This window comes from Oryctolagus cuniculus, chromosome 15, assembly GCF_051225735.1.
Source record: "Oryctolagus cuniculus isolate XC-2025 breed Fujian yellow rabbit chromosome 15, ASM5122573v1, whole genome shotgun sequence".
Lineage (NCBI taxonomy): Eukaryota > Metazoa > Chordata > Mammalia > Lagomorpha > Leporidae > Oryctolagus > Oryctolagus cuniculus.
The window spans coordinates 6,343,576-6,587,368 of record NC_142881.1 but is presented as its reverse complement, the minus strand read 5'-3'; the positions used below and the strand labels follow the sequence as shown (position 1 = coordinate 6,587,368).

Here is a 243,793-nt window from a genome sequence, read left to right as displayed (position 1 = left end):
CCCAGCTGCTCTCCTTCTGATCCAGCTCCCTGCTAATGGCCTGGGAAAGCAGCGGAGGGTGGCCCAAGCAGGGGCTTGGGCCCCTGCACCCATGTGGGAGACCTGGAAAAAGCTCCTGGCTCCTGGCTGTTGCAGTCATTTGGAAAGGGAATCAGCAGATGAGAGATTCTCTCTCTCTCTCTCTCTCTCTCTGTCCGTCTCTCTCTCTGTAACTCTGCCCTGCAAATAAATAAGTAAATCTTTAAAAATAAAATAAACTCAAGGATCCAATGGCATTTGAGGAATGCTGGGCCCGTGGAAGGTGCCTATGGGAGAAACTGAGAAATCTGGTAGCACCTGGGCCAGCTGGGGCCCGTAGAACTCCAGGTTGGCTGAGGCTCCCTGGAGACCACATAGACAAGGAGAAATGGATGCACTTGCATGAACAGTGACGTTGGGTTCAAGAAAAACCACAGGCAGGAAATCCCCCAGGGAGTAGTGGGTGGAGGACGGTGGAGAAGCCAGTGCTGGCCTCGGAATGTCTCAAGCCAATGGCTCGTCCGAGTAAGCTGGGCAAAAATGGGGCATTTAAGACCTCGCTCTCCTTCCTGTCAGAGCACAGGCACTCTCTGCCCTCTCTCACCTCTCCAGCCCATCAGCTCCGTCTGGCTAGAAGGTTCTCTGTCCACTCAGCCCTGGCTTCTCTCTTGAAGCTCCCCCTCCCCACAGCTCTCCAGGGAAGCTCCGAAGTTTTCTGCACAAACTCACTCCTTGTTTAATGGCAATGGAGACCATGGAGTGGTGACCTCTGGGGCCTCTCGGGGCCACCTCCCCAACCTCCCACCCCCGAGTTCTGGAGCTAGTTGAGAACAATGAGCATGGGTGTTAGATCCACCTGGAGTTTGAATCCCGGCTCTGTCATTGCCTTAACTGTGTGCCCGGAGGCAAGTTGCTCAGCCTCTCTGAGTCTCTGTAGGCGCTGATGGATGGTAATCCCTCTTTCGCAGGGGTGTCATGAGGCTTAAGAGAGAGCCTGCAAACAGAGCCCAGAAGACAATGAACAATGGCAGGTTGTGGCTACTGCTGTCTGGAACAAAGCCTTTGTCCAAGAAGCACAGCCGTGTGGAGCTTGGGTAAGTGGGCACTGTCCGCTTAGAGCCCCTGTGGTCAGAGCCCTGTGCAGGGGGACCCGTGAGAGAGCCTGGCTCAGACCGCCACCTCATTGTATCTGTTGTCTACGTCGGACTTTGGGTCTAGCCCAGCCCTACCCAATGGAACTTTCTGTGATGGAGAAAGTGGTCTACAGCTGCACCAAACCACCCAGGACCACCAGTCACGTGTGACTGCTCAGCGCTGGAAATGTGGCTAGCAAGACGAAAGAACTGAGTTTTAGATTTTTGCTCAGTTCTGACTAATTTAAATGTAGGTGTCAGTAGCTGCACGCCGCGTGGCTAATGGCTCCCACATTGGGCAGCATGGGGCACTGACCCCTGTTTCACAAGCAGGAAATGGTAGAGACAGAGTAGCACAGTAAGATGCCCAAGGTCACGGAGCTAGGGACAGGAACAGAGCCGAGGCCCCCTGCCTCCTCGTGGAGCTGCGTCTGCTCCAGACCGTGACCGACCGAGTGTCAGCTGGGGGAAGGACAGGAGAAGGCAGTAAACAAAGAGCAGGTTGGAGCAAACGCTCCGGAGCCCCCGCAGGGCTTGGCACCACGGCCTGCACTGCTCCTTGTGGTGTCCTTGGAGCCGGGCAGGAGGAAGGGGACCTCTTCTGTGGCAGCCACAATCCTGCTGACCCCTGCCCCAACCAGCACACGGCTTTCCCTGCCCTGGCTCCAACAGGAAAGACAGCATTATGGGGAGGTCAAGGCCATCTCCACAGCTCGCACACACATTCCACCGGCTCCCTCCCTTGGCCTGCCCACCCGGAGGTACCCAGGTGGAGGATCAAATTAATCCCCTTCTTTATCCGGAGGCTGGCACTCAAATCTCCACCCACCCAGGGAGAGTGGGCACGGTCACCGTGAGGCTGAGTGACGGCCAAGCCCTCCGGAGAAGGGGTGCTGCGGCAGAGAGCCCTGGCACCTCTCTCCGGCCATCTGTTCCCGACCCAACCCCCGTGAGCGCGCCTTGCAACGGCGGACACGCAGGTGCTGGGAGAGGCTGCCACAGGCGCCCGGAGACCAGGTGGGACCCATTGTCAGCCCTTTTCTGTGGCGTCCCCTTCCCCTCCCGCGCTTGTCTCTCTGCCCCACTGCCCCCTCCCCCTTCCCTCTGCTTCTCTTGCAGTAATGTTTTTATCAAAGAGTAGCGTATACCCAGAGAAGGACACAAGCCAGATCTGCATAACTTGGGGACTCTTCACAACGTGAACCTGCTTATATCAGTGGCACAAAGAGCAGTGACAGAACACGGCTCTGCATCCTGGAATGTCCCCTTTCCTGTCCCATCTCAGGCTGGTGCCCCCCACCCCCCATGCCTGCCTTCTCTCGACATAAAGTGACCTGGTCTGTCGCTAACTTGTCGACTCCTGTCACTCAGCGTGGTGTTGGTGAGGTCCAGCACGTGTTCAGTCACTGATGGATATTGGAGACTTTTCGGTGTGTGGGAGAATGCGAATGGCACATCCCGTCACACTCTCGTGGTGGGCTTTGGTAAGCGTATGTCATCTTTGGGGCGTGTGTCTGAGAGTGGGTGGCTGGTCTGGCCCTGGACTCCGCCAACGTTTGGCTTCGGTGGGTCCCGCCAACAGTCACACGAGTCCCCTGGTGCGAGGAGAGATCCAGGAACCCTGCCCTCACCCGCTCTTGGTAGCGTCAGAGGAGACACATGAGCCGTTCTCTCTGTGGGCGCCGTGTTTTACAGTTGCATTTCCCTGGCAACTGGCGAGGTTGAACAGTTTTCCGTGTGTTTTTGCCATCTGAATAGCTCCTTTTGAGAAGTTCTTGTGTGAGCCTTTTGCTTTTTTTTTTTTTTCCCTGTTGTGCTGTCTGCCTTTTGCTTACTGGTTTGCAGGAGTTCCTCTATATTCCAAGATCTATGTGTGTACGTGAGTGTGTGCATGTGTGCATACATGCACATATGTGAGTATACCACCAAACATCTTCCTTCTCCCAGTCAGTGGCTTGTCTGTTTACTCTCTGCAAGGTGTTTTGTGCTGCTCAAAAAAATCTTTGATTTTTATTTTTTATTTATTTGACAGATAGAGATAGACAGTGAGAGAGAGAGACAGAGAGAAAGGTCTTCCTTCTGTTGGATCACTCCCCAAATGGCTGCTACGGCCGGCTCTGCGCTGATCTGAAGCCAGGAGCCAGGTGCTTCTTCCTGGTCTCCCATGCAGGTGCAGGGCCCAAGCACTTGGGCCATCCTCCACTGCCCTCCCGGGCCACAGCAGAGAGCTGGACTGGAAGAGGAGCAACCGGGACTAGAACCCAGCGCCCATATGGGATGCCGGTGCTGCAGGTGGAGGATTAACCAAGTGAGCCACGGCGCCGGCCCCTCAAAAATTCTTAATGATAATCCAATCCAACCGACCAATTACTTTCCTTTAGAGGGAAGTATTTTTGTATCTTAATTAAGAAATACTTATTTCAAGGTCATGAAACTTTTTTTGGCTAAAAGTATTATTTACTTTTCACATTTTGATGTTTGTGTGTGGTACGAATTAAGGGTCAAATTTTTGTATGTTCTGTGATCTAAGGGGCAGAGCTTAGTTTTTCTCCATGGATGTGCAGTTGATTGACCCCAGCTACTGAAGATGATCCCTGGGGCTGGCATTGTGGAGCAGCAGTTTAAGCTGCTGCTCGGGACGCCTGCATCCCATGTTGCAGTGCCAGGATGAATCCCAGCTCCCCGCTCCTGATACAGCCTCCTGGGAAGTCAGGGGATGATGGCCCAAGTGTTCGGGTCCCTGTCTCCCACATGGGTGCAGGAGCCCAAGTACTTGGATCATCCTCCTCTGCTTTCCAAGGCAACCAGCAGGGAATGAGATTGGGAATGGAGCAGCCAGGACTCAACCGGCACCCACGTGGGATGCCAAGATCACGAGTGGCAGCTTAACCCGCCACGCCACGCGCCGGCCCCCAGCCCATCTATCTTAATGAGGGTCAGCAACAGCTGTTGATACTGGCCATAAACATCTTCGAACTTTCTTCTTCTTGGCTCTTTGCATTTTTGCATGAGTTGTAGAATCAGTTTCTCAAATTCTGCATCCCCAATATCATCTGCTTGTTTATTTATTAATATTAAATGGACTGTATATATCAGTTGGGAATAAATAACATATTTACAGTATTGAGTCTTGTAATCCATGAACCAGACATTCTTATATGTGTCAGTTTCTGTGGGTCTTCATTCACTTCTCACAAGGCTGACTTGTACTTGTGTTCTGTGTAGAGGTCTCAGCTATCTTTCATTATTTTTTTTAATTTATTTATTTTACTTGAATGTCAGAGTTACACACAGAGAGAAGGAGAGGCAGAGAGAGAGAGAGAGAGAGAGAGAGAGAGAGAGGTCTTCATCCGCTGGTTCACTCCCCAGATGGCAGCAACGGCTAGAGCTGCTCTGATCCGAAGCCAGGAGCCAGGAGCTTCTTCTGGGTCTCCCACGTGGGTGCAGGGGCCCGAGGACTTGGGCCATCTTCTACTGCTTTCCCAGGCCATAGCAGAGAGCTGGATCAGAAGTGGAGCAGCCAGGTCTAGAACTGGCGCCCATATGGGATGCCGGCGCTTCAGGCCAGGGCTTTAACCCGCTATGCCACAGTGCCGGCCCCAGAAAGCTTTCAATATTTCACATTCCCTAAGATGTTTACTGTGGGTTTTTGCAAAGACTATATCAGATTGAAAGATCTATCTTTCTATACTCTTCCATTCCTAATTTCCTTTTAGTGCTTTGATGAATGTATCATTTTATCTAGGGCTGGCACTGTGGAATAGCAGATTAAGCTGCTGTCCGCAGTGCCAGCAGACCATATGGGCACCAATTAGAGTCCCAGCTGCTCCACTTCTGGTCCAGCTCTCTGCTGTGGCCTGGGAAAGCAGTGGAAGATGGCCCAAATGCTTGGGCCCCTGCACCTACATGGGAGACCCAGAGGAAGCTCCTGGCTCCTGGCTTTAGCTGGCCCCAGCCCTGGCCGTTGTGTCCATTTGGGGAATGAACCAGCAGATGGAAGACCTTGCTATCTGACTCTCCCTCTCTCTCTCTTATATATCACTGCATTTTGTGTGCTAATATTTTCCTAAGGGGTTTTGCATCATTATTCATATAAGCAATTCATTAGTAATTCTCTCCTATGATGTCCTTATTAGGTTTTTTTTAAAAAGATTTTATTTATTTGAAAGGAAAAATTACAGAGAGGCAGAGAGAGAGAGAGAGAGAAATCTATCCACTGGTTTACTCCCCATTTGGCCACAATGGCCAGAGCTGTGCCGATCCAAATCCAGGAACCAAGAGCTTCCTCCGGGTCTCCCACATGGATGCAGGGGCCAAAGGACTTGGGCCATCTTCTACTGCTTTCCCAGGCCATAGCAGAGAGCTGGATCAGAAGTGGAGCAGGTGGGACTAGAACTGGCGCCCATATGAGATGCCGGCACTGCAGGTGGCGGCTTTACCCGCTACACCACAGCGCCAGCCCCTCCCAGACTTCTTTATCTGAATGATTTTATTCTCCTATCCATCCTTTTAAACTTTACTTACTTACTTACTTTTTTGCTTACTTGAGAAGAGAGAGGCAGAGAGCATGCCCATCCCCTGGTTCACGCCCCAAATGCCTGCAATGGCCAGGGCCAGGCCAGGCTGACGCCAGGAGTCAGGAACCAGGAGCTTCATCCAGGCCTCCCGCATGGGTGGCAGGAGCCCAGCTTCTTGAGTTGACGTGTGCTGCCTCTCAGGGTCTGCGTTAGCAGGAAGCTGGGGTCAGGAGTGGAGTTTGGTATTGAACCCAGCTATGCCAGGGTAGGGATGCTGGCAGTTTAACCACCAGGCCTCTCATTGTCATCTTTGAAAAATGCCTTTGGGCTGGCACTGTGGCTCACTTGGCTAATCCTCCACCTGCGGCGCCAGCACCCCAGGTTCTAGTCCCGGTTGCCCCTCTTCCAGTCCAGCTCTCTGCTGTGGCCCGGGAGGGCAGTGGAGGATGGCCCAGGTGCTTGGGCACTGCACCTGCATGGGAGATCAGGAGGAAGCACCTGGCTCCTGGCTTTGGATCGCCGCGTAGCGCCAGCCATGGCGGCCATTAGGGGAGTGAACCAACAGAAGGAAGACCTTTCTCTCTGTCTCTCTCTCTCTCTCTCACTGTCTAACTCTGACCGTCAAAAAAGAAAAAAGAAAAGAAAAAAAATGCCTTTGCTGGGTTCAGGACTCTGGGTTGGCAGAACTAAAGGCCAGTCCCCCTCCCTCCCCCAGGCAGGTGTTCGCCCGCTGCTGTCGTCTTCACAAGCCTGCTGCCAGTCAATGTTCTCGAACATCATCTGTCTGTTCTCTCTGGCTGCTCTATGATGGTCTCCTTGCCTTTGCTGTGCACCTGGCGTCGGGATTGGAGGCGACTTTCAACCTTCAGTGTTGTAGGCCGTGATTTCTCTACATGTCCCATTTGACTTGCTATTTCACTACTGCCCAGAATGATCAATATCTTTCAAAGTCCTTTTAAAAAAAATTCTTACATGGGAGAGTTTTATAGGCTTCAATCCTAAGAATGTACCATTCTACCTCAAGCCTCTGAAACCACAAGTTGTTGTTGTTGTTTTTTTTAATGCTTATTTATTTTATTTATTTGAGAGGTGGAGGGTGAGGGGAGGGAGAGATCTTCTATCCGCTGGTTCACTCCTCAAATGCACTCAGTAGCCTGGACTGGGGGCCTGGGACTCCACCTGAGTCGCCCACGTGGGTGGCAGGGATCCAGCTCCTTGCACCGTCTCCGTTGCCTTCCAGGGTGTGCGTGATTGGGAAACTGAACTGGAAGTGGAGCGAGACTGGAACCAGGACTGCGACATGCAGTGCAGGCGGCCCCTGTCTCTCTCTCTCTCTCTCTCTCCCCGCCCCCGCCACCTTTGGAGTAATCTACTGTTACTCTCAGTCTTGGCCGTCTCAGTTCTCAGATGTCTTTCGCAGATTGTGTGCGTCTGTCTTCCTGGGACCACTCAGTCAGGCCGGGAGTGCTCCGCGTCATTCTCCTCCTGGTGGCACTGAGCTGAGGACCCAGCTCCTTCCTTTGTCCATGAAATAAGGACCCCACAGCCTCCTTCACTGCGTTGCCCTGGGAGTTACAACTCGGCTAGTGTATGTAACAGGGTGGTACTGGGCAGACGTTCGAGCCAGCTCTCCAGAAATGATGGGGTAATGATGTTGGTGAGGGTGTGGTTAAAGTCACTGCACCCCAACCCTTAGCATCCACAGATCACCAAACACCTGGAAGGGAAGACAGGCTGCAGGCTGCTGTCTCCGTGGTCCACAAGAGGCCTGCGTGAAGGCGGGAGGCACTGCGGGCTCAGCCTGCGCTTCCCAGCCCAGGGTGTGCGCCAGGGCCAAGAACCCTTTTGGGTGCAACTTGTGGGCATGTGTAGGACAGCCCCATCATGGCCCGGGTCAGGCCCGGCCGGTGCCCCAGCAGACTCCCGGGAAGTCCTAGCTCCTCAGCCTGCCTGCTCCCCGGGAAAGGGAGGCAGGTCAGGTGGGACAGCTTGGAGAAACAGTCTTTAACTTGGACATTTATCAGCGGTTCTTCACCCTGGCCACACGTTTTAATCCCTTGGGGAGCTTCAGCCATTGCTGTCCCAGGGCCTTGAGGATGGTTTTTGGGCTCCCAGGGTGATTTGATTGAGCATCCAGGGTTAAGACAGCCAGTCACAGTCTCTGTAGTCAGTCAAGGGTGCAGCCGCCACCCAGCCTTCGTCTCCCACAGAGAGAATGAGGCCCTGCTTTCCCGCCCAGCCCGTGGCCTGGCACAACACAGCACAGCATGGCAGGGAGCCAGCACCTGAGCCCCAAAACAGGTCAAGCCAGGGGGAGGAGGCCAGGCCTGGGGCCCAGAGCTGCTGTCACTCCTGGCACACCCGCCGCCTGCCAGGCTCTGGGCGGACACTTATCTACATTGCACAGGTGGCATTACCCACACTCCGTGGCGATGACAGTCGGGCCCTCTTGGCCCGGGCCACATGGAAGGAAGTGACCCAGCCAGGAGCCATCCTGGAGCTGCCCGCCTGCGAGGCCTGCATGTCCCCTGAGTCCTTCCTGACCCCCTCCCTCCCAGGGGAGGGGCCCATCGGCAGAGAATCGGGGCTCTGCAGGAGGGGTGGGCGCAAAGGCTGCTCCTCTCCTCTCGGGGTCTCTGGCAGACAAGTGCCCCGTGTCCTTGGTGCAGGAAACCCTGAGGCAGGATGGGAGCTTCCCCAGCCTCCTCTCTGGGCCACACTCGTGAACAAATGTCCGCATTGAAGACCCTGGCTACCCCCTGACACCAGGTGCTCCCTGTTGGAACAACCTGATGTTGACCTTCCTGAAAAGAGAGAATCGAGAGCTTGCAGCTTCCTGACTGGCAGGGAAGCAGCCCTGCAAATTGAGCAGCTGTCAGCCCAGGCGCCTAGGCAGGGACTCTGTCCCAAGGCCAGGTTAAGGCTCCGATGTGGGTTCAGCTCAAATTAGCATCATGTTTGCTTTTTCTTTAATTTTTAACGAAGATGTATTTTGTTCATTTGAAAGGCAGAGTTACAGAGAGAGAGAGAGACAGAGAGATCTTCCACTCACTGGCTACAACAGCCAAGGCTGGGCCAGGCTCAAGCCAAGAGCCTGGAGCTTCATCTGGGTCTCCCATGTGGGGGCAGGGGTCAAGCACTGGGGCATCCTTCACTGCTTTCCCAGGCGCACGAGCAGGGAGCTGGATTGGAGGTGAATCTGCTGAGACTTCAACGGCGCCCACATGGGAGGCTGGCGCAGTGGGCAACGGCTTACCCTGTGCACCGCAAAGCCGGCTCCTCTTTAATTTATTTTTCATTTTATTTATATTATTTTTAAATATTTATTTATTTATTTGAAAGTCAGAGTTACACAGAGAGAGGAGAAGCAGAAAGAGAGAGGTCTTCCATCCGATGGTTCACTCCCCAGTTGGCCGCAACGGCAGGAGCTTATGCCCATCCAAAGCCAGGAGCTTCTTCAGGGTCTTCCATGCAGCTGCAGGGGCCCAAGGACTTGGACCATCTTCTGCTGCTATCCCAGGCCATAGCAGAGAGCTGGATCAGAAGTGGAGTAGCCGGGACTCGAACCGGTGCCTGTATGGGATGCTGGCGCTTCAGGCCAGGGCATTAACCCGCTACGCCACAGCACCGGTCCCTATATTTTATTTTTAGAGATTTATTTATTCATTTGAAAGTCAAGGTTACAGAGAGAAAGAGAGAGAGAGAGATCTTCCATCCACTAGTTCACTACCCACATGGCTGCAATGGCTGGGGTGGGCCACTCTGAACCCAGGAAACAGGAGCCTCATGTGGATCTCCCACACAGGTGCAGGGGCCCAAACACTTGGATCATCTTCTGCTGCCTTCCCAGGCCATAGCAGAGAGCTGGTTAGGAAGTGAAGTAGCTGGGAGGTGAACTGGAACCCATATGGGATGCTGGTGTCACAGGTGTGGTTTTATGCAGTATGCCACAGTGCTGGCCTTAATTTATTTTTTAAAGTTTTGTTATTTATTTCTTTGAGATAGAGAGCTCCTACCCACTGATTCACTCTTCAAATGCAATCAACAGCCCCAGGTTGATGCCAGTAGCCCAGGAGCCAGGAACACAGTCCAGGTGGCCCATGTGGGTAACAGTAACACATCACCTGCTGCCTCCCAGAGTCTGCATGAGCAGGAAGCTGGAGTCAGGAGCCACAGCCAGGTATCAGAACCGTGTTCTCCCAGTAGGGGCCACAGGCATCTCAGGCACCAGGCCATGTGCCACCGCTCGCTTTCTTTTAAAGGACTATGCTTAAATACTGTCAGGAATGGCACTCTTCTACATTTTTGTTTAAAAAAAAGTTTCAAAGAATCCTCACTGATTTTTCTCCTATGGCCTCATGGTCACAGGGAGCTCTGAGGTAGATCCTCAGGGCTCTGAGATCGGATGGCAGGTGCCAGACCCCACTTGGCCACCTAACACCTGCAGTGCCTTGGACAAGTGACTGCTCCGTGAGCCTCAGTTCGGGGAAGATTGGAGCACCCCAGGCCACTCATCAGGACCACGTGGAGGCCTTGGGTTCTGCTGGCATTTTGACGTCTTCAGTCTCCCCTGAAGCATAGTGAGGCGGGGGGCTCCTGGCCTGCCGACCACCAAGGCCGGACAGTGCTGACGTCCTGCATGTCCAGAGGGAAAGAAGCAATGCTCTGGGCCCCCAAAGCACATCTGACCCGAGGCTTCCACCCACTTCAGCCCCTGGCCTGTTGTAATTACAGGTCAGGCCCTGGACGGTGTGTTCAGGATCCTAACCGGAGCTGACCTTGGCCGAGTCCTAGTGAAAGGTCAGGCACGTACCTCTTCACACGCGTGTGTCTCCCTTAACTCCCAGAGCAGCCCCGAAGGTTCTCGTTTACAGCTAGGAGATTATGCACCTAAATGATTTACGTGTGTCTAGGCTGTAGGACTCGTGGGGCCAGGACAGGAACTCAGCAGCCTCACTGCGGGTCCTGGGACCTTAGCCACTCCATCCCCTGCAAGGTGCGCCCAGAAGGAAAAGGGCCTCCCCCAAAGCATCAGCTCTCAGCGGCCTGCACCAGGCAGCCCCCACATGGGCATTTTACCGCCTTCCCCTAGGGACTGGTTTGGTCTCTGACATCGTGGCCTGCAGTCACATGCACCCCGAACACCCCGTTCCCTCCAAAATGGGCCTTATTCCTGGGCGCTTCCCTTCTCGCTGTGGTTCCGGAAGCGATTGCTCAGGAAAGTGCCTGCTGCGTGGACAGGAAACGTGAGAGGTGGGGCTTGGGGACACCACACGAGTCAGCAGACGCAGACACACGGCTGCTGTCTCTTGGCCAGACGGCTTCCACTTGCCACATCCCCACCCCTGGACCTTGTGGTGGGCCGGGCAGGGCTCCTCTCTCACGCCAGCCACTCGGGGAGACCTTGCCTGGCAGCCAAGGCCCTTCAGCTCCAGAAAGTTCAGGTCTTCCTGAACTTTGGGTCTTCCCAAGCCTCTATCAGTCCAGCCTGGGTGTAGGATGCAAATGTACGTGGACGCCTGTGCCCTCAGGAAGAAATACGTAGCGAAGGGGACGGACTTCAGACTGCAGCTTCCGGTGGATGGGGGACTCGGCTTAAACAGTAACTACAGAGGCAAAGCCACAGCATCAGAGGCCCGTGACTGCTTTTTCAGACGAGCCAGCATTCCAGAAAGCACTGTTACTTGCATGTGAGCTGTTTGAACAATTTTGGCTCTCCCCGATCCAACTAGATTTTTTCCCCCGCCTTTTTCTAACTTGTCATGAACTTGGCATGTGTGGGGCCATCCCAGAGCTGGGCTGCCTGCTGGAGTGATTGCAAGAGCCTTGACCTCACGGGACAGCTGACCACAGGCTGCTTCCATGGTCGTTTTATTCAGTGTGGGTTTTGATAGACAAACTGCAGATGGGTCCTTTGAGAACCTAGGCCCAGGCTCCTGTAAGAGGGTACCTGCTGGTGGCCTGCACGCAAGGCTTCATGGACTCGACACAGCAGAAGGGGCCAGAAGTGGACAGGAAATGTTCTCAGTTGGGTCGGTTTGATGGCCTGCGGCTGAGAAGTTGCTTCTCTGTGTGCAACAGGTGACCGTGTGATGTCAGCCAGTGTCGTTCAGCAAGGACGCGATTGGTGAGCGATGGCATCTCTGCACCACAGAACACAGTCCTGCTTTGTGAGGGGCCAGCGTGGCTAACGTTTACAGTCACTGATATGTAGAGACCTCTCATGAAGTGAGAAAAAAAGCATGGAGTGGAGAAGTGTGTTTCACATGCTTTCCTTTCTATGGGAAAAGAAGGAAAATACGTGCTTGAAAGTTCATTTTCATGTTTGAAATCCACGCATACAAGTGGTCTTCAAAAAGTTCATGAAAAATGTGTATGGGGGCCGGCACTGTGGCATAGCAGGTAAAGCTGCCGCCTGCAGTGCTGGCATCCCACATGGGCGCTGGTTCAGGTCTCGGCTGCTCCACTTCCAATTCAGATCTCTACTATGGCCTGGGAAAGCAGTAGAAGATGGCCCAAGTCCTTGGGTCCCTGCACCCATGTGGGAGACCTGGAAGAAGCTCCTGGCTTTGGATCAGCCCAGTTCCTGCCATTGCAGCCATTTGAGGAGTAAACCAGCGGGTGGAAGACTCTCTCTCTCTCTTTCTCTCTTTCTGTAACTCTGCCTCTCAAATAAATAGCTAAATAAATCTTTTAAAAAGAATAAGAAAAAGAATAAGAAAGAAGTCAATTACAGAATGGAATCGGTGTATGAATAGACTGGGCTGTGTCGCCCGTGGGGCATGTTGGAGCAGCCACGGTGGCTGTCTGGCTAGCAGACCATGGATCCTGTCCGCGTCCTTCTTGGGGCCTGCTTGCCCACTCCGGAGTCTGGGATCCTCCCCAAGTGAGACCGAGCGCGAGAGCCAGCTGAGCCCAGCAAGCCTGGCTTTCTCTGGGCCAGACCTGTGATGCCAGACCCAAGGCAGCCCCGCCAGCCTTCCCCAGCCACTGGAAAGGGCCGGAGGCCATGGCTGGGGCCGGGACTGACCAAGGGGGCCCTATTTTCAGCTGAGGGGTGGGGCGGGGTGGCGTTCCCCTCGCTCTTTTTCCATGCCTCCATGCCCCTCCTCTACCTACCTCCCCCTTCCATTCCTGGGTCAGCCCTGCCAGGCCTTGTCACCTCTGTCACTTCACAAGGAATGACCGCGCCGGGACAGGGACAGGGACAGGGGCAGCTGGAAGCTCCCTCCCCTGCCTTCACAAAAGGATGCAAGTGTAGGGTGAGGGTGAGGGTCAGCGGCTGCCTGCGGGTCCAGAGCTTTGTTCTTCTGCTGTGACAAACGACTGTCAGATAAATAAATACGAGCCCAGATGACTCTAGGCTTCGTGCAGAGCTCAGAGTTCGGAAGGACCGAAGTCCACAGTCAGCCCCACTGCCAGTTCTTTCCCGGCTCCCCTCACTTTCCCGTCCCAGCAGTCCTTTGCTGCCCCCCAGGACCACTTCTTCTCTGATCCTCCAGCCTCTCTCCCTCACAGGGGCTGGGGTTCCTCTGAGCCCTCTGGGTGAGCCCCCTGCATCCTTGAGCGAGGTCCTGTCCCTCCCGGTGAGGAGTTCACAGGTTCTGGGGGCCGGGCCGGGGGTAGCTTCTGTCAGGGAGGGGGCATCAGCCTGCTCCACCCTTGTTCTGTGGGAGCTTCCTCTCTAGGGAGGGTGACTGAGTCACAAACGCCATGGGCAGCCCTGGCAGCCTCTGAGGGGGTGGAGGGAGCCACCTGGGGATGCAGAGGCCTTGTAGAGGCAGAGGGAGTTCCAGAACATTCTGTACCGCCCCTGATCCCAGCCTGCAACTTTCTAGGCTTCCTTGAACCGCTGGTCCCCTCCTTCCTGCTTCCCGCCTTGTGGAAATTCCTGAGCCACTCACTGGCCTGCGAGGGCCTCTGCTGCTGGGCCCTGGAGTGATGGGCACACTCCTGCTGGCACGAGCTTTGGGGACGGCAAGGCGGCCTGACACCATCCTGGTGGAAGAGGGCATTGGCACTGGAACAGGGGTTGGAGATTAAAAAATTCTCTCTCTCTTCCCTGTGCTCGCTCGCTCTCTCCTGTTTCTCCCTCTCTCTCTCTCTCTCTCTCTCTCTCTCTCTCTCTTTCATTTTTTCCCAGTGGAGTCCCCAGACCACATTCTAGTGCCAGCCACATCCCAGGGTCACTTCAGTCTGGAAAGCAAATGCCCTTGGCGGGGACCCTCTCTCCTCCGGAAGCCCCTCATCCCTGGCCTTTCTTCCCCAATGCGGCTCAGAGAACCCCGGGATCAGCTGACCGTCACCCCGTCCCTCTCACTCAAGCCTTTGAAGTTGCTGGGGGGGGCGCTGCACAGGCGGGCTGGGTGTGCCCCGGAGCTGCTGCAGCAGCCAGAGCTCGCGCACTTGCAGGGCCCCGCTAAAACTCAGGGGGGCAGTGCCACTGCCCAGGTCAGCCACAGCCTGGGCAGCGCACGTGAATGACGATCGCAGTCTGGCCTTGGTCTCCCCACGTTCCAGGGATTCCTAGGAGGTGCCGAGGGCAGGGGGAACCCAGTGCTGCTTGAGCATCGGGCATTGTCTGTTCCTTCCTGCCCGCAGCTCTGCTGGACAAGAGAGGAAGGGTCTCCTTCATCTCCTGCCCCTCTGCAGCGACACAGACTCACCTACCTGCCTGGCCGCACCAGGTGGATGACCCAGTCCGCACCAGGTGCTCCCCACCCAAGGCTTGTCCTGGCTACGGGTGTGTAGTGTCTGAGCCTGCAGTTCCACTCTCAGTGGGGCCAGTGTGGGTCTTCCAAGAACAGAGCCCAGGCCCGGGGTTAGACATGCAGGAGTTTTTGCAGGAAGGGCCCATGCTGGGCAGGGGAGCAGGAGGTGCTGGGAAACCAGGGACAGATGCAGGTCTCCCCCCTGTGCAAGGCCGGGGGAGGCAGGAAGAGAACAGGGACCAGCACAGCCCTACGGAGGTCTTGGCCAGGCAGAGGGGCAGCCCCTCTTCTTTTGTTTTTGTTTGTTTGTTTGTTTTTGTTTTTGTTTTGTTTTTTGAAAGGCAGAGTTAGAGAGAGAGAGAGACAGAGACAGAGACAGAGAGAAAGGTCTTCCTTTTCTGTTGGTTCACCCCACAAATGGCCACTACAGCTGGCGCTGTGCCGATCCGAAGCCAGGAGCCAGGTGCTTCCTCCTGGTCTCCCATGCGGGTGCAGGGCCCAAACACCTGGGCCATCCTCCACTGCCTTCCTCAGCCACAGCAAAGAGCTGGCCTGGAAGAGGAGCAACCAGGACAGAACCAGTGCCCCAACTGGGACTAGAACCCCGGGTGGCGGCGCCATAGGCAGAGGATTAGCCTAGTGAGCCGCGGCGCTGGCCAAGCCCCTCTTCTTGAAGGCATGGGCCAGCACTCTCCGCCACTGTGCTGTTACATCTCCTAAGTATGCACCCCAGGGAAACGGACACGCAGCCCTACAGAACTGTTCTTCATACCTTTATCTCAATCACCGCCGATGGGAAACAGCTGTCCAGAGACAGGTGAGGGGTGGACAGCTGGTGGCACAGCCTCATTGCAACGGAAGCACAGGGAAAGGCACAGAGGGCTGATGCACCCACGGCGTGGGCCTGTCTCACCAGCATCACGCCGAACGAAGCCGCCGCACGCAACAGGGCACCTGCTGCAGGATTCCGTTTGTAGGAAGTCCAGAAAAGCAGCATTTGTCTCAGGTAGCAGCTGCTTCGTGCCTATGGGCTTGAGGGACAGGGGCCTGGCTTAGAGAGCTCGCTGGAGTTGGGGAACGCTCTAGACGGAGATCTGGATTTTGGTTGGACTTGGCCAAAACTCGCTGCGTGGTGCTGTGAAGTCTCTTTCGCTGTTTGAAGATTTTCCCTCAATCAAGAGAAATCCCCCACTTGACAGATGAGGCTCAGCGAGGTTGAGGGTTCACCCCAGAAGCCCAGAGGTGGGCTCGGGCCAGAGCCTCGTCGGCCCAGTAGGCGTCCCGTGGCTCCAGCACTGGCTCAGGAGCCTCTCACCGGGCAGCCACGTACCTCCCTGGGCCCCTTCCCTCGGCTGGAGCAGCTCTTCCTCTGGAAGGCTGGGACCTCAGGATTCTGGAAGATTCCACAGATCCTGGTCTGCGGCTCAGTCCTTGTCAGTAGCCCAGACAGGGCCTTAGTCAACCTGGCTCCATTTCCCCAGAGGAGAGCTGGCTTTGTAAGACCTGGGCCAGGTGGGTAGGCTGGAGGACGCTGCATCCAGCTGCAGGTGAGACCGTTCTAAGACTCTGGGGACTGGAGGCCACATCTCAGCTCCATGTCACTGCCTGCTGTGTGCCCTGGCCTCGCCATTAAGGAGTAAAGGGTAGGGGGAGTAAAAATAGAGGTGGGAGGAGGAGTATGTGAAGCACCCAAGACAAACAAAGAAGGCTCTCAAAACAGTTCTTCACGTTGCCCCATCTGCTCACTCATTCGGTTAGTCATTCAACAAACACTTAGGGATTCCTGTGTAGCCAGGACTGTGCTATGCAGAGATGACTCGGCCCTTGCAGTCCAGGAAATATGCAATTAGAATTCCTAGTGCCATTGTAATGGACTCTAACACCCCGCTGGGGAACTTCCAGCCTCACGCTTCCTTCTCCAAGTTGTCCTTGCTTTTCTTTTATTAAAAATTTTATTTGAGAGGCAGTCAGACAAACACAGAGGGGAGAGACAGACAGACAGAGAGTGCCTATCCGCTGGTTCTTTCTGAAAACGCCTGCAACAGCTTGAGCTGGGCAGTGGCTGATGCCGGGAGCTAAGAACCCAGTGTGGGTGCCCTACCTGGGAGGAAAAACCCCATTGCCTGAGTCTCCAGGTCTGCACTAGCAGGAAGCTGGAATCAGAGTGAAGCCGGGCACTGAAGCCGGGCACTCCAATGTGGAATATGCATGTTAACATGTTAACCTGCGTGCTGACTGCTGGGTTAAACGCCCGCATCCTTGGCTACTGTTGAACGCTTACTTGTAGAAACCATGGAAGCAGGTGAGGTGAGCGTTTGGCGCGACAGTGCACCTCCAGGGTTGAGACGCTGCCAGGGCCGCCCATGTCCTGTGTCAGGTGTCTGAGTCCCATTCCAGCTTCCTGCTGCTGCACACCCTGGGAGGCAGCGGCGACGGCTCAGTACTGATGTCCCTGCCAGCCCTCTGGAGACCTGGATTGGGTTCTGGGTTCCTGGTTTCAGCCTGGCCCAGCCCTGGCTGTTGTGGGTACTTGGGGGAGTGAACCGGAAGATGGAAAATCTTTCTCTGCTTTTGTCTCTGTGCCTTTCAAATAAAGTGAAAATTTAAAATGGTGTACTTGAGCAGTAGTTCACACAAAAGAGAATACAAGTACTTTTTTTTTTTTAAACCACTTTTAATTTTGTGATGGTAGGTAAAGACAGCACAGAGTGCTCTCGTGTACCCATCACCGGGCTTCTCCTTTGAAAACATAGCATGATTACCCAGCTAAGAAATGAACCTTGTTGCAATATTATTAACTGAAGCACAGAGTTTATGTGATCTCCCTGGCTTTTCCGCGGGAATCCCTTCCTTGGTCCAGGGTTCAGTTTAGGATCCCTCCTTGCGTTTGCCGGGTCATGGGTCTCTCCCTAGCTGGGAGAATCCCTCAGTCTTTCCTGTCCTCTATCCTTAACCCTTTGGGCGGGCACTGCTCGCTGACTGTAGACGGCCCCTTTGCTTGCGTTTGTCTGGTGTTTTCTGGTGATTAGGAGGGGGCCATGCAATACCGGGAGTTGGGCACAGCAGGGAAGGACCCTGCTTCCCACGTCATCTGCGCACGTGACGTCAGTGTGTTTTCCTGTAATGCTAACCTTGATCGTGTGGCTACGGTGGTGTCCGCTGGGCTTCTCCGCTGTAGAGAAACGATTTTGCCTCTAGAAGTTATTGAATAATTTGAGTGTGACAATTTCGAGGCTCTGCAGAAATCCTGCTTCTGCTTAAATTCCGCCCGCTGATTTTAGCATCTACTGGTGAATTTTGCCTGTGATTGTGCTTGTGTTGTGGTAACCCTCGCCCACTGCTTCCACTTTAGGAATGGGGGTCTCTAAGGAAGAATTGTCACTTCTCTCCCATGTGTCTATTTGTGGAGTTAGTTACTTACAGCAGTATGGGTTCCTGGGCATTGATTTCATTCCCGGGGCCGGCACTGTGGCTCGGAGGGTTAAGCTGTGACCTGCAGTGACAAATCCCATATGGGCACCAGTTCAAGTGCTGGCTGCTCCACTTCTGATCCAGCTCCCTGCCAGTGCTCCAGGAAAAGCAGTAGAAGATGGCCCAAGTCCCTGGGCCCTGAACCCATGTGGGAGACCCAGAAAAAGCTCCTGGCATTGGCCTGGCACAGCCCTGGCCTTTGAGGCCTTTTGGGGAAGTGAACCAGTAGATGGAAGATCTTTCTCTCTCTCAGTAATTGACTTTCAAATAAATAAATAAACTTTTTACAAAATTTCATTCTTTGGGTTATAATCCAATGCTATTTGTTTTGTTGCTTAAGTTGTTCCCAAATATTAAATGCACCTTTTTAAATCTTCAAGCTCACACATAATTTGAGAAAATTAAAATACCATGAAATATGGTGTTTTTCACCAATTAGATGGGCAAAGAACAAAAAACTAAATGAGGGGTGGGCATTGTCACACAGTGGGCTAAGCTGCCACTTGGAATGCCTGTGTCTTATATCAGAATGCTGGTTCCAGTCCTGGCTACCCTGCTTCAGATCCAGCTTCCTGCTAAAGCACCTGGGAGGGGCTGGTACAGTAGGCTGATCCTCTGCCTGCAGTGCTGCCATCCCATATGGGCTCCGGTTTGAGTCCTGGCTGCTCCACTTCCGATCCAGCTCTCTGCTGTGCCTGGGAAAGCAGCAGAAGATGGCCCAAGTCCTTGGCTCCCTGCACTCGTGTGGGAGACGGGAAGAAGCACTTGGCTCCTGGCTTCGTATCAGCTCAGTTCTGGCCATTGTGACCATTTGAAGAGTGAACCAATGGAAGGAAGACCTTTCTCTCTGTCTGTCCCTCCCACTATCTGTAACTCTACCTCTCAAATAAATAAATAAATAAAATCTTTAAAAAAAAAAATAAAGCACCTTGGAAGCAGCAGATGATGCACGGTCAAGGACTCGAGTTCCCGCTACCTGTGTGGGAGACCTGGATGGAGTTCCTGGCTCCTGACTTCAGCCTGGCCCTGCTGTGGCTGTTGGGGCCATTTGGGGAGTGAACTGGCAGATGGAAGATCTCTCTCTCTCTCTCTCTAACTCTGCCTTCCAACTAAACAAATAAATCTGTAACAAAAAGCCAAATGATGCCATGCATTAGTGAGAACAAGGGAAATAGCACTTATATGATGCTGGGATTGTAGCTTATAGTGCCTTTTTTGGGGGAAATTGCTGATTCATTAAAAAAAATTTTTGACAGGCAGAGTTAGACAGTGAGAGAGAGAGAGAGACAGAGAGAAAGGTCTTCCTTCGGTTGGTTCACTCCCCAAATTGCTGCTACGGCTGGCGCGCTGCGCTGACCCGAAGCCGGGAGCCAGGTGCTTCCTCTTGGTCTCCCATGGGGTGCAGGGCCCAAAGACCTGAGCCATCCTCCACTGCCTTCCCGGGCCACAGCAGAGAGCTGGACTAGAAAGGAGCAACCGGGACAGAATCCGGCGCCCCAACCAGACTAGAACCCGGGGTGCTGGTGCCACAGGCGGAGGATTAGCCTAGTGAGCCACGACGCCGGCCGATTCATTAAAATTAAAATGCATATATCCTTGGACTCAGCAACTTACGTGCTAGGAATCTTTCCTGAAGATCCACTCTGACCTGGGGGATGGTGCACATGCAGGGATAGTATTAGCAGCGCTGCCTGTGATATCGAAGATGGGAACCTGCACAGATGTGGGCCAGGCTCAGACTGGTTATTTGTTGTGGGCTAACCCAGAAGGAAGCAGGGGTAAGCAGTGACGTCAGAAATATTCCCCAAGGAGTGAGGCTCAGTGAGAAGTCAAGGTTTGCGCTGGTGTATTCAATGCTAACACTGGCTGCAATAACACCAAAAAGATGACACAAATGCACATGTGTACGCACACACACGCATGGTGTGCTTCTCTAAGCAGATACGGCAGAAACTTGAGTGGGAAGCAGACTGAGCAGGTGACGGGGTGAAATGAAAATTCATTGTTGGAATGGATTTTGTTTCCTGCCATGAACATGCAAAGTCTATTAAATTTATTTTTTAAGATTTATTTTATTTATTTGAAAGGTGGAGTGACAGAGAGAGACAGAGGGAGGAACACACGCACACACACACACACACACACACACACGGAAAGAGAAGTCTCTGTCCACTGAATCATTCCCTAAATGGCTGCAACAGCCAGGCCAGTCCAGGCGGAAGTCAGGAGCCTGGAACTCCAGCCAGGTCTCCCACATGGGTGGCAGGGGCCTAAGCACTTGGGCCATCTGCTGCCTTCCCGGGCACATTAGCAGGGAACTGGATTGGAAGTGGAGCAGCTGAGACTTGAACTGGCAGACAGACATGGGATGTCAGCACCACAGGTTGTGGCTTTAACCCACTATTCCACAATGCCAACCCCTAAAATGATTTTTTATTTTTTTATTTTATTTAGTAAATATAAATTTCCGAAGTACAGTTTATGGATTACAATGGCTTTCCCCCCCATAATTTCCCTCCCACTCGCACCCCTCCCGTCTCCCGCTCCCTCTCCCATTCCATTCACATCAAGATTCATTTTCAATTATCTTTATATACAGAAGATCGATTTAGTATATATTAAGTAAAGATTTCATCAGTTTGCACCCACACAGAAACACAAAGTACAAAATACTGGATCAGAAGTGGAGCAGGTGGGACTAGAACCGGCGCCCATATGGGATGCCCGCACTGTAGGCGGCAGCTTTACCCGCTACACCACAGCGCCAGTCCTGGCACTTCTTTATGGTGAGCCAGATTCACCAGGACACAGTCTTCTAGTAGAGAAGCCAATCAACGCTTGATGCAAAGCCTCATGCCCCAGCCTCCCACTGCTTCTACACGGCTGGGAATCAGGCTTCTACCCTCTGGGTCTCTAAGTCCTCCTGAATTTTCTATTTTCTTCACAAAGAATGAAATAAAATTATGTTCTGATTCTTCTATTCTTTTTTTTTTCTCTTAAATTATTTATTTGAAAGGCAAGGAGGCAGAGAAGGACACACACAGAGTGAGATCTCCCATTCGCTGCTTCACTCCCCAGTTGCCCGCAACAGCTGGAGTTGGGCCAGGTTCAAGCCAGGAGCCCAGAGCTCAATCAGGTTTCTCCTGTGGGTGGCAGGGACCCAGGCACTTGGGTCGTGGCTTGTTGCCTCCCAGTGTCTGCATTAGCAGGGAGCTGGAAAAGAGAGGCAGATCTAAGATTCAAGCAAGGTACCCCAACATGGGGCATGGGCAATCCAAACGGCATCTTTTTAAGAAAAAATAGTTATTCATTTATTTATTTAAAAGGCAGAGTGAAAGTGAGAGATATCAATCTTCCATCTGTTGGTTCACTCCCCAAATAGTTGCAATGGCTGGGGCTGGGCCAGGCCAAAGCCAGGAGCAAGGGGCTTCTTCCAGGTCTTCCACGTGGGTATAGGGACCCAAGCACTTGGGCCATCCTCAGCTGCCTTCCCAGGTCATTAACAGAGAGCTGGATTGGAAGTGAAGCAACCAGAATTCGAACGGGTGCCCATATGGGATCCCAGTGTCCCAGGCAGCAGCTTAACCCGGTGCACTACAATGCCGGCTCCGCGAAGCGGAATCCTAACTGCTGCACCCAGCGCCCTCTCTGTGTCTGTATTCTTACATGGCAAAGCTAGCACAGTCAGGAAATCTAAAGTGGGCCCCTGTAAAATGTTATTCCCACCTCTACTAAATTTCTCATGTTCTTACTTCAAAAATTCATTTTAAGAATGTTAAAAATTCTTGCTTATTCTTCATAACAATTGCACACGATTTCATTGGAAGGAAGATATGCTACTGCCGTATCTGTTATCTGAAGAGCAATGCTGGCCGGCGCCGCGGCTCACTAGGCTAATCCTCCGCCTTGCGGCGCCGGCACACTGGGTTCTAGTCCCAGTCGGGGCGCCGGATTCTGTCCCAGTTGCCCCTCTTCGAGGCCAGCTCTCTGCTGTGGCCAGAGAGTGCAGTGGAGGATGGCCCAAGTGCTTGGGCCCTGCACCCCATGGGAGACCGGGATAAGTACCTGGCTCCTGCCATCGGATCAGGGCGGTGCGCCGGCCGCAGCGCGCCGGCCGCGGCGGCCATTGGAGGGTGAACCAACGGTGAAGGAAGACCTTTCTCTCTGTCTCTCTCTCTCTCTCACTGTCCACTCTGCCTTTCAAAAAAAAAAAAAGAGCAATGCTAATGTGGGTCTCAAAAAAATGGAGTGCCAGGGCAAGTTCTGTGGCACAGTAGGTTAATCCTCTGCCTGTAGTTCCGGCATCCCATTTGGGCGCTGGTTCTAGCCCCAGCTGCTCCTCTTCCTATCCAGTTCTCTGCTGATGGCCTGGGAAAGCAGTAGAAGATGACCCAGGTGCTTGGGTCCCTTGCACCTGGGAGGGTGGAGAGAGACCCGGAGGGGGCTCCTGGCTTTGGATCGGCCCAGTTCTGGCCATTGTGGCCATTTGGGGAGTGAGCCAGCAGATGGAAGACTTTTCTCTCTGTCACTCCCTCTCACTGTCTGTAACTCACCTGTCAAATAAATAAATAAAATCTTTAAAAAAAATTGGAGTGCCTGCTGTGTACTAGGCCTGAAGAGTGCTACTTAGTGAGTCGTCAGCTCCAAGATCGCCTCCCCTGCCCCTCCATGGGCATCCCCCAAGGTCATTTCCAGCCACGCCTCCAGTCCTGCTGGACCTGTGGAACAGGTCTCCTGCTCAGCCCTGCCTACTGGCTCTTCCACCCTTTCATGCTGGGAACAGAATTCTGGGGCTGGTGATCACGTAGTCACTGGCACTTCAGTGCAATCTCGGGTTGCTGGCCTAGTGTGCAGCCATTAAAACAGCTTCAACAATGACAATGAAACAAAGCCACTGCTGTGATGAGGCAGTGAAGTGACCCCCAGCAGTGGTTGAAATGTGGTCTCATTTGCTTATGTAACTTTCTGTCTAGGAAGAGAGGTCAGTGACAAGGGTCCCCCCATTCTAGAGAAAGGAAGAGGACTCATAACAGCAGCAACAGGAGAGAGAGAGACAGACAGACAGACAGACAGACAGACTAGTTCTGCAGGCTTGCCCTGACTCCTAACCTCAGCCCATATGAAAGGGGCTGGGGCTGGCATTGGACAAGTGGGACAGTGAGCAGCGGGTGCTGTGTGTCTCCCCATAGCTCCCCTCTTCAAGCCAAGAGAAGGAGGCATTAACCAGATCCTCCCCTCCCCCAAGAGAGTAGGGCACTTGCCAGGAGGGAAGACAGCCAGTTCCCGCCTCAGAATTGCAGAGATCCCCAGCGGTGCGCTAGTGATGAGCCCAGAGCCAGCCCTGAGGAGTGGGGGGCAGCGGCATGGGAGCTGGGGCCCAGGGAGAGGTCAGCCTGACAGTGCCTCAGCTGCATCAGGGGCCTGTGTGATGTCAGGGGTGGTGCTGGCACAGTGGGTGGGTCTCTAGTCACCCCAAGAGAGAGTCACCAGCCACCACCCAGACGTCTGCCGTCACAGAGGGCATTTCAGCACAGGCCAAGTGGAAAGGTGTCTTCACTCCTCTCCTGCCCCCGCCTCCTCTCTGGCCCAAGCCTGGAGGAGTCACAGGCGGCTGTTAGCCAGTTGGGGAGCAGCTGGGATGCGCACGTTTGGGAAGAGGGACCTCGCCCCTTGGCTTGCTTTGAGGAACGCGGAGAAGTTTGAACTGGCAGTGCAGCTGCAGCTTTGATTTGAATCAGGCCATCTTCTTTATTACCTAAAATGAAGACTGCTGGCCAGCACCTGGAAGCCACTGGACAGGTGTGGCCCTGTGGGGAATGTCTTCAGGGAGGGTCAACAGAGGAGCTTTGCAAAGCAGCAGTGGGAGGAAGAACAGCCGGTTCCTGACCGCCCACATCAGGCCTCTGCAAGAAATGGTTGCGCTTACTGTAAGTAAAGAGGGTGCCAGAACTGGACAAGGACTCTAAGAGTCTCCAGGGCAAGGGTTGAGTCTGCTGCGTGGGGAGGACACACGTGATAGTGTTTGTCAATACATGGAAAGAAACAAGCGTGGCAGGCCTGGTACGGGACCACTAATGATAAGTTCTCCTGGGAGTGAGTGTTTGGGGCAGTGGTTAAGATCACACTTTGGATGCCTGCATCCCATACCAGAGTGTCTGGTCTGAGTCCCAGATACTCTGCTTCTGATCCAGCTTCCTGCTCATGCATGTCCTGGGAGAGAGTAGGTGATGGCTCAAATATTTGAGTCCCTGCCAGCCATGTGGGAGACACAAATTCAGTTCCTGGCCCCTGTGTTTGGCCTGACCCAACGCCTTCTGTTCCAGGCATTTGGGGAGTGAATCAGCAGATAAGAGCTTTCCCTGTCTGTCTCTCTGCCTCTAGTTTTTGTTTGTTTGTTTGTTTTTGTTTTAAGATTCTATTGATTTATTTGAGAGGTAGAGTTACAGACAGAGAGAGGGAGAGACAGACAGAAAAGTTCTCCATCTGTTGGTTTACTTCCCAAATGGTCACAGTGGCCACAGCTGAGCTGATCCAAAGCCAGGAGCTAGGATCTTCATCCAGGCTTTCCACATGGGTTCAGGGGCCCAAGGACTTGGGCCATCTTCTACTGCTTTCCCAGGCCATAGCAGGGAGCAGGATAGGAAGTGGTGCAGCTGGGACCCAAACCAGCGTCCACGTGGGATGCTGGTGCTGCAGGTGGAGGATTAGCACGCTGCCCCACAGTGCTGGCCCCTCTTTCTTCATTTTTAAAAAAAGATTATTTTTATGTATTTGAAAGAGTGACGCAGAGAGAGAGGGGGAGAGACAGATACCTTCCATCTGCTGCTCACTCTTCAAATGGCAGAAACAACCTGGGCCAAGCTGAAACCAGGAGCCAGGAACTCCATCCTGATTTCCCACATGCGTGTCAGTGACCCAAGCACTTGGGCCGTCTTCGGCTGCCTTCTTCAGGCACATTAGCAGGAAACTGGATCAGAAGTGGAGCAGCTGGGACTTGACCCAGAACTCCGATATGTGGTGCTGGCATCGCAGGTGGTGACTTCCCCCCACTGCGCCATAATTCTGGCCCCTTTCTGCCTCTTAAATAAATAAATTAAGTTAAAATACTTAAGAAGAAGGCAAGCTTTACTGAAATGGCACCAACCTTTGTTTCTACGTTTTGTCTAGAGAAACTAATTTCAATCAAATTAGCTTAAAGAATTAATTGTTGAATAAAATCTGAAATCATAAGTCTAGTTATGCATTACTTGTTTCTTTTCTTTTTTTTTTTTTATTATTTTTTGACAGGCAGAGTGGACAGTGAGAGAGTGAGACAGAGAGAAAGGTCTTCCTTTTGCCGTTGGCTCACCCTCCAATGGCTGCCACGGCCAGCGCACCGCGCTGATCCAATAGCAGGAGCCAGGTGCTTCTCCTGGTCTCCCATGGGGTGCAGGGCCCAAGCACTTGGGCCATCCTCCACTGCACTCCCGGGCCACAGCAGAGAGCTGGCCTGGAAGAGGGGCAACCGGGATAGAACCCGGCGCCCCGACTGGGACTAGAACCCGGTGTGCCAGCGCCGCAAGGCGGAGGATTAGCCTATTGAGCCGCGGCGCCGGCCTCTTTCTTTTCTTAAAAAAAATATTTCTCGGGCCAACATCGTTGTATGACATTGTGGTTAAGCCACTGCCTGCAGCACTGCCTTCCCATGTGGGTGACGGTTCCAGTCCTGGCTGCTCCACTTCCCATCCAGCTCCCTGCTAATGTAACTGGGAAAGCAGTGGAAGATGGCCCAAGTCTACTACCCATGTGGGAGACCTGGGTGGAACTTCCAGCTCCTGGCTTCAGCCTGGCCCAGCCCCAGGCCTTGTAGCCATTTGGGGAGTGAACCAGTGATGGAAAACCTCTCTGCCAGTGCCACGGCTCAATAGGCTAATCCTCTGCCTGCGGTGCCGGCACACCAGGGTCTAGTCCCAGTTGGGGTGCTGGATTCTGTCCCGGTTGCTCCTCTTCCAATCCAGCTCTCTGCTGTGGCCAGGGAGTGCAGTAGAGGACGGCCCAAGTACTTGGGCCCTGCACCTGCATGGGAGACCAGGAGAAGCACCTGGCTCCTGGCTTCGGATCGGCGTGATGCACTGGCCACAGCGGCCATTGGAGGGTGAACCAACGGTAAAGGAAGACCTTTCTCTCTGTCTCTCTCTCTCACTGTCCACTCTGCCTGTCAAAAAACAACAACAACAGCAACAAAAAAGAAAACCTCTCTTTCTCTGTCTCTCTCCCTCTCTTTCTGTAACTCTGCCTTTCGAATAAATAAAATAAATCTTAAAAAAAAGATTTATAGTGTTCATCTGAAAGGCAGGATGATAGAGACAAAGAGAGAGGTCTTCCATCTGCTGGTTTACTCCCCAAATGGCCACAACAGTTAAATCTGGGGCCAGGCTGAAGCCAGGAGCCCGGAGCTCCATCCAGGTCTCCTGCGTGGCTGACAGGAACCCAAGGACTTGGGTCATCTTCTGTTGCCCTCTCAGGTGCATCAGCAGGGAGCTGGATTGGAAGCAGAGTAGCTGGGACTCAAACCAGTGCTGTGCTCATCTGGGATGCCAGCACCACAAGCGACGGCTAAGCCACTGCACCACGACGCTGGCTCCATCCATTACTTATTTCTCTAGCAGATTTTTTTTTTTTTTTGCAAAGCCTTAACAGGAGAAGAAAGAACCTTTCCTGGGGGCTGGCGCTGTGGCGCAGTAGGTTAAACCTCCGCCTGCGATGCTGGCATCCCATATGGGCACCGGCTGGTTCTAGTCCTGGCTGCTCCTCTTCTGATCCAGCTCTCTGCTGTGGCCTGAGAAAGCAGTAGAAGGTGGCCCAAGTCCTTGGGCCCCTGCACCCGTGTGGGAGACCTGGAAGAAGCTCCTGGCTTCAAATCAGCCCAGTTCCAGCCACTGTGGTCATGTTGGGGGTGAACCAGAGGATGGAAGACCTTTCTCTCCGTCTCCCCCTCTCAAATAAATAAAATCTTGGCTGGCGCCGCAGCTCGATAGGCTAATCCTCCGCCTAGCGGCGCTGGCACCCTGGGTTCTAGTCCCGGTTGGGGCGCCGGATTCTATCCCGGTTGCCCCTCTTCCAGGCCAGCTCTCTGCTGTGGCCCGGGAGTGCAGTGGAGGATGGCCCAAGTGCTTGGGCCCTGCACCCCATGGGAGACCAGGAGAAGCACCTGGCTCCTACCTTTGGATCAGTGCGGTGCACCGGCCGCGGCGGCCATTGGAGGGTGAACCAACGGCAAAAGGAAGACCTTTCTCTCTGTCTCTCTCTCTCACTGTCCACTCTGCCTGTCAAAATAAATAAATAAATAAAATCTCAAAAAAAAAAAAAAAAAAAGAACCTTACCTACCCAAATGCATTGGCTAAAATAATGAGAGTATTTCTCTAATTTTTCATATGTGAAATGCAGAGGTATACATTGCTAAATAGACCATTAATATTTCTAAATAAAAGCCAGGACACATATTTCAAATAATTTCCCAGGAAATGAAAATTCGATGATGAAAAATGGCCACAGGCAGATGAGCACAGGGCTTTCCAAATCCATTGCCAAACTCTGTTTATTAGAAGTTGTCATGTGTAAATAACTAGTACCATGAATTAGAGGAGAATGGTTCTCCATCTAAGCTTTCTGGACGGGTTTTCCTGTGTAGCAAAGCATTCAACAACTTTCCTGGAGACCAAAGGTCTGAGCTAAAATAGAGACAAATACGTGGAGTGCTCTTTTGAAGGATAGCGAGCTGTCCTTCTCAGGCACTCCCCTAAACTCATCTTTCCTTGTAATCCCATTTGCTTCTCACAATAGCCCCACAAGGTGTCACCGGCTTGCACTGTCCTCATTACCGCAATAGCAACGTGACAGACGAGGAAAGTGCAGCTCAGAGATTCAGTGAGTTGCCGAAGAAAGTAGTTGCTGGTGCCGCCAAACCATCTCAGGACTTCTTTGCTTTGTTTAATTTTTGTTTTTTATTTCTTTGAAGGGGTGGGGAGAAAGAGAGAGAGAAAGAGAGATCTTCCACCCACTGGTTTGTTTTCAAATACCCGCAGTAGCAGAGGCTGAGCCAGGCTAAAGCCGGGAGCCCAGAACTCAAGGTGGGTGGACTGCATCACTTGAGCCATCGCTGCTGCCTCCCAGGTCTGCATTAGCAGGAATCTGGGTCAGAAGCAGAGCTGGGTTCAAATCCAGCTCCAATATGGGATTTGGGCCCCAAGCGGCATCTTCAGCCCCTCCCCCATCTCGGGAATTCTGATTCAAGATTCCATGTTGATTTCTGCAACATCCTGTGTCCGTGAGAATGTCCAGGGGTTTGGAAGTGGAAATATTTACCAGATGACTCATTAGCATGTTTGCATGTTGATAAGGAATGTTTTAAAATAACAATTTAAAAATTTCAGTATAAGGATGTTCACTGCAGTATTGTTTATAATAGTGTTAAGGACTTGGTTTGTGTGAATGTATGCATTTATGTATGTGAACACATTCAATTATATACAGAAATGATAAATGTGAGTTTAAAATAGGACAATAAAACCACACAAACCAAGTCCAATTATGAGATACTCAAATTTTGTCTGTGTTTATCTCTGTTGGCTTGGAAATGAGTACTTTTTACTTTCTTCTTTTCTATATTTTCCAAGTATTTTGTTAATAATGATACTAGTTTTTTAAAGATCTTTTTTTTATTTGAAAGGGTTACAGAAAGAGAGAGAGAGAGAGAGAGATCGTCCATCCACTCTCTAAAGGTCGACAATGGGTGGGGCTGGGCCAGGACAAAGTCAGGAGCCAGGAGCCTCTTCCTGGTCTCCCATATGGGTGCAGGGGCCCAAAGACTTGGGCCACCTCCCACTGCTTTCCCAGGCCACAGCAGGGAGCTGGATCTGAAGCAGAACAGCTGGGACTCGAACTGGCTCCTCTGCGGGATGCCAGGCTGCAGGCCGTGGCTTCACCTTCCGTCCCGCGGGGCTGACTCCAGTACTGCACTACCATTGTCTGTGTTTCTTCTAGAGAAGCAGCAGTCTGTCCAGTGGGCCCTGAGTGAGCAGGGAGTGATCTCTGGGAGGCCAGGGTTAGAAGTGCTTCTCATCTGAAAGCAGGTTCCCAGGAAAATGGCACAGCAAACCAAAGCATCAATGATGGAAATAGGCTAGCAAGAGAGAGTCAATCCAGGTACAAGCTCAAAGAACCCAGGGATAGGGTGAGCCTTACCTAGTGGTTAAGACACCACCAGGCTGACTTGATTCAATTCCCAGCTCTAACTCCTGACTCCAGCTTCCTGCTAATGTGTTGAGGTGCATTTGTTCAGAGAGGAGGAGCGTGGAGGGGGCAAGAGGCGTGGAGTCACCACACAGACCCTGGGGAGCCGGTGAAAGCAGGCCAGAGGTGAGCAGCCCGCAGACTCATTTATTTCAGTTTGTACAGCAGCTTAAATAGCCAAGGTAGCCAATCCAGTCAAGGGGCGGTCTATGCTCTAACCAGTCATAGCCTGTTGCCAGGCAGTTTCCAAAGCCATCCAATCACAGCCTGTTGCCAGGCAGCTCTGTTGTCATGTGGTTTCTGAAGCCATCCAATCAGAGCCTGTTGAGGGGCAGGTTCCATTGTCAGCGGCCATCTTGGAATGGCCTTCTCATAGGGTGAGTGTAAGCTAGTGGTTAAGACACCACCAGGGCCGGCGCCGCGGCTTGATAGGCTAATCCTCCGCCTAGCGGCGCTGGCACTCTGGGTTCTAGTCCCTGTCAGAGCGCTGGATTCTGTCCCAGTTGCTCTTCTGCCAGTCCAGCTCTCTGCTGTGGCCAGGGAGTGCAGTGGAGGATGGCCCAAGTCCTTGGGTCCCTGCACCCCTTGGGAGACCAGGAGAAGCACCTGGATCCTGCCTTGGGATCAGCGTGGTGCTCCGGCCGCAGCGGCCATTGTGGGGTGAACCAACTGAAATGGAAGACCTTTCTCTCTGTCTCTCTCTCTCGCTGTCCACTCTGCCTGTCAAAAAAAAAAAAAAAAAAAAAAAAAAAAAAAAAAAAAAAAAAAGAGAGACACTACCAGGCTGCCTTGATTCAATTCCCAGCTCCAACTCCTGACTCCAGCTCCCTGCTAATGCAGACTCTGGGGAGCAGCAGGGATGGCTCAAGTAGTTGGGTTCCTGCCACCCACCCGGGAGACCTGGGTTGAGCTCCCGGCTCCTGGCTTTGTTCTACCCTAGTCCCAGCCATTGCAGGCCTTTTGGGGAGTGAACCAGCTGCCTCCCAGCTGGTTAGCAGGGATGCTGAAATCAGAAGAGGAACTGAGATTTCACTTATTTGAAAGAGAGAGAGAGGGAGAGAGAGAGGGAGAGATCTTCCATCTACTGGGTCCCTCTTCAGATGGCTGCAACAGCTAGGTCTGAGCCAGGACAACGCCAACAGGAGGGAACTGCGTTTGGATCGCCCACATAAGGAAAGGGGCCCAAACACTTGGACACTTTCCATTGCTTTTCCCAGACCATTAGCAGGGAGCTGGATCGGAAGTGGAGCAGCTGAGCGACAAGCTGGCGCCCACAGGAGGTGCCAGCATAGCAGGTGGCAGCTATATCTGCTACACCACAGCGCCAGCCCAGCATCTGCGATTTCAGCCCAGGCATTCTGATAGAGGAGGTGGGATGTGGGTCGCAGGTCTCCCAAGTGATGTCTTACGCACTGTGCTGCACACCCACCCCCAGGCTCCACCTTTTCCGTTGTCGGAGATACTGGCGTTTGTTCATCATCCAGCAATGCTCCGTTCCTTGGTCCCTTTCATTTCTGTGCCAGTAACTTTACTTCAATTTAGCCACGGTTCTGGATGAAGGTTCAATGACAGCAGTGTGAACCTTAGGTGCTGACTCATCACTGGAAAACCAACCAGATCTCGGCATTTTCGGGACGTCTTCATCAAAACTCAGGAAAAAAAAATTCTCCAGTGAGACACAGTTCTTTCACACTCTTACACAGTTCCTAGCAGCCTGCTGTGCGTGATCTAATGAGTGAGTAGTAATTTTTGCTGATTGAAGGTGAGCAGGGAAAGAACTTGGGCAGAATTCTGTGTAGTGTGCTGGAATTATGCAGCCATGTTCCGTGAGGGGGTTGTTCCTCTGTTGTCTCCTGCACGTTCCTAGCACGTAATCGGAAACCCGTGTGGAGTGGCTTACTGAGGTTTTGATACAGCTCTAAAAAACGCCACGTGCTTTCCCTTTTCCATGTTTCGATCTCTCTTACTGATGGTCGTGGATTAAAACCAAATTCTAAAGCGCCTTTCACAAAGCACAGAGCAGAGCAGCAATCCGGAGAGGGGACCTACTTTGATTAAGGTTAAACAGTGGAGAAAGCCATTGCTGTTGGTGTAGATTTTGCATTTTTCCTGTAGGAAAATTTACATGGAAACAAGATTTTAGACCTGGGAGTGATTGTAGCAATCAAAGCCACTGTCATTTCAGAGACACGTGGTTATTCATATTTTCGGTATTTTTATGTACAGGCATAACTAATCAGGTGCGGATTTCCACATAGTAATGGTGAAATGCACACTCGAGGGGGACTTCCTGGAGCTGCCAGGCAGCCTCCTGCGTGGGGAGTGTACAAGCCCTGCGCAGATGTAAGTTCTTAGTGTATTATCCACTAAGCAGATTATCAAGCACAGATTCTATTTGACCTCCAATCCTGCCAAGCAACAGAAGGCCATCCCTGCGGGCTGCTTCTGGGAGGGAGCAGGGGCTGTTTGCTCAGCGAGTGCAGGTGGGTTACTGCTCTCCGACGACCCAGGCTCCATAGCTGTCTTGAAACCACCTTTGCCTTTTTATCTGCCCTGCCCCGGTGACTGCAGGAATCTCTCTCCCATACCCAGGAAAAATCCTGCCCCACGCTTTTCGCTTGCTTGAGTTTGATTCTCAGAAATATGGAAATATTTATGGATGAAATGATAGGAAGTCTGGGATTTACTTCAAATAATACAGAAAGTGGAGAAGCAGATGGGGATAAATTGGAACCAGATTGGCCATGAGTTGATCATTGTTGAAGCTGGGTGAAGGGACATGGAGCTCATTATGAGTCTAACGTCGCGGTGAGCATCCCTGTACCCAGGCAGCAATTTCTCCAAGCCCAGAGGAGGAACTGATGGGCTTAGGCACACTTGGAATTTCATTAGAGTCTATCAAATCGCTCTCCCAGGGGTCTGTGCAAATCGACCCTCCCATCAGTCATGCGTCTCCCCAGAACTTGAGACTTTTATCCACCTGATTTTAAGAAGTGGTACGTTGCCTCTTTGTTTTCACCTGCATTATCCCCAGCCCTGGCAAGTCTCAGCATCTTTTCACACTGCTGGTTATTCAGGTTCCTGTTCCTGTGAGTTATGTTTCTATTGAAATCACCCTGAGTCGTTTCTTTCCTCTTCTCGCCAAGCGGTAGGGTGCAGCACTGTGAGTAAATCTTTCTTGCATCAACTTACAGGAGTCAATTATTAAAATTTCAAGAATTTGGCCAGCTGATTAGCAAATATCAATAGTTCACAAACCAGCCCCCAGGGAGTATTTCAACATAGCAATAAGCAAACACTACACGTCGGGGCTCCTGACCCTGGAGAGCTGATGGGTAAACATTGCCCAGGACACCGCTGCTCCGGCCTGGCAAGCCAGACACAGCCTGGCCCAGAAGAGCGTCAGGGTGACGGAGGTGCTGGGGCGGGAGGGGCTCCAGGCTTTCTCACGTAGACCAGCACAGCCTTCCTTGCTCGCGTCCTGAGCTCGCGATGGCCACGCAGCACTGGTGTGGAGAGGGCTGCAGCTCAGAACCCCTCAGAGGCCACCCTGCTCCGGCAGCAAGGCTGGGTAGGACCGCACACAGGCCCTGCTGCGCCTTCTGTCCCTTTGTTCCTTTCGTTTCTGTGTCAGGCAAGGCCAGACGTGAAAATGGGGGGCTCCTTGTTCAAAAACGGGAACCAGCCTTTCTCCTTTTCTGGCCTGTGATCTCTCTCCAGCAGCCCATGGGATTTTTTGTATGATGCTTACCGTCATGTTCTCTTGCTCGCTGCAATGCTCTCTACGCTCCCCATTCTTTCATTGCTCAATGAGGCTCCTCCCTACAAACGCAAAGGCAAGGCACAGGCTCTCGCACAGCAGTGAGGAATGCCTGGCATGTCTCTGTTCCATATTGGAGAGCCCTGTCTGAGTCCTGGCTCCACTGGTGATCCAGTTTTCTGCTTGTGCCTATCCTGGGAAGGCAGCAGCTGAAGGCTTGGGTACCTGGGTCCTTGCCACCCACATAGGAGACCTGGATCGAGTTCCAGGCTCCTGGCTTTGGCTGGGCCTAGCCATGACTGTTGCAGGCATTTGAGAAATGAATCAGTGGATGGAAGATCTCTCCCTGTCTGTTTCTCTAAGTGTCACCATCTCGTCTCTCTGTCTCTAAAATAAAAATAGGCTGGCGCCGCGGCTCAATAGGCTAATCCTCCACCTAGCGGCGCCGGCACCCCGGGTTCTAGTCCCGGTCGGGGTGCCAGATTCTGTCCCGGTTGCCCCTCTTCCAGTCCAGCTCTCTGCTGTGGCCCGGGAGTGCAGTGGAGGACAGCCCAAGTGCTTGGGCCCTGCACCCCATGGGAGACCAGGAGAAGCACCTGGCTCCTGGCTTCGGATTGGCGCAGTGCTGGCAGTAGCAGTCATTTATGGGGTGAACCAACGAAAGGAAGACCTTTCTGTCTTTCTCACTGTCGAACTCTGCCTGTAAAATATATATATATATAATATATAATAAAATGAAAATAAATAAAAATGTAAACAATTCGTATAAAAGGCAAAGTTGAGTGTTTAACAACTTGCAGGCTGAAGAATGAGGAAGAAGCGTGAGCAATCTCTCCACACCAGGAAGTGGAGCGCCATTCTGTCAGGCTATGCTCCAGACAACAGTGTCTTCCTCACGTGTGTGGCCCAGGTACGGCAGCCCTGGTGTGACTGCACCCTGAGGGCTCCAAGGCACCATCAGTGTCAGCTCCCAGCTTTCCATGCTACCTACCGTCCTGGTTCAGGATAGCCACAGGGGCTCCAGCCATCACATCCATAGGCCATAAAGGAAGATGGGCGGGGGTGTAGATGGCCCATTTTTGCCCTTTGAAAGAAAATTTTCATAAAATCCTTTACAATAACATCTTTTAAAAGGATGTATTATTTATTTGAAATTCAGAATCACAAAGAAAGGAGGACAGACAGAGATCTTCTATCCACTGGTTCACTCCCCAAGAGGCCACAATGGACAGGGTGGAGCCAGGCTGAAGCCAGGAGCCAGGAGCGTCATCTGGGTGTCCATGTGGGTGCAGAGGCCCAGGCACTTGGGCCATCTTCCACTGTTTTCCCCAGGGCATTAACAGGGAGCTGTATCAGAAGTGGGGGCAGGAGCTGGCACCCCTGTGGGATGCTGGCATTGCAGGTGAGAGCCTTACCCACTACGCCACAGCGCTGGTCACTCCAATAATATTTTGGCTGGATTTACACCATAAATCCATTATGGGCCAGAACTGAGTCACAGAGCCACCCTGTGCAGGACAGAGGATTGGAAACAGTAAAGGCAACCGTTGTTTTAGAAACCCGTGCTCTGTATGTAGCCGGAGCGGCTGGTGGGAACGGGAGTTGGGAGGTTTTCACCGTGTCTTCCATGTCCATGGACTCTATTTCCTTTTTAAGCTTATGGAGGCTATACGTTCAGGAAAATAAATCAATACCTGTCTCCTCACTCCTTGAGAATTAAAACTGTCTTCATCCTTTCTCAAGTTCGTAAGAAAAACTGCAGTGAGAGACTCGTCTATCTGGCCTGTATTATTTTCTGTGTGCTACTATTGCACCTGTCTTTGAATTGTAAGCAGGGAAGCAGTGAACCGGTTCGAGGACTTCGATGTAGCAGTGCCGAGCTTTGTGCTTTCTGAGACAAGCTAATGTCTTCAACAGGTCTTTGAGAAACGAATAATGATGTTAGTTTCACTTGTGAGTTCTACAGAAAGCATTCCCAAATGAACATCTTACATATTTTTTTCTGTTGAAAGTCATCGCCAACAAAGAGAGCGCTTTCTTGCCGACCCACGCCACGGCACAGTGTCCGCTCAGGCAGTTTGTACGGGAAGAGTGGCTTTCTGATGAAAACGAATGTTAAAAAAAAAAAAAAGTTCTGTTTTCTTAGCTCTTGTATACTTTCCTCTTGAAGATGCCTTTCCCTTCTGTTCTTGGTGACAATGTTGTCTGCCGACGGAGCAACACGGGAGCCACCCCCTGCCCCGGTTCTGCGCCGTGGCAGAGATCCTCTGTGCCTGGCAACCCGGGCATTGCGCTGCTCCTATGTTGTTGGCGGGAGGCTTTTCCCTAGGAGCAGAGAGGTTTCAGGGGCATTACGTTAAACACAAAGCTACGTGTCATCCATAAATCTCTCTGCTTTATCAAAATGTGTTTATCTCGGAGTCAGGACTGGCTTCTTAATGCATTTCTTTCCTACTTACTAATATAAGGAAGATTCCTTTTTCGCTAATCCTGATGTCAGTGGTGGAAATCCTGCAGACAGACTCAACTCTACACCATAATTCCAGCATCGTAAAAGTCTAGCATTTCCCCCAGCTGCATCACTACAGTTTGTTTCAGATGGGAGGGTGACTGGTGTTGAATTCAACGTAGGCTCCAACCACCTTATCTTTTGTGATGCGTCATCTCATTCCAGAGATGGGCAACCAGTCCACTCCACAGGCTCATACTCTACTCCTACTTATTGCCATTGGAAGCAATTCCTTGATGTCTCTCCATTATTTCACTGGAACATTTCTGCACCACTCTGACATTCCTCTTTTGCAATTTTGTGGATAGATTGGATTAGCATAATTCTTTTTATGCCTGTAGCAGAAAGCAAAAAAATTGGATATTCTTAGAACACATTATCTTTTTTTTTTTTTTTTAAGGCTTGCAATGCAGAGTTAGAGAGAAACAGACAGAGCTCTGTCATCCACTGGTTTACTCCCCACTTGGCCACAATGGCTGGGGTTGGGCCAGGCTGAAGCTGGGAGCCTGGAATTCCATCTGGGTCTCTTGTGTGAGTGGCAGGAGCCCAAGTACCCGGGCCATCCTGCAACGTGCTTTCCTAGGCACTTTGGCAGGGAGCTGGACCCGGAAAGGATCAGTGGGGACTCAAACCGGCACTCATGTGGGGTGCAGACATCACAGGTGGCAGCTTAGCCTGCCGCGCCGCAGTGCCAGCCCCCAGATACATTGAGTTTGGTGGAAGACCCTTTGCTGAGGAGAAGGGACTCATCATGACAGCAGCTGTGTCCTCCACGTGAGGCCCTGGAGACATGCATGCCTCTGCATTTGTTCTGCACTAGTTTCTGAGGGCTGCAGAGCCTCCCGTGTCCCTCCACATCCGCTGTCTCCTCTTCTGTGCTCCTTGGGACCCACTGACCTGCAAAGACTGCAGGTCACCAGTCCCTGAGCCCTCTGGTCACCAGTTTGGTGTGGCCAATGGGAGGCCCCGGCCGAGACTGGCGGGGAGGGGAGGGAAGTCAGAATGTTTGCTCTGGCTGGCTCCCTCCTGGTGGCCCTGGTGGCCTCTCTCTGGGAAGGCCGTGCCTCAGCCAGGCGGCCCTGCCTGCCAGCAACCACACTCTACAGGATTTGGTCACGGCTTCCCAGACTGCCAGCTCAGGGCTCTGTCACCATTGCGGTGTGTTGTCTTCCATCATACCCACCACCTTTGTAAGGAATCTCCACGGTCCCACTGGAGCGTGCCGGCTCTTTGAACCTGGGACCCCGACCGGTAATGCACACCCTCTACTGGCAGCCTTACACGATGGGGGCTGGGGGCAGCGGTTACTGTGCCCATGGCTTGTTTTCAGAAAATATTTGGTCATGAATAGGATTTAAAGCAATGCCCTGGGGGAAATGGAGATTCCCCTGCTGCCTGTTTTGCTCAACTTCAGTTGTGTGTTTACACTTTTCACAAGAACGGAAGAGAGGCCGTGCACCGGGTTTCTCGGGGAAGCCCTCCCCACTCCGCTCACACCTCGCTGGGGCACCCAGACTCACACGCAGTGGTCAGGTGAAGGTGGGGGTGAGCGGCCTTGATCCTGCCAGCGTCTTCCTTTCCTTGACCGACCCTGCTGGGAGCGTGAGCTCCGGCTAAGCCCAGCCCTCTGGCTTCCACACCCGGTTCCAGCCACCTTGCATTCTCTGTGCCGACTGCACCAGGCTCCCAAAGCAAGGTTGTTGTCAGGTTGATGTGATCTCCAAGACTGAAGGGAAGGTCAAGGGACAGACAAGTTACAGGACTTGATCTCAAGGACGAGAGTACAGACCCCACAGGTCCTAACCCAGTGGCCCCCTCCCCCCAGATGTTCCCATCTGCCTGGCTGGGACCCACAAGACATAGAACTAACTTAAGTTTTTATAAGTGATTTGTGGGTTAACAGTGAATATCATTGCCTTCTCTACTTTTAAAGTTGGCTTTATCAATAAATAATTTTCACAAATAGAATTTACCACAAAGTCATAGTTTATAGGATTTGCCACAACTTTAAAAAAAGATTTATTTGAAAAAATAGTTACAGATAGAGATCTTTCATCAGCTGGTTCACTCCCCCAAATGGCCTCAGTGGTCCAGGCTGAAGCCAGCAGCCTGGAACTTCATCTGGGTCTCCCACATGAGTGCAGGGGGCCCTAGCACTTGAACCATCTTCTGCTGCTTTCCCAGGTGCATTAGCAGGGAGCTGGATTGGAAGTTGGAGCAGCTGGGATTTGAAACGGTGGCCTTATGGGATGCTGGCACTGCAGGTGGCGGCTGGCGGCTTAACCCACTGCACCACAGCACCAGTTCCTTTACCACACTTTTTTTTTTTTAAGAGAGAGAGGGAGAAAGTTCTTCCATCTGCTGGTTCACTCCCCAGATGGCCGCAATGGCTGGAGCTGGGCCAACCCGAAACCAGGAACCAGGAGCCTTTTTCCCTGGGTCTCCCACATGGGTACAGGGGCTCAAGGACTTGGACTTTCATCTGCTGCTTTCCTAGGCCATAGCAGAGATGGATTGGAAGTGGAGCAGCTGGGACTCGAGCCAGCGCCCATATGGGACGCCAGCGCTGCAGGCTGGGGGTTTAACCTGTTGCACCACAGCGCCAGCCCCAAGCCAGTGGTTCTTAACAAATCTTAGGGCATAAATGCATTGTGAGAGTGGAAGCATCCAGAGGATGTTCTCATACGATTTCAAGGCATCCATGCACCCTCTGAAGACCACCACACCCTGGACAAATTTCAAAAACTATCCCTTGTTCTGTTTTTCTGCCATTGTCCCACCTCAGCTGCCTTGCAAGGCATTCACTTTGCTCTATGGTTTGAACTTGGAGGTTGTCATTTCTTTACTTTTTTTAAAAATCTATTTATATATTTTATTTGAGAGTCAGAGACAGACAGATGTTTCCCAACTGCTGGTTCCCTCTCCAGATGCCTGCAGCATCTGGTGGTAGGCTGGGCAAAGTCAGGAGCTCCATCTGGGTCTCATCTGGCAGGGACCCAGTTAGCTGAGCCACCACTGCTGCCTCCCACAGTGAGCACTGGAACCAGGAGCGGAGCTGGGACTTGAACCCAGGCACACTGATACGGAGTGCGGGTGGCCCAACAGCGTCTTACAGCGCTAGGCCAGCTGCCCACTTTTGCAGCCTGTTTTTGAAGCAAAGGAAATCATTTGCATGAATCACTTTGGTTAATTTAAGATAGACTTGAATGACATCATGAATACTTTCAAATATTTTGAAATATTTTTAGATTATGTGGTCTCTGGAATGACTAGAAGGAAAGGAATGAAAAATATTGAGGCATTCCTAACTTTAGTGCTTTGAAATGACTTTTAGCTCATTTGTCATTTTCGTGTTTGGCAAGCGGCAGAATATTTTCATTTCTGTAAGGATTACATCATAAGATGTGATGAAGTATTGGAGTCTGGGGCAGCGTGTTTTCTCCCTGCATGAAAGAGAGAACGGGTGTGTGTGTGTGTGTGTATGTGAATGGGATCCATGTGTATTATGTGTGTGCATGAGTATGGTGTGTGTGTGATATGTGTGTATGTGTGTGTGGTATGTCTAGATGTGTGTGGGCATACATGTGTGTTGTTTGTGTGGGCATACATGTGTGTTGTTTATGTGTTGTATGTAAATGTATGTGTGATATGTGTGTTGAGTCTGTGTGATACATGTATACTGTATATGTGTGTATATAGTGTGTGTGGTGTCTGTGTATGGTGTGTGTATGTGTGATGTGTACAGTATATGTAGTTTTAATTGGTTGTGTGTGTTGTGTGTATGGTATGTATGTGGTGTGCGTGTGGTTTGTGCATGTTTATGAGGTTGTGTGGTATGTGTGGTATATGTGGAGTGTGTGTGGTACGTGTGGTGTGTCTGGTATATATGTGGACGTGCGTTGTATTATGTATATACGTGTTTATGTGGGTATGTGTATGAGTAGTGTGATGGTATGTGTATGTGTGTGTGGTGTGTGATGTTTATGTGAGTGTGTGTGTGGTGTCTGTGTGTGTGGTGTCTGTGTGTGTGTGGTATGTCTGTGTGTGTGTGGTGTCTGTGTGTGTGGTGTCTGTGTGTGTGTGGATGTTCGTGTGGATGTGTGTGGTGTCTGTGTGTGTGTGGTATGTCTGTGTGTGTGGTGTCTGTGTGTGTGTGGTGTCTGTGTGTGTGTGGGATGTCTGTGTGTGTGGTGTCTGTGTGTGTGGTGTCTGTGTGTGTGTGGTATGTCTGTGTGTGTGTGGTGTCTGTGTGTGTGGTGTCTGTGTGTGTGTGGATGTTCGTGTGGATGTGTGTGGTGTCTGTGTGTGTGTGGTGTCTGTGTGTGTGTGGGATGTCTGTGTGTGTGATGTCTGTGTGTGTGTGGTGTCTGTGTGTGTGTGGTGTCTGTGTGTGTGTGGGATGTCTGTGTGTGTGGTGTCTGTGTGTGTGGTGTCTGTGTGTGTGTGGTATGTCTGTGTGTGTGGTGTCTGTGTGTGTGTGGTGTCTGTGTGTGTGTGGGATGTCTGTGTGTGTGATGTCTGTGTGTGTGTGGTGTCTGTGTGTGTGTGGTGTCTGTATGTGTGTGGTATGTGTATGTGTGGTGTCTGTATGTGTGTGGTATGTGTATGTGTGGTGTCTGTGTGTGGGTATGTCTGTGTGTGTGTGGTGTCTGTATGTGTGTGGTGTCTGTGTGTGTGGTGTCCCTGTGTGTGGTGTCTGTGTGTGTGTGTGGTATCTGTATGTGTGTGGTGTCCGTGTGTGTGTGATGTCTGTGTGTGTGGTGTCTGTGTGTGTATGGTGTTCTGTGTGTGTGTGGTGTCTGTGTGTGTGGTGTCTGTGTGTGTGGTGTCCGTGTGTGTGTGATGTCTGTGTGTGTGGTGTCTGTGTGTGTGTGGGATGTCTGTGTGTGATGTGGTGTCTGTGTGTGTGTGGGATGTTTGTGTGTGATGTGGTGTCTGTGTGTGTGTGTGGTGTCTGTGTGTGTGTGGTGTCTGTGTGTGTGGTGTCTGTGTATGTGTGGTGTCTGTGTGTGTGTGGTGTCTGTGTGTGTGGTGTCTGTGTGTGTGGTGTCTGTGTGTGTGTGGGATGTCTGTGTGTGTGATGTCTGTGTGTGTGTGGTGTCTGTGTGTGTGTGGTGTCTGTGTGTGTTGGGAATGATATAGACGTCATCTTCTCAGCACCAAACCTGGTCGAGGTTTGTTTATGAAAGCAATAGGGTCGGGGCCGGCGCTGTGGTGTAGCGGGTAAAGCTGCTCCCTATAGTGCCAGCATCCCATATGTGCACCAGTTGGAGTCCTGGCTGCTCCTCTTCCGATCCAGCTCTCTGTTGTGGCCTGGGAAGGCAGTGGAGGATGGCCCAAGTCTTTGGGCCTCTGCACCCACATGGGAGACTTGGAAGAAGCTCCTGGCTCCTGGCTTCAGATCAGTCCAGCTCTGGCCATTGAGGCCATTTGGGGAGTGAACCAGTGGATGGAAGACCTCTCTCTCTCTCTCTCTCTCTCTCTGCCTCTGCCTCTCTGTAACTCTGCCTTTCAAATAAATAAATAAATCTTAAAAAAAAAAAATAAAAGCAGTGGGGCAGAGTGCCCTTTGAGGTTGTTCAGCTGGGGTTGCTCAGTGGTTAGACCTAGCACATACTGGAGGGTGGGGTCGCCAGTTCTGCTTCCACCTTTGGTGACGCCGTCTTAGCCCAGTGCTCACCCTTCCCATGCGTCTCCGGCTGCTTTCTCTTCTTTCTGGCTTCCTACAACTTCCCACTTCCAGGGGGATTGCGTGGCTACCTCATGCCCTATGCTGGAACGTTAGCAGTCTTAGTGCTTGATAGAGTCTGCCTCTCTGTCCAGAAAAACGAATAGAGATCAACCTCCCTCAGAAGGGACTAGAGTTTGAAAACTTTTAATGTGACACAGCCAGTTCAGAATAATTGCTTAAGTGCATAAAATAAATGAAGTTTCAAGGAAATTAGTTAAATTGGAATCTATGCATTTGCTTCAAAAAGTTCATGGGAAAATGGAACGAGAGATTTATTTTGGTGCAAAAGTTTTTGAAATCCGTGCATAGATTTTTTTTTTTTTTTGACAGGCAGAGTGGACAGTGAGAGAGAGAGACAGAGAGAAAGGTCTTCCTTTTGCCGTTGGTTCACCCTCCAATGGCCGCCGCGGCCGGCGCGCTGCGGCCGGTACACTGTGCTGATCCGAAGGCAGGAGCCAGATGCTTCTCCTGGTCTCCCATGGGGTGCAGGGCCCAAGCACTTGGGCCATCCTCCACTGCACTCCCTGGCCACAGCAGAGAGCTGGCCTGGAAGAGGGGCAACCAGGACAGAATCCGGCACCCCGACCGGGACTAGAACCCAGTGTGCTAGCGCTGCAAGGTGGAGAATTAGCCTAGTGAGCCGCGGCGCCGGCCTAGATTTTTCATAATACACATTTTCCATGAACTTTATTTATTTTGATGTTTGTTTATGTTCATATTTTTGAGAAGCAGAGTGACAAAGAAAGAGAAAGATCTTGGTTTACTTCCCAAATGCCCGCAACAGCCAGGGCTGGGTCAGGCCAAAGACAGGAGCCAGGAACTCAACCCAGGTCTCCCAGGTGGGTGGCAGGGATTTAACCGCTGGAGCCACCACCTGTTGCCTCCTGGGGTGCACATTAGCAAAGAGCTGGAATTCGGAGTGAGTAGGGCTGGGACCTGAACCCAGGCACTCCGAGATGGGATGCAGGTGTCCCAGTCATAGGCCCAATGCTGTCCACTGAAATAGGATCTTACCTGGCCTAGGGAAGAGTGGGTGCACCTGGAAACACCAGCCTAGGGAATAGTGAGGGTCAAACACGCGCCACCATGTGGATGCACCTGGAAACATGCTGCAGATGGAACGGGGTCAGCAGGAAAGACCACGCAGGATGTGGTTCTACTCACACGGAATGTCCAGACCAGGTCTGCCCACAGCCACGGGAAGCAGATCAGTGGTGGCTCAGGCCTGGGGACAGGGTGGCTAATGGATACAGGGTTCCTTCTGCGCCCCAGTGTGTGGGTCCCTGCCACCCATGTGGGAGACCTGAATGGAGTTCTTGGCACTCTTATGTAGGTTGTCGGTGTCCCACCTGCTGGTGTAGCTGCTAGGCCAAATGCCTACCCCATGAACTTTTGGGAACTTCCTTCTGTGTATGGATTTCAAAATTTTCTCACCAACATAAACTTGTCTTTTAATTCAATTTTCCATGAATTTTTTGAAGTACCTGCAAAGTTACCAATATGTTAAAAAAAAGTACTATCCATTTAAGTACTTCTTTAATAACACATTAAATAATAACAGCCAGTGGTGGGTCTAATAGTCACCATGATTTGGCAACGGTGATGAGCACTGACTATATTTGAGACCTCTACAACCATAGTGTTATCCACAAAATTTATGATTTCTATTGGTGCGGGAGTCACAGGTTGTTAATACTGTGGTTTGGCTGACTACACTGATAATCGGTGTAAATGCACCATTTCAGTTAAAGGTTGGTGGAATAGACCGTTTTATTCCCGTCTGGGTTCAGGGCCTCCCAGGTGGTAGGGGGACCCCGGACTATGAACCCCTTGGGGCAGAGGCAGCCTGCTTTGTCTGCATTGTCTGCTCAGCACAGTGCCTGACCTGCAGTCCTTCCTCGGTCAATGTCACCTAGAGAAAAGGACACCCGAATCTATCCAGGCCTCACGAGCGCGCCCAGGCTTTATCACCTCTTGCCCCATTGAATCCGCTGTAACCGAAAGGAAACATTTTCCTGCCGTTTGTGGAGAAGGAAACTGGGACTCAGGAGAGCTCTGCGGCAGAGCGCAACTTGAACTTGGGACTGTTTGACTCCAAAGTCCACATTCTTTCCACTCACTGTGTTGCCAAACTTTCCTAAGTGCAGGTAACAACAGAAGCGAAGCTTCAGATCCTTGATGTGTCTGGACTTCCTAAAAAGACTCACCGAAAGAGGGGTGCTGTGGTGCAGCAGGTGAAGCCACTGCTGGGGATGCCGGCGTCCAAGTCAGAGCACTGGGTGGGTGCCGGCTCTGCGCTTCTTATCCAGCTCCCTGCTAACGCGCCTGGGAAGCAGCAGAGGATGGCCCGTGTACTCGAGTCCCTGCCACCGTGTAGGAGAACCTGATGACATTCCTGGCTCCTGGCTTCAACTTGGCCCAGCCCTGGTTGTTGTGGGCATTTGGGGAATGGACCAGCAGATACAAGATCTCTTTCTCTCCCTCTGCCTCTGCCTTTCAATTAAATAAATATATAAATCTAAAAAAAAAAGACTCACTGAAAGGTCAATGATTTTTTCATAATCAGGTGAGTGTGGTGTACAGGGAGCCCCGGATGAAGATGGAGGAAACTCTTAGGCACAGGGTGACTTTGTCTCAGAGAACATCAGTTCCTGCTTCTTTTTTTTTTTTTTAAGGAAATGTTTTCTTTTCTTTTTTTTTTTTAAGATTTATTTATTTATTTGAAAGAGTTATAGAGAGAAGGCGAGGCAGAGAAAGAGAGAGAGAGAGAGGTCTCCATCCGCTGGTTCACTCCCCAATTGGCTGCAACAGCTAGAGCTGCACCAATACGAAGCCAGGAGCCAGGAGCTTCTTTGGGGTCTCCCACGTGGGAGCTGCTTTCCCAGGCGCATAGCAGAGAGCTGGACCAGAAATGGAGCAGCCGGGACTGGAGCCAGCGCCCATATGGGATGCCGGCACTACAGGCAGTGGCTTTACCTGCTACGCCACAGCGCTGGCCCCCAATTCCTGCCTCTTGAGATGACAACACTCCTAGCCCTGGAAAAGCCAAATGAGCCCTATTTTGTGTGATGCTCCCCAGGTGTACTGTGCTCTTCATAAGGGGTGTTTATTTACAGGCAGGTCTGTGACAGGTGCTGAGGGGCCACTGGGTGGTTTGTTGTTCCACTCAACAGCACCCTTTGTTGGATGGGATGGGTCAGGCAGCATTATATTTGTATTTGCTATTGGAAGAGTCTTTCCCCCACCGAGGAACCAGGTATACTGGACAAAGTAAGTGGAGATTTTTTTTTTTTGACAGGCAGAGTGGACAGTGAGAGAGAGAGAGATGGAGAGAAAGGTCTTTCTTTTCTGTTGGTTCACCCTCCAATGGCCGCTGCAGTTGGCACACTGCGGCCGGCGTACCGCACTTTTCCGAAAGCAGGAGCCAGGTGCTTCTCCTGGTCTCCCATGGGGTGCAGGGCCCAAGCACTTGGGCCATCCTCCACTGCACTCCCGGGCCACAGCAGAGAGCTGGACTGGAAGAGGGGCAACCGGGACAGAATCTGGCGCCCAGCGACCTGACGGGGACTAGAACCCGGTGTGCTGGCGCCGCAGGCGGAGGATTAGCCTATTGAGCCACGTGCTGGCCAGTGGAGATATTTTGTATTTTATAAGGGTACTTCAACAATTTCATGGAAAGTGGAACAGAAAAAATAGTGGAAAAGTAAGAGAGAGAGAGAGAGAGAGAGACAGACATCTCAAGAGCCTGCAACAGCCCAGGCTGGGTCAGGCTGAAGTTAGGAACGCAGAACTCAATCCAAGAATCCCACAGGGTGGCAGGACCCAGGTGCTTACGCCTTTGCCTGCTGCCTCCCGGGATGTGCATTAGCGGGAAGCTGGAATGCAGAGCAGAGTTGGAACTTGAACCTGGAACATGGTATAATGATATGGGATAGGGGTGTCCCAAGCTGTGGCTTAACTGCTGTGCCCACCGCCTGATCTGATTTGATAAGTTTATGTTGGTGCAAAAAAAAAAAAAAAAAAGAAATCCTTGCATAGCATAGTATCCATAACATACATTTCAACCAATTAAATAATGTTTAAAGATTTCTTTATTTATTTGAAAGGCAGAGTTACAGAGAAAAGGAGAGACAGAGAGATCTTTCATCTGCTGGTTCACTCCCCCAAATGACTGCAATAGCTAAGGCTGGGCCAAGCTGAGCCCGGGAGAAAGGAGCTCCATCTGGGTTTCCCACATTGGGGCAGTGGCACAAGTACTTGGGCCATCTTTCACTGACTTCCCACGTGCCTCATCAGGAAGCTGATTGGAAGCAGAGTAGCTGGAACTTGAGCCAGTGCCCCAGTATGGGACGCTGGTGTTGCAAGCGTCGGCTTAACCTGCTGCACCACAACACTCATCTATCCGTAAACTCCTGAAGTACTCTCATGTGACTGACGTTTTGTGCAAGACGTCTGAGAATTTGTCCTTGCAACAATCGAACATCTGTTGAATTTCTCTTGAGGGAAACTCATTTTGTAACTATCCCTTCTAGAAGCACAGATTCTGCCTAAGCCAGCTGGGCCTGTTTGCCACTCCGTTTGAAAGATCCCTTCACTCTCCTGATGGGGAAGTGTCCGGGTGCAGGGAGCCCCTGTGGGCTGACCTCCCCACTGTGGACCAGGTTCTGGGCCTCCACACCCTGCAGGAGGAAGTGGCTCCTTACTGCTGTTCCTTTGCCTGCTCTTTTGGCTTTTCTCCTCTGGCTGCCCATGCAGCCGTTGGCAGGGCACCTTGCACGTGCATCCCCAAGGAGGAAAAGGGTGTGAAGCCCGCTCCATCCCCTCCGCCTCACCTGCCAGGATCTCTCCATGCACCTGCTTTGAGACAGGTCTCCCTTGCCTGCCCACACCGAGGATTGCGCTCTGAGTGTTGCCTCCCTCCTGGACTGCAAGCATTTCACCAGCCCATCCCCCACCCCTGCTCTTTCTCTCCTGTTTACAGAGAAGGGTTCAGATGTGCCCATTCTCATAAAAACCTAAAAAACAATGCAAAGCCTTTCCATCTTTCCCCCTCGTGTGTGGGTCTATTCTTGTATTTCCTGCCCCCCTTTCGCTGTCAGTCCCCTTGGACTGGCTGTCAATGCTCCAAAGCCCACGCATGACTTCCACTTTGGAAATCTGGCTTCTCTCCTCCCCAGCCATGCAGAACTATTGTCCAGAAGGTCACTGAGTCTCTCGTTTGTCGATCCAGTGACCTTTCCTGCATTCTGACTGTTCTCCAAGTCTGCAAAGGCTGGGACTGTTGATGGCCACGACCTTGAGGTCAAGTGTCCAGGACATAGAGCCACCTTTCTCATCTCCTATCTTTCTGAACATCCCCCCACCCCCCCACCCCCACTCTGGGGGCTTCCATGGCTGACCTGCGTTAGCCACATTTCCCTGAGCCCAGGAGCTCCATGTGCCCGGCCTCTCCACTAGAGACTCTTTGGTGTGTCCCATGGTTGATCTTGCCACCAGAGTTCCTACCCTTTGATTCTTCCTTCTGTCCTGGATCCTGTCACTGGCAAACCCTGAGATTCTACCGTGGTCCTCCTCCAATCGTGCCCCCTCCTTCTCATTTCCACAGCTTCCTTTGGGTTTTAGCTCCTGTATGTTTAGCGTCTATACGTTGGTTTCTCCGTCCTAACTTTTAGCTTCATCCTTGTTGGTCCCACAGGCATTGCAGGCAAAGGTGTAGTACTGACACCTCACCCTTTTCTGGCTCTCGGCTATTAATTCAACTCGGTACAGACCCATTATCTGGCATTAAGACCTTCCCAGTAGGCAGACCATGTAAACTGGAGCTAAATCTTCTACAGGTGGTGTGAGAAACCACTGACATGAAAGCCAGAAGAATCTAAGTGTCAGCAAAACTAGACTGACTGTACTGTCTACCCTTTGGCTAGGGGTCCTAAGAAAACAAATAAAAATACAGAAGATGTTTACCAGCAAATATTTCTCAGAACCCAAATGTATGTGAGTAGACTGGTAGTTCAGTCTCTGTGCCAAGCAGCAGGCGTCCGTTCCTTAACTGCTGTATTTGTTAACCTTTTTTCTCTCAAATGTGGTGTCAGGGAAAAGAACATTCGAGCAGGAAACCAAGAGCTCTAGTTCCAGGCCCAGTTGCTCTGTCTTTATTAAGTCACTTCACACCTCTAGGCCTTTCTACATCAGCAAGCTTTGGGGGTGGGACTGTATCAGAAGTTCTCACCCCTGGGGGTAGCATTGTGGCACAGCGGGTGAAGTCACTGCCTGCAGTGCCGGCATCCCCTGTGGGTGCTGGTTCAAGTCCCGGATGCTCCACTTCTGATCCAGCTCCCTGATAACGTGCCTGGGAAAGCAGCAGATTATGGTCCAAGTCCTTGGGCCCCTGCACCCATGTGGGAGACCTGGAAGAAGCTCCTGGCTCCTGATTGGCCCAATCTGGTGGTTGCAGCCATTTAGGGAGTGAAATAGCAGATGGAAGATCTCTCCTCTCTCTCTCTTTCTCTCTCTCTCTGCCTCTCTGTAACTCTGCCTTTCAAGTAAATAAATACATCTTAAAAAAAAAAAAGAAGTTTTTAAAAAAAAGGCCAGCGCCGCGGCTCACTAGGCTAATCCTCTGCCTGTGGCACTGGCACTCTGGGGTTCTAGTCCCGGTTGGGGCGCCGGATTCTGTCCCAGTTGCTCCTCTTCCAGGCCAGCTCTCTGCTGTGGCCTGGGAGTGCAGTGGAGGATGGCCCAGGTCCTTGGGCCCTGCACCTGCATGAGAGACCAGGAGAAGCACCTAGCTCCTGGCTTCGGATCAGCGCAGTCACCAGCCGCAGCGGCCATTGGGGCGTAAACCAACGGAAAAGGAAGACCTTTCTCTCTCTCTCTCTCTCTCTCTCTCTCTCACTGAGCACACTGCCTGTCAAAAAAAAAAAAAAAAAAAAAAAAAAAGCTGCACATTATAGTCCCTGGAGAGTGTGCTGCAAGCATTAAAGTCCAGCCTTCCCTCTCCCCACCCAGTGTCTGTTGCAACAGGTCCTGGGGGTGGGGCCCAGACGTCCACACTTGCAGGAACTGGCCAAGGCTGAGGCTCACTGGACTGATCTGCAGCATCCTTCTTGCTTTAACACCGCGTCACTTGGGATCTGTCTTCCTCTCAACGTCTTCCTCTCAACGACACGGTGATCCTCACTTGCATCTACTTAGCATTCCACTGTGTGATAATCACGGCTATTTCCGTCTCACCTGCTTTGCTGTCACGCGTCTCACTTGCTTCTGGCTGTGTGGTAGATATTCATCAAGCAGTGACTAAATCAAGTAAAGAGCTAATAAAGCCTTTTATTTTTAAACTGGAAGGCTTTATTTATTAGTATTATTTTCAAAGTTTTTTACTTGGGAGCGAGCGAGGTCTTCCATCCAACAGTCTCTGGTGCGGTTCAGAGTAAACAAAGGCACCTGGGTCTGTGCACCTGGTTGGTTGCCGCTGAGCTCTTCAGCTTCCATTCACAAAGGAACAGCTGGAGGCCTCAGCAGCTCCTAAGGAAAACGTCTCCCACTGAAGTGTGCACCTAACGATTGTCTGTCCCAAACGGTGTACGATTAGACCTGCGATTGTGTTCATCATATGCTCTAGAATGTGTGTGACGTTTTGTGGGCAAAAGACTACGATAGTTAAATCTAACTTGCCGGCCGGTCCTGGAGCAGCTGACCGGGCCCGAGAAGGGGCAGTCGGCCATGAGTCTCAGGCCAGCGGCTGTGGGTCATGTTTTCGCTGGGGAGGGGGATCTGCACAGAGAATTGCCCTTTGTTGGTCACAGCGAAGCTTCGCACACATTCGGAGAGAAGCCCTGAGCACGGGGAGCGGGTTCACTAAGTGGCATCTCACCGCAAGTTTTTCAAACACTAAGAGTTAGAGAGAGAGCTCTCCCACCTGCGGGTCCAGTCCCCCAGTGCCTGCAACGATGGGGCCGGGCGGGCCAGCTGGAGCCGGGGTCTCCCCGGGGTGGCCGGGGCACCAGGACTCGCGCCATCACCTCCTGCTCAGTGGCCGGAGCTGGACTTGGGAGTGCAGCTGGGACGCGGTCCCCAGTGCGGATGTCTTAGCCGCGCTTACGCGCGGGGTTAAACTGTGGCTCCCACGTCCCGGGTGGGCGCCGCAGGGGCTGGTGGAGATTTCCACCTTCCAGATGCATCAAGCGCAAGGGAGGGCGAGGGCTGCAAGGTCAAGGGCGGGGGGGAGCCGCTGTCTGCTAGAGAATCTTCCCACACACGGCTAGTGCTTCGGCGGCCGGCCGCTGGGTCTGCCTACGGCCACATCGTCGCGTCCTCTCTCCTGGCTAGAGCTGGCGCTGGGGGAAGCTCACAGCCCAGGACGGGTCAGGCTCCTCTGCAACCCTGAGAGAGTCGGGCTGACCCAAGCCGGACAGGGGCCCACGAGGCGATGAGCACCCTCAGGTACCAGGCACGTTATCTCCCCTGCGTCCTCACCCCGGGCCTGAAGCCGCCGCAGAGAGCGACAGCAGCTAAACAGAGACCACGAGAGAGACTCGCGGCCCCGTCCGCCCGCGGCCCCGACGGCCGCAGACGCGCAGCGCCACGCCCGCCCGGAACGCCCTCCCGGCCGCCGTCGGCCCTCGTGCCCGCCCCGGGGCGCCCTCCGCGCGTCCCCGCGAGCCCGCGCGCCAGGCGCGCGCCGCCGCCTCACAATCGGGGCCGCGCGTCGGTGACGTCAGCCCGCCGCGACCCGCCTCCTGCGCCCGGAAAGAGGAGGCCGCCCATTGGCTGCGCCGCTGGCGGCCTCGGGGCCAATGACGGGGCGGCGAGCGGCGGGGTCCGGCCTTGACGTTGTGCTGCTCGCCGCGGGGTTTATTTGGCTCCGGGTCCAGCTGCCGCCATTAGGAGTCCGCAGCGCCCGAGGCAGCCCTCCCCCTTCCAAACTCCCGCCCGTTCCCCGCCGCCCCCTCCCCCGCCTCCGCGCCTGCCCGCCGCCCTCCGCCCCCGCCGCCGGCAGCCGGGCGCCGCGCGCGGCCCGCGGAGACCATGTCCTGACTGAGGCGGGCGGGCGGAGGCGGCCGCAGCGGGGCGGGCGGCGGCGCTAGGGGAGGCGGAGAGGGGCCGGGCTCGGCTCGTCGCCGCGGGCCGTGCGGGGAGTCGCCGCCGCCGCCGCCGCCGGGCGCCGAGCGCCGCGCGGGGAGGAGGCGCAGGAGCTGGAGGAGCCGCCGCCGCCGCCAGGTAACCGAGCCCGGGAGGCGCCCCGCCGCAGGCCCCTCGCGGCCTGCCCGGCCCCTCGCTCCCGGAGGCGCCCAGGCCGGGGCTCGGGGCAGCCGCGGCCGCGCGTCCATCTTGGGCGCCGGGTTGCGGGAGCAGGCCCGGGGGGCTGGGGTCCGGCAGCCTGTTCACCCCGCCGGGGCGCCCGGGGTCTGGCGCCCGCCCCGCAGCAGGCCGCCGAGACTTGGGCCCCTCGCCGCAAGTTGGTGCCGGGCTCCAAACTTGGGTGTCGGCCGCTCGGCCGCTCCTCTCCCCGCCGCCGCCTGCCGGGGTCTCCCTGCCCGGCCCGGCCCGGCCCGGCCCGGCCCGGCGACTCGGGGCGTTCTCAGACAAAAGGCTGCGAGGGGCGCTCGCCGCGGGCGCCCGTCATCGCGGAGGCTCGCTGGGGTCCGGACACTCCGGCCGCGGTGCTGCGGTGCGCGAGGGGCTCCTCTCCCCGGGCCGACGCTGTCGCTTGCTGCCCCCGGGGGTCCTCCGCGGTGAGCGCACCTGGGTGCCCGGGGCTGCCGGCGGGATTGCAGGTTGGCTTGGCCGAGCCTCGGGGAAGCCCCTGCCCCCGGCGGCGGGGGTCCCTGGATCCCGCTCCGTGGTGGTTGCGATGAGAGCCCTGTCCCCGCGTGCGTGAGCTCTGGCTTGGGCGGTTTCCGCCTGGTACGGAAATTTCCTAGCGTGGTGTCACGGGCTGCTGGAGGTGCCGGTGGCGGGAGGATGCTGTCGAGTGTCGTGAGCGGTTTGTTGACTCCTGCCGTGTGCCGGGTTGGTGGAGGAACCCACTCGTGGCCGCGATCCGGGCTCGGGCGCTGGGGGGTCATGGGGTACCCAGTGGAGTCAGGGTGGACGGCGTGGGGGACGCAGGGCCCTGCCGGGGGTGTTCGAGGCAGCTTGCTTTCTGTGCCTGATGCGGTGAGAGCTGCAGCGTGTGCGTACACTCTGCCTTTCCGATCAGGGTAGATGTGCAGGTGGCTGGCTGTGGTGTCCTGAACTCGGCTCCTTTGGCCCGTGTGTGCGCCCCTTCGCCTCCCCTCCTCCTCTGTGTGTGGGCGGCGTCTGCCCTTTCCCCAGGCATGGGTGCTCTATTTGAAACATTGGTGTGCCTCTTACGCTTTGGGTAGATAGTGTCTTGCATGTATGAACACCAGCTTTCTCACATGGCAGCGTGAAGACGTGCCGAAACTCGGCCCGCTGGCTTGCACAGTGAAGTCCAGGCTCCGGGTGGCGTGCAGGCTTCTCTGTAGAGTCCGGTTCCGATCCGTTCTTCGGTGGTAGCTCCTGCTCCCTTCGTGAGCCAGCTGGTGTGCGGCTCCTCTGAAGCCCCTGCCTTGGCCCTAGTGTGGTTCTTTGGGGGAGATTCTGCCTGCTTGTGTTCGCGGATACTCTGTTTACTCTGGGCCCAGGTGAGCCCCGCCTCTTCTGTGAAGCCGGAGAGATCTACTTACTCTTGTGGGATTGTTCTTCTTGGTATATGCTAGCCTGATTTCAGTGTATTTTTTTCATTCTGCTTCCCGAATAGGTTACGACCTCTGAGGTGGGTTTGAACCGTATACCCTATAAATGTGGTGACCATATTTGGTCGGGAAAATGTGGATACAGGGTCTGATGAAACGTTGCTAGTAGGAGAGGTGTTGTAGGATGTGCAGTTGGTCCTCTTCTAGTGTTGGAGTTTCTGAGACTTTGAAAGCTAATGAGACCATATTTGAAATTGTGTGTCTCTTAACTACTCTTAGCACAGTTCTCTGCCTATAGGGAATGCTCAGCATTTTGATAATGATGTCACATTGTTAAACAGAAGAGCCACAGTTCTGTGGTTTACTCCAGATTTGAGACTGGAGGCAGTTACCTGGGTGGAGTTTGGCCACAGTGATGGCCTTATGGCCTCCTGTTCCTTGTTGGTGTGTAGAAGCCTCTAGTGTCATAGGAAGGAGGAAATCATTTGTAGTCTCAGGTTTGCTTTCTTAACCTCGGATGTTGGAGCTCGTGGCACTGATCATAAGGCAAATGAGTTAGAGGGTGTGTGATTCACGGCTGCCTGTTAGCAACAATGTTGGAAACACAGCAAGCTAGTCCATAGTATCTTTGTATGCAGAGGATAATATGTGTAATTATGTGGTGCCTGGGTGGTTGCTGATGCATGTGCAAAACAGGTGTGTCTGTTTCTGTTGTGTGTGAGTAGGAGGCCTGCTGTTTCAGGGATGCAGTTTCTGAGCAGTAAACCGTCTTGCCTTACCCATCGCATCTACAGGGACACTTGTTCTCTTTTCTCTATTCCATCAAAATATTTTTCTTCTTGAAATTGGTTATTAGAAAGTATTTATATAAACTTTTTTTTTCAAGACTTCATATGCCCTTTTCGGCAGAACTAAAGCAAAGACAAATCTGTTACACATTTCAGAACTATTCGACATTTTTACTTAGGCTACTTGTATTTGTCACTTTAATAGAATTAGACTAGAATTTTACCACTTTTGAGAAAAAATCTGTAAGCATCCTTGCTTTCTGGGTGGGTGGTATTTGGGTTAAGATGTGGTTTTTGACAAGGGCCATCGGTTTGAATTTTAACGTGGAAGTAGATCTGATAAATTGGATCTGAAGTTGACAATGTTTTTCCTGCTTAATAAATTTCTTGGTAATATAAACGTGAACCTCCTTTTTTTGTAGCTGATATATAGAACACAGTCTACCGTATCCCTTCCTCAGCCAACACAGTAATTTTTAAAAAATATTTATTTATTTGAGGCCGGCGCCACAGCTCAATAGGCTAATCTTTTGCCTGCGGCGCTGGGATACCGGGTTCTAGTCCCGGTTGGGGCACCGGATTCTGTCCCGGTTTTCTCTCTTCCAATCCAGCTCTCTGCTGTAGTCCGGGATTGCAGTGGAGGATGGCCCAAGTGCTTGGGGGGAGGAGACCAGGAGAAGCACCTGGCTCCAGGCTTCGGATCAGCGCGGTGTGCCGGCAGCCATTGGAGGGTGAACCAATGGTAAAGGAAGACCTTTCTCTCTGTCTCTCTCTCTCACTGTCCACTCTGCCTGTCAAAAATAAATAAATAAATAAGTATTATTTATTTGAAAGAGTTACAGAGAAGCATATATATAGAGAGAGATGTCTTCCATCCGCTGGTTCACTCCCCAAATAGCCACAGTGGCCAGAGCTGGGCCATCCAAAGCCAGGAGCTAGGAGCTTCTAACAGGTCTCCCATGTGGGTGCAGGGGCCCAAGGACCTGGGCCATCTGCTGCTGCTTTCCCAGGCCACAGCAGGGAGCTGCAGTGGAAGTGGAGCAGCCAGGTCTCAATCCGGTTCCCATATGGGATGCTGGCACTGCAGGCAGTGGCTTTAATTGCTAAGCCACGGTGCCAGCCCCATCATAGTAATTTTTGATTTTTCATCCCTTGTTAAATCATTTTTATGTGAATGGTGTTAATTCATATAAATAAAAATGATTAAATGGATAAGGTGTTTGTGGATTCAGTTGCATATCTTCCCATTTTTTAAAAAAAAAACTTAATTAAAAAGCATCTTCATTGAGGTATTTTTCCTATTCCAAAAAATTCACCCTTTAAAAGTATACAGTTCAGTGGTTTTTGGCATATTCGCAGAATTTTGCAGGCAACACTACTATATGAGGGGATCCTGGCTCCCCTGCTTTCCATCCAGCTTCCTGCTGATATGTCTGGGAAGGCAGCAGAGGATGGTACACGTGCTCGGGTCCTACCACCCATGTGGGAGACCAGGATGGGGCTCCGGGCTGTTGTAGCCATTTAGGGAGTGAATCAGTGGATGGAAGATACCCTTTTCTGTCTCTCCCTGACACTCTGCATCTCTGCCTTTCAAATACATAAATAAACATTAAAAAATATATTGAGGAGCTGGCTCTATGGTGTAGTGGGTAAAGCTACTGCCTGCAGTACTGGCATCCCATATGGGCGCCTGTTCGAGTCCCGACTGCTCCGCTTGTGATCTAGCTCTCTGCTATGGCCTGGGAAAGCAAGTCCTTGGGCTATAGCCCCTGTGTGGGAGACCCGGAAGAAGCTCCTGGCTCCTGGCTTCAGATCTGCACAGCTCTGGCTGTTGCGGCCATCTGGGGAGTGAACCAACAGATGGAAGACCTCTCCCCCTCCCCCTCCCCCTCCCCCTCTTTCTCTGTAACTCTGCCTTTCAAATAAATAAATGAATCTTTAAAAAAATGCGTGTGAATCTATCTGTGTAGAGAGAGGCAGCGTGCACATGCGTGGGCTTGAGTGAGCGCTCCCATCCATTGGTTCACTCCCCAGATACTTGGAGCAGCCAGGCCTGGGCCAGGCAGAAGCAGGAAGTCAGGAACTCCATGGGTCTTCCACATGGTTGGCAGGGGCCCAGGTACTTGCCATCATTTGTTGCCTCCCACGCATATTAACAGGAAACTGAATTGGAAGTGGAGGAGCTGGGACTTGATGGCTGCTTAACTGCTGCTCCACAATGCCTGTCCCGTTAAACCTGTCTGTCAGTTCTGTTTTTCTGTGAACTTTCTGAAGACCTTGTGTATAATTCCAGAGCGTTTTCGTTATTTCACAGAGAAGCCGCGTACTCACTAGTGGTTATTCCTCTGCCCGTCTCCTGGCAACCATGAACCTGCTTTCTGTCTCTAGAGATTTGTCTTTCTGGATTTTTATATTAATGTGACCATTTGGCTTCTTTTCATTTAGCATGTTTTCAGGGTTCACTTGTAGCCTGTGTAGTGCTTCATTATTTTCTGTGGCTGAAGAATGTTCTATTGTACTTTGCCACATTTTGTTAATTAATTGTGGACATTTAGGTTATTTCTACTTTCTAACTATTAGGAAAAGTGCTGTCATAAGCATTTATACAAAGGTTTTTGTGAGGAGTATCATTTTCCATGGGTGTGGACTTGCTGGATCATATGGTAACTATGTTTAATCTTTGACAGACTTCCGGCTTTTTTTCCAAAGTGATTGCACCATTTTACATTTGTCCCAGTACCATTTCTCATCACTTTTTTTTTAATTTAAAGAGTTACTTATTTTATTTGAAAGGCAGAGTTGGAGGGAGAGAGGGAGCTCCTCCATCTGCTGGTTCTCTCCAAATGGCTGTAAATGCTAGAGCTAGGCCACATGGGACCTAGGAGCTTCTTCTGGGTCTCCCACGTGGGTCCTGCTGCTGCTTTCCCAGGCACATCAGCAAGGAGCTGGATTGGAAGTGGAGCAGCTGGGACTTGAACTGGCACCCATATGGGACTCTGGCTTCTGAGGCAGCAGCTGAAGCTGCTGTGCCACAGTGCCAGTCCTCCAATGTCGCTCCCCCTCTTCGCGGAGGAACGACACTAAACCCTGCCTAGGTTTCCTATCCGAGTCACGGCATCATTATGTCACTCCCCGTCTTCGTGGAGGAACAACGCAGGACCCTGCGCTGTTCTTTTGTCTGCTCGGCCCTCCCCGGGTTTTCTGCTGGTTCTTCCCGGGTTGGCTACCGTCACTTCCACCTCCGTGGAAGGGCGGTTCCCCCTGCCACATTCCCCACTTCCGCAGGGGAGCGGCACACCGCCGGCCGGCTCTCTCGGGGGCTGCACAGGTGTTCCTTCAGATAGATGTTCCCCTTAGATGTTCCTGGTGCATGTTGTCTCTCTCCTCCTTTATAGTCCTCTTCCACCAATCCCAACTCGGCTGCCCACACGCCGAGTACGCTGCTCTCCTCCAATCAGGAGCAGGATCAGCTCCTGCAGGTCATCACTCAAGTTGGTGAGAGGCAGCTGCATAGAAGTTGTTACTCCCTTCTCAGCGCCATATTGTGGGAGAGCAGATGCATAGAATAAGTCTTAATTCCAGTAACAGTCTAGTCCGAGTTGCTCCCCACACCCCAACTCATTTTTGTTTTGTTCTTTGTGTCTGTCTAATCCAAAGATGATTTCTGTTTCCATCCAACGTTTTTATAATTTCAGCTCCTAAGTTTAGGTCTGTGATCATTGTGAGTTAACTTTTGTATGTGATATGAGGTAGGGGTCTGTATTGGTCTGTTGCTGAAATAGAATACTCAATTATCTATTGCTGAAATAAAATACTCGAGGCTGGGTTATGTATAAAGAGAAGAGGTTTGTATAAGTCTTAGTTCTAGAGGTTCAAGAGCATGGCGCTGGCTTCTGCTCTGTTATGTTGAGAACATGACAGATGCCTGCTGGAGAGATCACATGGCCAGACAGGCAGCAGAGAGATTCGGTGGTGGTGGTGGTTCAAGTTTGCTGTTTTTCACCGACTCCTCAGGATCAGTGTTAATCCCTTCTGATGCAGCACCCCTAGTGATCTCATTACCCCCCACTAAGTCCCACCTTTTAAAGGCCCCACTGTCTCCCAGCATCACCGCACTGGGGACCAAACTTTCATCATAGGAACCTTTAGGGGATATTGTATGCCATATCTAACTGTGGCAGGTTTCAGCCCAATTTTACTGCAACTGACTACCCAGTCATTCACCACCATCCATTGACATTTCTTAGCCCGGACAGTATAATTGCTCTCAACTCTAAGTTGATTATCGCAAGGCAGCCTTTCCTGGATACAGAGAAATTGCCCGTATTCTGCAGAGGATGAAAAATTGTCTTTACTTCCTGCTGCACATTAAGTTGCAGTGATGTGCTTGTGATTGGAATTCTGAAAACAGGACATCATTTCTGTGCTTTTTAATACACTTCGAGATCCTGTCCCTTTTTGGTTGGTATGGGTAATTAGCTTCATGTGTTGATATTTAATGATATAAATCTTTAAATTTATATCTTTATCTTTAAATACGGGGAACCATTGCCAATTCCAGACTATTTTTGACTAAACATTTTTTTTGAATATTATCCTTTGCTATCTATAGAATATTGAATTTCTTCTTATTGTCTAAATAATTAGTAAACTGGCACATACTGACACCATTTGTAGAGACTTAAGTGAATTTTTCACAGTTTAGTGTTAGAAATAAACCATAACCCACTGAATAAGTAATTAAGACTTTTCTTACCTTTTTCCTTGTCTTAGTGAGAAAGCAAGTTTCTTGTCAAGCATGATGTTAACTGTAGATTCTTTTGCAGATATTCTTTATTATTGAGGAATTCTTACTCTGAGAGTTTTAAAATTTAAGATTTTGTTTATTTTGAGAGGTAGAGGGAGAGAGGGAGAGACAGAGAGAAAGGTCTTCCATCCTCTGGTTCACTACCCAAATGGCCACAACAGCTGGAGCTGGGCCAGTCTGAAGCCAGGAGCCAGAAACAACTTCTAGGTCTCCCATGCAGTTGCAGGGGCCCAAGCACTTGGGCCATCTTCTAATGCTTTCCCAGGCCATAGCAGAGAGTTGGATTGGAAGAGGAGCACCTGGGACATGAACAGATGCTGCAGGCCAAGGCTTAACCACAGTGCTGGTCCCAGTTTAATTTATTTTAATGGCAAAGAGAAAGAGATACAGGCAGAGATGTCTTTCATCTGCTGGTTCACTCCCTAGATACCCACAGCAGCCAGGTCTGGGTCAGGCCAAAGCTAGGAACCAGGAACCATACAGGCCTCCCACACAGGTGGCAGAAATCCACCCACTTCATTACCTGCTGCCTCTCATGATGTGCATTAGCAGGAAACTGGAATTAGGAGCAGGAAACTGGAATTACTCTCTCAGGGGATATATGCGTCCCAAATAGCACTTTTTCTATGTCTTTTGCTGTGATTTTTGTTTAGCTTATTGATGTGATAGTTATATTGATCTTTAAACAGGAGACTTATGTATTTGGAGGGCAGATTGATAGAGAGAGAGAACAAACGAACGAGAGATATTCTATCCATTGGTTTAGTCTTGAGATGCCCACAACAGCCAGGGCTGGGCCAGGCTGAAGCTACCAGCGGGAACTGTGTCCAGGTCATCTGTTGCTTCCTAGGCACATTAGCAGTGATCTGGATTGGACGTGGAACAGCTGGGACTCAAGCTGGCACTCCTAAGTGGTGGCTTAACTGTTGCACCACAAGGCCTGCCTCCATTAATTGATTAGAAACAAATTTTAAGAATAGATTTATTTATTTGAAAGTCTTGAGTTACAGAGAGGGGGGAGAGAGAGAGAGCGAATGAGCGAGCTGTTTCTTCCATCTGCTGGTTCACTCCCCAGATGGTGGCAATGTCCAGGAGCCAAGCTGCCCTACTAGCAAGCTGAAGCCAGGAGTCAAGAGTTTCATCCAGGTCTCCCACATGGGTGCAGGAGCCCAAACACTTGGGCCATCTCTTCTGCTGTTTTCCCAGGTGCATTATCAGGGAGCTGGACTGCAAGTAGAGCATTTAAAGACAGACACAGATCTCCCATCTGCTGGCTCACCCCTTAAATCCCTGCTGTAGCCAGGGCTGGGCCAGGCCGAAGCCAGAAGCCTGTAACTCATTTGGGGTCTCCCACAGAGGTGGCAAGGACCCAGCTACTTCACCGATCACCTGCTGCCCCCTGCATTACCAAAGAGCTGGGATTGGCAGTAGAGCTGGGACTTGAGAACCCAGGTGCTCTGGTACTGGGTGTGGGTATCTCAAGCAGTATTTTATTTTTAAAAAATATTTATTTATTTATTTGAAGGCCAGAGTTACACATAGAAGGAAAGGCAGAGAGAGAGAGAGAGAGAGAGAGAGAGGTCTTCCATCTGCTGGTTCACTCCCCAGATGACCGCAGTTGCCGGAGCTGTGCCAGTCCGAAGCCAGGAGCTTCTTCTAGGTCTCCCTCATGGGTGCAGGGGCCCAAGGACTTAGGCCATCTTCTGCTGGTTTCCCAGGCCATAGCAGAGAGCTGGATTGAAAGTGGAGCAGCCGGGACTCGAACCGGTGCCCATGTGGGATGCTGGCACTGCAGAGAATGGCTTTACCTGCTACGCCACAGCGCCGGCCCCTCAAGCAGTATTTTAACTTTTAAGCCAAATGCCTACCCCGCATTAATTGATTTTTGCGCATTGTACCTGCCTTGTGAACCTGGGATAAATCCCACTTGCTTGTACTTATACATTTATATATTGTTTATACTTTGTTGAATTTGATTTGCTACTGTTTTGTAGGGGAGTTTCGCATCTGTATTTGTGAGAGATAATGAGAAGGCAGGTTGTTAAAGTACATATTTTTAAAACTTAATTGATGGGCAGAGACAAACACAGAGAGGCCTCTCATCCAGTGATTCACTCCTGAAATGCTGGTGGTGACGACTGCTGCTGGGCCAAGGCCCACCTTCTCTCCCCGCCCCCTTCATTCTTTTGCTAATATAATTCTGTATCTGCCTTAGAGAGAGACTGTTTTTAAAGAACATGGGTGGGGCTGGTGCTGTAGTGCAGTGGGTTAAAGCCTTGGCCTGAAGTGCCAGTGCCGGTTCTAGTCCCAGCTGCTCCTTTTCCGATCCAGCTCTCTGCTATGGCCTGGGAAAGCAGTAGAAGATGGCCCAAGTCCTTGGGCCCCTGTACCCACGTGGGAGACCTGGGAGAAGCTCCTGGCTCCTGGCTTTGGATTGGCACAGCTCCGGCCATTGCAGCCTTCTGGGGAGTGAACCAGTGGATGGAAGACCTCTCTCTCTGTCTCTACCTCTCTCTGTAACTCTGTCTTTCAAATAAATAAAATAAATATTTAAAAAAATTTAAGAACATGGGTAACATTTGTTATTACACTTAAAAATAATAATTTTGTAATACCAAATCAATGTTCAGATTTCCCTTGTTCTTGCTCTGTATCTCTATCACTAGAATTTGCTGATTGCATCTGCACTGTAACAGTTTTGTGCCTCTCTTCCTTGTATCTTGTAGACTTGTAGTCAGATCTAGAGGCTTGATTATATTCCGGTTTAATAACTGTTATTGTCACGGATAATGCATAGGTGGTATAGTTTGTGGGTAGATGATAGCGTTTTTAATTAAAAAATTTATAAATGTGTATTTTGTCATCTACTTGAAAGGCAGAGTGACAGAGATCTTTAATTGCTGGTTTATTCTTCAAATGCCTGCTAGGGCTGAGCCAGGAGCCTGGAACCCAGTCTTGGTCTCCCACTTGAGTGGTGGGGGCCCAAGCACTTGAGATATCATCAGTTGCCTTCCAGGATGCATTGGCAGGAAGCTGTATTGGAAACAGAGTGGTTGTGACATGAACCAGTCTCAGATATGGGGTGCAGGATCTGGCCATCCCAAGTGGCAGTTTAACCTGCTAAGCCCAAATGCCTGTCTCCCCCAAATTAAAAAATTATTTGAGAGACAGTGAGAGGAAGAGAGTATACTCCTGAATGCTTGTGGTGGCTCCAGGCTGGGTTAGCTGCCCAAAGTGGGTATCTATCCCAAGTACTCTGATTCAGATAACAGGTTTCTTTCTTTTTCAAAGATTTATTTAATTTATTTGAAAGGCAGAATTACAGGGGATGGGGAGAGTAAGAGTGAGAGATTGTTCATCCATCTGCTGGTTTGCTCTGTACATAGTCACAGCAATGGTGACTTGAATTGTAGAGTGGCAATGTTGCAAATTCTTACCTGCCGTGCCACAATACTGACCCTGATTTGAGGGGCCGGTGCTGTGGTGTAGTAAGTTAAGCATCTGCCTGTGGATACAGTTTGAATCCCGGCTGCTCCACTTCAGATCCAGTTCCCTGCTAATGGGCTGGGAAAGCAGTGGAAGATGGCTCAAGTGCTTGGGCCCCTGCACCCATGTGGGAGACTCAGAAGAAGCTCCTGGCTCCTGGCTCTTGGCTTCAGATTAGCCCAGTTCCAGCTGTTGCTGAACCAGCAGATGGAAGACTTCTCTCTCTCCATAACTCTGCCTCTCAAGTAAATAAATAAATCTTTAAAAACAAAAAAAAGATTTTGAACAGCATTGAGAGATGGGGAAAAAGTTATTTTTTGGGCCAAATTGTATGTGTATGTTGGTATTGCCTTGAAATAGTTCATCGATTTGGTTCTGTTGCTTTTTCATTGCTTTTTCTTTCTTTTAAATCATAACTGAAAGGTTTCAGACTTCTGCTGCTGCTGCTTTCACATAGATAACACTATTAACATTTGATAACATTTTCCCGCTAATGCACCTGGGAAAGCAGCAGAACATGGCTCAAGTACTTGGGCCCCTGCACCCATGTGGGACACCGGGAAGAAGTTCCTGGCCTAGCCCCTTCTGTTATGGCCATTTGGGGAATGAACCAGTGGATGGAAGACCTCTCCCTCTGTCTCTCCTCTCTCTAGAACTCTGCTTTTGTACTGAGTTACTCTTAAAATGGCCACAACGGCCAGGGCTAGGCCAGACTGAAGCCAGGAGCTTCTTCCAGGTCTTCCACGTGGGTGCAGGGACCTGTGCACTTCAGCTGTCCTCTGCTGCTTTCCTCGGCACATTAGCAGGTGGCTGGATTGGAAGTGGAGTAGCTGGGACTCAGTGTCAGTGTTGCAGGTGGCGGCTGTACCTGTTAGGCCACAACTCCAGCCCCTCCTTATGTGTTTAAGAAAGCCATAGCCTTTCATCTAATTAGATTGCAGGTTTCCCGAGCACTAGAACACTGTTTTATCTACTGTTTTTTTTTGCTCCCCATTTCTAAGTGCCTGGTAGAGCAGTATTGTCCTTGGCTGTCACTACTGTTAGCACTGTTTGGGATTATGGTTTGAGGTGCATGATTGACCCAGGAATGTTTCTGAAAGTGTCTAAAGGAACTGTGCTAGAGTGCGTTCTACCATAGCTCAGGCATAACTCTTCCTCCCTTTGTTGTTGTCCAGGAACTGAAGTTGTGTGTTTTTTTTTTGTTTTTTTTTTACAGGTAGAGTTATAGACATTCAGAGAGACAGAGAGAAAGGTCTTCCTTCTGTTGGTTCACTCACCAAATGGCTGCTACGGCCGGCACTGCGCCAATCCGAAGCCAGGAGCCAGGTGCTTCTTCCTGGTCTCCCATGCGGGTGCAGGGCCCAAGCACTTGGGCCATCCTCCTCTGCCCTCCCGGGCCACAGCAGAGAGCTGGACTGGAAGAAGAGCAGCTGGGACTAGTACCTGGCGCCCATATGGGATGCCGGTGCCGCAGGTGGAGGATTAACCAAGTGAACCACGGCGCCGGCCCTTGAACTGAAACATTTAAGTAGAGAAAGTTGGGATGTAAAGAGTAGAGACAGGTGAAAATCATACTGAATTTGATATAACTGGAAGTAACTGTCTTCTAGATCTTTTATTCTGATCATTGGATTGCTGATTAATGATTTAAAAGGAAAAAGACCCATTTAATTGTGAATGCTATTTTTATTTTTTTAAAGATTTTATTTATTTGAGAGGTAGAGGTAGAGTTACAGACAGAGAGACAGAGAGAGACACACAGAAAGGTCTTCCTTCTGCTGGTTCACTCCCTAAGTAGTTGCAACAGCTGGAGCTGCGTTGATCTGAAGCTAGGAACCAGGAGCTTCTTCCAGGTCTCCCATGCAGGTATAGGGGCCCAACCACTTGGGCCATCCTGCACTGCTTCCCTAGCCATAGTAGAGAGCTGGATCAGGAGGAGGAGCAGCCGGGACTAGAACCGGTGCCCATATGGGATGCCAGCACCGCAGGCGGAGGATTAACCTACTGCACCACAGCGCTGGCTCCTGTTGTTCTTCTAATTCAGTCTTGGAAGATTAAATTGTAAACTATAAGTTCTTTGTTATATTTCAGGGACTTAGGTTTGGTTGGAATGAAGTTAAATTATAGGGATAATTGTTTCAGTTAATTAAGTCGTATGCCTAGAAGACCAAATTCATGGTCTTGGCTCTTTTATTTAAGTTTACTTTGCTCAACTTGTTCACAAATTCCTGGAAAGGAGACTCGGCAAGTAGGTTTGGTTCAGGTATACTCATTCGGCATAGATTCCAGAGGCGGGAGTGACCTCTGTCCAGGAAGGCCAGCTCAGTCTGACAGCTGCTAATTACTGATTATCTATACTCAACTTACATAGGTTTATTACTTTTAGAGGATAGTTAATGGTTGCAAAACTTTGTGCTTGTGTTCTTTATGTAGTAGATCTTGAATCATTAGCCAACTTGTAGATTGTTGTAGCTCAGGTCGCTCGGATTTGGAATGTGTGTAAGTCTAATGTAGGATGATAGATTTTCAGAGTAGTGAGGAAAGGAAAAACATTTATTCAAAGTTTTATGGCTGTTAATCTAATGCCTTCAATTTGTAGATGAGTTGAGGCTCAGAAGTAGGACATTTTGGGGGCTGGTCTTACGGTGCCGTAGGGTGAGTCACCGCTTGTGACGCTGGCATCCTGCGTTGGAGCACTGCCTCAAGTCCCAGATGCGCCACTTCCAGGCCAGCCCCTGGCACGGTACCTGGGAAAGTCGCAGATGATGGACCACGTGCTGGGCTTCTGCCTCCTGGGTGGGAGACCCAGGTGGAGTTCTGGGCTCCTGGCTTTGGCTTGGCCCTGCCCTGGCTATTGTGGCTGTTTGGGAGGGGTGAACCAGTGAATGGAAGATCTCTGTTTTTCCACTAGTACTCTGCCTTTCAAATAAGTAAGTAAATAAATCTTTTTTTTTTTTTTTTAAAGAAATAGGACATATTTATTTGGAATTCATTCTTGGATAGGTTAAGTTTGAGATGTTTGTTAAACATCCAGATAGAGATATCAGGCAGCTGAATTCACAAGTCACTTGATTAGGAAAGAAATCCAGTCTGGAGCTATAAATTTCAGAGTCGTCAGCATTCACAGTCCAGGGACTGGGTGGTTATGTAGCCTTGCTGTCAAGGTGCCTGTGTCTCACACTGTAGCAATGCATTTGCTTCCCACTCCAGCTTTCTGCTACTTCAGATCACCAGGAGGCAGTAGCAGCATGAATTCCTGCCATCCACAGGAAGTTAATTGGGTTCCTGCCACCTAGTCCTTGGCTCTGGGCTGCCCTGCCCAGTTCTTCCCATTGCAGCCATCTGAGGAGTGAACCAGCAGCTGGGGGATCTCCTTGTCTCTGAGAGTTAAGAGAGTTAGTGGTTAGGAAGACGAGGACTGAGCCTTGGAACGTTACAGCATTTTTGCCCAAACCCCTCTTTTAAATATTTATTTGAAAGGCAGAGTGACAGAGACAGGTTTCTCATCTGCTGGTTTATTCTCCAAATGCCTGCGACAGCCAGGGCTGGAGCAGGCCAAAGCCCAGAGCCAAGATTCCATGGGTGGCAGGGACCCAGCATTGTCTACTGCCTCCTCGGGCTCATTAGCAGAAAGCTGCATCAGAACCACAGTATTCTAACTGTTGCTCAGATATGGGATGTGGGTGTCCCCAGCAGTAACTGAATCTGCTGCGTCACCATACCCACCCTGTACTAGGCTCTTTTTAGGCAGAGTTACAGAGGAAGAGAGGGAAGGGGGGGAGCCTTCCATCTGCTGGTTCACTCCCCAAATGGCTGCAGTGTCCAGAGCTGGGCTCATGGGAAGCTGGGATCCTGGAGCTTCTTCCAGGTCTCCCATGTGGGTGCATTGGGCCATCTTCTGCTGGTTTCCCAGGCCATAGCAGAGAGCTGGATCTGAAGTGGAGCAGCCGGGACTTGAACCTGCGCCCATATGGGATGCTGGCACTGCAGGCGGCGGCTTTACCTGTTATGCTACAGCGCTGGCTCCTGTGCCTCATTTTTTAAATCAGGAATACATGGAAGTCAGCAAAGAAGAATGAGGAAGAACAGCTAGGAGAATGGATGAAGACTAGAATGTCTTGAGGCCAGGTGAAAACTGTGTGTTTAATTATGGAGTATGAAACCAGAGGGTTCCAGACTAAGCTGTTTACCAAAGAATTCAATGATTGTCATGTTTCATGTTTTGGTTTGAGTTCTTTTTATTGCATGTGCCAAACCAGGAGAGGCAAACATGTTTTACAGTTTTGTAGATTTGATTAAGTTACATGTAGTGTATTTCTAATGAGGGTAGAATAGAAGTGCACTAGAGGTCATGACTTGCTGGGTAATATTTTAGATGTTTGTTTATTTACATATGTAAGTTTGGACCTAATAGTCTGATATAAATGAGGGGAAGCTTTGCCTAGTTTATAATCCGGTTGGGGAAATGGGAAGATGTCACAGATACATGAAACATGAGTCTTAGTCCAAAAGCTGGTAGAGAGAAGGTGCTTTCTTTAAATCAGCTTGATTTGAACTCTGAACTCCCTTAGCAGGAAGTTCAACCCCAGTCATCCTTGGGGCCTCTTCTCATCTCATCGGAAGGTTTGGTGTGAATATGGTTCAGGTTTTGCCTGCTGTGATTATGATATGTCGTTTTTAATTTTTAAATATTTATTTATTTGGAAGGCAGAATTAGAGAGGGAAAGAAGGAGAGAGTACACACTTTCATCTGCTGGCTCACTTCCCAGATGGCCCCAGTGACCAGAGCTGGGCGAGGTGGAAGCTAGGAGCTTCTTCTGGGTCTCTTGTGTGGATACAGGGGCCCAAGGACTTGGGCCATCCTCTTCTGCTTTCCCTGGCACGTTAGCAGGGAGCTGGTTCAGAAGTGGAGCAGCCAGGACTTGAACTGGTGCCTGTATGGGATGCCAGCCCTATAGGCCGTGGCTTAGCACGCTGTGCTACAGCGCCGGCCCCTACAATGTCTTTGATTGCACTCCAAAGGGTTCCTTAAAGTTCTTGTGGCTCTGCTACCAGTTGTGGGTCCCTAATATATATATGGCTTGGCATCTTGTGGACACATTTTACTGAAGTCTTGCCACCTCTGCAGTAGATTGTTCTCTCTAAAATTTCTCAAAAGCTCCATTCCTTTCTTTTTAAAGTCATTTATTACGCTCTTGAGTTTTATTAAATAAACGGTGTTGGTCCTCATTCCATGCCACTGGAATCCCGGAGCCATGATTTTTGAATGTGTGACTGCCTGATTGAAATTTGAGGGGGAAGGAATGACATAGGAAAAATACGTGAATTACTGTTCCAGAAACCAGCCACAAGAAGAAAGACAGTAAGCGTCAAATGCCTGTTAAAGTATGGTTGCATGGAGTGGTTGAATTACTTCATGAAACTTGAAGATGAGACTTGAGCTGAGCCTTGGAGAAGGGTAGGACTTGCTAGAAGTAAGCGTGTGTGTCTGTGGTGCTTGTGTCCAAGGCAGTGCCTGTGGCTGTTTGCCGTGGGGAGTTGGGGGTGTGTGGCAGTGGGTGTGTGACTGGGAGGAGTTGAGTTTGTACTGTTGCAGAAGAGCTTTGGAAAGAGGATTGTTCTGGTAACAGTCAGCTGGATGGATTTAGAGAATGCGCTTTAGGACGCTGTTACAGTAGTTCTGACCTGAACCAAGAAAGGATTAATGGCGATGGGAATGGAGGAAAATGAGGTTGGCTACATGGAAGCCACCAGGAAGGGTCTGTGGAGACAAGGCAGAAGTCAAGGTAACTCAGTTTCTTTGCTGGGAGTAGGGATACTAATGGTGTCATCAGTGGAAACTGGAGAAGTCAGGATAGGCGTTTGCTGTGAGAGGAAGAATCGGGGTTTAGTTGAGGATGTCTTAAGTTGCTGGAACCCTGAACTGAGGTCGTGTTTGTGGGTTCACTGCATCATCACTCTCCGGGATCCTACTAGGATGGGTGGTTTTTCTTTTGGCTATTGTGAGGAAGGTAGTGATATAGAAAGATACTCATGAGAAAAAAGAAAGTGACTGTGTCAGAGTTTCGGCTTAAGAGTTTGGTAGTACTTTCAGATTTTTAGTTTACTAAGTTTTATAACTCATAATTACCTCACCTAATTTAACAGAACCTGAAATTTCAGCATGTTTGGAATTTTGTTTTGTTTTGTTTTAGGTTTCATCTGTATTTCTTGAAGATCTTCTCTGAGCATTGTCTCCATAGATTTGTAAATCTACAGATTTATTAATTTTATTTATTAATTTTATTAATAAATATATACTTACTAAGAGGCTAAGAAAAAAAACCTGTATGATAGCTGTGATCAGTTCTTTCTTTGGATAACTTCTCATCATTAAAGTAACTGACGTAATAACCTCTATTGTTTGGAATTTACCAGCAACTGACCTTATTTCTGTTTGTTAAGAAATTTGTACTCTATGAGAATTATTTCATTTTTCAGTTATTTCAGTTTTCTGGTTGCTTTTCAGAGGTTATTTTAGAAGAATTCAGCATAGATAAATTTCTTAAATAGTGCTCAGTAATGTGCCACAACTATGATTTAATCATTAAATGACAGTGTAAAGAATGCTAGCCCTTTCTCTTCCCAAGCCATTATTATATATACCATAATTTCTTGTTCTTATTATTTGGGAAGTATATAATTGAAAGCAGTTGTGAATTTAGTAATAGAAAATGGTTGCTATATTTTGAGACATTATTCATTTCATAGGTAGAGCTTGGATTCCTGGTCCACGGAATGGAAACTGTTAGTATTGCGTTTGAACCAAGGGATATTTAAGAGTAGCATTTGTGACCAATTCTCCTTAAAGATTTTAAGATTATGCAGATTTTATTGTACCGCTTAATTGAAGTATGAGTCCTTGTATAGAATTTGGAAATCTGTGTTGCATGCAGAATTAGATATATAAATTAAACTTACTTGGGTTTATGAATATGTGTTAACTTAAAATGATGTTTAATAACAATTTTATTTCAGGGTAGGGCATTAGTTTTTGAACTGGTTGCTTTGAAAATAATTTTATGTACCTTTTGAGATGGTTTGACATCTAGAAGAAATGTGCTCAATGTTGATTTCTTCTTAGTAATGCAGAATCACATAGTTGAGTTGATGTTACCCTTTTTTCTGTCATTTACCTATTACCACAGGTAGGAATTGCTCTCTCAGATAATCCTCTGTAGTGAATTTTAGCTTTCAGTTATTAAAAAACAATATCCCTAACAAGTTTTAATTCCTTATAGAGTGGGTACTCTGCATTATTATCTCATATAATGCACTTATCTCAAAACTCCTGAGCTTGGTTTTAGTTTGCTTAATTACTTGGGTTTTCATAAGATGCAGAATAAGTAGGCAGCTATTGTCCATTATTTTTGCAGAGAAAACTGACAGTGATTTTTTTTTGTTTTTAGTGGCAGTTTCTGTTGACTTTTTTTGTCAACCATGGACATTTAAATACATCATGCTGGTATATTAGTTCCACGAAGATTATATAAGATAAAGTAAAGTAACAGGTTATTTAGTCAAGCCTACATACATGTCAAAGTAAGACTTAGGAAAGCAAGCCTGGATTATCTGAATATGAATATTTTAAGTAAAATACTGGAAAAATTTTTAGAGGGTACTTTTTTTTTTAAAGATTTATTTGAAGCTGGTGCCGCGGCTCACTAGGCTAATCCTCTGCCTTGCGGCGCCGGCACACCAGGTTCTAGTCCCGGTCGGGGCGCCGGATTCTATCCTGGTTGCCCCTCTTCCAGGCCAGCTCTCTGCTGTGGCCAGGGAGTGCAGTGGAGGATGGCCCAAGTGCTTGGGCCCTGCACCCCATGGGAGACCAGGATAAGTACCTGGCTCCTGCCATCGGATCAGCGCGGTGCGCCGGCCGCAGCGTGGCAGCCATTGGAGGGTGAACCAACGGCAAAGGAAGACCTTTCTCTCTGTCTCTCTCTCTCTCTCTCTCACTGTCCACTCTGCCTGTCAAACAAACAAAGATTTATTTGAAAGGCAGAGTTAAGAAAGGGAGAGACAGAGATCTTCCATCTGTTGGTTCACTTTCCAAATGTCCACAATGACTGGGGGTGGGCCAGGCTGAAACCAGGACCCAGGAGCTTCATTCAGGTTTTCCACGTGGGTGCGGGGGCCCAAGCACTTAGATTATCCTCCGCTGCGTTCCCAGGCACGTTAGCAGGGAGCTAGATGGGAAGTAGAGCAGCTTGGCCTGGAACTGGAGCCATATGGGATGCTGGCAGTGCAGGTGGCAGCTCAACCTGCTATGCCACACGCTGTCTGAAATGGTTTAGCCATTGACTTTTTTTTTCTTTTTCTTTTTCTTTTTCTTTTTCTTTTTTTTTTTTTTTTTTTTTGACAGGCAGAGTGGACACTGAGAGATAGAGACAGAGAGAAAGGTCTTCCTTTGCCATTGGTTCATGGCCGCTGCGACTGGTGCACCGCGCTGATCCGATGGCAGGAGCCAGGTGCTTCTCCTGGTCTCCCATGGGATGCAGGGCCCAAGCACTTGAGCCATCCTCCACTGCACTCCCTGGCCACAGCAGAGAGCTGGCCTGGAAGAGGGGCGACTGGGACAGAATCTGGCGCCCCAACCGGGACTAGAACCCGGTGTGCTGGCGCCGCAAGGCGGAGGATTAGCCTGTTGAGCCGTGGTGCCGGCCTTGAAATGGTTTAGAATAGCTAGGGATATCTTCATTATATAATTTGTTCTTATTATACATTTTTATTGCTCTTTTTAATTTCTAGTAGCATGAGCAAGTAATATATTTGTATTTCATTTTTGAGAAAGGAATGAAGCTAACTAATGAATATGAATTGCCATTAAATCTATCGTCTACTTGATGGAAGCTTATATGATTAAGTTTTCTGCTCTTTAACACACTTTATGATTATTTTCCATGTGTGATCTTAGTTTATATAAACTTAAAAATCTTTTTTTTTAAGTTTTTTTTTTTTTTTTTTATTTGAAAGTTAACAGAGGAGAGGCAGAGAGAGAAGTCTTCCATCTGATGGTTCGCTCCCCAGTTGGCCGTAACGGCTGGAGCTGCGCTGATCCAAAGCCAAGAGCCAGGAGCTTTTTCCAGGTCTCTCACATGGGTGCAGGGGCCCAAGGACTTGGGCCATTTTCTACTGCTTTCCCAGGCCATAGCAGAGAGCTGGATCGGAAGAGAAGCTAGGATTCGAACCAGCACCCATTTGGGATGTTGGCGCTTCAGGCCAGGGTGTTAACCTGCTGTGTCATATTGCCAGTCCCCAAACTTAAAAATCTAACCAAGATCATGTAAATTACCAGGGTAAAGGGAAAAATGTAGTTTACTGAAGGAGAAGATTTCAGAGCTACATACAAGTAGTTGTTTTTCTGCATTTTCTATTCATTTGAACTATACCACCTTTCTCCTTTGAGTAATAAGATTTTAATTAATACAAGGAGGAATTTACTCAGTACTGCTAATAGTAATAATATTGGCTGTGCACATACAGATGGTTGAGGTTACACAGAAAAATATCTTTCCCATGTTTCCTTTGGCTGACCAGCCTATTCAGTTAGCTAATTTTATTGCTATGTTTAATTAAAATTCTAAATATAGTAGTCCATCATTAAAACTAGTAGGATTTAAATGGAGAATTGATTAAAGTCTTTAAAAAAATAATTTTGGATAAAGTAGCAGGCTTCAAGTGAAACTCAGTTTTGGTCTCCTTTACAGGAATTGCTTTGCTTTGCTTTGCTTTGCTTTCTTTCTTTCTTTTCTTTTTTTTTTTTTTTTTTTTTTTTTTTAAGATTTATGTATTTGAAAGTTACACAGAAAAAGAGGAGGCAAAGAGAGAGAGAGAGAGACAGTCTTCCGTCCGCTGGTTCGCTCCCCAGTTGGCCACGATGGCTGGAGCTGTGCCAATCTGAAGCCAGGAGCCAGGAGCTTCTTCCAGGTCTCTCACGCAGGTGCAGGGCCCCAAGGACTTGGATCATTTACGGCTTTCCCAGGCCATAGCAGAGAGCTGGATCGGAAGTGGAGCATTCGGGACTCGAACCGGTGCCCGTATGGGATGCCGGCACTGTAGGCGGCAGCTTTACCCGCTACACCACTGCGCCGGCCCCAGGAATAGCTTTTCAGAGTCAGACACTGACCATGTTTGCAGTATCTCCTGGAAGTGAGGCTCTTAGCCAGCATGGAGACTGCATCTTGTCTTTGGTCTGATTCACAGCTGAGCTTTGATTCTTAGCATGTGCAAGGTGAAGGTTATAGAATGGAAACTGACATTGTAGTAAGTGATTTTTATTTTAGTTATTCAATAGTAGCCATTCTTAGAGTGAAGTTGTCCTCTGAGCAGCATTCGCACCATCAGTGGAGTGCAGACTTGGCAGGCAGGAACATGATAGACTTCCAGAGTAAAGATGCAGCTGTCCAGGTCAGGAGAGTTTCTGAGAAAGTAAGTAAAAAGCTCTGTTACTCTGCCTGCCATTTCTTTTTCTTTCCTGATTAAAAATAGTGGAGGGATGATACTGAGTTATGAAGGAATTTAAGAAATGGAGAGGTTGGCTTTAATGTCTAAATTCAAACCGTTAAAAATGTCATTAAATTTGCTATGTAAGCTGCTTGATTTGTGAACTAGTTGTCACTAGATAATAGTTTCTATGATAGTGTAGTGTTAGTAAGCCCACACATACTCCTCAGAATATTTTAAATAGTGAATAGATTTTGAAAAGAATTGATTTTTTAGTATTCAAAATATTTTGTTTTGAATATGAACATTCAAATTTATATGGGAATGATTATACAATAGTTATTTCTGAGATGTTCTGTCAATTTGATTCTCTCAAGTATATGGTATTTGTGGTTTTTCTCCATGCTCCAACTGAAACTAGATTTTGAGGATTCAGGGTAACAAGAAAGTGTTTGTTTCTTTTCTTTTCTTTTTTTTTTTTTTAAGATTTACTTTACCAATTTGAAAGGTAGAGTTACAGGGAGAGACAGGGAGAGACAGAGAGTTCTTCCATCTACTGGTTCACTCCGCAAATGGATGAAATGTCCGGGACAGGGCCAGGCCGAAGCCAGGAGCTTCATCCAGGTCTGCCACATGGGTACTGGGGCCCAAAGTCTTGGGCCATCTTCTTCTGCTTTCCCGGGCCACCAGCAGAGCTGGATCAGAAGTGGAGCAGTTGGGGCTGGAACCAGCACCAGTATCGGATGCTGCTGTCACAGGTGGCAGCTTACCCTTTTGTACCACAATGCCACCCTGAAAGTGTCTGTTTCATAGTGTTGCCTTGTTATTTGTAATGATTACTCTTCAACATCTTTCATTTTTACCCTGTGCTAATTAATGGATAATTAGCACTTTTAAGATGCTTTTCTCCCTTAGCAAGAATGATTGAATTGACTTTGATCTTCAAAATTTGGGTATTACAAATCAGACATTAGATGCTGTACCTAGGTGGCATAATCTGTGTTTATAATTTGACAGTGCTGGTATTTGTGGTATTTGATTTCCTTTCCTTTGAGTCTTTTTTTTTTTTTTTAAGATTTATTTTACTTATTTGAAAGGTAGAGTTACAGAGAGAGAGGTCTTCCATCAGTTGGTTCACTCCCCCAGTGGCTGCAATAACTGGGTCTGGGCCAGGCTGAAACCAGGCACCAGGAGTTTCTTCTGGGTCTCCCATGTGGGTGCAAGGGCCCAAGCATTTGGGCCATCCTCCGCTGCTTTTCCAGGCGCATTAGCAGGGAGGTGGATCAGAATTGGAGCAGCTGGGGCTTCAACCAGCACCCATATGGGATGCTGGCACTGCAGGCCAGGGCTTTAACCCACTGTGCCACTGCGCTGGCCCCTGCCTTTGAGTGTTTTGTTTTTTTTTTTTTTTTAAAGATCACTTAGATTTTTTTAAAAAGATTTATTTATTTAATTTAAAATTAGAGTTACACAGAGAGAAATAGGGGCAGAGACAGAGGTCTTCCATACAGTGGTTCACTTCTCAATTGGCCGCAGTGGCCAGAGCTGTGCTAATCTGAAGCCAGGAGCCAGGAGCTTCTTCTGGGTTTCTCACATGGGTGCAGGGGCCCAAGGACTTGGACCATCTTCTACTGCTTTCCCAGGCCACAGCAGAGAGCTGGATTGGAAGTGGAGCAGCCGAGACTCGAATGGGTGTCCATGTTGGGTACTGGTACTGCAGGCAGCAGCTTTACCCACTATGCCACAGTGCTGACCCCTTTTTGAGTCTTTTAACTCTTGGCAGTGGCCTGGCTAAAATTAGAATTAGTGGCTTCCTTGTTTTATTCTTCTTTCCTCTTAGAACAAATCTGCCTTTATCCCCTTACCTCGCTCTGCCGCCCTCTTTGCATCCACAAAACAATTTCATTGAATCTCAAGGTACAAGAGTTTTTTTAGGGAATTAATTTCCAATGTCTTTATGGAAACAAAAAAAGAAAATTAGGACAATTCAGTATGAAATCTTACATGAAATCTTTGGAGAACTTAAAAGTTGAAGGGTACATTTGTTTTTTGGCATGTTTTTAGTGATATAATAGTTATTGTCTTAATAACTGTATCCTAAATAATCATGTCCTAATTATTTGTAGCTTCCTGCCTGACATAATTCACTTCAAGAAGTGCACAATGTCAGAACGTGGAATCAAGTGGGCTTGTGAATATTGTACGTATGAAAACTGGCCATCTGCAATCAAGTGTACTATGTGTCGTGCCCAAAGACCTAGTGGAACAATTATAACAGAAGACCCATTTAAAAGTGGTTCAAGTGATGTTGGTAGAGACTGGGATCCTTCCAGCACCGAAGGAGGAAGTAGTCCTTTGATATGTCCAGACTCTAGTGCAAGACCAAGGGTTAAGTCTTCATATAGCATGGAAAATGCAAATAAATGGTCATGCCATATGTGCACATATTTGAACTGGCCAAGAGCAATCAGGTGTACCCAGTGCTTATCCCAGCGTAGGACCAGGAGTCCCACAGAGTCTCCTCAATCCTCAGGATCTGGCTCAAGACCAGTTGCTTTTTCTGTTGATCCTTGTGAGGAATACAATGATAGAAACAAATTGAACACAAGGACCCAGCATTGGACTTGTTCTATTTGCACATATGAAAACTGGGCCAAGGCTAAAAAGTGTGTTGTTTGTGACCATCCCAGACCTAATAACATGGAAGCAATAGAGTTGGCAGAGACTGAAGAGGCTTCTTCAATAATAAATGAGCAGGACAGAGCTCGGTGGAGGGGAAGCTGCAGTAGTGGTAATAGCCAAAGAAGATCGCCTCCCACTGCAAAGCGGGACTCTGAAGTGAAAATGGATTTTCAGAGGATTGAGTTGGCTGGTGCTGTTGGCAGTAAGGAGGAACTTGAAGTGGACTTCAAGAAACTAAAGCAAATTAAAAATAGAATGAAAAAGACAGATTGGCTCTTCCTCAATGCTTGTGTGGGTAAGTTTTTGTTTTCTGTTTTTGATTGAACCGGAGAAAGGTGTTAAAAATTACATGAAAGAAGATGTAAAGATGTCAGTACTATTTCACTATTTAAATTTAGCATGATCGCTGTACTCTTAGGTATGCATGCATGACAGTCTCAGAATTCTGATCTTGTTATAACTTTGCTTTGAATTGTCCACATTTAATTGCATATGTCTCTTTCCAGTATTGGGAGAAAACTTTTCAAATTAAAGCGGAGTTTTTACCTATCACTAGTGAAGTATCTACTCTGTTTATTGTAACAAGAGGTGACTGAGCAACACCAGCTGCTGTTTCTGAGTGTTTGTCAACAGTGTGAGCGTCTTGTGATGGTGGAGGCTTTAGTCAGTTGTTAAAAATATCACAAAAATGTGTGACTCCAAGAAGTTGGACAAACATCATACTGACCTTGAAAATATGGATGTTAATTTATTATGAATGCCATGTAGTAAATATTTACAAACTTTGTGGAACTTAATTCACATAACCAGTGAATTCTTTACTTCAAATCATGACTTGTATGTATTGTTTTTAGTATTTTTCTAAGGAAATTTTGAATGTTGGTCCCAGTTACTAGCTCAGAGCTGTTAAAGACAGAGACATGTTTTTCTCCAGTTAATGACCTTGTGAGTTAGTTATGTGTGATCTAATTCACAGAAGCAGTTACTTGAGTCTTTAGAATTTTTTTTTTCTGAGTAAATTAGATGTTTGGATTTTATTACTTGAATTATCTACGTGGAGTGCCTATTTTGACATTCAGTTTGATAAAGGGAATTTTGAGTGATTACGAAGGTTTTGAAGTTTGGATTGCAGCGAAGCCTAAAACATGGCTTAGTTTTTTTCTTTCCCAGTATTGATTTATTTTATTTATCCCCCTTGTTGTACCCTCAGGGTTTGCTGTATGAACCTGCAAGTCCTAAGAGTAGAATTAAAAAATTTGGTTTTTGTTTTAGCTCTATCTTGACAAAAAGAATATCCCAGCAGATGAGCCCTTCTGAACTCCAGATGTAGTAGACACGTAACAGCTAGCTGTCAGTTCCTGTTTCCTCCTGTCCTTAGGTCTAGGGATGAAAATGTCCTGGGTCGTCTTCTGTCTGTGTTGTTGTCCTCTTTCAGCTTGTGGATTTCTACCCCATCTCCCAAATTGGAGGTCCACAGGTGATGTGATTTTCTCTTTGTAAACAGGAAATACAAAGGAGTATTTTTACTGCCTTTTTTTTAATTGAGGTCAAATTCATATAGCGTAAAATGAACCATTTAGTGCCTTCACAGGGTTGTGCAACCACCGTTTCTGTCTCGTTCCAAAACATGATCCCAAAAGAAAACCCATTAAACTGTTCCCACTCTCTTTGCCCTGCAACCAGTTTCCTTTCTGTCTTATTCTGTTCTGAAGATTTTGTATTAATGGAATCTTACATCATATGACTGCTTGTGCTTCTTGTGATTATCTCTTAATTACATGTGTAGTTTTGGAACACTCTTAAAATCATTTTTGCACAGAGTAGTGTGTTGTGCATGCTTTTCCCACAAGGCTGTGTTTGACTACATATAAGTTTGCAGGTGGAAGTGAACTAAACTTCGTTGCAATGAGTCCTGACCTCTTTGGGGATCATGGTACGCTTTAGAAATTGAGGACTCATAAAATCACTGGATCATAGGACAACAACTGCTTAGAAATATTTTGTGTCCTTGAAACATACAAGTTAAATCAACATGTTTGTTTTTGTGGCTATGATTTCTTTTTAAATGGTTTATTTGAAAGGCACAGTCACACAACACATGCACACAAACCTTCCATCCACTAGTTCACTCCCTAAATGGCTACAACAGAGGCCCAACACGTTTTTCTGTGTGCAGTACCCCCTGCTGGATCTGCCCAGATAAATGCCTTGGAACTGCCACAAGTGCCCTCCCCCACCCCCATTAGGAATAGGGTGACATTAGCTAATACACTGTGGTTCTGATACTGTATTGAGTCAGGTGTCCTGTGAGATTACATTTCTGTCTCTGATCCAAGTTGAACTCCTAAAAAGAGTCAGGAAAGAACCTCAAATTGAATCTGTGCTATAACTCATACTCCTGAACCCTAGACTCACATAGCCAAGCTGCCTGCTCAGCATCTCTCTGTGAGTGTGTGACATTTCAAACTCATTTCAAGCTGAGTGAGGCTGAAACTGAACAACGGTCTGTTCAAATCTGTGCTCACAGTTTTCCCTCTCCGTCAATGGCAGTCACTCCTGATTCTCTTCTTTTTCTCTTGTATCCTATTCCTGTTCATCAGAAAATCAGAATCTGACTTCTCTCCACCCTGGCCAAACCATGATTGTCTCCTTTCCCTTGTCCTCCCTTAGATTTGCTGTGAACATGGAGGACTTTTTTTTTATTTTTTGGACAGGCAGAGTTAGAGAGAGACAGACACACAGACAGAGAGAAAGGTCCTCCTTCCGTTGGTTCACTCCCAAAATTGCCGCTACGGCTGGCACGCTGCGCCAATCAGAAGCCAGGAGCCAGGTGTTTCCTCCTGGTCTCCCATGCGGGTGCAGGGCCCAAGCACTTGGGCCATCCTCCACTGCACTCCTGGACCACAGCAGAGAGCTGAACTGGAAGAGGAGCAACTAGGACAGAACCGGTGCCCCAGCTGGGACTAGAACCCAGGGTGTGGAGGATTAGCATAGTGAGCCGAGGCGCCGGCCGAGGACTTTTGTGTGTGTGTGTTTTTAAACTCTTCTCTGAACCCTTTAGTGATGGCTTGTTTCACTCAGTAAAAGCCAAGTACTTGAAGACTCTACAAGGCCACCCAGAGTTGTGTCCTGCATCCCCGCCCTTGTATATACATTGCTTACCTGTGAACGCCTCTGCCCTCCACCTGCTCATTCTACCCCGGCAGCTTTGCCTTTCTCTTCTGCAGATGAGCCTGAAGGCTGTGTGCTTGTGCTATTTTCTGCCTGCATTGCTCTATCTAGATTGCAAATTTGCTCAATTACCTCCTTCAATTCTTTACCCAAATGTTGCCTTCTCACTAAGGCCCTCCCTGCCTGCTGTATCTAAAATTTCATCCCTGTCCTATACTGCTGCCTCCAGTCTTAATTTCTTTGTAATACTTGTCACCTTCTAATACACTTAGTCATTTTATTACTCACCCCCCCCCCCCCCCCCAATTTAAGCTGTGGGCAGGACAGGAATTTTACCTGTTTGCTTCTGCTGTATCCTAGTCCTGAGAACTTAAGTATTTGTTGGGTAATCCCTTTAGGAACTAGGATTTGGACAGATAAGCCTTATCCTGCTCTTCTGAATTTCTCTGTTTTTTACTACGGAATTTGTGAGATCCAGCCCAGTGGAACAACTTCAGCTTCTGGCTGGCATGATGAGACTGAGTTGTAGTGTTAATGAGAGGGTTTTTTTTTAATTAATTATTTTGAAAGAGTTATAAGGGGTGGGGGGAATGGGGAGAGGTCTTTCATCCACTAGTTCACTCCCCAGATGGCTGCAGCAACCAGCACTGGACCAGGCCAAAGCTTAGAGCTGGTGGCTTCATCTGGGTCTCCTGCATGGGTGGCAGGGGCCCAAACTCTTGGGCCATATTTTGCTGCTTCTCCCAGGCCATTAACAGGGTGCTAGATTGGAAGTTGAGCTGCTGGGACATGAACTGGTGCCCATATGGAATACCAGCATTGCAGGTGATGGCTTTACCTGCTTTGCCGCAATGCCAGCCCCATGTGATAGGGTCGTATTGAGAAGATTAGAGAGGCCTCAGCTTCCTTATATTTGGCATTCTATGGATATGAAAAATCTGAAGTCAGGTTTCTTTATGTTCTTCATCTTCCTACTTTTGTTAATGGAATATTTGATTAAAAAGGCATTGTATGTGTTCTATCTAGGGTTCTGTCAAATAGTTTTTACCTGAAGAATATTTTATTCAATTGTCATTGGACATGCTGCTTTGTAATTGGCATTTTGTCTTATTCTATAAATACTGGCTATATTTTTCTGGTGCAGTACTCCTGCTAATGAAGTTGGGAAAGAGTTGAGATTTGGTAGAGGTGCTGAGAAGTGAGGAGAAAGAAATCAACTTGATATAACATGCCGAAACTGGAACTTTTATGCTGAAATGTTCAGTCCCATAGTGGTGGCTCAGGCACCTTTCACTGTAGAGAATGTGTTGTCTCCCTGTGCTTTGAAGCTTTGGGGTGACTTACAGTGTCCTTGGCACCCCTGTTGAGAATCAGATGATTTTTAAATTGTAGAAAATATATTGGAAATCTCTGTCAAGTTGTTTGCAAACATATCATTACATTTGATCTAATATTATCTCCTTTCTCAAATCTTAGTTGTGTTGAAAATTATTGTTTTTGGCATTTTCTTTTCTTTTTTTTTTTTTTTAAAGATTTATTTATTTGAAAGGCAGAATTAGAGAGAGAGAGAGAGAGAGATCTTCCATTAGCTGGTTCACTCCCCAAATGGCTGCAACTGCTGGAGCTGGGCCAGCCCAGAGCCAGGAGACAGGAGCTTCTTCCAGATCTCCTACATGGGTGCAGGGACCCAAGCACCCAGGCTTTCCCAGGCGCATTAGCAGGGAACTGGATCAGAAGTGGAGCAGCCAGCACTCAAACCTGGCCTCCGTATGGGATGCTGGCATTGCAGCTGGCAGCTTTACCTGCTTTGCCACAGCGTTGGCCCTTCAGGCATTTTCCATATTGATGCCAGTTGCATTTTGGTTCCCTTGCCAGAACCTGTGTGTTGTGTCAGTGACGTCTTGTCCACTGTAGGGTGCTAGATCTCACTGCAGACATAATGAAACATGGATGGTGGTGAGCATGCATGGATATTTGCCACTTGGTTTTACTAGCGTTCTTTCTTCATTTTTAACAGAAATTATCAGGATAGAAGTACATTGCAGTAAGTCTGTGGAAAATGGAATTAAAAGATAATTACTTTGGTGCAAAAAAATTTGAAATCCTTCCCGGTGATCCTCAAACATCATGGGTGGCCTGCGCTGTGGTGTAGCGGTAAAGCTGCTGTCTGCAGTGCCAGCTCCCTTATGGGTGCCATTTTGAAACCTGGCTGTTCCACTTCCGATTCGCTCTCTGCTACAGCCCAGGAAAGCAGTTGGAAGATGGCTCAAATCCTTGAGTCCCTGCACCTATGTGGGAGACCTGAAAGAAGCTCCTGGATCCTGGCTTTGGATCTGCCCAGCTCCGGCCATTTCAGCCTTTTGGGGAGTGAACCAGTATATGGAAGACCTCTCTCTGCCTCTGCTTCTCTGTAACTCCACCTTTCAAATAAATAAATAAATCTCTAAAAAAATACAAAGTCATAGAAGGGCTGGCTCTATGGCATGGCGGGTAAAGCTACCGCCTGCAGTACTGGATCCCACGTGGGCCAGATCGAGACCCGGTTGCTCCACTTCTCTCTAGTCCTAGGCCATAGCTCTTTTACTATGGCCTAGGAAAGCCATAGAAGATGGCTCAAGTGTTTGGACCTCTGCACCCATGTGAGAGACCTGGAAGAAGCATCATGGCTTCGGATCGGCCCAGCTCTGACTGTTGGCGGCCACTTGGGGAGTGAACCAAGGTCTCTCTCTGCCTCTACCTCTCTGGAACTCTGCCTTTCAAATAAATAAACAAATCCCTTTTTTTTTTTTCTCTCTCTAAAGCTGTTCATGGAAACTGTGTGTTATGAAAATACTATGCATGGATTTCAGGATTTTTTTACACCAAAACATATTTTAGTAACATTTCCTCACAAACTTTTTGAAGTACCTTTGTATATATGTTTTGTACATTTTTAGAATATTCTTTTCAGTTTGTTTTGGTATCAGTACTAATTAGTGTTTTTTCCCTCTTTGTGGAAAAATCAAACTATTACAAATACAATCTGGTTGTTTTATGTCTTAGTTTTGACACATATATCTGATCAAATTAAGGGGGTGTTGTACAATAATCAAGACAAAACTTCAGCTGAAGAAGTTGTATAGGTTTATATTTGAGAGATGGTAGTACTATGAACTGGAAACATAAGGTGACTTATACCAGAGAAATTCCTACATCAACACAGAACCGGAGGGGTGGATAAGTGGTGCCGAGGTGAGGATGCCATGTGGGGCACCATGGCCAGAGTGCCTGGCTTCCAGTTTTGCCTTCACTTCTGATTCCAGTTTCAAGCTGGTGAGCACCCTGGGCAGCAGCAGTGGTGGCTCAATTTCTTGGGTGCCTGCCACCCACGTGGGAGACCTGAGTTGAGCTCTGGGTTCTTGGCTCTGGCCTGGCCCAGCTCTGGCTGTTGTCAGCGTTTGGATAGCAAACTAGCAAATGGAAGATTTCTGTCCCTCTGCCTTTCAAAAAACAAAACAGAAGGAAATCCTTGCCTCGGACACAGTGGTGATCTTACCATTTGCTACATCTTTGGACTGACATTTTAACTTCAGAGGAAACTCAGGGCATAGAACTGATTGTGCAGGAAAAAAAAAAAAACCAGAGGAGGTTTCTGTTTTCTGGTTCAGTACTCCTTACCTTTAAAAATTAGTGGTAGTCTTTTATTTTAAATATTTATTTATCTGAAGGCCAGAGTTACGGAGAGAGGGAGGGAGAGATAGATAACTAGATATATCCTACATATTCTGGTTTACTTCCCAAATGGCCTCAACGGCTGGCACTGGGCCACACTGAAGCCAGCAGTTTCATCTAGGTGTCTCATATGGGTGCAGGGACCCAAGCATTTGGACCCTGTGCTGTCTCCCAGGCTCATTACCAGGGAGCTGGATCAGGACTGGATCATTAAGAACACAAAAGTGACCTCACGGGGATGCTGGCGTTGCAGGCTACAGCCTAACCTGTGCTACAACGCTGGCCCCAAAATTACTGATTTTCTTTAGAGGTATTTTACTGATGACTGAAGGCACAAAACATTAGTTATCTTTATTTTTAAATTTTTAAAAATTTATTTTACTTATTTGAAAGAGTTACAGAGAGGTAGAGACAGAGGTCTTCCATCTGCTGGTTCACTCCCCAGATGGCCACAATAGCGCTTATCTGAAGCTAGGAGCCAGGAGCTTCTTCCTGGTCTCTTACGTGGGTGCAGGGACCCAAGCACTTGGGCCACCTTCCACTGCTTTCCCAGGCCATAGCGGAGAGCTGGATCGGAAGTGGAGCAGGTGGGACTAGAACTGGTGCCCATATGGGATCCCAGCGTTTCAGGCCAGGGCTTTAAACCGCTGTGCCACAGCACTGGCCCCAACATTAGTTATCTTTAAAAGCAAACTATTAAGTGATAGTATCCAAATTTGCCATTTTTATTTCTTTATAGGTTCATCATCTGCATCCCCCTGGGGTGTGTGTGTGTGTATGTGTGTGTAAGTAAGAGAATTACTTGACTGTTTAAATAGTTTGGCAGGTAGAACGGTGTCCATTCCCACCCTGTATCTACATTCCAATTCCAGGATCTGTGAGTATGCTGTGTTATATAGAAAAGGTGATTTTGCCTGCATGGTTATTTAAGGCCCTTGAGATGAGAGGTTCTCTTGCATTATCCAGATGTTCAGTGTGATTGCAAGGGTCCTGGTAAGTGGAAAAGGGAGACAGAGTGAGGGTCACAGGAGGAGCTGTGACAATGGAGAAGCAGAGGTATGAGTGGTGATGGGCCAGAGCTAATGAATGTGGACAGCCTAGAAAATGGAAAAGGTAAAGCTGGCGCCCCTAGAGCTTCTAGCGCTTTCGGTCTAGTGAAGGCCCATGTAGAAGTTTTGACCTCTTGATTTTGAAAAAGTTCACATTGTTGTAGGTTGCCGTATCTGTAGTAATTTGTTGGAACAGCAGTAGGAAATTAATATGAACAACCTTTTTTCCTTTACTTCCCCCAAGATTGATCTATTTGTTTGAAGGGCAGAGTTAGAGAGGGAGAGGGAGAGAGAGATATCGATATTGCACCTGCTGATTCACTCCTCAAATGGCCGCAATGGCCGGAGTGGGACTGTTCCAAAGCCAGGAGCCAGGGTCTCTCATGTGGGTGCAGTGGCCCAAGCACTTGGGGCATCCTCAGCTGTTTGTTAATTAACTAACTAGTTAATTTTTAAAACAAATGGTATCTCAATTTGACAATTTCAAAAATTTTATCTGGAGCAAGTGTGGCACAGCTGGTGAAGCTGCCACTTGGAATGCTCTCATCACTTATCTGAGTGCCACTTTGAGTCCAGCTACTTGGCTTCCAAGCAGGCTCCTTGCTGGTGGGTTTGGAAGGCAGTAGAGGATGGCTCAAGTGCTTGAGTATCTGGCGCCTGTGTGGGAAATCCCGAAGGAGTTCCAGACTCTCGGCTCAGCCTTGCCCGGTCTTGTTGCAGCCCTCTGGGGAGTGAACCAGTAGATGGAAGATCTCTCACTCTTTGTTGCAGGAGTTGTGAGGTAGCCATTGTGGGGAGCAACACGGACTAGACTAAGTTACTGGAATTAAGACTTATTCTATGCATCTGCTCTCCCACAATATGGCGCTGGGAGAGGAGGAAACAGCTTCTACACAGCTGCCTCCAGTTCAACCAGTAAACTGTAGGACCTGCTCCTGATTGGAGGAGAGCAGCGTACTCGGCGTGTGGGTAGCAGAGTTGGGATTGGTGGAAGAGGACTATAAAGGAGGAGAGAGACAACATGCACCAGGAACATCTAAGGGGAACATCTGAGCAGCCCCCGAGAGAGCCGGCCGGCGGTGTGCCGCTCCCCTGCGGAAGTGGGGAAAGTGGCAGGGGGAACCGCCCTTCCACGGAGGTGGAAGGGTCGGTAGCCAACCCGGGAAGAACCAGCAGCAAACCCGGGGAGGGCCGAGCAGACAAAAGAACAGCGCAGGGTCCTGTGTCGTTCCTCCACGAAGACGGGGAGCGACATAATGGTGCCGTGACTCGGATAGGAAGCCTAGGCAGGGTTTAGTGTCGTTCCTCCATGAAGAGGGGGAGCGACAGCCATGTTAAAGATTTATATTTTTTTTTCTTTCTGCTAGTTGTGATTGAAAGGAGTAGTGTTACTGGAACTTCTGAATAATGTTGGATTCCTATGAATATTAATATTTTCAAAAAGTCTTGCCTTTTTAAACTTAACAAAATAAATATGCCTGTGTGAAACTCACTCTGTATCCCAACAAGATCTGCCACTTGACAGTATTTTGCAGCATTCCAAGGTTAGCCACATTATTTGGACTTGCTTTTTTTTTTTATTTCTCTGGTTGGTGTTTCTATAGTATTTGTTTGCTTTGCTTTGCTTGTATTAGTCTGTTTTCAGCTTGATCTTCTGTAGCTGTTTGGACAGTCTCTTACTCATCTTGAGGGTTTTCCTTTCCCGTGGAAAGCTCTGCAGCCATCTTTCTGTGTTAGTAGCTCAGTTCCTGGTCTGGGTTCTGTCATTTTCAGAGAAATGTTCCGGAAGCTTAGGGAGTAAACCATTGAGATTGTTCATTGTTCTGACAGATTTAAGTTACAGCTAATTTTTAGATTTTTTTTAAGAGATATTTATTTACTTGAGAGGCATAGTTACAGACAGAGGTCCTTCATTCTCTTGTTCACTCCCCAAATGGGTGTAGTGTTGAAGCTGGGCTGATCTGGAGCCAGGAGCATCTTTCCAGGTCTTCCATGTGGGTGCAGGGGCCCAAGTTCTTGGGCTATGTTCCACTGTGTTCTCAAGGCATTAGCAGGGAGCTGAATCTGAAGTGGAGGAGCCGAGACTTGAACTAGCGCCCCTATGGGATGCTGATGCCACAGGCAGAGATTTAATCTACTGTGCCACAGCACTGTCCCCAAAGCTAATTTTTAAGTGCTGCATTTAAACTTTGGTTTTATGTTGGTACCAGATAAGTGTTCCACGGAAAGATGCTCTTATGATTTACTCTGCCCTCTTTCTTTATGGATTATCTATGAAGGAAGACGTGGGCCAGAAAAAAATGATCTTGAGTCTTAATAGTCATTGACGTTTATAACGAGTTGCAATTTTTGAATAAAAAATATGGCTTGAGTTAAAATATTTTATTAAAATCTTTTAATAGAATCTAAAATATACACAGACTCCTGTAGCAAATCTTTGGCATTGTATCCATAAAAGGAAAGTAAGCAGCTAGACAGCCAGCAGTGCCTCCATGTCCTTAGTTAACTTTATGTGATCCTCTGATGTGGGGTCTGTGTAACTGTAGACATGTGGCTGCCTTCTGCCCCATACACATTCTTGTAGGTCGACATCTGTACAAGGTAGTTAATATTCAAGGTAATAGAATTGTTTTAGTACCCTGAGAGGAGTATTATCTTCAGGTCTTTTTAAAGTTTTTAAGAACTTGTGATTTCATAACTTCAGATATAAAATAACATTTTATGTCATGATTTTTAAGTGAATTGTGAGAATTTTCAGTAAAATGAAAAGAATCTAATCTGTGGGGAACAGTCACACTTTTCCCTCTATCCTTTACACTTTTGACTGATGCTGAACAGTGTAGTCTTGGATTTGAAAGTACTTCCTGATGTGAGGTTAAAAAAGAAAAAGCGGAGCCGCCGCTGTGGCTCACTAGGTTAATCCTCTGCCTACGGTGCAGGGTTCTTCTTAGTCCCGGTTGCCCCTCTTCCAGTCCAGCTCTCTGCTGTGGCCTGGGGGGGCAGTGGAGGATGGCCCAAGTGCTGGGCCCTGCATCCACATGGGAGACCAGGAAGAAGCACCTGGCTCCTGGCTTCAGATCGGCACGGTGCTGGCTGAGGCGGCCATTTGGGGAGTGATCCAATGGAAGGAAGACCTTTCTCTCTCTCTCTCTCACTGTCTTTAACTCTGTCAAATAAAAGAAAAAAAAGGAAAAAGAAAGGAAAGAAAAAGCTCGCAGGAATGAGTCTGTTAAGGCCGTTGGGTGGTGCTGGCCGACGTGCAGCCTGGCAGTGTTCTGGTTGCCTGTGGTGTGTGTGAGGCAGCGTTCCTGACTTGCAGAAGTGACTGAGCATTCAGGCTGTGAGAGAGCAGTGTACCTCCTCGCGCTGAGAAAGGGAGTACGTCTGTGATCCTTGATTATAAGGTAGTAACATTTGAATTCGCGTCATTGATTTAGTTAAGACTTTCATTGTTAAAAAAGTGCTGTGTTAAATGAGCTTACTGAATTACGAAATCCAGATCTTTCTGTCTTTTAAATATAGAAGGATGTGTTTAGAGAGCTGTTGAATCTAAAATAGAGCTTTAATTTTAGATGTTTTGTTTTAAGTAACCATGTGCATGTTTGGGGGGAAAAGAGCAGCAGAGAGAAAGGCCTTATAAAGAGATGGAGTAGCTTCTCTTATTTCTACCTCCAGTCAGCCTTTTGTTTGAGAAGTTTCAGACATGCATGAAAATCACAATACATGGGACACCACATGCCCTTGGACCTAGATTTTACAGTTAGTGCTGTGTCACATTTGGTGTCTCTCTTAGTGTCTGTATTTCTCCTGAACTCTTTGAGAGTTAGCTGCAGACATCATGACATCTTAAAAAAAAAAAAGGATTTATTTATTTGAAAGGCAGAGTTAGAGAAGGAGAGACAGAGAGCTTTCATCCCTGGTTCACTCCCCAAATGGCCACAACAGCCAGTGTTGGGTCAGGTCCAAGCCTGGGGCTTCTACTCCCACGTGGTACCAGGGCCCAAACACTGGAGCCGTCTTCTGCTTTCCCAGGCACATTAGCAAAGAGCTGGATCGGAAGTGGAGCAGGCGGGGCTTGAACTGCTGCCCATATGCGATGTCTTTTTTTTTTTTTTTTTAGATTTTTATTTACTTATTTGAAAGAGTTACAGACAGTGAAAGGGAGAGACAGAGAGAAAGGTCTTCATCTGCTGGTTCACTCTCCCAAATGTCCAGAGCTGTGCGGATCTGAAGCCAGGAGCCAGGAGCTTCCTCTGGGTCTCCTGCACGGGTGCTGGTACCCAAACGTCTGGGCCATCTTTTTCCCAGGCCACAGCAGAGCTGGATCGGAAGAAGCGCAGCCAGGACTAGAACCACTCAAAGGCCATTTATTCATTTTCACCAATAGTTTCTAGTAGCTGTTTACTCCACCCCATTCCAACGATTATAAAGCACATTGTGTTTAGTTGGTTTATCTCTTCAGTTGCTTCTAATATAGAACAGTGAGGTTTTAGTTATTTTACCTCTTCCATGGCGTTAACATTTTTGGAGAGTCCAATTTTGCAGCATGATTCTCAGTTTGTAGTTTTCCCTATGATAAGATTCAGCTTAAACTTTTTTTTAAGGGGAGAGATCCTACAGAGGTGATGTTTTTTGAAGCAGCACCTCTGATATTTCTAAATAATGTCCTTGTATCCTCTTTTATTTGGAGGGTATATAGAAAGAGAGCTTCAATCTGCTGGTTCACCCCTCAGATACCTGCAGCAGCTTGGGCTGGGTCAACCTGTAGCCCTAATCTGAATTTGGGTCTCCCATGTGTGTGACAGGGACAAGTACTTAAGCCATCATCTGCCCTCCAGGGTGTGCATTAGCAGGAAGCTGAAACTGAAAGTGGAGCTGGGGCCTGAACCCAGGCACTTGGATATGGGCTGTAGATGTTCCAAACAGTGTCTTCTCCGTTGCACCAAACGCCCACTCCTACATTTTATTTTAATTTTGGTAAAATATAACAAAAAACTTGCCAAAGGTATGTTTGGTCTGTGGATATGATTTCTAGGATTGTCCCTATGCTTGTGCCTACTTGAAGGCACACTTAAAATAATGAGGTAATTTTATTTATAAAGCAGTTCGTGTTTGAGTATTGAGTTTGCTGTGGCTTAGCTAAGCCAGATTTGTGATTAAGCTATAGCCAAATGTTAGAATACAAAGTAAGAGTCATGGATGTTAACAGTTTCCTTTTAATATGCAAAAACAGTTGAATGAGTTAAACTCTCGGTACAGGAATACTACCTAGACATTGTAGCCAACCACATCTGCATCTTTCTACTGACCATGGGTAAAGGACATTACCACTTAAAACTAACTTTTCTCTTTAAGGGTTCCTGAAATTGTGCCAGCTGACTCCAGGCCCACCCTGACCCCACAGCATAAAGCATGCTGTGATGTCACAGCTACCATAGAACTCCAGGGTAGTGTTGAGCTGGCCCATGTGGGCTCAGGTAAGTCCTGGCTTTTTTTTTACCATTTGGCATTCTTTTCAAAGTTAGTTACCATTATGATTTTATGTCATAAAGGAAAATAAGGCAAAACTTTGAAAATTGTGCCATATATGGGGGAAAAAATAAGTCTGTTTTCTAAACATCTATGAGCCAGCTCCATATTCTAACCAACGGAGTTCCATAGTAGCTGTGAAGTCCCCAGTGACTTACTGACTTGTGGCTTCAAAATAGGCTAAACGCTACCCCTGGCCCAGCTTAGAGCACAATATGAGCTGCTGCTGCTGCCGCCCCCCCCCCCCCCCTTTTAAAACTTTGTAGCTAGTGATAAATAATACACTAGCTTTCATCTACTTTGAGATCTTCGTGTTGAGCTAACTGGGTTCCCTGAGTTTTGAATGCTTGTTGACACAGCAGGCTAGTTTTAGAAGGTAGTCTTCCTGGAGCGCCTTCAGTTGTCCCTCTATCACAGTGAAGGAAGAAAGGGCAGAATGTGTATGCGTCTTTGCTAAATGTTCAGATAATGACAGCGGTGATAGTTCATTACTCTTGGAGATATCTGAGGGGTTAGCCACCCTAGAAAGCACGGATAGGTCATCTCTTTGCTTCTGGAACTTTTCAGTCTTTTTTCTGGCCTTTGTTCCATGAAGTGAGATTTTTGTGCTCACATTATTTGCTGTCCTTGTCTTCCAGACTCTTCTACCTTCTTCCTTCTTTCCTTTTATCCCTTGATGTTAAAAAATGTTCAAAATGCTATGTGAAAAATAAATAAAAAATAAAAAAAGTTATGTGAAGAACTCAGATTTTTTGACATTTAGCTTCATCTTTGTCTTTGGGAAATAACTATAAACATACACAAACATATATATTGTATATATGTGTGTCTTTTCAGATAGCATTGATTCGATTCTTGGGTTGCTTTTGCAAGTGCTTGGAACGGATCTTATGTAATATAAGGAACTGTTATAAATAGATACATGTGTTTTAGGTTGATGCTGAAAACTGTAAAAGATGCATGGATGCTGCAGGTACCTGGAAGTAGTAAGATTTTGATAGGACCACAGAGAGAAGTGGAAATGCTACAGACACGGGGCATGAGGTAGACAGGCTCCACGGCCTGAATAAAGCAAACTGTGTTAGATTCTTCAACAAGTTGTGAGCCCCACTAGATCATTACTACCTGTCCATTAAGCAAGTTGAGGAGTTTTAGAGTTCTCTGTGACCTTGACCATGAGACTTAGAGAACTCAGCAACCATAAATTGTTTTAAATTCAAGTTAGCACTTTCCTGTTATCAAGAATTGCCCTTTGGGAGAGATTCCTCTTGTCTTAATGTCAACCTCATTGCATTTTAGCTCTGATGACATTGTAGGGCGCTGTTTCTGTGAGCCACGTATAAAGGGGTGTGGGTGTGGGCTTCACAGCTGAATTGGTGTGTGTGTGTGTGTGTGTGTGCGTGCTTGTGCAGTGAGGGACATCAGCTCAGATGGCTGTGAGAATAAAAATCCCTCTGAAAAGGTGTTCTTGTTGTATTATCATCAGTTTTAACCTGAAAAACGTGTGTCGATACCAGGGGCAGGGGTCATTTTCTGTGGAGAAGATCCAGATTTGCAGACAGAATCAATCAGCCTAGAGATGGAAACTCATGTTGGCCTTTTATGGATCACAGATACAATTTAAAAGGACTGTTTTAAGTACAGTAGTACATGTTTTTGTATGTTTCTCATATTGCTTAGCACAGTACACTATGTCATAGTAAATACATGTGGGAAATAAATTACTTTTTTTTTTTTTAGATTATTTATTTGGAAGTCAGAGTTACACAGAGAGAGAAGGAGAGAGAGAGAGGTCTTCCATCCACTGGTTCACTCCCCAGTTGACTGCAACGGCTGGAGTTGAGCCAATCCGAAGCCAGGAGCCAAGAGCTCTTCCAGGTCTCCCACGCGGGTGGTGGGTCCCAAGGACTTGGGCCATCTTCTACTGTTTTGCCAGGCTATAGCAGAGACCTGGATTGGAAGTGGAGCAGCTAGGTCTCGAAACCGGTGCCCATATGGGATGCTGGCATTGCAGATGGTGGCTTTACCCGCTGTACCACAGTACCAGCCCCCAAATTACTATTTCTAAACTTTGTTACTTCCAATGGGGAGGGGGAACCTATTGCATTATGCCAATGTGGTTTTTTTTTAATTTTTTAAAAAATTTATTTGGCAGAGTTGGACAGTGAGAGACAGAGAGAAAGGTCTTCCTTCTGTTGGATCACTCCCCAAATGGCCGCTACGGCCAGCGCTGCGCCAATCCGAAGCCAGGAACCAGGTGCTTCCTCCTGGTCTCCCATGCAGGGTCTGGGACCCAAGCACTTGGGCCATCCTCCACTGCCCTCCTGGGCCACAGCAAAGAGCTGGACTGGAAGCGGAACAGCCGGGATAGTACCTGGCGCCCATATGGGATGCCGGCACCGCTGGTGGAGGATTAACCAAGTGAGCCATGGCGCCCAGTCCCTATGCCAATGTGTTATACTAAGCAGTATCTCTTAGTAATTTATTTCCTAATTCAAGATGCTTTAAAAATACCTTGAGATTATTTTTAACTAGTGTGAGCATTTTATCCAACAAACATTTTTCCTGATTTATCTTAGGAAATACTTAAAATCAGTGATCTTACTTTTTTTTAATAAAAAAAGATTTACTTTATTTATTTGAAAGGCAGAGTTACAGAGAGAGAGGGAGAAACAGAGAAAGAAGATATCTTCCATCTGCTGGTTCACTCTCCAAATGGCCACAGTGGCCAGGAGCTTCTTCCAGGTCTCCCATGTGGGTGCAGAGGCCCAAGCACTTGGGCCATCTCCCACAGCCTTTCCAGGTATATTAGCAGGGAAGTGGATCGGAAGTGGAGCAGCTGGAACTTGAACTGGTGCCCATATGGGATTGCCAGCATTGCAGGTGGTGACTTAACCCATTATGCCACGACACCAGCTCCTGATCTTACTTTTTAAAAAAAAAACCACTGTGCTAAGTTGGAAGCTGTTCTTGCCAAGACTGTTTAGTGTCTGTATTGTACCATACTGCTTAATAAATAGAAATGCTGCCTTTACTGTTAATTGGTGTTAAAGTTAGCAGTGGAGGATGGCCCAAGTCCTTGGGCCCTGCACCCATATGGGAGACCAGGAGGAAGCACCTGGCTCCTGGCTTCGGATTGGCGCAGCGCTGGCCGTAGTGGCCATTTGGGGAGTGATCCAACAGAAAAAAAAAGACCTTTCTCTCTGTATCTCTCTCTCTCTCTCTCTGTCTAACTCTGCCTGTCAAAAAATAAAATAAAATAAAATAAAATAAAATAAAATAAAATAAAGTTAATAAAATAGAGACAGTTGTTTTTAGCATAGTTGTCTGTTGGGATGCCTGGCTTTGACACCAGACTCCTGCTCCTGACTTCCAGCTTTCTGCTAATGCAGGCCCTCAGAGTTGAGACAGTAGTGATGGTTTAAGTAACTGAACCCATATAGGAGACCTGGATTAAATTCCTGGTGATACAGCCTCTGTTGTTCTAGGCATTGGGAGTGAATCAGTGGATGAGAGCACTCTCTCGCTCGCTTGCTCTCTCTGTCTCTGCCCCTCCCATAAATAAATATAAATAAAGAACAGTTCATTCAATGAGAATGGGAATTTTTGTGATTGTTTTATGCTAGCTCCTCGCTAGCTTGTAGTGTTTTATGTTAGCGTATCTTATTGGAAATCATCTGGCTCAACTTTTGCTTCATTAATATTTCTTAATGGATGTTAGGAAGACTTGACTAACTATAAGAGATTCTGAAATCAGAATATCACCAGATTTTACTTATAGTGAAAATGGTTCCAGAGCTGTAGAGAATGGGAAAAGCCCAGCATCTGCCTGAAGAATGCAGCATAAAGGGAGATGCAGACCAGCACCAGCTGGAAGCACACCCCGTCTGCTCTGTTTTTAGAGTCAGGGGTTGTAGGCCCCGTGCCTTTGCTTGGTCGTGCTAGGTTACAGCTCTTCCATGCAGTGAACAGACTTTGATAGTTCTCTAAGCCCCACAGAAGCTGAGGCCAGCACTGATGGTGAGGTAAGTACCCAACCTTGTCAGTTTAGTTTAGAAAAGTGAAGGGAATAAACTAGTTTTCTTACATTGTTTTGGGCATTTAAGTGATGTTCCAGGGTCTGGGAAGCCCAGATAAATGTTTATAGTGAATGCTGTGGGTTTGTGCTTTTTGATGAAAAATAGAATTAAATGCTCTCTATCTTGATGCTTGTTTTAGGGGTCGTTGAAGGTGATTTAGCTGCCATAGAAGCATACAAGTCGTCAGGAGGCGACATTGCGCGCCAGCTCACTGCAGATGAAGTACGCTTGCTGAACCGGCCTTCTGCCTTCGATGTTGGCTATACCCTTGTGCACTTGGCTATACGCTTTCAGAGGCAGGATATGCTAGCAATATTGCTCACAGAGGTGAGTACGATGTTTTGGTTAAACGTTCTTTCATATTAAGGAAAAATATTCTTTAATTTTCATTTTTGATGTGATAAAAAACTATTTGATGTTTCACCCCATAGTGAATTTTTTTTTTTAAGATTTATTTATTTATTTGAAAGGCAGAGTTAAAAACAGAGGGAGAGATAGAGAGAGAGGGAGAGATCATCCATCTGCTAGTTCACTGCCCAGATGACCACAGTGCCTGGAGCTGGGCTGATCTGATGGCAGGAGCCAGAAGCCTCTTTTGGGTCTGCCACGTGGGTTTGGTAGCCCAAGCACTTGGGCCATCATCCACTGCCCTCCAGGCCATCAGCAGAGAGCTGGATCAGAAGTTGAGCAGCTGGGACTTGAACTGGTGCTCATAAGGGATGCTGGCCCAGCAGGCAGAAACTTAACCTGCTGAAGCCACAGTGCTGGCTCCATGTTTTCAATTCTTTCACCCCCCTCTTTAATCCTTAATTCTTAAGGGTATTTGCTTTTTAAACAAATCAGTGTGGTACATATTGAGTTGTCATATTTGATTGAAAAAAAAAAAAAAACCTGGGTTAAGTCATTCAGGTAACAGAAACTTTGTTGAGTACCTGCTCTCTGCCAGGCCTTGTGCCGAGAAGGGAGAGACTTGTGGAGACCCTGGCTCTTCTTTCCTGGAGTCTCTTGGAAACTAGAAAAATGACTGGGTGATTCTGTGTGACTCGCACCCGATGGGCTGCCAGTGCTGTGCATGTGCTTAGGAGAAGTTTCGAGGTGTCTTCTCACTGAAAACAGGTAGCATTGGGTTATGCTCTGAAAAGAGTAGTACCTACTGTGAGGTGTAGGTGGAGGAGAGAAGGGAGCTGAGGAAACCGTGCAGATGCCAGCGTTCATGGCCTTTGGGATGAATTTAGGGACTGGGGAGTGGCCGAGTGTGCATGGGATGTGATTGGGAACTGAGAGACTTGGAAAATTATTTCAAGAGCACCGACAGGTGTTAGGTGCAGGCAAAGGAATGACGAGCAGATTGATTGGCTGGGGTACGTTGGCGGGGGCAGCCCTGGTGAGGAGGGTGCTGCCGTGGTGCTGGTGTGAACTCTGCCAGCAGGGTCGTGGTCATGGAAATAACAAAACAGGGCTGGTTTGAGAGAGAGCGTGGAGATGTAGGCAGTTCTAAGAAGTGGAAAGATTGGATATGAGTAATAATGGTGAGATAGGAGACAAGTTAATTCTGAGGTTTTGGGCTTAGATAGCTAGTAGATTGCAGATTATTCAAGGATGCAACTCTGTTAATCCCAAGTCTTTTTTTTTTTTGTTTTTTTTTGATGATGATAAGAGAAACGATAAATGTGCAGAGAGGCAGATAAACTGGATTCACATTTTGTCAGTACAAGTCTCTGTATAAATGCATCTTTGTTCAAATTTGTCAGTATTTGGGAATCATTGTGTATAGTGCACTATGTGGGGGTTTAAAACTATGAAGGTTGGGTGAGTACATAATGGAAGTATTTAGCAATTGTGTTCAGTTTGGAAGGTTCCAGTGAAGCTGGGGCTGGGGTTGAGGAACGGCCTGATAGGCTCAGTGGAGGGGTCCTGATAGGAACAAAGGGCAGGCGCCCTGAGTATGGGGGAGAACTGTGTGGTTAGAGGGCTCAGAGTTCTGGAACATGGGCTAGAAAAGTAGCGGGGTCACTGTCGTGTGTAAGGTCTGTGTGTCGTGATGTCCAGTCATGCTGTGAATTGCAGCAGACTCTGTGGAGCTGTAGTTGCTGATGGTGACAGGCGTCATGGTAAGAAGGTGGCAGCTGTGAAGCAGGGCTGAAGGTTTTGGAGGATTCATAGGTTCCCCTCAGGCTGGTAGAGGACTATGCCAAGGCTTCGAGTGGGCATCTGTCACCAGACTTGTCAGTGCAGTCTGAGGACAGACAGTGGGGTGGTATGTGAGTGTGCTGTGTCACACATTGCCTGGAAACCCAGCAGTGTTCCCCGTGCTGCTGTGAGGGGCTGCGGTCCAGGAGTGCTGACTGACATGGTTGTAGTCAGGCTGTCAGCCAGGTTTGTAGTCACTGAAAAAGGCTCTGCTGGGACTAGAGGATCTGTCCCCAAACTTACTCGTGCGGTTCGTGGCTGGATCATTCGGGGCCGTGTTGTGTGGGCTTCTCCGCAGGTCTGCTCATGGTGTGGAAGCTGGTTTCACCAGAGCAAGTATGGCAGAAGGGAGAGCATGTGGGAAGTGACCTGAGCAAGTTAGAAGGCGGTGTGCCATCACTTTGGCCGTGTTATGTGGGACACGTAAGCCAGCCCTGCTCTAGTGTAGGAGAGGTGGGAGGGGTTGTTCTAGGTAAAGAACTAAATTGCTAATGAGATTTAGTAGAGAGACTGAAGTGGGGAGGCCGTGGGTCTGATCAGAGGGGACAAGTCTGTGGAGAGAACAGAGACAAGCTTTGGAATGGGAACCGGAGCACACTGCATTTGTGGGTATGTGTCTAGACAAGGGTTTTCACTGGGTTATATGGCATGGACCCTTTTAAAGTTCAGTGGAACCAACAGACTCCTCAAAATACTGTTTTTATTTGCATAAAATAAAAACAGATTGCAAAGGAAGTAGCTGCATTAAAATAGTTATCAAAATACTAAATCAAATTTGTGATGTATAAGAAGATATATTTTAATATAGACAAGGCATTCATAAAAATGAAGGATTTAAATAGAATTAAAACAAGTTCATATACTTTTCCCGAGTTCACAGAACTGCTGCCTTATGGAGATGGTTGAGAATCTTGAGGTTGAAGGTGCGAGGCAGGCTTCAGAGACAACATTGTACTTGAAGATGGTGACCGAAGGGCAGTGCTCAGAGGCCACATTTCTCTTGGAATACTTACAGTGCCCTCTCAGGGTTTTAGAAAAGGGCTTGAGGGCTAGCAGATTGGAAGAAGCTGTTTTTGAATTTCTTTCAATATCATTTAATGTTACTTGAGAAATAGTAAATATTCTGAAAATATTTAATGTTTGGTTTTCCATGTTTTGAGTATTGATTTAAGTTTGGGTGCATGGAATTAAGATGTAGTGAGAATATACTGGAATGCTGGCTAAATAAAGTCTAGTAGAACTGGATTTTCATGTAGGCGTTTTGAAAATAGGGAGTCAGGTGGCTACCTTGCTTATTCTGGGATTTGGAAACACTGTTTACTTGAAATTATTGCAGTTAAGTTGTAAAACTTCTTTGGGTGGCTTACTGGGAAGTTCTGCTCCATGTCCCACTCGATACTGGAAGGCTGCTCTTGGGAACGTCATCGAGGTTGGTGACAGCAGTGAACAGAGCAGGCTGGCTCACGCAGGGTTTGCACCAGTCTTTTCCTCATTCTCTGATACTCACCCTGATTTCAGAATTTCCTGTAGATTTCTTGAGCTCCACAAGTGGAGTGCAGCTGAAACGCAAGGGGAGTCTGTGTCATTTGTTCACAGCTCTGACAAGGGGGAGCAGGTTGTAGCTGGCTGTGGCTGTGCTTGCTTGTGGAGCTCACAGCCGCAGTGCTCAGCATCTCCCCGCCAGGCTGGACTTCCAGGGCTGGCCATCTGAGTCTGAACCTGGAGAAGCCAAGTGCTTATCACAGATTCCAAGTGGTGATAAGAAGTCCGGGTGGGGCAGATTGAAATGTCGGGCTTGCTTTATTTCAGGTCAGGGAAGGCATGGAGACTTGTGGGAGGACAGTGTTTGCCATTTTCTCAGCTGAAATTCCCAAGTTTTTGGTTTTGTTTTGTTTTTAAAAAGATTTATTTATTTATTTGAAGGGTAGAGGGACAGAGGGAGAGACAGACAATCTTCCATCTGCTGATTCACTCCCCCAGTGGCTGCAGTGGTTGGGGCTGAGCCATGCTGAAGCCAGGAGCCAGGAGCTTCTTCCAGGTCTGCCACTTGGGTGCAGGGGCCCAAGGACTTGGGCCATTTTTTTGCTGCTTTTCCAGGCACATTAGCAGGAAGCTAGATTGAAAGTGGAGCAGCGGGTTGCAAACTGGTACCCATATGGAATACCAGCGCCACAGGCAGTGGTCTTACTCAGTACGCCAGAGAATGCCACCACCACAGGCAGTGGTCTTACTCACTACGCCAGAGTGAAATTCCCAGTTTTTTAAGAATGTTATTGGATACATGATGTTTAGCTTATTTAAGTTTTCTGTCCTCTTTCCTCCTCTTGTGATATACTTTCTATGAATATACCCCATTTATATACATTTTTATTTGCATCTTTTAGAATTTTCTTGTAATAAATTCTTAAGTAGAATTGCTGAGTCAGAAGGTGAAACATTTTTAGGGTGTTTTCCTGAAAAGTTCTGATGCATGCTTCCACTGGTCAGGACTCATACTCAATACATTTTGAGATTTAAAAATAGCAGCCGTGGCCGGCGCCGCGGCTCACTAGGCTAATCCTCCGCCTAGCGGCGCCGGCACACCGGGTTCTAGTCCCGGTTGGGGCGCCGGATTCTGTCCCGGTTGCCCCTCTTCCAGGCCAGCCCTCTGCTGTGGCCAGGGAGTGCAGTGGAGGATGGCCCAGGTGCTTGGGCCCTGCACCCCATGGGAGACCAGGAAAAGCACCTGGCTCCTGGCTCCTGCCATCGGATCAGCGCGGTGTGCCGGCCGCAGCGCGCTGGCCGCGGCGGCCATTGGAGGGTGAACCAACGGCAAGGGAAGACCTTTCTCTCTGTGTCTCTCTCTCTCACTGTCCACTCTGCCTGTCAAAAAATAAAAATAAAAAAATAAAATAAAATAAAAATAAAAAAAATAAAAATAGCAGCCGTGTGATCCTGGGAAATTTGGCTCATTTATTTTAAATACTGTTGTTTTCTGATTCCGTTTATGATAAATGAGACGTAGAGGAATGTTTCTTTTGCGTTTAAGGTGTCTCAACAAGCAGCAAAGTGTATTCCAGCAATGGTGTGTCCTGAACTTACCGAGCAAATCCGGAGAGAAATCGCTGCCTCTCTTCATCAGAGAAAGGGAGATTTTGCTTGCTATTTCCTAACTGACCTTGTGACATTCACATTGCCAGCAGGTAACCCCCAAATTTTATGTGAAAATAAATTTCTGTTTCATTACAGTTAAATTTTTATGTGTGGGTGGATAATGTGTGTGTGTGTGTGTTTTAAGCTTTATTTGTTTATTTGAAAGGCAGAGTTACAGAGAGGCAGAGGCAGAGAGAGAGAGGTGGAGGTCTTCCATCTGCTGGTTCACTCCCCAGATGGCCTCAGTGGCCAGAGCTGCTCCTGTCTGAAGGTGGGAGCTGGGGACTTCTGCTGGGTCTCCCGTGCAGGTGTAGGGGCCCACGGACTCGACTTTATCCTGTAAGTGACCAGCCAGTACAAAGGATATTACAGGCAAGTGCTTAGCTCTCTAGGAATAAGGCAGTGACTGAGAGTAACCGATTGCCTTGTATTTTTGTGTTTTAAACATTTTCTAGTTGTTTAACAGGTAGAAAGAGAGGTAGAAAGAGAAGTAGACCCAGAGTTAGTTCCCATCTGTTGGCTGGCTGCCCACATGCATGGGAGCTGAGAGTCCAATCCAAGTCTCCCACTACTTGAATCATCGATGACCTGCCGCTTCCCAGGTCAGCCTTGGCAAGAAGCTGGAATTAGCTGGAGCTGGGAATCAGACCCCGATATGGGACTTGGGTGTCTTAATTGCTAGACCAAATGCCCACCTCTGAAACTTTTTTTTTCTCTTTTTTTTTTTCTCTGAAATTCTTTTACCCATTTATTTTCCTTATGGCTTTATTTTAGAATAACATTTTTTAAAGGACTCTTATTTTTTATGTTCTCTCTCTTTTCCTACTTAATTTTTTAAAAAGATTTATTTATTTACTTGAGTTACATAGAGAAGGAGAGGCAGAGAGAGAGAGAGAGAGAAAGAGGTCTTCCATCTGCTGGTTCACTCCCCAATTGGCCGTAACGGCTGGAGCTGCTCTGATCCGAAGCCAGGAGCTTCTTCTGGGTCTCCCACATGGGTGCAGGGGCTCAAGGACTTGGGCCATCTTCTGCTGCTTTCCCAGGCCATAGCAGAGAGCTACGTATAGCAGAGATCAGAAGTGGATCAGTCGGGACTCGAACCAGCATCCATATGGTAGCCAGCACTGAAGGCGCTGGCCTTACCCATTAAGCCACAGCAACAGCCCTCTACCTTATTATTTTGAAATTAGATAGCTGTTGGCTACCTGGGACAGAACATGAATTTTTGATGGGTAGAGTCACGTTGTTTGAAGTAAAAGTAATATGCATTCTTTTGAATGTGTCATTTCTTTTGCCTTCATATTTATTTCTAGTATATTTGTGAAGCAACTTACGTATTTCAGTTACGTGCAGCTGAAAATGTCCTCCAGGATGCCTTTTCTCAGTTGGCGTTCAGTAAATACACCAAACATCACGTTTCTAAAGTAAAGCTTCCTTCTGTGATCTAACTGTGTTGAACTTTACACTGAGGTATAAATAGAGGCTTTTACACATTATAGGTGATACTAACTCATCCTTCTAAGATCTGAGCAAACTTCATTTGAAATGTTTTCTTTAAGTTTACCCCAAGTGATAAGACTTTTATTTTTATTTATTTAGGTTTAAAGATTTATTTATTTATTTGAAAGTTAGAGTCACACAGAGAGAGACGGAGAGGCAGAGAGAGAGGTATTCTATCCGCTGGTTCACTCCCCAATTGGCCACAATGCCTGGAGCTGTGCCGATCCAAGCCAGGAACCAGGAGCTTCCACTGGGTCTCCCACATGGGTGCAGAGGCCCAAGGACTTGGGCCATCCTCTACTGCTTTCCATAATAGAGAGCTGGATTGGAAGTGGAGCAGCCAGGACCTGAACTGGCCCCCATATGGCATGCTGGCATCTACAGATGGTGCCTTTGCTACGCCACAGTGCCAGCCCCATGACTTTTATTTTGAACCGTGGGCAATGTGTCTTAGCCCAGGCTACTTTATTAGTGACCGGAATAGAGCTTAAAGAATTTGAGGAAGGTGACAGAAAGACTCTGTGCTGGAATACATGGTTCACTAGTTTTTATAAGAAGATTCTAAAGATAGCAGATATGAACAAAGCTTTCTAGTGTGAGGTAAGAATAAATAAAAATTTGTATGTAAGAGTGGGTCCAGATGCTACTCTTTATATTATTTTGAAATAAAGTTTTCTTGACAGTGCAATATAAAAAGAACTGCTTTCCATTTTGTAAACCTGCACACATTACATAGGTGCTTTTTAAAAAAAGTTGCCTGAGAACCTTTAGTGGGAAGGGAGTTATTTTAAAGGAAGTTGTTAAGAGATGCTGCCATCAAGTTATTAAATTACAAACATAAGCTCTCTTAAGTCTGCTGTTTCTTTGTAGATATTGAAGACTTGCCCCCAACAGTCCAAGAAAAACTATTTGATGAGGTGCTTGACAGAGATGTTCAAAAAGGTAAGCATGGAAATCAGGGAGTGTGAGTCCCCGTTTATCACTGAAGCTTCTGCTGTGTTTTGTAAAGTTCACAGAGCAGTTAGTGTGTGGTCAACTCTGTTCTTACTTTAAATTAAACATATAAAGACCTTAAGAGCAGCGTCGTAGTATACTGTCGGAAATGCTCATTCGTAGCTCTTAGCTGTGCTTGTGTGCAAATAAAGGTATGAAACTAAAAGCTTGGTTTTCTGCTGATTCTAGAGGGAGTGCATTTCTGTATTTAACATTTTAGAAAATAATCTAAGAATTTGAAGATTGAGTAAACTATTCCAGAGCCACAAGATGTTTCAGTTGCTGAAAAGTCTATATTTCAGTTGATCAGATTTATTTAGGTGTTTCAGTTATATGTGAGCGTTTTTACACCTAGAAAATAGTTTCTTTCCTGCTACTGAATATTCCTTACTGAACACTGGTATGCAAATACATGCTATTTAAATTCCTCATACAGAGTTAGAAGAAGAATCTCCAATTATAAACTGGTCTCTGGAACTGGCCACGCGTTTGGACAGCCGGCTGTATGCACTTTGGAACCGCACTGCAGGAGACTGCTTGCTGGACTCAGTCCTCCAGGCTACCTGGGGCATCTATGACAAGGACTCGGTGCTTCGCAAAGCCCTGCACGACAGCCTGCACGACTGTTCACATTGGTGAGCTGCCGCCCTCCCCAGCTCAGCCCAGGACGCACTCGTTGGTTATTTCCTTGTGGTGGTGGGATATTGTTTGTTTCAGTTACATTTTTAGTAGCAGATTTTTCTTTTTTTGACAGGCAGAGTTAGACAGTGAGAGAGACAGAGAGAAAGGTCTTCCTTCTGTTGGTTCACCCCCCAAATGACCGCTAAGGCCGGCACTGCGCCCATTCAAACCAGGAGCCAGGCACTCCCTCCTGGTCTCCCATGTGGGTGCAGGGCCCAAGCACTCGGCCATCCTCCACTGCCCTCCCAGGCCACAGCAGAGAGCTGGACTGGAAGAGGAGCAACCGGGACCAGAACCCGGGGTGCTGGCGCCACAGGCGGAGGATTAGCCTAGTGAGCTGCGGCGCCGGCAGTAGAAGATTTTTTAAAAAGGTTTTGAAAAAATAAAGTATGGTTTGAACATTAGATTCTTTGAGCATCTCAGTAGTTTCATAGCTTTTCCTGAGCTTTAGAATAGAAATATTTGAAGCTTTCAGTTGGGAACAAGGTCTTATTTTTAAAGATTTATTTATTCATTCATTCATTCATTCATTTATTTTTTCCAAAGTATTGTTGTGAGGCAACACTGGTTTCCTTGGGTGAGTTCATTCATTCCCATGGACTTTTTTTTTTTTTTTAAGATTTATTTTATCTATTTGAAAGAGTTACAGAGAGAGGTGGAGACACAGAGAGGGGGGCAGGGGGGGCTTCCATCCACTGGTTCACTCCCCAGATGGCCACAGTGGCCAGAGCTGTGCCGTCTGAAGCCAGGAGCTTCTTCCGGCTCTCCCCCACGGGTGCAGGGGCCCAAGAACTTGGGCCATCTTCTGCTATCCCAGGCCATAGCAGAGAGCTGGATCGGAAGATGAACAGTTGGGACTAGAACCGATGCCCATATGGGATGCCGGTGCTTCAGGCCAGGGCTTTAACATGCTGCGCCACAGTGCTGGCCCCAAGATTGATTGATTGATTTGAAAGTCAGAGTTGGGCGGGCGGGTGGTGGTACAGTAGGTTAATGCTCCAATTGCGGCACCAGCATCCCATATGGGCACTGGTTCTAGTCCCGGTTGCTCCTCTTCCAGGCCAGCTCTCTGCTGTGGCCTGAGAAAGCAGTGGAGGGATGGCTCTAGTGCTTGGGCCCTGCACCCTCATGGGAGACCGGGAGAAAGCACCTGGCTCCTGGCTTCGGATCGGCGCAGCTCTGGCTGTTGTGGCCATTTGGGAGGTGAACCAATGGAAAAAGGAAGACCTTTCTGTCTGTCTCTCTCTCACTGTCTGTAACTCTGCCTGTCAAATAAATAAATAAAATCTTTAAAGAAAAAAAAAAAAGAGATCTTCCACCCACTGATTCACTCCCCAATCAGCTGTATTGGCTGGAGCCGTGCCAATCTGAAGCCAGGAAACAGGAACTTCTTCCAGGTCTCCCATGCTGGTTCAGGGGCCCAAGGATTTGGGCCATCTTCTACTTTTCCAGGCCACAGCAGCGAGGTGGATCAGAAGTGGAACAGCCGGGACTTGAACTGGTGCCCGTATGGGATGTTGGCACTGCAGGTGGCGGCTTCACCTGCTACACCACAGTGCTGACCCAGACAATATTTTTATTCAGTGGAAACCATATATTTGAACAATTCAAATACAACATTTCAGGTTATCCTTAAGTATTGATATGCTCTTTGCTTATAATTTTAACTACTTATGACTTCATATTTTTTGTTCAACTTTAAGGGGTGCTCTTCTGACAATATATTCCAAAGTTTTTTTTTTTTTTTTTTTTTTTAAAGAGATGTATTTATTTGAAAGAGTTAGAGAGAGGGAGAGAGAGAGATCTTCCACCTGCTGGTTCACTCCTCAGATGGCTGCAATGGCCAGGGCTGAGCCAGGCCGAAGCCAGGAGCTTCATCCAGGTCTCCCATGTGGGTGGCAGAGGTCTAAAACTTAGGCCATCTCCCCTGCTTATCCCTGGCCATTAGCAGGGAGCTGGATAGGAAGTAGAGCAGCCAGGACATGAGCTGGTGCCCAGTATGAGAATCTCAGTATTGTGGGCAGTGACTTACTTGCTTACACCACGTCACTGGCCCTCCAAATGTTGTTTTTTTCTTTCTGAGTGTGGGATTCTCTCGGATAACTTACTTTGCAATTTTCAAACTCACAGACGGGTTTAAAAAAATAACAAGACAGCCTTGCAGCAGATCCCAGTGTCTTGTCCATTCAGTTGGCCAATTAACATTGTAGCATACCTGCTGCATTTCTATAGCCTGAACACTCTCCTGTGCCAGTTAGTTTTAGACATCATGATGCTTTCTTTACCTTTCAGTGTTTCAGTACGTGCCTTTCTAGAACAGGTATTCTGCACCCTGCCACACCCAGATCGCCACACCTAAGAAAATCAGCACTGACAGAGCTGCCCAGCATCCAGCCCGTGTTCATGTTTTCCAGCTGTCTCAAAATGTGATGCATATTACCTGGATCCACTCCAGTTTTGTCTTCAGCTATGAGTTCTCCCATTGAGATGTCAGTCATTGTGTGTGTGAAACTTTGGTCTTCGTATCTTTTTGACTTCTGGTATTACATTGGTTCTGTGAATATGTCTGTCATGAGGCTCAAAGATGCTAGATTAAATTGCCCATTGTTGGAAGTTAGTAAGTAGCAGAAGTCACTTTTCTTTCTTTCTTTCTTTCTTTTTTTTTAAAGATTTATTTCTTGGAAAGATAGAGGGAGAGAAAGAAAAAGATCTTCCATGTGCTGGTTCACTCCCCAGTTGGTTGCAGTGGCTGGGACTGGACTGGGCCAGGCTGAAGTCAGGAGCCTGGAACTCCATCCGGATCTCCTACGTGGGATGGCAAGGGCCCAGATACTGGGGTCGTCACCTGCTTTCCTAGGCACATTAGCAAGGAGCTGGATCGGAAGTGGAGCAGCTGGCACTCAAACTGGCCCCATATCAGATGCCGGCATCGCAGGTGGTGGCTTAACCTGCTGCACCACAACACTTGCCCCTCGCCATTTAAAAATTCATACTATTTTTCTACTTCATTATCAAATGTGCCTTTTCTTTTTGTGTATCTAGTTGAATGCTTTACAAATAATGTTAATGACCCTATTCCAAAGAAGTGTTTTTGTTGTTGTTGTTGTTGTTTTATTTATTTTTGACAGGCAGACTGGACAGTGAGAGAGACAGACAGAGAGAAAGGTCTTCCTTTGCCGTTGGTTCACCCTCCAATGGCCGCCGTGGCTGGCGCGCCGCGCGCGGCGCACCGCGCTGATCCGATGGCAGGAGCCAGGTACTTATCCCAGTCTCCCATGGGGTGCAGGGCCCAAGCACCTGGGCCATCCTCCACTGCACTCCTGGGCCACAGCAGAGAGCTGGCCTGGAAGAGGGGCAACCGGGACAGAATCCGGCGCCCCGACCGGGACTAGAACCCTGTGTGCCGGCGCCGCTAGGTGGAGGATTAGCCTAGTGAGCCACGGCGCCGGCCTCCAAAGAAGTTTATTACCCTTGTGTCCTCGTGTCTTTGAGCACTTGAGTGGTTGTGAATGTAGTCAGTATTTTGGAGTTACATGAAATCCATACACATATCTTAACTCTAGGAGACAGGAATTTTGTTTTGTTTCCTTGTGGAAGATACAGAACCTCTAGGCTAGCTCAGTAAGTGGTCACCATTGAATAGATGTGTCCTCCAGAACTTGGAAATGAGACTGGTGTCATTACTGCTCTGACATGCGTGGTGCGGGCTCAGTAAGTGCCCGCTGAAGTGGCATGCTCTCTAGGATCTGGAAGTGAGACCGCTTCTTCACTGTCTTAACGCCATCGAGTAAGAATTGAGGTCATTTGAAAAAAATAAAAGCTCCCTGACTGGGAAGCCTGATTGGAGATCAGCCAGATGGCTTTATCATTTAGTCTTTGTCAAGGATAGAGGGCTTTGTGCCTTTTAGTGCAGAGAGCAGAGCTGAAATGATCTAGTAATAGAGCAAGAACAAGAGCATTGTGAAGTGGCTCGTTGGGCCAGGTAGACTGATGTAAGCAGATGTTCAGTGTAACCCTCTGGGTGACATTGTGTGCCCACAAACCCAACATCCTCATGATGCCTATGCCCAGAGCAGGGAAGGGGTCTGGTTTTTGTAGTGGTGATTTCATGGTCCTGGTTTCATTGTAGTTTCACAAGTCTGCCTGGTAAGTTTGCTTACTGTGACTGTCCTGTGCAATGCATGTGTACTTCGGTGGTGCTGAAGTCTGGCGTCTTAGCTCGAAAGTCATGCCTGGACTTGGTAAACCAGCCACTTGGCAGCCAGGTAGGCTTCTGGTGGCTGCCTCCTGACCTAGTTGTGAGGCTGAGTATACACTGTAAATTCCAGCAGGCGATGGTTTTTTAAACACACATTGTGGCTAGAGTGTCTTTGGGGCTTATGCTCCCCGTAGTTCCTCAGAGCTGGCAGTAGGTTGTCTGGGTTGGGATTGCCAGTGGTATTCATGCGGCTGGAACACTGAGGTGCTGGTGAGGCATTTTAGGTCCCCAAAGTCTAGCACAGAGGTAGAAGAAGAGCACTGTTACCTGAGGTAGGAAATGGACCGGAGAGGGAGTGTGGCTGTCTCCCTGAGAAGGAACTGTCTGCTTGTTCATAGCCACTGGTTGGTGGTGTTGCAGTAGAACTTGTAGTAAAGTACTCCCAGTTCCAAAAGGGTGCTTCAAGGGTGGGGACAAAAGCTGGCATATGGACGGCTGTCCCAACACAGTGTGCCTAGGCAGCACCTGCTCTGGTCCTGGCCATCAAACATCCTCCTGATGTTCATAGTACAGGTGTGGGAGGCTGTGTTGATCGCTGGGACCGCAGAGAGACTTTGCTAGTGTCTTGGGGGTGGGGTGACAATGAAGGTTATCCAACAGAATTCAGTGGTGCTGATTCAGAGGTTTGGGGTGGAGGGTAGAATGAGCCGGGTGAACAGCCTGGGGTCCTGTCCTAGGCCAGGAGTGGAGGAGTCATCACATCCTTCAGGCTGCTCTTTGCTGGGGTGCCCTTTCATGTAGTGCAGCCACCTGGGAAGACATGTTATGCCACGTAAAAAGCCTAGTAAGAAACTCGAACCAGCACCCATATGGGGTGGGCGCTGCTCCACGCGCAGCCCCTGTGTTACAGTTTTTAGTATACCTTGCTACAAATGCTATTTGGAAGTAGTTCTAATTCGTACTTAACTGTACCTGCTACAAATACACGGAGCCACCTGGGTAGATTTGATTACAGTGAAAATATTAAAAAGCAAGATTGAAAATGTCTCTTCTGGATCCTAAATATAAATGGAATCATAAAATATGGTCTTTTGTGTCTGAATTCTTTTACTCTGCACAGAGTGTTAACGCTTCATCCATGTTTCCTATTTTGCTCCTTTATGTCCCCAGATGCTATTCCCCTGACGGGCCACGTTTTTGTTCACGAGTTGATGGATATTGGCTAGTTCCCATTTTTCAGTTAACACTCCTCAGACCATTCACAAACAAGTCTGTGTGACGCAGTTTTGGTTTCTCATTTGTTAGATACCTAGAAGTGGGACTGTCGGGTCGTGGCAGTTTTGGTTTGTGTTTCCCTAGTTACTGATCATATTGAGCACCTTTTCATGTGCTTGTTCATCATTCATGTATCTTTGGTGAAATATCTTTATGTCATCTTTCATTTTTAAAGGAGTTGTGTCAGTTAGTGAGTTGCCAGGTGTTCTTGATGTATCCGCTTGCTCACTGAATGTATGATCTATACCAATTTTCCTCTGTGACTGGCTTTTCACTTTTCATTAAGAGTAGCTTTTAAAGGTACATTAAAGTATGAAAGTATGTAAACATTTTTTTTTTGCTTGTGCTTTTCTAGCCTAACGTTTACTCCAATGTTTTCTTCCATGATTTTACTATCTTTTATTAGAATTTTTAAAAATTTAGGTCTGTGATCCATTTAAAGCTAATTTTTTGTTTGAGGTTTTAGGTGTAAAGGTTTTAATTCATCTTTTTGCATGTGGATGTCCAGTTGTCCCAGTACCATTTATTGACAAAACACTTTCAGAGCTGGCACTGTAGCATAGTGGGTAAAGCCCCCGCCTGCAGTGCCAGCATCCCATATGGATACCGGTTCAAGTTCTGGCTGCTCCACTTCTGATCCAGCTCTCTGCTATGGCCTGGGAAAGTAGAAGATGGCCCAAGATGGCCCCTGCACCTACGTGGGAGACCCGTAAGAAGCTCCTGGCTCCTGGCTTCGGATCGGCCTAATTCAGGGCCGTTGCGGCCATCTGGGGAATGAATCAGCAGGCAAAAGACCTCTCTGTCTCTCTCTCTCTCTCTCTCTGCCTCTGCCTTTCTGTAACTCTGACTTTCAAGTAGAATAAATAAATCTTTAAAAAAAAGGGACACTTTCCCCCTCATTCTCTTGCCTTGACACTTCTATCAAAAATTAGTTGACCATAATAGTCAGAGTTTCTGGACTCTTCTGCGTTTTCGTGTAGCATTTGATTGTCTGCTGCCAGATCTGGTTTTCTTGTCTGTTCTTCACGAGTCTGGTAGCTGCCGAGTTTAGGTCCTGGTCTGATGGGTGGGGGTGGTTATTTGAACATGATTATTATTTAAAACTGTGTTTTACCGAACTCTCTTATTCACAACTTTTCTTGGAGTGTTTTTTTAAGTGCAGTTATTTAATTTCTGGCTAACTTAGCTGTGTCATTCATAAAATGACTTCACAGACGAACCAAGAATTTGTTAACTGTGTATACATCTTTCAGTTTGTACACAGTTTCTAAGTTTGATAACATTTGTCCTTGAGCATTTCAAAACAATGTATTTCATTATTGGTGCTAAGAAATTCAAATATATTTGTTTTTTAGCTGTTGTAAAAGATGAATATCCACTTTGTATTTCTAAAGCACTTGGCATTCTGCTTTTAAAAATACCCTCAGTAACCTGGAGTATGGGGAAGTATTTTTTAATCAGCTGAGAGGTCTACTTTTAGAAAACGTAAAATACGTTCATTTGTTTTCCGTGGAAGCTTCATTAATTCACTGAGAGAGATCCTGTGACACTGACATGCTAAGCTTTCCTGTGCAGGGACTTTCAGAATCAGATTGTCCGCATGGGTGACAGGGTCCCAGCTACTTGAGCCCTCTCGCTGGTTCCCAGGGTGCGCATTAGCAGGAATCTGGAGTCAGAGGCTGGAGTTGGGCATTGAACAGCGGGGATTCCAGCATGGCACTCCAGTGTCTTACCTGCTTAGTAAATGCTCTTAATTTGAATAATATATTCAGATTCATTCAGGTGAAGTTAGTAAAATCTCTTCTCACTCGAACTGCTTAAAGATTACATTAAAAAATTATCGGCACGTTTAAAGTGTTGTTTATAGAGGGCTTTTTAAACATTTTTTAGGTTTTACACACGCTGGAAAGATTGGGAGTCGTGGTATTCTCAGAGCTTCGGTTTACACTTTTCCTTGAGAGAAGAACAGTGGCAAGAAGACTGGGCATTTATACTCTCTCTCGCTAGTCAGGTAAGGCGCCTCACGCCTTGTTGTTCTGTGAGCAAAGCAAGCCACCTGCCTCGGCGCTTCCACGCTTGCCTGAACCGTGTTGGGAGCAGTGTGGTCAGAGACTAGTGCTTGTCTTGGCCGCAGCTGATGTGGGTGCTCGTCGTGTGACACTCTTCATTGAAAAGGTCCTCAGTGGTGAGGGAGAGTAGTGTGTACTCCTCCCGTGTGGAAGTTGTACTTGGATGACTTGAACACTTCCAGTCTGAGACTGTTCTCTGTTCCTCTTGGCACAGGGGGCTTATGGCTCTTGCCAGCTTACAGATTAGCCCCTGTCCCGTGTCTGATGATGGAGACTTAGCCAAGATCATGAGACAGAAGTAGGCACTTGCATGCTGGGGATGAGCTGTCATGCCCTGAGGACAGAGTGGGCAGTCTTCAGAATGTGCCCCCAGCGGTGAGGCCGCATCCATGTCACAGAGGCAAAGGTGCAGTCCGGCTCACTCTGAACCAGTCACCATTGACAAGGATGATTTCCAGTTAATGTGGGGATGAACTTTTGTGATTATAAACGAAGCCTGCCTGTAATAAAACTGGGTGGAGTTGTCCCCCTTACACTCGTGTTCAGAGGTATGCCCAACAGACCTCTCCTTTGTTTCCAGAAAGCACCAAAGTTCACGTGAGCCCTGAGAAGGAAGCATCTTCTGTCAGTGAGCCACTTGGGCAGGGTTCGCAGTGGCCGACTGTTTTGAGACGTGAACCTCGTTGCCCTGTGTATTGGTGTTGGCCTTCACCAGTTCTAGGATGTTGCCATTTCCGTGTGTGAGGAACAGAGCTTTTGTCTCTGCAGTTCAGGCTCTCCTAAAGTGCTGCAGACTAGTAAGATGAAGCAGGTAGAACTTCTTAGGTAACTTAATCAGAACGTGAGGACACAGAGCATCCTTTGCTGTCTGCAGGTGATTCCTGAGACTGAGGGGCAAGGCTGGGCAGTGAGGGTATACGGGGACATTTACCTCCATCGAGTTAACAGTGAATGATAGCCTTGTGTGCACGTGGAACTTCTGTTCCAGTTTTATTGGACTTACAGTTAAAGGAGCTTTAACTTGACATTTTCTTAAAAACAGATTTAGATATACTAAAAGTATATTTGAATATATTGAATATGATGAAGATTGTTGATTGTTACAAAACATTTCTCAGGAATGGTAAAAGACCTTTTTCTTTGCTCTGTGCAGCCTGGAGCGAGTTTGGAGCAGACACACATTTTTGTGCTCGCACATATTCTTAGACGACCAATCATAGTTTACGGAGTAAAATACTACAAGAGTTTCCGGGGAGAGACTTTAGGCTATACTCGATTTCAAGGTAAGTGGCCATCTGGACACTGCGGAGGTCTCTGGTCTGAGTACAGAGTGGTCTGCAGCTGCGCCCTCCACTGGTGGGCGGATCAGAGTGGTTCTGGGTGGTCCGGACTGGGGACACAGAGGGAGAGCACTGTTGACACCTGCAACCACTTGGTTTTCTTTCCTCTTTCTAGGGGTGTATTTGCCTTTGTTGTGGGAACAGAGTTTTTGTTGGAAAAGTCCGATTGCTCTGGGGTATACTAGGGGCCACTTCTCTGCTTTGGTTGCCATGGAGAATGATGGCTATGGCAACCGAGGTGCTGGTGCTAACTTGAATACTGATGATGACGTCACCATCACGTTTTTGCCGCTGGTTGACAGTGAGCGGAAGCTACTCCACGTGCACTTTCTTTCTGCTCAGGAGGTGAGTGGCGTGTCCCTACCGAGAAGGTAGCCTGTGGTGTCCTCCGGGTGGTTTGATCAGCACTACCAGCTACCTCGCTGTATGTAGCGGTAGTCATTCCCACCGGCTGTAACTGGGGGGTCAGACGTTGATGTTTATCATTCAAAACTGCCATGTGGAAACAGCGGGAAACTAAACCTCAGGCCCTGTCCTCAACTGCTAAGGAAGAAAAACAGGGAAACCTGGAGGACTGGGGACTTAAAGACGGACGGTGGTAAGGGCTAGGGCGTCCTCAGAAGTGAGTCTTACTAACGAATCTGGGGACGTAACGCCTAGGAATTGCAGGGCCATTGTGGCTTGCGAGGGGGTGGGCAACAGCGCAGGAGGGTAGTGGGAAGGAAATGAGGCCACAGCTTTGCTTGTACTCTGGGGAGTTGGGACTACAAAGGCCAGTTTGCCAGAGGAGGAACCCTGGCTTCTGGGCTGACTTAGATACCTGGGCAGTGGCAGAAGCCCCAGGGAGAGCTATACAGTTAAAGGGTAGTAGGAGGGTGGTACAGACTAGGCATAAGTGTACAAAAGAATACTCTCAGAAAGCCCATATTCTTATAAAGTTATTGGTCTTTTATTTAGTATACTATAACCATCAGAAAACACATAATCATGACATTGAGAGGGAAAAAAAATCCGTAACTTGTGTAACTCCAGCCATCCGTGATTCACTGGGTGAACTTACCTTGTCGTGTGTTTGAAGCTGTGACTTCTCGGGCGTTTTCTTCGCCAGGAAGGGTCAGCTTATTAGAACATTTGCTTTTTGCTCAGAGAGCAAACAGAGGACCTTCTTAGCAATTTCCTTACCCTCCAGCTTTCAGTGAGAAGGTTCCCACTGAAGTCTCTTTAATACAAAACTGGTGAAAGGTTGAGCCGAGGCAGGGAGTTTGGCTGTCCTAGTTTTCACGTCCTGGGAAGCCTGACTGTTTTCCTTCCTTCTCTCTCCTCCAAAAGCTAGGGAACGAGGAACAGCAGGAGAAGCTGCTCAGGGAGTGGCTGGACTGCTGCGTGACCGAGGGGGGGGTTCTGGTCGCCATGCAGAAAAGCTCGCGGAGGCGGAATCACCCCCTGGTCACCCAGATGGTGGAGAAGTGGCTGGACCGCTACCGACAGATCCGCCCTTGCACGTCCCTTTCTGATGGAGAGGAAGACGAAGAGGATGAAGATGAGTGAAAAGACCAAGGCACTGGATCTGCGCTGACCGAGTGAGTGTGGTGCCGCGGCAGAGCGCGCTGAGCGGACAGTCCTGGCAGCACCTGCCTGGAAGGCTTCTCTGCTCCACACGCAGGAGGAGGCAGCTGCTGCAGGAGGCGGACTGTGGTCGGACTACAGTTTGTAAAAAAACTAATTTTATTAAGACAGAACACTTTTCCTTTCAAATTGTAAATCTGTCTGTAAATGTAACGCATGTGGTTGTGTAAGAAATAGTGCACTAGGAAAAGCTGTACCAGCATCTCCTGTTCTTGAGCAGATCCTGCCAGCACGGGCACCCCGACAGCACGCGGCAGGAGGCCGCTCCCGAGAGCCGCAGTGGAACCTTAGGTCATTCACACCACGCCTCTGAGATTGGGAAACTTTTTGTACAAATTACCCACAGCAAAACACAAAAATAAACAAGTGTTTATTTGATTAGTTCCTGTTGTGCCCAATCAAATCAAATCTCTAAGGAACAAACTGTAAGAGAAGCTGTTTTTCTTCCTTGTGTTGAGTGAGCTTCACAGACATCATTTCTTTGTTCTGAAGAGGGTTTTGGTTTCTATTACTATTATTTTGTCTTAAAGGTTTTGGATACTCCCCTTTTCAGTAGGTATTTACTTATTTGGAAAAGTTACCTAGAATGAGGGTTTTTATTCCAGACGCTGGGCAGTGGAACCCTTCTATACTTGTTCCCTGAACGGGAAGGGAGCAGGCCCACTGGTCACCTAATTGTGCACAATGTGTTCACTCCACCACCTCTGTTCTCCCAGCGTGCCGTGCAGAGGCTGTTGACTTCCTGTGTGTTCCATCCCCCTCTGCCCCAAGTGCATCCGGTTGGGAAGGCATGCCTTTGCTTAGGCTGATCAGTTCAGTGCAGAATAAAGATTTGAAAAAAATGCACTAAGGTGGTAAATGCATTGTATGATGAATTTCTGTGCAGTACGAGAATTTTTGCATGTTGGTTCATTGTGGCCATCCTTATTTAAGGTTAAAACTATACTCTTAGGTAGAAGAAAACTCATAAAAAGTATTATTTGACCACTTCAGGTATACATTCAGTACTGGGTAAAAATGTCACTTATCTCAGGAACACAAGACTAGTGTCCTGATAAGCACTTTGTGGACTTGTTGATGTGGCAAGGAACTGCCCCCACCTCCAGCCCATTTTTCCTTCCCTTGATCAAAAGGCTGTGAAAGCCTTTAGATAGCATTGAATGTGCAGCCTCAGCCTCGATGCTGGCATAGTAAATGGAAAGGTACCCATGAGCTGTCGTTTCTTCCGTGCGTTCTATCCTCCCCCAACCAACACTCAATAAAAGGTATTCCCAGGACAGAAAGGATCATTTTTAGTGCATGCAAAAACTGGCAGGAAAAAAACTATTTTTACAGTATGATTCCATGTAAATGAATTTTGATATAATGGTAAATGTTAACTTTTCTTATAAATGAACTCCATATGGTTTGCTTTCATTTTGAGGAGTAGTTTTTAGAAGGCTCTCATCTCCATTAGCGGGCAGAACTGCTGTTCCAAGTGCCAGCTAAGCAAAGTCTGCCCTCCCAATTGAAGCCAAAGAGGTGGAGGGAACAGCATTTGGTCATGGGGCCCTGCGCTGAGCTGGCGTTGCCACAGGCTCACTATTCAGCTTCCACCTGTGTGTCGTGGTCTGCTGAGTGTTCCCCTGAGCGCCCTCTTTATTTATTTATTTATGATCAGCGAGTGACCCCGACCACGTAGTTTGATGGGTATAGCATTCTTCCCTGTGGGAAAGAATTACATAGATGGTTCCATTTCTTCGGCTCCAGACAGATAAGGGGCTTTAAGTGGCTTTCACAGCAGACTGGCTGTTCGAAGGCTACATTAAGCTCTTGAACCGTGGAACCATGAAACAGCCATAATTATTGTCCCCAAATAGTCTCCAAGTCCCTTTATTACACGGCTCGGTGGCAGATGTGAATGTCTTTTGATTGACTCTGGAGGATAATATCCGAATTGTATGGACTTAACCTTATGGTTATTTTTCTAGGGTGAAAACAATGTGGTATTTTCTGTTGTGACCTGTTTTCTTCTTCCTTGGAGTCAATTTGTATATACAGTCATTTCCAAAGGACTGTTTCAACAACTGAGATCTAATTAAAGCCCAGGTGCACCATGGACTTGAACCTGCCTGTTGATTCTTAGCTCATGTCCCAGACTCTCAAATTAAATGAAAGATGGCAGGGCACAGATGCTTGGGGATTTTTTTCATGGCCTGAGGGTTGGATCTGCGGGCTGGGCTAACAGGTCAGTGTGGGTGTCTGGCTGCCACTGTTCCCATGGCAGCACTGGGGTCGCAGTGAGGAGACCAGGACAGGCAGGTGGGTGGCACCATGGATTACAAGAGGCTCGGAGGGAGTTAATGCTTGAATTGGGAAACTGACTTCACACTTGCAGACGCCACTAATACAAAAAGGATTTAATGCTGTTTAAGGAAGAGCCCAGTTCTTAACTGACGAGAATGGCTGATACCAGTTGGCTCACAACACTTGGTAAATATCACAGTTGTCAAGGTTGTTGGCAAAAAAAAAAAGTTTCATTTCCCTTCCTGAATTAATGCTTGAGCCAGATAAATTTTCCTTTTGGTAATTTAAAATCAAAACTCTTAAAAGCTGACCAGGTTTGTTTCTTGAGTTGACTTAGTTCCTCTCATGGATGGCATGATTTGATTTTTCCATTAAATGCCCTGTCGCGAGGTCTGGTAATGGAATAAGCAGATACAACCCTGCGGTAACAGTTGTTGGTTGTAACATCTCCAGCAAAGAACTTTGTACATGGGTGAGATGTACTTGAATTTCAGAACAGAAATTTTCATTACTTTTTATTGAAAACTGCACTGAACGCTAAATGTCCACCTTTACAATAAACAAATACAGCAACGGGAACTCACACTAAAACAAAAACATACTTCTGATAGCCATTAATTTTCTGTTGGGACAGTTTTAAAGTTTTTCTTTTGTCACAAAAACAGGAATGTACCTATACAAAGGCTCAAAATAGGCCATCTTTCAACAAAAAGGCAATGATTCACAAAAGACTATGAGTAGAACATGTAACTAGTTGATACAAATCTAATAGGATTTGTTAAAATCAGTCACATCTAATAACACATCTGAAGTGTTCTTGTATAAAATATCACGTGAAGAAAAGAAGACTTTATCAATGTCTAAAAAAGTGGGTTTGTTCATAGACAATCTGACAAGTTACCATAAAAAGTGTTTCCTGAGACATAAGGAAATGCAACATTATTCTTCTTGAACCCTTTCAGTTCAAGACTTTCCACTCAATAAAATAGCTGAGGATCTGAAACTGAGAAAATATATTTGAGTACAAACAGCTTGTGAAACTTAATACTTTTTTTTCTTTTTTGCATCATCAGAGGGTGTTACTGAACTTACAGCCCACCTGCCCGCTCGGTCTGCAGTTCAGACTTGAGAGCCGCTTCTCTGTCTTCCGTCTAACACAGGCAGACAGTCTTCTCCCCATCTGGTAGGACTTAATCTTCCTATTAGCAAAAAGAGGTAATGAGCCCCTGCAGACCGAAGGGACTAGAGTCACAGGATGGGGATTCCTCTTAATATTTTTATTTTGATGTTTGGAACTCTTGATGCAACATTCTAGAGCAAGGAGCTCAGGGCCTGCCGCGCCCAAGGAACTGATAAAGGAAAAAGCTCTATTTATTCTTTGTGATTTGATGCACAGATGAAAAACTTAACATACAATAACAGAAGTTGGTCATTAATAAGTCACGTGCTAGTCTCTTCCACGCTTCCGTAAGCAGACGGCGTCTTCCGTCTTCTCGCTCTTGTGGTTTAACACTGCAACGTCAATGGTGCGTATGTCCAGAATCAGGTAAAAAGACTGTCAAATTCCTTTTCTTAGTTCATGTGTGTTTCACTGTCTCTTGGTCCCGAGTGTAGCTGAGTGATCACCGTTCTGCATTCTCTGCTATTGCTCGTTGGGGTGCTCTCGATTGTCCCCGTGTTTTGTGGGCTGGTTGGGCGAGGGAGCTTGAGAGGGGTGGGCCACTGTGGGGAGGTTGTGAGTCACGGGGATGCCTCCAGGGATGATCCCTTCCATGGCTGCAGGAAGTCCTCCCGGAGCCACGCCCACGATGCCTGGCGGGTATCTGCGGAGCACACAGAAAACGGCCCTTGCGGTTAGTGCAGTGCAGGCAGCTCTGGTCTCTCTCTCTGGGGTATGAGGAGCACAGCAAACAAAGCGAGGAAGGAAATCTTCGGCTATAAACAAACACACTGGACCACTGATTCTGTAGCTTTTAGACCACTGGAATGGTATCTGAGCAAACCTATGGGAAACGCACTGGGGCAGCAGGTTGGCACCCCGGCCTGGAGCACCGGCATCCCATGAGTGCCAGAAGCTCCTGGCTTCGGATCGCGCAGCTCTGGCCATTGCGGCCAACTGGGGAGTGAACCATCAGCTGGGAGATCTCTCTCTCTCTCCCCGCCTCTCCTTTTCTCTGTGTAACTCTGACTTGCAAATAAATAAATAAATCTTTAAAAAAAAAAAAAAAAAAAAACCACCACACTGTGCAAAACAGACTCCCAGGCCCTGTGATTTAATGACTGAGCATGGAGTCAGGGACTGAGTCAGAGTGAAGAACCCTCCCCCCAAGATGCTGGGCAGCTGCAGGCCTCACAGCTGGGATTTCGTGTCCTTCCCAAAGGGGCTCCTGAGAGCCGCTCGCTCTGCACCCCACCCCCATGCGGATACAGGGAAAGCCACTACCCTGTGCCTGGGAGCCACCCCACAAGCTGAGGCTGGGAGCTGGTGGCACCGGGAGGCTTGAAGCTGCACTCCCGTGGCCTGGGAGGGGAAAGGCGAACAGGGGTGCTGCCTGCTGCCTCTGCGCGCTGAGACGGGGGCTCACTGCCACGGGGGTCATGGGCTCTGCCGCGTCAGCCACCTAGAGAACGTACGGCTCTGGCGCAAGTGGGGCTCGGTGTGGTCGAACACACTGAAGACGGGTGCTTCAGAATGAGGCAAAGGTCACACAGAACCCGGGGGGATCTGAGTGGGGGAGGCTGTGCAGGGCTCCAGCTGTGACTCCTGCAAAAGTGCTCTCATCAGGGCAAAAGGTGGGCCCGCGCGGTATGGAAAGGAAGCCAAAACAGTCTGCGTTTCCCACGTGAGTGGCAGGCTGGGGATGCCACGCAGCACCACGGCGCACAGGACAGGCCCTGCAGCGCCCAAATGCGAGTGTGCCAAGGGCAGAGAGACAATGCTGCCTTGGAGTCCAGGCTGCTCTGGCCTGGCTTCACGCACGGATCTACCGGTTCCCGTGGAGCCCAGCGGTGGCAGCATCGGGGTAGGCCCGCCTGCCCGTGCAGGGGTCCTGCCCCTCAGTCTCGTGGGCGCGAGGGCTCTGGTGTGTGCAGCCCCGCCAGCATCTGTCTGCTGGCCCCTGTGCCCAGGGCTACAGGAACATCAATTACTTGCTCCCAGGCCGTAACTTCCGTTGGCAGCTGTCTCCCTGAAGTCATGAACTCTGGTTAAGGACTCCTCCAGAGTTCGGCCTCTGTCCCCAAGGATGTCGCTGGACCGCCAGTCCTGGGCCTCACCTGTATGTGGCGCCATTGAGCTCGGGATGAATTGCTTGCTGATCCATTACTGACCAAGGAGCTGAAGTGACGAAGAACTCCTTGTTGACACAGTTCCTCAAGCTTTCCGGGATGCGACCTGGAGTGAGATCACAGCGAGTCACATCTCTTCCCCGACCAGAGAGCCGTCGGGACGCCCCGCTGGCCACTCCAGGGGGACTGCGGCTGCCCTGCAGTGCGGGGTGACGGGAGGCGGTGGCGCCGTGGGGCGGGCTCACCTGTGATTGCTCGGCGGATCTCGGTGGCGGCGGCCTCTCTCATCTCCAGCGAGGCTTGCTCGCTGTACCAGGCCGTGTGCGGGGTACAGATGAGGTTCGGGGCATCTTTCAGTGGACCCTGAGCAAAGCTGCGTGGACGTCAGATGGGCACGGTTAGAGGGCTGAGCGGACCCCGCCCACACGGTCCCCAGCCTCCCAGCCTGTGCGACCCCAGGATCCGGGGGAAAGGCCTGGAGCCACATGGTGTGCACCAGGGCCGGCCCAGCCAGCGCATACCCACCTAAAGGGCTCCGACTCGTGCACGTCGAGGGCCGCCCCTCGTATCCTGCCCTCCTTGAGGGCCTGGGCTAAGGCTTTCTCGTCCACCAGCCCCCCGCGGGCCGCATTCACCAGGAAGGCTCCTTGCCTCATCTGTGGAGGGAACGCCAAGCCTGTTAGGTGCACGCAGCCGCAGCCACGCCACACAGCAGAGCTGCCGGCGCGGGCCTCCGGCTGTTCCCTAGAGGGCACTGGCGGGACAGGCCGCCTCTGCTTCTGCAAGGTGGCCGCCAGCTGTGCCCCCCGGCCGCTGCACTTCCCCTCGGGTTCCCACGGCAAGTGACGCAGCTTCGCCACAAGCGCCGGGTGCGGGCGTGTGCGGTTACCTGCTTTATGGTGAAGTCATTGATGAGGTGGTGGTTATGCTCGTTGAGGTTGCAGTGCAGGGAGACGCAGTCGCTCTGGTACAGCAGGTCCTGCAGGGTGTAGACCCTCTGCACGCCGAGGGACCGCTCTATCCCATCCTGCAAGTAGGGGTCATAAAATATGACGCTGAATCCAAAGGCCTTGGCTCGAACAGCAACCGCCTGCCCCGTGCGACCTGTGCGGAAACAGAACGTCCAGGTGAGTGCGTCCGCGGCTGCCCGCCGCGCCCGGCCCAGGCTCCTGGGTGGCGCCGCACCCCGCTCTGCCTGCGCTGGCCAGGGCACTGGCCCAAGGCCCCAGCCCAGGGCACGGCGGCCGAGGCCAGGCTGGCCTCCGCAGGACTTGAGAGCACCAGAGTTAGTGAACTCCACCTCAGCTGTCCCGCTGACCATTCCGTGTTTTGTCTGCACTGCAGGCTTGTCCATTAGGGCGTCAGTTCTGTCTAAGGGCATACGCGGGGCCAGGTGCCCACGGCCCCCTGGCCTGACACCCATCAGCCGTGAGGAATCAGCCTTTGGTTCAAGGGTGAGACCTGCGCCTGCCAGGCCCGGATATGCCCACAGCAGCCTCAAGGCCATCGGCAACAGATCACGGCGGATGTCATTAGGGGAGCGCCCGTGAGGGCACAAGTGCTTGGGTCTCTGCTACCAAAGGGAGACCTGCAGGGAGTCCTAGGCTCCTGGCCCAGCCTCGGCTGCTGTGGGCCTCTGGAGAGCGAATCAGGATGGGAGGTCTCTGCCTTTCAAATAAAAATGAATAAAAAGTCCCAGCAGCACAGCGGGCCACCAGCAGGGGGCACTGCATCCCCTCGGGCCTGCAACGCTGGCATCACAGGGCCTCTGGTTCGAGTCCCAGCTGCTCACTTCCAAGCCCGCTCCCTAATGTGCCTGGGAAAGCACGCGGGCCCCTGCACCCTCACAGGAGACCCAGAGGGAGTTTCTGCCTCCTAACTTCCTCCTGGCCCAGCCCTGGCCGTTGCAGCCATTGGAGGAGCGAACCAGCAGCTGGAAGACCCCGCTCTGCCTCTGCCTTTAAGAAAAGAAAGATGGTCCCCAAGTGTCCTGGGCTCAGAAGCTCAGCTCCCGGGAGGCGGGGCGGCATTCCTGGGAGAATCCAGCTCCTCCCACATGGGTCGCAGTGCCCCCCAGGGTCCCCTGCGCGGGGTGGCAAAGGGGAGACGTGGACTGACAGCACGGGGTCTCCTCTGGAGGCCAGAACCTCACTGCACACCCCAAGCACTTCTCGTGCCTTCCCGAGTCCTAAGTGATTGCCAGATCGGGAAACGGAGGCGGAAGAGGCCACCGAGTTGCTCAAAGCCAAGAGGGGTATTTGGATCACAGTCCACAGCAGCAAGTGGTGGAGACCCCCTGTGGGCAGGGGGGCCAGGCCTGCTGCGGTGTAGATGACTGTAGCCACCGAGGCCCGCCCCGGCTCTCCCAACAACCCACAGCTGCTGCGCGACAGGTTCCTGTCCCACCTCTGACTCCAGTGAGACCCTGCTGCCACCCAGCCCGGCACCTGGGGGCCTGCAGGAGCGGGCCCCGGCCACCGTCCAGGTCTCCACTCAACACCAGCCTGCCTGTGGCTCCACAGCTGTGCCCTCCACCCTCCTGAGTCACCCTGGCCAGCGAGAGACCCTCTCCTTGCCTTACCCCGGGATAAACTGCCTGTCCCCGTCAGCCCCTGGCCTGCCCTCCCGTGCAGTGGCCACCGAACGCCCAGGGAAGGGACGGGCAGCGGCACGTACCAAAGCCGATGAGGCCCAGCGTCTCCCCACGAATGCGGGCCGCCCCCGAGGCCACCTCGCGGATCTGCTCCACGCTCTGCACCCGCGTGCCTTCCCGCAGCGCCTGGTAGAGCCACGTGTTCCGCCGGTACAGGTTGAGGATGTGGCATATGGTGGAATCGGCCGTCTCTTCCACGGCTGCAGATGGGATGTTGCACACGGCGATCCCTGGAAAGCCAAGGCGAGGCCCCGCGGTGAGCGAGCCCCACGTTCAGGCCGCCCTGAGCGGGAAGCCGCTGCCGCCGGGTTGGGGAGTGGGGCGCAGGGCCCTGTTCAGCCGCTGCCCGGCTGGGTGCCCTGGGGGAGGCCCAGGGCATCACTGAGGGTACCGGTGCCCGGTTCGGATGCCAGCATCTCTGTGCAAGGACTTGGCTCACGCCCAGCCCAGCTCCTGGCGGAGTCAGCCAGGCCCGAGGCGGGAGGCGCAGGAGACCAGAGACTCAGGGTGGACCCAGATCAGGCCCACAGGCCCCTGGGCTGGGCTGGGCTGATGGTGTTCAGTTTTTGAACTAAAAACACCTGTAGCCTGATGGATACCTGGATCCGGCTGCGGCCCGCCTCTGCGGCCCGAGCACCACCCTGCCTTGGCAGGACGCAGCCAGGAAGCCCTCCATGGTTACTGAGAGGTCACTAGGGCACAGGACATTCTGAAGGGGTGGGGGCCGGGGGCCGCGGGAGGCGCAGCCACGAGGGCTATGCCCAAGGAGGACCCTGGAGTCAGGCAGGAGGGGCCCGGCACTCACGGCCCTTGCTGCCCGTATGATTGGGGGAAGAATGTGAATGTTTGCCAGACAGGGCCAGGGTGCAGTGGGGCCCTTCCTAAGATCCAGAGCCCGCCGTGAGCCACGGGCAGCACGTGACAGTGGAGCGCCTGGGAGGGGACCTCCGGGGCAGCAGGGCAGGGCCCCTGTGAGGCAGCCCTGGATCCTGCTATCCCCGCCGGCGCGGGCCCCCACGCCACGTGTCCCCATGCCTGGCCCTGCAGCTCTGGGACCCCAGGAGGGGCTGCACCAAGGCCAGGCTGCCTCTACGTCCACCAGGGCCTCGCTGGCTTCCTGGCCTCTTGAGGTACCGCCCCATGAGCTTGGGGCGCCTCCCTGCTCACGCAGGAACACACAGCCCCCAGGCCCCCAGGCCTGCAGGTGACGGGTTCCAGGCAGAGCAGGCACGTGGCCCCGAGGAGCCTCAGACGGGCGTCAAGGCTCTCTGCCTGGGACCCCACGGGGACAGCCTCAGAGCCCTCAGCGTGCGTGTGTGTATGTGTGTGTGTGTGTGTGTGTGTGTGTGTGTGCGCACGCGCACTTTCAGGGATTCGAGGAGCATCCTGGAGGCAGGGGTCTCCAGCAGGGCGGGTGGGGGGTGGGCGGGGGTCCACCTGCTTCGGTGCTGACCCGCCAGGGCTGCTCGCCCTAGGATGAGCACTGCCTCCTGGGACGGCCACTGTCAAAGGCTCCCTGTCCCCCCGGGAGCTGGACAGGTCCCCCGTGCCCGCAGGCTCGTCCTGCTTTCCCGCTGCTGTGGGTGCCAAGGGCGGCAGGGCCTACCTGCGGCGTCTGTGATGGGCTGGCCAGCCACGCCTGGCCGGCTCCCCGGAGCCCTCCCCCCGGAGCACACGGCGCAGCTCGGGCAGCTCACCTAGCTCGCCGGCGGCCTTGACGTCGACGTTGTCGTAGCCGCTCCCGATCCGCACGATCACTCTGAGGGCCTTGAACTTCTCCAGGTCCTCCCTGGTGAGGGTGATGGTGTGGTACATCATGGCGCCCACGGCCTCGTTCAGCACCTGCGGCGGAGGCAGAGCAGTCAGGGCCCGCCCCTCCCTCGGCCGGCTGTGGCCACCTGCCGGGGCCCGGCCCACCTTCTCGTGGATCTCCTGCGTGGACTGCGCGTCACAGAAGGCCACGGTGGCCAGGTCCTTCAGGATGGGCATCTCCACGGTGCAGTCTCTGCCGTCCAGCAGGGCCACCAGGGGGCGGGGGTGCAGGGGGCCGTTCATGATCTGGGGGCGGATACCTGTGGGGAGAAGAAGGTGTGGTGGGTGGGGGCAGAGCCACAGACAGCCCCGGCACCTGCGGGTCGGCCATTTCCATCATGGGGGGCAGGGGTATAACCTGGGGATCCCCTGGGCCACCTGAGGCAGCCGCACCTGCAGGGTAGGTGGGGAGGGCGGCGCCTGTCCTGCCAGCTCCGTGGGCTCAGACCCCAGAATAAACTGGAATAGGACGACCAGTCGGTCACCGCACCCGAGAGACGACCAGGGACGATCAGTGCGGCTCCCAGGCACCGTCTGCGGGGCCCCATTAGGTGACCTCAGGAGCAGCTTACAAGCTTGGTGGGGTCAAGCCCACGTCCCTGCCTGCACCAGCATCACATACAAGGAGAGGAAACCAAACCGCAGGGCCCCAGGCGTCTGCACCCTGTTTCTAGGTCAAAACGGTGCTGGGCAGACTGAGCCACTGTCACTGCGCTGGTGGGGACGGGAGGGGAGAACGAGGTGGGAAATGTGTGCCAGGCCAAGGCCCGCAGGACCCATTCGGGAAGCTTCTCAAAGGCCCAGTGAGCGACAGGTGCGTGTCCGCTCCCGCGCCAGGCACAGCGGCCAGTGAGGTCAAGGAGCATGAAATTGAAAGAGAATTTAGGGGCCGGCATGGTGGCATTGTGGGTTAAGCCGCTACCTGCAAAGCCGGCATCCCACATGAACACGGGTTCAAGTCCTGGCTGCTCCACTTCTGATTCAGCTCCCTGCTTATGGCCCAGGAAAGCAGTGGCGAATGGCACAAGTGCTTGGGCCCCTGCATCTACATGGGAGACCCGGAAGAAGCTCCTGGTTCCTGGTTTTGGCCCGGCACAGCCAAGGCCTTTGCGGCCATTTGGAAAGTGAACCAGCAGATGAAGATCTGTCTCTCCCTTTCTGTTAACTCTTTAAAATAAATAAATAAACATACCTTTTTTTTAATAAAAGAAAACTACCATAAGGGAAACATGACCAAAAAAACCTCACATCAGAATACCTGGGTTCAAAACCGACCGGCTCCGGACTCCAGCCTCCTGCCCTGCAGAGCCTGGGACCGCAGAGACCCGCACCACGTGCAGCCCCAGCTTCTGCCCCGGCCCTTCCTTGGCTGCTGCGAGCCCGTGGGAGAAGCGAACCAGTGGATGCGAGGGAGCCCTCCCTATCCACCTCCAATAATACAGCTTTAGGGAAAAGAAGTCATTTAGGTGCAAAATACTTGACATTCCCACACCTGAGGGGTCTGAAAGTTCACGGAAATGCAGGCTACGAAACCGCGTTTTGGGCACCAGCGCAGACACCACCAACGTCCTGAGGTCCCCTCGCCTTTGCTGAGACAGCCGGCCCAGAGCTGCTCAGCGAAGCCCAAGGACACGGGCTGGGGGCGCAGTGCAGAGGGACGGCCCCTGGTCTTCCCCACGGCGACGCCACGCAGAGCAGCCCAGCCACTTCCAGACGTCCAGTGGGGTCCGGGCGCCTCCCAGCAGTCATCTGCCCGGCCCTCCCAGCTTGTGGCCTTTGGCATCGCTGCCCTCGCCCTCCTGAGCACCGCCGAGCATGGGGAACGCAGCCTGCTGTCCAGCAGACACCACCCCGTCAATGCCCACCCTGCAAGGGTCCGGGACACGCAGCCGCTCCTGCCAGCCTCCCCCCAGGTGCGGGAGGCCTGCAGCACGCGTGGGAGGTGCCACAAAGGGGCAACGCGTGTTTCTGTTTTGTCAAACTGGAAACTGTTACCATCCCATTAAGAAATCGAGCAGACAGCTCTGCTGTCCCTTGACACTTTCGCATGTCCCCGCAGGCGCTGGTGGCAGCCGTCCAGGGCCCCACCCCGGCTGGAGCTCGGTGCCTCAGTCGGCTGGCCCAGGCAGGCCCGGGGTCATCTCTCCCTCCCACACCGACCCTGGCAGGAAAGAGCGGTGCTCCGGCCTGAGCGACGCGAGGCGGGAGTGCTGGCTCCAGCGAAACCAGCAGCAGCCCGGTGCCCAGGCCACACTCACCTGGGTGCCCTCACCTGTCCCGGGAGCGGCACCTGCTAAGCTGGGTGGGACCTGGATTCCTGGACACCCGGCCAGGGCCGTCCCCTCCCCACGGCTGAGGCTTCGCAGGGAACACCGTGTTCAGGGACTGCTTTTGTCCTGGCCCAGGCAGAGCAGGCTGGGGTCGCCGGGGCACCACACCTGGGAGGGCCCAGCCACGTACACGGCCGCCTTCCACTGCTGGGGCTGCAAGTCAAATGCCTGCAAGCAGCCGCCCACCCAGATGCCTGCACACTGAGGGCTCCTGGTGTCAGGCCAAGGCAGGGCGGTGCACACAGGACGGTGCCAAGGGCAGCCTTGTGCACTTCCGGTGAGCAGGGGCAGGGCGCGGCCAGCCTCCAGGGGCCCTTGATGTCCCCTCCACTCAGTGAGAGCAGGGGGCTGAGTCTCCAGTCTTCAGACTGCTGAGGACCTGTCCACCCCCACAGCAGAGAGGGGAAACCGAGGCACAGAGCTCCCGCCTTTCCTTTCTGCTGACCGAGCGGCGGCACGGCCAGTCCCACAGGGCTGTCTCAGCTGCCTCCTCCTCCACGCCTGACTCCAGGGACCCTGGGGGGGCCTGGCAGTCACTGATGGGGGTGGGGAGTACACGGTCGCTCCCAGCCCCTCCTGCCCTAAGGGTGAGGATGCCCGGCTCGATGGCTGGGGATGCTGGCAGGAGGCCCACGCAGAGAGCACAGGACCTCGGTAAGAACCCGCGTCGGGAGCTACAGAGCGGCCACCTCGGAGAGCCATCTGCGTATGCAGAGAGCCGCGAGACACGACGTCCAGCTGGCGTGGGTGCCCGCAGCTGTTACCCAGGTAACCGACTCCAGGTGGTTGCCTAGCGATCAGCTGATCTCCCTTTGCAGAAACCTCCCCACCCCTCCCCTCAGGCTGGACCCGGGGGAGGGCAGCCGAGACCCGCATCCTGGCCACAGGCCCTGCACGGCAACGCAGAGAGGCCTGGGCTGCTGGGGGACGCCGGGCAGGGAAGAGCGGCTGGGCGGGGGTTGGGGGTGGGGGATGGGGGAGTGGGGGATGGGGGAGTGGGTGTGTGGGCGAGGTGCAGGGACCTCAGGGGGCTGGGGATGAGGAAAGTTCAGCTGTTTGTGTTTGTGTCTGGCAGGAAAGGGATCAGCTTCCAGGTGCTCCCCGGGGAGTCCAGAGCTCAGAGCTGGCCTCTGCCCATCACCTGCTGTCCCCGCAGTCACACTGGAGGCCAGCACACAGGATCCCAGGGAGCCCCGGGAACGCCCACCAAGCCTTGATGCCACCATAGCTACAAAACAGCATCAGACTTCATTCACTCCAGGGAGCTACTTCTCCCTCGGGGGATACCAGCAGGCACCACCCGCCCTGGGGCGGTGACCAAGGTGGACCAGGAAGGACCCAGCCTCGAGCAGCTACTGCAGCATCTCGGACTCACCTGCCCGTTCTCTTGGACGCTGAGCTATGCCCACGGTCTTCAGACACAAGAGCTGCTGCCTGCACCGTGAGAACTCAGCCATCCCAGGGGCGCGGCTCTGCCACCCTCAGGATAGCAAACGCGGTGGTCAGGTCTGCCCCAGCGGGCAGCGGCTGAGCCCCTTTTCACGAGTGCCCGACACCATGGACAGCAGCCTTGACCCCAGCGCCGGGCTGGCCAGGAGCGCAGGTCACCCCGGCTCGAGAAGCAGCCGGTACGTGGGGCGGCGACCAAAGGAGCAGCTGGCCACCATAAGTCACCCGTGGAGAGCCTGCGTGGGCTGAAGGCCTCTTGGAGTCCCCCAGCCGCCCTCTCGGCAGACACCTGACAACACCTCAGAGGTCCCCAAACTCTCCCCCACCCCCACCCCCACCCGCACGGCGGCTGGGAGGTGGGAGCACGGGCCCACGTGACTCCCAGCTTCACACAGAGCACCGGGGTTGGGGGGAGGCAGCAAGGGTCCCTTCGGCCCTGCATGTGAGGCCTCCCCAGCCTGAACCCCGCTCCCCCCCGAGGCAGCCCTGCCTGGTCACGCAGCGCCCACCGTGAGCAGTGATGGCGTCCGGCTCCACACACACACCTTCCCGTCCATGCACCTGCCTGCAGTGCAGCACGCCCGGCCCTCACTGGCTGGACTCGCCGACTCTGGCTTCTAGAAGGGCAGACACCGGAGCTGCTCTCACAGGGTTCCTGGTTTCCAAGATTGTGGCCAAATACTGAGGCTGGCAAGTAAGCGTACCCCCACCTGACCCTCATCATCAAACCAGCAGGTGTGGCCGTGTGGCACCATGGGGAGGAGGGGCCTGCTACCCCACAGCAGCGGCAGATGGACAGTGACTCGGAATAAAACCCGAGGTATTAAGGGTGCCACTACCTTAAGATTAAAAACAAACAAACAAACAAACAAACCAGCAACTGCCCGTGGGCATCTCAGCTTTATTTGGCCTCATTCTCTGCCTGCCCTCTGTGCTGTCTCTGGGATGCTCACTCTTGCCACACCCTGGGAGACAGGCTAGGATTGATTCTGGAATGCCGGAATTCCCTGGGGGGAACCTGGCTGCATCTCCCTCGTCTCATCTGCCAGCTCCACGTTCCCTGGCCTCTGGCAGCCTCTCCCTCCCAAGCAGTGCAGTCCACCCTCTGGGTCCAGCCCACAGCCCCTGAACCACAGGATTCTGAATTCAAGGCCCGGCGCTCCAAGCTGGGAGCTGGTCTGGAACCCGGCGGAAAGACCAGCAGGCACCCAACCTCTCCCCAGCCTCAGCAGCTGCCCACAGCATTTGCATTAGCAGGAGCTGCGCCTCTCAGCTGTTAGGACAAATGCCTGCTCCATCCACGGCTGTCTGGAGTACTCTGGTACTTACATTAAAATGACTCAGAGACGTCAGTGCGGGAGCAGGAACATTCTTCTTAGGAGTAGGGGACAGCATTGTAGCACAGCACATTAAGCCACTGCCCGTGAGGCCAGGACCCAGTGTGGGTGCTGGTTTCAGTCCTGGCTTCTTTACTTGCAATCCAGCTCCCTGCCAACGCGCCTGGGAAAGCAGCCACGACGGCCCAGGCGTGCAGCCACGACGGCCCAGGCGTGCAGCCACACGGGAGACCCAGATGAAGCTTTGAGCTCCTGGCTTTGGCACCGCCTGGCCTGGTCACTGCAGCCACTTGGGGAATGAATGAGGGGATGGGAGAGTCTGTCTCCTTCTCTCTCTGCAGCACTTTTTTTTTTTAAAAGGATTTTGTTTACTTGAAAGTCAGAGTTACAGAGAGCGAGAGCGAGAGAGAGGTCTTCCATCTGTTGGTTCACTCACAAGATGGCCGCAAAGGGCTGGAGCTGTGCCAACCAGGAGCTTCTTCCTGGGTCTTCCCCGTGGCACAGGGGCCCAAGGACTTGGGCCATCTTCCACTGCTTTCCAGGCCACAGCAAAAAGCTGGATCAGAAGTGGAGCAGCCGGGAACTCGAACTGGTGTCCACGTGGGATGCCAGCACTGCAGGTGGCACCTTTACCCGCTTCGCCACAGCGCCGGCCCCACAACACTGCCTTCTAAATTAATCCATAAATAAACTCTCAGGGGTCAGACACGGGAGTTACAATCAGGATCTTGGACTAAGCAACGGTTCCTTACACGGGACACCAAGTTCTAGATGCAGCGGTGAAGTCGTCTTCACTCCAGATCAGGGGCCTGGCTTCAGAACCACAGAACAGGAGAAAATCTGGCAAACTCTGCCCCGACACCACAGCTGGCCTCCAGCACCAAGGCTGACAACGGAGCTTACGTAGCCCAGCGAGGGCACAGGGCGCCCACGGCGCAGGCACGCTAGGAAGCAGAGCTGAGGAGGAGCAGGGGAGAGGGGCTCTGTCAGGTTTCTCTGTTCACACCAGATACACACAGTGAGCGGTGGCTTCTCTCAGGCACCCGTGCGCCTGGCTTGGCCGATCTCAGGGGCGACCCCTCCCGGTGGCCAGCACCACACCTCCCGCAAGGACCCGCGAGGCACTCAGCCCTGGAGGAGCTGATGATTTAGAGACACAGCCCTGCCCCCGTGGGGGTGCGACTCCAGGCACAGAACATCGCTGAGGGTCAGGACCGCAGCACAGGCAGAAGCGGCCAATGCCTGGGCAGCAGGCTTGGCTAACGTTCCCTCCCCCAAAACACCGGAAGAACTAACCTCAGTAGGCACCTGCTCTGCGTCCTGCACCAGGAGGCAGAAATGACACAACCAAGTAGGGCCAGGAGTCCTGCCCCACGGACAGGGGACCCGGGGCTTAAACCCAGGAGGCGGGGCCACGCCCCAGGATGTGACTCCCTAGACCACACCCCTTGCTCACCACCATGTGTCCCTGTACAGGGGTGACACCATGGCAAACGCCCTAACTGCAAGCAGACCAGAGGAATCCCGATACCACGGTGGGGGAGCACAAGCTCTGGGCGCTGGTGCTCAACTGAAGAGGGCGGCAGAGTAACTTCAGACGGCCTGGCCTCCGCCAGGTGCAGCTCACCCCCTGTGGTCCATGGAGAACCCACGCCCCAGGGGTCAGAAGGTGCCACAGTGAGGACAAGTCCCGCCTCCACCACTCCCGAGGGCTGCGGCAGCCGAGGGACGCCCCTGGCCTGACCGAGAAGAGGCTGGGTGGGCTCAGCATCGGCTGTCCTCTTCCCTGGCTCTCCGCGCTGCTCCAGCAGGCCCTGGGGGGGGGGGGGCAGGTTCGGGTTCTGTGCCCCTTCGGCAAGCAGGGAAACAGAAGTACCGAGAAGGCAGGAGAGCTGGTGCACCCGAGCCCTGCGTTCACCCACAGGGGGCGACATGTACTCCAATTCCCAGGAGCCTGATGGGGACCAGAGAAAGTACACTTGGGCCAGGAAAACAGAGTGGTGCCCGTGCAGGCTCCAGGCTCAGCCTGGGCAGGAGGGCGCGAGCCAGACACCAGCGCCTCGGCACAGGAGCGCGTGCAGGGGGAAAGGCGGGGATGACGCGAGGACGAGATCACCGTGGGGAGGACCCGGTGGGAATCACGGGACCGCATCGCGCCAGGGGCTCCACAGACAGACAGCAACGTGTGCTGGCTGCTCACAGGCGTGCAGGGACCGGCTCCAAACACGGGGCAGGCTCAGGAGCCGACAGAGGCCGGCACAGCGCACCCACATCTCACGCGACCAGGTCATGGTTCTGCTACAAAAGGCACAACTGCTAGCGCCTGGGAACCGCGTGGCCGAGGACACGTAAGCACAGAGGCGCCGCAGGGCATCCCAGACAGCCCACCCTGCTGCGTGCGGCCTGGGAGGGACTCCTGACTGCTGGGTACCCGTGCTCCTCCTGCCTCCCTGCCGCCACACCCTTAGGGGCCCAGGAGTGGCTGCACGACCCCGGCACCCCAGGCTCCAGCACCGACGTGTGTCCCTGCTCCGGTCCTTGTCACCGTCAGAGCGACCGTTCACTTATGTAGGAGCTCTTTGCAGCCCCCAGACTGGAGACAAGGTTTGTGTCTCGGCCCGGCCCGAGCTTGTCAGTGCTGAAGGGCAGCATTTACCCGGGACCAGGCTGCAAGCTATGCCCCGACTGGCACACAGTAGGACTGCAGGATCTCCACGCCAGCCGGGCTCACATCACCACACCGCCTGCAGGGCCAGCCGGGGGGATGCCCCAGACGCCACTCCCCAAATGTGCCCCCGCTCCCTGGTGACGGGTGCTGTCCACACCTCACCTTCCTCAGCCACTGCTGCCTGGAGTGTGAGCGCCCCCGACCCCGCCCCTCAGCGTAGAGTGAGGCTCAGCCAAAGACACACAAACTATCACGGGGCACGCAGGGCGCCACCCCCATTCCGATGCGGAGGGGGCTGAAGAAACCTCACCCAGGAGCGCAGGCGTCGGGCACACCTGCAAGGGGAGAAAGTGTCTTGACTTTGGCACCACATCCAGCAACACCACGGCAGCAATCGATTGGTGACAGGTAACACCATCACCACCGTCAGCCTCCCCGACAGCCCCGCCCAGGAAACGGCCTGTGTGCTCCTCCTCTCCGCCCAGCAGTTCTTGGGAAGAAGGGGTCCCAAAGTGGCATCAAGCCCGGGGGTCTGGGGGACAAATGGACAAAGTCCAGCCACACTGGGCCAGGGCTGCTCGCCTCACACGGCACCCACACTGCTGTGTCAGGAGGATGGCCAGGCCAGCCTGCTGTGCCCGGCAGGGCTCAGCCAACCACAAGCCCCCGGTGATGGGTGACAACGTGTGACAGCTGGAAGGCTCTGTGGCTTTAGCCACAGGTGGCCAGGTGCGTCTCAGAGCCACAGCAGCCAGGCCAGGTGGGCTACATGGGTCTGTTGTTTATACGCACAAAACCAGTCAAGAGAAAGTCGGGTGTTGTTGGAGTGAGAAAAGCAAACCTGTCAAAAACCCAAACCCCACTGTACACCCGCCCGTGCCCAGCCCTGCTCCTGCAGCCTGGGTGCAAAGGGGGGAGTGCGGAAAGCAAAGCGAGCGTTCACCCATCCCAACCTGAGGAGTGTCCACATCGCCACCTCCTGGCTCAGAGGCAAGGCGGCCAGCGCGCGCTCGTCTCGACTGCTCTGTCTGGGGACTGCCTGGAGGCTCTCTGCTGCCTCCCACAGACCCGCGCCTGCTGCGGATGCCATGAAACTGCTGCACAAGCTGCGCCCCACCCCCGGCCCCGGGACCCGGCACTTGACAGAGACGTGGATTTGCTGGCAGACTTCCGGCGTGGACGTCACTGGTGCAGACTTGCAGCCGTGCCAACGAAATAAAAGCCAACGTCCTCGGTGTGCACACAGTGTCGTCCATCACACGCCAGACAACTTATACAAACTTCCCGCACACCCAAATAACAGCGACCGTTTGTGCCGGGAGGCAGTGCAAGACAGAGAAGGGAACAAGGCAATTGCACAGGTCCTCCTTCAGCTAAACCTTTCCGCGACTCCACCGAGGAGATAATCTTTCTGTGATTATGACCAAACCCTCCCGTTGCTTAGCAACACATAATTAAGGAATATGTTTTCAGATCCGCTTTGCAAGCCCGGCCATTATCAGATGAAATTACTGGAGCAACAAATGTCATCACCATGCAAATCATTCGGTTGCAAAGAAAAATGTTTGCCGGTGAGAGGGAAGGCACAGGCCCCCAGAAAAGGGACCCGGCGGCCCCTCGTACACATGCACTGTGAAGAAAAGTCAAGTAAATTATGTGAGCAGCAGTGTTTTTAAAAAAACACAACAGAGTCTAGAGCAAAGAAAAACAAAACCCCAGCTCGGTGCTCATCCCCTTTTGGATGAGCGGCCACATCCAGAAGCGACGCTGGGCGCCAGGCTGGGGGTCCACGCGGCGCCCTACCCCAGGGCACACAAGACCCGCTCCCAGCACCCTAGAGCTGTTTCCTTGCAAACGTCGAGGTCTTGCCATCACCCTGCCACTTCCACCCTGTGATGCCAGGTGTTCAGGAAAGTCACTTTAAATGGATTCCTGTCGCTAAATCACACTTTGGGGAGATGAGGGGGAAGCGAGGAAGCAGACGGATTTACGTCCTCAAACACGACTCTAGTCCTTCCACACCCATTCACAGTACCGAAGCAGACGCGTGCGATCAATCAGGCCCAGCTCGCACACACCACCTCGGATTATCCTCCCTCTCCCCACCTGGAAACACAGCCTTCCCTTAGCAAGCATTCCCACTACGAGGGTAAATCTGTTTTGCAGAAGAGGGAATTCTACGGGGGTTCAACATCTTGCTTTGTTTAGCCCACAAGCAGGGAAGCACTAAGGTAGGGAATCCTGGTGTGCCAGCGTGGGAGGCAGACCCCAAGGACATGGGCTCCTGTGCCAGAACGCCCCACCCCCACCTCCCCACTCCTGCCGGAGGCAGCAGCTGAGCTAGGTGCACAGGAGAAAACACTCCTGCCTGTGTAGCGCCGCCCCCAGGGAAGCAGAGCCCAGGCCGCCCCTGGGGAGCTGCGGGTCCCTGCCCCCTGATCCAGCCACACCATGAAATAGCACCACCCAGGGGAAGACACAGCAACGTGGGCTCAGTGCGGGCGTAGCAAGGTGCTGCTACCCCAATCGGCCCGACCCACAGATCTATTCAACCCAAGAGAACCTGCACGCCCGGTTAGCCTGGGAGCTGGCAAGGGACTGATGCCACGCACGCACCAGGTCTCTCCAAAGCTGACCCCTAAGGACCTACCACCCCCTGCCTCAGCCTCCACACCCCACCCTGGTCCTTCCAGGGTCCTGGCCAGGGCAGGGAGGGTGCCGTACTTGGTTCTGGTGTCAGCATGGTAGACACAATGATGGGGGCCCCCGTCCTCCGTGCCACCTTCTGGTATGGCGAGTGAGGCAAGTGCAGGCTCTCGCTGACGGGCGGCAGGGCAGAGGGCTCCGCGGGGACCCCAGGCTTCCGCAGGAGCTGGGGGCTGCCGCGGGGGCTGGGCAGCGGAGAGGCGGCCATGCTGCGCTCCCGCTTCAGGAGCTCCATGGGCACCGTGTACGCCGTGGAGTAGGCGGTTCTGGGGCCTGGGTGAAGGGGGCTGGAGCTGCCGGGGTGAGTCAAGGCCACCCCAGCCTGCGGGGGATACGTGGGGCCCGGGCGTGCCGTCAGCGCAGTGGGAGAGCTGTATCCAGAGTTGGAAGGGAAGTGGGGGGCTTGGACGCCTGCCCCAGGGGCTGAGTAGGTGGCCATGGTCTCCAAGAGGTGCTGGGAAGGCGCACTGGCTGGCCGGCGGGCGGGATCGGCTCCCCGGGGGGACGCCGCGTGCAGAGGACCCGCAGGCTGGGGGTGCGGGGCAGCGTCGCCGGCGAGCAGCTCGCTCCGATGGCTGAAGCTGCTGGACCGTGTCCGGGGCAGGGGGCCTGCCCGGTCCTGTCTCCGCAGCTGCATCTCGGTCCTGCAGCTGCTGGCCAGGCGGCTCAGCACACGGGCCTGGCCCAGGTTGGGGGCGACAGACTTGATGTCCGCGTCCTCCAGGGTGGCCAGGACAGCGGGGCTGTCAAAGCCTTGCTGCAGCAGGGCCGCCAGGGTGGCTTCGGCCACCCCTTCTGCCCGCAGAAAGGCCAAGAACTCGGGGAGCACGCTCCTCTTGCCGCCCGCCCCCTGCGCCGTGGACAGGTCGGCCTCGTAGTTCTCGTAGGCCATCTTGGAGTGGACGCTCTCCCGGGCAGGGCCGTAGCCCCGATGCAGGATCCCTCCAGTCATCCCCGCGCTGCCCTCGGGCACAGCAGCCGAGCCGGGATCCACAACCAGGCAGGTCGGGGCCGTCTGTCGGACGGGATTCGAATCCACAGGTCTCTCGCCAATGTCGTTGTAGAGCTGGTTGGGGAGGTAGGCAGGCGGCTCTGCCCCATACCTGGAGTCGGGCGGTTCCCGTCCATACCTTCCAGGAGATGGGGCCCTGCTCTGTGTCCGCTGCCCCTGTGGGATCATCTTACCGGCAGAATCCCGGTACAGGGGACCGGCGTCCTGCAGGGCAGGTAACTGGCCTTGCACCTGATCCCACGGCATCCGGCCGCCGAGCGCTCCGTAGCTGGGCAGCGGGCGGCTGACTCCCGGGTCTCGATAGTAGGGAGGCTCCTTGGGCCCCCGCACGCCCCTGGATGGGTCGCTGTAGTAGTCCCGCGGCAGCAGGGAGCCAGGCCCAGACATCACCGCCTGTCTGCTGTCGTAGAAGGCGAAGTCGGGAGCGGAGCCCTTCCTGGCGGCGACCGAGTTATAAAAGGCCTCCCGGTACAGGTAGGGTTCGGGCGCAGCGTCTTGCGGTCGGTAGTTTGTCACTTCACCCCAGGGCCCCTCTCCCGCGCCATAGGTCAGAGAGCTCCTCCTGGTGGGAGGCCGCAGGGACTCGGCACTGTCCCAAGGGCCCTCGTACCAGCCGGCAGCATCCCAGCTCTGAGAACGACCAATATTGGTGTGCCTGCTGGGAACCGGCATGGGGGAAAACAACGGCCGGGGACGAGGCAGAGGCGGAGGAGGGCTTCCTTTACAAATCTTCAGCCCCGGCCGCACGCCAGCCCTTCTGGGAGGGCAGGGGCAGCCGACCGGGGGTTTTCTGTTTCCAAGTGCGGTCTGAATTATTAATCCTCGGAAACCTGACCAGACAGCACGCCACGCTCGCGGTCACTGCCTCGCTCCCCAACCATGGCCGAGAGAGGTCTGCTCTGGGCGGCCCTCAGCCCGGGGCCCCCTCCCCGGTCCGTGCACTCACATGGACCTCGGTGTGCTGAGCGTGCGGATTAGGAGCTAAATAAAACCCCTAAAGCTTTTGTTCCATGTGACATCGCGTTAGAGTGATGAAGCGGCCGCCTGCTCCCTCCAGGCCTCCCAGCCGGCAACTGGGAATTACTGCACTCCCAGGGCCACTAATCTTGCTGCCTCCCTCCCCCTCTCCAGGGTCCTTTGAGGGGAGCAGCATCCCCTCCTGACAGAGCAAAGGAGCCACTGCAGGGTCCTTCTTAATCCACACCCCACCCCCCAACGTTAATCCACTGCACACAGCTCAGGGCGCAGTCACGGGGACAGACTGGGCTCAGGCGATGCTGGCTTCGGGGCTCGGCCAATGGAGGAACCTGGCAATGAGCCGTCTCCGGTTACCAATCCAACGGTTACCCTGCGCTCGTCCAGGTGGATTCTTCACCTGATCGTCTCACCCTGACCGTGGACTTGTCATCCGGAAGCTGGTGTTGTAAGACAGCAACAGGAGGACAGGGAGCAGAGCTGGAAGCTGCCGCCTGATGCCATCATCTCTCTGATGACATCATCTCCCTCCCCAAGCAGAGCCCCTCTCCTGGGCTGTCACCCAGGCACTTCCTGGAGTGCCTGAGAAGTGGGGACACAGACCCTGAGGGCTCCGCTGTCACCCCCAACGCTCCAGCCGAGGCTTAGCCAGAGCCTCGACTGCGGGGAAAGCCAGTCGTTAAGGAGAAGTCGCTACTTCTCCCTCCCCCGTGAGCAGGGGCCGGTTCCACTCCCAGGCCCTGGAACAGCGCGGTCCCCTGCCCCCGCCTCCCGCCCCCCGCCCCCACCGTCACAAACGCTGCACACTGAACTCCTGGACAGTCTCAAGTGAAACCAACAGTGCTCCCCAAAGACCCTCGGTGACCGCTGATGGACTGGCGAGGTTCTGGCCCAAACACATCCCGGGGGGCCCGAAAGCACAAGGCCCATCATTCTAGACCCTGGTGGGTGGCAGCGACCAAAATCCTGCCAGAGTCCTCCCCACCCCCCAGGAGCCATGGAAAAGAAAAGGGAGGAAAGGGTACAGGCCACAGCAGGCAGCAGCCCTGGGAGGCAGGGGCTGGGGACGGCAGGCCTGGCGCGCACGGGACAGCAGGCACACATCTCACCAACGGCCCCAGGCCGCGTTCACTCAGAAAGGGAGGGAAGCACGGAAAAGCCCCAAACCAGACGCAAACAGCGAGACGCAGCTACGGCAATGGCCCCGGCGCCAGTGGGCGGCCGCGGCGTTCCAGGAGGCTGGTGGTCTGGGCCCCACGCCTGCAGGAATTCTCTTCTTGGCACTGCTAGGAGCGTCCTTCCAGAAAGATGAGGCGCCTCCCTGTTAACCCTTCGAGCCCAGGGGCAGCAGGTGGCTCTGCGAGGAAGCAAGCCCGCTGTCTCGGCAGGACAAGCTGCAGCGCAAAGAACACGCACGGCGAGCCGCGTCTACGACAGCCCACGGTCCACCACCACCTCCTCGCCAGGACTCCTGCTGCCTCCCCTCCCGCCGCTGGCCCTGCGGGATGCACACCGCAGGAAGGCATGGCCCTTCAGTGGGGACCAGGCCCGGTGCTAGTGTGTCATGCAATGGCCTGTTTAAGCTAACCCACTGTGGTGCATCCTGCGCGGCTTCTAGCCCAGCTGCCTGCTAATGTGCACCCTGGGAGGCAGGCGATGGGTTCCTGCCCCATGTGGGGGTGGGGGGCGCTTGGATAGTTCTGGGCCCCTCCCTGGGGAAACGCACTAGTGGATAAAAGACCTTTGCCTGTCTCTGACCTGCAAATCACAGACCCCGGAAACTAGAGGGGTGGGGACCCTGCAGGAAATGAGGGTGGCAGAGCCCAGCAGAGAACCAGAGCTGCACAACTCGCAAGCCAGTGCTCCTCTCTCCCGCCTGGTCTTCGGCCGGGGGGGGGGGAGACGGGACCTTACTTATCCAAGTGATTCTGGCAGCTATGCAAGACCCCTCCCAGCCCCCAGGCCTTAGCTATCAGAAAGTCACTACTGATCCAGCCCTGTGCTCCTGTCAGACCCGGGACCCCCAGCCCTCACCGCCGGATGGCAAATGCCTGCTGCTCCAGGGTTAAGCCGTCCTTTCCCTGCTTCTAATAACGGAGAACGTGACACCCTGGATTGAGCACAAGTCTCACGGGACCCCACTCACGGTACAGACAGGCCCCTTCGGGGAACAGGCGGATGAACCCGGGAGCTGTCTGTGCCGGTTCCTGGGCCGCATGGCCCGGTTCGCAAAGTGAAACAGGAACAGCGGAACATTCACCCAGCTGCTCCAGGACTGGACAGCGATGCCTCCCCTGGGAGCCAGGAGGCCCAGACTCCATTCCCCAAGTTCTAATCCCTGGTGCTTGGAAGTCACCCAAACGCAGGCAGCCTCGGCTCGGCAAGTCTGCAAATATTGTGACAGATGTTCTCCCGCGCGCAGCAGCAACACCTGAACCCGGACTCACACTTGTCCACGCAGCCGGCTGCGTTCTGTCTCTGACAACACTGCCTGACGGCACTGCCGTTGCTTGGCAAGGGACGGCCGCTTTCCTGCAACATCTCCGGCTGGCTACACAAAGCGCCGTGGCCCCATCCTCCACTTTCTCACCCCGCAGAGACGCGCGCCAGCGACGTGGGGACTCGTGAGCCAGCTTCTGAAAGCGCAGACACACGAGCCCACCACAAGCTGATGTGTGGGACCACCCAGAGGCACCTCAGGGTCCTAAGCGATGTCCCCGCCCTGAGGCCGACTGTTGAATCCCCCGTGCCACGTCAGGTCATGACGCACAGCCACAGGGACCCGTGCTGCTGTCCCAGCACGCGAAGCCACCCCGGGAAAGGGTGCCAAAACAAGAGGGAAAGGACTTCTCTGAGCGCCCAATTCTCACTGTGAAAAGCCAAGAACCAAACGACCAGCAGGTGCCACGGAATCCGAGACCTGAAGGCTGGGCCGACACGAAGGACATCGGGCCCGGCTGCTGTCCCCTGACGGCCGTGGGCCAGACGCTGCCAGGTCAGTGGCAAGGACGGCCCGTGCGCCGGAGGCAGCCAGCCCCCACACAGCCAAGGCCGAGAAGGAAGCTGCCCGGAGCCCTGCCCACAGCCTCTGCCTCCGCGGCCCACATGTCCCTGGGGACGGCTGAGGTTGGGGGTTACACACGGCAAACGCAGGCCTCTGACGGGCCCACTTCCGACCGCTAACTGAGGGCTCTGGAAACCAGCTCTGTGTTCCTTCCCTCTGTGCCAACCAGGCCCCTTCCCTGGCTACTTCAGCGCGGAAGTGGACGAGGGGATCCCCGTTCCCCGGTCAAACAGTGGGAGTGAAGGAGCCTAATCCCGAATCACAGGAGTGCACAGAGGAAACAGCACACCCCGGGCAGCATGGGAACCAGCGACTCCCAGCGCCCCACGCCGCGCTCCTCCCGCCCCCCTGGCCTGCAGCACGAGGCTGTGCAGCGTCTACACTGCCCACACTGCACGGAGCCCCACGCCATCCTCAGGGACACGCTGTGCCCTAAGCAGCCCCAGCACCCCCGTGCCTCGTGTTATTTAGCCATTTCTGGTGACAGAGTGTGCTGCTCCCAGTCCACGTCTCGTCCACACTTCCACAGTTCCTGAGCTGTGAAGACGAGGTCTGACTCCCTGCACACACTCAGGGCCCACGTCCATGCGTGACAGGTGCAGGAGCTGGAGTCCCTGGAACGTCACCGCTCGCTGGGAGCAGCTGTCCAGGACCTGCCTGCAGGAGGTGCTCGGGGAACTCCACCTCCCTGCTCTCGGAGAAAACCCTCCCTGCGGAGTCGCGCCTCTGCGTGAGCCCCCACCTGCTTCCACGCCGCTCCCTCTCCACCACACTCCATTGCTGCAGGGCTCTCCGTTCCAGAACTTTCTTCCTTCCACCAGCATCCAGCGCCACACCCATCCTCTATGGCTCTCGTCCCTCGTCTGGATAATCTGCCACCCATGCAATGAGATGGACACACGTACCCATGGAGACAGGCCACCGGGCCCCTGCCATGGCCTCCGACGAGAGCCCTGGCCTTCCAGGACAGTCGCCACACGCTTTGCATTTCTCCTGACACACAATGGGCGCGGGGCGAACTTTCCCTGGAATGCCACAGGCTGCCCATGCTGTCTGGCTCAACGCAGAGGACTGTGCGTGGCCTGGGGGGCATGGTCGCAAAGGACCCACTGCCTGTCCCCTTGTGGGAGGCCTCCAAGAAGCCAGCTGCTCCACTTCAGGTGCACACCCACCTGTCCGACCAGGGCAGGGGAAACGAGATGGACAGATGGAGGGGGACGGGGAGTGTGGAAACCCCCCGCCCCCAGCAGACTTCACCAGCCCAGGTGGGGTGCCCGGCCAAGTTCACGCCAGACACAGAAGGTGAGCCTGCGTCCCTGGAAGCCAGCGCAGGGCCTCTCTGGAGATGGCCACGGAGAGGAAATGCGTGCCCAAGCTGGAGGAGCTCAGGGTGCCACTGGGTGACTGACGACCTCGGCGGGAGGCTGTCGTCACCGCACACCTTCACACGCGTGTTCTGCAGAAGAAAAGCGCGCAGAGCTGGCAGCAGAGCGGTGCTGGGTTCTGGTTCGCAGTAGCCCGGACGTGCACTGATCAGGATGGGCCGTGCCAGGACACGTCAGAGCCCGGGACGGCTCCCTGCAGCTACCCAGGAGCAGCCCTCTCCGGGGCACGTAGCTGGTGGCACCATCCTCTCTGGGGGGCTCACTTGGCCTAGAGACTCTGTCCCTGCTCAGGTGCCTGCACCAAGAGCATAGCAGGCTGGGAAGACGAGCTGGTGGTGGCCAGGACAGGGCTCTGGCAAGCAGCGGGCGACGGAGCAACGCACAGAGCTGGGACGAGGGCCCAAAGCAGCAGCCACAGAACCAAGCCAGGACGAGGCCGCGCTGCCCAGGCCCGGGGGGGTGGGGGTGGGAGGTCCCGACCTTGACACGCCCGAAGCCTGCAGAGGGAGGCTCCTGTCTGCATGTGACGAACCACAAACCGGCAACCCTGGTTCCAGTCACAGAACTCGTGAGCCTGATGGGGCGCGGGCAGCTGTGGGACCCCAAATCCCAGAGGACGGGGCAGGGATGGAGAGGGTGGACACCAGGACTTCTCCAAATCAGCTTAAAACTGTGGCCACTTAACACGGGGAATTCTCTCTTCCTGGAAAATCGGTTTCTGTCCGACCATGTTCCTGAGCCTGAGGGTCCTTCACGGGGGTTTACCATTGTTTCAGCCCATTCATCTGCACTGTGCAGTTTTAAGCCATGTTTAGTTGACTATTGTATATTTACATAGCTAATGTAATTACAGCTAATCACCTAATTACTAGAAATGTGGATAATTGCCTGATCCCAACATATAATTATAATGTATAGCAACATCATGAATCCCATTTTATAATTCACTTTTTGGGGCTTTTTAAAGATATTTGCTAGAAACGATTGCTGAGTACGTTCACAGCACAGGCGCCAACGCTGTTCACACAGAGAGCGCCAAGTGCTCGATAAGACAAAACAGGTACCAGAAACAAACAAAAACACACGAGGAAAAACAGCAGCGAGGTGTCAGATATTCCCACGAGGAAAGAAAGGACGACACTCGGGTCCGTGGTACGGACACCCCGCCCCGTCCACCAGGGGGCGGCTCAGCTGGCCCTGGACAACTCTGCCAGTTGGGCCACTGAGGAAGGTTCTCGAGAGAATGTCCCGCGGAAGCTCACCCCATCAGACCAGAAAAACTCAACGCAAGAGAAGTCCAGGGGGGCAGGTTTTCCTCCACTCACTGTGACCACCGGGGCAGAGAAAGCCCACGCCGGCTCCTCCCCCTTTCCCCTGTGCTCACGAGCAGGGCCCAGAGGCGAGGGGGTTTGGTCTGGCACTCATTTCGGAATGGAAAAGCCCTCTATCCCAGGTCCACAACCCCGAGACGTTCCAGCAAACTACTCAGAGAGCTCCGGTGCGCACATGCAGCCGTCAGCCAGGCCACGTGGCAGGTGCATGACCGTTGCACAACTCCATGGTGCAGGGAAGCACTTTCGCCGGCCTCGCCCACGGTGGGGAGTGAGCGGAAGCGCTGTCTCTGGCCGCAAGTATCTGGGGCAAGCCATCTAGCTCTGCTGTGATGCAATAAGGTCTTCCAACCGGCTGGTGTAATTCACAAACGCAACGCATCAATTATGTCAGCAAACTGAACAGACAGGAAAGCCAAGACCTAAATTATACATCAAAAAGACAAGACGGCAGCCGCCTGTGACCTGCCTCCTGTATCAAAGGCTGCTCCGTAATAATTCTAACTCAACGGCACTCTAGGATTATTTGATAGCAGGCATCAAGAGGAAGCAGAGAACAAATTATAAATATCAAAACAGAAAGGTTGCTTTAAAAAAATTAGAATCTGGCTTTTAAGTCAGCATGAAAGACATTCGTTATTCCAGTGGATTTGGAAGGCGTCCCAGAGACCCCGGCTGCACCCCAGGCTCAGAGCAGAGACGTTCCCACGGGCATGCAGCTCCCTGGCAGACAGGAAGGCCCATGCTCGGGGGCCACTGCTCGAGGGGACGGGCTAGCAGGGGGCAGGGCCGGCCCAAGAAGGGTTGGCCAGCCTCCGAAGGTAGGGAGAAGTCACCCAGGGGTGAAGCCTGGATTTCGCCAAAATGGAACCCTGGGGAAGCTCGCCCATGCCGGCACAGCCCTGCATGAGGCGGTGACGGCAGCAGGAGGGGCGGGTTAGGAGTTAGCGGTGCCACAGACCAAGTGCCAACGGACAGAGTTCCCCTAAGCCTGGGAGAAGCTGGTATTCAGAGCAGGCCGGCTTCCCACCTCCAATCACTCAAAACCAAACCACAGCAACCCCTAAGGGACGCCGGACGTCCAGGGGGGCAGGAGGAATGTGCACGGGGCACTGTTCAAGTAGTTCAGGTTGAAGAACCGGAACTCCAAAGCTGGGAGTGTGCGTATGTACACACGTGTTAGGTGTGCAAGAACTACAGGCAGAACAAACAGTCCACGGTGTGGAATTGAGTCAAACGCTGGGGGAGAACAGCCAACTTCTGGGGTTCCAGGGCACAAACTGCCAACCACCCCGTGCCTCACCGGCAGCACCTGTGAAATGGGTATGCCTGCTCTAGTCTATAAAGGCATTTATCAGCTTGCACACGGGAAGATGACCAACGAAACACCTCGGGCAGCTGGGATTCAGATGAACGGGATCACAGATCAGACCTACACCCAAGCCACTGGTTTGTTCTTTGTTCAAAGCAGGTATCAAGAAATTAAAGGGGCCGGCGCTGTGGCGCAGTGGGTTAATGCCCTGCAGGGCCTGAAGCGCCAGCATCCCATATGGGCGCTGGTTCGAGACCCGGCTGCTCCACTTCTGATCCAGCTCTCTGCTGTGGCCTGGGAAAGCACTAGAAGATGGTCCAAGTCCTTGGGCTCCTGCACCCGTGTGGAAGACCGGGAAGAAGCTTCTGGCTGCTGGCTTCGGATCAGCACAACTCTGGCTGTTGTGGCCAACTGGGGAGTGAACCATCAGATGGAAGACATCTTTCCCTCTCTCTGTGCAACTCTTTCAAATAAATAAATAAATCTTAAAAAGCAATTAAAATGTGACCGACTGCTGCTGGGACTGCATGCACAGGTAAAGGTGATGCTGAAATTCCCGCAAATCCCAGCGGCAGGACCGGGGCTGGTGTGGACTGACACCGTAACAACGCGCGGCCAGCCCCTGGCTCCTGGAGCAGGAGGTGGGTGGGTCACCCTGACTGGCGCCCCTGCCTCTCGGGGAGGGCAGGACTCAGGAACTCAGCAAGACACCTTCCCCAGGCAGGGCCAAGCGCTCGGATGCAGACTCTGCATGAACCAGGCAGCCCCGCTCCTCAACAACCTCAGGGATGATCAAGGTCAGACAGTGATGATCAAGGTCGGACAGCCAGGTGAGGACTGCAGAGACTATTCTAGGCTCTGCAGACTAAAGAAAAGGGCAACCGCGTGACCGGTGGCAAGTTCCCGCACGCGCAGGCAAACGACTAAACAGCTAAGAACAGACGCGTGGGGGTATGGCTGTGTGGCCTGCATTACACCAGAGCGCAATGCAGCCAAACTCCCGTGTGTGTGTGTGTGTGTGTGTGTGTATTATGTTTCTGTAGGAAAACCTCCTAGAAGGAGACACATGCTGCTGCACCTACAACACTTTCCAGATGGTTCTGGGAAAAGCCACCCATCCTCCCGCACCCCTCCACACAAGCACACACACGTGCTTCCATAGCTCCACGCAAAGCAAACGCTACCCCCGGGGAAACGCCGTGGAAGGCATGATTACCACTCACTGCACCACTCTATCGGCCTTTCTGGGGGTGCTGGACGTGGTGAACACGTGAAACACCCAAGTCCTCACATCGCAGCAGGACCCCAGTGACGTGGGCCACAGCCAGTGCTACTACGTCCTGGGGCACGGCGGGAAGGCTCTGATACCCGGCTCCGTGCGGACCAGCAAGTCCTTGCGGCCAGCTCCAGGGGTTGCTGTGTGCTCCTGCCCACGAGCTGGGCACGGACAGGGCAGTGAGAAGGGGGCAGCTGGGCCCACACCCTGTGGGGAAGTACCCGTCACTGTACTGAGCCAAGGCTTAGCCCGGGCTACACCCTGAGATGAGGCTAGCCCAGCTGCACGGATACCCAGCCCTGGGCCCCTGGCTCTGGCTTTCTTACCGTTTGCTAAGTAGGAGAGGTCTGTACTTAATCAACATTTCAGAGTTTCGTCCCTGGGTTTCCATTAGATTTTAATTATGTTTATTTTTCCTTTCATGAATAAAACACTTCCAGACATTCGCAAAGATACCAGGGACCTGAACACATCATGAGGGGCAATGCGGGGCTCTTTAGGACTATCTGGGAATCCGCTGTTGTAAATATCTTAATTCAAAACAGACAGTGCGGAAACTCCAGGACGTTAACAAAAGATGGTCCTAATATGTACGCAAAACAGCCGTAGGTTTGGGGGAGAAGTGGAACCCGGGTCGGCCACCGCTCCCCAGAAGCCAGGCCCTGCCCACACAGGATGCTGCACAGAGGGGGCCTGGTGGAAGAAGATGCTAGAACAGGAAGAGGGACCCTGGACCGGAGGGGAGGAGGGGCCGGGCCAGGCGGCAGGGGTGTGGTGTATTCCGGAAGTGAGCAGACTTTGAGGGTTAGAGTGAGGAAGCACAGGTCTTGGTGTGGCACGCTGCACACGCCGGCTCTTACCTTCACAAATCCTGTCCAGCCGCTGTCGCTTCACTTTGTGCTTATCCACAAGGGCCATTCTTTAGGGAACTTTGCAACTCTCTGATTCAAAAGGCAAAGCGGTCCTCTAAGAACTTAGGGGAACTCGCAGGAGTCTGCGTGCATGACGCCACTACGCACCCTGAAACAAGGAGAAAAGAATCCTTACTCTCTGCACACCGTCGGCACGCAAGACAACACGGCATTAGGACTTCACTGTCGCTGGCTACGGGGGTGGACAGGGGTGGACAGGGGCTGCCCCGCGTCCACCCAGCTCCCGCTTTCTGCCGGGGGGCAGGGGTAAGGGCACAGGGAGATGACGGGTGCTGATTTCCAAAAGCAGCAGACGGCTGCAGAGGGTCTCTCGCAGAGCCAGACACCACTGTGCTCCCGGGCAACCACTGTAATAGCGAGCGCCCCAACACCAGAGACCAAGCGACAGACAGCTGGACCCACAGGGCGCTGAGTCCCAGGCACGATGGCCCCGGCAGGCCAACAGACACCCACCATGACTGCCCGAGATGCCTCAGGTCAAGGCCAAAGCCCCAGCACAGCACAGCACGAGCCCTCCCCTGCTGCTTGCCCAGGGCTCCCTTCCAGGCGGGGACCCAGGTGGGCAAGGGCACAGTCCCAGGCCGGAAGAGGTTCTAGCAAGGACGAGTCGCACTCGAGCCTACCCAGACTTCCTCATCACCACCGTCAAGGCAGAAGACGGAGGGTCTTGCCCTTGAGACTGGGTATGGGGGACTCTCCAGAGGGAAACCCAACGTGACAGAGGACGGGGGCGAGGGTTCCCACACCTGCTCCTGCGGGCAGTCAGCGCTGAGTGGTGCTGCAGGTCTGACCTGTCTGCTCTCAGCCAACGCACAGTCAGGGCTCCAATCATCCACTGGCACCCCATCCGAGTGCGCTCGTCTGCTAAAATGTGGACAACCCCTTGCAGTCGGCCCTGTGCTGCATGCAGCAGGTGGAGCTCTGCTCCCTACATCCTGTATCCCCAAATGGGAGCGCTGGTTCGAGTCCCGGCAACTCCACTTCCCATGCAGCTCCCTGCTGACGAACCAGGGAAAGCAGCAGATGACCGTCCAAGAACATGGGAGACCCAGACGGGAGCTCTGGGTTCCTGGCTGTGGCCTGGCCGCTGGGGCCATTTAGAGGCATGAATCAATCAATGGACAATCTCTCTCTCTCTCTCTCTAATAAATACAACTCTAAAAAAACTACACAGTACTTTGAATCCCACCTTATGAGCTCTTCAGAGAATGCAACCTAACTGGTGTGATTCTGAAAGCAGGACACACACTCGCAAAGTTGTCCTCAGCTACTCGGCAGACGGAAGGGGACAGGAGCCCGAGAGAGCACAGGGTTAAAGCGAGGGTTATGATGCACGCTCATCAATTATGCAAAACGCTGGGAGTTACTTCATCAAAGGTCAGGCTGCAGGTCTGAGGATTTAAAGGTAGGCGACTTCCTGGTAGTTAATGGCTAATTTCCCAGCAACAGGACTCCTAAAGATTTATGATGATAATTATATAATTAAAAAAAAAAAGCTAGGAAAAAGAACAGTTTCCCATCACATAAATACTTAATGCAGCATCCCAGCGAAATTCAGTTCTTTCCAACATGAGGAGTCCCCTATGAGCCCCTCCCTGTAAACCATACTGGCCCAGCCAGAGGTGGGGGCTGCCCTCAGAGGGTGGGGTGACCCCGCCGGTGGGTCCCACGCTTCTCAGGAACCCCAGCTTCAGGATGGCTGGCGACCAGGTGAGAGGCCTCCTGCCCCGGCAAAGGTGGACACAGTGTCACAGACAGAGGCTGCCCTAGCCTGAGCCAGGCCCGGCCGCCCCTCCCGCGACCCAGAGCTCGGGCGCGAGATGAAACATGACAGCATGGCGGACCCACTCCCCGCCCCCAACCCCCAAGTGAGGCATAATCATTCTTTTTGCTTTCCTTTGAATTTTAATTTGTATAATTAGATGGCTTCCTGAAAAATTGATAAGCAGAATCTCCATCACGCAATCAAAGGAAAGATCAGGCATCGGCTTACATAAATATATGCCTTCCATTAAAGAAAAGTGGCTTACGGTGCGCGTGCAGCTTTCACGGGGGTGGGGGTGGAGAACACCCTGTCCGGATCCTCTGTGGGGCCCTCCCTGCAGAACCCCAGCTGAGGCACCTGCCCCACAGCTCAGACCGGCCACTCTGGCACCAAATCCAGACTCCAGGCTGCCAGTCTGGGCCCGGGCTGGACATCAGGGCAGTGGCCACCCCTCCCCCAGTACTGTATGAAATCTGACATTTTCGTCCTCGCCTTCCCTAGGAGCCACGCTATTTACAAGGAGTTAATTAACACAGCCATCTTCCCAACGACGGCGGCAGAGCTGTGCTCAGAGCCTCTGGCTGGAGTCGGCGCTGAAAATGCCAGCACCTCGCCAAGCACACCGGCTTGGGCTCCCTCACACCACCACAGCCCTCTGGGGCGGGCCACGAGAATCAGTCTCCGCCTTTGTTTCACACCAACCTCCACCCAGAAATCATCAACTTCATAGCCACATCCGCCATCACGACAAGCTACAGGCAAGACCCAGCCAGGCTGGCATCCCACATGGGCACCAGTTCAAGCCCCTGTTGTTCCACTTCCGATCCAGCTCCCTGCTAGCACCCTGGGAGAGCAGTGGAAGATGGCCCCAGTGCTTGGGCCCCTGCACCCACATGGGAGACCAGATGGAGCCCCTGCCTCCTGGCTTCCACACGGCCAGTGCTTGCCTTTGTGGCCAACGAGGGTGTGAACCAGTGGATGGGAGATCTGTCTCTCCCACCCTCTCTGTAACACTGAATTTCAAATACTGCTTTCTCCCCCAGAAAATCAGAGGTAATCCCCACCAGGCTCAGAACGGTTCACCTAAAGTTTTATTTGCCTGAAGTGAGAGTTGTGAAATGCATGCCACGAAAAAATATCACACGCAGCTTTCAAATTTTTTGGTGCTGATACAAACATCTTTTAAGTATTTAACAGTCTCTCTCTGTGTCTCTCTCTCTCTCTCTCTCTCTCTCTCACACACACACACACACACACACACACGCGGGGCTGGGCTGGGCTAGGCTGAAGTCAGGAGCCAGGAACTCGGCTTGGTCCCTGTGTGGGTGGCAGGGACCCAAGGACTTGAGTCATCTCCACTTGCTGCCTTCCAGGGTGCAAGTTAGCAGGAAGCTGGAAACTGATGTGGAGCCAACGTTCAAACCCAAGAACTCCAATGTGGGACGCGGGCATCCTGAGCCGTGGCGTAATTCACTGTGCCACAATGCCTGCTCCCAAATTTATCTTTCAATTCCACTTTCCATGAAAGTTCTCTCGTGCACGGCGTCCAGTGCCACCCAGGACTGCAAGCCTCCCTCCCTGGGGCTCCTGGAACGTGTCCACGGCAGTGAGGGGTACTACCACATTTTGGAAGAGATAACTCATCATTCGTACCATTTATGACAGTGTTTCCCCCAGTCAACAACTACTACGGCACACCCAAACACAGGCCAGAGATTCCGGCGCTAACACAGAACAGTAAAACACGTGCGCTCAACAACTCAGGTCAAAGCTTTCACTCTGATTTTATTCTTTACTTCTGACTCCCCTTGAAGAACTGGGGTGGGGTGGGGTCTGACCAGACCAAAACACGGAAAACGAGGACCCTGTGCACTGCGTAGAACTGGTCACATCAAAGAAACATCCAGCCAGCGCAAACCGCACTCAGAACTCTGAGAGAATTCACCCCAGAGCAAGGCGGGAGCTGCTAGGGCTGCTCCCTGTCCCACCAACTGCGGATCCTGCTTGTGTAGGGTCCCCAGCAAGACTCAAGAATTCTAGGCACTTGCACTTGGTCAAAGCCACAACCGAGAACCGAGGGCTTGAGCAGGACCTCCAGCCGGTCCTAATCGGCCATTTTATTTGTGGCGCGACAGAAATGCAATGCGGGTGGTTCCATGTGCCGGCCACTCCTGTGTGCAGGCTTTTCACACTGCACAAGCGGCTGTCTCCTAAACATGCCTTAAAGATAATAAGCACTCGTAGGTAGTAAGGCAAAAAAGGGATAAAGACTAGCAAATTTTCACTCAAAATGTAAATACAACGGCTTCTCTAACGGCGGAGGGACCCTGAGTACACGGGACGTCTCCTGCTCCAACCCTCTCTTCCCTGCTCGGACCCGGAAAACTTGGAGGATTCCAGCTGAACTGGGAAAGGGGTCGGCACCCCCAAGGATAGAACACACCCACCCCCGCGCAGATGGCTCTGCATTAGTCACACATTCACTGCTAGAAATCGTTCTAGAATGTTTACATCGGTGCAACAAGTTACTCCAAAGAGAAGTGCAAGTAAACACCACACACAGGAACAATCTAGAACGTCAGACGTTCACACACACTGCATGTGTGTAAGAGTGTAGCTACCAGGGCCGGCGCTGTGGCACAGTGGATAAAACCACGCATGCAGTGCTGGCATCATATGGGCGCCAGGTCAAATCCTGGCTGCTCCACTTCCCATCCAGCTCTCTGCTATGGCCCGCGAAAGCAGAAGCTCCTGGCTCCTGGCTTCGGATCAGTGCAGCTCCAGCCGTTGCGGCCATCTGGGGAATGAGCAAGCAGATGGAAGACCTCTCTCTCTCTCTCTCTCTCTCTGCCTCTGCCTCTGCATTTAACTCTTTCAAATAAATAAAAAAAGTGTGGCTACCACCAGCCACACTTACTCTGGAAGGTTCCTATGCTACATTTACTAAATTACTAATTATAACTCTATAACATGCAATATACCACAACATAACGATCCCTCATGTCAGATTTTAGGGGTGGGAAGATGTTTCACACAATACATACGAATCACACTTGTATTTAAATACCTAATAAAGGCAATTACAAGAATTAGCTGGTTACTTATCAGACAGGTTGCAACGAGATCAACAGAAAAACAAAACAAAGCCTTGAAGGTTAGAGTGTTAAGACATCTGCCTCTTGGCTTCTTGCCACAGCCGAGACCCAAACCCTTGCTGCCTTTCACAAAGGCTCTGTCCCTAGGCTTTGAGAGCCCAGCCTGCCCACATCTGGACCCTGTGGCCCAGGCACGCACGGGTCACACTCTGCATTGCCACTTCCAGAACCAATGGACGCCACCGTGTGGGGCTGCCTGTCCCAGCGGAGGCCCGGTGCCCAGCGATGGTGTCCTCCGGCCAGCAGAGGGCACTGCACGCCCTGTGTGGCCTTTCCTGGCTGCAGGCTGCCACCACTGCCCTTCGTCTCAGCTCCTCCCCAGCTCCAGGAGACTCCCAGAAGGGGAGGGGGGAGTAGGGCGCCTCCAGTCACTGGTCCTCAGAGCCAGAGACCGGAGGGGGTGCTGGGAGCCCAGCCACCTGTTAGATGACCGATCCTCCCCAAGGGCCACCTGTTAGATGACCTGAATCTTCCTGGACCTGTGCTGCAGATCTGGGGAGGGAAATGAGCATTAACCTGCCCTGTGCCAGTTTCTGGGGATGCCACACATGGAACCCACGTCAGGGACGGAGGCTGCACGGACTCAGGGCACCTGGACAGGACGCCTGTGTGCCCAGGCCACACAGCACAGGAGGTCGTACTCGGCAGCGTCCTGAGCGCAGCTCTGCGACCGCCCACAGCTACGGTGTGCTCCCCACGCCACCCCGAATCGCACCGATGCTCACAGCCCCTGCACATCACACACGGCCTCAGCTGAAGACAGTCTTCCGAGGGCCTTCACGGTACACTGAGGCCAGCAGGGTGGGCACTGAGCCAACACGGCAGTGACAGAGCAAAGTGGGTGGGGCCTGGACAGAGAAAAGGGGGCACACAGAAGACAAGAGTGACTGACAAGCCACTGAAAGAAGCCTAGAACCCACCACCCCCAGGAGCCCTGCCCAGGAGCCAGCCTGCAAACCCCTGACCACACAGTGCCAGCCTCTGGGCTGTGGGGTAAGCGAGTCACAGCACGAGGTACCCAGGCCTACAGCAGCCTGGCAGACCAGGACTCGCTGACGGGCGCCGCCAGGGTCAACAGCCCTCAGGAGCCCCCTGGCCCGGGTCAAGGGGCAGCCCCTCCAGAGTGCGATGTGAAGACCCAGTGCACGGGGGGACTCAGCACACAGGGGAAAAGGAGCCTTGAAAACAGCCTTCCAGAAGGCGACAGGACACAGCAATGGTCACCTGTAGGCCAGTGTCCTGCACCAGAGGGCGCAGACCGAAGAAAAGCCCCTGGTGGTCTCCAAGGGCCTCCAGGCCTCCAGCCTGCTCCATCCCACAGCCTTTGGGAAATCAACAGAGCTGATGGGCTGGGTATGAAAGGTCAGAGGTTAGACCCTCTGAGCTCTGGGATAGCACCAGTGATGGCTGGGTGGGCATTAGATGCACTCCTTCGGAACAGCAGGGGAGGGGTCACACCACCACCTGCTGCATCTCCCCGCCCCCTTCTCACAAGATCTTTCCGCCCTGGAGTCGGCCCAGGGCTGGGAGGAGGGTCTGCAGCTCTGGGGAGAGAGGCGGTGGAAGGGTTCCCTCACCCAGAGAAGCAGAGACACACGCACCACTGGGGGCTGCGACACTGCAAAACCAGGGGCCCAGCAGGGGTGGGCCCGGCTCCTTCCAGGTTCTCCAGACCCAAAAACCCAGGGCCTCCTCGGTTCCTCACCGTGGGACAGGGATGCCCACAGAGCAGGGAAGAGGTCGTCAGGTGCTGGGAGAACACAGGGGAGCATGGCCCGCCCCAAGAGGCCTGCTCAGCTGACCCTGCCCTCTGCCCGCCCCAGGCCGGCGCTATCCTCAAGGTGGAGGCTACAATCAGTACCACGGCCCCCAGGAACCCTCAGCCCCTGGAAGCCACGCCTTGGGAATCTCTCTTCCAGCAGAACGGGTGGGCGATGAGTAGCACTTCCCAGCAGGGAGACCGAGGCTTCCAGCTGCAGCATGTTCACGCTGAGACACCAGCTGCTCCAGCTAGAGGCCCCCACCAGCCCACAGGATTCCTCCGCTGGCTGAGCCTTCAGATGAGAGCCCAACCCTGGCTGACTCGTGGGCTGCAGTATCTTGAGGGACCCTGGTCGCAGCACCCTTTGTATTAGAACTCTTACGATCATCTGTCACCCAGCAACCAGCACCCACTGCAACCCCCAGAGAGCCTATGGCGCTGACCTCGGTCACTGCTAGGGCTCCGGTTCTGAGACCGGAGGCTCGGAACTCGGACATGGCCTGGACGTGTGGCCCCAGGTGTACAGGACCCACCAGGCAGGGAGCTCCCCTCCTCGGCCTCGCCCTCCACCCCCACCCCCACCCCCGCCCCCGCCCCCACCCCAGCAATATCCACAGGGGTCGCTGTGATTCTCACTCGTCCCAGATGCTTCCAGTGAATTCCAGGGCCACATGCAACACGCACAGAGTTCACTAAGGCACCCGGGGGTCTCCACGGGGACTCACGCACACCCATAAATCTGGGGAACATTAAAAAGATCTACCAGGGCCTGGGCCCCACATTAAGAATGCAGCCTCGGACGCCACCCTCTGCATGGAAATTCAGCTTTCTTATTCTTTGGTCTTTGAAATGCAGCGACCATTAAATCCAAGCCCTGCCAATCTTGGAAAAAGCGGATGCAGGTAAACATTTAAGGCAAGCATGGCCGTTTCTGTTTCTAAGATGGCAGGGACCGCATTGAGCACGAGACGCGGCCAGGAGCAGTCAGGAGCCTGCGGGCCCGGCGGCCCTTGGGGGCTTCTGACAACCCAATGCCTTCCAAATCTGACCAGCTGGCTTCAGAGTCTGGAAGCAAAGTAGCCAGGCGGGGCCGCACATCCAACTTCAGAAACCTAACGGCCACGGTTCATTCAGCTGCACCCCACCATTCCTGAGCAGCCTCTACAGACCAGACAGAAACACTCGGAGAACCCAGCACGGGGCCAACAAATAAAATCTGGCCCAGAAAACTCACTGCAATGAAACACAGAGGGCCAGGGAGACACACACCCAAATACGAGCAGGACTCGCTCTGAGGGCGAGACTCTGGGAAGGGTGGGACCGGCCTGGGTGGAGAGGGTCTCTTACACCAGCGGCCCCCCAGCAGGGCAGCCCTGCTGTCTGATTCTAGCAGGCGCCGGCCATCACACCTGTTCTCCAGGTGAGCCCCAACCACTCAGGTGCTGGCAGGACAGGGACTTCCAGAAGAGCCCAGAGGAGGTCCAAATAATCCCCTTGTTGGAGAACTGCCCAACCCAGGGGCAAGGCTCAGGGCACCTGCCTCACTCACAGCTGTTCTATGTGAATGAATTTCACAGGTGCAAACACAAGGCTCCTGGGGTGTGCGGGTGGGGGTGGGGGTAGCACCCTCTTAGCCACAGAAACCTCCCCCCCAGTCATCCCCAGTGGTGCTGCAGGAGCCATGGGGGCACCCACAGGGGTTCACCTCCCAGTGCACATGGCTCAGCCCTGACTTGACGAGCTAGGGTCCCAGCACACAGCCACACCAGAGCTCTGGAAAGCTCTCTCAGAGAGACCTGCTGAGCCCTCACATTCACTCTTTGTGTGCGGGTCTGCAGCCTGCACGTGGCCCTGGGCTGGCCTGTGGCCCCCACCCCCACCCCAGCTCCAGGGCAGCAGCAATTCTTTGGACAAACCCACTCTGAGGGCCTCGGACTGGCGGGAAGACTTGGGAAAATGGCTCCCACACAATCTGATGAGGCCAGCAAGCAGAGGCCCAGCGACACTCGTAAGAAAGAACATCTGTCAGTGTCACAAGGTCGGCAGGAAGCGAGTGGGGTTTACGCCGCTCCGATTGGCCGGCCCAGCACTCCTAGAAAGACACACACATGGCTTAACTTAGCCCTAGAGGAACAACAAAAAAACCCTTTCAATTGTCCTTGGCCAGCCCGCCTCCCTCCAGGCTCGGGGATGCAGCCTCCCCAGCGCTCTCGGAGCGCTCAGGGCCGCGGAGGCTCGGACACCCCCGGAGCAGAGAACAGCTCTCATGGGGTCCGCATTGCCTGGGGACAGATCTCCAGCTCCACTTTGTCATGAGAACGCCCGTGTTTCAGTAAATCCCTCATCATGAAAACCAAAACAAGAGTTTCCTTCGGAAAAACAGGAAGCCCTGGTACAAAACAGGGCTTAAAATAGGGCATTTCATTTGTTGCCAACACGCCAGCCCCTGAGCCTCTGGGCCCCTTCTGTCCACTGGCCAGCTCACCTCTCCCCCTCCTGCAGGACCTGTCCCGCCTCCCCCGGCGGCAGGAGGCCTGGTCTTTGTTATGCTCTGGTGTGGGTCACAGGCCAGGGGCCTGCTAAGGCCATTCCTGCTTCCTGTCCAGAGGGATCCCCTGGGAAGCCAGGCCCTGACCCCCGGGGGAACCAGCCCTGCTGCCTTCCATCAGGAGGCTGCTCCAGCCTCTCGGCGCAGTCCTTGGGAACCTGGGGTCCTCTGGACCTGGCTTGTGCTTCCTCGGAACAAAGCCCGCCAGGCACCTGCACTGACTTTCCACGAGGACCCCAGCATCAAAGCCAATTTCCCCAAAGACGGCGACCTCGGGACATGGCCCGCACCTCGGAGGGCCAGCGCAGGCTCAGCCAGCGGTCGGCCCACCGCATCCAGCAGCAGCCACTCCTCTCTGCACAGGGGCCGACTCAAAGCGAACAGAAAGTTCTGCTTGAAGGAAAACCAAACTACGAGCGAGCCCGGTGGGGTCTGCCGGTTTACACAGGAGCAAGTCAGCCGCACAAAAGTACACAAAGGATGAGACACACGCGACTTCCTTTAAGAAATGTCAGCGATTTAAAATCCCCTTTCAGGTGTGTGGACCACGGCACCGGGGAGCCTGTGGTGGCAACCACGCGATGCACAGCTGCGAGCGGTAACACGATTTCTCCGACAGGAGCTTGTGCCCACCACGCGGCCCTCTTTCCTGGCTCCATCTTCCCAGCCAACCGCCCCGGGGCGCCAGCAATGCTGCAGGTGGAGGGCCGAGCACCAGGACACCGCCTCCCTTCCCCAACTTCCTACCAGCTCCCAAGAATGCAAGGGTCGGTCCCCATTTACCTAGGCTCCCTGGGAGCCGGGAATGAGGGTGTCTGGGAGCTTCCGTTGGGTTTGGCTGACGGACCCTCGAGACGCACAGGCGGCACTGCCCTGTCCTGGACGCATCCTGAGCAGGGGTCAAGGGCCCCAGGCTTCTTCAGCGTCGGCCCCACATGTTCATCCCAGGGCCCCTTTCAGAACACATGTGATCGCGCAGCTGACCCACACCGCATTCCCCACAGCCATGCGTGCCAAGACACTGGGTGCTGTTTTTACACCGCATGGCACACTGCCAACAGGATCCGCACAGGCACCCAGCCCCACCGCTCCGGCCACTCCCCTCAATACTTTCACGAGAGACAGGACCTCAGCGCACTGCCTGCTGTGTCTCAGACCCAAACAGCACCGAGTCAGTCGTTGGACACGGTTTGGGATCGGTGCCTCGAACAGACAAGAAAGGTTTCTTACTCATCACAACAGGCCGAGAAGGCCCCTGCGACGCTGGCTCAGGCCACTGACCAACGTGGATTCTGTGGTGGCCCCAGCAGGGAACATTCTGGAGCTTCCATATCTACCCGCAGAGGGACTGTGTGCACCCCGTGTAGCAAAACCATGGCCAGAGAGGGAGAAGCAGCCAGGAGAAATTCCGGATGGGCAGAAGTTTCTCACACTCCAGGAAAGGCTGGGCGTGGACCTGAGCCAGACTGGCCCCTGCCCAGCCGCTGCCAGCACCCCAAGCTGTCCAGGACGACGGGGACCCGTGGCGGGAGACCCCTGTTGACCAGCGGGGCAGGGAGCACTATGGTAAAAGTGGGTGGAAGAGGAACCCGCGGCTTGACACCTGTGCCTGGTGTTCAGTGTTCTAGAATCTTCCACTTGGCTCAGGAGGTGCGTCCGAGGGCACCCTGCTGCCAGGCCCTGTGAGATCCGGGCTCTCCATGGCCCTTGTCAAGCCGCTGTAGAGGTAAACAGCTCTGGTATGTGACATTTTGTTTTCACTCAAAACGAGCTTCCTGGGACCATCCCGACAAGCTGGGCACACTGTTTTCATGTAACGCCCTGGCATCGTCCCGGAATGCTTCCACAGCTAAGCAAACTGCTAAAGCAAACATCTTATCGTTGTCGCTAGGACAGCCAAGTAGTACAGGACTTCCAAGGGAATGGCCCCCTCTGCTGGAACCGCTGGCTGCAGACGTGCAGCTTCAGGGAGAGGAAGCCACGCTCCCCTGGAGGGTGAGGGCGGGCAGAACAGAGGCCTGCAGGTGACCAGGCTCCCAAAGGAACCATAGGAGCTCCGTCCCCTCTCTCCTTCCTGCCTGCCAGAGTCCAGCCCTTGGTGGGGCGGCCTGCACGTCACAGGCCTACGGAAGCACTGCAGGGTGGGCCCACACCCCCCATGCCAGGGTAATTGTGGGCTGGCACAGACAGGCTAAGCCTTGGCCTGCCGCCGTGGGCTGTGCAGGCCAGCTGCATGTGAGCACTGCTGGAACTGCCAACGCGAGGGGCCCTCCTCCAGGTCACCACCGCTGGGGGGTGGGGGGTGGGGTCAGCAGCTGTGGGGTAAGAACATTCCGGAGTGTTCAGTGTCTGGGGCACTGTTCTCAGCCCTTTGCAGGTATCCTCTCATTCTTCCCAACAAGGAAACAGCTGTGCTATTGTTCTTGTCGCCAATGACAAAAATCAAGACCCAGTGCAGAAACAATCTGCTAAGAAGACAGAGCCGGGGGCAGAGGTGCGGCCGGAGACCAGGCTGCCCAGGGCCTAACAGAGCTGTGCGTTTTCTTGCGTGTTTAAAACAAGAAGGCCGGGCTGGCCTGGAAGCCGGAGTGGCCACTTGCACCAGGGCTGGGAGGGAGAACCAAGCGCACCTGCCTCTGTACCCACTGAGGGGGTAAGCAGGGGGTGCCCGAGGCCTGCAGTCTGCACCCCTCACTCAGGGGCCTAGAAAGGAGGGTGCCCCGAACGGCAGGGAGCTCAGAGGTGCTTGCGAAGCTGATGGGACCTGCTGGGAGGCGGGACAGCGCTGTTGCATGATGTGCAGGCGTCACTGGGCCATCTGCCCACGGGGTAACACGACCGATGGCCACGACGGAACTGGGGCTGACGTCAGCTCACCCTGGAAGCTGACTGGCTATGACAGCTCTTCAAAACCGTCGTGGAAAACGCATCTTGTAGACAAAGTATGCATGGATTCCACACTTCTAAACCAAAATCTGCACTGAGAAAACGTGTGTTGTGAGAAGACTGCGTATGGATTTCATTTCTTTCTTTCTGACCAGCAAAATAAACTTGTCTTTCCTTTCTGGTTTTCCCATGAACTTCCCGGGTGCCCTTGATCTGAAAACGTCTGCAACGATGCCTAAGAGGGAAGGCGTCCCCCACGCTGCAGCGCCGGGGCTGCGGCTCTTCCCCGGAGTCCCGGGCCTTGGGAACGGCGCCTGCGCACCCTGCATCTTTCTGGGGTTCCCAAGGGAGGCTGGTTGGACAGGCAATCCTGCAGGAGAGCAGGAAGGGGGCTGGGCTTGCAGGACCCACCCACTCCCGGGCAGCTGGGTGCAGCCGCATGAAGCAGCCCTGATCTGGACCCCAGCCACACGGCCAACGGCACACGCAGCGCCAACAGCCAGGCTTGGTAGAGCCAAGACAGAACAGGGAGCAGACCAGCACTAAGGGAAGTCGTCTAGAAAGCAGCTCCCTGTCACCCACAGCGTGCTTAAGAAATGCATCTGCCAGTCACACACCCGTCACCCTGCAGAGGGCTCTGGCCGGGAGAGGAACCCCCAAGGACGGCGAGGGCACCCACGAGAACACCGCGGCCTTACCCGGAATCTTCTCTCGCTGCGGCAAGGCCGGGGGGAGGCTCTCGTTCTTGGCTCCCCTCCAGTAGTAAAAATTAATTGCCACATAAAATTGCTGATTCCCACCAAATGAAGCGATACGATTTATCAACTCGCGGCCGGTGCAAACTCAATAGTGGTTTAACTCCTTCACCAGAGTTACTGCTGCGTCTGTCGGCGACATTTTTACAGCGGATGTAAGTTTTGCCGATTCATTCACCCAGGACAAACTTCCAAAGTAAACACAGGGCTAGGCAGACCCAGCTCCCCCGTGGCTCCCCAGGCCCGGGGGTTCTGGACAAGGGGCCGCCTCTGGCAAGACTGTGCAAAGCGGGGACAGGCGGGCACCTGCACCACTCCCGACAAGGGCCTCAGCCCCCAACTTCAACATCCACCACTGCCCGTGTCGCCTCTTGTAAGAACTCGGTTATTTAGGTGCACTACGAAAACACATCATTGCCAACAGCTTTTTAATTTTCTGCCAGGGCAATGAATCCATAAAACTGACAACGAAATGGGGAGGAACTTGGAGGAGGCCAAATGACGAGGAGAGAGGGACCGGCCCCCACCACTCCCCGTCGGAGGCGCACCTCGGGGGGCTGCTGCTGCCCCACAGCACGGACGGTCTCTTCCACTCTGAATCGGCCAGGCACCAACCAGGCAGTCTGAGCTGCCTCCTGGTTTCCACCAGCACTGCAAAGGCCAGCACTTCTTCCAAACGCTCCAGACCTGGCCTTGGGAGGAAGCCCCCTGGGTGGCACCCGTCGGGGAGGGGACCTTCAGGGGGCAAGGGCTGTCTGCCTTCAAGGGAAGCTCTTGGCTTTGCCTCTCCAGGGAGAAGCAGCCCGGCTCCCAGAATTGCACAGAACAGACAGAGTGCGCCACACCCCACCGGCCAGGTCTGCTGTAGGTTCTGTGTGTGGTCACAGCAGCGGCCTGCAGGACTTTAAAACAGCGTTCTTCAGGAGAACGCGGAACGACACTCGGAGGCGCTGGGCTCACGCAAGTCAGAGGGCCATCGCCGGCCACTTCAGACCCTCGCTGTGGCAGCTGTGTGCCCCCCCAAGAGCCAGGATGTGGTGGAGATTCTGCCGTGGCTTAGTCAGAGCCAGAGAAGGAAACCCCGCTGCGCTGGGTGCTCACCTCAAAGCTGCTTTTGTTCTCTTCTGTGGTGGCCACGTTTTGCATATTTAGGATTTCAGTTTCACAAGTTTCCCTACCTCGCTGGCTTTACTACTTAACGAGCAGAGAATATTCTCTAATGATCGCCTGAAATACACCCGCAGGCAACCACAACTGTTTCGCACAGAACAGGAAACGCTCAGCAAGGTAGATCCAGGGTGCTGAGGACATGGGTGTCCCCGTCCTGTTCCCCGGGGCCGGGGCTGGCCGAGCCGCTACAGAGGCCGTGGGCCAAGAGGCCGCCCCAGAGAATGTCCGCAGCCCGACTCCCGGGATCTGCTGAGCGAGGTCAGGCCAAGCCGTCACCTGTACCGAACCAAGTCCTGCTGCTGCTTCTGGGTCTGCTCGGACCCACCCCCACCCCCGGGCCGCCCAGCTCATGAGGATTCTCGGGGCCACACGCCCTTACCAACTGGGCTCTTTCCTGGACATGGGACGCACTTTTCAGAGATGAAATCCATGTGGGGACAAGTCCACATCTCAATCCATGTCACTCCTGGCCATCAGAGGACTTCCGCAAACGACGCACAAGAGTGAAACACCCGGCGGCTGCAAGACCGAGGGAATGGGAGCCGGAGAGGGGGAGGGGCACAGCTCTGGCAAAGGACGCCAGGTCAGTGAACTATCCAGTCCACAGCCCGTGTGGCCAGCTCCCCGGGTTTCGTATCTCTGGGTGTCTGACTACAGCCCCAGGCTGGAGGACATCCCCACGGCAGCGGGCCCTGCAGGCCTCCTGGTCAGCTCCAAGCAACCGGAACCTTGGCGAGGCGGAGGACTGAGCCTCACTTTCCTCCCTCCAGCCCCTTGACCCTGCCTGGCTCTCCTGGCTGACGGTCAAGAGGAGGCCATGGCCCACTTGACAGCGGCCCTTTCTCCAACCCACGCCGCAGCTGGCCAAAAGCTCCTGGCTGAGTGACGGGTGGCACCACTGGGGACCCAGCATGGCGGCGTCCACTGCCGTGGCAGGGGCTATACATAGCTGGTCACCTTCTACCAAGCCATGGGCCCCACTCCTAACCACCCCCAAGCGACAGGCGCGTGTGCCGGGCAAGGTGCAGGCAGTGTGACAGAGCAGCACAGCTGCAGAACATTCTGGAAGCTGCTGGGATGAGGCCAGGCCTGTGTGGCTACCGAGCTGCCAGCAGGGCGGGTGGAGGGCTTTCTTTGCTGTGTGCCCAGCCCCAGGCCAGAGCGGTGCACATTCTCACTCTGCCAGTGGTCCTCAGCCCTCAGGGTCCTCACCAGAGAAGCACCCCCTCCCCAGGATTTTAAAACATAGAACGAGAAAGGGATGAACTTGTGTCCCTCAAAAGTGCTGCAGAGAGAAACAGAGAGACTCAAGAGGTAGTCAGGGAGCCCGCATGTGTGGCTGCCTCCGCACACCTCCCAGCCGTCTTCCCAGCTCCAGCGGAGAATCGGAGCTGCACTCAACACAGGCGAGGCCCTGAAACGCCCAACAGTCCTGGGTGCCCACGGACCCACGGCACAGTGAGAGCGCCTCCTACTGGAGGACACAGAAGCACCTGCCTGGCATCCCCAGCGCACAGGGCAACTCGCTTTTCTTGAAAGAACTTTTCATTTAAAAATGACATTAAAATGTCTTCTGTAGAATCTATAATCCACTGTGACCGTGAGAAAAGCATCAGCCAAAACGCAATAGCGGGATGACCCACGAAATACACGCTCACACAGAAAGCTGCGGAGGCTGCCCAGGCATCAGGACAGCCCGAGAACCTGTCACAGCCAAGAGCGTCAGTAGAGAAGTGATGACGAGGCCGGTGCCGCGGCTCAATAGGCTAATCCTCCGCCTGTGGCATCAGCACCCCAGGTTCTAGTCCCAGTCAGAGAGCCGGATTCTGTCGCGGTTGCCCCTCTTCCAGTCCAGTTCTCAGCTGTGGCCCAGGTGCTTGTGCCCTGCATCCGCATGGGAGACCAGGAGGAAGCTCTTGGCTCTTGGCTTCAGATGGGCGCAGCGTGTCTGCTGTAGTGGCCATTTGGGGGAAGAACCAATGGAAAAGGAAGACCTTTCTCTCTCTCACTGTGTAACTCTGTCCAAAAAAGGAGAAAAGTGATGACGAAGTGCAATGCAGGATCTGGAATCAAAAAAGGACGGTATGCGGACCAGCGTCGTGCTGGAGGGTGAGCCACCCCTGGAGCCAACAGTTCAAGTCCCAGCTGCTCTCCTTCTGAGCCAGCTGCCTGCTAATGGCCTGGGAAGGCAGTGGGTGATGATTCAGGGACTTCAGCCCCCGCCACTCACAAGGGAGACCCAGATGGAATTCCAGGTTCCAAGGTTTGGCCTGGCTCAGCCCCAGCTGTTGTGGGCTTTTGGGGAGTAAACCAGTAGATGGAAGATCTCCCTCTTTCAAATAAATCAATCTTTAAAAAAAAAAAAAAAAGAAAGAAAAGAAAAAGACAGGAAGTACTCTGAATACAGAATGGACTTCAGTTAATAGTGTTAATACACTGACACTGGCTCTTTAATTTTAATCCACTGTACTAACAGGGGAGATGATACGCTAACTCTTTATACATCTTCAACTTTCTATATGTCTAAAATAGTGTCCAAAATATGTTATCAATATTAAGAGAATAAATTATCTTTGATACTTGTATTTACACATTCAGCCTGTGTTAGCTCACCAAGGTCGGATATGAGTGTCAGCCCCTGGCACCATGTGGGCAGGGCGCCCAGCTTTGCCGCCTGCCACCCCGGGGCACCTGCAGCCTCCCTTCCTGCAGGGCCAAGCTCCAAGGACAGCTGAGTTGCAGGCACAGTGAGCATCTCCCAGGACTCATGCGGGTACCTGGCGGCCTCTCACCTGCCCTCTGTACTCAGGGTCTATGACTTCCATGCTGGGCCCCTGGGTGCCAATCAACACCAGATGGGCACCTGCTACCTAGAAACAGCCTGATGGCCCTCACCTCAGCACGTGGGTCCAACAAGAACTCAAGTGCCGACTGACTCAGTGAAGGCCAATTTAGCCACCCGGCACCGGCTCTGCAGATCCCAGGTCCACGACGCTAGGAAGCTTTGTGGTGGAGCCAGAGGTGTGCGCCAGGCGCCGTTCAGGCCACAGATGTACGTGCACCAGACCTGTTCTAGGCACGTAACCAGCACTACAGAGTGACCATCCCCCCGAAACACAGAGCCTGACATTCCACTGACATCGAGAAATCCAAACCATGCAGAGGCGGCATAAACAAAGCCAGGAACGCGCCAGGTTGTACCAACAGCACCCACCCCCCTCCCGAACAGGAGAAAGCAATCGAGCCCACTCGCCTCTGGGATAACCTACGGTTGGCAGGCAGTGAAAATGGAAAGTCATCTCCTAAGCCAGGCAGCAGAGGCCAGCAGGGCAGGGCAGGAGCACCGGCCCATGAGCTCATCCTGAGGGCAGGGATGGGGCCTGGCACCCTGGAGCGAGGCGGTGCCTGGGGCCAAGGGCTGGGTTCGTCATTAGTGCCCACAGAGAGGGTTTTCTGAGGGACTACCCAGGCCCCGGGGAGCTGGACGCCTCGGACCTGCGGGGCTCAAGGAGGTGTTCATTGTGGCACCGCCCCTTGCAACCCAGAGGCCAGGTCCTTGGGCCTTACCGACGGGCCCAAGCCTGCAAACCCCGGAGCAGACACACCAAGCCCGTCTTCCTCTGCACCCGGAGTCCTGGGTTCCCCCTCTGGCTTCTGCCACGCTTGACCTTAGACAACTCACTGGACCCTGGACGCTCCAGCTCCTGTTGTGAGAGGCAGAGAGACAGTGCTGCGAACAGAACTGGATGCTGAGCCGCAGGTGCTCTGGGCTCCCAACCAAGCAACACCGGTCGGTTACCTCCGGCCCAACTATCGTGGCCTGGCCTGGCGCTGGCTGAACACCTGATGGGTCAACCACCAGCTGGCCCTCAAAGTCCGGGCCTTCCTTCTACCACCAGCAGTGCCGCAAAGCGCACGGCACCATCCTTTGCTGCGGCTGCATTCCAAACCCAGAGTCAGGGTAAGCCGGACCCGCGACACAGCCGCAGTGATGACGGACACACCAGACTTGCTGCACGTTGTGCCCAGACAATCTGACTTCCCAACAGTGAGTCTAAGCCGGGCCTGGGCACTGCTGTTTGCTGTGGCTCAGCCCCCCGCAGGACACCCCTCCCGGAAGGTGAGTAAAAGCCAAGGATGTGCAATTACTTCCTGTCTTGCACTTCAAAAAAGCCCTTCAGGAATTGAATACAGAAAGATAAAAAGTGCCCCTCGCAGGGTGGGCCCGCGGAGCGGCTGGGTTGGACACCAGCGCTGGCTCCTGGATTCAGCTTCTTATCGGTGCCGTCCCTGGTGGGCAGACATGATGGCTTAAGTAACTGGGGGCCCTGGACTGCATTCCTGGCTCCTGGGTTTGGCCTCAGTCCAGCCTCGGCCGCTGCAGGAATTTGGGGAGTAAAACAGCGGAAGGGAGATATTCTCTCTCTCCCTGCCTGTCACATAACCAACCACTAAAAATAGAGATACTCTTTAAATAAACTACAGACTTTAGCTAACAATAACGGATCCACGTCGTTTCATTTGTTCTAACAAACGTGTCATACGGGTGTCATATCCACGCTAGATGTTAATGGGGAAATTAGGATGTGGTCTACGTGGAATTGGGTGCCGTCGCCTCAGGTTTCTACAAATCTAGAGTGGTCTCAACCTACGCGTTTTAGCTTTGCAATCCAGACTGCATTCCTGCCAAGGTCAAATCCCGAAGAGCAGCGACCACGTCCCTGACCGGTCTCCAAGCAGCCCTGCAGCTGTCCCGGTCACCCAGAGGCCTAAGTCCTGCGTGCAGCTGTGTGGGGGCGGGGCAGCCTCGCTCTGCTGGGAGGGGAGGCAGCCCCTGGCACGGGACGGGACTGGAAGAAAAAGCCCGTGCACTGGGCGGGGGCCGCTGCCCCAGGAAACGGCAGTTCTGGCTGACAAGCGGTGGCCCGTGTGGTTCGCTGGAGCCCAAGCTGAACAGGAAATTAATCCAGCCTGGCGGGAACGTGTGCCCCAGCTGTGGTAACAGGCGCGGGAGAACCAAGAAGCCAGCAGTATAAACCAGACGCCAAACAGCCCGTGCTGGGGACTGCCGGCCGGCGGAGGAGCCAGAGTGCCCACCCCTCGGTTTCCGAGAGGCCGTTAGCAGAGCGAGGCTGCCGGGGCTCCCCGTGGAAAACCACGCCAAAGCCCTGCGCAGACAGGCAAGGAGGCGCCAGGTCCGCACTTACAGTCCAGTCATTCTTTCTCTTCAGTAACAGATGATCAGCAAAGTCAACTTCCCAGGCACCCAGAAAAGTGCTCGCCGTGGCCAAACACGGGCACCTTTGCAAGGTGGCTCCCACATGCTAAAACCCAGGAAATGCAAGTGTTTGTAAGGAGGTTGGTTCAAGGTTCAAACAGCCAGCTGCACACAGATACGGCGACGGCAGGGGACAGCCAGTGCAGGCGGCCAGCCGGGGCGCTGGACACTACACGTGAGCAACAGTGCACCCCCACCCGGCCTGCTCCGCGCGGCTCTGGCCAGAACAGAGCCCACAGGCAGCCCTACTCATCCTGTGAGAAAATGCCGCAGCCAAGAGGGGCAGGAGGAAAGTGACAGATGGCGAGAGGGGAGGGACCGGGCCCTTTCTGTGACCAGCCGGCTGCAGGCACCCATGGGCGGGGCGCTCCGGAGAGATCAGGCCGGGAGACCAGGCCTTGCAGGGCCTCAAGAAAAAGCTGTCACCTGGGACGAGGTACAGTCCCCCGCCATGCGTGCCTCAAGTCATTAACAAAACCGCTGATTACAGTTTTGGCAATTATTCCTTAAGTCATTACTTCAACTGCTGGATGCAGTAAGTAGGGAGATGACGGAGTGAAGCACAGCTGAGATCGAGGCCCCGGAGCCCAGCCAGGGCGGAGGCCACGCCCGGTCTGCTTCTGTGATGGAGGGGTCACCCTGTGTCGACGGCGCCGGCAGCGAGGGAGCCAATGTCCTGCAAAGATGCGATTTCTCCCAAAGCCTTCGCGTCTCTCCAAACCAGGCTTTTTACATAAAAATCAACGTTGCAGTGGTGGAACTGGAAACCAAAGCCGTGTGTGGCCAATCAACTGTCTGGATGCACACAGGGACTTAATTGCATTATTACGGCTCTGGAGAGGTAGGCTGTACCAAAAAAAGAGCAAATTAAATTTCTCATTTAGATTACAAGGGCACTTCAAAATGGTCATGGAAAAATGGGAAAATAGGAGTTTATTTTGGTGCCAAAAAAATTATCAAAACCCATGCATACTTTTACTTAATACACATTTCCACATAATCTGAAAAAGTACCAAAGATAAACTCGTTTTTAAAAAAACGTGTATTTATTTCCATCTGTTTGAAAGGCGGAGGTGCTGGCAATGTGGCAGCAGGTGAAGTGTGGGGCAGGGATTCGTATGCACCTGGCAGGAGGAGAAACTGGTATAGCCGCTCTAGAAACGCATTAGGCTGGGACCAGAGTGTGGCACAGCAAGCGGAGCCACCACCAACACTGGCAGCCCATATGGGCCTCAGTGCAAGTCCCGGCGGCTCCACTGCTAATGCGCGAGGGAAGGCTGCAGAAGGCGGCCCGTGTTGGGCCCCTGCACCCATGTAGCAGACCTGGAAGAAGCTCCTGGCTCCTGGCTCCAGCCTGGCCCAACCCAGGCTGTTGCAGCCATTAGGGGAGTGAACCAGCCAATGGAAGATCTCTGTCTCACCCTCTCTCTCGCTGTGACTCTGCCTTTCCAATAAATAAAGATCACTGGGCTGTGTCTACCAAAGCTCAGTGTTTGTGCGCCAACTCTCAGCAGGTGTTCTCCCAGCAACGCACAACAGAAACAGACAGATGTGCACCTCAGTGTTTAGAGCCCTGCAGCTTCTTCCCCAAACACCCAGAAATCGCAGCCTGGCACCCAGTGGAGTGTACGCAGCAGTGGACAAACAGTGCATATTCCATTTCCATCAAAAACCTTACAGTATCAAGACTGGGCCCAACCACAACTCCAGAGGCCGTGCCCCTCCCTCCCAGACGGCCTCCTCTCTGCTCCCAAGCTCCACGTCCCACCCCCAACACCAGCACAGCATTCACCCCTGGGAAGATGACCTCAACCACACCGTGTGCACACGGTAGGGCGGGGTGCGGCACTGTCCCCCAGGGACGGAATATGGGGCCCCCACTCCACGGTCCCCATAGCAAACTCAGCCTGCCCTGGCCAGCGCAGGACCCCAGACATCACAGAAGTTTGACCTAACGGGGGCTGAGCGGCACATCCAGTCTGGAGGCCCCGGGCTGGCGTCTCCATTCCCCTCCTTCCCAAGAACTCTGCCACCGCTCCCGGCCTCACCCCACACTCCTCCTCTGCTCATTTGGGGAACACCCGGGACAATGCCTCTCCCTAGAGCACAAACTGAAAGCCACATAGCAGCAACCTTCAAAAAGTGCATGAAAACACACAGTACAGGGGCCGGTGTTGTGGCCCAGCAGGTTAAGCCAACTGCAACACCTGAATCCCGCGTGCCTGCTGGGGCCCAGGCTGCTGCACTCTGGTCCCTGCTAAGGTGCCTGCAAGGGCAGCAGTGCCTGGTCCCCTGCACCCACCTGGGAGGAGGACACGGCACCCCAGGGCTCCTGGCTTCAGCCTGGCCCAAGCCTGGCCATCTGGGGAGTGAACCAGCAGAAGGAACATCTCCGCCACCCAGTGCTTTTTTAAAAAATGAAAATGAGTATTATGAAAAACTAGGCATGGATTTAAAAAATTTTCTGCACCAAAACATACTTTTAATTCAGTTTTCCACAAACTGCTTGAAGGACCTTTATTGGCACCCTCCGCCAGTGACTTGAGGCTAAACACACAGGTGGCAGTCGGGCCAGTGCTGTTCCAGGACAGCAGAGAGGGGACACGGAGTGGCGCAGGGGTTAAGGACTCCGCGTCCACACGGGCAGAAGGCAGCGCAGGTTTCCAGATTTCTTCCCCGGCGTCTGCAGAAGCTTCCTCCGTCCCAGGCCCCCTTTCAAATGTCATTTCTCCAAGAATCAGCTGTCTCTGCTTCCCGCTGACCCACTAATTACAACAAGAAATAACCCCGCAGTGATGTCATCCAAACTTTTACTTCCTGTGGGGACCGAAGAGGTCAGGCCGCCTGCTGGCTGCGGCCAGATGCGCCACGCCTCCATTTTGGAAGGAATAAAACCTCCTGGCTCTGAATCGCCAGGGAGTGCAGGCCCTCACCCCACACACAGGTATCGAAGCCACATAAAAGTGTTGTCTCAGGGCCGGCGCTGCGGCACGGTGGGAAAAGCTGCCACCTGCCGTGCCGGCGTCCAATATGGGCGCCAGTTCAAGTCCCGGCTGCTCCACTTCCCATCCAGCTCTCTGCTGTGGCCTGGGAAAGCAGTGGAAGATGGCCCAAGTCCCTGGTCCCCTGCACCTAATGGGAACCTGGAGGACGCTCCTGGCTCTGGATCGGCGCAGCTCCGGCCATTGAGGGCACCTGGGGAGTGAACCAGCGGATGGAGGACCTCTCTCTCTCTCTCTTTCTCTGCCTCTCCTTCTCTGTGTAACTCTGCCTTTCAAATAAATAAATAAATCTTTTAAAAAATTATTTAAAAAATGTCAAATGTGTCTCAGGCATGGCTGCCACCAAGACAAAGCCACTGTAAGCATGAAACAAGCCACGACTGGGCACAGCTGCGAATGTCAATTTATGCACACAAGGGAAAGCCACAATCGAGACACACACGAATGAGATGCCAGGTACAAACATAGCTGGAGACGTGCATTTCTGACGTCTGCAGGTGACATGGCCTGGTGGAGGGGCTGTCCTTGTCTGTGGCCCCCGAGTGACAGGACAGCCACAGGAGACAGGGAAGGGGCAGCAGAGTCCCGCACTCCCTCACCAGCCTGGCAGCCAATACCCATTGATTAGTGTGCAATGGCACATTTTATAAAGTTCTGTGCTTGGGATATCCCCCTAAAAAAGACGAGGGGTGGTCTCTCCAAGGCAGAGCTTGACCAGAGGGACCAAAGTCCCTGCTGGCCAAAGAAATGAAAGCCAAAGAAAGCTATGAGGGCGCCGGCGCCGCGGCTCACTAGGCTAATCCTCTGCCTAGCGGCGCCGGCACACCGGGTTCTAGTCCCGGTTGGGGCGCCGGATTCTGTCCCGGTTGCCCCTCTTCCAGGCCAGCTCTCTGCTGTGGCCAGGGAGTGCAGTGGAGGATGGCCCAAGTGCTTGGGCCCTGCACCCCATGGGAGACCAGGAAAAGCACCTGGCTCCTGGCTCCTGCCATCGGATCAGCGCGGTGTGCCGGCCGCAGCACGCCAGCCGCGGCGGCCATTGGAGGGTGAACCAACGGCAAAGGAAGACCTTTCTCTCTATCTCTCCCTCTCACTGTCCACTCTGCCTGTCAAAAAAAAAAAAAAAAAAAGAAAGCTATGAGGGCAACAGGCGGATGCCCAGTCCATCAGCACCCGGGTCCTTCAGGTCCGGGGCTTGAGCTCAGCTCCACGTGCCCCAGCCCCGGCAAGGCCATCCCGTGGGTCTGCTCCACGATGGGCACTCCGTTCCCAGCAGCACAGCGACCTTGGCTGACGGCTCCAAGCACCGCTGCTGACTTCAGCTTCCAGCGATTTCCTAGATGGGTGCGCTGCAGGGAGCGGCAGCACGCCCCAGCCACGGTCTCAGCTGCCGAGACCAACCCCAGCCACGGGCTGCGAATGTTGCCCACAGTTATTTGCCCCCACACCTGCTGGAAAGCAGGTCCTACCAATTACTGTGGGTGAAGCTGAACCCCCCAACCCTCCAGGCCTCTCCACAACCCAGCCCCCAACATTCTAAAGCCACTCCAAGACCCTTCTACCTCCACAACTTTCTTTTTAACCTAAACCCAACATCCAGCTCTATCAGGCTGACTTCAGTTATCCTGGGCTTGACCACGGGCAGGCCAAGCTGTAGGAGCACCTGCCAAGCCAATGGTGGCTCCTCCGGAGGCAGAGCCAGTTCTGGGTCCTGCAGGGGACGCCTGAACCCAACAGATTCTCTGGTATTCCTAAGGGGCCATGACTCCCTACATCCTAATCTGACCCTCACTAGTGATGAGGTTATATTTCTTTCTCCTTTTCCCACCCCTCCTTCTGTCATGGCCAGGACGTTCCTTCTAGTCCAATTTCAAAAAAATAAAAACAAAAACAAAAACAAAAAGAAAGGAAGAAATCGGGGAAAAATCAGCCAAAGTCCCATGCTTTGGGCTTGAGCCTTCTGTGCCATCCAAAGGAGCTGTTTGTCCTGCCTCTGTGAGTGGGGATCCTGGCTTACTGTGTCCCCTGGTCTACAGGATGTGGGGCACCCACAGCGCAGAGGCCAGTCCATGTCCTGGGTAGTGCGGGTTTCCCTGGGGAAGTAAGGGGGGAGAATTCCACAGAGCATCCTCAACTGGCTGGCTGATCACTGCCTGGGTGGGCTCCCTTCCAAAAGTGAAACCCAGCCACACTCCTGCGGACGGCATCCCCTCAGCATCTCCTTACCCAGAGTGAGATCAGTGCAAAGTGGCCACGTTGCAGCAAGACGGGGGCAAGAAACAAAGGGGAAAGAGCATTTTGAAACAGCCCATGATATCGAGAGAATTAAATCCAGTCTTGGCTGCAAACAGCAGGGCGGTCCCCCGCGGGCATCCAGTAATTATTAATTCCCTCACAGTGTCCCAGCAGGGACTAAATGGCCTGGTCCCAAAGGAAAACATTGTTGCCCACAAAAGACCAAAATACCGGAGCAGTGGCTAATCCACAGACTCGGCTGGCGACGGACGAGGAGCGAGTTTACAAGGCCTTTTCTCAGACGTGACTTAGAAACCACACCCACTGTCCGCGGACACACAGAAGCAATGACTGGCGTCCCGTCCTTCGGAGTGCCAGCGTCTTAGGCAGGATGGTAAAACCGAGCTGGCGTCCTGTTACCGCTGAGCGCACTAAATGCTTCTGATACCATACCTTTGCGTTTGCAATGATCTTGTCAAATAAAATCTTCTTCCATGTTAACTCTGCTGTGTATTTATGCATTTAATATCACAGCTCCCTGCAAAGTGCACAAATCATTTTAACAGAGTGTAAATTTAACTACCACGGAGGCATTTTACACCCTGCTTACCTCCCCTAAGGGGCCCATATTTTTTGGAGCAGATAAATCATGCCTCCGTACACCTCTACTTAAGGGAACACAAGTTACCACTTCTCCAGAGAAATGCACTCCGTTTCTATGGTTAGGGGACACACAAGTACACCCACACTTCTGTCACAGGTGCCTCCGACCAACCATGGGGCAAGCCAGCAGCACACTTGGGCTGGGGCAGGCGGGTGTGCCTCTGGGCACACGGGGAGCAGCTGTCACTCACTCGAGGGCACCCTGACACCACGAGGGGCCGACAGCTGCACCGGCTCAAGCCCCACCATTGGAAACAGGATCTCCTCTGGGTATTTTCTAAAACGAACTCAATGCCCTAAGCCTAAAGGTCTCCAGATGCACAAGAAATTTGAAAGGGGGGGGGGGGTGAAAAAAGTGAAAGAAGAAATCCATGCCCACAGCCCCTGAAGTCATAAATTATTTACTGAATGAGGGAACCTTAGCCAAGGCCCATCTGGAAGGGCCCGGCTTGGGTCTCACACTGTGCCCCCGGGGTCGGCAGAAGTCTGCAGCCACAGGCCTCTGAAGTCACAAGGCGCACACAGGAGCACGGGGGTCACATCCAGAGCACGCGCTAACATACGTGTCACATCTGCAAATTCGGAAGCCTTGTGCCTGCCTCCCCCTGTCCTATACCCAACAGGACATCTAAGACATGAAAGATGACAAGCAGCAAGACTCGCAGACAGACACACGTCCACAGGCTTCAAAGGGCTACGATGACAGTAACCAGACTGAAGCGAGAGCCCAGGAGTCCTCCCAGGTGAAGGTCAATTTAATAAGAAAAAAAGGAAAGCCAAGGCATACATGCAGAAGGAACTGTGCAGCCGGGGAATCACCATCAGGCAGCCATCACCAGTCACTGACTCAGCGGCTGTTGAGATCACCGACTGACAAACAGGGTATCTGCACAGTTCCAAGTGTCTCCTCCTGAAACATTTACTACAAAAGGAACAAGAACAACTTTACAGTAGAGTAGATCACCTTAGAGTGATCGAGGGTGAGCTCACCCGCAGTGAGACACACTGACATCACATGTCTCAAGGGTCCCTGCCCCAGCATTGCCTTGAACCCAATCAGGAGAAGACATCAGGTGGACAGCGAGGCTCACTGGGGACGCAGCGGAAGATGGCCCAAGTGCCTGGGCCCCTGCACCTGTGTGGGGGAACCAGAGGATGCTCCTGACTCCTGGCTTTGCTCGGCACACGTGACCACGTGGGGAGTAAACCAGAGGATGGAAGATCCATCTCTCTAGATATAGAGATAGATAGACAGATAGACAGATAGATATAGATATAGAGAGACAGATAATCTTTGTTAAGATAAGTGAAGCCAAGAACCACAGCAGGTCAGATGCCCAGGCACAGGGGCATGCAGGGTCCCAGAGTAAGATCTCCAAGACGGAGCTAACACCAAGACAGAAAAGGCTGTCCTGTGCCGGGGACCCCGCTCGGTCACCTGCAGTTTGAGGCTCTGTGCCCCAGACTCCCTCAGTGTCTGAGAACGGCCAAGATCTCACCACCAAGGGCTCCAAGCTGTCTCTGCAAGGGCTGCCGAGGACCTGTCCACCCAGGATCTGAAACGTCTCAACCCCAGACCAGCATGATCAGCACCCACTCCAGGGGTCTCTGCACCCACACAGGTGTGGCGGACAATCCCCGTGGGGGCAGGGTGAAGTCCAGACCCCAGCCTAGCCGCAGGGCACCCTCCCTCCTGGGCCACAAAAATGCTGCCCTCTCAGCCCTCACCCTCACAGCTGGCCGGCACCTTTGCCGTGCAAACACAGCCCTTCTGGTCGCCCTTCGCTGCAGACAGACAACGACCAGTAGCTTCCCCTAAAAGCTGCTTTCTCCTGTAATGAACCTCAGCTTAAGTTACAACGAGACTTAGAAAACTCCGACATACCTCCTGCCTCGGTAACATTTGCAGTGCATCTTAACGCTGGGGAGCAGTCTGTGGTTTGCACACACTGCATCCACAACAGCGGTTTGGCTGTTTCCAAAGTCAGCTGCCAGGTGGGCCTGCCACAGTTCTTCTACTCCAGAACATCACTGCCCCAGGACACAGCTTTCCCGAGCCCACCGAGCAAGCACCCTCTGCTCTGAGCCGCTCCCCCCAACTGTGGGGGGGGGGCTCTCTGCTGCCACCCCCACCGGACTGGAAGGAAGGCAGGTGGGCCATGAATAGCTCCCCGTCGGCAGACACTGAACACCTGTTGGCCTCCATAAAGCCACTCCCCTATTTACCTTTGCATTCCAAGTTTACACCTGGCACCAAGTGGCCACGGAAAGCCACGCGGTGTTCTCAGCACACTTCCCACACAGTCAAGCCACCCAGAAAACGCTCCTGCTCTGACTTCCAAGTACCGGCTAGGCTGACTTGCAGGAGCCGCCTCCTGGGGGGCAGCTAGGCCCTGCACTGGGCAGGGGCCCAGGACACAACCCCCTGGGGGCCCAGGAATGGGGGCAGGGAGTCCACGACGTCCCCCCGCCTGGGCCTGTTCCCCTGAGATATTCCAGGTGGCTCGTGTTGCAGCGCTGGACTCGGAGGGGCCAGGACACCAGGGACAGCTGCCGGGCCCCGGCCTGAGCGCACAACGCAGCTTAAGCAGAAAGGGCTGCCTGCTCCCCTCTCCTACATCCTGGACCCTCCCCTGACCCTGGCTATAAAATCCTGGCAAACTGCTTGGGGGGGAAGGGGGGCGTCTCCAGGGAAGTCTCCCTCCCACTGTCTCCTTCTCTTGTCCCAAGTAACTACAGCTGTCCTCCGAGCAACTCCTGCTTGAGGCCGGAGAGTCCACATCAGGCACACAGATCCCTTCGTGCAGTTACTGATCCTTGTCTGAAAAACAGGAGAAGACACCACTTCCAGTGACCCCTCTTCCCCGGACCAAGAACAGGCGCCAGGATGAAGACAAGCTCGCGCTCCAAGTGCTCCAACCACCGTCCGGGCCCCGGCGGCTACTCCGTGTCTGTCCTCTGCAGGCTGTGAACAGGCACTGACCTGCAGCACCAGGCTGCCTCGGAGGGCAGTGGCCCCGTCCTGCTTCTGTTTCCAACACACGGCAGCCACATGGCAAGGTGACGGAGTGCCTCTGTCGGGCTCAGAGGGAGGAGCTCTGGGGGCCGCACTGCCTGGCCCAGGTGGGGCCCACCTCCTGGGCAGAGCTGCACTCCCCTACACTGGGCCCCGGTCCTCCTCACTGGGGAGGGTGGACTGTGGGCACCACCCTTAGGCCAAACCTCAGTCTCTGGGGCCTGGGAAGGCAGCCAATGTCCAAACACGGACTTCCCAGGGTTCTCAGGGCTCCTAGAATCCTTTCCCCGCCCAGCCTTTGTTCCCTGCAGGAGGGTGGGTCTGGGGTCCAGGGAGCAAGTCCTGGGCCCCACCCAGGAAGCCACTGCAGCCCACCAGCCCCTGCCAGATGCCCACCCCGCCCTTCCCATTCCAAGGTGGTTTTTCCCACCAAGGCGCCCCTCCCCGGGGTGCCAACTTCACCACCTGTTGCCGCCGGTGCCTCACACTCAGAGTCTGCTTGGCCACGTCAGCAAGTCTTTCCCAAAGTGCACTTGCCCTTGAACGTTCCCCAGCTCTGTGCAAACAAAGCCCTCTCCTTAGCAACAGTGCGCTGGGCACGGCCAGAGGCACCCCAGCCTGGAGCTGCTCCAGCGTCCCGGGTCTGGCTCACGGCCACCTGACCACCGAGCAGCGACAGAGATCACCTTCAGCCCTCCCGTTGAGGCCCATCACCCGGGCTGTGACACCCGTCCATCCGCAGGGGAAGGGGGGCAGGCTGCACACAGTTTTATATAATTCCGTGGCTACGGGGAAGAGTGGAGAGAAGCTGCCAGCAGTTTTACTAATAGCACCATCGTATCAGAGAAACTCCTTCCTCCCAGACTGCTCCGCTGCCCGGACAGCAGTCCAAGCAGCTGGGGACAGATGCAGAGGCCGAGGTCATCACGGAAGGACGTGGTCTCCTTCCTGAGCCTCGGCAGAATCTGGGAGGGAGAGAGGGCTTCACCACCATATGGTGGCGGTGCTACCCCGCCCCCCCACAGCCGCAGTTACATAAAGCGTTTAGTGGAGGATTTAGCTGTGCAAAGATGCCGTGAAGCAGAGACCACTTCCATCATAGATTCCTGGGCGGGCTGGTGGCTTCACTTCTGAAACCAGGGCGAAGAGCTGCCAAGAGAAGTCCCCCGAGAGCGTGCAAGCCTTGCGCAGGGAGCCTCAATCACTCCATGCCAGGCCCCAGCCACCCCGAGCTCGGGATCCCCTACGCCACACGAACGACTCTTGTCCTTTCCCAGACCCTCTCTGTAGGCGGATACCTGGGGGCTGTCTTGTTTCAAAACCGAAATGCAATTGCAGCGCCTTGCTCTGGAAACGCCCCAAAGGGCTCTCCAGGCCTTGAAGGTCAAGATCGGGCTTCCATCGGACAGCCTCCTGCTCACTCCTCTCACACGGGCTGCAGCCACAGGTGCCCGTGCCAAGGACTTGGCAGGAGCCGCCGTCTGCTGCAGTCTCAGCTCCCCCGACAGGAGCTCCTTCTCCCGCTACCGAAGCGGCTCCTCAGCCCGACGCCTGCCTTGGCCTGAACATCTGTGTCCCTGTAAACCTCAGGTTGAGACCCAGCCCTGCAAGGTGGTGGCATCAGGAGGGGTCTACGGGAGGTGCTCACCAGTGTCACTAGAGCCTTTAGAAAGGGGACCGCAGGGTGCTCACCAGCCCCTTCCTCGGTGTGAGCAAGCAACGTCTGAACCTCAGCACCAGACACGGACGCCGCTGGCCTCTCGCTCTCACTTGGTCTTGGTCTCTGCAGCCTCCAGAGCAGTCCAATCAGACACCCGCGCCGACACGCCTCTGACAGCAGTGCAGAGGGACAGACAGCCCATCCTCACCTCCACAGAAGTAGCAAGAATCCGTGGGGGCCGGCATAGCAGGCAAAGCCGCCGCCTGCAGTGCTGGCATCCCATATGGGCGCCAGTTCTAGTCCCGGCTGCTCCACTTCCCATCCAGCTCTCTGCTATGGCCTGGGAAAGCAGTAGAAGGTGGCCCACATCCTTGGGCCCCTGCACCTGCATGGGAGACCCAGAAGAGGCTCCTGGCTTCAGATAGGCGCAGCTCTGGCCATTGCAGCCAGTTGGGGAGTGGAAGATCTCACTCACTCACTCACTTATTCACGCTCTGCCTCTCCTTCTGTGTAACTCTTTCAAATAAATAAATAAATCTTTAAAAAAAAAAAAAAAGGCCAGCACCACGGCTCACTAGGCTAATCCTCCGCCTTGCGGTGACGGCACACCGGGTTCTAGTCCCAATTGGGGCACCAGATTCTGTCCCTGTTGCTCCTCTTCCAGTCCAGCTCTCTGCTGTGGCCCGGGGGGTGCAGTGGAGGATGGCCCAAGTGCTTGGGCCCTGCGCCCGGCATGGGAGACCAGGAGGAAGCACCTGGCTCCTGGCTTCTGATCGGCGCAGTGCTGGCCGCAGCGGCCATTTGGGGGGGTGAACCAATGGAAGGAAGACCTTTCTTTCTGTGTCTCTGTCTGTAACTCTAAAGAAAGGAAAACAACCCACCAGGGAGAGATGTCTCAGTTCTGAAACCAAGGTCAGCGGGGAGATTTGCCCATGGAGCTGTGCAGGTGCACGTGCGAGCGTGTACACACTCACGCTCCTGAAGGAATCTGCAGAGGCCCCACTGTAGGGCACCCAACTCAACCCGGAAAAGGTGGGCTTGAGCAAGCTGAAGGGAGGACCAGTGAGGTCAGTGCTGGCCACACTGGGCCCATCCTGCACAAGTCACAAGGAACCACGCTACCTGGCACACCTGGACATGGACAAGTGCCATCTGCTAAGGGTGCTGAGCAGGCCGGGGCCTTCTGTTGATGGGTGCCCCACCCGCTCACCCCCACCCCCAATTTGTACTCCTCTTCTCGGAAAACCAGGAACAACACACAAGCCAGACCTGAAGACAAGAGCTCCTTGGGACATGTCCACACTGACTCCCATGCTGCTCCGAAACCCAGGCCACACTGTCTCCTGGTTCACAGCACACCAGAGGCCTGCCTTGCTGAGGGACCACCCGTGTGGCTGCCCAAACGCTCTTCATTCTCACCCCCCAGAGCCGCTCTCCCCTCTGCTGCAAGCCGCCCCGCTCTTCCCCCCACGGTACCCTGGGGACAAGTGTTTCCAATAACCCCAGGCCCCTGAGATGCCTTCCTGCCCTTGCCCACAGCTGGAGCCCACAGGGAAGAAGGCAGCTCCTCTTCTCTGCCCTGATGCGCCAGCAGCTTTGGAAGCCCCCGGAGCCAGACAAGTGGGGCACAGAAGTCCTGTGGGGGCCGGCGCTGCGGCTCACTAGGCTAATCCTCTGCCTAGCGGCGCCGGCACACCAGGTTCTAGTCCCGGTTGGGGCGCCGGATTCTGTCCCGGTTGCCCCTCTTCCAGGCCAGCTCTCTGCTGTGGCCAGGGAGTGCAGTGGAGGATGGCCCAGGTGCTTGGGCCCTGCACCCCATGGGAGACCAGGAAAAGCACCTGGCTCCTGGCTCCTGCCATGGGATCAGCGCGGTGCGCCGGCCGCAGCGCGCCAGCCGCGGCGGCCATTGGAGGGTGAACCAACGGCAAAGGAAGACCTTTCTCTCTGTCTCCCTCTCTCACTGTCCACTCTGCCTGTCAAAATAAATAAATAAATAAATAAAAAAAAAAAAAAAGAAGAAGTCCTGTGGGGATGAGTGTACCGGGCGGGGCTGTCTGGCCCAGCAGTTAAGTTGCTGTGTGGGATGCCCATACCCCACGTCAGAAGTGCCTGGTTCAAGTCCTGGCTCCTCTGCTCCTGACCCAGTTCCTGCCTCCCTGGGAGGCAGAGCTTATGGCTCGAGCACTTGGGGCCCTGCCACCCGCATGAGACACCTGGATTGAGTTCTGGGCTCCTGGATTATGCCCAGCCTGGCTCTGGCTGTTGTGGGCTTTTGGGGGAGTGAACAGCAGATGGAAGCTCTCTCTCTCCCTTTCAAATTAAAAAGCATGACAACAAATAGGTAAAATTTTACACAGACTAACATGATGGGTTTGTGCCGTGTGTGAAAGGTTCAGCCCACAGAACGGCAGAGCGGTGCGGAGTGACAACAAATGCAGCAGGACAAAGTGAAACAGGTCCGCAGGGCAGGGGCTGAAGGATGAACGTGGCTGGGTGGGGAGGGGTCGCCTCGAACAAAGGTGACACCCAAACCAAGAGTTGTCAGCATCTCCACACCCTGCCAAGAGCGAGCAGAGGCTTCGATGAACCCTCTCCTGGCACCTCCTGTGCGATTCGGGGTACCCTACAATGCTGCCTGTCACTCAGTCGTGGCCAAACAGCCGTGTTAGAGCATGCCGTTCACCAACCAAAGCAGCGAGGACCCCGATCCACCCAGATGACCTGGACGTGGTGGAATCTCCTTCTCATGGAAATCCCTTAGAGACTCCAGCTGCCCGACATCACCAGCCCTCGTAATCCTGTCTCCCTACTGCGTGGTGCGATCCCCACCATCAACCTTGGAGAGCAGCGCCCAACAAGGAGGCCCACCCAGGGAAGAGACAGGTGCCTGCCTGAGCTCTCCTCGCCCTCTGCGGGGACCCCCAAGCCCGGGGATGGACATGAGCTAAACGCTGCAGCTGAGCCCCGGCTGGCGCCGCCCCTCCTGCCCCAGCTGGGTCCGTCTGGGTGCCGTCTCGGGGACACAGAGGCCGTGCTCCACTTTCTCCAACAGAACACGAATAAGAGCTCTCACAAAACGTGCATTTATAATTTAAAGCCAGCCGAGAGCTACATAGCATTTCAGGGCCCGATAATTCGCTGAAAAACACTTCCTTGCTTTAAAATATTTGCGCTTGACAACACATTTCAGACGAGAAGAAGAAGTGCTTTCGCCCAAGAGCGCTGAAAAGGGAAACAGCGCGGAGGGGCTGCGTTTTTAGACATCTGGAGGGTCTGAGAGCAGAAACGTGAAGTCAGGGTCACAAAACTGCCGGCGGAACAGACAGAATCTCTTGGCTGACCACGCTCGAGCGCTCCAATCCAGAAGCAGCAGGTCCGAGGGCTGCAGGGTCACAAGAGCTTCCTGATGGTGACCCTGTCACCCCAGGGCCACCGTCGTGCGCCCAGCACGGCTCCTGCGCGCTACACCGTCCCCCAGTGGCTGCTGTGCCCCAGAGGACAGTCCTGGCTGGACCCTGACACATAGCAGGCACCTCCTGACTACCTGCTCCATAAGGGAGCCAGCACCGACCGGCCGCTCAGGGACCCCCCGTGATGGCTGGGACCCCGCCAAGGCCACACTTATCCAGTCCTTTGGGAGTGTTCCCACTGGGTGTCACCCTGCACCAGCCCTGGGGGCAGCTTCAGGAGAAACTGTCCTGGATGACCACCCACCGGGCTTGCTACAGACTGAAAACATCTAGTGTGGGCGGGGCAAGAGAGGGAAGCAAAACCGGGATCCCCTTCACATGCGGAGGGATGCGGCTGACGCAGAAGACAGGCAAAGAAACCTGCAAGACGAACTGAGCCACGTGCGCGAGCTGCAGAGAAAGGCGTGGAAAACAGCGGCCGAAGAGAAGGTGATGGGGCCAGCAGCGTGGTGCAGTGGGCGAAGGCTCAGCCTTTGACGCCGGCATCCGTGAGCACGGGTTTGAGTCCCGGCTGCTCCTCTTCCAATCCAGCTCCCTGCTGATGCGCCTGAGAAAAGGAAGATGGCCAAAGGACTCGGGCCCCTGCCACCCACGTGGGAGACCTGATGAGTTCTTGACTCCTGGCTTCGGCCTGTCCCTGACCCAGTCCCAGCCACTGCAGCCAATTGGGGAGTAAACCAGTGGACAGAAGTTCTCTCTCTCTCTCTGATACTCTTTCAGATAAATCAATCTTTTTTAGAAAAGTAGTTGACGTTGGTATAAAATGATTCTGCTATTTTTTTTTAAATATTTATTTATTTGAAAGGCAGAGAAGAGAGAGACAGCAAGCGCTTCTACACTGCTTCACTCCCCAGATGGCTGCACTGGCTGCGGCCAGGCTGAAAAGAAGCTGGGAGCCTGGAATCTGTCCAAGTCCCTCATATGGGAACAGAGGCCCAAGCACTTGGGCCACCATCTGCTACTCTCCCAGGCACATGGGTAGGGAGCTGGATCAGAAGCAGAGCGGCTGGGATGCAAAGCAGTACTCCGACACTAGATGCCAGTACTGTACGCGGGAGCCTCCCCAGCGGTGCCGCCATGGCAGCCCCGGTTTCCATAATACACATTTTTCATGAACTTTGTCAAGATCCCTTGTAGGCTCAGATTTCAAATATTTGTGGTACCAAAATCACCCTATCTTCTACTTCAATTTTCTAAAGATTCTGGAAGTGTCTTCCTAAGTGTGAGATTTCATGGGCAAAATATGGTCAAGGATGGCTGCTCAGAGAACTGGGCAGATGAGGAGGAGTGAACAAACGACGCTGGTCCCAGGTCAGCAGCAGGAGCAGGGCTGCGTCGTGTATCTATTCCTGCCAGCCCGGGAGGACGGGCTCTTTATCATCCTCTTGTTTAAGCAGGACACTGAGGCACAAAGGAAACGGGCCTTCTCCCCACGGCCCCACAGCCACTGATCAGCACAGGCAGGACGCCTGTCCAGGCAGCTGGATGCTGGTGAGCACTGTGCTGCCAAGACAGACAACTAAACACAAGGGGCACGGGGACCCCGCTGCGGCACAGCAGGTGAAGCTGCCACCTGCACAGGGCACCCGGTATGGGTGCCAGTTCAACTCCTGGCTGCTCTGCTTCTGATCCAGCTCCCTGCTAATGGCCTGGGGAAAGCAACAAAGGATGGCCCAGGTGCTGGGGCCCCTGTACCCGCATGGGAGACCCAGATGAAGCTCCTGGCTCCTGGCTGTTGCAGTCATTTGGGGAGTGAACCAGAGAATGGATATTTCTCTCCCTCTCTCTACCTCTTCCTCTCAAACAATTTTTTTAAAACAAAACCAAAAGCACAAGGGACATGGCTTACACAGACTCCAAGGACAGACAAGTGCAGGCTCCCATTCTAGGAACCTGGGTGTGCACAGGTGCCCAGAGGCAATGCAGGGTAAGGAAGTGTTGGAAAACCCCCCCATCCCCATGTATCTTCTCTGTCCTGACCAAAGGGGACGCACCAGGCAGGATTCTCTCCTGGAGAGCGGAGCACAGAGCCCTCTGTGTGCCCAGGGACTGTCACAGGCTCTGCGAGGACAGGAAGCCTGTCAGTCCACTTTGTCTTCACAGAACTTCTGCGCGGCTCCCTCTGCAGGCAGCACCCAAGTGACCAGCAGGTTTATCAAGATTCAAAAACTAGCATAGAGCCCCAGCTGCTCCACTTCCAATCCAGCTCCCTGCCTGTGCGCTCGGAAAAGCGATGGAGTACAGACGGGAAATCTCTGTCTCTCCCTTTTTGTCACTCTGCCTTTCAAATAAATAATATTAAAAATTTGTTACAGAACCTTGGGGGGGGGGGCTGCAGGGGTGGGAAAAAACCTGTCCAAATTCCGCTCACTACAGAACCAAATTTCCCCCAAGGCTGCTTTTACGGTTCTATTCACAAAAGAACATGCAATGTTGAACAGTATCCCTTTAAGACAAACATTCTACTTGTGTTATTTCAAACTGTGAAAGCATCATTTGAAAAATTAGTTATTCCCCTACTACTGGATGCTTTTTTTTTTTTTTTTTTTGAAGAAAATACTGGAGTACTAAAGCTTTCTGGGCACCGGCTGGGGGTGGGGAATTCCTAGGTCAAAGGGCATGGGAAAGGGGATCCGTTTCCGTGTTTGTCTGAAGACGCAGACTGAGGACTTTGAGGTGACAATCTATGACAGCCCCTGACTCACCTACCTGCTTGCCCTGAGCGGTGGGCACAGACCAGGATGGACAGACAAGCAAACACGTGGGCACAGGGCTAGGGCAGTCTCGTCCTCCTGGGGTTGGCTCTAAAGCAGCATGTCATCGGCCCGTGGAGTACACGGAGGTGGCTACGTGGCTGGGTGGCGGGCACCGTGTGAGGCACTTAGTGCCTCAGCCCCACCTCCCCATCCAGTGTCTCATCCTGTGGGCTTTCTCAGCAAGCTCCTGCCACCTCTAACGCCGAATTAACAAACAAAAAACACAACATTTTGGAAATTCCCTGTTGACTGTGACCCCAGCATGGAGATGCCTACAGCAAGCCTGGGGCCCACAAGGCAAACAGGCTGGGCTTCCCTATAGAATTCTCCTTCCGCAGCCGTCGCAGGCTGGGCAGATCTCCAGGTACAATGTGATTACGGGATGCCCCTCCCGCCCACGGCACGCTGTCTGACTCCAAATCCCAAAGCAGGGGGCCAGTCGCCTGCCACATGCGGATCTGGCCATGGCCACGGCCTTCCTGACCGGCACCCAGGCTGCCCTGCCCCCGCCCCTGCTTTCAGGCACAGCTGGGTGGGAACTCGCTGACCTAATATCACTGGACAGATAATTCCTCGCCTCGGGGAAAACCCCGCTGAGCCCATGCATCTGCCATTTCCAATCTATGCGGGGCTGAGCGGGAAGCTGGGTGGGGCGCGGAGCAGGAAGCACCCACAGAGCAGCAACGCTCTGCAGCTCCACCTGTTGGGAGTCTCGGCTTTGTGTTGGAAAACTAAATCATCTTCAGCCTGCACGGCAGAAAATAATTGAATTAAAGAGTTGCCATAACTCATTCAAGTGATATGAAGTCATCCAGTGGGGAGCAAGAGAGTAGACAAGGCAGACACTGCTATGAAAATTCACGATAGCGAGGGAAAACAGCAATAGAATGTGGTTCAAAGGACAGATGGGACTTCCCTAATTGTCCCCAGATTCCTAGCAGCAGGGGTGGCAACTAAATGGTTTCAATTAAAAGTTAAAGAAACGGGAAAAGCAGGCGGTAAGTTATGCCTGATAAGGCTCACGGATGCTTTGTCCTGTTTTCATACAGCCAAGTGTCAATGGCACATGAGCCAATAAGCCATCCCAACATGTCACCATGACAAGGTGACAAATCAATCTGTCTGTCAAATACGCTGTCATGAACACTCGCGTGAGAGGAAAGGCGCCAGGCGTGAGCCAGCGTCAACGCAGGGCCCCCTCCGTCTGCCCAAGCGGCTTCCCGGGCACGGGCCCTGCCCCTGCAGACGACGGAGGGGAAGGCAGCAAGCAGCGCGGAGAAGCCACCCCGGCGAGGCCATCCCCCCGACGGGCACGGACCCTCCCGGAGAGGGCCGCAGCCGGCGTCACGAAGTGAACTCCAGTGTGCAGATGGGGCTCCAGCTGGCTCCAGCACCACGCGACAGCAGGCAGGGAGTGAACAGGACCCCAAAGCCGGAGTCCTCGGCGGGGACAGCGCACGCCAAGGGACGCTAGGCACTGCCTGGAGACACTCTGGGGTGGGGGCACCAGGCGTCGACGGGGTGGTGCCAGGGGATGCTGTCACGCACCCTGCAAGGCACAGGACAGCCCTGACGGGAAACACACCAGGCGAGAGAAACCTGGCCCACTGGCAGCAGGACGCGGAGCATCCGAAGAACTGTTAGTGCTGAGAACAGACCCGGCTGGTCGGAGGCGAGTCAGCTTCTCGTCCACCCGAATCAAAAAGGTGGCTGAACAGCGCGTCCAACAAAGCCAAGAGCCAGCGCTCAACACCGGCGAGAGGAATGCGGCGTCTGACGTGTGGCAGGGCCGGGTGCAGCGTCCTGAACCTGGGGTTCAGGAGCCAGAGCCAGGCCCGAGACGTCAAGACCCGCTGATGTGGCAACAGGCGGCCCTGCCAGGGTTCCAGGTGATGCAGAAGGGACAGACAGGAGCCCACCTGGCGAGGCAGGTAGGAGGCCCTCATCCCAGTGCAGAGTCGGCCGGAACCCCACCCCACACACCCTCGTGAGTGTCGTGGGTACCAGGCTAGCACAGCGGCACGGCCACCATCAAGCCCTTGAAGGACACCACCCCTGCAGGAGTTGGGCAGCCCCGTGCACGCGAGGTAGCCCCAAGCGTCCAAGCCTCAAAGCGCAGGTGTGGACAGCAACAGGGTCTGGTTACCACGGTGGAGGCAGGCGCTGAGCTGTGCAGACTTATCTCTCAGTTCACAACAGCTCTGTGGCGACCTCCTGTTTAGGCCAAGATGAACCTACCCAGGATTCGGGAGTCCTCAGTCCACTAGGACGTCTGGCCAGGGCTTCATCTCTGGACAGCGCGCCCAAAGGAGGACCAGAACAGCGTGCCCAGGGAGTTGCGGATCTTTCTCCCCCCTCATCTTATGGTTTGTGTCCCCCTTGTCCGAAACAAACCACACAAGACAAACTCCCACAGCAAAGCAGTGCACGTGGATCAGAACAGAAACTCTGGGAATAAATAAGAATGTGAGTGAGCCTTAATCCTGCACTTCCACTGTTACTTAAATTGCGTTGCTGCGATTGGTCTCAACGCGTCCCTCTTCTGCGAGCAGGACAGAGAAAGCAAAGGCACCAACGTCGGTGCTGCGTCTCATCCCCGGGAGGAAAGGCCCCAAAATATGGGAAACGGAATGAAGACTCACACCCGCGTTTTATGGTGCTTCCCGTGTGACCGACTGGAGGCCAAAGCCCAGAATCGACTACCGACCAACACTTCCTCCATGCAGGCCCTTGGCTGACCACCAAGCAGAGGCAACGGAGGAAAGTCACCACCAGAACACAGATCCCACTCGTGGCTGATTCCAGAGCTAAGTGCTGGGAACTGTCTACAGGGTCGGCTCTGCCTGATGAATTCTCTCGTCTACACCAGACAATCATGTATATGAAGGTTATTTAAAAAAAAAAAAAAACACACAGCAAGAAGGCCAACTTAGCTTAAGAAATACAAAAGTCTATATAGCGTGAAATATCTCCAAGAGACTAGTTTAGTGAAGTTAACTAGTGGTTTCATAGAGGGGGCAAAGACTGAGCTACAAGAGTGCCCCAATTTCTTCAGAGAAATTAACATTTCAATCCTGTTTTTATCTAGAAGTCATTAAAGTGTGCAACATGAATTATGGGGACTGTAGCAGCGAATTAGCTCTATTCATCAGCCAAGTCCAAACACTTTAGACTGCATCTGTAATGAAAAAATAGCTCTACATTTCTATCTCTTCTCATTAAAGTAAACCAGTTCTCCCTCTCTCAGTGTATAAAAACGTCTTCTCTTCCTATAATTTATATTACCACAAGCCGGCTCACATTCTAAACTATTACAGGCCGCCAATTAATTCTTGCAGCTTTGGCCTGAAAATTTAATGAGATAGTAGTGTGTGAACCTGCTGACTCTAGATTATGTGTGTGCTCCCAGCATTCATGGTGGCATCATAAAATAATCTGACCCACCCTCGATGGGAGCGTCTCCCACTGCCAGCACCGTCAAGGCAACGTGCAACCCAGGTGTGCTCGTTCCACTCTTAACACCGACTGTACCACGGACTCGCCTCCAACTGCTTCTAGTCACCAGCCCGGGCACAGCACCGTCACCTCCCGATGCACAGTGAAGACGCTGACTACTTGAACAGGCGGAGACTGAACCTACCGCACCACAGCGCCGGGCCCAGGCGGTACTTCTTAGAGGCAGGGAGTACAGGGCACAAGAAAGCCCTCCCTCTGTCCAGCTGCAGGCATGCCCTGGGTACCCTGCACAGGTGCAGCCTGTGCCACTCCTGACTGTGCGTGCAGGCATCTGTGTGCATGTTCATGCAGGCATGCACGTCTTTCAGTAAGTGCTTGCGTGCAAACGTCTGGGTGTATGAGCCTGCACACATGTGGGTCTGTATTAAAAGTACATCTCTGTGTGCACGAGTGTGGGCACACGTGAACAGACACGTGAGCCTGTGTGTCTGAGTGTGCCCGAGGCCAGAGGCAAGGCTAACTCCAAGGCCTCTGTTGTTGCCCTCTTTGCCGAAGGTTTACTGCAAACAGTAGGTGCCAAGAGGCCAACACCAGCAGGGCAGTAAGCATTCGCTGCTCATGAAGCGTTCGTTACGCATGTTTTGTTTTGTTTTGTTTTGTGGACAGGCAGAGTGGACAGTGAGAGAGAGAGAGACAGAGAGAAAGGTCTTCCTTTTCTGTTGGTTCATCCCTCAGTGGCCGCTGCAGCCGGTGCACCGCACTGATCCAAAGCCAGGAGCCGGGTGCTTCTCCTGGTCTCCCATGTGGGTACAGGGCCCAAGCACTTGGGCCATCCTCCACTGCACTCCCTGGCCACAGCAGAGAGCTGGACTGGAAGAGGAGCAACTGGGACAGAATCTGGCGCCCCGACTGGGACTAGAACCCGGTGTGCAGGCGCGGCAGGCGGAGGATTAGCCTATTGAGCTGCAGCACCGGCCCATTACGCAGGTCTTTAAAAAATTCTTAGGGTCTGGTGTTGTGGCGAGTGGGTTAAGCTGCCTCCTACGACTGGCACCCCACATGAGCGCCGGCTCAAGTCCTGGCTGCTCCACTTCTGATCCAGCTCTCTACTAGTGCGCCTGGAAAGGCAGAGGAAGATGCCCAAGTGCTTGTACCCCTGCACCCATATAGGTGACCCAGATGGAGTTCCAGGCTCCTGGTTTGGGCCTGGCTCAGACCCCTCTGCAGGGTGAACCAGTGGATGGGAGGTATCTCCCTTTTCCTCCCTACCTCTCCGTAACTGCCTTTCATCAATAACACATCTTTTTTCAAAAAAATTTATTTACTTATTTTAGAAAATTTTAACCTGATCTTGAGCTGCAGCCCTGGGCAGAGCTCTGCAGGCCGTGCAGGCCGTTCCTCCCCACGCTGCCCTGAGGACAGGCACACCACGGTCACTGAGAGCAGAGAACGGAGACAGCGTCCGGCGACTACCACACAGGGGCCCTTGCCATGTCACTTGCTGGACACTTCTGTGGACGTGGGGAGTGAGCGGCCAGGCTTGCCCCTGCCCCCACGCCTGTGACCTGACTCTCCTGGTGCCTGGACGGAGGGTGCTCAGGGGTCTGAGCTGCCCGGCCTGGGCCCTGGCTACAGCTAAGTTCAAGAGACGCCTCCTGTCCGGGGCCAACAACCCCTGCCACCCTGCCCTGGAAAGCAGAGCTCCAAACTCCACACGATGCATCCAACACGTGTGCCTGACAGTCTGCATTGCCAGGCTGTGCGCAAGCAAAGGTGGAGTCTACAACAGAGTGGAGAGAAGCCATCACACCAATACCCGGTGGGGGCACTCATCCCCCAAGGTGGACGCCCAACTGTGCCCCGGCTTTGGCAAAAAGTGGAACATGATGGGTGTGTGGCCCAAACTCAGGCCCAGCTTCAAACCCCACCTCTGCTCCTACCAGGCACCTCCAGTGCCCTCAACCTACTAGGAAAAAATAAGGATGAAGACCCCAGCCTGGCAGGGCCACAGGCACAGAATGTAGCAGTGCAGGGTCCGGCCTCTTTCCAGGGCAAGGGGCTGGACCACTCAGGGCCTCCAAATAACAGCTGACCCTGCTCCACTCTTGCTTCCCTGGCCGGGGAAGGGCTGGGACACAAGCCCCAGGCCCCAGCACTCCACTTTCCCTCTGAGCTCACGGAAGGACTCAGCCTCCCTCTGGGGGCCCTGCCACCACCTAGCTCAGGGAGAATGGGCAAGTGCCAGACAGGATCCAAGGTCAGCCCAGACCCATGGTCACTTTCTCTAACCCCTCACTCCAGCCTCAATAGGTAGGGGGTAGGAGCGTGAGGGCCCAAGACAAGACCTAAACCAGCTGTCCTGGGCTCTTCCCGGAACCAACACAATCCCAGCACACCCTGCCCAGTGTCAGCTCTCCAGCCCGATTCCAGGGCACCAGAAACTGGCCCCCAAGTTCCATACTACCCAGCCCTCAGGAAGACGCAGAAGCCTCAACGAGATCCGCACGGACTCTGAAAACCTCCCCCTGCTGAAGAACGGAAGCTATTAACCGCGCTACTGGCATGCACAGATGTTGTCTACTTCTAAAAATTCCCAAATAGATCAATTAGCATATTATAAAGAATTTACTTCCATTTTCCCCTGACAGATCATAAAAGCCAAAACACAATGCTCAGTCTGAACCGACAAGTATATATAGCAGAAGACGCTGTACTAAATGCGGACAACAGCAGAAGAAAATGGTATTTATAATGATTAGTCACCTAATTAATTCCAAGAGGAGAATGTCAAAAGCTATCAGCACATTTCTTTGGTAACAGGAGCTTAACATCAAACAAGCCACTTCTGCTCTGAGAAGGAAGTCCTGACGTGTTCCTAACATTTGTACCCAGCAGTATGGCTGTTCTAGGTTGAGTGCTAGGAACGTGTGTGGAAAAGTAAGGGGCGCACAGAATCCGGGGGTGAACAGACCCCTACAGAAGGATACCGGCTATGAACTTCAGCCTTAGTTAGGGGCTGGCGTTTGGCCTGGCAGTTAGTTAGCCTGCACCTGCATCTCTGCAGTTCCAGACTTCACAGGCGATAGCTCCAGTCTGTGGGTCCCCGCCACCCACATGAGAGACATGGACTGGAGTCCCAGTTCCCAGCCCAGCCCCCGCAGCATTTGGGGAATGAACCAGTGGATGAGAGCTGTCCCTTTTTTCTCTTTCAAATGAGAAAGGGAGAGGGAGAGGGAGAAAAGGGGAGAGGGAGAGAAGGGGAGAGGGAGAAAAGGGGAGAGGGAGAGAAAGGGAGAGGGAGAGAAAGGGAGAGGGAGAGAAAGGGAGAGGGAGAGAAAGGGAGAGGGAGAGAAGGGGAGAGGGAGAGAAGGGGAGAGGGAGAAAAGGGGAGAGGGAGAGGAGAGAGAGGGAGAGGAGAGAGAGGGAGAGAAGGGGAGAGGGAGAGAAGGGGAGAGGGAGAGGAGAGGGAGAGGAGAGGGAGGGAGAGGGAGAGGAGAGAGAGGGAGAGGAGAGAGAGGGAGAGGAGAGAGAGGGAGAGGAGAGAGAGAGAGAGGAGAGAGGAGTCTACACAGCACAAATATGGGGCGAGTTAAATGCTGCTGGGATGGCTAGGATCGAGTCCCACCTCTGCTGTGGTCTGGCTCCTTGCTAACGTGCCGCGTGTGTGGGGGGTGGTATGTGGGGTGCTGGGGGGGTGGGTTGTGTCAGGGGCAGCAGTACTTGGGTTCCTGCCAACCATTTGGGAGACCCAGATGGAGTTCCTGGCTCCTGGCTCAGCCTTGGCTGCTGCTGTCATTTGGGGAATGAGCCAGCTGATGGAAACTCACTCGCTCTCTCTCTGTCTCTCTCTCTGTCTCTGTCACTCTGCCTCTCAAATAAAGAACAGAATCTTTTAAGAAAGTAAACAGGTAGTACAAATATGAGGGTAACTAAAAAGTTCATGGAAAACTTGAATTAAATGTTTATTTTCGTGGCAAACTTTTTTTTTTAAATCCACTCCCTGCTTTCTCATAGTATGCATTTTCTATGAACTTTTAGAAGTATTTTCATACACGTGACTATTAAGGACATGTGTCCATGATGTGAGAAGGTTCCCAGGGTCTTGCCACAAGAAGGGGCCTGGGGGCTTGTGTTCCTTCAGCTTGGCTATGGTGGGGGTGGACCGGCTGCCAAAGGCCAGTTCCTAGGCAGACAAAGGTGGGGCGGCATTATTATCCCCTGAAACCCTGAGCAAGTCTCAGGGGAGGTGAGGATGGGGAGGAAGAACGGGAGAAAACACAGGATATAAAATTAAGTCAATGGATGCAGACCAGGCCTTCTTCCCATTCTTCCAGAATTCTTTTCCTAGACTGCAAATCACAAATCTGCATTTAAATAGAATATGTTTAACGCAGAGAAGAGGAAGCCCTGGGGGACAAAGGTAAGTGCACTCAGTAGCTATGGGGGCAATGCTGCATTTTAAATGCAGATGCTGAGGTGCTACATTTGAAATTTACTGATTACCTGTTCCAAAATGGCTGGTTATTACCACAATTCTTACCAAATTTTCCCACTCTGATAGGTGTGTTTCTTCTACGGCCAGGACTGTTAATAAAAGTGATATTGCCTCATTCCACCAATTTAATCTTGAAAAAAGGTTCCGCGATCCAGGATCTCACAAGCCTTGGGCTCTGATAATTCCAGCCATTATTCAGTGTGAAATTCAAACAGTCTGAATTCATTAACATTGGTTGCTACAAATCTGCATTTTTAGACTTTGCCATAGAATGCAAGAGTCCAAACGCAGTGACCTGAATCTAACAGCCTTTCATGTAAGTGGCCATGCTCCCGGCTTCTCCCAGCATGGCTGGAGGGTCAGGCCCGGTGAGCTCATCCTCGCCATGGACGAGGGGACAAGAAGGCTGGGCCGGTCTCAGGCCCTGGGTCACACTTCAATGTTCAGGCAGATTGCAGGGACCTCAAAAGTGATTGACAGGAGAGTGGGGGACAGGTTCCCAGGGAAGGATCCGTGTTATTAAACAGGTGTTGAGCCAGCCGGACATACCTGGGCACAAGGGTAGGAGCCTCAGGCGCAATACCAAGGCGCCAGCACCCGGCCACTGCTGGCACAGAAAGGTAACAACTAAAGGCTTCAGGGCACCCTGAACTCTTCCCGGCTTGGTTAATAAGCACAAACACCATTGCCAGGCTAACCAGCAAGGAGGCGCGGCAACAGCAACACAGCACAGAGCACAGGGTAGGTGACTGCACTCCCTGCCGCCCACCCCCTAGGCTAAACCATGTCCTGCTATCAGTGAGCCTGGAGGTGATGGTGACATCCAAGCACTAAACTCAGAGGGGCTGAGGTTGCCCAAGGTCAGTGCCCTCAGAGAAGGCCAAGGGCCACCATGGAAGAAGTGTCAGAGCCCTGGGCTGCGGAGTGAGGGGACCCAGCTCCACCCCAAAGAGCTGGGCTGCCTCCATTGCTGGGATCACAGCACACACAGAAGGCTTCCTGGTGCTGCCCTGGCGGTTCAGCGCACAAATCCTGGAGGAAGCCGCAGCCCCGCCCAGTGCCGCGGTTCAGGGGTCATTAGGGAGTCAAAGTGAATTTCAAGGGAATTTTGGAAAAGCCTGGAGTACTGCACTCTCATCAGTGCCCAGGTTCTTCCTGTGGGGCTGGGACTTGCAGTCACGCACGCAGGGAGCACCCGCGTGCAGCAGCCACACGGGCCCTTCAAGGGGCTGCATCCACCGGCAAGCCGGGCTTTGGTGCTCAGGGGTCGGGGACATGGCTGGGCATCAGGCCGACCTCAGCCTCCCAGCACTTTCTGAACAGCGCAGCTGAGGCACAGCCCTCATCCAGGAGGCGGGCCCAAGGACAGCGCCCCAGTGACGGAGTTAAGCCCCGGCCAATGAGAACACAGCACAGCCCAGTCAAAGGGCCCCACTGCAGCTTGGGTCACCGTTAACGTGCAGGGCACATGCGCAGCAAAGCAAGGAGACACGGGCGCATTGCACACAGCTCAGCCCCAGGGTCTGCAGGCACAGCTCAGCCCCTGCAGCCTTGCCACTGACACTTGCCGACTTCCACTGGATGGAGGGGTGGGAGGGGTGGGAGGGCTCTGGTCTGGGTGCAAGGTGTCCAGTGCAGAGGAACTGATTAATTCACAAGCTTTTATTGGGATTCCGCTCCCAGGCGAGGTTCCCCGGTCCCAACAGAGCAGGGAGCCAGAGATTGGGAGAGCTCCTTTTATAGATTCAGGGCCATGGGGGTTAAAGGTTGAGGCGGGTCTGACCCTCATTGGTTGACCTTTAGGCACTGGCGGGGACCTTGACAAGGACTTTTCTTCCCCAGAAGTGCGGGTAGGACTCTCCATTCCCTGGAGTATAGGCCTTCCCTCCTTGCGGATCCCAAAGCTACCACTGGGGGTACTGAGCTAACAGTGGACATGGGGTCACACGGGACAGGGGCCACCCCTTGTACTCAGGGAACACAGCGGCTGTGGGGATGGTGGTGACAGAGACACAGAAGAGATAAATGGCCAATAGCAGCTAGAGCCAAGGTCTCCCAGGCCATGGACCCTACCCCGCCCCTGTACTTCCCACCCAGCATTTTTTAATCTTCCAGACTTCCTGGAAGTCCATGTTCAGTCAGCATGCAGGCTGGACATCTGAACAGAGAGGCTTTCCAGTAACCTGGCACTGCCCAGCTCCTGGCCAAGTTCCCCAGCGGGCAGGGGCAACCCTGCCCGAGGCCCAGGGACTCTGCCACCCTCTCTGTGGCCTTGCCCCCAGCGTTCCCTCCCACAGGAAAGTGATCTGCCTGGCCCGAGTAGCAGGTCACACCCTCCCAGGAAAACAAAGCGTTCCTTTGAGGGGGCAAGGTATAGCCCGCAGGGAAAAGGTGTCGCATTACAAGGCAAGGAACCGGATCCCTGAGCCGCCCTTTCCGGCTTTCCACAATCTACACTGAGAGATGGCTCTGGTGAAGAGAGGCCCACCTCAGGGACGGCGTGGGAGCCTTTGCGGTCACCTCCTGCAAGCACACAGCTCCAGAAACCGAGTGCGTTCTACAGGCAGATGCTCTGAACTGTGCATCCAAGGGCCGTGTGTCTTTACCCTTGCACGTACACACATTTTTCCCGAACGTTCTATCTTCTGCCATATATAATTAACAGGTTGTTGCTGTTTCTTTCAAACAGTACACTGCCGAGAAACTGATTTGTTTGCGCAGTGAGCCTAAAGAAATCACGCTATGAAATATGTATCAATGCCACTGTTCGGAATGCGTCTTGGGATAAGTAGATAAAAACGTTCTGTTTTACCAACTCAAACAGGCGTCCACTCAAGGAAGCACACACACAAACACGACGACGTTCACAGCCATCTCCTCTAAAACCTGCTATTTATCCTTAACTGGTGCAAGTCTAGGGAAGCATAATCGCCACACGGGAAGAATGAATTCCAAGAGCATCCAGTTAACAAAGAAGTCTTATAGTTAAGAAGTCTTATAGTTAAGAGCAGGAGGCCAGGTGGAAGTTGCCAGAGTTTGCCAAAAGTAAATGAAGTAATGAAAGTAAATGAATCGATCGATCAATAAAGCAAACCTGATCTGTTGGTGTTAGACAAGGTGGGAGCCAGTGAGGAAAGAAGCCACAGGCCGCAGCACCCCTCTCTACCCCAGATGAAAACCCCAGGCTGGGACACACCTTCCTTCCGCCCAGGACGACAAGTTCTCCACGGCATCCCCAAGGGTCAACTTTAGAAAACACATCTGAGTTTCTGCTTTAAAAACAATCGTCGGGAGAGGACTGGTCACGAAAAAAAGGCGAGCACCCAGGATCTTTCAACACCAGGTGGGCCACTGCTGCAGGCAGCACAGTGCCTCCAGCCAGCATGTCTTTAGGGGCGGGCGCTGGCCTCAGCAGCTGAGTTTCCAGCTGCGACCTATACCGGAGCGCCCGGGTTCCAGTCCTGCCTCCAAGTCAGGTTCCAGCTTCCAGATCAAACACATCAAGGGGGGCAGCAGGGGAGTAACTGAGTCCCCGCCCTACGTGGGAGACTGGGATTGAGTTCCGGCTACAGCCCCAATTGGGGGCTGTTACAGGCATTCGGGGCAAGAACAAGATTGGGAGCTCTCTCTCTCAAATAAAATGAAATTTTAAACATAACTTTAAGACGCATTTTATTTATATGAAAGGCAGAGTTAGAGAGAGAGAGAGCGAGAGGAGAAAGATCTTCCATCCCCAAATGGCCTCAGTGGCTGAAGCCAGGAGCTTCAACACCATCTGGGTCTCCCACATGGGTGGCAGGGGCCCGCACTGGAGCCATCTTCCACCACCTTCCCAGGTGCATTGGCAGGGAGCTGGCGTGGGGCAGCCAGGACTCTAACTGATGCTCGTACAAAATGTTGGCATAGCAGGCATCACCGTAACCCACCGTGCACAACGCCAGCCCCTGAACATCACTCCCGCGGCACTGGTAGCTGAGGGTGTGGCCACCTGTTGACAGCACTGATGGCCCTCAAAAGTGAACCCTGACAAACCGCGCCCCCTACCAGCTCCGGGAGGCAGTGTGCATGTTCTCCCACAAACAACTAGAACCGCCTGAAACCAAGACCATGACTTCAAAAGAAAGTTTTCAGCCTAACACTTTCTAAGCGTGGCAATAAAACCAGCAGAGGAACTAGATAACACCAAAGAAAAAATCTACAGAAAGAAATAACCTTTTCCTCTTCTATTAGTCACACACAGTGACCCTCGATCCCCAGCACTTCCACAGAAAAACCCATTTCTCTGCCCCCACCCTGCACACTCACAGATCCGTCACCAAGACCAGAGACGGGGTGGTCAACAGAAAGCATGGTTCCCTGTGGTGTGGCCTCTGTTGGCTTCTTCCCTCCCTCCCTCCCCATACACTCAAGCCTGCGGACAAAGGCACTGAGTGGTCACTGTCATTTGCCTCGGGTCGGTCCCAATGGGACAGCCATTCCTGAGCTCAGAGGGGCCACAGCTGGGCAGGGACCCCTGCTGCCAGGCCTCTGCAGGGGGCTTGCTCAGGTTCCCCGGCAGAGGGACCCTCTCTATGCAGCAGCACTGCCTGCAGCCACACCCACAGGGGCAAGGACCCAAGGACCCCAGCGCTGCCGTCTCACACGGCGGGGGCAGGGTCTGGCGCCATTACACACCTGAGAAGATGATCTTCTGCGAACAGCGGCAATCCCAGGAAGTCACAAGCGAGTCACACCGCCGCGGTGCTTCTGGACGGGCGGCCACCCGTCTGGGGTCACAGCAACAGAGCCTGAACCTCAGTCCGCCGCGTGCTGCCGAGCAGATCCCAGGAGCACTGAGCTCTTCACTACCCAGCCAGGTCACGCCCTGCCCGGTGCTCAGTGGGAGCTCAACTCCCAGGCCCCGGGCAGGCGGTGTGCCCTACCCTCCAGGAGGCAGAGAGTTCAGCAGTCCCACCCCGGCCAGCAGACCCAGGAGGCAGAGGGAAAACCTAGACCTCCTGCTGCTCCAGTTCCTCCCTACTCAGCCAAGCCACTTTGATTAGGAAGAGCAGCTGGGGCAGGAGGGAGGAGGAGACCTGCCCTAACACCCAGACACCCAGGGAGGAGTCGGGCCTGGACCCCGTGTGACTCCCGACCACTCACAACAAGAAGGGCTGGGCCAGAGCCTGACCCGGATTCTGAGCTTCTTAAGGACGAAGGCTGGACCAACAACACTTCCACGTCACCTGGGAGTGCGGCTCCCACATGCTTGGATTCCAAAGCACAGCCAGCATCCCAAAGGCTTGGGACTAGAATGCAAACAAGAAGCAAGAGCTCATGGGGCCGGCGCTGTGGCGCAGCCGGTTAACGCCCTGGCTTGAAGCGCCGGCATGGACGCCAGTTCCAGTCCCGGCTGCTCCTCTTCCGATCCAGCTCTCTGCTATGGCCTGGGAAAGCAGTGGAAGATGGCCCAAGTCCTTGGGCCCCTGCACTCACTTGGGAGACCCGGAAGAAGCTCCTGGCTTCAGATCGGAGCAGCTCCAGCCATTGCGGCCAATTGGGGAGTGAACCAGTGGATAGAAGACCTCTCTCTCTCTCTCTCTCTCTGCCTCTCCTCTAACTGCCTTTCAAATAGATAAATAAAAATAAACAAACAAGAAGCTCCCGCTCAGGCTGTGCCCTGACCCTGGCCCCACCGCGAGGCGGCTCCAGCACCTCAGGTGTCCTTGCCCAGTCCCAGCCTCCTGGCCCTGCACCTCACCCCTGCGTTGTCACTGCCACTGGTGGGAAAACAGGAGCAGGGTCACAGGTCAGAGCAAAAGCCAGGGGATGATGCCCTGTGTGGCTGAGCACTCCTGATGCCAAGGCCCAGGACACAGGCCAGCGTGCCGGGGCCAGCGTGACCACGGCCAGACCCGTCCCCTGCTCCACAATCAACACGAGACCCCAAGGTTTCAGTCTACAGGCAGCACGATGCTTTCCCTCTGCATCGGCCCTGCCGGGAACGGGCCAGTAGCCCAGTGGTCAGTCAGTGACCTCCAAGGCCACACTCCCTGCCTGCACACCACGCCAGCCCGGCTCCCTCGGCAGAGGGCAGCAAGGCCTCGTCCACCAGTAAGTGCAGAGTCCCCAGCACCCTGCCACCTCCAGGGGCCTTGTCAAGCGCAATCTGTCAGAATGAGGCAGTGTGCGTGGGCAGCGGATCCCCCATCCCGGCTCTGGGAAGCCACAGCCTTAGCTGTTCTCCCACCACCGTGTCACGGAGTCAAAGCTGGGGGTTCTGACCGGCACTTCCGTTCACCCCGAGACGTTTAACCAGAAGTGCTTGTTCCCTGGCACTTCTGTGAAATTCCAAGGTACCCGGGCGCTGCTGCTGCTGCTGCTGCTTAAGAACAAAATGGGCCAAGAGGAACTGCGACCACCAAAACCGACGCTGGCCAGGCAGGTGCCCCGGCTTCCCACCGCGACAAAACGCACAGCCAAGAGTCAAGGCGGGTGGAGACGCAGCAGAGCCAAAGGTGGCCTGCCATCACTCACGACAAAACATGCCTCGTGGGGAACAGAATGCAGAAGCTGTGAAGTTCTTAAAAGCCAAGGCCACAAACCAAACTATCAACTCTGGTACGACAAGAAGGGAACACTATGAAGTTAGGACACACTCAGGACCACTAAGGTGACAACAGCCAGGCAGACATGGTTCCAGTGACCCAAAGGTTGCCATTATGAGGTCATTACAGGTTTCTAAAATCCCTGAGCTCCTGGGGAGAAATCAACATCCAGGCCTTGTTTCGGCCCCCACCTGGCACTCTCCGTCACCTGCAGCTCGGAGCACAAGAGATCCACAAAGACAGCTTTCTGGGCAGCTTGAGAACCCTGCCAGCAGGGTCCGAGGGAGTCAACCTGCGTGCTGGGGCGCAGCCAGGCCGCAGGGCCACAGCCAAGCTGCTCCGGGAGACAGGTGAGGCGCAGGCGCCCGTCTGGATGGCAGAGCTCAGGCGTCAGGCGCAGAAGTGGGGTCCACAGGAGCATCATCAGGACAAAAAGTGCTCGCCCCGCTGCCGGGGCAGGAACATGGCTACACTGCCTGGGCATCCTGGGCAGGTTCTAGCACACAGGTGTCTCTAAGACAATGGGCAAGGCCAGGAAAGAAAGAGGTCGGCCTGGAAAGGCAGAACGGATGAGCAAGGCTGCGAGTGCCCTTCCCCAAGGGCCAACAACCCCCCCTAGTCTCCCGTTCTCCGCAGCCCAGATCCTTACTTGCCCCAGGGTTCCTGAGGGACCCCCTGACCCCCGTAAGTAACCAGATGCGGGCTCTGTGACCTGTGACCTGCCCCGCAAGCCCTGATGCAGCCCTCAGGAAGGTCTCAATGTGTCCATCAAGTTCAACCTGCTGGAGGGGTTCCTGGAGCCCACCCAGGCTTCCAGCCCAGGGTCACCCAGCAGGGGTGCTGTCTGGGGGGCCTGGGTGTGGGGCAGGTGGCCCTGCTCCAGGGGAAAAGGAGGAAGGTACCCAAGACTCTCTCCCGGTCCACAGGCCACTGTGCCGGCTGGGATCAGCCTGAGCCAAGGCTCGGCCCCCTAGGGCAATCAGCATCGGTGCCCATGGAGCAGTGCTGAACTCCAAGGCTCCTTGTCTTCAGCAACTCCAGACACCAGGCCCAGGGCGATGACCCTCACCTTCCTCGGAGCAGGGCTTAGCCCCGCCCCACAGGGTCTGACTCAGAGTAGGCTTGATGTTTACGCACATGTCTTTTCTTACTTTTGAATGATACTGTTAGCTTTTGTAAAAAGCAATATGCTTATAAATAAAAATCAATCCCACCAGAAAAGCTGCCACTTCGTGATTCTGAGTAAAATCCACATTTTATGAAAAATGGCTAAAGGCATGTTGAAAGGTGAACTCCCAAACCTGGCTGGGGGGGGGGGGGGGGAGTGATCACCAGTCAACTTTCTCAACCTTGGCCGACACCCACGCTCCCCATCCGCTCCTCTAGAGAAAAATCGCTGTTGAGCCTAAACTACACTGATTAACTAGCAGCCATCATTCAGCAGGCGGCTTGCTTCCCCAAAGACGTCCATCTACCATGTTACGAGTGACTTGGGGTGGCAGGAGACCATTTCTCTCACTCATTTTTACTCTTTTTAATTAATATGTCAGAGTCGTAATACTATTTCCATTCCGATTTGAGTTTCCTTGTAGTATAATTTCCGTTGACTTATCTCTATAGCAGCAGAAGCAGCAAAAACCACTTTACACTGAACTATATTGCTTCAGAGTTAATTACATGTATTTTGCTTTTGATAAATGAAAATACCAGATGCATTAATTGAAAGGCAATCAATACGATCCTGCCGTGAAGACATCCCAGCGAAACACCCAGAGGCTGTCGGCCATCCACAGCCATCAACTAATTGAAAACACGTTCCGAGGGGGATTTGAGAAAACGGAACTTTTACCTGGAGATATTTCACAATAACTCACCAATATAGATCTGCCCACAAACTACAGTTCACACGATGGGCTGTCCGTCTCTCTAAGGGAACACAGCTTCATTGGTTCAAAACCATTTAAGGTGACGAGAGCCTGCAAGCAGAATGAATCGAGTCAGTGAGGTTGAAGCTGATTCTGTTTACATCTCGCCATCCTTTAACTGCATTTTTTCCAAAGCTTTCGACTCCGAGCTACCAGCGGTTATTAAACGGTTTCATTAAAAATACTATTCGTCTTGCTTTAGTCACACACCAGCTCAAATTAAACAGTAGAGCACCAGAACAAATGAGCTGTTTCCATCTATTCTGACACACAGCCAAGTGTGCAACACCAGAAGGTGGTATTGTCATCACCGTGGAAGTGTCACTTGGCGTCCCGACATCTCCGAGCAGCAGGCAAAGGGACCGAACAATCAATACCCTCACGCAAAAAATATTAAACTGTTGAGAAATATGGAATTAAAAAGTGCAATTCATAACCCTATGGTTTATAAGTGCCATTAGCATAAACGCTGACAACTGTTCATCTACTGTAACTCTGATTAACGGTGGCCGCTGTCCATTAATAGAAGGCATTTTAACTTACTACTCAAATTGATTACTCAGTTAAGAATTCAATCCTAATGTTCAATAAAATTGCACTTTCTTGGCAAATGCAATATGAAATGAGGTGATGCATTAAACAGCACTCCCATTTATTTTACTCTACATGGAATAAAGAGGAAATAGATGGTACCGTCCGCACCATCTCAACCACTTCCTACACCGCGGGGCTGTGAGAGGGGTGGGCAGCAGAACCACCCCCACGGCCAATGGAAAAGCCATCGCCGGGGCCGCAAGCACGTCCAGCTGTCGTTTCTCCGGCAGCCTTGCCGTGAAGAAAAGATGGGCTCTCCACACTGGGGTTGCTATGCAACTGAAGCGTCCATGTGCTCGGAGCCGTAAGCCAGGCAGGGATGAACTGTCACAGCCAACCGAGCCACGTCCAACCCCAGCTGACAACCAGGACGCAAATGGCCGATTAATACACAAAAAGGTGTGAGATGACCGGATCCAGCCTACACTCCGCTACGCACCCATCCCAGCCTCGTTTTCTTAACGCAAAGCACCTCTCATCTCTCAGGATCCAGTCCCGTGACACACGAAGTAACGCTGGCCACCCTAGGCCCTCCATTCCCCGTCCAGAAGAGATCCACAACCCCGTGTTCTCGTGACTTAGTGACACAGGACACCTGTGTCCTCGACAACCAGCCCTACTTCCTGACCGGAACCAGGCCCACAGCCGAACTGTCCTGGGGACACAGCCACTCCCAACAGCACCTCCACACCACGCTGCAGCCCAAGTCCTCTGTGCCGCCAAGGAGGGGGTGCCTGGGGCGGGCTGCCTGTGATCCCAAGCCTCTCACAACACCGTGTTCTCTACTGTAGCCAAGAACCTGCTTGGGTGGGGAAGCAGAGTGTTTCCTTTAGAAACCACCTCCTGTATTTTCTGTAACCGTCCAAGTCTCTAAATGCTAAAGTCCTCGGTTACATGTTTAACCAGTCATATCTGAACAGTGAAAGAGGGTGAGACAGAGATTAAGATGTTCCACCTGCTGGTTCACTCCCCAGTCAAGGGCTATAGTCAGGGCTGTGCCGGGCCAAAGTCAGGAGCCAGGAACTCAATCCAGGACTCCACACCGGTGGCAGGAACCCAAGTACTGGGTCATCACCTGCTGCCTCCCTGGTACCCTGGACCAGAGTGAAGGCATCGGAGCGGCAGTTTGACCCACGGCTGCACAACACCTGCCCCTCCTGATCAGGTCTCACTCACCTCTGGAATGTAAAAAGGAACCAAATATTTAAGTAACAGCACAACGGGTTTACACTCCCTGCCTTGTGTCATTTGTTCTACTATGCCAAGGGCTTCCTTTTTGCCTGTTTCCGATGTTTTGCACAGCACACACACTGCTATTTGTGGATATAGATACGTAAACAGAAGACTTGGAAAAAAGGAAGGTTAGGGGCCAGCACTGTGCCACAGTGGATTAAAGCCTCAGGCTGCAGTGTGGGTATCCCATACGGGCGCCAGTTCAAGTCCTGGCTGCTCCACTTTTTTTTCTTTTAAAGACTTATTTACTTATTATTTGAAAGGCAGAGTTGGAGAGAGAGACAGACAGACAGACAGAGATGGATTCACTCCCCAAGTGGCCACAACAGCCAGAGCTGCCCCGACCCGAAGCCAGGAGCTTCTGCCAAGTCTCTTATGCAGGTGCAGGGGCAGGCACTTGGGCATCTTCTACGGCTTTCCCAGGCCACAGCAGCCGGGACTCGAACCAGCATCCGTGTGCGATGCTGGCACTGCAGGAGGCAGCTTTACCCACTACACTGCAGCTCCGGCCACTGTAACTGCGTCAGATCAATAAAATACATCTTTATAAAGAACAAAATAAAGGTTAGAATTTCAGGACTGTAGTCCCTTTTGGAAAGAAAGGAGGACAGAGAAAAGGAAATCGGGACGGTAAAACTCAGGAGCGCCTGTGATGCGACTTCTTGGTTTCTTAATTTTTTTGACATTTTCTTAAAAGGTAGAGGCAGTGGCCAGCACTGCGGCTCACTAGGCTAATCCTCCGCCTTGCGGCGCCAGCACACCGGGTTCTAGTCCCAGTCGGGGCGCCGGATTCTGTCCTGGTTGCCCCTCTTCCAGGCCAGCTCTCTGCTGTGGCCAGGGAGTGCAGTGGAGGATGGCCCAAGTCCTTGGGCCCTGCACCCCATGGGAGACCAGGAGAAGCACCTGGCTCCTGCCTTCGGATCAGCGCGGTGTGCCGGTCGCAGCGCACCGGCCGCGGTGGCCATTGGAGGGTAAACCAACAGCAAAAAGGAAGACCTTTCTCTCTGTCTCTCTCTCTCACTGTCCACTCTGCCTATCAAAAATAAATTAAAAAAAAAAAAAAAGGTAGAGGCAGAGAGAGATGTCCTCCACCTGCTGGCTCTTTTCCCAGACGCCTGCAACAGCCAGGGCTGGGTGTTCAACCCAGGTCTCCCGTGTGGGTGGCAGGGTCTCACTACTTGAGGCACATCTGCTGCCTCCAGGGTGCGCACTAGCAGGAAGTCAGAATCCGAAGTGGAGGCAGGGCTCCGAGCCCAGGCACTGCACCACGGCACAGGGACGCCGGAGCAGCACTCGGCACCTGCCCAACCTCTCGTGTATCTGAGGGCAAATACAGCCACACGCTAGCATCCACCGATCGCTCATAATTTGCGATACTTCATAGTAAAATTAAACAGGGAACAGACACGCTGCCTAGCGGAAGGCTTCGCAGGTGACACTGCTCGGAACTAACTCCAAGCCGGGAATTCGGGAGAGCCTGCGGCTGCCAGGCGAACACTGCCGGCTTCTTTGGTGGATTAAGTAGATGAGAAGGCTTGGAAGACTGTCAGGATCTTTGAAGCAAGTGCCCATTGTCCTCTGAAGGTCGCGAGAAGTACCTAAGAAGGCTGGCGCTACAGAAGAGCTAAAAATCCAAAAATCCTTGTTTCAGCAGGTACTTGCTGACAGTGTGGCGTGGAGCAGCCCCGAGGATTCGCCGGGGGAAATTTCCTTGGCAGGATTTCTCTAAGAACCTCCAGAGTGCACAACAAGATGCAGAAATGCCTGAGCTGATTAAAGTCACCAGAGGAGCCCAGGTGGCCGGCGTGAGTGGCAGGCAGCGACCGCGCCGCGGGGACTCGCTGCTGCTGGCCGGCACCGGGCGCCGTTCCTGGCCTGCACCACCCTCCTGGGTGTTCAACAGGCCCCGCAGAGGCTTTCGAAGCCTCTGGGGAGAGCGAGCCAGTCTGGGGTCACCTCCCCTGGGAGGGCCCCACACCTCGAGTTTTAGTTTTTAACTAAGGTAGATGTTTCTCAAAGTTACGTTCTAGGAATACAGCGAATAAATCCACTCGACCAATACCGAGCTTGGAAAACCTGCCAAGTGCCGGGGAGGAGCTCTGGGGTGGTGCTGAAGGGGCTCCCTGCGGGACAGGACCTGCCTTCACGCCGCCGATTCTGTGCTGCACATGGCACCCAAGAGGCAGCCCCTCACCATCCAAGCTGTGGAGAGAGGGAGCTCCACGGTGCAGCCAGGGGCCCTGCACGGCCACTGCACCTGCTGTAAGCACAAGGTGCTCACCCGCCTGCACCCACTCTGCATGAAGTATTCCGAACGCTGTTTCTGTCCCGGGGAAAGTGAACCCGTGAGTGTCTCTGGACAAGGCGGCGCTCTGAATCCTGGCCTCACTCAGGTCGTAGTGGGGACGTGCAACCCAACAGACACGTGGGGCTGCCGCCAGCCGGCTCAACAGCAAGAAGACAGGGCGTGTCCGGGGAGCTCCTGGGTGCAGCAGGTCATATAAGCAAGCACGGGCAGGGTCCTCCTCTCAGGCAGTCACACCTACGATGCACCCCCCACCTGAACCCCAAGCTGCCCCTGACAGCAAAACCACACATGGCCTGGGACAGCGTGGCACCCTCCCCCAAAAAAGGCCTCCCCCATGAGCCATGGAGCATGTGGCATTCTGGCTGGACGGTCACACAGAAAGTAGAAAATGACAGCGTGGCTGGGGAGCAGTGTCGGCCACACACGGGACAGGACTGGACAAGAACAGTCACTTTAGCGCATTAGATTATCCCTTCCTGGGATTCAACCCCATTCTTTGTTGCCTAGGAATAAACAAACATGATTAATTGGTTTAAAACAGTTATCCTTTATTCGGGGTGTGGGGGGAACCACCCTGAGCGCTAATTCTTCCCATGCCTCTGCAGCGGCGTCAGCATCGCGACACTTAAGGTCAAGTCGACACCTTCATTACAATCCCCCTGTGCCCAGAGCTCCAACTTCAAGAAGAAAAATGCCCTCCGGGCAGAGCCTGTACATACATGGTCTTTGTTGAGCGAGTGTTTATGGACGTTTTGTAATATTAAATACATTCAGCTGGTTTTAAGCTTTAAGAATGTGGGAAGGCCCAACAGCCAAGATTTTAGAACTCTTGTCTTCCAATATGAGGACAGCCAGCGGAAAACTGTAAGGGAAGCCTTGGACCTCTGCCACTTTTCAAAGGAAAATAAAATAGGATATTTTCCCAGTGTTGTCTCAGATGCAGCCAATTAAATGTGTCCATTCCCCCACTCCTGCCTTTCAGCTTTTGACTTTGACACACTCCAGAGCTGAGCGCCGCGAGGAGGGGGCGCTGTGCCCATGGCGCCTTCGCCCCCCAAGGGCCCCTTCCCCAGAGGCCCCAGGAGGGAGACACCGGCGGTGTGGGCGTGAGAACACCAGATGGGGGGACTTGGCGGGGCCCATGCAGCAAACACGGGAAGTGACCTGAGAGATGGGTGCTGCTGACCAAGTTTATGAAGGGAAACAGAGGACCGAGAGCCGCAACCCACACACCCACGTTATCGCGTGAATTCAAGCTGCGTTCCCACCCCCAAACTGCCCAGCTGGCCGTGGAGGGGGAGGCAGCCAGTGGGAGCAACCTGACCTGAGGCCCCCAGGGGCCCAGTTGGTCACCCATGTGCCTCTGCGTAAGTGGTGGACCACAGGCCTGTTTTCAAGCCAGCCCTGCAGCTAACTCCGTAACTTAGAAAAGACAGGATGCACACAGGGGTCCTCGCCAGGGAGCCCCAACCCCTAATGCTGGCTGGGCTCAGAGACCAGGGTAAAACCCACATCTGCCTCCGAGACACCCAAAGAGGGCTCACCTCTGGCCTGTGAGCAAGCCTCACCTGCCGAACGCCCACGGGACTGGGAGAGGGGCTGGTGTGCCCAGAACGCGGCCGGTGTCCAGCAAACAGTGACTGCTGCCTGGGGCTCCAGGCAAAGGAACGCTTTCCAAGGCCCTTTCCGGCGGGCTCCCAGTGGACACCGAGTCTGCCGACAAGGGCACGAGCCCGCCGGTCAGCAGAGGGGTCTCTGGGTGTTTGGAGCACAGATCAGCACCACGGCGAGACACAGCCCCGAGCCCACGAGCTTCGAGCCCGCCGGTCAGCAGAGGGGTCTCTGGGTGTTTGGAGCACAGAGCAGCACCACGGTGAGACACAGCCCCGAGCCCACAGCTTCGGCCTGAGACTCACTGCTGCATGGGCAGGAGCCGCTCTGCTGTGCTGCGGGAGGCAGGCAGGGGTGAGGCGGACGCCCCTCGCTCTGCAGGGGGACCAGTGGAGGGCCCTTCCCCAAAACTCAGATTCCATCCCCACCATCACATCCCTAGGGGCACGGTCAAGATTGGCGTGGTTCTAAAGAAAACAGTGGGACAATGGTAGAGCTACCCGGCATCAGGCATGGTCCAGCCACATCACCTCCCGTGCCACCGCTACGTCAACAGGCTACACATCTAGAAAGTATTACCGAGTATTTAATGATACAGGGGAAGATGAAATACTAAATACATTCAGCTCTTACCCAGGGATACTTCAAAACGTTTGTGGAGATGAAATCAAGGGAAATTCATTTTAGTGCAAAACATTTTTGAAATCCATGCAGTTTTCTCATAATACATTTTCCAAGAACTTTCTGAAAAACCCTCCCATATTTCAAAACATTTCTCAGTGAATTCTGTTCATTTTTGCTGTGCACATATTTGTGCCAAGTTGTTCCTATATGTTATAAAGACACAAGAATCCTTTCATTTCCTTCCCATTTTCTTGTATTTTTCCATCTTCTGCAAAGAGCCTGCTTCCCTAAAACCTGGAGGACGCTGTGGGCTCCTGGGTCTGGAGGGGCAGACTTGAGATGCCCCCGTGTTCTGGCCACGTCCCCCAGAAGATAGCACCCTCAGGTGGACGAAGGAGCCCGGGCCACGACCCCACGACAGCCACTTCCCGAGGGTCAGAGGACCCCAGGGACAGCACCCTCACCACCTGCCGGGGTGCTGCGCTGCCAGGGACGAGGTGGGAGACCCACGGGAAGTGCCCAGCACAGCAGCCACCCAGCATCAACTTTCCACACTCCTGTGAACAGCAACGAGGAATCCAGAGGCCTGGAAAACCGCCAGAAGGGACTGGGGTTCCAGTGTATTTCAAACTGAATCAGGAGGCCTCAAGTTTAAAAATGAGGGCTTCACCCCATGCAGTGCAGCGGCCACCATACCCACAAGACAGAAACAAACTGCCTGGCATCAGCCCCTCTCCTGTACCCGCGACAGGCCTGGTGAGCCGCCCAACAGCACACAGAGAAACACTGCGAACATGGGCGAGAAGGAAGCCCCCGGACCCTCGAGGCAGCAAATCCACACTTGATCTGTGGCCATGAGTCACAGGGCCATGCGGACCATGGCGGCCCAGGCCACCAGCAACAAAGGGACTCGGTCCCTTCCACTCCCCACCCCAACCCACCGTCAGAGACGGGCCCCACTGTGGGGTCCGAGCCCTGAGCAGCCCCTTCAGATCTGACCTGACACCAGACCACCCAGCTAGGCCCATCCCTGATACGTGGCCTCTTACCCAGAGGAACCAGGCCAGCCTGTGGCCCAGCCGACCCTGTGATCCCACCCCAGGCACCCAAGGACTGTCCGTTCCGTCAGCTTCTAGGGCCCCAAAGGTTGCAGGGCACAGCCTGCAAGCAGCAGCAGCGCTGGTTTGGGGGCGGGAACGGCAGAACCCCTCTTGGACAGGTGGACGTGCACACCCCAGGTAACTCACGCTGGGAGTCTGCAGCCAACCCAGCCACGCAGGTCCCTGCTCGGTGCACTTCAGTGGCTCTGAGATCGGCAGTGATTCACAGACACGGTCCTCCCTCCGTGATGACTGTGAGCCCCCTCCCGTGTGTGCAAAGTGCAGGGCACGCGTGCTTTCTGTGAGGACGGCAGCTCAAATGTGCACTGTGAAACCAGATTCTCGGGACTCGCCATCTCGCAGTCCTCACTCAAGCATGCCACCGCCACGGAGCTGCTGTTGAAGCGCCACGCACACACAGCCCTCGCTTGCTCAGTGCCCCAGGCCCGGCCCCGTGGACTCCTCTCAGAGCATGGCTGCTCATAAACAAACCCACCCTGAAACTCAAGCCGCCCTGAGTGAGGCAACAGGCACCGTGCAAAACCATGCAGCACAGGTGGACGGTACCCACAAGGCAGGGGGCTCTTCTGCAGGTTTCCAAACCAGCCTCACGGCCGTGCACAAAGCCACCCCGTGTATTACCCCACGGATGTCTGCCAAGAAACAAGACGAGCTACATGGGGGCCAGGGAGACGCCCAGTCCCCCCACCCTGAGAAGCAAGGGTCTTGAACACAGCCCCCCTCTCACCCAGCATCTCAGGCTGAGACCAGGTTGACAGCACACCTGGGACGCACACGACAACCTGAACCCGCTGCAAGGTTTCTGATTCCATGTAGGTAACATTCTTACATGACAAGACCAGGCCTCTGCAAGGCAGACTGGTGTTCGCTTGGCTCCAGGCTGGGAAGGGGCACAGCTGCTCCAACTCCAGAACTTTGAGGGCCATGATGGGAGCAGGGTCAATTTCCGGGCCTGTTCCGGTTCCTTCAGCTTTGCTCAGTGTCACAACTGGGAGAAAGGTCTGGGCAAGCCAGAGGGCATCTCCAGGGCCTCTACACGGTACACGGAGCTTCAAAATACCAGTAAATTAACAAGGTTTAGCCTACCTGGGGGTCAGCGTGTGTAGCTTGGCTCGTGCTGATCAATTAACTAGGGATGGATGGGGCTGAGCAGGAGGCACTGGGGTCGGTGTGTCCTGCTCCCGGGGCCCGGCGCCCAGGCAGCCACAGGGCAGCACTCCTGAGCCCAACCTCCTCCTGCTGGAGCTGGCAACAGCTCGGGCTACATCAGGTCTTCCCTGGGAACAGGCACGACTGGCACGACCGGCCAGCTCACTCGCTCCCAGCTGCTGCCAGCCACCCAGGCTCCCGAGGGCTACGCCCAACAGAGGCTGCCTTCCCGGGCGGTGCAGCCGCAGGGAGGGGAAGAGAAAGCCGGCCCCGGGGCAGCTGTGCTGGGTGAGTGGGCCACTCGGGCAGCAACTGCAGGACTCCCTGGCCCAGCGTGGCTAAAGGCAACAGGCCGGGACAGGCCAGGACCGTCCCTGGCTGACACACAGGGCTGTCGGCTGGGCGGGCTGGCCTCCAACAACACCCAGCCCGCCCAGGGAAGGTTCTGGAGCTGGAGCGCCCCAGAAGATCGAAGGTTGGAAGGGCCACCACCAGCCCAGAGCAGCGCTACAGCCATGACCCTGCTCCTGCAGGAGCCCGGGACCTGGTGGCGTCCTCAGAGCCCACACTGGCCACGGCCCTCTGAGCCCCCGCGGCCTCCCTCCTGAGAAGAGTGGGCACACCCGCTGCTGGCACTCCCAGCAACTCCCTGCTGATTCAAAGCGGAAAACCACAGGCGTGGCTCTGCCCCTTGCGCCTCTGGGGGGGTCACACTGTCCTATCTCGGGGCTGCAGAGGCAGAGGTGCCGCCCTGTCCCTAGCACGTCCTGTGAGGTCCACAGGCACAGACAAAACAGCTGAAGGAGGATCCATAAACCCTTCCATAGCCACTTATTCCGGGAGCTGAACTGCTTTCAAACCAAAACTCCGCTCAGCTTCAAAGCCGCTAAAAATAAATAAATAAAAAATAACCAGTGACTCTTCCACATGGGTAGAAATTACATTCTACATAAATTAAATATATAATTTGATTAAACATGTTTATGCCTTTGCGATGACATTTAAAATAGAGGTAATCATTTTCTTTTTTAAAAGAAGAACCCTTTCAAATATAATTCGAAGCTGTCAAACCAATCTTCCACTACAGATCTTTTAAATGTCACATACCTTCAAGAGGGGGATGGCAGCTTCCTTTTAAACATGCAATTCCAAACAGTACGTTCTGAAGCCAGAGTGGATTAAAATGCGCTGCTGGCATTTACCCTGAGAACGCCCGGCCCTCTCCTGCGCCCTCCTGACACGTCTGCTTGGGGGGGGGGGTGACACTTGTGTTGAGTAGTTAGAGCCTCTGCTACCGACCAGCGGCAGCCGCAGGGTTCAGCACCAAGTCACACCCTGTGGTCTTGTGATTCTCCCACTGCCATCCCAGATGGGGTGCCGAACTCTGTGGCCCTGCACCAATGCCCAATGGTGAGACGGTGTTAATCAGATGCAAAGGAAACTCATTCTCGTACAAGTCGATGACCTACATAGTCAACTGCTTATGCCCCATCTCAGTAGCAAACACCAAGCTATATTTAAACCCAGAGCACAGATCTCTCTCTTCTAAAACGCTTACAGACAACATAAGGCTTGCGCTCCAGCCCTCGGCTGCTTCCCAGCGTCAGGAAAGCAGACCTGGTGTTGGTCTCCTCCACTGCTTTAACCAGGAGGTTCGGTCACTTGCAATTAGGAGCAGACACCAGGAGCCTTCCTAGCGGAGCTTAAACCAAGTGAAGCGTGGCTCACCACCGCCTCCCCAGCAGCTGGCCAACAGAGAAAAAAGAGCAAACCACTTGGGGCAGTGAAGCGGGAACAAGCACCTCGCAACACCCAGGGTCCAAAAAGGAGTCACGAGGGGGTGGAGAGGCGATCGTCTCCCAGAGTCACGTCCTGGTGCCGAGGACCAGCACGTGAATAACCTTGGAGCCAGCAGCTGCAACAGTGAAAGTAGCAGAGGCCCACGATCTGCTCCGAGCCTGGGGTCCACGGCCCACCTCTTGGTTTTTCACCCAAAATCTGATGAAACGTGGGCAAGCCAGCTCCTCGCCCCCAACTATCATTCAGGATGACCCTAAAGACACCTAGAGAACTATCAGGATAGCGTTCCAGAAACCAAACACCTTCTACCTGGAAAGAGGAAGCTGAACTTGGGATGGGGCATAGAGGGGCCAGGGCACTGCCCAGCACTGTCCAGGGGAGCCATTCAAATAGACAGCGAGGCAGCAGGCAACCAGGCGAGCGCTGGGTGGGATGCAGTAAGTTCACTGAGGAGCCAGAACGCGGGAACCCCAGCTGCAGACACCCTCCTGCCGTATCCTGCCACGTGACCACAGGCAAGTCACCCGGCCTCCTGGAATTGAACGTCTCTGGGGCTCAGAAGAGTGCCAGCCAAAGACACCACAATCCCCCAAACTCAAGTTTGAGCACATTTGAAGATGGACAGCTAGGAAACCACCAAAGCCGACTCTCAAGTCATGAGGGCTTGGAGGAAATCGAGAGTACATCCAGGTCCAGGAAACTCTGCCCCCAGGGCCTGGATGGGAAGGGTCAGAGACCACCATCTACGAGGTCGGACCCTGCAAACTCACAGGCAGCAAAGGAGAGGACCATGGACCATGGGCCAGGCCCCCACCCCCCAGCCAGGGGCAACATACTCGATCCTGCCCCCTCTATGTCTGATGCACCCCCCTCCCCACGCCTCTGCCCTGCAGAAGTGATTATCTGAACTGCACCTGACCACTGCTCATCACACCCTAACATATAGCACAAGGAACAATCTCTACACAAGTATTTATACATGAGGGCACTTCACAGAGCGCGTGGAGAGGCAGGTGTTTAGCCCCGCAGTTAAGGTGCTGGTCAAGACGCCTGCAGCATCCCACGTCAGATCACCCTGGGATTCCACGCCCAACGCCAGCTCCAGACTCGAGCTTCCTGGCAGTGCAGGTCCTGGGAGGCAGCTGTGGGAGGCCTGTGGGCATCTGGGGAATGACGTGCAGAATGGGAGTGCACATCTTCTTTCTTAAATAAAAACGGGGGGGGGGGGGGGCTGGCATTGTGGCGCAACGGGTTAAGCCACTGCATGCTGGGCCAGCATCCCAGCCATCAAAATGCCAATTTGAGTCCCGGCTGCTCCACTTCCAGTCCAGCTCCCTGCTAACGTGCCTGGGAAAGCAGCAGCAGACGGCCTACGTACTCAGACCCTGCACCCATGTAGGAGACCCACATGGAGTTCTTGGCTGCCTGGCTGGGCCTGGCTCAGCCTCAGCCATGCAGCCACTTGGGAAGGGAACCGGCGGATGGAAGATCCCTCTGTCTCTCCCTCTGCCTTTCAGATAAAATCTTAAAAAATGTTAAGGTTTGAGAAAATGAAAGCACAAGATGTTTATTTTGAGGTGGAATTTGAGACGCAGGTTTTCCATGATACACATTTTTCATGAACTTTTTGAAGAGCTCTTGTATCATCCGGTTAGTTATCATCTAGAACATTCTGAAGTGCCCTCACATAGAGGGTCACCAACACACGACGATTCAACTTTTACTAGAGTGGAAGCAACAGCACGAGTTCGGCTTTCGGGCTGTCCCAGGTCACTCGTGAAGCAGCACGTGCGAGAAACGACTTTTTAGGAGAGGATCTACCTGATCCACTGACCCCGTCCTCCAGGAAATTTAAATTCTATCCCTCACCAAAGGGCGGCCCTAGGAGGGCCCCTCCTACCAAGGTCTCCCCTAAGCCATCTGTCCACGCCGCACTTCCGAGGGTTTCCACTGTTCCCAGAGCTCTGAGCCCCTCTGCAGGGCTCCTGCGGCCCCAGGGCTCTCTCCTGAGAGAGAGAGCATCCCAGCCATCAAAATGCCAATGTGAGTCCTGGCCGCTCCACTTCCAGTCCAGCTCCCAGCTGGGAGAGGGCTGCCCAGCAGCAGCCACCGCTGCCCACAGCGACCTTCCTGAACCCTGCACCTGCTGCAACTGAACTTTTAAAAATCAACTCTGGCCCTCCCCCAACCTCACCCCCTGTTGCAGCATCCTATTTTTTGTATCCTCTAAGTACTTTCTCAAAAGACATAGGATAGCCGGCACCGCGGCTCACTAGGCTAATCCTCTGCCTGCGGCGCCAGCACCCCAGGTTCTAGACCCAGTTGGGGTGCTGGATTCTGTCCCAGTTGCTCCTCTTCTGGTCCAGCTCTCTGCTGTGACCTGGGAGTACAATGGAGGATGGCCCAAGTCCTTGGGCCCTGCGCCTGCATGGGAGACCAGGAGGAAGCACCTGGCTCCTGGCTTCAGATCGGCGCAGAGCGCCAGCCACAACATGCTGGCCATAGCGGCCACTTGGGGGGTAAACCACCAGGTGAAGCTCTCTCTCATTGCCTCTCCCTGTTAATGCTGTCAAATAAATAAATAAAAGAGTCTGGCAGCAGGAATATTCCTTACCCCAGGACCCCTTAAAATAAAAAGCCTCTGTCAGTCACGAATACAAATTAGTGGCACAGATGTCAAAAAGAGCCAGGGACACATCAAGACAAGAGCCCCGACCCTTACTCTTCACTTCCGCGCGTGCAGCTGGAGGGCAGGACATGGGGGAGGAGGCAGCCGGGGAACAGAGAGGCGTGATGGTGGAGGACCAACAATCACCATGACTCCATGGAAGAGAAGGCGGCCCTGTCAAGCCAGAGCACGGCCACTCGGAGCAGGTGCGCTCCACACAGAGCCCCCGGCACAGGCCCCTGGGCCCATCATACAAGTGGGGGGAATCAATGGAAAGGACGGGTCCCCACCCCACTACCCCACCCATGCACAAAACCAACTCTCTGGTAAGTGCCTTCAGAAACAACTCCAGCTTCTGTGTGTGATTGGTGGAGGCATAAAATGTTCTAACTACTTCTCAAGACTAAACACACACCCACTCCGTGACCCAGCAATTCCATTTCTAGGAACTTACCCAAGAGAAATGAAAACATATGTCCACAAAAAGACATGTGCAAGAATGGCTCCTAGCGGCTGTGTTTAGCAGAGCCAGAGAGCTGGAGCCGGTCCAAGCGTCCATCAACAGGTGAGCAGGTAAGGAAAGCGCAGCGCACCGTCGGTCACTGGGCTGCCTCTCGGCTCAAAAAACAGGCAGCCAGTCCAGACCAAAACTTGTGTGTCAAAATCCCTTATGTTGAGTCATAGTAGAAAAAAAAAAAAAAAACACTTAGGAAAGGTACGTGTGATCTGCATGCAGATATGTTACATTACTCAGACACGCGTTACATGCACGCATGTTTGTTATACTGCATTACATGAAATTCTAGATAAGGCAAAGCTAAGGATGGCAGAACGCGCAGGGCGGTTGTGCGAGGTGATGACAGAGGCAGGAGAGGGGCAGCCTGGAGGGCCGTGGGTGGGGAAGGTGGACTTCGGGGAGTGAGGCACCGGAGGTGGGCATTGGTCAGCCCCACAGAGCACGCGCCTCACCCCAGCCAATCCCCACTCCCTCTCCCACCACACCTCCCCCCTTCCCCAGTGTCTACTTCAGAGGAAAGCAAAACCCCAGCAAAGGAGCCACCAACAGGTTGACCTCAAGTGAGGAGATGCACACTGAAGGACTCGGGTGCGGCCGAGGTCTGGTGTGGTCAAGTGACGGCTGGAGAACGGGGCAGAGCGGGGAGCGCCCCGTGCTGGCTGCAGAAGCCGCGGCGGCTGAGGGGACACTGCAGGACAGGTGCACTCGGCGGACTCCACCAGTGCTTAAAACATTCACCAAGGGGCCGGTGTCTCGGTTAGCCGGCATCCCACAGGAGCGCAGGTTCAAGTCCTGGCTGCCCCACGTTGGATCCAGCTCTCTACGGTGACTGGGAAGTAGCAGAAGATGGCCCCAGCGGTTGAGCCCCTGACACCCACCTGGGAGACCAGGACGGAGTTCCAGGCTCCAGGCTTCAGCCTAGCCCAGCCCCAGCCATTGTGGCCGTTTGGGGATGAACAAGCGAATGGAAGGTTTCTCTCTTTCAAACAAATACATCTTCCAAAACAAAAACACCAGTCACCAAGACAACTTTCCCCAAACGAGCCTCCAAACCCCAGCGGGAGACCCCTTCCTTCCTATCAGCTCACAGACAGCTCCTGTCTGCAACGTGGGCCATGGAGGGACCTGCAGGGACCCAGAGCAAGGGCTGTGCAGGGAGCACCCAACAAGGAGGCCCAGGCAGGTTCCAGATGGCTGGTCCCGGGCTTTGAGGCAGGGGAAAGACCCCTCCAGGACAGCCCACAGGGCTTGGAACCCTTCAGCCTGAAGCCTCGACAGGGGCAGTGCAACCTGTGGCCACAAACTGCGCCCCAAGAGCAAAGGTGTTAGAGCCGATCCGTCAGGCCCACGCTAACGGTTGCAGGACGCCAACGTGGCAGCAAAAGCGGACTTGGGATCTGAAGCTGTGTTCCCAGTGCAGGTCACACACGGCCTGTGCTTACACGTGTCTCTCTCGTTACCCAAGAGGCTTTTAATACTTTTAAAGTATTAAGTACACAAGAAAACACACAACTCCCAGTTAAAACGCAGTGCGTGAGCACTCAAGGGGCAGCCACATCCACTCGATTCTCGACAGCAAAGCACAACCCAGGTCGTGAGAAGCCACAATAAACGCACACTTAGAAACTGCGGGGAGACAACAGGGACAGAGCCACAACCCTCATCTCGGATCTGGAGGGGTCTTAGACAACGTGCGTTAGCTCGGCGCCTCCCAACCCAGAAGCCAAGAAGAGAAACTTAGAGGACGTGCAGGTCAGCCCACAGGTGCAGAGGCAGGCTGGTTGGCAGGGTGGCAGGGAAGGAGACTCTCACCCGCCGTCCCTGACCAGCTGCAGCCCCTGGGGGCACAGGCAGCCTGGGAACGCAGTTGCTGGATTCATTTCATTCCATTCCCAGAAGCAGAAAACCAGGGAGGAGCGTTTTCAGGGCTGCCACCCCACGACGGGTCACTGCTCAGCGTTCCAACCCAGACTTTCAGGGCTGAACCCGCAGGGAGAGGACAGAACCTACAGGACTCAGGGAATAACCAGACACACACAAGCACAGGGCTGAGTGTGACGCAGGGAGGTGGCACCTGCCCAGCGAAGCAGAGCCTGAGCCGGCGGGAGGGGCTGAGTCCATCCATGACCCAAGCGCAAGGCATTCCTCACGTTAACACTGTCTGTTCACCCAAGTGTGCATCAGCTCCACAGCACACGCTTACTCTTACATCACAGAAAGATCAGACTAATTTTAATATTCCCGGGGGGTGGCCACCTCTGCTCCACAGGGACTCGGGATCCTCCCCGGCACCCAGGCATTCCCTGCAGAATTTCCACCAGGCTGGGTGAAGGCACCTGTTTCTTACCTGCTTCTGCCAGGAGGTGGTGGTATATATTCCCACCCACGTTCCCTCGGCAGGAGTCACCCTGGAGCCTGGCCTGGTGCCAGCTGGGCTGCCCCTTGGGCAGGAAGGACAACTCTGGTGGACAGACCTCTAGCCGTCTCACTGCACTCGTGTCTCATCCGTCTCAGGATAAGCAAGTTTCCAAAGCCACAATGGCACTCGGTCTCTCCGAGCACAAGAATGCCGGATTATCTGAGCACTGAATCGAATCAGAAAGCACAGGCCAGCTCTAGAAACGAGTCCATTAAATTCTCCTGCCGCCCCGCAGCTATGGCCTTAAAGGTAAGTCTGGATTTTCACGGACCAATTAAGGAGCTGAGCAACTGTCCTTGTGTTGGAAAAGGCAAACTCTGCAACGCCATCAAATCTTAGACCAGCAACCACGAAAGAAGAAGAGAGGACGGAAGGAGCGAGAGAAAGACACCAGGGCCGGCGCTGTGGTGTAGTGGCTAAGCCTCTGCCTGTGGCGCTGGCATCCCACACAGGCGCTGGTGCAAGTCCTAGCTGCTATGGCCCGGGAAGGCGGTAGGAGGATGGTCCAAGTGCATGGGCCCCTGCACCCACATGGGAGACCTAGAAGAGGCTCCTGGCTCTGGATCAGCTCAGCTCTGGCTGTTGCGGCCATCTGGGGAGTGAACCAGCAGATGGAAGACCTCTCTGTCTCCCCCCTCTAACTCTGCCTCCCTAATAATTAAATCTTGGGGCGGGGGGAGAGGAGGACACCATCAAACTACAGTGTGCAAATCGATGTTATGGCACAAGTTTATTCCAAAGATGCTGAAATGTTGAAAAAAAAAAAAAAGTTACCGAACAAAACCGTCCCATCAATGTCTTCCAATAACCCTCTAAGAAGCAAGGGACTTGTCACATCAGAGACAAGGACCAGGCGCTCCCAGGGGTGGGATCTGTCAGCAACCCTATGTCAGAAGAGCCAGGTCTATCTGGAAACTTCCAGACAAAGCGAAGCAACAGTCTCACCTGCACACAGATTCCAAGTCAATATGGCAAACCGAGCACCTTGGATATATTCTCACAAACTCATCTGAGTAAAACACACAGCTCCACTGAAATATGGGTTTTCATCTGCATAACACTTTACCAACAAATTCCACGACATTCAAGTGAGAACAGATGATGTACTGAAATATCAAAAACAAGAACCCGATTTGGTAAACAGTTGAGCGCTATTTTCACATCATCTTAATGAATTTAGTTTCAATAAACACAAATCAAGCAAACACTCTGCAATTTTAATGGTATGGTGCAAAACAACGCTTAGAATGACAGCACCAGAAAATGAACTCCTTTTGCCAGGTGGCAGATAATGTTAGAAGAGCAAAATCAAAACGGATGACTCAGCTCCAAGGGTCTGGTTACGGCCCGTGCCTCTCAACTTGGCCCTAAATTGCCTGCTTGCCTATCAAGCTCCTGGACCCAGCGAGTGAGGCCGCAAGGAGAGCTGCAGACTCCTTTCAGATGCTCCGTGTGCCAGGCATGGGAAAGTGCAGGCAACAAGTGGGTCGGCAGCCACCGGAGGCACGGCACTGCCCAGGCACCCAAGGGGACCCGGCTCCGCCCAAGCCCTGTTCTCCCTGCCCCTCATCTCCTGGTCTGTCTCCATCAGGTCTTCACTCTGGGAGTGCTTTTCAAGGTAAAACCTGGGCAAAGAAGTGTAGCAACAAGGAGGAAACCCAAGTGAACAAGGGACCAGGCAAGGCAGGGAGCCCCATCCTCGCCCGGCCGGGGGGAATGCCCAGGGGGATCCGAGCAGTCAGCCCACTTCACCCTTCCTTCTCCCTCTCAAAACACAGGCTTGGCTGGAGGCTGTGACTGAACACATCTGAACATGACGGTAAGCTATAAACACTCTATCATAAGGCCAGGACTGGTCTTCTGAAATGACTGTATTGGTTTGGGAATACTAAGCCAACATGAACGTATCTAATCAAGTTGCTTTACAGAGAATCCTGAAGTCAGAAGGGTACCACCGTCCTCCACCCTGGGAGCCCTGGGGGGCAGTGAGGCCTCACCCAACATACGGGGGTCAACCCTGAGAGGAACTACATTCTGGGATCTGGCACCTGCTCCCTAGCCATAGGTCCAGGATCCCAACAGCTTCCCCAGGAGTGATGCAGTTTGGTTCCAAAAAAGGCAGAGGGCAGGGGCACAGAAGGCATTCAAGACTTCCCAGGTATGCTGTTAAACAAGAAACAAAACCCAATCAGATCAGAAAAGCACATGACCACAGGGACAAACACCACCCGGGAAGCCAGGGCCCTGAGCACAGGCTATTTCCAAAGTGCCCTGCTGAGGATGCAAAATCGAAGGGCCAGATTTAAGTGATCCAAACTCCCAGCAACCCCACCACCAACAGCCTCACCAGCAAAGACCAGAGGTGGGCAGACTGTGGCAGGGCTCCTCAGGCAGAATCCACTGCAGAACACACAGGCTCGTGGACTAGTGCTGAGGCACGGCGGGTAAAACCACCGCCTGCAGTGCTGGCACCCATTGGGCTAATCCACTTCCCACCCAGCACCCGGCTAATGGCCTGGGGAACAGCAGAAGATGGCTGAAGTCCTTGGGCCCCTGCACCCACGTGGGAGACCCCAAAGAAGCTCCAGGCTCCTGGCTTCGGATCGGCACAGCTCGGGCCGTTGCAGCCATTTGGGGAGTGAACCAGCGGATGAAAAACCTCTCCTTTGCTCACTCACTCTCTCTCTGCCTCTGTTAACTCTTTCAGATAACTACATAAATCTTTAATAAAAAAAAAAAAAAAACACACACACACACACACACACAAAATGCAGGTTCAGTCCTAGACCAACTCAAGTGCATCCAGAAAAAGCTTTGGTACAGATCACCCAGGGGTCTGTGTGTGGAGTGGGAAATGGAAACTCTACACTTCCTGCTCACTGTGACCTGGGGAAGCGGGGGTGCCCCAGTCTCTAGTCCTGAGGTCTGGGCAGTCCAGGCACCCCCAGGCAGGGCCAGTCATCTTATCAGTGCCATCAACTGCTTGGGACTCGGGAAACCTGAGCAGCAAACCCCTCCTCTCCTGCCCCCACCCCAGGAGCGCCCAGCAGGTGGAGTAGGGTTGGAGCTTCCTCCAATCTGACCCTCATTCCCCTCCCCAACCTGGAAACCAAGGCCAGCACAACCCTCCTGCCTCCAGCCCAACTCCCCCTACCCCCTGACCCATTACCACAGTTACTGCCTGCTACCTGGGAGCAGCCCTGAAGCAAACTAAGTCCCCCAGGAGCCCAGCCCCACCCCCCATGCCCTCCACAAGTGCCTAAGGACCAGTTACACCAGGACCATCACACCTGCTGATTCCTAGAGACTCCCCCAGCTTCCTGCACTTCCCCCCACCCCCACCCCAGACTTCCCACCCGGGGTCCAGTGCAACCTTCGCCCTGAGACAATGCAAAAGTGGCTTCCCACGGCTCTCTCCCTCACCCCTCCACGGGTGTGGCTTCTGGGGCTCACACCCCCCACCTAGGCCTGAGGCAAGCCTCCTTCCAGAACCACCTGAGCAGGAGCTGCCAGGTCTCCTTCCCGGGCGAGGGCCCTGCAGTGGACGAGACCCCCACTGCTGGCCCCCAGCCCCAACCCCACAGGAACCGCGTCCCGCACGGCTGAGCCCACGGCGTTCTTCTGAGGCAATGCCACGCCCTGGCAGAGCCCCCTCACCTGTTCAGGGAAGCCGGGGCTCACCGGCCTCACTCCTCCCGACCCTGGGCCCCGCAGGAGACGGGCATCTGTGCGTCAGGTGTGGTCGAGAAGCTGGGCCTCTGAGACAGCCTCGTGCTCTGCTCTTACTCCCAGCCCGAGGGGCGTGGAAAGGGCAGAGAGGGAGAGGGGCCTCAGCTGAGGGTGCCCTGGGCAGCCGCTCTCCACCTGGGCGTCCATTACAATCACCTGGGCGTCCCTGACCTCTGAGAATGGGGCTGGGCTTACGTCTTTCTACAAAGCTTCCCAGGTGGTTCTCAGGTCCAGAGGGGGAGGGACCCAGGCGGCTGCAGGAGGCTGGGCAGGAGGCAGCCTCCGGGGGAGGACAGGCCAGAGGAGCGTCCTGGGGCTGGCGTCCCATATCCGAGCTCTGGTTCAGGTCTTCGCCGCTCCACTTCTGACCCAGCTCCCTGCTAATGCACCTGGGAAAGGTGCTCTGGCCTCTGCTACCCACATGGGAGATCTGGTAAGAGCTCCAGTCTCCTGCCTCCCAGCCTCTGTTGCCACTTGGGCAGTACATCAGTAGGTAGACAGTCTTTCTGTCTCTCTCTCTGCCTTTCAAATAAATAAAATAGATCTTAAAGGGGAGGGGGCACCCTGGCTGGCCCCTCAGACTCCCAGCTTACATCCTGACCTCATGGTATACAGGTGGAGACCTTGGACCCCACACTCCCCACTGCCCTCTGGCTGGCTGGTCAGCTCCTTGCAGGTAGGACCGACAGGCTGGCTCAGGCCGCCACCCCAGTGCCCAGCACGGCATCAGCCACACTCTTCCACCACCCCCCAACAACTCATCAGCCCCGAGTGGAGGGGAAGTCCACTCTGTCGTGCACCCACGAGAGAGGGACAAGGCCTCACCGAGGAAGTGACACCCACGGAGCCCACTCTTACAGGAGTCTTGTCCCCAGCACCTTCCAAGCCCTGCAGAGCTCTGGCTTGCTCCTAAAACCAACCCTGCCGGGAACAAGAATCACTTCATATGAGAGTGCACCTGCTACAGGCCAGGGGCTGCTGAACTTGACCCCGATGGTCTGTTACCAGACACCATCGAGCACCCGGACTCTTCACCCCCAGAATAGCTCTGCTGGTTCAGGGACATCGCGGGGAAGGGACATAAAACACGTCCTCCCAACATGGTAACAGGAGGCTCCCGTGGCCTGATTTCAGATGGAGGGAGTGGAGGAAGAGCCAGGTCGTCAAACTTTCCCCACCCAAATCACGTCACCGCCAGGAAACCAGACGCTTACTTAGAATTCTCAGGTTCCTGCTTACTCTCTACCGGCAAACCTCAATTCCCCACCTGGGTCTTCACCCACTCGGGCCACCAAGCTGTTCATGCAGCAACAGTGTCCGGGGTTTAAACAGAAAAGGCGATGAAGACCTCAAGATGCTAGGGAGAAATGCGGGCGCAAAAGCCAACAATCTGATCGCAATGGATTTCGGTTTTCTTACCTATGACACAGGCCTGAGAAACCACGTTCCTTCTGGGCTCAGCGGTGTCACGGGAACCCCTCTGCCCTCGCCACCCTGGGGTCCCCACAGCCTCCAAGGCTGCAGCTGGTTCTCCGCAAGGGTGGTGAGCAGCACCAGCGCCGAGGGTCGACTTTATCTCTGAGATGCACAATGTGCTTGAGCCAAAAACAAAACAGAAAGCCTTTCCAAGATGCCTTCCAAATTCCTGAAACACACTCGGCTGGAAAGAAATGGAGCCCGTTTCCGCTTATTTTTTAATCTTACACTGGCTGTGTTTATAATAAAGCAGAATAACTTATTTATTTGCTTACCTTACTTGGAAAGACAATAAATGGGAAAGCTTCATAAATCTCGCAGGGAATTCCTTTAAACAAGGGCCGTCAGCAAAAATCCGTAAATAACCTCCCGCCAGCCGCCAGCAGTCACCTCCACCACACAATCTCAGTCCTTCCTGCTTTTGTACTGATCTCGCGGCAAACAAATCGAATCAGGCCCTGAAACATTCTTATTCTTGAGGTGAAAACATCCGGACACAACCAGCGCGCTGCCGACTCCCATGGCCTCTCGGGAGAACCGTCAGACGCAGAGAAGGGCCCGGGGGGTGGCCCCTGCACCCCAAAACCAGCCATGGTACGCGCGCTAGCAAACACATCCAACCTGGCACTCGGCTTCCAAGCAGGAGCCAGGGACGCTCGGGAGTAACAGTTGCAGCATTAACTCCATCTGCAGCAAGCCACCTGCACAGCCCTGGGCGAACACCTCGGGGAACAAGGTCCAGGGCTGACAGGCCCTGGGGCGGCCTCCCGCCTGGGAGACCACTGGAGCCCCCACCCCACTCTCTCCCGCTAATCCCAGTGTGGCTGCAGCTCCTGTCAAGTGCACTCATCCCGAAGCTGACCAAGTCAAAGGAATGAACTCCGCCAGGCCAAGACAGTCCTGGGCAGACCCCACCGCTAACATGGCCACGATGGGGCTGATGAAGCCGGCCTTGGCGGCTCAGAACCGGCAGAAGATGGACAATCTCACATGGAGGTTTCAAGGACTGAGCTAAAAATAAGTTTAAGAGGCAGAAGCAGGCTAGTGGATAATCAAACACTAAGTCTTTAATCAAAGATTTAAAAGAGTTGTAGTAATAAATTTACGTATCAAGTACCTACCATGAAAGGATAATGATGAGAACAAAAGGAAAAGTTTCTCAAAGCCAAAAAGTTAAAGAAAACAAAAACAAACAAACAATCAGAGCACCACCCAACTGAAACAGAAATGCCTGTTTTCATCCAGGACCAACCTCCCACACTGTAAGTTTCCAGAGACTCCTCCCTTCACCCTGAGCCCTTGAGTCTTGGGCACAAGCCGCAGGAGTTAAGAACCCAAAACCGCCCGTGCATACACTTCACTCAGCTGGTCAGCTGTGCAAGTGACCCACTGAGGTTCCCAAAAAGCACCTGCCAAAGGGCTGCGTGCCCCCGGGCAAGTGGCTGAGCGTCCACGTCCACCGGGGGAGGCATGGTCGCTACTACTACATGCACCTCTCCCCTGCGTGGCGCATTCCCGGCACTCAATGGACAGTAACTATTACGATTATTATCCCAGCAAATGAATGGATTTCCAGTCTTCCATGAAGACAGAGGGCTTTCTGCAATGGCTGCCTCTCAGTGACAAACACCAGCACAAAGCTGTCCCCTTGTTCCTCTGCTGCAGACACCCTGAGAGCGCTCAGCCGGAGCCACCTGGGCCGGGCCACTTCACAACACGCCACTCGCCTCCCCAACCCTTTGAGAGGCAGGTGGAGTCCCAGGAGCCACCCCAGGGTGGTCCTGCCTCCAGGACTGCGTGGCTGCGTCGCGCTCACCACGTCCACGTCACGGCGCACAGGTGGGTGCCGGCCCTGTGACAGGTGGCCAGGCTGCTCTGGCTGCTGGGGACAGCAGCACTCAGTGAGCCCATATTTGTCCTTCATGGTGGTAAAGTGCTTCCTGTGCGTCACGTGCCTGTTCAGGGGCTGTCCTGAGGAATCCTGGTACCCAAGTACTGCACGTGTTCTGTGGGCTGGGACCTGTACACAAGCCGGAGAAACCGTCACCACGATCCAGGTGACATCCATCACCTCCCCAAGCTTCCTACAGTTCCCTTGCACTGAAATACAACCCCACACTCGGCTTTTCCCGGAAGGGATCCCAGCACTAGGGCAATGTTCTCTGCTGGCCAAGGCTCCCCCAGAGTGAAGAGCTGCCCACGTCCCCTGCCACTCGCCCTCACCTCAGCTGCTAACCCACCCTGGCCTCTCTGTCCTCACTCACAACAGGTCACAGATGACCACCCTAAAAAGGCCAGGATGCTCTGCCACGGACTTCAGCCCGGGAGTTGACCAGCTTCCTCACAGGGTGCCCCGGACCTCAGGGGGCGCCAGTCAGGGCCACCGCTGCACTAACGAATGCTCTCACCAGCACCAAGCCCCGGCACTATGTGACAGGAGGGGACAGACGAAGAGCACAAAAGGACATTTCTGGCACCAACTAGAAAATTAATAAACACGGTGATCCCCAGTTCACAACTTTTAAAATTCCCAGACTCATTTCAGTAAGGTTTCCCCCATCTGAACGGAAATTAGTGAATATTAAAAACTGCCAAGGAAGTGGGTCGGAGGCAGCTCAGCCCCTGGGCATGACAAGGCGTGCCTGTCAAGCGCTCCCTCGGCGCCGGGCACCTGACCCCACCTCACAGAGCTCACCTGTGGTGCCCACAGCCCCCTCCCCTGCAGAGGCTGCTGACCTCCCCCCACCAGGGAGGGGCTACACTTCCTCTGGACTTCCCACAGACCACCGTCCTTGACCACAGGAAGGTGGCTGGCCCCTACCTCTAGAAAACAGATGAGGACCCAAGGGACGCCCAGGAGTTGCGGCAAGCAGGGAAGAACAGCCACAGCACAAGGTGCACGACCGGCCTGGCTCTCTCCAAGGCCACGTCCCTAGAGCCCGTGGCCTGGCATTCACTCACAGGCCCTCAGAGCTGGGGTCACAGCTGGGCTGCAGCTGATGGAAGACGCACCTGTTCCCTGGCACCTTCCAAGAGGGGCTGGCGGGACACTGTGTGGAGCAGCACAGGGCAGCTGTTGTGAAGTGTCCCCAGGCAGCCAGGGACAATGGCCTTAAATGCACTGAGGCTTGCAAGTGTGGGCCTGGAACTGCCCACTCCCCCAGTGGGGGCCGTCTGCAGGGAGGGGGAGGCGGCCAGGGCGGGAGAGCCCCGGACAGCAGCAGCTTTTGATCTGATCTGCCCAGCACAAGTCAAGGTCTTAAGTCTCAGGCATCCCTGGGATGGCATGGCCGGGGGTGGGGTGGGGGGGTCCACCCAGTTAAGTCCACCTGTGGAGATCAGCGCAGCACACAGAGGGCCTTGGACGCCACGTTGTCTCCGATATTCCTGGCCCCCTCACATGTGCATCTAGCAACCTCTACCAGCGCCCGACACTGGCTTTTCCATTATCAATAAATAATTATCCGTCGTGGCCAGGGGCTGGGAGGGGGCCACAGGGGAATTCTCCCTGGTGGTGGGACTGTTCTGTAGCCACATGGTGGTTAACACTGCCAGAATTCAGGGTCCGTTGTTGCAGTGTGGCGGGAAAGCTGTCCCATGAAGGCCTGCACCCCAAATACGCACAGCTTTGAGTCCCAGCTGCTCCACTTCCAATCCAGCTCCCTGCTGAGTGTCTGGGAAGGCAGTGGAAGGTGCCCCTGCCACCTACATGGGAGATCCAGGCTCCTGGCTTCAGAATGGACCAGACCTGGCCGTTGTGGCTATTTGGGGAATGAACCAGCACACAGCAGATCTCTCTCCCTTTCCCTCTCTCTATAACTGTCTTTCAAATACATCTATTAAAAAAAAAACTTGCAGAATTCCATGCTGAAAGGGTGAGTTTTTCTGTACTCCTGTCTATATAAAATCTTAAACAGTTAACCCCATCCTAAAGAAACAACAGAAACCAGGGTCAACTGTGCGATCCCACTGCAACGGCGATGGCCTCTCCCCACGCACACCTACAGCTTCCCAGAACTCAGCACCAGCCAGGAGAGCCCCCACCCCCCTGAACGGGTTCTGTTAAACACACTTGCCGACTTCCCTGAAACGCAGTTTGCAGTCGAACAATGGTGTTAGGGAAAATCAGGCAGTGGCCTCCGGTCATTTAGTGACCAGGAAGTGAGGCATGAATTCCCTTTGAGTCCTTTTCCTTAATCGCTCTCACCTTGGGTCCCATCTATCACATGTGGCCTCGTCACACCCCCTTCAGCCTAACTCCAAAGCCAAGGACGTCTCTGCGTGGGTGAGGAAGGGAGCAGACAGGGTCTACGCTTGCCACTGCCGTCCTTACACGACCTTGGTCACTCCAGGATCCAACTCGACCCCGTCCAAGGCAAGCTGCGGACATGGTGCACGGGGCAAGCTGGAGACCTGGCCTCTAGGCCGTGCCACAAACACCTTGATCCACAGAACCAGGGAATTCACACTCACCCAAGGTCACCCAGTAAGTTCAAGGCCCCCCAAGTCTTGGAGCAGACTCCCCACGCCACACCTCTCTAGCTCTCAGGGTCCCCACTGCCAAGAGGAGAGACAGCCTCAAAATGCAATGCCCCCAGAACACCCAACTGCCAGTGTCCAGGGCCACCCAGGACCTCGCCACGGCCTTCACCAGGGCCTGAAGATCACGGCCATTCAGTCACAGCCCGAGAGGAGGCATTCGGCTGAGCACAGCCCCATCCCTGGCACATGGTCTCTGACCTCCCGGGCCCTCCTGTGAATGCTGGGCCCCGAGCAGCGGCCGCTGCACACCCCTGGGATTCCAGATACCCCTGACTCACTGCCTCTGGCCCGACCCCACGGAGGACAACACCACGAATGCAGTCCCAAGCCAAGCCCCTCTTCCCCTTCTCCCACCCCACCCAAACCCCAACAAGCGCTACACCACCCTGCCCAGCCCCTGGGGATGGCCTGGACACCACCTTTGTCCACATCCCAAATGCCAGCAGCTCCCCACCTGGCTCAGTTTCCGGGGACCACAACCGTTCTGTTAAAATAAAACGTCACACCTGGGCATGGAAACTTCTTGGTGCCCCCAGCCCCCACTGCCCTCCGAGTCTGAGCTCACACTGCCCACACTTGTTCTCTTCCCGCCTCCTAGAGATAAACTAATGACCCACGTTTGAGAGCCAAGCATTTACAAAACTCGTTGCACGCAAACCAACCCCTGTGGCAGACTGACAGAGGCAGGGTGGTGGGTTCCTTCGCATCAGGCCCCAGGGACGAGGACCGGAAGTGGGAGTCTGGGGGCTGCCCCAGACACAGGAACTTGAAGGGCACCAGGAACTCCCTCCATCCTTGCAAGGGGTCCCCCCGGCACTGACCCACACCCCCTGCAGTCCACACACTTTCACTGCTGCTTCGCTGACCCCTCCTTAGTCCTCCCTGTGGACCAGCACGCTCCGGAGAGTCCAGCACACAGCAGGACTTCTGTTTGCAGATCTCTGTTAGAAAATTCACCTCAACGTCACCACATCAACTTCTGAGAAACCAACCCAAACTGAGTTACCTTGTCATGTCATGTGACACACGTAAACCCTACGCCTAAAACATTACACATCCATTTTTATTTGATGTACTAAATTATAAAGCTTTTCTAAATCTCTTAAAGGTAGTTTCCCAGTAATGCATAACTGCTTAATTGGGGAGTGTACAAAACATAATTACACTGCCTCACACTACAATATTGCTTATGGGAATACCTCTGTTCATGCATTCCGCTTTATTCTGTACTTAATCTCTATTAAGATGTCTATATGAAAACAGATAGGTACGCTAGTCTTCATAAACACCATAAATCATAAAGTCATTTCTTTGTTAGCCCAAGTCCAGAAGCAGCCCAAAAAGAAACTGCTAGGGCTCCACATCCTACCACTTCCATTCAGGCAGGCAAGCTCCTTCCCAGCCCAGGGTCAGGTAGCCAGGTAACCCCAACAGCACCCCACACTGCCCCCACAATCACTCAAACCATGGAGAGGGGCCCCTATGCCTGGGGCCTCACTCGCCCCCCTCGCTTGTTACCAAGAAGCAAATGGAAGCTCCTCAGCTCTCATCTCTTACCTAAAGACACCCACGCACACCCCTTCAAGTTCAGCCTTCATCTAGCACAAGGGACTTTGTGCCCAAGGCTCTTCAAACCCCTCTCCTGGCCTTGAAATGCGCACAAATCCCTAGAACCTGGGCTATCTAAAACAGCAGAGACAGGCAAAGAGACAGACACAAAGAGATCTTCCATCTAAAAACAGCAAACACGTCAGCACCCCCCCACACTCCCCCCTCCGTTCACTCCCCAAATGTCCCTAACAGCCAGGGTGAGGCCAGGCCAGAGGCAGGAGCCAGGAGCTCAATCTGGGTCCCCCACAGGAGTGGCAGGGGCCCAAGTACTTGAGACGCCACCTGCTGCCCCCCAGGGTGCTTGCTCATTGCTAGAAGCTCGATCAGATGCACTAGGGCTGGCACTTGAGTCAGGCACTCAGACATGGGATGTGGGCATCCCAGGCAGACTTACCCTCTGTGCCAGACCCACACCCCTCCCACCCCCCACTCTTCAGACGCTGAACTGCGAGCCCTGTGGGAAGCCACTCTGTCACAACAGGGCCACCTGGAGAAATACAGCAATCAACACGTGACGCAGGAGTCCACACACAGCCTCCCTGAGTCCTACGGGCTAACAAAACCCACCCACAAGATAAAAACGACTCCCACAAAATGTGTCCCTCTTCATTTCTAAAACAGGAGGTGGTGCCCACAGCCCGCTTCCGAGGGTTGGGCATGGCGATGCGGTGATGCCACAGCCGTCAGAGGGTCCCGCCCAGCTCCTGGGGCAGGAGGTGGTGGACAAGGCCAGCGTCCAAAACACCACCTCCATGGCATCACCTCTGCCCTGCACAGACTTCCAGAGCAGCTCATATTTTACTAACACGCAATTCCTAAGAACGACTTCTTTTCCAGCCGTGACACTTGGCCCAGCCTTGCCCCATAACGACCACTGACTGCTCAGGAGATGAAGCCAAATGTCAAGCGCATATGAAGATGGAACCCACTCCCATTTTAACAGACACTTCTGAAACGTCCCTCCCATCCTAGGATGCCTGGTGACGAGGGAGGGAGCGGAGAATCCCTCTTAATCCAAAGAAGAAGAAGGAGGGAGAAGGAGCAGGGCACAAATCCACATTCTGTCTCCAAATCTACTCATTCCATTTGGGGGCTTATTCAAGTTATATAAAATCCTTTCAACTACTATTCATGCCAAATGTTCAATATCGAGACTCAAGTGTGTGGGCGGCTGGGGGGGGGGGGTTGTTTTTGAAGAAAGACCCTCTGTGTGCTGTTGGCAGGTTCTGGGCTGGCTGCATTGAGAACCACCTGGAGGAGTTTGCTAAAAATACAGATGTTCGAGCTTCCCCACGGGACAGGGGCTGGGAGCCCGGGACACGGCCAGCAGAGGTGTCGGGGAGCCTCTGTGCAGAGGCCACACTGTCCCAGGGACTCCCCAGGGACTGCATGAAGAAGTCTCTCACCACCAGGCCCACAGCCAGCCTCCCACCACTCAGCCACTGCCAACGCCAGGCACAAGACAGAAAGGGGTCCCTGGGGGTACTAGCACCTATCTGTTCTCTCCTGATACATCAGAGCACAGAGCACTTCCCAGGGCTCCCGGGAAGCCCTTAGTTCCAACTTCATGCCCAAGGACTGTACTCCCAGCCAGCCTGCAGGTCTGGAGGGATGAAGCGGGAATATTCCTCATCCCCAGTGACACAGCTCCCACCCCAACTACCAGGGCTGCCACCCGTCCTCCCATCAGTGCCACCCCGAGCACCACCAACACAACTGCAGCAACACGCCAGCACGTCCCACACTGGCACTGGCACCTCACTCACGGGGCGCACTCCCCGGGATGCGCAAACTTGAAAGCTGACCCTGACCCTGACCCTGACCCCTGGCGTTCCAACACCCCCTGCTTCCAAGGGCCTCCCCAAGGACCATCCTGCTTTCCTAGTGAGGTTTTTAACGGCATACACTAAGCCCAAGAAACCGCCGTTCTGTGAAATGACCAGGCCACCCTCAAGGTGACAGTCTGTCTAGCATTTTCCTAAACACAGCTCCCTGGAAGTACCCCTGCACCTCACAGGACCCCACTGGTCCCACCAGGTGCCCAACACAGCCAAGAGCAGGAGCACTGCCCAGGTAGGGAGGAGCAGGTCGCTCTCATGTTCGAATCAGAAAACACGGCGGGCCACACGTGCACACACAGGTGGGAAGAATATACTGGGAAGAGATGATTAGTTGCCACCCAGTTTCTAGGGCCCAGGGTCAGGGGCCTGCTTAGACACCCACCGCCCATCTGCCATCCGGCTGGACCTGGTGCAAAGCTGCCACTGACCAACTGCCCTCCGTGTGCCAGGAGATACACCAAACAAGACTGCAGGAAGCACACGCGCTGCCCTGACCCTGACCACCGACACACAAACTGTGGACTGGGAGGACCAAGGGGGCCGGGCGGACCCCCGTGTGGAGGGAGGGCCCACGGGGAGTCCCCTGGGAACATGGCCGGGGTGCCTGCCTCCACCGCGGCATCCCTGCTCTGTAACGGGGGCACCGAGCCCCACCACGGCCCTGTGTCAGGCACGGCAGTCGGCTTTTTCCTTCCTTCTCTGGAAAGGGAAAGTAGATCTTAAATAGAAAGTAAATATTTTACTGGGCATTTCTTGGAGTGAGCTAATCCACAGTAACATACCACCTGAGAACAGCCCCCCAGACTGCCTCTAGTTCATGGTCATCTCAGCCCCAGGAATCAACGGGAAGACAGCGGCCGCCACCCTCTGCCTTTCCCTACGGCGATGTGCATGGGGCCCAGACATCTCTAAAACTCCAAGGATCTGGGCCTCCCACCTCCAAACACTTCTCACCTTCCCCACAAACCCGGGAGGGTCTCCTGGCCCAGACACCCAAGGACAAGAACTGCCTGTGCCACCCATCAACTCTGTGCCTAGCAAGGGACCGCACACCTTGCACACGACATCAGGCAAGGCCCCCGGAGCCCCCCGGAGATCCCGACCAGGTCAAGGGTGCCTTCTGCTGCCAGATCAGATCCTCTGACCCCTCCGGCTGCCCCAGCCCGGGGGAGGGGAGGGGAGAACTCCAACTCCCTGGTTTACTTGATGTGTATTTCACTGTATCATATTTTTAAAAAAATGTAACACCTGCAATGTGTCAGCCTGTTCTAAGCGCTTTATAAACATTACCTCACTGAATCTGCACAACACACCCTCTTCCTACCGCATCTTACGGATTCAGCAACCAAAGCCTTTTGCAAGCTTAGTGAAAGCCAAGAGTGGGAAAGGAGCCCGGCACTGCTTTCCACCCCTTCTCCACCATGCTTTCTAGAACAGTCCACCCAGTGTGCATCTTGTGGCCTCCACTGAGCTCTAGAAAGTCAAGGCCAGTTCTCCCAGGGCTCAGCCTGAGTCTGAAAGACAGATGTCACAGCCTCCCCCCACCCACCAGGCAGCACCCACCACCAGCAGTCACTACTCCCCCCCCGGGGGGGGGGTCTGCAGGGAGCCCCAGAGCCAAGCTTCTGCATCTGAGCCTTGACCCTGACATGCCAAGTCATCCCCAGCTTGCAAAACTCCCAGCCAAAACCACAGCCAGAGCGGTCCCACCAAAGACCCCATCCTCTTCCCACTAACCCAGGACCCAGCTCCAAACACAGCTGGCCGCTCTCAAAGACAGAATTAGGGAAAACCATCTCTGCCCTCCTTTCAGAACAGTATCTCAAAGAACTGCTCAGGAGCTAACGTAACACGTGGGGTTTGCCTCTAAGCTCCCAGGCCAGACTGGGATGCGGTCGGAGCACCCCTCTGAACCGTGAGTCACAGACGAGACGGCCGTCCCTGCAAGGAAGCTCGGCCCGGTTTTCTGCGACTTCCTTCACCCGCTGCTTGGAACACAGCTGGCCAGGCCTGGGAAGAAAAGGTTCGCCCACTACGCAGGGTCCCCCTTCAGGAAGACAGCCTCGCTGAGAACTGCAACTTCAGCTCTGCAACCTCCTGGCTTTGGTCAGTCGAAGCCACCTTGGTAAACCCCAGGCTTAGGTGAGAACTGAGAAGGACGGACACATACGTGTGGGAAGAACCCTCAACCCTGAGAGCAAGGTGAGGGTGACATGAAGGAGCAGGCAACATAAACAGAACTCTGTGCAGTCACCGGCAGGACCCGGCCTGCTCCTGTGGCCTGCTCCTGTGGCACCAGTGACAGAGCAGAGGGCCCGCCTCTGCCCCCAGCGTTTGCTGGAGGAGCCTGGACAGCAACCTCAGCAGCTTTTCTGCAAGAGACCCCAAAACCTGGACACGGAGAAGGGGCACAGCTCCTACGCATTGTACCCTCAGGAAGTGACTGTCCACGGGGGACCTGCATGCAGTGGCCGGCCAGCCAGCCAAGGCTGATCAAGCCACAGGGGCCATCGGAACATCTCACACTTAGAAGCCAGCAGCACCCGGCCACCTGCAGGCCCTAGGGCCCAGAGGAAGCAGCTGGCCTCACTGAGGTAGCTCTGAGCAGCCTGGGAGGTGGGGGCTGGCCCAGGGCTGGGCCTGGCCCGAGGCGGGGCCCACCCATGCACCTCCCTTTCAGTGTGGAATGAAGCGGAATGGAGACCTCTTTAAGAACTGCAGGGGGGACTTAAAATAGACAGAACAGAATCATTACCCAAGTTGGAGCGGAGCCAGGACACCGGGGCTAACATGAGCAATTTGTCCAGAGACACCTCCCGGCGCTTTCCCTGCTCGCCCCTGAGTGGGGGCCGAGGGGGGACACCATGGCGACCCCAGCCCAGAGCAGCGCCCAGAGCACACACGTGTTCCCGGAAGGAAGAGCAGGGTTGCAGAGCAGGAAGGCCATCTTATAATTAAAGGAAAGCCTGTTTTTCAGGAAAATCTCTCCCCAGCGGAGGCCTTGCCCTCGAAAAGCAGCCAAGGTCAGCCAGCAGCTCCACACGGCACCACCTGCCACCACCTGCTCGGGGTGCCTTTCAGGTGAGTTAATCGCCCAGGAAGGGTTTGTCTCTGGATTTCTGGACACACCCAAGTTTGTGCCATTCTCTTAGCTGCTTTGAAATGAAGGCAGCTCCCTTTGTTCAGGGGCACGAATTCAAATTCCTGCCTAAGGCCCACACCACACACAGGCAGGGCAGCAACCCAGGAAGTTCACCGGCAGAATCGAGTTCCTCCCCGTGTTCACAGCAGGGTGCAAACAGACCACCCCATCAGGAGAAATCCTAACCAACCTCCTTTCCTTTCCCCTCAATTCCCTGAACTTGTGGCCAGACAGGGTGGGGGTGGGCAGAGTGGGAGGCAGGGGAGAGAGGAGTCAGGGCCTCCACTGCTCTCAAGCCCCACCCCCAGAGAGGGGCACACACCAGAAAAGGGGAGACTCTGAGAAGACCCCCACTGAGATGGCATGGCGATAACCCAGACTGCGACCGCAGCAATTCTCACCTCCTGAAGACCGGACACCTGGTCACCGTGTAAAGCTACCCACACAATCCCAGAATGCGTGCACTCCGCGGGAGGTCGCACGAGACATACCGCAGGTTAGGAGTGTATGGCAGCTAGCGTGGCAATGCCATTCCCACCAGACACCCCCAAATCCCAGAAAAATCCAGGAAACCTCCACCAGCCACAGGGAAACCACAGCCCGCGCTAAACTCCTGGCCCCTCACTAAGACGCTCTGACCCTCGTCGGGAAAGCAGTGACCATCACCTTCGACCTCTGCAGCTCGGTGGCAGCCCTGTCGGCCCTCATAAGGGCAGGGCCAGTGAGAGCCTGGGACCGGGGTGGGGGCCGAGGTGCCATCTACTGGCTGGAGCCACCAGTCAGCAGTCAGCGGCCGCTGTTCTGATCAAGGTGCAATGAATGTACGCGCAAACCCTCCCCCGGCATTCAACTGTGGCACCCTAAGAAAAAGACCCCAATTCAGAACAAAATGAGACATACAGATTCTCAAGGCTCCACGTGCTCTAGAAAGCAGCTTAGGGCCGGGGGGGCGGGGGGGGGGGCGGGGGGAGGAGCTCTGTTTCTAAGGAGCTTTATTTGAATCCTGGGGAAAAACCCGCCAACTTCGGGGCAAGCCTAGAATCTTCCCGCCGCTCCCACGGGCTGGGCTTAAGATTTCCAGCAGGGCAAGGAGAGGCTCCACCCCAGCCAAGGGTGCCTCCTGCAAACAAAGCCACTTCCTACAGCCTGGTTCAAGCCCCAGCTCTACTGTCTGAAATCATCCAGTGAACTAGCTCTGGGCACTAAATAAATGCTCAATAAATGTGGTTCTAGTGCTTCTATAAAGAAGAGACAGCCAGAGATGTCTGCACAAAGATGCAAAACGACAAGGCCCCAGGGGACAAGGGGGTCAGTCGGCTGCCCGGGAAGCAGTGCCCAGTGCAACCTAGGAGGCCAGGATGGCGAAGGCAGATGTCACCTGCCCCGAGGCGCAGTCTGCCGAAGGCTTTGCGAAGCCAGACTTTGGGCGCCTTTTGCGAAACCTGTAAAATACACAGATCCGACGGTTAATCGAGGACGGCGGCCCCAAATGCCCACCCGGGTCAGTAAAGTGCTCCCATCTCAGCCACCGTGCCACCACCAACCAACCTTTCCGAGTGTCCACCGGAGAGGCCTGGGGTGCCCGCAAGCCGTGACCACGGCGAGCAGCCCCAGCTCAGGCGCGCCCTAGCTGAGCCCAGGCCACAGGCTGGGGGCGCCCACCTGGAGTCCCGCGCGGTCTCCAGTCTCCTTCCTGCTGTGGCGAGGCGAAGCAAAAGGGCGCAGAGGCTCCCTGGGCCGGCACAAAAGCCTGCAGGTGGCGCGGGGGCAGGGCGCATTCCCAGGCCAGCAATGACTCCCCCGCAGGGGCTCGGACTTTACAAGAGAAAAGGCGAGGCGCGAGGGGAGGGGCGCTTCCGGTGGTGTCAGGTGCCGCGGGTCCACCAGGTACGGAGCCACTGCGGGGGAGGGGCTGGCCCGCCAGGTGCGCAGGCCCGCGGGGTGGGGAAGGGGCCCTTCAGGTGAGCCCGCGGCGGGGGAGGGAAGGCCTGGAGGCGACAGGCGGGAAGGCCTGCGGGGAAGAAGCCGTCAGGTGTACCAGCCAGGACAGGAAACGCGGAGCCAGGGATTAGGGGGCTTCCCAAGCGAGTTCAGGGGCCTGGAGTCCCTGGAAACCCAGGCCGGTCGCCGGTCCCCGGTCCAGGGCGGGGGAATGCAGCCAGACCCCGCCCCCTGCGAGCACCAAGCGCCCAGGTGCGGCGGGCGGGCCTCCATCTCGCCCAACCTGCCCTCCTGGCAAGGGAAAATCGCAGGACACCGGTGTGGGTTTCGGACAAACGCAGGGGCTGCCCGCGCCCCAGGACCCCCAAACCAGGCCTTGGGAAACTAGAGAGGGGCGCTGTCTGTTTATGACTTGGGGGAGGGGACTCAGTATTTCTTCCTCGCATAAAACAAGAATCGCTCTATTTACCCAGCTCGCAGGAGCGTCGTGAAGATTAATGACTGTGAAATGTTTTTAAGATCAAAAACATTCCCAGATTTTACTTGTAGGCACTTATATGTGCATGCTGATATCCACACAGCAAAACTCACTCCTGCCTGCCTGCCCTCCCTAAGGTTGAAAGAAAGGGATCAGGCAGCCCAGCCCTCCAGGGAAGCTTGGGCTGTGGGGGAAATGTCAGCTCCTCCGGCCTCCACCCCAGCTCCTGCTCCCTCCGTCCCCCGAGGGCACATGAAGCAATGCAGCCGGCAGTGCAGACCACAGGCGAACATCTGGAGAGGGGAGGGAGGATAAAAACTTAAAAAAAAAAAAGAGGTCACCCACACCGGAAAGAATAGGCAGTCGGTTTTCCCCAGCTCCTGGGGCGGGTGTCCCCAAGCCTGGGTGTCCAGCGGGTCTCTGGTGTTTGGAAAGCCTGCACCCACTGGTCAGCCAAGCTCTGCTAGTGCAGGGGCCCACGTGGCCATCTGGCCTGGCAAAGCCTCCATCCTCACCGCACTGCGCGGATGGAAGGCCATGTGACCACGTGCAGGGCAAGGCCAGGCTCCCCAGGGGGCGGTTCTACTCCACTCGCACATTCTCAGCTCTCTCAACCGGTCCTGAGACAGGGTTCTTAAGAGCTCTCTGGGGCCCTGCCCACTGCTGGCTCCGTTGTACTCTAGGTGGGCAGGCCTGGGGCCTGCTGCAACACGGTGGGGGGTGTCCCGATCCAATTAAGCAAGGGGACACTGCCGCCCGCCCTGCCGGGCCCACCAGAGCCTGAGCAGGCAGAGGACAAACTGATTCTGTTTGCATTTCTATTCTCACCACAGTAAAGACCGTCCATCAGCAAAAGAATTAACTCACAGCACAGCATTCCTTTGAAAAGGAAATGTGAGGATGTTTGGCCCAGCAGTTAAGTCCCGGCTGGAGGCCTATGGGAGTGCCAGGGTTCAAGTCCAAGCTGTACTTCCTGCTAATGCAGACTCTGGGAGGTGGGGGGTCAGGGCTCAAGTAGTTGGGTCCCTGTCACCCACGTGGGGGACCCAGATTCCACACTGAGTTCCAGGCTCCGGGCTTTCGCCAGGCCCTGACTCTAGCCCCTGCAGGCATCTGGGAATTGAACCAGTGCGTAGAAGCTGATTCTCAAACAGACTTTTAATAAATAAAAAGGAAAGGTGCACACAAACCCTCCCCCCACGGTACAGCACAGGAACTTCACCTGCTCTGTTCCCCTCTCCCCTCCTAGGCCCCCCTCCCCACCTCTGCCCACTCCTACAGCAGGTACAGGCTTGGTTCTGGTCACTTACACTCACCTATAAAGCGATTCTCTGCTAGCCTCAACTTTCAGCTAAGTTTTTTTTTTTTTTTAACTTGTCGTATTTGGGAGGGATAAAAAAATCTCACTCTGCCAGAAGTCAACCTCTATGACCCGGTCTGTGGAGCCTTCCAGAGAAACTTCCTGGGATTCTGCACTCCATAATGAAGTTTTTGTTTGTTCTGGGCTCGGGCAGACTGCTGGAAGCCAGGACTTCAGGCAGGGCTGGAGGGCAGCCCTGAACAAGCCTGGTGCTCACTGCACAAAGACCCACACCCCATCTACCTGCCAAAGCCTCAACGTGGCCTTCCATGCTTCCGCCACAGCCTCGCTGGGATGAAATCCAGAAACACTGCCACTATTTCCAATCAGATGATCTTTGAGACAGCGGATAGCTCCTTTTAAGGCATAGTTAGGGAGTTGTTTTATCACAAGAAGTAATTTCTGCTGATGGAAGACCACTGTGGGGGGAGGTAATAATAATAACAATAACGATACTGGAAGGTACACTTTCTTTTGTCTTTGGTTTGTTTTAGAAGCTAAAAGGGTGCCCTCTTAGCCCCAGAACTTTCTGGATACACAGGAAGGAGGGATTATTCAGGTTTTCACACCCTCTGAGTGCCAACAAAAACCTCTGGGAGAGGTTATTCAGAAGTTACAATTCCCTAGAGAGCCAAAGTCCTCACTGCCCCACGAATACGAAGGGACCCGTCGTATCACAACTTTTGTGCATAGTAAGTAAGCTCTGCACTACCACTTGCTAAACAGTCACGTAAACAGCTGGCTTCTAAGACCCCGATGAAGGAAGGGCTAGGCCAGACACAACTCCAACTCATCCCCCAAAGCCCCAACCAAGTTGTAACTAAGTGTCAAGACCCTAACCACAGTCAAGTCCAGAATCTCCACCCGTACCCCTGGCTGTGGTGAGAACAGGTCACAGGAATGCAGTCACTCCGGCCACTGGACTGGCCAGGGCCTGGGCTCCCCGGTGGAGGCAGGCGGGCTGTGTAAATGAGGCAGCAGCCGCTCAGCAGGGCACTTGTGCCCAGCAGGGACCCCGTCCACTTTCCCCAAGGCCACTACCAGATCCAAGGCTCAAGTGCAGAACAAAAACACAACTTCCTGTGACTTAGGATGCCTCGGGTTCTGCTGCAGAACATTATCTCTTCCCATCACACTTCAAGAGGGAAAGTTTGCTTTTTACACTTTCCTGGAAGAACTCTACTATCTGTGTTTGGGATCTTTCCTCAAAAACCCTTACGGAGAAGACAAAGCCCACTAAAGACCACCTTCTGAGAAGGCTCTGGAAAGGGGGCAGGTCAGATTTCCCTGCCCAGCAAAGACCCAGGAATGCCACTCTGTCCAGTCTGAAGATTCCGCGTTCTCCAGCAGCCACACTGGCCCGGGGCTCCCATTGTCAACACTCAGCACCAACAATGGCCTGGCTGGCTCTCTATTGTGCGTCCTGCATTCACTGCTGAACCCCCTCTTCTTCTCGGTACACAATGTGCAGAGAGCCCTTCTTTTCAGACCCAAGTGCAGCCATAATTTAGGCTTTAAACATTAATAACGGTAGCTAAAAGGAAACTCCAGATTACGCCCCAACATTAATTTGTGAATATCATTAGAGTCACAATGATGGCTTTTGGATACTCTCCATTAAATCATGATCAAAAGAACCACTGAACACCTCAAAAACGGTTCTGAAGTTTTCAGCAATTATTAAATACAATTTTCCAAACCCAGAGATAAGGTTTTAAAAACCCCTTTCAAAGGTCTTTGATACATATTCCATCAAACGCAGACTTGAATAAAAATTAACTTCAAAAGATGGGTGAGGGCGGGGGCCTTGCATTTTCCAGGGGTGCTGTAACTCTAACCCTAGGCAGTGGAAATGAGGGCAAGCTGACCAGCTGGAAGGGGGAAAGCGGATAGGGCCGGCAGGCCTGGCCGTGGACAGCACACCCATTCCAGCTCTCCGCACCACTCCAGGTTCTCAGAAGGGGAAGTACTCAGAAGCGTGCTTTGGCTAGCCAGCAGTTCACTGGGAGATCCTTGGGGAACGAGACACCCCGATATGTCACCAAATGGCGTCACTTCAGGAAGTACAAGTCCCTCTCTCCAAGTGGTCAGAAACTGCACTCTCATTTTTCAATTACTACAAAAACGCGTACTGCCGTTCCTCTGTGATGGAACTTCCACCTGGATGTGAAAATACTGACAGAGCTGTGCCCTGCCCTTGTGCCTCCCCAGCCGGAGTCCGTGTCAGGGACCCGGGACGCTGGGCTGCCACTCAGCAGGGTACGGTCATGAGCAGGGGGATATACTTTGATGACAGTCCCTCTAGGAGGAAATGACAGCAACAAAGAATGACATCAGGCCACCCTTACCCTGCTAAACTCCTGAAAATTCAGGGCAAGTGTTGGGTACAAACAGGACAACAGTGCTGGTGTGCTTCGGGCAAGTGACACCCTGGGATGGGACCTCAGCAGAAGCCCATCCAGAGAGGTGGCCTTTCTGATGGCCTATTTATTAATCAGTGAATCCAGAAGATTTCCTGCAAGGTGAGCTCCCCCCACTGCACGCACATCCCAGTGCAGGTCTCTACCCTTGGTTAGGGACCTGGCCCTCAGCTCCTCGGAGCAGCTGATTCAGCTGCAGTTCTGGTGGTTGTGTTTACTCTCTTTAAAACATCATCCAGACTTATGAATAGGATTTCTGTGTGCAGGTTTAAAAGTCAAGAAGGAAGTTATAGATTATTCCCTGAAAGGTAATTGATGGACTAGTTAATAATTGTATAGATAGCAAGCTGTACTGTTTCATCTTGTGTACAGGGCCAGGTGAACACGCCAGAGAAAGCAAACTCACTGTGCAGGGACAGAAACAGGTGTGCCCGGGCGAGTCTGAGAAGGCCAAACTGTCTCAAAGTATGTCCCTGGTCTGTTTGTTGTTTAAGTAGCCGGACTCTGCTGCTTTCTAAACTTTAAAGAGACACTTCGGGAAAGAATTCTCCACTGAGTAGATGAGTAAGTCCCCCACACAGGTCACAAAGCATGCCTTGCAAAAAATAAAAAGAAGAAAAAGCATTTTAGGGACAAAGATGTATTTTAAAAAAATCACAGTTAAGAGAAGCCAATTAATTCACTCTGGTCCTGCCCCTCCCCAAGAATATCCATTCAAGGGTCAGTTCACAGATCCCAAGCGAAATCGTAAATAACTCACAGCTCTGCCTCAGCAACCTCCATGGGCTTTCCAGAGGCACAGAGAGAGGAGACGGCAAACCTGGTCTCACCCACACGGAAAACAAGAATTGAACCAAAAAGCACCTAGTCAGGTTCCAAACAAGCTCCAAACCCACGACGTTTTAATTCCCTCCAACAGCTGCATTCCAGGGAGACCTGACTGGGTGCGCTGCCCCTGGGCCACAAAAACCAATCAGCGCCATAAATCCCCCAGCCTCCAGCCCCCATCCCCTCCCTGGGGCAGGGGCAGGCTGGGGGGAGGGGTGACCCAGTCTCCACACTTGGGCCAAACCCTCAGCGCCCCACAGAAATGTGCCGCTTATGTCCTTTGTCTGGCCGTGTTATACTTGATCAAGTATGAACGATTAGACTGGTTTCATGAAAGCCAAGTGCAGTCATCGCTAACATCAACCTCAATGGCAACTGCAAGCATATTTTGCAAGGAGGAGGGCCTGAGTGTTTTTGGTTTTCGTGTTTTTTTGCTTGAAATCTACCATCTCATTAACTTTTCTTTTGGGGGCAATAAAAAGAGCACTGGGGGTTTTCACAGCACAGCTCCTGGGCAGAGATCTGATGCCAGATGGAAGGACATTCAGTGTTTCAACTTTAAGATACAGTTCCTGCTGCTTTAAAAAAAAAGAGAAAGAAAGAAAAAGAAAGCTTGTTTCAATATTAAAGCAGCTCTCACCGAAAATGTTTAATTAACATCTTAAATATTCCTTTATAACTGCTATAAGAAGTACTCTTTGAAATCAAGTGATTATAAAAACAGGATCCTTTAAGTCTCGCTACTTCCAAATGAAAACGATCCACACACATATATAAAGAACCAGGTCTCCCAGCGGTAGAATTCTCCGAAGTACGAGAAAACCAACTAGTTCTACTCGGAGAGCCCAGCACGAGGCGATTCCAAAACTGTCTTTGACCCAGGAGGGGGTCCGTCCCACCCGAGGCTTGGTCGCCGTGGGAGCCCCCCCACCCCAGATACGGCGGCCCCTCCACATCATCCACGTCAGATAAAAATACACCCGTATCCAGAACACCCAGCGGAATTGCAAATAAGGCGTTTAGCATTTCAAATCCCCAGTGCGTATTTATGGAACAGAATTCTCCGATCCACCCGCGAAGCCACTCGCGCCGGCTCCGCGAGTCTCCCGTCTCGCCGGGCACCGGTGGCGGCGTTCACCCCGCAGAGGGCTCGGGAGCCCGGCGTGACGACGTAGGCCGGCGCCGGCACCGCCACGGCCGCCGCGAGCGCGCATTTCCACGACAGAATTTTTCCTCTCCCCCGAAACACCCTCCACGCAGGGTCCCCTGCAGCCGGCTGCCGCCCGGGCCGCCTCCGGGAAAGTATGCGGCGAGCACGGAGCGGGGAGCGGGACCCGCACCGGCGCGCACACGCACGTTCCGCGTCCGCCACCGCCGTCGCCGGCGCAGAGCGAGCCCCGGGAGGGGGTGCGCGCGTGTCTCGGCGCGGCCCGCGGTGACCGCGCCGAGCTCTCGCGCCCGCGGCCTCCCAGCCCCTGGGCGCTCCGCCACGCCGCCGGGCCTCCAGCCCCGGAGAGGCCCCGGCACGCCCCGGCCCCCGCGCGCCTCTGCGCAACTCGCCCGGGGCGCCGGGCAGCGCGCGAGGCAAAGAAAGGCGCTCGCTCTGGGCCGCGCGGTCCGTCCGGCGCCGCGGAGGAGCAGGGGGACAGGGCGGCCGCGGCGGCCCCGCGATACCCGCGCCGCGCCAGGTCCCCGCCGCCCAGGGCGCGCCCCGGCCGGCCCCTCCTGCGAAACTTTTTCCTTTCGGTTCGCCCCACCCGAAAAGTGCGGCCCGGGCGGGGGAGCCGGGGAGGCGCGCGCGGGCCGGGCTCCGGGCGGCCGGCGAGGAGGAAGTGGTGCCCGCGGGAGCGCGGCCGGGCATTTCCTCTGCCCCCGCCCGCGCCAGCCGCCGCCGCCGCCGCCCGGAGCCCGCCCCGGCCCCCCGCCCCGCCGCGACTTTGGCGGGCCGGGCCCCGCGCGGCGGCGGCGGCCGCGGCAGATGTGGCCCGGCTGCCCGGAGGAGCCAACAATGCCGGGCCGGCACAACAAAAGGGTTCCACTTCGCCTCCCTTCCAGCCCTCCGCCGGCGCTCCCGGGGCGCTGCGGGGGTCCCCCGCCGTCAGGGGCCGCGCCCCCCGGGGGCCCGAGCCGCGCGCGCCCCGACTTCCCCGCGGCCCCTCGCCCCTCCGCCCTTCGCCTCGCGGGCGCCAGGCCCGCCGCACCCCGGCGTGCTCGGACTCCGGGTCCCCAGGGACCCGGCCGTATTGTCCCCGCGGCGCGCCGCGCGTTCGGCCCGGGTGGCCGGCGGCCCCCGCGCGCGCACCCACCGGGCTCGGGGAGCCGGAGCCGGGGGCGCCTGGGAACCCGTGGCCGCGACGCCGCCGCTGCGCTGCCCTCCGGACGCCGCCGCGCTCGGGGTTTCTTTCTTTCCTTTTTTTTTTTTTTTTTTTTCCAATCCTGATGGGAAGGAAGGTGACCGCCTACTTCGCATTCATCAACTCTCATCACAACAACAAAAATCCTGGCGCAAACGGCTGCCGGCGGGCGCAACCGAGGGCGGGGGGCGGCGGGCGCGGACCCCTGGGACGCCGTCCGCCCCCGGCCACCGAGGGGACACCCGGGGCCGGGGGCGCGGGCCAAAGATGTCCTCGGATGCCGGCTCCGCGCCCTTCGCCTCCCTCCTCCCGCTCCCGGAGTGGCGCAGTGAGGCGCGGGCACGGCGCCCCCCGCCCGTGGCCGCGGCCCCAGCCCTCCCCCGGGGTCCCCTTACCTCGTCCCGGGCCGCCGGCGTCCGCGGCGAAGGGCGCCCACCCGGGAGGCGGCGGCGGCGGCGGCGGCGACTCCCGCCCCTCCCACCCCACCCGGCGGCGGCGGCGGCGGCTGTGCGCCCCCCCCACCTCAGCGCGGCATGGCTCCCGGCTCGGGGCCTCGCTCCTCGGGCCGCTCCCGAGCCACCTTAAAATGACACACGCACACGGGGACACACACAAAAACTTAATCTCCCGGCCGCGCGCCCCTCCCCCGCCCCTCCCTCCTCCGCCTCCGCCTCCGCCCCCGCCTCTCCCGCCGCCCAGCCTCTTCCTACTTCCCCACCCAGCCGCCCCTTCCTCCGCCCACCGGCTCCCGGTCCCCACCCCGGCCCGCCCGCCCGGCCTCCGGGAGGGGCCGCGCCGCCCGCGTCGCTCACCCCCGGAGGATGCCGGCTCCAAGTTGGCTCCGGGAGGGCCGGTCCGGGGCCGCGCGCCCGCGGCTACTCCGCTCTTTATGCGTTTTCTCGGGGAAGGAGGCGGCGAGCGGAGCCCGCGGGAGGGCGCGCGGCGGCCGGGCCGCAGCTCAGCGCCGCGGGCTGCGCGGGAGCGAGGCGGGAGCGAGGTGAGGGTCGCCGCCCGCTCACTCCTCGCTCCTTTTTTTTTTTTTTTTTTTTTTTTTTTTTTGGGCAAAGGCGGGGTCTCTCTTTGCAAACCAATGACACAACCCCACATGGGCCGGCCTCGCCCCTACAGATACTCCTCACTACAAATGGGCGCTCTCGGGGGATTAGCGGCTCCGCCAAAGTGCGCGCTGGCGCGGCGGGCACTCGCTGGCCCGCCCCCGGCCGGGCCCCGCCCGGAAGGCCTGCGGGAGGCGCGGGGGCCTCGGCGGCAGGGGCGGGGGTCCTGCCGCGGCCGCCCGGAGCCCAGCCCGCCCCTCGCCGACCCTCCTCCGCCTCGCCTTCCACGTGGGGCCTTGGGCGCCCGGCCACGTGAGGGGGGGACGCGAGCCCCGCGGGCCCCGGCCCCGTGGGGCCCCCGCCAGGCCTGCTGCGCCGACCTGCCCTCTTCCCGGCCCCGCGCCTGCAACTTCCTGCTGGGCCCCCGCGCCGGCCGCTTCTGCCTTCCCAGGCCCGCGGGGCCGGCCGCGGGGGGCCCTTGCGTTTCCCAAATCCGGATCCGCGAGACCGTGGCCGAGAGGCTGCGGGGAGGGGGCCCCCATGTGCTGGACCTGGCAGCGGCGGCTGCTGTCCCTGCGAGAAGCAAAACATCTCTACACATTTCTAGAAAAAAAAAATGTTCTTCCTGTTGCCCGGATCTCGCCGGGCTATTTTTAAAGCCTTGCCCTGGGTCGCAACCCCGGGCCTCGCGGGACGGCGGTGCGGCGGCCTGGGGGCCGGGAGTCGGGGTCCGGGGCGCGCGCGGCGCCTACGCAGTCCCGGACTCCAAGCCTGGAGTCGGGGCCTGAGGGCCAGACACGGCCCGGACTGGCCCCCGCGCCTGTGACCCGCACCGTCTCCGGGAGGGATCTGGGTGCAGGGGGAGGCCCAGGGATCCGCGGCGCTCATCCCACTTCCCTGGGTCCGCCCGCGCGCCCTGCGGGAGCCCGTGTGTGCGCCAAACTAAGCCCTTAGGCTCTGTGGGTTTAAGACCTCGCTGATAAGTGAGGACCTGGACTGAGATGTGCGCAGGAAAGGCATGGGGAGGGGTCTGAGGTCTGGCGTTAAGGGCCGCCATTCTGGGAGCCGGTGGCCGCCTTGGGGCCCGAGGGCTGCGTGCTCTGCGGAGCCGAGGGACCGAAAGCCGAGGTCCCGCACGGCCGAGCTGCCCTCTGCACCCTGAGGCGCGCAGCCGCGGGCGCTCGGCCTTGTTGGCATCTGCGAATCCAACCCCAGCTGGGGGTTTGTGCTCAGGCGAGCCGGGGTGCGGCCTGTGCGACGGGCAGCGTGAGGGGGCCGTGGCTTCTGCTGCTGGTCTTTCGGGGAAGCAGGATTTCAGGCCCCCCGGGGTGGCCCGCGCGGGGCCCGGCCTTGTGCGCCCGGAGCTCCGTGCACGTGGGCCCGATTCGGGCTGGGCGGCCTGTGCCCGCAGCTTTGCCCCCCAGGCCCTTGTGCTTGTATCGTCCTGGGCTGTCCTTGGACCCGGGTCTCCGGGGCGCCGGGCCGCGCTTTCTGACTTTCCTGGGCGTAAACTGAGCAAACGTGTCTGCTTCCCCGTCTCACAGAGGAGCTCTGGTTCTGAGTGGTCGCAGAAAAACCACAGAAAGTGTGTTTTCATAGTAGTTGCTTGACTTTCGTGTATTCTATGAATTTTCATTCTGACTTAGACAAATACTAGGTTCTTTGTTTTGAGAACATTAAAAGGAGGCGTCCTCAGAGCCGAAAATTATTTCTTGTCTCAACTGGGCACCCTGCATTTTAAAATAGGCAGTCCCCTGCCGCACCCCCCCCCCACACACAAGCCCACGAAATACTTCCAATTCCCGGTTGTTTTGTTCTGACACATGTTGCAAACAGACAAGCAAAAAAAAAAAATCCAAAAATGGGGAAAACCTCGGACATTTCTCCCAGGAAGAAGCACAAATGTCCACTAAGCTTATGCAAGGTGCAAGGTGCACAGGTGCACAGCATCCCATCGCGGGAAACCACAGCGAGCCTCCATTGGGATGGCTCTTATCAGCCATACAGAAAGCATAGGTGTGCAGGTTGTGCAGACAGGGCACCCTGGAGCCTTCTGGTGGGAATGCATCCTGCAGAGCACAGCCTGCCAGTGCCTCCAAACGAGAAAGGCAGAGTTACCCTTTCTAGGTAAGTACCACCAAAGAACCAAAATGCTGTATGGATATTCATGTTAATAGCGGCATTAGGGCCGGTGCCGTGGTTCACTGGGCTAATCCTCCGCCTGCGGCGCCGGCACCCAGGGTTCTAGTCCTGGTTGGGGTGCCGGTTCTGTCCTGGTTGCTCCTCTTCCAATCCAGCTCTCTGCTGTAGCCCAGGAAGGCAGTGGAGGATGGCCCAAGTGCTTGGGCCCTGCACCTGCATGGGAGACCAGGAGGAAGCACCTGGCTCCTGGCTTCGGATCGGCGCAGTGCGTTGGCCATAGCGGCCATTTGGGGGGTGAACCAACGGAAGGAAGACCTTTCTCTCTCTCTCTCTCTCTCTCTCTCTCACTCTTACTCTCTCTCTCTCTCTTACTGTCTAACTCTGCCTGTCAAAAATAAATAATTAAATAAATAAAAATAAAAAAATTAGCGGCATTAGTCGCCATTCCCAAAAGGGGGATTTAAGCCAAAAGTGTATCAAGAAAGATAAACAAAATGTGATTGACACATAACAACAGAGTATTATTCAACCTTAAAAAAGGACTAAATTCAGACCTGCCACCTGTGGAAGAACGTTTGAGGCAAGCGGAGTTAAACAAGTCAGACACCAAGAGATAAATGCTGTTAGCATTCCACTTACCGTGGTACCTGGGAGAGCAGAACCGCAGAAAGAGGAGTGATGCTTTCCAGCCAGTGGGAGGGAGACAGACAGCTCCCATGCGAGGGTGTGCAGTCGGCAAGAGAGGCGGGAAGAGTGGTGGGAGCGAGTGGCCGTGATGGGTGCAGCACGCGGTGAGTGTGCTTGCTGCCACCAAATTGCTCACTCAACAGTGGACAAAACACATCAGTTTTTGTGTTGTGTGTCTTTACCACCAAATAAAAAAAGTTGCAAAGTGGCTTTGGTCTGACAAATCTCTTAGTAGTTCAGTATTTATCACTGTATCTGCAGATTTTTTTTGAATAAGGCAAGAAAGTTAAGCTAAAGGGAATGTCTCACCCTCGGTTCAGTTGATTCACAGGACGAAGGCCTTCTGTTGTTAGCGCGTGTGCTATCTTTATATAGCACCCGATTGCTTACTCTTCGTGCTCTCCATGGTCTCTTCCCACCTGATCCTATTTAGCTGGTCAGGTTCAGTATCTGGTTCAGACACAAAGCAGAAGCGTCAAAAATAACAATAACAGCAATAAACAGCAGCACGAATGTTTGTCCTGGCGGCGGCAGGGCCTGGGGCTGCACTAGGCTCCATGTGCATCTTGAATCCCCATAGCAGCCCGCAAAGGGAGATGCTAGTATTGTTCCCATTTGGCAGGCAGGAAAACTGAGGTTCAGAGACTTAATGTGATTTCCCAAGGCTGCACTGCTGGTGAGTGAGGAGCGGGGTTAAACCCTGCCTGCCTAATTCTGGCTGATGTCCACTGTCTTCACACACACCTGTCTCCACTATTAGAATGGATTCAGAAAAGGCAAAGTTAATGTTGAAAAACACATTTAGCATCATCTTTTAAAATGTTTTTTAAAAGATTTATTTATTTATTTGAAAGTCAGAGTTACACATAGAGAGGAGAGGCAGAGAGAGAGAGAGAGGTCTTCCATCTGCTGGTTCACTCCCCAGGTGGCCAAAATGGCCAGAGCTGTGCTTATCCAAAGCCAGGAGCCAGGAGCTTCTTCCGGGTTCTCCCACACTGGTGCAGGGGCCCAAGGACTTGGACCATCTTCTACTGCTTTCCCAGGCCATAGCAGAGAGCTGGATGGGAAGTGGAGCAGCCGGGACTGGTGCCCATATGGGATGCCGGCACTGCAGGTGGCGGCTTTACCCACTATGCCACAGCGCCGGCCCCTTAAATGTTTATTTATTTATTTGAAAGGCAGTTACAGAAAAAGAGAGAAAGCAAGATTCCATCTACTGGTTCACTCCCCAAATGGCCGCAATGCTTGGGGCTGGGGTAGGCCCCACGCAGGTGCAGGGGCCCAAGCACTTGGGTCATCTTCCACTGCTTTCCCAGGTGTATTAGCAGAGAGCTGGATCGAAAGTGGAGCAGCCAGAACTCAAACTGGTGCCCAGATAGAATGCCAGTGTCGCAGGCAGAGGCTTAACCTTCTTTGCCACAGTGCCAGCCACTAGCATCATCTTATTGGGAAGTTTTAAGAATATATTTAATGATAAGCCTTCAACCTGAATGAAAAAGAAGAGAACCCGCGGATTAAATGTGTTGTCATTTAAAAGAGAGGAAGATGGCTCACTAGGCTAATCCTCCACCCAGCGGCGCCGGCACACCGGGTTCTAGTCCTGGTCGGGGCGCCGGATTCTGTCCTGGTTCCCCTCTTCCAATCCAGCTCTCTGCTGTGGCCAGGGAGTGCAGTGGAGGATGGCCCAGGTGTTTGGGCCATGCACCCCATGGGAGACCAGGAGAAGCACCTGGCTCCTGCCTTCAGATCAGCACGGTGCGCCGGCCGCAGCGCGCCGGCCGTGGCGGCCATTGGAGGGTGAACCAACGGCAAAGGAAGACCTTTCTCTCTGTCTCTCTCTCTCACTGTCCACTCTGCCTGTGAAAAAATAAATAAATAAAAATAGTTAATTAATATTTAAAAAGCAGAGAAACACATCCAGAGAGCTTATATTGGCTGGTTCACTCCCCAAATGCCTGGTACGTATCCAGGACTGGGGCCGGCTGAAGCCAAGAGCCTGGTGCTCAGCCCAGGCCTCCCACGGGAACAGCTGGGACCCAGGTATTTCAGCCATCACCTGTTGCTTCCCAGAGTGTGTGTTGGCAGAAAGCTGAAGCAGCGCGGTGCTGGGACGTGAACCCAAGCATCTTGATGTGAATGCAGGTGTGTCATGTGGCATCTACTTTTTATTTAAAAAATTACTTTTTATTTATTTGAAAGGCAGACAATCGTCCCAAATGCCTGCGATAGATGGACTAAGCCAGGCCAAAGCCACGTGGGTTGCATGGTTACAAGCACTTGAGCCATCCTGTGCTGCCTCTCAGGGTACAGACACCTGTACCCTGGATCGGAAGTGGAGGAGCCAGGACTGGAACCGGGTACTCTAACAGGAGATAAAGGGATCCCAGGCAGTTTAGCCACTGCACCCAACGTCTGCCCTTATACCTTTTTCTGTTGAGGAAGAAAAAAAATAACATGAAAAGCTCACAAATGCTGCGTGTAGCTGTTTTTTCCTCTGTCCAACACCGTGGTCACCTTTTCCTGCTTCTCTGAGTTACTTGGGACGTAACTGCTCTTCGGGCAATATCGGTATTCAGGTTTCTGAGCAGGCAGAGTCTGGGATGCCCTCAGCGCACAGGCGTTCTCTCTCTGTTCCGAGGATCGCAGTCCCTCTGCCCTGGAGATGCTGTCGCCTCTGGATGTTGCCAGTGACCGGCAACTTTGTCTCTGATGGTTTGATTCTGTTTCTTCTCTTAACCCCAGCTCTCTTGGGTGTCTGCAGGGCAGAATTTGGGATTCAGATGGGACTTCGGGAAGGGCATCTTTGTTCCCTGGTTGAGCAATCTGGCCTGGTGGAGCCCAAGGTCTGAAGGGTGGGAGCAGGTCGAAGTGACCCAGTGCAGTGACTGTGCAGGGACCAGGGCGGTTTTCCCCCTGGGGCTCAGCCATGCCCTGCTAAGCCAGGGACGGCAGACACTCTGGATGCCCGACTCACCCTCCCCACTCCCAGCCTCCCCTTGGAGGCCCAGTCTCTCCTCATTCTCCAGTGTTTTCTGTGTCATGGCAAAGTCGTGGATTCTATCCAGACCACAACAGGGGTGGGGGTGGGCTGGGGGTTACTGTATCACAGGCCCTTGGCCTGGTCACTGTACCCTGC

The 243,793-nt window shown here is 53.4% G+C and overlaps 2 protein-coding genes across 28 annotated transcripts; one reads left to right on the top strand and one right to left on the bottom strand.

Moving 5' to 3' along the window:
• The first annotated feature begins 992 nt into the window (after positions 1-992).
• Positions 993-112,716, top strand: ZRANB1 (zinc finger RANBP2-type containing 1). Of its 5 annotated transcripts, XM_089313840.1 has the most exons (11): positions 49,978-50,341; positions 73,512-74,362; positions 87,354-87,475; positions 91,746-91,933; positions 96,825-96,978; positions 99,299-99,370; positions 99,858-100,056; positions 107,466-107,586; positions 108,798-108,927; positions 109,100-109,329; positions 110,314-112,716. In XM_089313840.1, exons 4-11 carry the CDS (start codon positions 91,910-91,912, stop codon positions 110,530-110,532), a joined length of 1,149 nt encoding a protein of 382 aa, XP_089169966.1. In that variant the 5' UTR covers positions 49,978-50,341; positions 73,512-74,362; positions 87,354-87,475; positions 91,746-91,909; the 3' UTR covers positions 110,533-112,716. The 5 variants fall into 5 exon arrangements, with proteins under 5 accessions (XP_069913191.2, XP_051689486.2, XP_089169966.1 ...); XM_070057090.2 differs by lacking the exons at positions 49,978-50,341; positions 87,354-87,475 and adding an exon at positions 993-1,112; XM_051833526.3 differs by lacking the exon at positions 87,354-87,475 and having other exon boundaries at positions 49,975-50,341.
• Positions 112,717-113,398: 682 nt separating this feature from the next.
• Positions 113,399-237,895, bottom strand: CTBP2 (C-terminal binding protein 2). Of its 23 annotated transcripts, none has more exons than XM_051833531.3 (11): positions 237,586-237,895; positions 194,957-195,058; positions 142,355-142,514; positions 120,755-120,909; positions 120,535-120,679; positions 118,861-119,067; positions 117,074-117,288; positions 116,710-116,840; positions 116,430-116,557; positions 116,173-116,290; positions 113,399-114,719 (listed from the first exon to the last, which is right to left on the bottom strand). In XM_051833531.3, the coding sequence occupies exons 3-11, from the start codon at positions 142,410-142,412 to the stop codon at positions 114,539-114,541; spliced, it is 1,338 nt and encodes a 445-aa protein (XP_051689491.1). In that variant the 5' UTR covers positions 142,413-142,514; positions 194,957-195,058; positions 237,586-237,895; the 3' UTR covers positions 113,399-114,538. The 23 variants fall into 23 exon arrangements, with proteins under 23 accessions (XP_051689491.1, XP_051689493.1, XP_069913183.1 ...); XM_051833533.3 differs by lacking the exon at positions 237,586-237,895 and adding an exon at positions 237,169-237,421; XM_070057082.2 differs by lacking the exon at positions 237,586-237,895 and adding an exon at positions 237,296-237,393.
• Between the last annotated feature and the right edge of the window lie 5,898 nt (positions 237,896-243,793).

Coding starts and splice junctions, on each gene's coding strand:
- ZRANB1 (XM_070057090.2), top strand. CDS start 994: ATGAGGCTTAAGAGAGAGCCTGCAAACAGAGCCCAGAAGACAATGAAC. Junction 91,934..96,824: donor TAGCAATATTGCTCACAGAG/GTGAGTACGATG, acceptor TTTGCGTTTAAG/GTGTCTCAACAAGCAGCAAA. Junction 100,057..107,465: donor CTGCACGACTGTTCACATTG/GTGAGCTGCCGC, acceptor AACATTTTTTAG/GTTTTACACACGCTGGAAAG.
- CTBP2 (XM_051833536.3), bottom strand. CDS start 132,823: ATGCCGGTTCCCAGCAGGCACACCAATATTGGTCGTTCTCAGAGCTGG. Junction 120,680..120,754: donor CGCAGGAGATCCACGAGAAG/GTGGGCCGGGCC, acceptor CCTCCGCCGCAG/GTGCTGAACGAGGCCGTGGG. Junction 119,068..120,534: donor CAAGGCCGCCGGCGAGCTAG/GTGAGCTGCCCG, acceptor TTGGCTTTCCAG/GGATCGCCGTGTGCAACATC.